Source organism: Mauremys reevesii, linkage group 7 (assembly GCF_016161935.1).
Source record: "Mauremys reevesii isolate NIE-2019 linkage group 7, ASM1616193v1, whole genome shotgun sequence".
Taxonomy (NCBI): domain Eukaryota; kingdom Metazoa; phylum Chordata; order Testudines; family Geoemydidae; genus Mauremys; species Mauremys reevesii.
In genome coordinates this window covers 13,714,176-13,957,968 of record NC_052629.1, presented here as the reverse complement: position 1 = coordinate 13,957,968, position 243,793 = coordinate 13,714,176, and the positions used below count along the sequence as shown (strand labels likewise).

Here is a 243,793-nt window from a genome sequence, read left to right as displayed (position 1 = left end):
AGGCTAGATGGACCTTTGGTCTGAGCCAGCATGGCCGTTCTTATGTTACATTTTCATATTTTGTAATGAAATACTTCAGAGAGATGCCCAGACAGCCCTCTACTAATCTCCCCCTATGCTTTAAGTCCTACATTTGCCTTTGGAGATTGCAAAAATAAGACTGGGCTATATGAACAATCATGGCTTTCACATGGGAACGGTCTGAGGTACCTACTCAAGCACGTCTTGCTTTCCTTTGCAACCTATTTCTCATTCCCCCAGAGCCAGGGGCGGCTCTAGGCACCAGCAAAACAGCTGGGTGCCTGGGGCAAAAAATCTAGGGGGCAAAAGGCTGCTGGAGCCCCAGCTCTGCCCGCTGCGGCGCTGCGTCCGCCGCCGCGCGGGAGTCCAGCCGAGCCGCGCGACGCGCGACCCTCTGCAGTCATGCCCCGCGGGAGGTCCGCTGCCCCTGCTCGGGGGCGCGCGCCGGCCGCGCGCGCCGGCTGCGGCCAAAAAAAGGTGCCCCTGCCCAGAGCCCAGGGCACCCGAGGCTGACTGCAGGTAGGAATTTTCCTCCTGAACAGTGGTGTGGAAAATAAGTTGCACGTTTTAACTTTTGAAGTGGCCAGGGTGGGAGCATGTATTTGAGATGGCAGCAGATGTTTAAGTAGGTCTTCTCCTTGCTCCATGGGTCCCTGTTTGCTTCTTCCCCCAGCCTGTGGAAGGGAAGAGGGCGTGCGCCGCTCTTACAGGCGCTAACCAAAGTCCGGACTCCACGCTAGAGTCACGTCCAAAAGTTTCTTTTTCAGACAGCAGGGGGGAGCTGATTCGTGTGTGTGCATAAAGCGGAGGCACCTTTCCGCAACCCCCCCCCCCCCCCCGTGTAGGGGTGGGGCGGAGGGGAAGGAGTAGGAGTAGGAGGGGTGAGCCTGGGGGTGAGGGAGGAGGTTTCTTCTCATCAAAGCGCAGTCAGGGTTCACCGAGGGACTCCCACCTTGCTGTCAGTAATTCATTAACAAGTCAGGCGAAGGGGATCCGGAGCGGAAATTGTCCCGGCGGCTCCGTGTTCCGAAATCCTCCGGATTTACGGTCTCTCGAGCGATACAAAACTGACCCCTGGGGCCCAGCGCCTGGCTGGCACCTTTCCGTGTGTCCCGGGAGGCGAGGAGCCCAGGTAGTGACGGCCCTGAGCAGCTGTCCCCGTGGGTGCTTTGATCGTCTCGGGGGGAGGGAACAACCCCCCACCCAGCCAAACTTTCTGCGGAGTCCCCTCCAGGCCATGCACGGGTTTGCCTAACGCCTCTGATGGAGCCGCCCGGCAGCTGCACCTGCCCGGGTTGTATCACACCCAGCGCCGTGGGAGTGATCAATAACTCCGTCTGCTACCTGCGCCGCCTGATTCCATAGAGGGGGCCGGTTGTGAGCTCATCCCAAAGCCCAGATTACCAGCGCGCCAGCCGGGTCCCCTCACACCGCTCGCTCCGGCAAGGGAGAGACGAGCACCCGCCGCTTGCGGATTTTGGGGGTGGCGGTAGATTCCGGGGGGAGAGGCTCCCACTCAGGGTAGCCAGGAGCTGTATAGACACCATGACTTGGAGGCGGCTGAGGCTCCCTGTGTAAGTGGAAAGCATTTATTTTGTGTTCAGTCCGGAGCAATCTTTGATGGAAGCCAGGCTGTGGGACTGGGGGGGAAATCGCCTGGTTTTTTTTCCCCTCCCTGTTTCCGAGTCCCTCCCTGGGAAAAAAGTGCTGCCCACCCAAGGAGGCAACCGAATCGCCTACTCTGCCTCTGTCTGTCTCACAGGCACCGCGCGAGTGTCTCGCTCTCCCCTTGCAGTGACTGCTTGTGTTTTCAGGTTGCTCGGACCTGAAATCTAAGCGAATAATCTCAGCGTTCGCCCAGCTGCAGCAGCTGGTGGTGTTACTGGTGAAGAGGAGGAGAGGGGGGTTTCTTTCAATTCGATGGATCTGAAATCAGAGTCTCTGGACCGCCGTTGTTTGGGAATATCTACATGCTGAGCCTCTTTGGGGTGGCGCATCAGCTCATCGGGGTGAACCATCTGAAGAGAACAAGATGTTTCTTGCTACCTTATACTTCGTTTTACCCTTAATGGGTAAGTTACCGGCGTTTACATTGGCGCTTTTTACAGGGCTTGGTAAAGCGTTTATGGGATCCGATGTCTGATGTCTGGTTTAAGGTGAACGGGGAAGTTGCCAGTAGTTTTGACGGATTTGAATGAGCACAAACCACATTTAAAGCTTTGTGAGATTTAGCTGCTGCCTGCAGATCCCGTTGTTAAATTGGGCTCTAGTGAGTTAGAGGAAAACTTTTCAATAGTCGTTTTTCATCTTAATAACACTGTGGGTCGGGGTGGGGAGGGGGGTGTCATCAGTGAGAAGAATGATTGATTGCATCGCTTACCTGAACGTGCCTTCCTGCTTGGTGGCAAATCTTGTAACACTACATGTTTAGTGTGTGTCTTGAGGAAGGGAAGGATTTTACTGGCGTTGGGGAGTGGAGAAGGGTGGCTCATAGCGTTGGCTGTTTCCTTCTCCAAAAAAGCATCCTACGTGTCGATAAATATGGGAACAAAGGGGAAAAACATAACAAACTGCCTTTAAAACATTTCCTCAGTAAAAAAGAGCTAGTATCAGTTGCCGAGGAGACTTCTCCGCTCTCGAGTTACGCATGAATGTAATTGAAATCACAGCAAAAACCCTTATCCGTCCTGGCTTCCCATATTTAACCCCTCAGTGGAACATAGGCAGGGAAGGGTTATTAATTAAAGGAAGGTTGATGTAAGGAACAGTGACTATTTTACCATGCACATTAACCTCTGTCCTTTCTGTGGACTTCCCGTGAAGAGATTTGAAGGCGAGCCACCCCCTTGAAACCTCATTTATCTTCCCAAACATTCAGAACAAGCTCCTGGCTTTGCCCCGGGCTGGCAGCTAGCGAGCGGCTGCCTTTGGAAAGGGGTGACGCGTTCCCTTTGTTAGGAGGTGGGCTGCCCTCCCCAGGTTGGGCTGGCGCGGAGCCCAGGGTCTCAACAAGAGTTTTTTGGTTGGTTTGTTTCTCTCTCTCTCTCTAGATGTACTTTTGTCCGCAGAAGTGAGCGGGCTGCCTGGCGGGGACCGTCTGGACTGCGTGCGAGCCAGTGATCAGTGTCTCAAGGAGCAGAGCTGTAGTACTAAGTACAGGACACTGAGGCAGTGTGTAGCCGGCAAAGAGAGCAACTTCAGCCGGGCGACAGGCCTGGAGGCGAAAGACGAGTGCAAAAGCGCCATGGAGGCGCTCAAGCAGAAATCTCTTTACAACTGCCGCTGCAAGAGGGGCATGAAGAAGGAGAAAAACTGCCTGCGCATTTACTGGAGCATGTACCAAAGCTTACAGGGTACGTTGCGAAACCCAGAAACATCCCACTCCCCAAAGGCAGGGTGGTTTCCCAGCCCCTCTCAGCCGCAGCTAGCCACCGCCGCGCCGACTAAACGGAGGGTCTGACCTCATAATTAACATTGTGCTCTTCAGCTGCAAACTGAGGATCTTTCATCCGACTCAGGAACAGCTGCTGCTGCTGCAGTCTCCCGGTGTTGGGCAATCCACAATTAGGGTTTCCTCCAGAGGACTCCGGTTGACCTTTCTAAACCACAGTCAAAAGATTAGGGCATTTGCAAGTGCAAAAGCGCCAGGAACAATCAATTTGTGACTTCGCCCTAACTGAGGAGTTTAAACACTCGTTAACTAATCTCACTTCACAGGGACACGGTGGGAAACTAACTAATTAGCTCCTGGGTGTAAGATAAAAGTAGTTTATTTTTTAAAAGGCCCGTTCTTCCTGGTCTTGTATTTCATATAACTGTATCCTGTTGGTAAAGAGGATTTGGTACTTTGCATAGCATGCAGAGGAGAGAGTTGCAAATAGCATGCCAGTGTTAAATGATAAGGTTGACTTTATACCCATTAAAGTCCTTGTCCCATTGAGTCTACTTGGAACAGAATCAGGTCCTTAGGTAATATTGCTATGTGTCACCTGCCCGGATTTTGCATTGCTGAAGAACCCCAAATGCCTGCTGAATTCAGTGGCAGTTTAGGGCCCCAGCCTGCATTTTTTTGTGGGCCTAGTTTGTCTCAAACATCCATTCTGAAGGTGCTTCCAGCATTATATTGCTCCCTGGAAGCCATACAGTATGTATGCATTAGCCAATGAAAATGTCAGTTGGAATATTTTAATTGATTAATATATGTCTCTTTGCTCCAACTTTCATAATAAAGTACAGTTGCTACATTATAAATCAATTTCCTTCCCAACTGTTTTTTGATTAAAAAAACACTTCTGCTCTTTCTCTTCCAAGAATGAGTTGATGTGAGTAAGAAACTCCCCCCCCCCCGAAGATAGGCAGTACTTGTGATGTCACAGACTGCCTCTTCTGATTTGTGACTTCATTCCATGCTGGAGGAGGGGAGGGAGTTAATGGCAAGAAATACTTCTTTCTTTCAAATGTTTCCATCCTCTCCCTTGGGGAGAGAAAATAGCATGAACAGTAAATGGGAAGCACCTTGTAACATTAGAGTGGGTTTCTTTTTAACCCAATCTAATTATTTTTAGAATAAAAATGCCATCATGTGAAGTAACAAAACCTCATCCCCAAAATAATGTGTAAAAGAAACCCAAATCTTTTGTTGTCTTTAGGAAATGACTTGCTTGAAGATTCCCCCTATGAACCAGTTAACAGCAGATTATCAGACATATTTAGGCTAGCACCAATTGTATCAGGTAAGCAGACTTAAAATTCTTTACTAAAATGTGATTACAAGCTACTTCTGTCCAGTTTGGTCTATGTGAGTTTTCTTGGTTTAATGGAGTAATCCTCTTCTGTAACTACAGAGCAACGTGATTACTTTCTGGATCTGGGAAAGTCAAAATATGGTTACGGTTCCAAAATATTTGGGGAAAAAAACACTAAAATTGAAGAGGGTAATTCCCTCCACCCCCCTTGTTTTAGCACTTGTTTTCAGAAATTGACTAATTTACCTGTAGGTGGCAATCTGATTCCCTGTGTTTGTAATTTACAGTACAATGCCTTGTTGGAAATGTGGCTATGTAAGTTACCTCCCATTGACATTAAGGGAGATGGTGAGAATGTCTTATTATTTTATACCTTTTGTTTTAAAGAAGACGTTTTAGGATTAAGAATAGTCTCTTTTGGTTGAATTAACTGGTTTAGTTTTTAAAGAGCCTTTCATAGTAGTTTTGCTTTGGAAAAAATCTGCTGTGTAGTTACTTTGAGCATTTTCTTGTACCATGCAGACGATGCTGTTTGTGTTTTCAGACTTAAATATTTTTGGTCCCAAATGAATATAATTTATTGGAACAGTGGATTTGAGACAGTGAGATGTGTTACAGAAAGAAGTCATTATACTAGTTTCTGGTTTCCAAAATGTCCTGTAAGGATGCGGTCTGTATAAAATACCTTCACTTATATAGTGATTTGATGTCAGCTCATTGAATATAGTATAGTATAGTATCTCATCATAATTTATATACAATGTAAACAGTTAATCTTGCAATTAACTGCATTGTTAAGGAAAACAGCTTTGTTAATCACACTTTGAAAGAGAAAAGGTCTAAGGAACCAGAGCAACAAGAAACTTGGAGTGATTCTTCAAAAGAGCCTAAGTCCCATTTTCAAAGGTGACTTGGGAGGAATAAAATTTTCAGCAGTGCTTAAGTAAATTAGGAGCCCAAGTCTCTATGAAAGTGAGTGCATTTTAGGTTCTTAAGGGCCAGAATTTTAAAGATATTTAGGTGCCTAAAGATGCAGATACGTACCTACGCACTTTTGAAAATCCCACTAGGTGTCTAAATTCAGATTTAGGTACCTAAATATATTTAAAATATAGCCCTGAGTTACCTTTGAAAATGTGATTAGGTGTCTAAATCACTTAGATGCTTTTGAAAAAAATTGTTCTTGGTCTAGAAAGCTAGCAGTAGGAGAGACAATAGGGACAGGAGACAACAGATCCAAGCAGGAATCTGTTGTCAAGAAATACAAAGCCTTTTCATTCTGGTGTTCTGGCAGCAAACCACCTAAACTCTGCTCTTGAAGTTTATGGTTGATCTACTTAAGACCAAATTTTGATCTACCTTGACATTCTTCTGATTTGAATGGAAATGTCTTTTGTTACAATTTTTCTTTTCTTGATACACCATTTCTTTGCCAAGGTAGTTTTAAAAAATGTGTTAGATTCCTCAGCTGCTCTGCAACAACAAATTATATACACTGTCCCAACAGCTGTAATGATTCCTACAGCCGCCATTTATGATCGTGGTGCATAGGCTGAGTCTGAATCTTTGTGTACTTAAAATTCCTGTTGTCTCCAGTGGAAGTTTTTGGGTGTGTAAGGATTGCAAAATTAGATCCAGAGAAGTAAATAAAATTTGAGTTGCATTGTCTTTTATATTTCATTACATATAGAGGAAAAATGCCAATATTTAGTAAATGTTTAAGGAAAAATTAGTAGGAAATATTTGTATTGTTAAGATTATGATTTCTATTATATAACTTTTTTCATATGTCTGCATTTAACCAGGGTAACAGAATTTATACAGGATTCTCAGATCTTGATTTTCTTTTTTTCTGATTTATTTAGCAGAGTTGCCTGTAGGCAAGGTTTTCATATCTTGTCTTCTGCCAAACCTGGTCAGTTTTTATGTGAAATATAATTAGGTTCATATTCACCCTCCTCAGATGTATATGGCTATCAATTGAGGGCAGAAGTTTGTGTGCTTTTTACTTAGTGTACAGTCCAGAACAAGCTTTTTAGTCACTTATCAGAAACAATTATTATGACTTTGTACGTTATTTCTATTTTACAAGACATGGACAAGAAACAAAAGTTTGGCTGAAAATGAATGGTCAATAATACACTTTATCCAGCATATGCATGTTTAAGAAATGGAAGTGAGGTTTATTGTTTTTGTTTTTTTTGTTTAAAGCACTTACCCTAATTGTCAGTATTAGTCTTGTATTACATAACCCAGGAATGATTTTAATTTGTCCATTTTGTATTTTGTTTTTGGTAAGCAATTTCCATAGTGTTGTGTTCTCTAAACCACATGGTGTTGTCAAACATTTAATATTTTAAAGTAAAATGAACTTCTTTAAATAGAGTCTGTTTTTGATTTAATTACTGTATGAATAATATTCAGTCTGAAAAATGTCACTAATGTAAAAGACTAAAAAATTCTCTTTAGTAATCCATTTATTTGCTTATGGACCCAAAGGGTCTCTCATTGAGATGAAATCCACGACAACTAAATTTTGCATTTGTACCTCTAATAAACCTGCAAAGAAGGAGAAGTGGGCTGAGGGTTAGTTGCAGTTGAATTAAATTTACCTTTTTTCCCCACAAGTCCCTTCCTTAAAAGGTAGCCTATGACACATCATCCTCCTAACTCCAGGCCTGTGACTCTCCTCCCAGTTTAAGGCTAGGACCATCTGACCTTATAGACCCAGACCTCAGATTTGTCAGCCATTTTTGTCACAATGTGAGCATGCAGCAGAACCTGAGCCTTGGTGTTGGGCTCACATAGGTTTGTTTTAGTAATCGTGTCCAGCTCTAGAACGTCTCTATTTCAATTGTGAAATGCATGTTAAGATTAGGGTGACCACCTGTCACTAATTGGACGGGACAGTCCTGAAATATACATGTCCAGTCTTGGTCGTGGGTTGAATGACCCCGGGACAGCATTTGTCCTGGGTTCCCTGCGTGCCTGCATGAGGTTCAGAGGCAGTGCTAGCCTCTTCCTGGTGTGTGTGTTTGGGGGGCGGGGGGGAGGCACTGACGTGGGCCTTGGCCCCCCTGGCCATGAGGCCTCCACGCTAGGCCAGAAGCCTGGCAGTAGTCAGAGCCACCCAGAGAGCCCGGGAGCCCTGGACTCTCCACCTGCCCTGGGGAGTGCTCCCTGGGGAATGGGGACATGGGTTGGGGCTGCTCTTGGGCATCCCAGCCTGCTGCCCAGGGCAGATGGAGGGTTCAGGGCTATGCACAGTGGCCCGAGCCTGGGTGGCTCTTACCACTACCTGGCTCTGGCTTCCAGGCTGGCCAGGGGGTAGGGTCTGGGGGAAGAGGAGGGGCAAGAGGTGGGGCTACTGCATGTGTCTCGGTTTTGCATTTTGAAAAGGTGGTCACCCTAGCTAAGACACAACTCTGTACATTAGCCTAAGACCTGGGTGCCTTTTTCAGATAATAGCATGTAGTTCATTTAAGGGTTTCATTAAAATCCCTGTTTTTTGGCTAAACCATAACTGCTTTTGAGAGACAACACCTTCTGGGACATTTATCTCCATTACAACTATAGTGAATATACAAATCAATTGATTAGGTTTTTGGAGATTAGCTTTATACCATTAACCTCTATGCCTCAGGTGTGATCTTTCATTAGTATCTCCAATGTTTAACTTATTTTAAAATTCAGCGATTTCATCTTCAACACAGAACAATTTGGCCTTCAACATGTGAAGACGAGTAACCCACCCCTTAAAATGGCATTTGACATTGTTCCGTACAACTGGAAATATAAACTCGAAAGTAAATATTATAATTGTTGTATTCATAAAAGCATAACTACGTATAGTTGAAGAAATATTTACAAAAGAGATGGTTTCTGAAATGCATCATTCACTTCAGTACAAAATAGAGCGCTATTGAAGCAGAACAAAACACCGAGGGCCATTTCTGTGAAGTGGTGTAAACAGAATACATAGTGGCAAATAGAAGAATATTTAATTCTACTCCTTCAGATGACCTAATATATTATACACACAATATTAAACTTGACTCATGAGTTGAATGATTAATCACAAACTCATTACTCTGTTAATCTTTGTATATTCTTTCTCATTTATCCATTTCTTTTGGAAATATGTACTGATTTGCTGCACGAGGCACATTCTACAACAGCGGTTCTTAAACCATTCATGGTCCAGGGAGAATTTGCTGGTGGCTTGTGGAGAATTGGCTGGTCACATGCTTCTGGCTCCTTATTGTTTCCAGCTGTTAAATCGCATTCAAAGACCCCTAAAAATAAACAAATACTTTCCTAATGTTTCTTTTCCATGTAACTGACTGCGGTAGTTACGACATGGATGTTACATAAGTGACAACATGCATGAGGCAGTGGTTCTCAAACTTCATTGCACTGTGACCCCCTTCTGACAACAAAAATTACTACGTGACCCCCGGAGGAGGCACTGAAGCCTGAGCCCACTCAAGTAAGGAGGGCAAAGCCTGAGCTCCACCACCCTGGGTGGGCGAGCCGGTCAAAGCTGAAGCCCCAGGGCTTCACCTTTGGGCGGGGGGCTTGTAACCGGAGTCCAGCCATCCAGGACTGAAAATCTTGGGCTTCAACTTTGGCCCTGGGGCCCCAGCAAGTCTAACGCCATCCCTGGTGTCCCCCTTAAAATGGGGTTGCGACCCACTTTTGGTCCCAACCCACAGTTTGAGAACTGATCCATGGACACCTTCCCTCTAATGCGGCGGTCTTTTATAAGACATGGGACACATTGTGTAGAGGTTTGAGAACTTTCTGTTGTAAAAGATGTCTAGAAGTTTGTACTTTGACAAACATGGTGTTTTTAGAATTTATTATAGTATTTTTTACATAAACTTATAGATCTATAAAAGCGGAGTTTAGGAGACAGCACATTATGCTTCAATAAGAATCCTTAAATTCCATATCAGCAACATACCATGTAAAGTTTACATGTTTGATTTGCATAGTGAATAAGCTGTAAGTACAAATAAAGAAAATTATTTTCAGTAAGAGATGGTCATCTAATGTATTAAGAAGCATAAGGTTATAAAAATGGGAAGTGCTGGAGTTATCACATTAATTATGCACATTAATGAGATAGTTTAATAACCATCTCATGTACACGTGTAACTTGAGAATGTTTAAGTATTTTATAGTGGGAGGTTAGTCTCTGGCTCTCCTTCCCCTTGATGGTAGCATAGGGAATCAAACACAGGAGGGACTGGGGTGTTGAGCAGAGAAGAAAGAGTAGTTTGGGGGCATTCTCTCTCCAATCCCATGAGCTTCAAAAGCCCCTTTCTAGATATAGTGTGTGGTTGGGATTCCCAGGTGAGTATGTCAGTGATGAGAGAGGAGAAAATATACTGCAATATACTTCCCTCAGGACCTGGTGGTAGGAAATCCACACAAGAGTTAATGCTGCTATGAGCATTAACAGCAATAAAGAGACAAGGCAGGCGAGGTAGTTTTTCTTATTGGGCCAACTTCTGATGGTGAGAGATGCAAGCTTTCCAGCTATGCAGAGCTCTTCTTCATGTCTGAGAAAGGTACTACAGGGGTGTTAATGGGCCACTTCCCCTTGAATGGTCCTTTAGAATTTGTGCTAACTGCTGTTTAGCTGTGACACCTTTAGTGCCTTTCCCTGACCTGAAGAAGAGCTCTGTGCAGCTTGAAAGCTTGTCTTTCACCAACAGAAGTTGGTTCAGTAAAAGATATTACCTCACCCACCTTGTCTCTCTAATATCCTGGGACCAACATGACTACGCACTGCATATATTAACAGCAATTACAGACAGACCCATACTCTTCTCCCCATATATTTTTATCCTTCTCAGAAGTACAGTAGGACACGTGGTAGAAAAGGGTCTGAAGCTATGTGGCTTCCTGAGAAGACCTGCTTCCATCAGAGGAAGAGTAGAGTGGTTCTTCATATGAGTTTCCTGGTGCATTAAACACAAAAGGAAACATAGGGTTTCTATATCTCGCCCTTTGTCCCTCTGTAAGACCAGGATTCCCAGCCTACAGATGGGACAATTGAGAGAAAGTGCCATCAGGTGAACTCCATAGAAAGTCCAGCATTGCTTTTCCCAAATTTTCACAATCATGACTAATTTCTTCCTCCCCTCCCCTCAACATTTTAATATGTTTGAGTCCATTCTCTCTGACCCCATATTTCATGGGTGTAATTCTTGTAACAACGCAAGTTAAGTGTATCCATCGAAGGAAGAAGATGCATCTTACTTGTAATCATTATTGTTTTACACTCTTTCTTTACTAGGCAATCTTCTTTCTTTTTATATAAGCCCCACATTGCATCTTTCTTCTTTTTTTGTCAAAAAAGATGTTAGTTTCTGTACCCTAGCCAATGTGACGCTTTCTCCTTTTGGGTTGTGGTGTATGAATTAACAGCTTTTCCTAGTGACTTAATATTGTATGACGTACCCAAATCCTGCAGCCTAGGGCAGTGGTCCCCAATCTTTTCGTCTGGCGGGTGCCAGACCAAGGACCATGGCAGCGGTGGAGCATCCACCGAAATGCCGCCGAATTTCTGCAGCGTTTTGGCGGCGACACCTCTCGATGACGTCACTTGCCGCTGACAAGTGGCGTCATCGAGAGGCGCCACCGCCGAAACGCCGCAGAAATTCAGCGGCATTTCGGTGGATGCTCCACCGCCGGCCAGGACGTGGGCACATTTAGATGCGCCCACGGGCACCGCGTTGGGGACCCCTGGCCTAGGGCCTTTAATCCTGGGTCCATTTCTAAATGTGTGTGTATGTACACACACATCAAATATTATACACTTTCTCTTATTTAACATTACCTGGTCTTTTTGAGAAATCTCTATAAGAATATTTGAGATTCATTGTATTTTAAAAAGAAGTATGTTTATGGTAAATGTTTATTTGTTGGTATGGTAAATATTAATTAAGTTTATTGGTTTCTCTTGACAGCTTAAAATACACCAGTTGTCTTTTACATTGTTACTTTTTTTTATTTTAAAAGATGAGGCCTTTCATATTAGAGTTACTTTCACCCAGTTTCAGATACAGTGAATCAGATCTTATTAGGTTAATAGGAGTCTTGCAATTTATTTTAGAGGGAACAGGCATAGTATATCATAATTTTTTAATTGATTATGTTTCCTATTGTAATTTTTTGGCCTGAGTCCTATTTTTTTTTTATGTGCATAGAGGCCTTTTGGGTTTTGAGCACTATAAAAATAAGAGTGCATTATTAATTATGATTGTACTTGTATGATCACAATACATAATTGTATTTTTATGTGTGAGATGATTTTTGTATTGAGAGTAATAGTCCCTGAGCCAGTGTGGTGTTGGTAACACTGGTATAAATCTGAACTAACTCTTGTCTCCAGTGAAGTTTTGTGGCTGTTTTCCCTGTCCAAGAAAAAATCAGGAATCTATTTTAGTGGCATTTAACAAAGGAAAAATAGTTTTTTGTTTTTTTTTTAAAAAGCTAATATGAAAATATACAGTGACATTTCTGTCTGTACATTTGCTTTGCAGAGACAAGGTTTGATTCCAGTGAGATTGCAAGGTATCGAGGGTGCATAAATACTAGTTGCTGAATCTCTCTTCTCTTTTCTGTAATCAAATTGGACCATATCTAAAAGAAAATCATGTTGGTGATTGTTGACTCTCTGAAGCTCTTTGAGTTTCCTATTTTGTGTTTTCCCCATAGGATGAATCTGACTCTGACAGGAGAATTAAGTCCTCTTCTGAAGTGGCAGACTGGCCAACATAGGGTCTACTCCTATTCCCATTGACCTCCGTAGAAGCAGAAGGGCTGTCTTTCCCAGTTATTACTCCCCCAGTGCTTATGGGGCAGGTAGATTCTTCTCCCTACCGAGAGTCCAGCCTAACAGCTTCATGAACCTAAAACGCCATAGGAGGTAACACAAAGGCCATTAATAAGGGAAGGGAACCTCTGGCAACATAGCAGAGAGTCTGTGAAGGTAGAGCCAGCATCTTTATGTATGCTGTGGAGAAATGTTTTGTAGGGACTGCTTTTGTGGTTCCGCTGAGGAGAACATTTTGGGAGGGCCAGTTGAGAGACAAACATAGCCAGAGGTTCTCTGTACAAGGTGGAAATCCTTGCAAAGTGCCACATCCTCTCTTTTCCGTACCCAGGTATAGTAGCTGCTTGCTGGCTTCATAGAAGCATTGGGCCTTACTTGAAGGAACAGGGAAAATGTCTCCTGTCCCCTTAATGCTTCACATAAATCTTCCAAGAAAAGCTTGTTTACTCAGCCCTTGTGTGGTGGACAAGGCATCACTCTAACATGCCAGTCAGTATTCTCTTTTGCCCAAAAGATTATCAAATACTTTCTAAATTGAAATGTCTGTTTTATAATCATAAAGTGTCTCTTACTGGTATGTTTTAAATTATATTGGAAAATTCGTACTCTAAATTATTCTTGTCAGTCCAATTCCAACTGAGAATTCTTCATACACTTTTTACACCCTTTTTTTGGTTAAGGGCTGGATTGTCTGGCTATGCTGAAAGAATGGCAGGAGATATTAGATATGGGTTTAATCAGGCTGCAACTTTATTATTAGATGTCTGGGACTAACCCAGCAGATAAAATATGTAGTGCAGGTGAAACCCCCACAATTAACTGCGGGGTTGGGGGGTGAGTGCTTTTACCAGTCCCCCCCCCCACACCCTTTTCGTTCATGTCCCTCTAGCAGATTCACTGCCGGGAAACTCCAATTCCAGCCAATTTTATGGGGGGGCTTCCACCAACTCCCCCTCCTCTTCATCCATGTCTTTCCAACAATTGCCTTGCCGGGACCTTACCAACCATCCCCCCTCGTAGGACGGGTTAAGGTGGACTGTAATGATGGGAGGTTGGCTCAGTTACCAAGCACCTCTCCTTAATTCCTTTTCCAAGCAATTAATCCGTTCTTTTGTGCCTTAATTTATGGAGTACCTGCACTGAACATCCACTATACGCTTAAATAAAGAGTTGTGACATATGGCCTATCGCCCATTATGCTATGCATAAACAGAGCCCACCTGAAGCTGCTGAGAGGAAGATGAAAAAAAATCCAATTGCACCTGGCCAATATGGTGGTAAGCACAGGCGCCAACTTTCCTTGGCGCCAGTGGGTGCTTACGCTCCTCCGCCCCGACTCCGCCCCCTCCCTGCCTCTATTGGACCCCTCCCCAAATCCCCACCCCAGCCCCACCTCTTCCCTGAGTGCTCCACGTTCCTCCTTCTCCCCCCTCCCTCCCAGCACTTGCCACATGAAACAGCTATTTCACGGTGAAAGTGTTGTGAGGGAGGGGGGAGAAGCAAGACGCGGTGGCGCGCTCAGGGGAGGAGGCAGAGGCAGAGGTGATCTGGGGTGGGGGAACAGGTCAGGGAGCTGCCGGTGGGTGCAAAGCACCCACCAATTTTTCCCTGTGGGTGCCCTAGCCCCGGAGCACCTATGGAGTTGGCGCCTATGGTGGTAAGGGAAAAATTCCTTCCCAGCCCCCCCTTAATGGGGCAGCTAGCGTAATACCCACAGCAGATATAGCTAAACACCTGGCATATTTCTGACCTAAATAGGGAGGGAGAGGGGGTGCTGCCCAACCTGTTCCAAGTGATGAGAGGAGGGGCCAGGCCCAGGTTGACCTTTTTAAACACCTCATTCCTAAGTGTCAAGTATCAGAGGGGTAGCTGTGTTAGTCTGGATCTGTAAAAAGCAACAAAGAGTCCTGTGGCACCTTATAGACTAACAGATATATTGGAGCATAAGCTTTCGTGGGTGAATACCCACTTTGTCAGACGCGTCACCCACGAAAGCTTATGCTCCAATACATTCCTAGGTGGTGAGTCATCCACCACGCTGACTGCTTTTCCAGCAGTTTTATGTCTCCTCTCCTCCCCCGAAGCCAGAAAGCATTGCCTGATTCTCCTGGGCAGCCAGACAACCCTCCCTCCCCACTCCAAAGACCTTGCTCAAAATGCAGGGCAGGGATTCTCTCACTTTTTATTCATGTTGAATTGCATCTTCCTCTACAAGTAGTCCCACTGATTTCAGGGTGAGACAGAGGAAGGGACTAGAGGAGTGAGTGAGACAGTCATCCCGGGGTCTCTGCTCACAGAAGCAGTTTTAGATTGGTACAGGGCTTCTAGCAGCAAAGACCTCAGCAAGAAGGATGGTGTGGCACACAAGGTGTCTGCAGGCAGTGCTCTGTTGTGGGGACAGGCAAGCAGCCACTGAAGCCCCAAAAGCAGGCAGTGCTGGTGGTTGTGGACAGGACATGGCAAGTGTGGCAAGGTCAGGAAGGGGAGAGGAGGAATGAGAGAACAAACTACATCTGACAGATTTTAGTCACATTGCTTAATTGACTACTGTAAAGCACTCAGATAACAGGGTGATGAGGGTGGTATAAAAATGAGGGTGCACTGATTAGGTATATTCTTGTGGCAGCCTCCACCACAGGGTTACTATGGTGCCCTGGCTGACTTTAAGCTTCGTCCCTTGATGGACCCACAAAGAGAGAATGGGCAATAGGAGCAGAACTCTGGAGTGCGGTAGCTCTGAGTGGCACAGTGAGGTGCAATTTACAACAGGTGTTTCTAGTTCTCTGTCTTTAATGTTAAAATAATTATAAAATTCATTTTAGAGCACTGTTTTTAAATGTGACTAAGGAATTACTTTGACAGTACTAGTAGTATCTGTCAGCTGTTGACAGTAAGTTAAAAATTCTGATGGTAAAGTACTTGTGGTTTAATGAAGACAAATAAGAATTCTTGTATTGTAAGACGGAACTTATTTGTCATAGGATAAGATAATGTATGTTGGGGATTCATCTCAGTTAAGTTTTTCAGGAAAGAATGGTTACAGTATTTTAATTTAAAAAATATGTTTTTGTTTATAAAATAGAGATTTTCCAGTGTAAACTTGGTAATATATTTTTACATTAGTATGTTGCTAACTTTAAAAAAAAAAAAAAACTTATTTGGCATATTCTATCATTTTCTGTGGATGAAACTCATGCAATAACTTAAATCATTGCTGCTGACATAGCTCATTAACAAATTTTGTTGTATTTTCTCAATAGTTCTCTATTTATGACATGTAGTGCATAAAGCAATTTTTATACCTTTCAAGCTATTGTCCTGTACAATGTGTAGTTGAACTACAAATGTAACATGAGATACATCACACAGTTTAATGGCACAGCGATAGCTCATCCTATATAGAAATGTGAAGAAATGATGGGTTGTAAAGAGAGCTGGAGATATCAAACAATTTGAATAGAGCCCATAAATAAAGATGAATTTCTACATTCGCTGGCTATATGATTTTATCACTGTCTGGTGTCCGTAAAGTACATTTTTCCATTAAAGTCTTGTCATGCAGCTGATGAGGTTCAAAAGTGTTCATGCTTCCACCTCTCTTCCTTTTTAAATTCTATATCATAGGGCCCAGTACTAAAACTCAGGATGGCAAAAACAGAACTTCTCATTTCTCCTCTCCTCTCTTCCATCCCAATAGATAATTCCACGATTTTGCCTTTTCCCCAGGTTCAGAACTTTCATGTCTTTGTTGATGCCTCTTTCTCTTTTATTCCTCTCATTCAGGCTACTGCTAAATTTTGTAATTCTATCTCTTCTTCTCTTACAAAATATCCAAAACCTATTCCTTCCTTTCCATCCCTGGTCCAGATCTCATGTCCATGTATCGGTAAACTCCTTTGACTTCATTAATATCCTTCTCTCAGGTCTTCCTGATGCTCATCTTGCTCCCCCTTGATATATTCAAAATGCCTCTGCCAGAATTTTCTTTCTTGTGTATGACTCTGAACCGAGGTGATGCATGGAGGGCCATAGGGGATCATGCGCCCCCCAGATATTTTTGGTTGTGCTGCCCCTAACCCAGACAGGCTGGGTGACCTGCAGGGCTGGTGTTGCTGCTCATCCCACTGAATGTTCTTCCATGCCCCTTTGGGTTGCACTCCACAATTTGAAAACCTCTCTGTGGTGGTCACGTGCCCCCTCCCCTGAACCTTTTAAATTGTGCTTCCTCCTCGCTATCAATGAGGTGTCATCTCTGAACATCCCACCTCTATTTTCTGTGACGCTTTGCTGGTTCCACTCTCTATTCCCCTCCCTTCCCCCTTTTTTTGTTTCTTTTCCCTTTCAAGGCTCTACACAGCTCTGCCCTTTTTTTCTTATTACTGGTCCCCCACAACTCTCCTGTTTGACTCTTTCCCTTCTTATATGCTCCCCCTGCACCTGGCATATCCTTTCTTGTCCAATACAGTGTGTCAGCCAACCCTTCCTTTCGTTCATTCTTCAAAGCTTTCCTCAACTCTACTGTTTTCAGAACCTTCAAGTGATTCTCTGGTTCTCTATGAGCCGTTTCGAATGCAATTAAAAAAACAAAGCAAATGTGATGTGTACAAGCAATCCCATATCTCTTGTACCTGTTGTATGTGGTGTTCTCCCACTTTTTGTATGTTGCTACTATTCTTTTTTTTTTTTTTTTTTTTTAAAATCAAACACACAAATATGCTAGAGATCTCAAAAAACAAGTGAGGACTCAGTAAAGCGAGACAAGTGAGGACACAGATCTTTCATCAACTTGGACACGAAAGGTGTCCCTTGATCAGCCAATATCTCCTTGGGTAGCCCAACCCGCAAAAAGATCTGTACTAGCTCCTTGTCTTGGAAGCCGTGTTGCGTAGGGGGACGGCTTCCAGGTATTGGGTTGCATAGTCTAGTACAACAAGCACATGTTGATGGCCCCTGGCTGTCTTCTGTGGGGGCCCAACCAGATCCATGGCTATGCGTTCAAATGGTACCTCTATTATTGGAAGAGTTATCAAAGGGGCCCGCAAGTGTGGGCGAGGGCTATGTAACTGACACGCCGGACAAGAGGAGCAGTATCACCGGACATCTTTGTGTACTTCTGGCCAAAAGAACCTCCGCAGGATCCATGCCTGGGTTTTCTCTACCTCAGAGGTCCTCCAAATAGGTGACTGTGGGTGAGGCTCAATATGGCTTTTTGATGTTTTTGTGGCACCAGAAGTTGATGTACCTCTTGCCCCAGACCTCCCCATCCACGGGTATCCCATCTACCTCGGTCACCTCTTTCCTGACGTTATTATATCTAGGGTCCTCTGCTTGGTCCTGCCCGATTGTCTCTCTCCCGGGACTAACCTGCCCAAGCTCCCAGGGGGCAGCTTCTGCTTCTTCCAACGGCTCGCTGCCATCACGGCTGGGGCCAGCCTCCAGCTCACCTTCCATGGTGGTAGTTTATCTGATGGCTGCTTGTGTCCATCTGCCTACTAGCGCGGTCTTCTGGCCCTGGGTCAGGATCTGGGTTCCCAAAGCTTTCACAGCCTTCCTCTTTTTTTTTTTTTTTGGTCTTCTGGGTTCTTTGGGGGGTGAGAACAAATCCTGAGAAATCTCAGCGAACATCAGGGGTTGACATTCCCCCGGTGACGAGTCGCTGTCATCAGGGTCCCCACCTCCCTCCAGCCTCTCCGGGGGGAGTAAATGATCAAACCCTGGATAGTCCCTCCCAATGACTACAGGATATGGGAGTTTAGGAACTACACCTACTGTCACCTCAATGGGGTTCCCCTGAACCTCTATCTCCACCAGGATGGTGGGGTAATGGCTCACAGCCCCATGCACACACATCACTGCTTCGCTTTTGGCTTGTTAGCAGCTGGCTACTTTTTACCATCTTACCTGATATAAGGGTGATAGCACTCCCAGAGTCCACAAGCGCTGTAGTCTCTGCTCCATTTATCTTCACAGGCCTAGTGTAGTTATGTGGGGCTAATGTGACACCCGCAAGGTGGATAAGGGAGCACGGAACCTCCCCCCCCCAAGTTACATTGCATAGGCTCCTTGGTGCTGTGACACTGTGCTGCTATGTGTCCCCACTCCCCACATGCATAACATCTATAATTGTTTCTAATCATTCCCCTATCACGGAGGTTAGGGGGTTTAGTCCCAGGGTTCCCCCCACTCAAGCCAATCCCTTCCTTCTGGGGTCCCTGCTGGTTTTCAGCCCCCGCCCCCTTCCACCTAGGACGACTCAGGGGTTTGGCTGCCCAACCTTCCAGGGTTGGGGTCAGGTGCTTGCTTCGAAAGGGCCTTTCCTTGGGTAGTCAGGTCAATTCCCTGGCTGTTATGCGTCTTTCTACCAGTGTGATCATCTCGTCACAGGTGGATGAATCATTCTGGCCTGCCCATTTGCGGAGATCTGGTGGCAGTCCTCATATGTAATGGTCCATGACCAGGGTCTCCAAAATCTCCTCCAGGCTGTAACCACTCCGTGCGAGGTGTATGAGGTTGAATAGCTGGGACCCTTGGGGGTTTGTTCTCCTGGGCCCATACTGCTGATGTCACCCCTGATCGTGCTAGGATCTCTGCCTTCAGCCGGGTATAGTCAGTGGCGTCCGTAGCAGGCACGTCAAAGTAGGCTTTCTGGGAACAAAATGGGGCAAGAATGAAGGCCCACTGCTCCTGGGGCCACGTCTCATGCTGAGCAGTCCTTTCGAATGAGAGGAGATATGCCTCTGTCATCTTCTGATGTCATCTTTGGCAGACAACCAGTGGCCCTCAGGGTTCGCGTCCTATCGGACCCCCGGGCCTGGGTGGTGAGGATCTTCAGCTGGTCCACTACCTCTTGCAAGAGGGCATGATCTTGGGTCGTTTTGTCCATTAATAATTGATTGGTTTCCTGCTGTAGCCGCATAGATTCTGGTTGTGCCATTGCCTGAACCCAGGTGCCCTCCTGCTGGGCTGCAGTGGCTTGTACCAGAGCTTTTACTACCTCCTCCATTGTGGTACAAAGTAAACAACAACAACAACAAAATCCAAAACCCCAGTGCACTTTTTTTAAACTTCTTTCTTCCACCACACTGTGAATGATAATCCCACCCCTGACACCAGTTGTGACCATGTTCTGTCCTTGTCTCCGTGCGTCCCATGTTTCCTGACAGATTTTGCTAGCCTCAGAGGCTCACTGTGACCCTCCACATAACCCTTCTCTCTCTAGAGGCAAGAGTCACATTTTACTGAGCCGTTTTCATCATAAACCAGCAAGGGAGGTGAAGAGAAGCAACCCTCCCTCGCACAGTCTCTGTTGTCTTCCAGTCTCAGTGATTAATTGGGGAGGGAATGGGGGAGCCTGGGCCCACTCGCCCTCTGCTCCCAGGCTCCAACCCAGGAACCCTAATAGTAGCAGCTATGGTAGCTGACTTTTTGGAAATAGTACACGTACGATTCCCCACAGCAGCCCCCACTCAATATCTCCTTCACCATTACCTCAGGGCCTCCCTCCTTGTGCCTGATATGGATTTGTACTGCTTCGTTCCTCCAGCAGCACAGCTTCTGACACACGCTCCTCACTGACTAACTGGAAGGCTTTTAACTAGTTCCAGCCAGCCCTTGATTGGCTTCAGGTGTCCCAATCAACCTAGCTATCTCCACTGCTTTCTAAAAGGATCTGTATTGGCCCCATGTGTCTTGATTAACCTGGAGCAACTGCCATTTGGTTACCATGGTACCAAGGATTTGTTTAGCCTGGGGCTAACATACCTGTTCCTCACTACTTTGCCTTGCCCCGTCACGGAGCATACAGTCTAAACTCAATATGACACCACAATTGAGGGTCATAGACACATGGAGACAAGGGGGAAGAGGACAAAATGAAAAGGTACAAACAATAAAACCATGTGGCTACTCAGGCATATGGCCATCCTGACAACTATTTATTTTTGCTGTTGTCGCACTTCCTCCATCATTCCTCAAACACAAAATAAAGAAGTGAATTTTTGGGACAGATGACAATGTTGCGTGGAAGGCAGTTAAGTGAATGGATTTCAGGAGTGTGTTTGGTGTTCATATAGGCCTTGATTCTGCAAAGACTTATGCACGTGCTTCACTTTATACACGTGAGTACTCCCATTTGAAGAGTTAAACATGTACCTTGGTATTTGCAGGGTTGGGGCATTATAATCTGCCTTTTTTGGAGCATGGTGTTTGTAAAGCACCTAGCACTTTTGGGTGTTAAATAAAAATGCAATGGATTTAAAATGTGTAGCTAACAAAGTAGAGTTTGTAGTTGAAGTGTTATGCTAAGCACTTGAGTGTCACAGGATTCCAATATATTTTAATAGATTACAGAGAGGGGGAAACAATTTAGTTATTTAGATTAGTGAGCATAAAGATTCTGCATTTGGATTTAGAAACTTAAAAAAAAATCAGAAGAGGTAAAATTATTTATAAAACATAAATATTATAAGTAGCAAACTAGTATTTGCTAACCCCATTTCATCTAGTAGGGGGATCTTTTATATGGAGAGATACCTATATCATAGAACTGGAAGGGACCCCGAAAGGTCGTCAAGTCCAGCCCCCTGCCTTCACTAGCAGGACCAAGTACTGATTTTTGCCCCAGATACCTAAGTGGCCCCCTCAGGGATTGAACTCTCAACCCCCGGTTTAGCAGGCCAATGCTCAAATATCTTCTTTTCTAGATACATTGTCTTGGAAGAATATTTTTAGGAGAGAAGGATAAGTTTGAGATTTTTACAATTTTTGATATTAAAGACATTTTGAAAGCAAAGTTATGAAAGATTTTACTTGCTGTTTTACTAGTAATCCCAATGTATTGTTTAAATATATTGAGATCACCAGTTAGAGCTTGCAAACAGATTAGGAATCTATTCTGCAGAGTAATAGCTTGACATTATCATTTAAAAAGCAGATTAAAATGTCTGTTAATATTGTTTAGTGCAGTATAGGAACACAAGTCTTAGATGTTAATAACAATGGAGATTACTTTATTGAGCAAATTAAAAGCAATTAAATCTTAACCACAAAAGCTTTTGTAAAATAAATACCTGATCAGAAACCCAATCCTGTGGGTTTTATTCACATTCCTATTGTGGGACTACTCACAGGCCTAAGTGCTGCAGGATCTGAGCCTGACTACAGCATCAAATTGTCATTATTATTGATGATCATTTATATGGCCTTGTAAATGTATATAATACTGTACATTGGGATCCAAACAGACAAGTTCTTTCCCCCAAAAGGCTTCTTATTTGCCCATACTAGAGAAAATAAAACATGACAGAAAAGCGCAAAGTGTACCTATTATAAAAAAAATCTATTATAAATTGATAAATCTACATATCCAATTCTTTAAAGGTCTGCATAGGTAAGGGCTGCATGTATTATTCCCTCATGAAAATTATGGGAGTTTATACATAAATTCATATAGATGGGAAAAAATGTCACTTCTTTCACTGACAGTCACTTCACTTAATTTTAGTTTTCTAAAGAGTGAAATGGAGACTGGAAAACTTGCAATGTTCTGATGACACTTAAGACCTGATGAAGTAAGCTACTTCGATATTTTGAGAGGTCAAATTGTGTGGGTTTCGAAGCAGGCATTCCCCAAGGCTGATGATGAATGAGATGTCTCTTCCTGGTTTCCAAATTTCCCACCTTCACAGCAGAAAATTAAAGGGGACTCTGCAAAGAAGCCCAGCATGTTAAAATGTACTTAATCATCTCTGTAATTTGGTGTTAAAATTATTGGAGCCTTGGGTCTTTTGTGCAATTTTAAAAAGCAGTCTAGGTTTGACAGCATTGCAGTGCAATTAGTAGGGGAAGATCTATATACAATTATGCCTAGGCAGAAGGAAAAACAATGTTTTCAAAATGTTGAAAATGTGGACTAATTGCAATTCTGATTTGGGGAGTCATTTAGCTTTTGGTCCTGTTTTTTAGTCCGTTTCTACTATAAACAAAATGTAACTTTATTTCCAATCCACCATGACCTTAAGTCTTGGAACACAACAAGAACAATGGCTGTGAGCAGAAGCATAAATGGGAAGAAATGCCTTCTCAGTTTTCTTAACATTAATTCTAGAAGGATAAGTTATCGTTTATTTGGTGTTTTTTGCATTTTTAAGGAAAAATGTGGTCATGAAAAGTCTCTTGACAACCCTGGAAACACTATTAAGTTCTTTCTTTATAGACAGGTATGGCAGAAACAAAATTGAGTAAAACTACAGCATTGCCCTGCCAACATGTCTCATTACAGACCTCAAGGCACAACCCTTAGGAATGGAAGGGTAATTCAGTCTCCATGTCTATATGGCCCTTGGCTGCTTTGTTGGGACTGACAACATGGGTACTGGTCATAATAGTGATTTCTGAAGCATTGACACCAACCCTCTAAGCCAGGGGCGGCTCTAGGATTTCTGCCGCCCCAAGCAGGGTGGCACGCCGCGGGGGGCGCTCTAGCGGTCGCCGGCCCCGCGGCTCCAGTGGACCTCCCGCAGACGTGCCTGTGGAGGGTCTGCTGGCCCCGCGGCTCCGGTGAACCTCCCGCAGGCATGCCTGCGGATGCTCCACGAAAGCCGCGGGACCAGCAGCCCCTCCGCAGGCACGTCTGCGGGAGGTCTACCGGAGCTGCCTGCCACCCTCCCGCTGGGACGCCGCCCCAAGCGCGCGCTTGGCACGCTGGGGTCTGGAGCCGGCCCTGCTCTAAGCAATGATAACCACCAACTGATTCCACGTAGATTACTATACTTATATATGATGGTTATTTTTGGTTACTGCCTACTTTGACTCTATTTGAACCAGTGACTTAGAGGTGAAAGGCTTCATATATTTCATGATTCATTGTTCATTCCTTGAGCAATCCAGTGCTATGAACAATGCATAATTCTGATACATCTTTTTTATTTACAAAACATGTTATATGGTCATTTACGTTACAGTGGTAACTGTGTGTGTGGGGGGGGGAGCTGTATGTCACTAATTATGTTAGTCTATAACAAACCAGGAGATGTTTACAGTTGTGAAATTGTCAATTTTTAGATTTCTTTCCATTGTTCTGTGGCAGATTTACAGTATGTAGGTAACTTTCATTAATGATGATTGGAATTAAGCTTGTAAATTCTCTATGCTATCAATAGGAGAGTATTCCTTTTTCTTTCTTTTATTTTAGATCTTAAACTTGATAGATTATGGTAATACTTCAAAGGAAAATGTCTGCATAAAAATCTTGTATAAATCAATGTGTCCAAAGCCAACAAAACAAACATTAACTATTACTCCACTTTTCCTTGTTTCAGAATTAAATCTGTAGTGTTGCAGCTCTAAGTACTGTAGTTACAATTCAGCTTTTTAAAATGAATTTGGGAGATGTAACCGTGTGTATTTTTAACCCTGGACAGAACAAAACAAAAGCCACATCTAAAAAGTAATCAATAAGTCACTGTACCTAGGACAGTGACTTGAGGCAAAAGAAATTGATACGGTAAATGGCAATCTTTTCTCCAAAGCTATACTCACTGGGATCTTCAGAAAACAATCGCACCTTCCTTTAATGCAAGCAGTATGCAGTATCTGGCCTTTGTATAGTAAACTGAAGTGAATTAAAATGCTGTCATTTAAAGTAAAACTGTTATTTACAAGATACAGAAATGCTTTTTTCCACAAATGTATAAAACAGGACAAAGGGCATTGTCCCTGTTAACTGATATTTGTGCTAACTGAATTGCTCAGGATTGCTTTGTAAGAATCAGTACTGAAGCATGTAGACTGCTTTAAGTGACTAGTTTCAGTCTGTAACCAGAATAAGAAATATCTATAATGGGCTTAAAGTTCACCAAAAGGAGCTACTTTAAACATTTCCTGTTCTGATAGCTGCCATGGGAAGAACTCTTTGTAACCCATAGCTACAGTCTCTGCATAATGGGTTACACTTCTTTTGTGGCAAAGGGTGTCACTGATAGATGAAGGCAACAATTCATAATGTTCCTCAGAGTACATGCTGCATGTTGAGCAAGATTAGAGACTCACAGAGCATGTCTTACAGAAAGAAGGGTTGTTACTTATCCTTCCTGGTGACTTTCTACATTTTTTTAAAGGATTTTTCATATTTAAAATATGTTTTAACTCAAAGTTTTGGTATTTGAAATTTATTTTACAAATCATCCTTTCCCTAAATCTTCACTAATTGCAATGGTCTAATTTTTCATTACAGCTTTGTTGTGTGAGATGCTATTAAAAATAGATCATTTCCATGTTTTAGTTTAAAAAATTACTATTTATATTAAGAATCCTTTATAACAAAATATGAAAGAGAAACTCAGGTGTGTGGGGGGAGGTTGTATTTTTTTAAAATGAGGTGACTTCTTAAATGTCTCTTACTAGTGTACAGTAAACGCATGTATTTAAACTGTTTGTTTTTAGAGAGTAGCAAAAGTATTTAAAATACACATCTCTCAATCTTCCTGCAGCTACTTAAAAAAGGCCTTGTCCAGCTGCCAAATAAGACCATGTAGTATATATTTAACTAGAGGAGGCAAGCTCGCTGAGGATTTTTTTTACCACTGTGGGACTCCTGCTGTTCACATTACTTCTGAGTAGTTTGGAATATGTTTAATTTGTTTGTGGCACCTTAGAGACTAACAAATTTATTTCAGCATGAGCTTTCGTGAGCTAAAGCTCACTTCTTCGATGCAGAATGGAAACACACACACAGGGAGATATATATACACACACAGACATGAAAAAAAGGAGTATGCATGCACCAACAGAGAGTCTAATCAATTTGATGAGAGGAGATTAGCAGGAGGGGGAAAAAAAACTTTGATAATGAAGATGGCCCATAGAAGGGTAGAGAGAGAGAGAACAACACAGAAAATAGATTCATTATTTAAATGACCAACCATTCCCATTCCTTTTGTTTTTTGTTTAACAGTTAATTAATTGTATCTTATTTATTTTCAGCAGTCTCTCTCTCTGTCTGTTTTCTCTTTTTTTTTTTTTTTTTGTGTTTTTTCACCAAAAAGTCTGTCACACTGAAGTTGAAGGTTGTTTTTTTTTTTTTTACTGTTTTTTTTGTTATTTTTCTATGTGTCAGATGATGGTGTGTCTTATTTGATTAGGTCCTGTGATGGTGTCACTTGAATGGATATGTGGACAGAGCTCACTGACTTGAAGATATATATTGTCCCCAAATGTGAAATAGTTGTGGGTGAGGACAAAAACACAAAGTTCAGCCACCAGGTTGGTGATGATATTATCGGGATACTGTTCTGATGGGCTTGTAGTCCATCTCGTGTGGTGGAATGTTAGTGGGCTTCCACCCCCCATCATAGTGGCCAGAATGGTGTTTTCTGGAAGATCACTGATTGCACATAGCCAGACAATCCTGCTGTTAAAGTACCAATGCTGAGATGGATCTTGGGTAGCAAATAGAATACACTGGTCGGGGGTCCAGGCATGTGTCTGTATAGAGATCTGTTCCTGTGCTTCAGGGGAGTTTTTTTAAGTTCTTTTAATTTGTTTGTTTTTAACTATTTGAGTTCCCCTACAAAGGGGCCCATGAAGAGGCTGGCATACCAGGGAGCCATCCTACTACCCATAGCTGTTCTCATAGTTTGGACAAAGTGTTGTTGAATGTAAAATTGTTATAGGTGAGGATGAAATGGATGATTTTGGGGTGGAGATCTGAGTTTTGTTCATAAATATTTGCGGCTGGCAGCGCTGCTGTCGTTTTGAGGAATGTTGGTGTATAGGGAGGTGACATCCATGGTGGCAAGGATAGTATTCTGTAGGAGGTTGTTAACTTAAAACTGCCTTCATCAAACAAGGACGCTCCACCAGAGAAGTAGATTGCATCATGGAACAAGCTACCCAAAGACCCCAAGAGAATCTGCTTCATTACAGGGGGTGGGGGGGGAGAGAACCACCTCTGATGTTGTCACCTACCACCTCACACTAGAATCCATATGGTGTATCATTAAACAATTACAAATCATACTCAATGGGACAACATCCTGAAAGAAAGCTTTCCTAAGCCCCTTCTTCTGGCCTTCAAACAACGCTCCCACCCCAACTTTGTTAAGCTCATCATCAAAAGCAAGCTTCCTATTGACTAGAAATACCAACTCAAAGCAGCTCCAGACCTTGCTATAATAACAGATGTAAAACCTGTAGACATATCTCCATTGCTACAATGATCAATACCCCCTGTACCACACCTTTCAAGATCCATGGGTCCTACATATGCCTATCACAACATGCGGTATACCTCATCCAGTGCACTAAATGCCCCAGTAATAACTCTGTGAGTGAAACCAGGCAATCACTATGCTCTCGAATGAATTCTCAGAAAAATAAGAAAAAAAACCCTTATCACCTGCAGTTGAACACTTCTCACAAAATGATCACTCCATAACTGACCTCTCCATCCTTGTCCTCAAAGGAAACCTGCACAACACCTTCAAAAGATGAGCCTGGGAGCTTAAATTTATAACTTTGCTAGACACTAAAAAGCATGGCCTTAATAAAGATACTTGATTTATGGCTTATTACAGCAATCTGTAACCTACTAACCCCCTTTTTTTTGTTCTGACTGAAGAGGTGTTAATGGGCTACTTTACCATGAATAGTTTCTTTAGCTGTGATACTGAGGGCAAGTCTACACTACAAAATTAAGTCTATTTAAGTTACATTGACATACAGCCACCGCAGTAATTAAATCAATTGTTCATGTCCACACTACCCTTCTTTTCTCCGTAGTGTGCATCCTGACCAGGAGCAGTCCACTGATTTGGCTGACAGCACCCCACAATGCCCCACACTATCAGCTGCCATGGTCTGACAGCTGGAATAGTCAATGCAGTGTCTGAACTGACACTGCCTTGACCTAACTACATTGACCGAAGCGCTACGCCTATCACAGCAGTGGAGTTATTACATTTGGCAAGAGTAACGTTATAGTGTAGACGCTTTCAGAGTTACGTTGATGTAACTCTGTAATGTAGACCAGGCCTGCGTAAGTTTCTCAGACCTGAAGAAAAGCTCTGTGTAGCTCACAAGCTTCTCTTTCACCAACAGAAGTTTGTCCAACAAATGATATTACCTCACCCACCTTTTGTCTCTAATATCCTGGGACTGACACAGCTACAAGAACACTGCAGAAAAGAAGGGAAGGGTCTTAGCTATCCTAGAACTTAGGGAACTGAATTAATATCTGGCCAAGGAAAAGTCCTTAATGGTCACCTTGGGAGTTGTTCTATTTTTCTTAGTAGATAATGACTAGGTACATGTTGTGGACCTTGCAGTTCCAGGGATATTTTCCAAGCACTGGATGTATCTTTGCTTTATCATCATGTACTTCCAGTTTCGTGTTTTTTGTTTCATGGAGTTACGTCTGTTTGGCCACCAAACTGAAAAATCAATTATTTGCCCAGCTGTAATAGCCCAGGCTTTGCTTTATTCTAAACTGCCCATCAAGGGAAAAATTACATCTACCCTTGTCTCAAATGGTTACATATCTAACCTCAGTCTAGTTGCAATAACCATTTTTCTAAGCAAAATATTAGTTCTTAAGGACAACTGAATCAGAGGAAAACAAATGATTTGCAAGTTTAAATCTGTAGTTTTGCCAAGCAGACACAAATAGTTGTGGGGGAGGAGAATTGTGGGTTCAAGTATTTTGTATTTATGTATCAAGTGTTGTTTTTAAAGTGTGTGTATGTTTACAAGGCTTTTTTTAAATGCTTGAGTGAAGTCCAGAAAATCTTATATGAGATCTGGTCTTTAACTGTATTTCAGTTCTTGGATGGTGGAAACACTGCAAGAAAACCAAATGTGGTGCCACTCTGGCCTTATACATTGCTCCTGGAAACAACAACAAATCCTTTCATCTAGGGAATTGGAATTTACAGCACTACATCATGACAAAATCTTTGTTATGGACTAAAATGACATAGATCTGAGTTTGGGTTTTATACTTAGCTACAGAAAAGAATGTATAGAACTTATCTCCCATCCTTAAAGAGAGTCTCTTATGGGCTCTGTAGGCCTGCAACTCCCATTAGGTGAATGGAAAGACTCCAATTTACTTCCATAAGAGTTATCAGGTCACACATGCATATATAATTCCTGTTAATTTCACTGGACCAAATTTTGTAGTCCTTATTCAAGCAATACTACTTGGATCAGAATAGAGCTTTGCCTGAGTAAGGAGTGCAAAAAATATAGTCCATTGGCAGTAGAGTGAGTGTGTGTGTGTGGGTATGGGTAGGGGTAAACAAATATAACCCTTAACTTAATAACTATCACTAATGTACAACTCATTACATTACCCCAAACTGTGCATAAAGATTCAAGTAAAATGTTTAAAATATTTTTTTCTTTGATACTTATTTTTATCATTGTAAAACTTTGTTTTTAATCACTTTTTAAAAATAATTGCTATACAGCTTTGATAACTTTGAAGTATCTTTCAATAAGATTTCTGGACCCTGCTATCCACCAATATTTAAATGGCCATGTGTTATCTGGGAAAACTCATGCAGAGAATCAGCAGCTCTAACCATAGGAATCAATCAGCATAGTACTGCAAACTAGGGACCTCTTGTACCTCTACAAGAGCAGAACAGCATGAATTTTATAACTGCTGAGTGTACTTCTAAGTTAATTACCATTTAGAGTCTAAATAAAATAATTCTCCAGAAAAAATTGGGGATGAAAGAAATTTTAGTGGCATATAAACATATAACTGGAATTATGATCAGCGGTTATATTTGAGTCATAAGTTGGGGGAAGTGTGATATGACACCGAGTAATAAATGTTTACATGACTATGGCACTGTATAGACATTAAGCAAAAATACATGGTTCTTCTCTAAGTGATGGAAGCATCATTGCGTGAGAAATTTTAAAACTATGCTGGAAAGCTTACTAGAAAGTATATTGCAATACTGCACTGATAGATAACTACACTGATTTGATCCCCATTTTGAGTCCAAGTTGATTATTTGAGGAACCAAAGAATACCTCAGAGCATGGATTCAAGTCCTTTTCTGAATGAAGCTTTGAATCAAGGTGGAGTAATTCTCCTTATGAAGCAGAAAGGGAGATATTCAGAGTACTTTACACAGTATCCAGTGAATCATTTTTTCCCACTGATTCTTATTTTTGAAATCTTCAATCCCTCTAGTGACTCTAGTTGCATTTGGGTGAGTATCAAGTTACCAAATTTTCCAAGCACAAGTGGACCTTTTGTGAGAAAACTGGAAATTGCTTTATTTTCCTTCATTGATATTTTTTTTCCTGTTAATTGTGCCAATCAGTTGAAGTTTCTTATGCTATCTCCATGTGAGTCCAGGTTAAATTTTGAAACCTGAATAAAGCAGCACATTGCCAATTGTATTTTAATCAATACACCCATACACAACTCTTTCACAGGGCCTATGCAATCGTTGCTATGAGTTGCACCAGATTTGTAATACTCCTATGTATTTCCATCTTCTCTTTAAGGACCAAAACATTCTTAAGCAATAAACATTGACTCAGTCTCACTGTGTTTAAAAACACAATGCTTCAAAAGTATCACTTGTTGCTTTTTGGGTTTTTTTAGCCCTACTTTGAGAAAAATGTTACTTTTCCAAAACAGTTGATTTGATTGTTGTGTCGAGTACATTATATTCCATCTTGCCAAATGGTCATGAAATGTGACTGCTGTGGACAAATCAAGTATGTTCAGAAGCATAATGTGTAAGAAGGTGATGTGGAAAATATATTGCTTTCAACAATAAAGAATGCCCTTAAAGATTTATAATAGGGCAGTGTTTAATTATTTACTTCCGGCTTTGACAAAAATGTCCATCTCTTTAAATTAGTGAGGCAGGAGTTTGCAATGTATTATGTTATGCAACTTACCCCTAAAAAGGTCATGTTTTGGCAAGGGTTCACAGTTCAGTTGTGTTCCCCTTACTATTCCTCTCTTCTTATTTCCAGTGTCAGAACCTCTCAATTTTTCTGTCTGTCTGAAGTTTTATGATGGTGGTATTTATTATTATAATGTACAAGGGCCTCTCTGAGAGAGAATCATAGAATCATATACGTGTAGGACTGGAAGGGAGCTTGAGGTCTTTCAGTTCAGAACCCTGCTTTCAAGGCAGGACTCAGTATTATCTAGACAACCCCTGACAGGCTTTTGTCTAACTTGCTCTTTAAAATTTCGAGTGATGGACATTCCACAAGCTCCTTAGGCAGTTTATCTCAGTGCTTAATTATCCTGATGGTTAGGAAGTTTTTTCTAATGTTCAACCTAAACCACCCTTGCTGCAGTTTAAGCCCATTGCTTCTTGACCTATCATCAGAGGTTAAAGAGAACAATTTTTCTCTCTCCTTGTAACAGTTTTCAAGTACATAAAAGGTAATGCCCTTCCTCAGTCTTCTCTTCTTCAACCTAACAAGCCCAGTTTCTTCAATCTTCCCTCATAGGTCATGTTTTCTATATCTTTAAACATTTTTTGTTGCTCTTCTCTGGACTTTGTCCAATTAATCCACATCTGAAATATGGCACCCAGAACTGGACACAATACTTCAGTTGAGGCCTAATCAGCATGGAGTAAAGCGGAAGAATTATTTCTCATGTCTTGCTTACAACACTCCCACTAATACATCCAGAATGTTGTGTGGGGTTTTTTGTTTGTTTTTTTGCAACAGTGTTATACTGTTGACTCATATTTAGCTTGTGATCCATTATAACCCTCAGATTCCTTTCTGCAGTACTCCTTCCTAGGCGGTCATTTCGTATGTATGCAACTGATTGTACCCTCCTAAGTATAGGATTTTGCATTTGTCCTTATTGAATTTCATCCTGTTTACTTCAGGCCATTTCTCCAGATCTCCCGATCATTTTGAATTTTAATCCTACCCTCCAAACTCCCATCTTGGTGTCATAAGTGTACTCTCTGTGCCATTATCTAAATCAGCAATGGAGGTATTGAACAGAACCAGATCCAGAACTGATCCATGCGGAAAGGGTATTTTATAAATGTATTGTCTTTAGATATTCTAGTTTTTAGGGTTTCAGAAGCATAGTCTGCTCTAGAATATAAATACTACGAAAGCAAGGAACAGTATATAAATCCACAGCGGTAGGATCCCAGTGGAGGGGAAGGTTTTTTTGAATCTTTCTGCCTACCTGCTGCCAGAGGAGGTGAATTGAGCCACCCGATACATCTTTCCCTGAAGAAGAGCTGTGAAAAAGAAGGGAAGCAAACTCTACAACTCCCACCAAAAGACACTGTTTGGAGACAACCACCTTTTTAGTACCAATAGCAAAAAAACTTCTGAGATAAGTGAGGCAGAAGAAATCCTGCTGCAGCAATGATAGATCTTCAAGGGTAGGCAGGGTGTAGTGCACCTGATTGGGCAGGTAGCATTACAAGAGGAAGGAAAAATATGGGACCTGATTTAAGAAGTGGGGTTACAAACTGTTTGGACAAGACTTGGATCCAAAACTTTACAGTTTGAGGGTTTGCTTTATCTCTAAAATATTATCCTTAGTATTCTCTGTCCCCTTCTTAATTCACATTTTATTTGCTGTTTTGACATCTGCTGCATATTAAGCAGACATCTTCAAAGAGCCATCCAAAGTGATGCCTAGATCTTTCCCCCAAGGGTTTAAAACTAATTCATATCCCATCAAAGTGTTACAAGTATTTTAAACTGTTCCTTCCAATGTGCATGGTATTTGTCTACATGAATATTATTATTATTTGTATTGCAGTAGTGCCTAGAGGCACCAGTCATGTTTGGCATCCATTTGTGCTAGATGATGTACAGACATATAGTAACACATGGTCCCTGCCCTGGAGGCACTGAATTTCATTGAACCTGGTGATGCTCAGTTATTTAGCTTGTTTTGGAATTTTTTGAAGTTCCTCACTGTCTGCCCTTGTATTGACTAATGTCAAGTTTGTCTCCTCATCAGATTTAACTAGTGTATCTCCAAACTGGAATCCATAAATATTATGATGAGATTTCATGAGTTCTGCGTGACTTTCTCGAGGTGCCCAGGACCGAGTCATATTGTTACCCCTTGCCTCCAGTGAGAGAGACTGACTTGCTGATGCTTAACTAGGTGTAATTTCCCTAACACCTCCAGCCTGAGCTACACCAAACATTCTCCTCTCAGCAATGCTAGCCTCAGTTTGCTGCAAAGATCAAAAATAGGTGTACCCTAGTTCCCCAACCCCTTTCAAGCATTCCCCTATGATATCCAGCCCGTCTCTGGCGTCTCACAGAAATACCAGGTTTGCTATATACACTAGCTTGCTTGATTCAAGTGAGGATCAGCTATATAACATCACAGCACTGAGAAATATTTATTGTGAAAACAATCATAACCTTTGATAATAAACTTAAGATTTAAGAGACGGAGCAAAGATAATAATGGAATCAGAAAGGTTACATATAAAACAAAATCATAACAAGTTTAATGTCTAGAAAGCATCCTAACTTAATAGGCTAACATTCTGTCTAAAGTAGTTTGTTCTCACCAAAGCCTTCTCTAACTAGAAGTTCTGTAGGACAGGTTGGGAACCCATTTTCATTAATGTAATCACAGTGTCAATTATTTCCTCAGGTTCAGGATAAAGAAGTGTCCTTTTGCTTTCTCTTATCCTTAAAACTCATGGTTGGGCCCTCGATTTAGGATGACCCCTCTGGGGTTTATTCCCTGGTGTGCTGTCTGCATGTTGACTTGGTATGCAAAGGGGGCTTCCATTGTGTTGGCTTACAATGCTTAATTTACATGTGGACCAGGGCAGATTGGTATGGTTTGTCCAGCAAAATCCAATTTGTCAACCCTAACTTGATTCAGACTTTAGGAACATATATTAATTATACTTATACAACTTTTTACATAATATCTGTATATACCTTTCACAACAATATTAATGATCAGCGTGATTCTGACTTTCATTTAAGATCTTACATGATATCATTTATGGATAAATATCATGGAAATGGGATGCTAGGTGTAGTGAGTTTGTCCGACCTGTTAGGAACAGTGAACCACTTGCCACTGAGGGGATCTTAGGGTCATGGTGTGCCATGGAGGAGCCCATGGGAGTGCAATGCTTAATTGGCCTTGCCTCATGACTGTTGTGTATTCACAGTTAATAATAACTTTTGAGGAACATTACAAATACTCCTAACACAAAAACACAATCAAATGCGACATGTATACAAATTAAAGCAAATGTATATTTGGTACCCAATTCTCTTCACTTGATCACTTCAGTGGCAAACAAAGTGATTGCCATATATTATTTGTAAATCTTTAGTAAAATACTTTGGGATCATTTTGGATGAAATGTGCAATATAAAGGTAAGATCATTATCAGTCTAATCAATTTTATTGATAAAGCTACTTTTTGGAGACTATTTAGGGCTGGGACATGTCAAAAGGAATTTGCTGCAGAATCAGTCCAGTCAGTACTGCAGGATCCTAGGAACCAGGTCTTATTATTTAAACTTTAATTGCCTTTGACACCCAGAGACTCTGACTAGACAGTACTTTTGTGGCAAGCCATCATTAATAGTGCTTACTGACATTCTTTTATATTTTTAAAATTGCACATTAAAAAAAAACTAACCAGGAGCAAGATACTCTGTGCAGTGAGTATCAGTAAACATATGATTTGAATTCAGGCTTACTAGCTGTAAACATTAACTAGCATCTTTGATATACCTCATGGGCTCTCCATAGGGAATATATAGATGTGATTTAAATTAACCAGTTGACTCATAAATACAACTGAAAGAGCATTTCTCTTGAAGTTTGAAAAACAAAAAAAGAATTTGTAAAGTAGGCAGTTTCACCCTAGAGGTGATTTGAGACATTACTGCTATAGTGGGAAAATACTTCCCTACAGACAATAGATTTTGAACATACTTTGGAATGTCCATTTCTTAGTGTGTGTGTGGGGGGGGGGGAGGAGGATGTTTCGCGCCCTAGGCAAAACTTCCACCTTGTGCCCCCCACCCCCAGCCCTGTGGTAGCTCTCCACCACCACCCTCCGCCCTGAGGTGCCCCCCCCACGGCAGCTCCCCCCTCTGCCCTGAGTGCCCCCCCCCCCCGTGGCAGCTCCCCTGGCCCAGGGAGCCGTGCGGCAGCTCCCCGCCCCAGCTCACCTCTGCTCCGCCTCCTCCCCGAGCAGCACGCTGTCGCCGCTCCACTTCTCCTGCCTCCAAGGCTTGCGGCGCCAAACAGCTGTTTGGCGCCGCAAGCCTGGGATGGAGAGAAGCAGAGTGGGGTGGGGCGTGCTCAGCAGAGGAGGCGGAGCAGAGGTGAGCTGGGGCAGGAAGCGGTTCCCCTGCCTGCCGCGTGCGCGCCCCTCCCCCCCACTTGCTGCAGGTGGCCCTCCCCACGACACCCTGCCCCAGGTTCCTTCGCCTAAATGCCGACGACGACCGGGGCGGCCGAAGATCCGGCTGCCGCGGTCGCCACCAAAGGACCCGAAATGCCGCCCCCCAAAAGCTAGTGCCCTGGTTGCACCGGCCCTGTGTGTGGATAGAAGTGCGGGGCGGGGTAAGGAGGAAGCTGCATATTGTGAAGATAAATGTGTTTATTAAATGCATTTTGTTGAGAGCTGTCACACGCCTGGATGTATGATCTAATGAAATGCTCAACATAGTTTGTTACTCAATAAACTTAGTATAGTAGTGTGTATGCTGGGAGATAGTCTAGTCACCAGACTTGCCTGTTGTTTGGACCATTGGTAGTCTGCAGAACACTACCAGGTAGTCTGTGGCATTGCATCAATCTGTTACACTAGTATCACACCTGTCAGACTTCAAGCAGTGACCGACCACCTTTCCTGCTGGTTGGTGTCCTTAGAGCTTGTTTCATGAACTAAACTAAAAAAATAATCACCATATGGCTCGTGCTTCACATCTATCTTTATTGGTGTTTCTTTGATGTAATTTCAACAATTAAATTTGTGGGTGACACAAAAATGCATGGGCAGAGAATGGTATTGTAGCCAGGCCAAGCTTCAATGACTTCAAGCACGGCTGCCCGGGGTGGGGTGGGGGTTTAAGTGGGGCAATTTGCCCTGGGCTCCACAGGGGCCCCCACGAGAACGGCTGAGGCTCCTGCCTTGGCCCCAGCCCGACCCAGCCTCTGCCCCTCTCCCAGAGCCTCAGCACAACCAAGAACATCCCTGAACAGCTGCAGCGTGGCTCCGGCAGGGCCTGAGCCCCTCCCCGCTCAGAGCCGCGTGGTAAGGGAGCGGGGCTGCGAGATCCACACCGAGCGGAGGGAGCTCGGGCCCCGCTGGAGCTCTCAGCCCAGCCCCCTTACCACGCAGCTCTGAACAGGGAGGAGCTCAGGCCTCCCCGGAGCCACGCTGCAGCTGTTCAGGGACGGTCCTGGATGCGGTGTGCTGAGGCTCCGGGTGAGGGGAGAGCCGGGGGTAAGAGGCCGGGGGGGTTGGATAAGGGGCAGGGAGGCCGGGGGACAGGCAGGGGATAGGGAGGGGGCAGAGGTTGGGGGGGCGGTCGGGGACAGGGAATGGGGAGGTTGGATTGTGGGCACTCTGGGGGTCTCAGCGGGGGGGTGGATAGGGGTCGGGGCAGTCAGGGGCCCGGGAGCAGAGGTGGGGTCCTGGGGTGGTGGTTGGGGGGGGAGGTCTGTGGGGGATGGTGATGGGACAAGGAGCAGGAAGGGTTGGGGATTCTTTTGTACTGGTGACCCCTTTCACATAGCAAACCTCTGAGTGTGACCCCCCCCTTATAAATTGAAAACACTTTTTTTTTTATATTTAACACTATTATAAATGGAGGCAAAGCGGGGGTTGAGGTGGAGGCTGACAGCTCACGACCCCCAGCAATAACCTCATGAGCCCCTGAGGGGTCCCGACTCCCAGTTTGAGAACCCCTGGGTTAATTTAATTTTAGCACCCTGTGTCCCTTCACATGCATGTGCTATTTTGAGCATTTCAGTTTTCACAACATAGGCTCATCCCAGATTCTGGACAAGCTCAAATGCTCAGTTCATGGAGTATGTACATAGCTATGCTAAAGACAAACCCATAGTAACCGTCTCCAGTTTGTGAGGGACCCCATGGAGCCAGTCTCTAGGAAACAGATAAATGCATGGAGGTTGTCTATTAATGACTATTAGCCAGGATGGGTAAGGAATGGTGTCCCTAGCCTCTGTTCATCAGAGGGTGGAGATGGATGGCAGGAGAGAGATCACTTGATCATTACGTGTTAGGTTCACTCCCTCTGGGGCACTTGGCATTGGTCACTGTCGGTAGCCAGGATACTGGGCTGGATGGACCTTTGGTTTGACCCAGTATGGCTGTTCTTATGTTCTAAGCTAAATGAACCCAAAGTTATGGAGACAGGTGTGAGTCAAGGAAGCCAGCAGAATATCAGAAACCTGGGAAAATCTCTGCCTGGATGGGCTCAGGTATTTGGACACAAGCTGAGGTGGTTCAAAAGTTTTGAATTTTTTTTAAGCAGAATTTTTTTTATTGTTTCTTTAAGCAATCAAACACAGCAAGCAGCAACTATTTGGCCACACACTTCTGAAACCCCAAACCATATTCAGGTTTTGGCAGACTAATTTCAGCTTTTCATTTAAAAAAAACCACAACAAATTTTGAAGGAAAGCAGACATTGTCCGTGATTTTTTTCTGCTTTTTAAAAACCCCTAGTTTTGATCCAAAAAAAGTTTTGATGGAAAATATTTGTCCAACCCTTTTAATGAGCTTTAGTGCCTTTTAGCACTAGCTGATGCTGAGAACCAGTGATACCTTGTAAAGACGTTTTCTCAAAACTGAGTTTGTGCCGAGATGCGGAAGGTTTATTTTTCCCTGGGCCACCCGTGGGGGGGAGCAAGTGGGGCAATTTTCCCTGGGCCCGCAGGGGCCCCCACGAGAATATAGTATTGTATAGTATTGCAATTTTTTTTATGGAAGGGGCCCCCAAAATTGCTTTGCCCCAGGCCCCCTGAATCCTCTGGGCAGCCCTGACTTCAATAGATTAGAATAGTGAAAGCTGCAAGAAACAAAAGGAGATTAGATTCTAGTAAATGTGAAATTGTACATACCCAAGGCGAAGAAATAAACAGCACAGATATTAAAATGGGAGGACCTGACCAAAGAGACTGTCATCTTAATTCTATCCCAATATATCTTTTTATGTAAGCCAACAATTCAGACTATTGCAACTATAATCAGGATTGTGATGTTGGAAGGGAAAGCTGAGTAATTCTCTCATGGGCACAACATGAAAAAAGTGTGTAAACCGCTGCAGTAATATAGTTAGGTAGTTTACAATTCAATGTTCAATATGACCTTAGAAGGGACTTCAGAGAAAGTAATCTATGTTGCTTTGCTAAACTAAGATAAGTCATCAATGGCTGTTAAGAGGGAGTGAATTTAATATATTTTTATATTCTGGAGATTTTAATAATACAGCCTGAAGTATTTGTACTTGAATTTGTTATGCTTGAATTAAACTTATAATTGCTTTAAAAGCAATTCAATTTAAAAAGTTTTAAATGGATATAAAATGTAGTGTTAACATAGTACTACAAATTTCAAATTGAGGTTTCATGTTCTACAGGGTATGAACAAAAAAGAGCACTATATCTAAATATATGTATTTTTAAAACATGTTAGTGGTTAATTGATTGTAAAGTTTCATCTGAACTATACCAATGAAACAATCATGCCTTTTAAAAAACTTACTGCTTAGAGCTGTATCATTTGTTTTATTTATGTCTATAATCTATTCACAATCAAAGATTGTGTGATTCACATGCGTCTTGGTAGTTTGACTTTTTTCTGTTCTTTCTCAACATTTCTTTGACGCGCGGAGAGGCTAGCATTTGCAGGCCTTGCAGAAGAGCTGTATTTGAAAGAGGAAGTAATAGAGTCCTGGCAGATTGGCTCTGCATTTTTGTACTATAATGAAAACAAGAAATGATTGGGAGTTGATGTTCAGAAAAACACAAATTGGGAGTGATGCTAGCAAAATGTCTAGAAAATGATTCATGACAGTATCAGATTGAGATGATGAAAAAAATCTTCAATTGTACATACTACTAGGAGGCAGAATAAGTACAGAAATAAAGAAAATGGCAAGTAGAGGCTTGTTCCTGATCATAAAAAGTGAAGGGAGACCAAAAGTAGAAGAAATGGCAAAGCTTTACACAGCATGTATCAAACATGAGAGAATTCAGTGAAGCGAAAGTAGAATACTGTCATAATTGGTTTCCATAAGACAGAAAAAAAAAGGAGACTTGAAGACCGAGGGAAGTTGCACTTTTCTGCCCAGAATTTTTAACATTACCAAGATGAACAGGCCTCTCAGAGGAAAAACTACATTTGAAAACATGGGAAGTCACAAATATAGAAAGCTGACTGGTTTTATTTAGTTTAAAAAAATGAATCCTGGGTTCTGTCTTGTTTAATGTCATGCCTAGGGTTATGGTTTGCACTTCTGTAGCACCTTTTATCTTAAATACTTTCATATTCTCTGAATATTAATTAAGCCTTACCCAGATGTGGTAGGGAAGTACCTGACTTTGCCACTCACTTATTATATACACATGAAGAGGTCATACAGCCTTGTTGCCTCAGTTTTCCAAATGGTATCATGTGGATATAAGGGTTAACCCTTTGTAAAAGCTCTTTGAGATCCCCAGATGAAAAGCAAAGCCCACATGCTCAGGGTTTAGCTGATCGCCATAGTTGGGGTGAGGAAGGAGTTTTCCTCCAGGGCAGGTTGGCAGAGGCCCTGGGGGGTTTTCTCCTTCCTCTGCAGCGTGGGGCACGGGTCACTTGCTGGAAGATTCTCTGCACCTTGAAGTCTTTAAACCATGATTTGAGGACTTCAATGGCTCAGACATAGGTTTGATACAGGAGTGGGTGGGTGAGATTCTGAGGCCTGCGTTGTGCAGGAGGTCAGACTAGATGATCATAATGGTCCCTTCTGACCTTAAAGTCTATGATTCTATGATTCTCTTTCTGCAGTAGTGATGGTGCTGCAGGGGGAGATTGAGCATGATGAATTTGTTTTTAAAAATGAAATAATCCCCTCCAATCCTACAGTCAAATATTCCAGTTCATACCTTGTTTAAACATGTATTTTGTTTCATTCCCTCTTCCCCAAATAATAGGGAGGGCAAAGACCAACAAAAAAGCAAAGGAATGGAATGGAAAGGAAGGTGTAAAAAATAAAAGGGAGAAAGGGGGGTTGGGAGGGAAAAGGAGAGTGATCTCTGTTTCTTTCCACTAGGAATTAAAGATTTCTAAAAAGTTAGGTCAAATCTTTTCAGATTTGTCTGAGGTCCCTCTTCTCCAAAATGTTACCTGCTGTTTAGCTGCCAGGTCAGTCAAGTTGTTGTGTCATGTCCCTGGAGGCAATCTGCTCTTCTCTCTGAGCAATATGAGTTGTTTGGCCACAAGCACGGCTGGAGAGAGAACCAAGCTTTTCAAGCCTTCTGGAAAGTAACTTTAAAGGAATTAGCCTTCAAATTGTACAGCCTTCAAATTGTACTGCTTACTTCTAGTCAAAAGGACAATCCCAAAATATGTGAGCCAGTGTGGCTCCATGAGAGCCACCCACATATTTAGCAGCAGTCTGTTTGTAAGGCTCATGCACTGTAACCTATATGAGGACCAGTATGAACAAACTGTAATTTTCTGCTGAATCAAGCTTAATTGTAGCTAAATAGTAGAGTTTTTAATGCTTTGAAAGACACTTTCTTATTGTCTAGGGTTCAAGGATACACAGAAATCTTTATTCCTGGTCAGGCACGGGCAATCTAAATTAGAGGGGGGGGGTCTTTTGGGCCAGGAAGTTGTTAATTGTTCACCCATTCTTAGTCTAAAAGATATTTTTGTACAAGGAGGTATATTAAAATATTTCCATAAAATAATTTCCTCTAGATACTTCAGTGCTAAAAGAACAATAGACACTTAAAATTTCTTTCCATAAAGGTAGATACACAGTGGGGTTGAAGAATTTTGAAGCTTGATTTCTAAATTTTGTTTCGAATCCTAGAATGTATTGGCCTCTTGGTGGAAACTTTCTGTGAGAAAGCAGTGTCTTTGGGCTGGGGTTCTCTGCAAAGATTGGGATGGGTGGACAGAATTCTCTTCTCTTTCCAGACTGCAAGTACTGATTGAACTGCCTGTGGGGGGGCAGGAGGGTGTGTGTGGGGGGGAGTTGCACTTAATTTGCAGGTCATCTGCCCCTGCTTTGCTGACAAACCACCTCTGGGCTACTGCAGATGCTCTGCAAGGCACAGCCAATGGCGTACAGGGGTACAGACCCTGCCTCTCTCATGACTTGTGTGAGTATTGCCTTGGTTTTGCAGAGCAGCTACTTGTTCTGCTGACTTTCAGACTGTAGGGGGAAGTGAGGGCAACACAGAGTGGATTTGAGACTCTGGATCATAACCTCAAACTGCCAGTTCCTTTTCTTCTGTAATTGTGAGGTGAGGTTCAACAGTACTGCACCCTGGATGCTACATGTGTGAAATTCTTTCCTTTCTTTCCTTCATAGCTCTTTTTTCTCTTCTTTAAATTAGGTAACTTTCAATGACTCCCTTTTAATGGGACTAGCTTGTTGTAGGAAGCGCAGAAATGAGTTTCTTTGTACAACGGGACTGCAGCTGCAGAGGACCTTTTTTCTAGGTTATAGTCTATTGTATTTCAACAACTTTCCATTTAATTTGTCAGCCTTAGTTTTGTGCTGATAAAATTAACAGTATCGTATCTGTCTCTTTGGGATCAGGTATTTTTTGAAACAGAAATTGGGCAACGGTCATCTTTGAGGGGATTACTGTGAAAATGGTTGAACTTTCAAATGAAAAAAAACATTATCAGTTGCATGAATTTTTCAGAATATGTAGATTCTGTGTGCCTCCCTGTAAACAAGTTTTATAGACTACACTAATTTTCTTACAAGGATTCCCAGATACTGCAAAATATTCCAGTGTATGATATGCATTAGGCTTGGGCTCATATACTATTATTTTGGAATTCCTTTTTTGTTAATAAAGCCAGACACCAGAAGAGGTGTCTTTATTTATATATTCTTACCTTGACTTGTAGCTTTAATATTCTTGCAATGCATGATATGACTAAACCCCGTGTCAGGTGGGCTATTTGAATGAACATGTTAAGGAAAATAGTTTATTTTTATAAAAAGCAACAAAGAGTCCTGTGGCACCTGATAGACTAATAGATGTATTGGAACATAAGCTTTTGTGAGTGAATACCCACTTCGTCAGATGAATGTAGTGGAAATTTCCAGAGTGAAATTTCCACTACATTCATCAGACGAAGTGGGTATTCACCCATGAAAGCTTATACTCCAATATGTCTGTTAGTCTGTAAGGTGCCACAGGACTCTTAGTCTGGATCTGTAAAAAGCGACAAACACGGCTACCCCTCTGATACTTTATTTTTTATGACATGTTTATAAAGTTATTTTGTTCCCGTAATGATTTCTCTAATCAAAGCAATCATTTTTTAGCATTCTCTTCCCCCTCTCCCGTCTTTTTTAAAGTGAATTTACTTGTGGCACATGGTGCTTAATTTACTGAATTTGAGAATGTGTTTCTATCTATCCACATATCAGTAGAAACATCATTCCTGATCAAGACCGAGCTTGTAAGAATGAGAAGGGGGTGCAGTTTCCATACTAATTCAGTCTTTGGCCTTTCTACTGGGACTATAAATAGGGTGGCAGGATTCTTCTGTTAGGAAGTGTTAGAAAAACACACAGATATAACAAATAATGGTAACTCACTAGGCAGATGTGCTGCAGTAGACTCCACCGTGAATAAAAGTGGGTATAGAAAGCTAGGGGTTTGCCCATACTTATCTGCACTGCTGTAGCACTTCCATGTTGACACTACCTATGCCAAAAGGAGGGGTTCTCCTGTCGGTGTAGGTAATCCACCTCCCCAAGAGGCAGTAGTCCAACCATGTACCAGACCCAATTAAATGTCTGGTATGTGAGAGAGGTGGGCATATACTGTCACTACCCAGTATTACTTTAAAACTTAAAATCCATTCCAGGGCTTGACTTCACAGTGCATTAGTCTGCACCAGAGAGGTGTAAATTCTAGTGCGCACTAGTGTGTTGCACATTAACTGAACCAGGTGGACCTTACTGGCCACACTAAAAGTTTCCTAGTGCATGTTTATGTAGTCCCGTTTCAAACAGTACAATGTTAATATGCTCTAGGGAACTTTTAGTGCATGCTAGCAGAGTCCAGTCAGGCCAGTTACTGTGACTGTGTGGGACACAATTGTACACTACAGTTTACACTCCTCTGGTGTATGTAGACAAGCCCCCAGTGTCTCATACAACTCCATGTCCTGAGGAATAAAGCCAGACCCTAGAAGAGGGGATATATTTTCACTTTGTGAGTGTAACTTGTTTGAAGCTGGGTGAAAGCTCTGCCGGGGGCCAACTAGTGAGTTGTGAAGTGAAGTGGGTATTTGCCCAGTAGGATCTGGAGCAAGAAGTGTGTTCACATAAACCATTGACCTATAGACCCTCATAATCATAACTTTCAGTCATTGCTCACCTGACCCACACTTTAGCTGGTGATCTAGGATGAAATCCTTACCCCAGGGATAGCTCAGTGGTTTGAGCATTGGCTTGCTAAACCCAGGGTTGTGAGTTCAGTCCCTGAAGGCCACTTAGGGATCGGGGGCAAAAATTGGTCCTGCTAGTGAAGGCAGGGGGCAGGACTCGATGTCCTTTCCAGCTCTAGGAGATAGGTATATCTCCATATATTATTATAATGGGAGTTTTGCCATTAACTTCAATGGGATCAGAATTTCACCCCTAGAGATCAACAGTTCTGCATCTCAGAAAAGCGTGAGTGTATCACTAAAGCAGGGGTCAGGAACCTTTCAGAAGCGGTGTGCCAAGTCTTCATTTTTTCAATCTAATTTAAGGTTTTGCATGCCAGTAATATATTTTAATGTTTTTAGATCTCTTTTTATAAGTCTATAAGATATAACTAAACTATTGTTGTATGCAAAGTAAATAAGGTTTTTAAAATGTTTAAGAAACTTCACTTAAAATTACATTAAAATGCAGAGCCTCCCGGACCAGAGGCCAGGACCTCGGCAGTCTGAGTGCCACTGAAAATGAGCTCACGTGCCATAGGTTGCCTACCCCTGCCCTAGAGCATCCAATGGTCTGTGGAAATGTTGGCATTTGCAAAAGACAGAAGTTTGTTAGGTGGCTTTGTCAACAAGTGAGATCTAGTCTAAAGAAAAATCAAACGTTTCCTTTAATGGGACTTGCTTGAACCCCATTAATAAGACAGTTTTATCCCTCTTGGGTTCACTGAGTTCTTTGAAGCCATATTATTCATTGTAGTAAACACAACATCAAACAGTAAATATTTGCAGGAAAGGCTTCTTGTTATATTGAAAGGGCTAGAATGGGAGGAAAAATGTGACTACATTGCTTGTAAACTAGTAGCTGCATCCTCTTAGAGTTTACTAGTGCCACGTGCTGATTTACTGACATCCTTAGTACTGTACTATATAGCTATATTATTATCCAGAAACTGTGTAGACTAATACAATGTGGTTATGGACTGAGATAGTAAACTATTACACATGGATTTCAAATGCAGTCAGATTGAGTAGTCTGTATCTTTTCACTTTTATCTAATGAAACAAAGCAGTAGACAAATGAAGAGGAGCAGACACACTTAACTTATGTGGCTTGTACAGTATGCTAATTATTCATTTAAACACAGGACAGGGGTTCATGGCTGTGCAGAACAGATTAAATCATATTGGCAGAGGAGTCTAATTCTACTTAGAGATATGCAGATGGGACACCTAGTGGAGTGCAGCTCTCCGTGGGCAGATTTTACCCATTGTTGTTTTAATGAACATCACATTTGTTATTTTTATACATAGCTAGCAAAATACTTAGTTCACTTATTGGGATAAGTATTAGAAGGGGGTACTTTGAAAATGATGCAGAAGACTGGAAATTTATCTGACGTTTACCTGAACATTTTTGGCAAGAAAATAGGAATTGGGATGAAGTAAACTTGTCCTCCTGCCTCAAATCCCTGTTTCTAGAGTGAGAGAGTATGTTTTAATACTTCCTTGAAACATATCTATTATATTTGACCTCACAAAAAGGCTGAGAGCCCGTTTTTCCCTACATAATATGAGCTTTCCATTGTGGATCACTGGTTGTTTGATAACAGTATCTTTCCTATAAAAACTCACTAGAACAGCCTTTCTTGAGAGATTACCAATATGTCTTCATTTTATCTGGTGCAAAAATCTTCTGATATTTCTCATATTTCCAGTCCTTGCCCCAGACAAACCCAGAGAGTACAAGGGCATGCAATTTTTTTTAATATTCTACAGTAGGCTTTATCATGTATATTACACATACATTACAACCACCCACTGACATACTAGAAATGTACATACATTGTTCTTAAACATCATGCCCACATTTGGTACTAAATTCTACCTTGTTTGGCAACCTCAAAAGAATCTCTAAGGATTGTCATGCTTATTGGCAACATCTGCAGAGAGACCATGTCTCTACAGGTCTAGGTTTCATCTCACTGATACGACAGTATGTGGAAAGCTTGCAATACCACTAATACTTTCAAATTCATCATTCATTTTAAGGGATTGTAAACGCAAAGCCTTGAGTAATATTCCAAAACCTGATCTTTGCACTAGGTTGCTTTCATTTTTTTTATTGGACAAGCTTTATTGTTAATGACCATTCTTTGGACAACATAATCCTAAATGATTTGCTTGATTGAGATTGATATAGTACTTTGTATAAGCATATGGACTGGAGTTTATAAAGTGCCTACTTATAGTAGAGTACAAAGAAGATGCTATTTTTAGTTTGTTCTTATGCAAGTTCCTCCTCTTTTTTGGCCATAGTTGATAGCTCCTCTAGCATATTTAAACTATATGGTATTTCTGCAGTGTGAGTGGTGATTGTGCTCAAAAACTCAAGTTTTTTTAAATAAATGGTTGAGTTTATATATTTGTAGATTATAATCAATGACAACATTTGGTATGCACCTTGCTGGTGTGAAAGGGGAGGGAAAAACAAAAGGACCCTCTTCCACTTCTGCACTCGTGAATTTAGTTGGGTCGAATTCCCCTGTTGCACAGAATAGTCCACTGGAGGATATGCCTGGCTAAAAGGAAGAAAGCATACCTTGTTGAAATAGAGCCACGTTCAGCCCTCCCGAATGTGTTATATAGCATATCTCCAGACTTACTTTTTGGAATCCTGCTTTACTCTGGCAGAATTCCTGTTACATTGAATGCACTGGTCAACGGCACTGCTTATCTTCATACTAGTGCTTCTACCAAATACAGAGCAAACAATAGTATTTTAGAATACATTTATATTGGATCATTCTGTAACCTGTAAGAAACAAACCAAAATGGAGTTTTGCCTGAATAAAGACTGCTGGATTTGATGCATAGCTCTCATAATGCTATAATGATGATATTGCTGTATATTCAAACAATAAATTACATTAAAGGCTCAATTCTTCTCAGATTGAAGTCAATGGGCATTTTCTATATACATCAATAGGAGAAGAATTGAGTCTTTGATTAAAAATAGATGGGCCGTATTCTCTGCTGTTTTACACTGTCTGTAGTCATTACACCTTTTTAAAGTGAGTATAAAACTCTATCAAATCTGAACAGAATACACAAGTTGCAAGGCCGTGGAGAATCAAGCCCAAATGTTTTAAATTCTGATTTCCAAGGGCATTATGGAAAAGGGGTACAGGAGAAATCTACACCCTCTGTAGCATTGACTTGAAGTAGAGGCATGAAGAACTGGTTGGCCATACTACTGACCTGGATTTCACGGTCTCATCCTGATCCTATGGAACCATGATATCCATTTCTGACATTCTCATGAGATTATTCCATAGTGTTACCTAAATTTGAGTCATGCAGGTGGTGTCCCAAAAATCTGGGAAGCTTCTGCGTTAACTAAATGAATCAGACAATGAATACATTTTTAATTAAAATATCCATCAATAATAATGCATTTTAAAATTGTTCATTCACTTGAAAACTTGTGCATCTTTCTTTTGAACAGAAGGAAATTTCAATGATTTTGTTGGCGTATAGTAGAGAAAGGAGATGTTTATTGTCTGTCAGCTATCTATTAATTTTTCTATTAGCACCCGTAATGCCACTGTTTCCTCCACAGACTTGCTTTGTAAGGCATACATTCCAACATGCTATAAGTTACATTATAAGTTACATTTAGCTGAAGTCAAACAAATGAGCAAAAGAGAAAAGTTGCTGAGATTGTTCCTTTAATGAGAGAGCTTTTGTGGTGATGTATTTCTTTAGAGAACCTTTCTAGTTGATGTAAGGCATCTAGATGGCTTTAGGTGTAATATATTCTATAAATCAGCGGTAGCTACTACCAAGAATATAGATTATATTTTGATGTTAACGTGGTATAAATTCGTATTGTGAAGCAATCTTTGTGTGCAAATCACATGACAGATTTATCATTTGAGATGATAAAGCACTTAAATTTTATCTGATTTTTTTGCAAGCACTATCTGAGTACAAAGACTAGATTTAGGTTTATTACAGCTATTACTAATAGCTTGCCACACTTTGTGAGATTTGCTGTTGTATTGATAGGATTTGCCAGTCAGTAACAATGATATGCTGAATAAGTGTAATCATCTTAAAATCCCTGGCTATCAGAAACTTAATAGTATATTTTAAACACTGAAGCAGCAAGCAGTCAATTGTCACACGTTATTATATGATGACAGTTTTCTGATTGGGAGATATCAGGATTATGAACTCTAGAGAAAGTAAAAACATATTTTAAAATTATTTACTCTGCTGTTATGTAACATGTTTACACAGACACGTACTGTGTAATAATGCCTGAAACTGTCTGGTCAGTGTCTCACTCTTCTGCTTCTGGGTATAAGGTAAAATTACTGGGCTAGATCCACAACTGATATCAATTCGTGTAGCTTAACTGAATTAATTGTATAGATTCAGTCTTTGCTTGCAATATTAAAAATCAAACAAAGAATATCTGTATTTAGCAAATATGATATCAAGGCTACCATAACCAGTAGCTCCTGGTAGAATGCCAGCATATTGTAAAATGAAAATATTTGCAATATTTTATTTTAATTCTCACCTAAAATCCAATTAGTTTAACTAATAAGGGCTTAATTCAGAATCTTTCTTGAAGAAGACAAAGGAAAAGAAATAGAAATATGTTTTATCTCTGTATGACATATGGGCCATCCAAATTCCACCACTGGCAAATACTGCTATTTGTATGTGCAGATAAGATGATTATCTTGGAACTCCTACTCCTTCTCTTGAAGTATCACTCTGATGTACAGTTAGAATTTCAGTCTGTGTACTATTCCATTATTTCGAATTATATAGCATATACTGTTATGCTGCATAAATTGTACATGGCATTGTTTAGTTTCTAGACCACTTTAAGCTATGCTTTTAACATCTGAACTAAATCAACCAATTGTCCAACAGTTGGTTGCAGTTAGTTTGCATACTTCATTCTCATAGGTTAAAATGTTCTAATATTGTCTTTTCTGGTACTTTAGGAAAGTCATAATGTATTTCACAGTTATGACCTCCTAGCCATAAACATATCCCTCTGATGTTATCATAGATGTGAAATAGACTATATGGAGATATACCTATCTCATAAAACTGGAAGGGACCTTGAAGGTCATTTGAGTCCAGTCCCCTGCCTTCACTAGCAGGACCAAGTACTGATTTTGCCCCAGATCCCTAAATGGCCCCCTGAAGGATTGAACTCACAACCCTGGGTTTAGCAGGCCAATGCTCAAACCACTGAGCTATCCCTCCTCCACCAAATATGACTTATTTGCTTGCAAGAGTGTGATTTTTATTTTTTTTAATAGCCAATAAATATTGTTTTAGTTTTCTGGTAAAAAGCCTGAATTTTCATGTTTCTGTAAAACCGGCAAAAATTGAGTGAAAGGGAACCTCTGTGTGTGTGGGGGGTGTATTTGTGTGTATAAGTTGTTATAGTCATATTTATTCATATGTACTGAGAAATATCTCTGGAGAATTGCCGTCTCAATAGATTCCTCAAACTTGAATGCTCAGGGACTTCTATAGTTTCAAAGTTTTAACCTTAAGATGCTCATAGGAGCATCTTGTGTACTCTTGACTTGGTGACTTGAGATGGCCTTCTGCAGTTCAAGGTCAGTGCCTTTCCAACATGTACAGAGGAGGACTTCCTGGGGACCATCAGTGTTTCGCAAATTGTCCGTGCCTATCAGCATCTACCTAATCTATGTATTTATGTGCCCCACACACACACACCATAGTATCTGAGTATCTGTTCTAGTTTGTAGCAGAGTTCTTTGGCATCCAGCACCTCTTTCCATGGTATTTTTTTCTTTTACTGTCTTGATGAGTTTCTTGAAGAAATTTATTTCTGGTCAAAGCCCCACCATCACCAATGAAGTAATAAAGTCCATCTGAAGGTTATGAAAGAACGGTGTCGGGACTGAAGTCTCCCAGAGCACAGGCAACTTATGCAGCATCAATGCTGAAATGGAGCTGATATACCAACACAAGCTCACAGTATGTGTGAACTTTACGGAGTAGCGATGGATGTTTATATTAAGTATTAGAATTATGTGGTGCTGTGAAAAGCACCCTAAATTCCCTTTAACAGTGGTGATCAGGTTCCACCTCGATGAGCCAACCTGTGCCACTGATGCCCTTCTGTACAAGTGGCATGTGAAAAAGGCCACCAAAATACAACTGGAGATGGTAGAAAGTTGACCCATCCTTTTGTTTTGTTTGCAATGCAATAGGTTCTGCTGTTACAGACAGACAGACGTGGGTTGTTTTTTGTTATTTTTGTATGATTGCATCTTGCACTGATACAGTCTAAGATCTCTCATTGATCAGCCTAGCAGAGCTGCAGTTTGAAGGTCATCTGAAAACTCTGTTTTGGGGGTATGAGATTTTTTCAGTTCATTGGCTGCATCAAAGAATTGGGAAATAAAATAGTTTTGAATTGACCCAAAACAAAATTAGAAACTTTTTTATACAACCAAAAAGTTGAAAATACTTCAGTTTGTAGTTAACTAAAAAATTCATTTGAGTTGAAATGAAACATTTCATTTTTATTTTCAACCTTTTTCAACAGTGTAGCAATGTTGCAGAAAAAGTGAACATCCATTTTGGGATGTATTAGCAGGAGTGTTGTAAGCAAGACACGAGAAGTAATACTTCTGCTCTACTCCGTGCTGATTAGGCCTCAGTTGGAGTATTGTGTCCAGTTCTGGGTGCCATATTTCATGAAAGATGTGGACAAATTGGAGAAAGTCCAGAGAAGAGCAACAAAAATGATTAAAGATCTAGAAAACATGACCTATGAGGGAAGATTGAAAAAAATTGGTTTGTTTAGTCTGGAAAAGAGAAGACTGAGAGGGAATATAAGTTTTCAAGTACATAAAAGGTTACAAGGAGGAGGGAATTAAAAATGTTGTTCTTAACCTCTGATGATAGGACAAGAAGCAATGGGCTTAAATTGCAGCAAGGTTTAGGTTGGACATTAGGAAAAACTTCCTAATTGTCAGGGTGGTTAAGTGCTGGAATAAATTGCCTAGGGAAGTTGTGGAATCTCCATCCTTGGAGATTTTTAAGAGCAGGTTAGAAAGGCACCTATCAGGAATGGGCTAGATAATACTTAGTCCTGCCATGAGTGCAGGGGGCTGGACTAGATTACCTCTCGAGGTCCCTTCGAGTCCTATGATTAATATTCTTTTATAAAATGGAAGTACATTTCAAAATGAAAAGTCATTTGGTTGTTTTGGAAATTTGGGTGGGTGGTTTTTTGGGTTTTTTGTTTGTTTGTTTTGTTTAACACCAGAACAATTTGGTGAATTTGACATGAATTTGCTAACTGTTTCGTTTGACTGGAAGAAAAAGTTCATCCAGCTCTACTGGACAGTGATAAAAATAACAGGTCTGATGCTTTGAAGTGCTGAGCACCCACAACTTCAGCTACAAAATCATTATTATTTTTTTTTTAAGAGATGACATCCGCTGACCTTTTTAGTCACTGAGTCTGCTCTGGTGAGAGCCCTGAGTCTGTAGAGATCTGGTGACTAGATTTGTCCTTTACAATGAATAAGAGAATGGAATCAATTATAGAGGTGAGCTCTCAGTGCAGCTAAAAAACCTTCTATTAGACAGTAGTGTCAAAAAGGTATGTGAAGGCCAGATAAACATACTATGATGTGCAAACTCATTTTTTCATTAGTGACCTTTTCTACAGTAGCTCTCAAGCTGAAGATAAATTGAAGATGGCATTGTGCTCTCCCTGATTCAGCGCACTGAATGGAGTTCTCTTATCACTGAGAGAGACACTGTAGTAGCGGGACATGTCATTGTAATCATCTTCCTCCTCTTCCTTTTCCCCAGCTCTGTAAAGAAGCACTTAGAAAGAACTGGCCCACGTGACTGCATAAAGCTATCCTATCCTACCCAGCTTCAAATCTTAAGGGGCCACCATTTTCTTACATTATTGCCAGAATGCAGTATGTCCCAGCACAGAAGAGTATGAGGACATAAGCAGACTACTTGCATTACAGGTCACAGTGTAGGTGGGAAGAGTAGCCACAGCAACTCAGGGCTACTACTTCCCCTTTCACACAGGGTCAGGAGTGGGTAAGCAAGGATGGAGCGGGGGCTGGAGTCTTACTTCCACCCTCCTCCCAACATAGCAACGTTGCAATGCAACTGAAATTGAGCCCCTGTTGTGGGGAAAGTAAATTGTGCCAGCCAGGTAAAGGCTGATGCGGTCGCCTTCTCCACTGGAGGAAGAGGAAACCAGAGACTAAATTGTGCCTCTCTGAGTCCGCTGTGTAGTTGCACTGCCTTTTTTACCTAAAGTTCAGACTAGCTCCACAATCTAGTCCTTAAAGCAGGGCCGCTCGGGGGGGCAAGTGGGGGAATTTGCCCCGGGCCCCACAGGGGCCCCCACGAGAGTTTTTCGGGGCCCTTAGCAGGGTCCTTCACTCGCTTCAGGGACCCTGGAGCTTCTTCCATTCTGGGTCTTTGGCGGTAATTCGGCAGCAGGGGGTCCTTCCACCCTGGGACCTGCTGCTGAAGTGCCAGGTCTTTGGTGGCAGTTCGGCGGCGGGGGACACCCGCCACCGAAGACCCCAGGCCCCCTGAATCCTCTGGGCGGCCCTGCCTTAACGGTTAGGTGAAAGTGCTTGTGCACATTGATCATGCAATGATCCAACATTTCCATACTACTTTTGTAAAATATGAAGGTGCAGATTCAGTGTTAATTTAAAAAATGATAGAAATTGGACTCTCTCTATTAAGGGTGTATGATCCAACATGTCCTGGTTAGTCCAGGTTGTCTTCTCATTCAAATCTCAGTGGAAACATATTCATGGGTCTTACATTAGTCTTTAAGTATGGGCTCTGTAGTTCTCTCCCATTAAATATTGCAGCATTTATTTTTTTTAAAAAAAAAGATGAAATTAAACTTTTCATGAGATGTTGTTAGGAACATGACAGAATCATCTAGAAATCTGTTTGTGCTATTTGTGACAAATTATGAAGCTGCATTGATTGCTATTGGTGTGTGTGTGTTTATCACTTTTGGCTAGGGATAATCCTTCCATGTTTCCACAGTTTTATTTCCCTTACACATACACCCCTTCCCAGCTGCCATCGCCAGCTCAGTAATCACCCTCTAGCCAGTGTATGGAATGTGCTGTTTTTGCGGCTGCTGGTAATGCCTCTCAATCAGCCAACAGACGGGACACATGCAGAGATGTTTGGCATCCACTTCCCAACTCTCTAGCTAGCAAGCTTTGTACCACCTGGTACCCACTGACCCAGAGTTCCCTGCTCGTTCTGGAGCCCAGTGCTTCAACAAAGACACTCTCTGTGGGCCAGATTCATTGCTGATGTAAGTCCACTGAAGTCAGTAGAGCTACAAAAAGAATTTGGCTCTGTGTTTTATACTTCATACTGCTAGTGAAGCAAAACACTGAGTAATATTTGGTATTGCTTTATTGAGATTTTAGTCACAGCTGTAGACAGAGTTCTCAGTTTGCGTGGAAATTTGAGATTTCATGGATTTTTTTGCTTTCAGTCTGGCAGCTCCCAGATTACATGGATTTCTCTGCTCTGCCTCTTACTCTTCTCATTGCAGAGGAATCTAGTTTGGAGTGCATAAAAGCTCTGATTACTCAGGGACTGCAAGATCTGGCTGGTGGAGTAAGGTGGTTTCTGTTCTCACAGGAGCTCCTCACCCCTCATGATGGGTTTTTTTATTGAAAGTTTGCTATTAGTTTACTTAGAAAATGTAAATGTCAATTCCCCTTTTCGTGATGCCAAAGCATCTGTTTTGACCATGCCAGAGATGTTTCTCCATTATTCCATTAGGTAGTAGGCAATCGGTGTGGCTTTCATATTTAACTGTGTTTCTGTAAATACCCCCAGCGGCTTCTGTGATGCAAGAATATAAACAATAATAATCTAGAGGTTCTGCAATTTAAAATTCTTCCATCAGCTTTCCCTCTCAAATTCACCAGTGATGTTTCTCAAATGATTCATTGTGTGGACTACTGGCAGTCCATAGATCATAATTTAGAAACTGATATACTCAATACAGGTGCCATTTTATGCTTATTGAGCAAGTGGTATCACATGTTGAACACTTTTACCCATTGGTAATAAATACCCTCGATTGCCAGGGTGGTTGACTTGGGTGCATATGTCATGACCAAAGTCTGTGTTCATCCAAAATGGTATTTGCATTAAGATAACATAGCAATTGGCATATAATCAAAAAAGGACCAGATAAGCACCTAATATGCAGTAATCAGTGGGTATTGAATTCATATTTCCAAGTAGATATGTATGTAAGTATCTTTCACTGACAGGTTTATAATACAGGTCAAAGTAAAACAGATAATGATGATTGCAAGACTTTTGCATTACTTACAGATGTAACATTCTCTTTGAGGCAAATCCAGTTCTTCCTTCCCCTCGTGTGGAGGTTCTGAAAGCCTGTAAAACAGCCTAACTGACATGGTTCTGTTGAAGAGGAAGGTGGGGGGATAGGGTGCAGAATCCATACCAGGGGAGTTGTCCAAAATATAACCCTGTGACAAAGCACATACCTATGTGATCAATGGGAAGTGATGATGATGTCTTCATATAATGGTGAATGACAGACTAGAATGATAGAAACAATTATTATTTCAATGTCTCAAGAGAATGATTTTAGTTATATTTGTGTCATTCTTGATTCGGGAGGAGATTTCTCAATTTTTCTAAAAATGTACCATTTTGTCTGGAATGTTGTAGCTACATGTCATTTGCTATGGATGGATTTGTCTGATTTCATGTCAAATCAGTGCTTATCCACAGAAATCTAATTTTGTTGGGGTTTTTTACACAGAAGGCTATATGCTGGTGCATGTCAGCTGGCATCTCTGCCCCCACATCTGTATCTATTTCAGTCCTCTCAGAGGACAAAGACATACATTTGATGTTTTTTTCTTTTTTCTTTTTCTGGATCTAGATGATGGTCATAGTGACTGACTGATTGACAGGATATGAGAGGTCAGATTTAGGGCCAAAATTAGTTCTTTTATAGATGGGTCAAGCTCCATTAAATATATAGCTGTACAGGCTGAATTTGGGCCTTGGGAGTCTGGATGGATGACTTCTGAGTAGAGATGAAGGAAATTGGTTTGACTGAAAAAAGAACTGACTTGCAAAAAATATTAATGTGGGTTCAGTTCAAGTGCAAAAAAGTTGAAATAGCTTTTTGTCAAATTACTTAATACAACAAAAAGTCTCTTCTTGTCATAAACCTGGCCCAACTAGAAGTAGAGTGTTCCAGAAATCTCGGAAGACAGTTCTTTATGAAAAACTTCTCAGGCACCCAAAAGTGGAGTATCCTTGGATGACAGCCATCAGCTATGTTCCGTACATTTGATATAGAAATAGACTTCATGTTCATCTCTAAAACCATAGACCTTTATCAGTAGTGTTAAAGGAGAATCTTTCACTGTCAGTTACAGATATGCTTATAGCTTCTAATAAAACAGCCACTACACTCAAGAAAACCTCTAATTCTACTCTAGCAAATCTGACTCTGATTCAGTATCAGGCAGTGACTTTTTCCCTTTCTCAGATTTGTCTCTTCCCTCTCCATGGAACATGTGTCTGAGGGATTGGGAGCTGTAATTTGTTTTAACTTTAGGGCCCAATACAAATCCCATTTAAATTACTAGGATTCCTGCCATTTATTTTAATCTGAATTGGATTGGGCCTTTATCAGTAGTGACTAGGAATAATCAAACTAATGTAAATTAATCCTGTACTGAAACTAAAGAACAGCTTTTACTGGCTCATGTACTGAAATCTCAGCACTGTTTATCCTTTGAATCCTTAAAGAAGAGACACACATGATGGGAGAGTCTGCAGATTTAGGAAAACACAGCATTGGTTTACACTTGGTTCTCTTTGAAAGAGAATATTTGCCGGAATAAGGGTTAGAATCTGTTTGGGTTTGTTTGTTTGTTTGTTTTGTTTTAATGAAGCTTTAATTCCATAATAACTGATGGTATTTGCCTTGGAAGGCTTCCTACACATGCATAAGAAGCAGGTAAATGGATTTTGAATCCCTGCAAAAACATATGCGAAAGCAAAAGCAGGGTATTCCTTAAAGGAGAAAAGTAGCCTTGTGATGCATGCACCATATTGAAAGAATGTATGTGTAAACTCAACCATCTCTGACCCCCAGGTGGAATCCCTTCAATCTAGTTTCACTTGGAGATCTAGAAGTTCTAAAGCTAACTCTTAAATACAAAAGCAAAAAAAATAGGCATTTTTTCCCAACCACTAATGATGTCAAAATGTAGTAATTATTAGCTTTCATGAAAATGAGGGCTACTTATCTAATTCATAAATCATAATAGTTCTCTGGTGCAGTAGCAAAAACAAAATGACTTTAATGTAAACGAAATCATTACACAAACGAAAGTAATTGCAGAATATGTAGCAATTAATTTATTTGTTAACCATATTTTTAAAAAAATCAATGAACTGCTCGACATTTACTCCTCAATTTTTGAAACAGTTCTCAGAAGTAGCTAAATGACTGCCATTATCTTGAATGGGAGCCACATGGCTAAAATCTATAGGGAGTGCTTTGAAAATGTGAGGGTTAGTCCTTTCTTCTGCTTGTTTCCTTCCAATTACTTTAAAATGTTTTCATGTATTTGGAGGACTTCAGAAGACAGACATTGTGTAGTTAAAACACTACAATTCAGCACTTGTATAAGTTACCATTTCCCACAGAGAAAAAGGTTATAGTTAAAAATACATTGTTTATTTGATGTTACAAGATTTAATACTTCTGCTTGTTCACAGTGTAACCATTGAAAACCTTATTGCCTGTTGTCAAAAAGTCATTTTAATTTAATTTTTGAAACTTGAATCTAAAGGTGAGAGCATGCTTCCTTTATAATTATACATACTTATTTGAACAGCATATGGTGAAAATATATAAGGCTTTCCAATGAAAAAGAATAGAACAGGAACACTAGGCTTTTATGGTGATTGCACCTATATGGGGGCTTTATAAGCTTACAATTTGAATCATTTATAGATGCACACTCAACCCAGTTCTAACGTAACTAGCACTGTGTGGGTTTTTTGCTGACTAAATGATAGGCAAAGCAATTTTCAACAAATGTCTCCCAGTAGGCTGTCATCATAGAAGCCTTGTAATATTGCTTTTCAACCTTAGTACTGGCAGCTATCCAGAAATTATTACATTTATACCAAACTGCTTTGCACCAGGCACTTGCCCTTTTACTGTATGGGAACAGAATGAACTTTAAGGTTTATCTTCCTTCTCTCCAATTGTTTTTGTTGCAAGATTTTTTTTTAATCTGTTTTTGCTTGCTGCAACATAAAAATCAGTCAAACACTAAACAGATCCCTTTCTCGTAACTTTTGAGATTATTTTAATTTGATTGTGTAGGGAGAGATTTTGAAAGGAACAAATGGGAGTTAGATGCCCTGCTTTCATTTGTTCCTTTGAAAATCTCCACTAGTTACAATTAGTTTCAGAGTTTGAGTATTACACAAACTGTACTTTGTAATATTTAAGTTGTATGTTTAATTTAAATATATTTGATTTAAAAGCCATGTTCAAACTGTATTGGGGGGATTTCAAGTGATTGTGTGGTGACTTCTATAAAAACTCTTATGTTTACTTAATAAATACATTCAGTTAACATCTGTTACTATCTCTCTGAAGGGTATGAAGCTTTAAAAAAGTTAAGTAGAAGTGACTCAAGGATGTAGGGTGTGGAGACATTACATTTAAGCTATATTTCAGGGTCAAGGCCAATTCAGAAATAAATTTGAGTTCAGACTTGCTGTCACTATAATATCACAAGCTTTTAGTGTCTCATTTAGAGCATGTTTGAAAGGGAAATGGAAAACCAGTTCATTACAAATTTAGATCCAACTTGGAACCCAAACCCCAGGAAATCAAAAGAATTTGGAATTGAGGATCCCATTTTAGCCAATTTCTAAGTACAATTGTACTTTTTTTTTTACTAAGTAGAAAAGCTTTTTAAAATCATATAATGAAACTATTTGACTAGATTCTGTAACCTTCCTTTTTTCATCATTATACATTGTGCTCAGTATTTTGAAGATTGTGTTTATATATGTAGTGTGTAGTAAAGGACATATTTAGAAATACATAGTACTTCATATTCATTTTCTGTCCTCACGTAATGAACGTGAAATTGTAAATTCTTTGAAAACTTGCAGGAGTCAAAAATCTAAGAACTGTTCACAAATATCCACAAATTCTGCCCTATGCAAGGTACTTGAAGACAAGTAATGCTAGATATATCTTTTTTTACAGAAAGTTAGCTCCCTGGTCAGTGTCCCGGTGAATTAATTTTCTTTGTTTGTGCACGTCTTCTCTGAAATTAACAGCAAATGGAAGAATTTGCCTTTCCATGGATCTTGAAGTTTTATTTATGTTGTGGTTTTCTTGGTAGTCCTCAGACATGAACATGATGTTTTAGCTTAAGAATTAGTTCTTTCAAACTATTGCCAAGTTGCTTCACCTCCTCTCAGGCAGCTTGATTTCAAGCCTTCCCTTCTACCACCAATGAGTTTTGGGAGGCAATGTTGTCCAGTGTCTAGGACACTAGACTGGGAATCAAGAAACCTGGATTGTGTTTCAAGCACTGCCACTGACCTGGTATGTGATTTAAATTACCTAGATTAAAAGTGCTACATATGAGCTGCTATTATTTTTAAAGAGCTATTGGAGCAGGAGACCTGGACCTTGGTCCCCCACCTCCCAGGTGAGTACCTGAAGCACCAAGCTATAGAATTATTCTCACTTTCTCACGCAGTCACTCACTCGCATGCATGCGTGTTCTCTCTCTCACACCCCATTGACCCTTGCAGCTTTTATCCAAAATGGAACAGCTTCAGCAGGGAGATTAAGGGAGCCCCACACCACGCTGTCCCATATCTCAGTGCTTAGACACTCTGCTGAGAAGTGGGAGACCCCCTATTCAAATCCTTTCCCCTCCCCCTCAGATGGGTGGGGGGAATTGAACCTTGGTTTCCCACATCCCAGATGTGTGAGCTACTCACTGGGCTAAAAGTTATAAGGTGGGCACCGCCTTCTCCTCAGGTGTTTTTGTTTTGAATAAAACAGGTGGCAAGCAATGGCTTGTGAACCTAACCCCTCTGACTCCAGGAGAGAGGTTCCTGATTGTGGATCGCAAGCAGATATAGGCGTCTCCTTACAGCCTGGAGTTTGGTGCCAAACTCTGTGAGAGGGATGGGGCTTATGACACACTGCTGTCATTGGCATCTCCCATTGGCTAGCTTAGGTGGGTCCCCAGCTAGCATGCTGACTTTTGTGGCTCACATTCTTAGGAGCCCATCTCTTCCTATTTATGGTATAGGGAACCTAGGCACCCAGCTCAAGCTTTGTGGATCCCAGTGTTGTTCCTGTGGGGTTTTTGGGCATCTAAAAGTTAGTCACCATGACACTGAGCATTGCAATGCCGTAGTCCCTTTGTGGATCCAGCCCAAACTCTTCAAAGGTAAGCTTATAACAGAGATTTATGAAGACACACAAGAAGGGAAGTATTTCTTAATGTAAATAGGAGAAAATTATGTTTCTAGAGTTAGACTTTTTGGCTCCTATATATAACAAAATAGTAGTGTTGTTTGAAGAGTTTCAGTAATTTCCACCCCTTTATATGAAACAGACTAATCTTCATGTTCAGTTCCTAAGCGTTATTTCTATCATCTATAGGGCATAGTTAGCCAAGTATGGCTGGGAAACAAGGCAAAGTTACAACAATAAGAATTTCACATAGACTATTAACTTAAAACTTCCAAGAGGCTTTATTAGTTGCAGGGAGAAGGGTCAGGTCTCTTTGTGAATATATCTCATGCTGGCTTTTAGCCTAACAGCTTTAAGGGACATTAGCTTGGAACTGAGCAATATAAGCTGAAAGACGTCTGTTGCTGCTGCTTGGTGGGAGCTCACAGGTGCTTGTAATAAAATTGGTTATAAATCGTTTCATTAGTTTGCAAAAAGCAGATTTCTTAGAATACTGTACCTTCATTTGCCAGAAATACTTACTTTGTTTTAGACTATATATGAATGAAAATACTAATAGAAGTTTGCTTACAATTAATTAAGATGAGGATATATGGCACTTACAGTGGATATACAGCATTTTTCCATTTGCATGCTGAATACAAAAGATAATTGGAGAGGAAACAATATGGCATTTAATGCATCTATTTTTTTTAAAGTATCACATTTTCCAAAAAAATAGATAACAGCCTTCTAGAATTATATAATATCATAGACCCATGAGTAAAACTAATCAGATATGCCACATGCCCTCATTTTCTAAGTGCAATAGCTCATTTGGCTGTTAGCAAAGCCTTGCTTAGTGATGCATCAATAACTAGAAACTGTCACTCTCTATATATGAAATAACACTTTTTTCCCTCTTGCTATTTTGTTCTTTGGGAAAAAAAATCACATATCACATTTCATCTGTAGTGGAGTACAAACATATTTGGACACATCAAGATGGCTATAGACCATTTTTTAAACATCAGAAAGAAACTCCAGAATTTTTAGGGTTGTAATTATGAAAATGTATTTTTACACAGTAGGCAAATATGAGGGGTTGTTCACCCTACGGTAACTTTTTGCATTGCACAGAGTACTTTATACTGTGTAATCTGAAATTAATATACGTACAGTTGCCACGTAGTTGAGAATATACATTTTAGAAGCACGAGAAAGGGATTATTTCATTATAAACAATATATTTATGCATATTACCCTGTTAGAAGAGCCTCAGCAAGCTGTTCACTAGTGAATTTAGCAAACAAGTCTTTCCAAGCTCATAGATTTCACCCATTAGTCTGGCAATGAGGAGCAAGTTGCAGTTGTGCCAGTCAATGGCTAAGCCTCCAGAAAGCACCAAACCACTCCCAGCACAGAAACAAACAGAGCAGAAAATGTTGTTATATCATCCTATTTTAATATCCTTTTCTTGGCAGATCATCATAGCACAACTGAAAGACTACCTTGTTACAAATAACCTTTTATGGGAAGTTTCAGATAAGAATGAGGCAGCAAGTCATGGAGCTCAGCTGCTGGATTGTGTCCCTAGCTGCAAATGAAGTAACTAGGATAAGTTAATTGTTATCAGCATCCACCTTCACAACAGAACCATATTACACATCATTCATCAAGCTGGTTTAATTATTAGAGATTAAGCTGACATAGAGCGTGGCTGGCTTGTGCATCTTTCTATTCAAACAATGAATACATATATTTTTGTGGGTCATTGGAAGGAATAACTTAATGCGATGAAGATTAATTTAAGATACAGTATGGACATTGGCAATATAAGTCTCCCTCCCAGTGCCCTGTTTATGTGTACTTCTGTGACACAGAGGTCTACTGGTGCCAGCTGGCAAAGGGGTCACTGTTCTGACAGCAGCTCATAACAGGCCTGACGATCTCACTAGCACCTCGCTTTCATGGAATTTAGCCATAAATGTTTTCATGTAAGATCTTAAATAAAAGCCAGGATCACACTGACTGTTAATATTGTTGTGAAATGTATCTACAGATATATCTAAAAAAATCTTATTTGTGTGATGAAAATATGTTCCTAAAGTCTGACTCAATCCAGGGTTGACAAACATGTTTCTGACAAAGGATATATATTTACCTGTCTGTCTCAGATCACAAGTAAATTAAGCATTGTAAGCCAACACAATAGAAGCTGCATTTACATATGAAGTCAACAAGGAGACAAGACACAAGAGGTTCAGTCACACAGGATTGTCCTGTCTTTGGGGGCAAACAATCAACTTTGTGTAAACTATAAGGAGAGTGCAAAAACACACTCCTTCATCCTGCCCCGAGACAGTAAATGGACAGTGCGTTTACATTCATGTTGGGGAAGAGTCAACATGGTTTTTGTAAAGGGAAATCATGCCTCACTGATCTACTAGAAATCTTTGAACGGATCAACAAGCGTGTGGGCAAGAGTGATCCAGTGGAAATAGATGTTCAGAAAGTCTTTGACAACATCCCTCACCAAAGGCTCTTAAGCAAAGGTCCTCTCATGGATTGGTAACTAGTTAAAAGATAGGAAACGAAGGGTAGGAATAAATGATCAGTCTTCAGAATGCAAAGAGGTAAATAATGGTGTCCCCTAGTGGTCTGTACTGGGCCCAGTCCTATTCAACATATTCATAAATGATCTGGAAAAAGGGGTAAACAGTGAGGTGGCAACATTTCCAGATGATACAAAACTACTCAAGATAGTTAAGTCCCAGGCAGACTGCAAAGAGCTACAGAAAGATCTCTCAAAATTGGTTGACTGGGCAACAAAATGGCAGATGAAATTCAATGTTGATAAATGCAATGTAATGCACATTGGAAAACATAATCCCAACAATACATATAAAATGATGGGGTCTAAATTAGCTGTTACCACTCAAGAAAGAGATCCTGAAGTCATTGTGGATAGTTCTCTGAAAACATCCACTCAGCGTGCAGTGGCAGTCAACAAAGCTAACAATGTTGGGAATCATTAAGGAAGGGATGGATAATAAGACAGAAAATGTCACATTGCCGCTATATAAATCCATGGTACACCCACATCTTGAATATTGTATGATGATCTGGTCACCCCATCTCAAAAAAGATATATTGGAATCAGAAAAGATTAACCATTAGACATAAGGCTTTTTAATTGTTCTGAGGCTGGAATTCCCAAGTAGATTCTTGCAGTTGCAATGCTTTTGTCTGTCACTTATGTCTTGTGGGATGATTCTGTGGACAACTAGTACTGGGTAATATGTTCACCCTTTCTGATTACATAAATGGTTGCGAAGTGAGACCTAAGATACTGTTATACTTGAGATTAGCATTTTTAGATGGAGCTCATAAGGTCCAAACACAATGGCATTTTCTTCTAAATTCACCATCTCATGCAGAGGCTAATGAGCATGCAGTTTTCTAAAATTGGCGTAATTCAGAGGGGGATTTTAGTCCGTCAATACACACTACAAACTATGTATTTTTGGAGCCATGAAATGATGTGAAGAATCAGAGACAAAAAGCTCTTCAAGAGGAGTTGAAGCTGTAGAACTGAAGATAGGAGTGCAAGTCTAAAACTACGAATTTTAATACCTGTTGTTTTTTGCAGTATTTTCAGAAAATATAGACCCATTGTGAAAAGAAGTTCTAACAACACTGATGGCTCTTAATTTCCAGGCCCTTAGTGCTATTGTTTGCAGATTTTTCCCCAGGGATCTCTAGTCCTACAGCGTCCACTATGTATGAGCAAGAGTGAGTGGAAGTTCTGATTAAAGCGATGCTATCAACTTAAAAACCACATTTCTCTCTGAAAATGTGTTACTATTGTTACAAGTAACACCCGAGAACTATAATTGAAAGAGATTAGAGGAAAAATAATTTCTCTTGGTTTTTCCATTTGTTGACAGCATTTTTACGTAGTCATTTTCACTGTTTCCCCTATCGTCAGCTTCTCCTTTTGTTATGTGGGTCTTTCACACAGTAGTGGGAAGAACATTTCATAAAAATATTGACATGTGATTGTAAAATCACTGGCAGGGTGATTCAGGGCCAAGTGTAGCACCTGAATCTACTTTTCACTTATATTTAGAAGTTGACTCTGCCTCTTAAGTACCATTATATATGTAAAAGGCTCTTAACCACAGTTCTGACAAAATGGAGAGATTTAATCCAACATTAATCTAACAGCCAAAGCAGTGGACGTGTTATTCCTTGACTTTAGCAAAGCTTTTGATACGTTCTCCCACAGTATTCTTGCCGGCAAGTTAAAGAAGTATGGGCTGGATGAATGGACTATAAGGTGAATAGAAAGCTGGCTAGATTGTCGGGCTCAACGGGTAGTGATCAATGGCTCCATGTCTAGTTGGCAGCTGGTATCAAGCAGAGTACCCCAAGGGTTGATCCTGGAGCCGGTTTTGTTCAGTATCTTCATTAATGATCTGGAGGATGGCGTGGACTGCACCCTCAGCAAGTTTGCAGATGACACTAAACTGGGAGGAGTGGTAGATATGCTGGAGGGTAGGGATAGGGATACAGAGGGACCTAGAAAAATTAGAGGATTGGGCCAAAAGTAATCTGGTGAGTTTCAACAAGGAAAAGTGCAGAGTCTGGCACTTAGGACGGAAGAATCCCATGCACTGCTACAAACTAGGGACTGAGCGGCTAGGCAGCAGTTCTGCAGAAAAGGACCTAGAGGTTACAGTGGATGAGAAGCTGAATATGAGTCACCAGTGTGCCCTTGTTGCCAAGAAACTAACAGCATTTTGGGCTGTATAAGTGGGAGCATTGCCAGTAGATCGAGGGACGTGATCATTCCCCTCTATTTGGCATTGGTGAGGCTTCATCTGGAGTAATGTGTCCAGTTTTGGGCCCCACACTACAAGAAGGATGTGGAAAAATTGGAAAGAGTCCAGCGGAGGGCAACAAAAATGATTAGGGGGCTGGAGCACATGACTTATGAGTAGAGGCCGAGGGAACTGGGATTGTTTAGTCTGCAGAAGAGAAAAATGAGAGGGGATTTGATAGCTGCTTTCAACTACCTGAAAGGGAGTTCCAAAGAGGATCTGTCTAGACTGTTCTCAGTGGCACCAGATGACAGAACAAGGAGTAACGGTCTCAAGTTGCAGTGTGGGAGGTTCAGGTTGGATATTAGGAAAAACTTTTTCAGTAGGAGGGTGGTGAAGTACTGGAATGGGTTACCTAGCGAGGTGGTAGAATCTCCTTCCTTAGAGGTTTTTAAGGTCAGGCTTGACAAAGCCTTGGCTGGGATGATTTAGTTGGGGATTAGTCTTGCTTTGAGCAGGGAATTGGACTAGATGACTTCCTGAGGTCCCTTCCAACCCTGAGATTCTACGATTCTTTTAAACCTGTCAGCATCCTTGGTACCCTTTATCACTGACCTGCCCATGGGCTGTGGTTGAAGTAGACAGGATGGTGCCTGAGTGTTTCCATTCTTTCCTCCAAGAGAGATCCAGGAGGATGGTCCTGGCTAATTGCTCATTAATTCTCTCCCTGTCTCACTGTTACGGTGTTTCTCAAGGATATATTCTGTCAGTCAGTCTGTTCAACATGGACACAAAGCTGCTGGTGAGACAGTGAGACTTAGGCTGTATCATCATTTTGCAGATGACATAAAGCTCTACTCTTCCATCAAAAGCAGATGGTGCAGTGTCTTTGCTTTCTTAGTGTCTAGCCAAGATCAGAACTAGAATGACAATTAGATGATTGAGGTTGATAGAGATGATGCTGGTTGTCTGGGGGAATAGCATAGTGTCCTTCCCATTGGCGGGAGGACAAGAAGACAATTTAGGAATGCTTTTGAATACAAGAATGCATTCAGATTGTTAAGGATTGTTCAGTGACATCAGTTGCCAGAAGCACCTTTTTCATCTGTCTGATTAGGTGATTATGATCATTTCTCTCTGATATGGATTGTTTATGCCTCTGATTTTATTATTGCAATGTAGTGTACATGGGGCTATTCTTAAAGGGTATTTAGAAACTACAGCTAGTATAGAATGTGACTGTTCACATTCCTTGGTGGTATTAGCTTCAGGGAGTATATTATACCAATCCTTCAAAGAGTGCACCGGCTCCCTATTCGCTCATGTGCCATTCATGCTGCTGATACTGATTTATAAAGCCCTGCTTGGGAGACAACATGTCTCATCATATACTGCTATAGAAGTTTAGTTACCTGGGGCCTTTTTTGCTGACAGTCCCTAGATTGGAATATCTGGGGACTGGAAAGAAATGCAGCTAGCTACAAACTACCATTGAAAGATTTGGTTTTAATATGTAAAGTACCTGCTATCACTGGAAAGAGGATGGTTCTTCTACATGAAGCGCTAAAGTGAAATAGTAATTCAAATCAGGGATCCAAAATCTTCCCTCACTTCTATGCTCCCTAGCCCCATTCAACCTCTTCACCTACTCCAAATTCCTACTTGCCCCAGGCAAGCAGGCATTTGGGATTTTGAAACCCCAATTCAGAGAGCAGCTGCCGCTGTTGATTGGAAGGGAACTGATGTGGATGACGCCATGGACTCTTTTATATAATCTAATGCAGAATGTTTGGATTCATGAAAGGGTGTGGAAATAAACTGCTTTGGACCCATCTGCCTGGATGGTTCCAGGACTCTTGGTGCCAAGACTTGCACTCCCATGCATGGGGATCTTCAGGGGCAATTTTCTTTCTCCTCCAGCTGGAGTCATAATTGCCCCTGAAAATGTAGGGAAGATAAAAAGGCTGCAGGGCGGAAGAAAGGGGTGGCTGCCAGGGAAGCTCAGAAACCATGGAGCACAGGAGCTTTCATCAGTGGATGCGCAGGAAGCCACCCAGGTAGATAGAACTCCGGAAGAAGAGGATCACAAAAGTAAGTCTTGGAAACAACCTACAGGAGAGGCAAGATAGGAAGCAGTAAGGGATTAGAAGAAACCAGTTGCAACTACTTCCCACAGGGTTCCTTGGACTGGAACCCACAGAAGTGTGTGGACTTGGGTTCCCTTACCAGCCCCAGCAATTGGGTTAATAAAGCCTGAAGAACAAAGGACCCTGAACCCCAAGATGCTGGAGACTGTCAACCCTTTACTAAAGTTACCGGCCTCCTGACCTAACAGTCTCTCTCCTCTCGAGAGAGCGAAGAGACTGTTAACGATCCAGCTGGAGGGCTAGTGTCACAGGAAGGAACTAGCAGACACGGCACTGAACAGTGATTGCCTAAACAAAGAGGAAACTGAGGCAGATTTGCCCTAACACTCAAGTCAATCACATAGGGGTGTCAGCAGCTGAAAGCAGCCCTGGCACAAGGCCATATTGACACCAGGAAAAATGCATTTTTTATGATGATAGCTGTCTCATGTGAGCTGTTCTAAATCCCTGATATAGATAAGGGGGAGTGGTAGTGAGGTAAAATTACCTCTTGCCTTGTCTACACTCATTTTGCTGTGAGATGGTTTTTTCATGTGGGGGGTTTCAGTATTAAAAACTCTTTTCATGGATCTCAGAGCGAGTTGTTTTGCCTATAGCACTGAACACAGTAGTGTCTTATCTGGGATTATTGAAAGTGGAGTTTCAGATGTGCAGTTTTGCTGTTGTTGCCATTGCATATTTGGATATTTGTTGCTATTGTAGATTTGTATATTTTGTGACTAAAATAGGAAAAAAATACCGAGTCTGTGTGACCAGATTTTCTTGCAGCAGGAACATGACCCACTGTCATGCCCCCAATGTCTAGTACTGTTTAGCAAAGGGGCAACAGTATAATAATGTAATCATTTTTCTCTGCTGTGAGCCTTACAGAAACCAGTTTGAAACCTTGTTGAATTTGTCCCTTTTATATTTCTTTGTTTCTAATGTTGACTGATGCAGACTAGTAACCTTATACTACTGCATTATAATTCAACCTACAGAGGTTCATAAGAATTTATCACACGCTGTTAAAGTGGCTGAATAATGAAGGGTTGATGTTTAATAGTCATCACTTCATTGTGCTTTTCTTTTCATTCTATTTGTCTACTTGCATTAGTGTTTGACTGAGCATTGATAAGGATGCAGATGTTTGGGATAAAATATTTGTAAAGTCACAACTTTGGGGGGATATAGCTATGGAACTGTGGAATAACAAAAGAACATCTGTTTGAAGGGCAATATACATTTCTAGTTTTTATTAATTTCCTTGACTTTGTTTTACAAAAACTTTTGTGTGTGTGTGTGTTTGTTTTTGTGTCCAGTGTACCAGAATGTATTTGGAAATGTCTTATTACAGTATAGTAAATTGAGCGGTGTGAGTTTTCTTTTGGAAATGCCATTGCTTTTCCTGAATGTTCACCTCCGCCCACTGCTTTAAAAGCTTTGGGCTAAGACATTATTGCCTGAACCGATCAGATGTTTGATTTAAAAGAACTACTGAATACATACAGTGGATTACGATAATGAATATGCATTCCTTCCTGTTCAGCGAAAGGAGTGCTCTGAATACAGTATTATAGCAACTAATGGTTCGTGTGAGAGACAGATATTATACAGTATTAAAGTTTCATGTCATGGGCCTAATCTTGCAGTCCAGATATATGTTTCGTGTGTCTTCATTTCTTTGGAAATGGCACCTACTCTGTAGCATCCTCCAGATGTGCCAGGTACAAGAGACAATCCTCAGATTGGATGCATACATAGCCAAGAGCCTGTGTTGTTCAGACGGGCAGACTTATCTGCTGGTTAGATCATGGGATTATGCATCAGAAAACCTGGATTCAGGTTCTGGCTGTACCACTGACTTTTTTTTTTTTAAATTACCTCTTTGTCTCAATTTCCCATCTGTACAATGGAGATAGTATTACTTCTGCATCTAACTGATTCATAGGGGTCCTGCAAGTAGGGTGACCAGACAGCAAATGTGAAAAATCGGGACAGGGGATAGGGGGTAATAGGAGCCTATATAAGAAAAAGACCCCAAAATTGGGACTGTCCCTATAAAATGGGGAGACATCTGGTCACCCTAATTGCAAGAATTAAAGTTTATAAAGTGCTTTGAACATGTACATCACTATATAAATGCTTATTATTATTTTATTGTGTGTTATATAGTGCATGGGGCTAAGATGGATTGATATCAGTTTATTAAAATCTGTGATTTAAATAATGGTATAAATCAGCAAGCAGGAAACCTTGATTTAAATAATAGATTTTAATCTTGGTTTGCATTTGTACTTTTTAGTTATTTTCCTAAAGAAAGGTTGATTCTCATAGATTGGTAACCATTAAAACATGTTGACTTGCAACTAAATATAGCCTGTACAGGAAATTTGGTGGTACTTTTTGCTAACCAGAAAGATACAATATATCTATACAGATTTAGGTAAACAATTATATAGCTTAACATACACATTCATATTTTTAATTTTCACATTTTTTAAAGTTAGAAAATGGTGAATGATGCATTTCTTAACTACTAGATGACTAATTTTTATTTGGATTTGTGTTAATCTCCATTCAATTAAATTAACCAAATTCAATTAAATTTCCAATTAAAATAAACAAATAGCTTTTTAAAGTTTTTTATTAGTTAAATAAAATTATCTTAAATGTGCAGGATATCTAAGAAATAAAAAGTAAATTTTAAAAAAACATGTTTTGCATTTAAAACTACTGATTTATTAAAGATAGTATTATATGTACTTAGTGAGTTGAACGGATAGTTTCGGCCATCATATCCTTCAAGATTTTAGAACTAGTAGATTTCATCCTCTCACACTTCATTTTGATTAATAGATTGCAAGAGGAAAACATAACCTGCTTTTTTCAACTCCAAATTGGCTTCTCAACTTTGATTGAACTAGTTATTGAACTGAACTAATGAAATAAACTGAAAGGAATAAAATATTTTTTCCTGCACCTGCAGAAGAGACTGTTGCTGTCAAAAGTTGATTTAGCACTTCTTCACTTCCACCGGTTCAGTGGTTTCATTTTTTAAAAAACTTTGGCAGAAAACATGCACAGCCTGAATACAGATCTTTATTTTATTTAAGTGATTTTAAGAGATTATAGTAAGTTTAGACCTTAACAAACTTTGTGATAATTTCAACTTTAATTTTAAATGTTCATTTTTAAAAAGAAAATTATATTTAATTTAAAATAAGATCAGATTAAAATTACGAAATGTTTTAAAATCATTGATTTTTATCCACCCTGTATGGAACTGTACATGTGACTAGTTCTGGTAGACTCTACTTAATGTACTTTGCAGTTTACACATGCTATCGCAATGACAAGTGTTCAGTAGTAATGTTGCTTATTGAACTACTGGAAGGTGCTCAGATACTTTGGTGATGAGTGAGGTATGAGAAGCTATATAGACTAGATTAGAATCTCTTGCAGATATGCTGGTCCTTACATTATAAGCAAAGAAAAGTTATATTCAGTTGTGTTATCTAAGGATTGATCTGAATCAGATCTGCCTATGAATCCCCATGCTGTTAGCACAGGAATATCTTGTCAATACAAATACAAAATACCAGAAAGAAAAATCTCAAACACCTTAATGCAATCTACACAGTATAGAAGACACTTAAATTCTGATACAGCTTCCTAGAAAAAGGCAGTAAGAAACAGAAAATCAAACAGTCTCTTTCAAGCTCTTTAGTGTAATATGACATTCTAATATTTCTTTTCTCATAAATCTCTCTCTGGAGGATGGGAGCATGCTGGGGGTTTTCTTTGCCATTCTTCCGATATATATTGAAGAACAATTAGGGAAGCTGACATATAGTTTGTCATTGGTCATTTGAAGTCTACGGATAGTGTTTTATATTAAAGGTTGAGAATGTAGCTGCTGATCTTATGGATGCTTCTTGGTAAAATTGGTATTGTAATCTGTTTTGGCAGAGTCCCACATTTTACTTCTGGTATCACAATCATACATTTTATTAAAGCAAATATCACAATGGGAGAAGCAGATTGTCAGAATAATTATTTGCTGTTAAAATTTAGAGGTTCTGGATTATATTAGTGCTGAATTTTTCTGCATATTGAATTCCATTTGACATGTGGGTCACCAACATGATGTATCAGGCAGGCAGAAATGTGCGATTGCATGGAGAGGAGGTCGAGGGTTCAGATCTGGTTGAGACTTGTCATCAGCATAGAAGTGGTGGTGAATGACGTGAGAGCAAGTAAGCTCACAGAGAGTGGAACTGGGGAGAAGAAGCTGATGAAATTATTCACCAAAGGAGTGATGGAGATCAAGAAGAGAACAATGACCCAGTGGAATCCTAGGAAGGACAGTAGTGTCAGGAAGAATGAGTCATCGCCTGTTGTAGATGCAGAAGAGTGATTAAATGGGATGAGTAAAGAGAATTAGATGTTATATTTTTCCAGGAAAAGGGCAATGCTGATTTTTACTAAGAATATTGTCAATTGAATGTAAGGATCAAAACCTTGATTGAAACTGATTTCAGGAGAGAGCTGGAGTTGAGGTAGTAGGAATAGCATGCTGAAGGAGTTTGGAGAGAAAAAAAGTGTGCTATAACTGAAAAGATTGGTTAAGACAAAGGAGTATTTTTTTAAGGTAGCAGACGTTACTCCTGATGCATTCAATTCCAACACTGGTTTCTGATTTGAGGAGAAGATCCTTTAATAATTAGTGGAGCCAAACTGGGACACAGCACCATATCTGTTGTTGCAGTTCTCAGCTTCTTAGACATTGTCTCAGTTCCCTTTGCAGATTTAATAGTTTTGACCCTATGTCTAGAATCCTTCTTCAGCTTCAAACTATGCATACTTTGTCTTCAGATGAATAAAAGAGAGAGATCCTCTGATGCTATCAACAAACAGATAGATAAATAACATTTTAGATTAGCATATCAACACTCAGACATTACATAACAAATATAGTAACTGTCATCCAATGTTACAGTTTAAATAAAACAAACTCAAACTGTTCTACAATGCCATTTACTGACATTGAGGGGGCATGATTTTCAAAAGTGACTTGAGACTTTAGGACTCAATTTCTAGGTGTCCAACTGGAAACACCCTAAATGGGTCTGATTTTTAGAAAGCAGGTGTTCAGCACTTTCTGAAAATCAGCCTTCTTTAGTGTGTCTCAAATGGAAAACCCTTTAAAATTGAAGCACATAAAATGAATAGTTGTTCTTGAAAACCTTGGTCAAGTTTCCAAAGTCATAAATGTAACTATTACAGCATTTATCCATTGTAAGTTGCTTGTGTATATGTTTGCTTGTGCACAGAGTTATCCTGTTCATATACTATTTGCTCATATTGCTTCCCTCTGAATCATAGTGTTTTTCTAATACATCATGAACTGTCACCCATTCTTTGTGGGAATTACTTGATTAGAGTCCTTAGAGAAATATGCACGTCACTTTAAATTGATTAGAGGAAGACATATCTAGAGTGAGCATTTAAATGTTCAGGTTTCTCTTATATCATAAGATACCCTGGAGGACTTTTGAACATGTAAAATAAATCCATAATTCTCTCAAAGACATTAAATATTATTTTTAGCTTTAAACATTGGGAGAGAAATCATTTTAAAGGCTTATTAAAATGTTATATGAATATATTTTAAAATATAATTTATATTATCACTGATGCATAACCTTTCAAATGAATAATTCACAGCCATGACTAGTCACTTTTGATAATCTATAGTGCTATGCTGTGTTGGTGTTCTACTGAGAGATTAACACTTATGGCCCAAGGAATAAAACTGAAAAATCTAATTCATTTGTTTGCCTATTCACAGTGACAGATATTTTCTTAAATTAAAACCTATTAGTCTGAGTTCAGAATCTTAAAATTTAATCGGTTCTAGCTCATTTTAGTCTTATAAAACATTGATATATAATGTATTGCAGCCACAAAAGGAGACTATTGATTTTCAGCAACAGTTTTGCTATCACAGACAGAGAAGAATGTTTCTAACAAATATTAAGGAGAAGAATGATTTGAAAAGGCTATTTGGAAGATGCAGGAAATTAACTAGCTTTTGCCTGTTAGTAATTGGATATTATACTTTTTCTTGAGAGTATGTGACATTTAAGAGGTCCTTGGTTGCAAATTAAGGTTACACAGTTAAAATAAAAATAAGTAACAAATGTTAATGCTGCTACAACGATATTAATTCAGACATATGCACATACTGTCTCTTTTATGGTACATTTAACTACAAATGATACCATGTTAAGATGTAATGTTACCGGAAAAAGTAGGAATGTGTCTGGAATATATGAAGTACAGCATAATTAATCCTGTTGGAAGTTTAACTTTTGCATTTCCTCTCCATTTTCTGTTAAGTGCTCAACCCTAAAACTCTATTAATGTTTGTTGTTGTTTTGGATTTAGTTGTTATGTTGAGGGTGGTGGGTAATGTACTGAGTGTAGAAATATCTGAGTTACTTGTGCAGTATTTACGAGAAATACATAGGTTGTCTCCATCCATACAGTTGGCAAGGGAGGCAACTGGAGAACCAGTTCCCATCAGGACACGGGAGGAAAGGATAGCTTTAGAAACTGTAGCAATAGGGAGAAGGCTCAAGATATGCCAGAGAGAAAAGGAGTGGTCTGGGAACCCATTTCTACATCATCTAGTTACAAATCTCTTGCACTGCGGAGGCTTCTGCCTAGGAAAAAACTTGAACCGAAGAGAAGCTATGTCCTCACGGTGCTGGTGGTGGTGGGGACTGTGTTTTTATAGTGAGATAAAACACGCCTGTTTGTATCTCAGTGTAAAATCCAGTGGAGAGGACTCTCTGTAGTTTTTACTGTGATGTAGTTAGGCGAGATTAAATCCACTTGAGGGGGTATTGTGTTGGCCTCATCTAGGTACATCACTTTAAAAACTGCCTGAGGTTTGTCTCTGCTAGGGATTTAACAGCAAAATAGCTAACATGTTAATTATCCTATTGTAACACACACAGAGAGAGACACACGCACACACACTGCTTTTTGTCAAGGAAGACGTAGGCCGAATGTGTGGAAAGAATGATCTCATATTTAAAAAGACATAGCTGGTGGGAGAAAGGGGCCCAGAAGGCATGACTAGTGGATCAGAGGCTCAGGGCAATTAAAACAGTTATCAGGCCGCCAGGGCTGGCTTTAGGACATGCAGGGCCCGATTTGAAAGAGCTGCCGCCGAAATGCCGCCAAAGACAGCAGCAGTGATTGAGCTGCCGCCGAAAATAGTGGTGGCAATTTGGCAGCAGCTTAATTGGCTGCCGCTGTTTCCAGCGGCACTTCGGCTGAGGTGCCTTCCTCGGCAGCAGTTGTCTTCCAGGGCCTTACCTTGTGGGGCCCGATTCCTGGGAATCGGGGGAATCGGCCTAAAGCCAGCCCTGCAGGCAGCTTCTTGGCTTATCTTTAGAAAGTGTGCATCTCCCCACATTGCATATGCATGTACAGTGAGTCTCTCTGGACATAGGTGCCGACTTCCCCTCTTTCACATGGATGCTTGACCCCTCCTCCCAGCCCTGCCCCTGTCCCCACTCAACCCTTTCCATGATGCCTCGCCCCTTCCCACCCCTTCCCCATCCCCATTCCAACTCCTTCCCCAAATCCCTGCCCCAACCCCACCTCTTCCCTGCCTCCTCCCCTGAGTGCGCCATGTTCCTGCTCCTCCCCCTTTCCTTCCCGGAGCATGCTAACAGTGCAGAAAATGCTGGGAAGTAGGCGGAGGAGCAGGGATGCGGCGCGCTCAGGAGGGGAGGAGCAGGGAAGCTAACGGGGGAGGGGAGCTTGGCTGCCAGTGGATGCAGAGCACTCACTATTTTTTCCCCCTGGGTGCTCCAGTCCTGAAGCACCCACAGAGTTGGCACTTATGTCTCTGGAAGCAGACAGTAATTTTAGATATTTCAAACGGTCAGAACATAGGAATTCCCATTCCAGATGAGGGATCTGGGATCAGACCTATGGTCTAGTCCAGTATCCTCTCTCTGACAATGGTCATTTCCTGAATAGGACCTATAATATTTAGTATGTTCATTTATGGTCTAATGAAAAAAGTACAAAAATGACATTAATCAAGTTTTCCATTAACACCAAAATCCGAATGAAAACAAATATAAAGGCTAAATGACTTGGAGAAATAAAAACAGGAGGTAACTTACAAAAGGTTAGGATTCAATACTAATAATTGTAAAAAGAGGCAGTAAACCACATAGATACACACTGGAAGGCAGCTTTATAGGAAGCAACAAGTCAGAGATCAGGGATCAATAGTAAAGGTGAGTTTGCAGTGCAATACTGCCTGTTTTTTCGAAGCAACAGTACTCTTCTGGGAATTACATTCAGAAATATATTGTATAAAAACTAACAGTTCCAATCTCCTGTATGTGGAATTTCAACTTGCAGAATTTTCTTAGTTTTTATGTGGCGGGGTACCCCTGTGTTTTGCCACCCCAAAGGTGAATTCTTGGGCATGTAGCAGGTGAGGTGCATCCATGCTGATACTGCTGGCCTCCCCTGTGCCAAGCGGCCCACCAGCTCTTGGAGAAGCCATTCTTCTAGAGGCTCCCCTTAGAGCTGCCCCTTCACGGTGCAATGGGGGAAGCAGTGCCCCTTCCAAGTGCTTGTTGGAAGAATTTCCATGGGGCTGAGGAAAAGGGGAACATTCCACAAAGATGTAACTCCCCTTCTAGAGGCACAGACCCACCCCCAGGCACACACTGTGGAGGGAAGGATGGGCCCCTTAAATCCTAGGGTATGTCTACACTACCAGATTAGTTCAATTTAACTTAATTCGAATTTGTGGAATCGACCTTACAAAGTCGAATTTGTGTGTCCACACTAAGGACACTAATTCGACTTTGTGAGTCCACACTAACGGGGCAAGCGTCGACATTGGAAGCGGTGCACTGTGGGAAGCTATCCCACAGTTCCTGCAGTCCCCGCTGCCCATTTGAATTCTGGGATTTCCCCACAATGCATGCTGGGGGGAAAAATGTGTCGAGGGTGGTCTTGGGTAACTGTCATCATTCAACGTGCTTTCGGACGTCTCAAGGGGAGATGGAGGAGCTTACTGACTCGCTCGGATCTCAGCGAAACCAATATCCCCATTGTTATTGCAGCTTGCTGTGTGCTCCACAATCTCTGTGAGAGCAAGGGGGAGACCTTTATGGCGGGATGGGAGGTTGAGGCAAATCGCCTGGCTGCTGATTACGCTCAGCCAGACAGCCGTGCAATTAGAAGAGCCCAGCGGGAAGCGCTGTGCATCCGGGAGGCTTTGAAAGCTAGGTTCCTCAGGGAGCAGGGTAACCTGTGACTGTTCAGTTTCTTTACAGAGAAGCTGAACCTGCCCCTGCTTCATTTACTGTTGACTTTCTTCTGCAGGTATGTACCCGGTTCACCACGTTTCCCCCCTTCCAACACACGTTTAAAAATAAAGTTAATGGAACATTGTTAATTAACAATGTTTTCTTTATTAATAAATTCACGTTAAAGGGTTGAAACAGGGATGCAGACTGTGATGGGTAGGGTGTGCAGTGATGTTAACACCGCTTCTACACTGGAGGAATGATAGGCTCCTGCTCCTAGAGCGGTCTGCAGTGCCGGACTGGTTGTTTCAACGGAGCCTGCCATCCCTCCTTTTCGGGACTCTGTGTGCGGGGGCTACATGACCTTGTGGCGGGGGAGGACGGTTACAGATTCCCCTGCTGCGTGGCTCTGTGGTCCGGGACAAGGACCGCTGCATAAGTTCTGTAACCGCCCTCCCATGCCACAAAGTCACGTACCCCCCACCCACCCAGAACATGGAAAACACCTCCCAGACTGACTAGGGTGCCTACTGACTGCACTGTGTGTGTGACCTGCTGTTGATCCTGCCCCCGTGTCTGTACCCTGGTAAAGGTGACTGTCCTATGCAATTAACAAACCCCTTCCCCCCCCCCTTCACAGACAGTCTTCTGTAGAAAAATTTGACGGAAATAGTAATTAACAGCAAACTACTTTTAATAATCAACTACACAGTTAGGGGATGAAACTGGGATTGGGGCTTCAGTGAGCCAGGAAGGGAAGGACTTCTCAACATTTAGGGAATGAGAGCCTTCTTGTATTTGTGCACTCTGCAGGGGTGCAGTGACAGTTTTCACGGCCCCTGTCGCCCCTCCTTCTTGTTACTTTGGGTGAGGGGGGTTTGGGACTTTGTGGCGGGGGAGGTCGGTTGCAGATACAGTGCAGGGGGGCTCTGTCCTCCTGCCTGCGGTCCTGCAGAACATCCACAAGGTGCCGGAGCATGTCAAATTTTCCCTGGGCATTTCCTGTGTGGCTGGTCAGAACATCCAAGCTCAGACTGCTGTCCAGAGCGTCAACAGAGTGGTGCACTGTGGGATAGCTCCCGGAGCTACTAAGGTCGATTTCCGTCCACACATAGCCTAATTCGACATGGCCATGTCGAATTTAGCGCTACTCCCCTTGTCGGGGAGGAGTACAGAATTCGAACTAAAGAGCCCTCTAGGTCGAACTAATTAGCTTCCTGGTGTGGACGGGTGCACTGTTAAGTCGAATTAACGCTGCTAAATTCGACATAAACTCCTAGTGTAGACCAGGCCTTAGTGTTGCTGTAAACAGTCCTCTAACAACCATCGTGTATCTGGAATATTTTTGAACAACTGAAATCCCAGCACTTAAAACACTGAATAACTAGAGAAAATAAGAGATGATACAAAAATTGGACAATGAAACATAAAAATCTGTGGGTCAAATTTATCATTAGGTAAATAAATTGCAACTCATCAGTGGAGCTATACCTGTTTGTCAGATGTGAATTTGGCCCTAAATGAGCCTGGCTAGGCAGCTCAGGAAAATACAAAATGTGGTGCATGATCACAACATATAAATGACTTCAAAGATATAATGTGAATAATCCCATTTCCTTATTGACAGTGATTTGCCATTAAAAAGACAATATATGCCAATAGTAGAATAGTTTGGCATATATTTGGTAGAATACAACCATTACTTCCTATTTTTGTATGAAGACATGTATTATCTGAGAGGTAACTTTTGGCAGATGTTAACCCTTTTAATGGGGATCTCTATACACAATGGAACAAAAAGTAGTGGCCTAAAAATGAAGTTTGAAAAAGTTGAGGCTATGGGTCACTATATATTCCCTAACAGAGAAACTGAGTATCAGAATAATTTTGACTGAGGGAGGTGGTCAAATCCTCCAAGAGCAAGTTAGCTAAGATATTACTGGGACTGATGAACAGAGTAGTCCTGCAAAAGATGTTTCCAGTCTTTTAATCCTTCCTTTGTCAGATACTCAGAAACACTTCATATTAGAGTAGGCTCCCTGGATCATGCTGAACAGCAAGAAATCTATAAAAGTAGGTTTCCATAGTACATACTGCAAATAACAATACATGACATTGAGTGAAATGCCAAGGGTGTACTTAAGGACTGGATTCTGCTAATATTAATAAATCATTCAAAATGTGGGGTTTTCTTGTCATTTTTTCATGTCCGCTAAAACCTTTTGATTTAATTATAGAAAAGTGTTTAATAAGGGAACAAGTTTGTCTATACATAATTACTCTAGTAAGGAACAAAAAGGAAACCAAATATTTTAATCTGTTTTCTGAATCTGACATGGCATCCCAAGTCATTTTGAAAACAAGAAGCAGAGAAGATAAAAACAGATGTTATATATTTTGTATTAAGAACAAAAGCCAAAACTTTTAAACTGGACCATAACGGTAATTAAAATTACTATTGGATCTTATCGTTATCCTGCCTTTCTTTTCCCCACTCCCCACCTCTCATAGATGTTATTTCTGAGTGAAGTCTCTTATCAAATGCTTTAAGTGGAATCCTCTTCCTTTTATAAAAAAAAATGCTATATTATTTGAGTCTGGTCTAATGTGCTTACACTAGAAATAAATGTATAATTAACCCTTTTTCGTGATAAATTACCATTAATTTTTTTAGGATTAGTGGAAAGTAGCATAACATAGGGCAGATTTAGCATTCACGGTAACCATCACATGGGATCTTTAACACTCTTACAGGATTAGTGCAGGCAGTGATTCATCCTGTTACCATGCACACACAAATAGTGTGCAGCTTCTGACCATCAAAGAGGCTTTCGTAATTATCAGCTTTTACAAGTGAGCATGGAAAGATTAGAATATAAATATTAGTAAGATGGCTTTAGGGTTCTTGAGGGAACAAGATAAAATGCACTCTTCCCTCCAGCGAATAGTTGGATTTTGAATGAAAGTTTGCATATTATTTGAGATACCATATTTAGGAAGATAATTAATTAAAAAACCTGGTGTGTGAGACAGTGGGGTTGGGTCTGTTCTCCTCCCCTCCACCCCCACCCTGCCCTTTTGTGAAGATATTACATGTATTGCTCTAAAATCTTGATTTTCTTCCTAAAATGAATATTCTTCCTTTATGTAAGAAAATGCCTGAGGCTGGGGAAAAGGAGTCAGACTTGAGAGGCAGTGGCTGACAGCCACTGTGCCCCTATGGTACTGGCAATTAGGTCAAATTTAGGTGGGTATTTAAATGTAGATTTGGTTCCTACATTTAGACACTCAGGAACAAGGAAGAAGAATTCTTTTGGTTAAAGACTTCTGAATTAAAACTGAAAATAATAATACATTTTAAAGATTATTTTAATAATCCTACTAACAATGGTAATTTTCCTCCTGGACTTTCTTTTGTGTTTCTGTAATTATTACCTGGCTTTTAAGTTATAAAGAGAAAAGTCTTAATTTCTAATAAGAAATGAATTTATCACATTCATTTGTGTTTTGAGTTTGGGCTTTTTGTTTTTGTTGTTTTTCATACCAGAACACAATGATGTCACAAGACCAAAATACACGAGAGAAGAGTCCAGAATTAGATTAATAGAAATTAGAAGGTAGAGATGGAATGAATCTTTTAGAGACACTGTGCTTTCCCCATCCATTTCTAAGTACAGAATATAAATATTAGATGAATAAGTATTAGAAAGCAAGATTTTTTCAATCAGTTCATCCCACTAACACTTACTGTAGCATTGGTAGTATAATCCATAATCTGTAATTCTGTATTTCAACTCAGCTGTATTCAGTTAGGGCTGTTAGGTCCTGGCCCATGGTCGGGGCAGCATAGAGCTGCATTTCCTGAGTATTAGTTCAATGAGGCATCGCACAAGGGGGGGAAGTGTACCCACTGCTACACCCATTAAAATGCTGAATGTTCTTTTTTCACAGCTGGTCAGCTCTGCTGGTTACTTCAGAGATTGTCTGAGTCCGAGACATGGCTCTTCTCTGACTGAAAATCAGTATTGTCTGGAATATCAGCGTACGTGTCTATGTGGGTTGTGCTATCTGTCTTCCCCCACATACTTTTTGCTTTCTATAAAGTCCAGTCTATGCACAGTATATACAGTGTAGTAGTCAACTGTACTCAAAAATGCATATGTATGTGGGTTTGAGCCATTCACGTGGTTAACCATGTACTTGAACACATCAATTGTGGTATTGTAACAAATCCTGAGTAAGAGGCTGCATGTAATTGCACTTCCCCAAGAGCAGACTCTGAATCACTATCTGGTCTATGGTACCCACATGCTCCAAGAGAGGAGTGATCTCAGCCCTATACCTGGCCCAGTTTACTTCCCCACTCTGTTGTTCTGCTGTACTGTCCACCATATTATGGGGACAGAGCCAAGGTTCCACCCACTTCTGTCCCCTTGTCTCTGTACCCCTACCCAAAACCCTGCTGATTGTCAAGTGCCACCAAAAGTAGAGAATGTACAATCTGTGAGCAATGTGTCAAAGACCACAATAGTGATCTTCACATGCCAGGATGAAGAACATCAATCTTAATGACACACAAGATTAACAAACATACTGCTATAGCAGGGGTAGGCAACCTATGGCACGTGTGCCGAAGGCGGCACGCAAACTGATTTTCAGTGGCACTCACACTGCATGGGTCCTGGCCACCGGATCAGGGGGCTCTGCATTTTAATTTAATTTTAAATCAAGCTTCTTAAACATTTTAAAAACCTTATTTACTTTACATACAACAGTAGTTTAGTTGTATATTATAGACTTATAGAAAGAGACCTTCTAAAAATGTTAAAATTTATTACTGGCACGCAAAACCTTAAATTAGAGTGAATAAATGAAGACTCGGTACACCACTTCTGAAAGGTTGCTGACCCCTATGCTATAGAAAGTCATTTAACAGTTCCAGTTGCTCAATAGCTCTTAAAATCCTGCTAAAATATATGAATAAGCAATGTGACTCTGTACTTAAGTAAAAAGAAAATCAGCAACCTTGAAATTCAGTAAAAGAAACATAAAGGAAATGAGACAAACAGGACTAGACCCTGATCTTAAAGTATCCAGAGTAACTTCACTGATGTCAATGGAATCATTCTAGACTTCCTTCTTTGTGATGGAGATTAGAATGTGACCCACAGAGTTAGAATTTTTTGTTTTTGTTTTGCATTATCCAGAATAAGTGTATTTTTACTCAGGATGGGGGGCGAGGGGGTGGGAGAGAGAGTCTGTAATGTATGCTGGATGTGAAAACTAGCCTGTTTGTGCTTAATATATCAGAGAAATTGTTCAAGAACAATTTATCCATAGATTGTTTGCCATTATAATGTTTTCAAGGTTAGTTTCATCTTGCGTTCTCAGCTGTATAAGTGCCAGTTGCACCAGGGCATCTTTAACTTGTGCACTCAGTTTGGTTTATTTTCAATTTTTGCATTCAGAAAGAGATAAAATTTGCTTATTTGGAACAGATCCATCCCATTTTGCATATTACCCTTCTTCTTTTGGACTTCTACACTTTTTTATTATATTTCAAACAAGCATCTGATCATGGGGCAGTAAGTCTGAATGGGAAATATGAATTGACTGCAAATTAGGACAAGCTGAGTTCCACTATTTTAAATGAAATGGAAACTAAATTATTCAGTGCCTGTGCTCTCCTTCAGTAAACCATAGTACTATGACTCCCTAAATAGAAACTCTCCAAATCCTGCATATGGTAAAATCTAAAAGTATATAAATGTGAGTCCAGCATATATTAAGCTATTCATTCAAGAGAATGCTAATACTTTTTCTTCTATCAGATTACAAATTTTAGCACCAATTCCGCAAACCTTTCTTCGCATACAGAACACATGCATAAACTTTAACACGTGCATATGGTTTTGTAGGATCAAGGCCCTTGTTTTCACCTCTATTAGCGTTGGTGAGATGCCGGACGTATAATGTCGCTAAAGCTGTTTAGTGTCAAAGAGCCATTGGTGTGCTCCCCTATGAAAATGCACTGTACTTCTAAATGCTTCTCTTTGAATAAAATTGTTCATCATTAATAATCTGTTTGATAGATTATTAGTGCCAGAATAGACTGGCATCTGCACTTTGGACATGATGTACCTGATTGTGCTAGCAAACTATAACAACGTGTGTCAACTACTGTAATTATCATATTGTCACTGTTTTCTACAGATGTAAAGATACATAATTCAAGCTGACAAGCCCAAAGATTTTATTGGAATGACCTACGATACCCTAACATCTCATTAATATACAGCCAAATGCACAATATCAATTAACTATAAGATATAACCTCAGGGCTTCTTACCATTAGTAGCAGTTAATAATGCAACAGAAGTTTTTATTATTTGATTTTCCCACAGTGTGAAAACTAAAAACTTCAAATTATTAAACCTTTTTTGTAAAAGTGTTTGTTTTAAAAATAATTAGTTCCTTTTGTGTTTTTGATTTTACATTGGTGTAGAGCGTATGAGTGAATAGCATTTAAAATGAAGCCATTGTTTATTCACAAATCAAATAAGCTACCGACAGCTGCCCTAGTGACTTCCTCATTCAGTTAAATTAATGCCTAGGCCTTGGGGGGAATAGTCTTCTGGGGAGAATGTGGGCATTTATTTTCGATTTCCATTCAATGTTGGGTCTTTTAATGTCAAATCCTATTTAATCTGCTCATGTTTTGTTGAACTGTGTGCAAATTTATTCTATGGACCACTTGACAGAATTCATACTATCAAAGTAACATACTTCGAAAAATAAAGTCTTTGCATCTCTTTGGAGCTAGCAGAGCACAATTCTGTCTTTATTTTAATTTAAGATCTACAGAACACTGAGAATAACTTCTGTTACATAATACTGTATAATTTTTAACCAAGCCTGAGTCTTTTGACCTTTGCACTCAGTCCAAGGCCCATCTATTTAATCAGGATTTTCCTGAGTCCTAAAAGTGCTCCAATAGAACAGTGTTAGATGCAGCACAAGAATCTAAAGGGGTGGGGTCAATAGGGTTCATTTTTTTTCCTTTTTAGGGTGCTAGGAAATGTTCAATTTTTTTGATGCTGTTATATTTGTCATGTTTTGAAAAAATAACTAGAAGCCTACTCACATGTGGCAGAACATGTAACATTGAAGATAGGGAGAAGAACACTACTATTGAAGTCCAGCTAGGAAGAAGCCTAGTCCACCTTTAGCTGTTGGTGCTGTCCCTTGCTCATTTTGGGACATTGTCTTTTGTAATAGCCTAGTAAATGATAACTTTGAAGCTTCATCCCTTGAGGAGGCTACTTAGGGATCTGGGGCAAAAATTGGTCCTGCTAGTGAAGGCAGGGGGCTGGACTCAATGACCTTTCAAGGTCCCTTCCAGTTCTAGGAGATTGGTATATCTCCAATTATTACCTTACCTATTACTCTCTAGCTGCTAGAAGGGAGAAGGATATTTTTCTCTTTTCTCCAAAGTATCTTATGAGCTTCAAGAGGAAGTGTCTCTGCTAATATTAATTCTACCACCCCTCGTAGAACTTTCTGGCTGCAATGGAGGGGTAAAGTCTCCTCTATTACCTAGCATTAGCGTACACTTTACCTCCTGACCATTGCAAGGAGAGAAAGCACAGATCTTTGCTATTCTACCTCTCTCCTAACCCCATGTTCTGGTGAATCCCCATTGAATAACCCAGTCTTTGCCTGTGCTTGCTGCTCATAGTGTTCAAAAATAGCAGCCGCATGACTGACATGATTTTTTAAAAGTATAACTGCTGCCCCACATGGTTCTCAATAGCAGCGATGAAAGAGACTGGAACATTGACAGTTTTATTTTTTTGCAAAACTATGAGCAGCAGATGAGGTACTGAAGTGTTTTTCTACAGGCTCAACAAGGCAATAAATATTCCATTGGTTTACTTTCAGTTCACATTTGAAAAGATAGCTTTTCATACATAAGGATTAGAAACCATGTCCACATTCTTTTCAATCCTGAGTGCCTAAAGTTAGGCCTCTAAATTAATATGCAGGCACCTAAATCAAAGTGGCTTGGTCTTTCAGAGCACTCACTGCTACTGTTGACTTGAGGAGGAGGTAGGATTGCTGAATATTTCCAAAAATTATACCACGTCTGTTTAGGAAACTAACCTTAAACAGCCAAGTTTAAAATTTTACCCTTTATATATATAGTGTGTGTGTGTGTGTGTGTGTTTCCCAATAAAAGCTTAAACTCTTTAGAAATTGAGGGCTCCCTCCCACCTCTACACTCGTCGAGAAAGCAGTCAGCATCCCAGAATGGATTTGTTGAGCCCTTACTGGAGTATTTATTAGGCTTGTTTGTTTTTTAAATATTGTAAATGTGCCCTTAGAATTGGTGACAGGTGCACCATGTAAAGTAATAAATAAATATCGGCAATAAGAAAAGACAGTTAATATTTTAAGATTTTTGTTCATATAAATTGCTAAATTTGAGCATTTTATGAATTATATAACACAGTTCTGATATTCTGCACGTCAACTCAGCATTTTGAATTTTTTAAGATTCTGCTTTGACCTTTAGGTTCTGATTTGCTCACATTGTATAAAGACTTTTTTTTTTACTAAATAATTAGTGATTTTCTATCCCTAATGAAGTCAATGGGAGTTTTGCCATTCTGACTTCAATGGGGCCAGAAATTCACCCTTGTAAGGTATATTTTAGAAAAATGTCATTCTTTCTCTTTCAACACAGATGTTTGAATCTGCAAATCAATGACTGTAGTAAGGGTGGCACAGTAACATTGTACCAGTTTCTGAGCTTATTCTGATCCTTATATGCTGCACACTGATATAAATTCGGAAAAGCACCATTCAGGTCTTTAGAGTGATAGCAGTGGAAATCAAGTATAAGTAAACTCAGAATCAAGCCTTCTCTCTTTATCTGAGTTAACAATAAATCAAGCTTTTTTGTGTTTTTTTTAGATTAAAATGAACACTTTATCTTCTAAATGTTTTTCCATGTTTCTATTCCTTTACTTTGAATTAACTATATACATCTACAAATAATGATTTGATTTCTATTCTGTTACACAAAATACACATTGAAATCCCTGGAATTGCATTTAAGTGAGAGCTTTATTTGTCCCCATATTATCCCAATTACCTGTGCGTTATCTTCTACTTATTAATACTGCATACACACGCCATTCACTGTCTCCCATATCTCTTCTCTGCACCTTATTTTGAGGGACATTACTCTTTTAGTCACAAAGTTGCATATATTCTGCATAAATTTGGTGTGTCTCTCTTCTGACTGTTGAAAATTATTACATCAAATTATAGATTCATGGAGCACAGATTGTAGAAAGAGTTAATTACACCAAAGGAACAAATCCCACTTCATCTTAAGTTTCCTGCATGTATAATTTTGTGCGCACACACACCCAGGGGGTCTTTATCACACATAGTGCCCCACATTTGGGCCTGGCCAGGCTGAGACCTACGCTGCACTCCTTTGCCCACACTCTGGCCCTTTGGTCATGCTTGCTCTGAAGGAGACCACAATCTTCTGTGGCTTTAGATGTTGATCCTTGAGTTCTGTTTCCTTCAACAGTGCCAGCCAGTAATAATGTAAGATGGGAAATAAACAATAGTAGACTTTATTTTTTTTATTTTTTTTTATTTTTTTACAGAGCAGAGAGACAATAAAAAACACAAGCTGGTTACACTTCAGGGTCTTGCTCCATTTCCCATTAAAGTCAATGGGAGTCTTTCGATTGACTTTAATGAGAGTTGGATCAGTCCCGAAATGCATAAGAATGGACACTGCAACAAGTTTTCTCAAATCATCCTCGACTTTCATTACATAGGAATGAAATAGAATGGTCTGATAGCTTTCGTCATGGTAAATGCAAATGACTCAGTCTATCTTAACATGTCACAACTGCAGTATCTCTGGGTATGACATTTATCCAAAAAGAATATGTAACGGGCCCCTTTCCCAGTTTGGACTGGATTGTTACAGTTGTATTGCAGTCCCATATATGGATGATAAAAAACACCATACCTCAGAGGAGCATTGGAGAGCACCTTTGCTGCTGCTGTGTGCACACGGGAGGCAAGTGGTCTACTCTGTGGGCCAGTGAATGAAAGTGCATAGGTCCACCCTCCCTTTCGCACTTTTGGCATTCTGCTTCCTAGTAGCAATGAGCAGTCCCCATGCCCTCTAGAATGTAGGAAGTGCTACTGTGAGAGGTCCCTAAACCACCATGTAAGGAATGGAGGAGGGAAGAGGCTTCTTGCATATCCCTCTGTGACCATGCAGGGGTGCCTTACAATCTGGCCCTTTATCAACTTGCTATAGGATAACTGATATTTAAACCCCGAAAGGAGAGTGGATTACAAAAGAAGTCAACATTTACATTAGCTCTTGTTCCAAACACTCTTCTTCCAAACACACACATGCGTATAATTTCTTGTTGCCTAATGTATTGATTTCCTTTAAAAAATATCTCTTTGGTATCTATCTTCCCACTCATTATCCCTCTTATCCACTTGTTTAAACACAGCACCAGGGTCCTTAAGCTTGATACATAGAAAACAAATCCTTTGAACATTTTTTAATTAACCCCCTCAAAATAGACTGAACTGAATAAGCAAAATTTCTTGCATACATTTCCATTAACTGCTGTTTTGTATCACCAATGATCTAAGCAATGCTTGTCTAGGAGCAGACTCAATTAGCATTTTAATCTGTGTTTCACTCAGATAGTTTGGCCATCTATTTAAGAGCATAGTCTTTTGTCTGCAGATGAATAGAGAATTAAAAATCCAATATAATATGCCACGTAAAATTTAAATTGGACCGGTTACGTAATGTGTGATAAGTATGGCTATTATGTAACTCTGCTGTTGATTGGATGAAAACTCAGACTCAAAGATGGCCACCCAGCTTTGCACAGCAGTACTTGGAAGTGCATTCTCTGCCTCGAAGGCTGGAGACCACACGGTAATAGATGTATTGTGTGGCCTCAGAGGCAAAGGTGGAAGTTCAGAGTGCAATACCACACCTGAGGAAGATGGTAATGGTTGTCTGTGTTCACTGAAGTAGTAGTTAAGGATGAAGGTAGGATTCCTGAATAATGAGTTCCTGTTTGGATCTCCTGTCTGAGGAATACAGAGTGAGAGGAGGACAAACCCTTAAATGGGCAAAATAGAAATACATAGGCTGTCTCCTTGGGGAAACAAGATTCAGTGTAGCTAATACAGCTTCATGTAGCAATAGATGAAGATAAGGAAAGTATTTTTTTTATTTAGTTGTGTTTGTATATCTTCTTAAGAACATAGAAATGGCCATACTGGGTCAGACCAAAGGTCCACTTGGCCCCATATTCTGTCTTGCAACAGTGGCCAATGCCAGATGCCCCAGAGGAAATGAACAGAACAGGTAAATCATCACGTGATCCATTCCTGGTTGGCCATTCCCAGCTTCTGGCAAACAGAGGCTAGGGACACCATCCCTGCCCATCCTGCCTCAAAGCTACTGATGGACCTATCCTCCATGAATTTAGCTAGTTCTTTTTTGAACCCTGTTATAGTCTTGGCCTTCACAACATCCTCTGGCAAGGAGTTCCATAGGTTGACTGTGTGTTGTGTGAAAAAATACTTCCTTTTGTTTGTTTTAAACCTGCTGCCTATTAATTTCATTTGGTGACCCCTAGTTCTTGTGTTACGATAAGGAGTAAATAACACTTCCTTATTTATTTTCTCCAAACCAGTCATGATTTTATAGACCTCAATCTTATCCCCCACATTAGTCATCTCTTTTCCAAGCTGAGAAGTCCCAGTCTTATTAATCTCTCCTCATATGGCAACCATTCCATACCCCTAATCATTTTTGTTGTCCTTTTCTGAACCTTTTCCGATTCCAATATATCTTTTTTTTGAGATGGGGCGACCACATCTGCTAGCAGTATTCAAGATCTGAGCGTACCATGGATTTATATAAAGGCAATATGATATTTTCTGTCTTATTATCTATCCCTTTCTGAATGATTCCCAACTTTCTGTTAGCTTTTTTGACTGCCGCTGCACATTGAGTGGATGTTTTCAGAGAACTATCCACAGTGATTCCAAGATCTCTTTCTTGAGTGGTAACAGCTAATTTAGACCCCATCATTTTATACGTATAGTTGGGATTATGTTTTCCAATGTGCATTACTTTGCATTTATCAACATTAAATTTCATCTGCCATTTTGTTGTCCAGTCACCCAGTTTTGAGACATCTTTTTGTAGCTCTTTGCAGTCTTCCTCGGACTTAACTATCTTGAGTAGTTTTGTATCATCTGGAAATTTTGCCACCTCACTGTTTACCCCTTTTTCCAGATCATTTATAAATATGTTGAATAGGACTGGGCCCGTACAGACCCCTGAGGGACACCACTATTTACATCTCTCCATTCTGAAAACTGACCATTTATTCCTACCCTTTGTTTCCTATCTTTTAACCGGTTACCAGTCCATGAGAGGACCTTCCCTCTTATCCCATGACAGCTTACTTTGCTGAAGAGCCGTGGTGAGGGACCTCGTCAAAGGCTTTCTGAAAATCTAAGTACACTATGTCCACTGGATCCTCCTTGTCCACATGCTTGTTGACCCCCTCAAAGAATTCTAGTAGATTGGTGAGGCATGATTTCCCTTTACAAAAACCATGTTGTCTTCTCCCTAAAGAATTATGTTCATCTATGTGTCTGACAATTTTGTTCTTTACTATAGCTTCAACCAGTTTGCCTGGTACTGAAGTCAGGCCTATAATTGCTAGGGTCACCTCTGGAGCCCTTTTTAAAAATTGGCATCACTTTAGCTATCCTCCAGTCATTTGGTACAGAAGCTGATTTAAATTATAGATTACACATTACAGTTAGTAGTCCTGCAATTTCACATTTGAGTTCCTTCAGAACTCTTGGGTGAATACCATCTGGTCCTGGTGACTTATGACTGTTTAGTTTATCATTTTGTTTCAAAACCTCCTCTAATGACACCTCAATCTGGGATAGTTCCACAGATTTGTCACCTAAAAAGAATGGCTCAGGTTTGGGAATCTCCCTCACATCCTCAACCGTGAAGACTGATGCAAAGAATTCATTTAGTTTCTGCACAATGGCCTTATCATCCTTGAGTGCTCCTTTAGCATTTCGATCATCCAGTGGCCCCAATGGTTGTTTAGTAGGCTTCCTGCTTGTGATGTACTTAAAAAAATTCGTAACTATAGAATCATAGATATGTAGGACTGGAAGGGACCTCAGTAGATCATATAGTCCAGTCCACTACACTGAGGCAGGACTAAGTATTATCTAGACTGTCTTTGACAGGTGTTCGTCTAACCTATTATTAAATACTCCAAAGACGGCAATTCCACAACCACCCCAAGTAATTTGTCCCAGTGCTTAACTACCTTTAGCTAGGAACTTTTTTCCTAATGTCTAACCTAAATCTTCCTTGCTGAAATTTAAGCCCATTACTACTTGTCCTATCCTCAGTGGATAAGGAGAACAATATATCGCCCTTCTCTATAACAACCTTTTATGTACTTGAAGATTGTTACCATGTCCCCTTTCAGTCTTCTCTTCGCCAGACTAAAACCCAGTTTTTTCAATCTTTCTTCGTAGGTCATGTTTTCTAGACCATTAATCATTTTTGTTGCTCTCCTCTGGACTGTCTCCAATTTGTGCACATCTTTTCTCCAGCTGAGGTCTTATCAGTTGCTGAGTAGAGTGGAAGAATTACTTCCTGTGTCTTGTTTACAACACTCCTGCTAATACATTCCAGAATGATGTTCACTTTTTATGCAAAAGTTTTACATTGTTGACTCATCTTTCGTTTGTGATCCACAATAACTCCCAGATTCTTTTTGGTAGTACTTTTTCCTAGGCAGTCATTTCCCATTTTGTATTTGTGCAACTGATTATTCCTTCCTAAATGTAGTACTTTGCATATATCCTTATTGAATTTCATCCCACTTATTTCAGGCCATTTCTTCCTTTAGAATTCAAAATGTTCTTGACAAATCTTGTCCTCCAAGGTGCTTGTAACTCCTCCCAGCTTGGTATCATCTGCAAACTTTATAAGTAAGATCCTACTTAATTTGCAATATTGTGGAAATTTCAGATCCCACAATATTAGGCTTCCAAGGCAATTTTGATTTTAATTTGCTTTGACTGTCAGCCCTGTGTGGTGGGGCTCCGGCTATCAGCCACAATTAACAAAGGTCCATTATTATTTTTCTACAATTTTTCATGTCTTGTTCACAACTCAGCTGCAATTATTTGACAATCATCCCATGAGTTGAGTGGGGCCTTATTTATAACTGTACTGTCTCCGTCATTATCCAAGTCATTTATGAAGATATTGAATAGAATTGGATGCAGGACAGATCCCTGCAAGATCCCATCAATATGGCATCCAGCTTTACTGTGAACCATGGATAACTACTCTCTGAGTATGGTTTTCCAAGCAGTTGTGCACCAGCCTTATAGTAGGTTAATCTAAGATATATTTCCCTAGTTTGCTTATGAGAAGGTCATGTGAGACAGTATCAAAAGCCTTATTAGTGTCAAGATATATCACATCTGCTTCCCCTCTAGCCACAAGACTTGTTACCTTGTCAAAGAAGGATATTAGGTTGGTTTGACATGATTTGTTCTTGACAAATCCATGTTGACAGTTTATATCACCTTATTATCTTCTAGGTGCTTACAAATTGATTCTTTGATTATTTACTCCATTATCTTCCTGGGTACAGAAGTTAAGCTGATGGATCTATAATTCCCTTATAAGGTTGGCCTTATTCCCATTTTTATAGATAGGTACTATATTTTCTCTTTTCCAGTCCTCTGGGATCTCTCCCATCCTTCATGAGTTCTCAGAGATAATCACTATATGTGTATACAAAGTATTTATCTAGTTTTATTATGTATCTACAGTAGACATAATTTTCAACATTCATCTGAGACACTACAGATTTTTTTTCCTATGTCCAGTAAGGGGAAATAACTGTCATTCCTAGGAAATCATTGTGCAGTATCTGTTGATTAATTTTTCTTTTATAATGGTGATCTGTGTAGTTCACCGCTGTGTTCTATATACAATTATGAATCTGATCATTTTTTGTTTCAATTTTTTTAACCTTTTGTCTCCCATTTTGTAATTTGAAAGAACAGTAATTAAGTAAAAATGAAAGTAGTATCCTATATACCGGTAGTTCTACAGGCTAAAAGAAATAACCTAAATTCCTGAGTTTCATATTCAGACAAAATGACTTGTATAGTTGGAGTGGAATACCATTTTAACTATCTCTCTAAAAAGTGAATCCATTACCATTCTTTTATTGCAGTCAGCTATTGAGTTGGCAAGTAAAATATGATAATATCTGCTGCTCTTTTAGGTATTGGCAAAATTCAGTCAATTAATTGTGCATGCAGTTTTTAAAAAACTGAGTACAATATATTTTGATAGGTGTGTCCTATTAAATCTTACAATGAATAAAAATGTGTAGTATACGATGTGACCTAACATAGCCCAAAGCAGTACAGCACGTGCAGTATGCATGCAATTATGCAGGTTGAGAAATAATGTCTATATTTGTACATTGTCTGCAGTTCTTTTTCATCACTTCTGTAATACTCATGTATATAACAGTGATGATCCAAAATGCTTTACTAATACTGTGATAAACTGTAGTGATTTGGTCCAATCTAAGAGGCAGCTAAGTTTTGGGTGTTTTTGATTTAAGGTAACAGATTTCAGTGCATATGAGCACATTTGAACAGAAAGGGCTGTCTTTAGCGCCTCACTGAGTTAAAACTCCCATTGACTTTGAATGACTCCATTGGAACTTGTCTCTGAATAAAGACCCGAGGATTAGGTATTGTATATTTTGCAAGACATTTGAAAGCAAAGGCTGTCTTTTATTGGTGAAGTACTTTTCATTCATCATATAATTTCAACCCATCTTCTCCCATTGCTGCTGTTTTCCAGGAGCACGATCAACCATCAACAACTACAATGGGGCATGATTATCAATATAAGAAGCCTGTAAAAGAAATACTTTGAAGTGTTATGAGTGACCCTTTGGCTGACTATAGGCAATTGTACTAACCATTCTAGAACTGATAACGATTCTTTGCGTTTTGGCTGATGTTAGCTTTGGTTTTGTTCTTGTGAACATCTCCTCTCTCTGAGGCAACTGATTCTTGAGGCCATATACATCCAGTGTGCAGGTTATCTATATTCTGGATTTTCCTTCCAAGATAAAATCCACAGCCACTATGTAAACAATTTTACATTGTGATTTCAGAGCACTTCAGTTCATTTCCCTTTAAAAGAAAAAAAAAGAAAAAAAAAAGGCAAAACTCCTTAATGATATTTAAACATGGGGGGAGGGATAGCTCAGTGGTTTGAGCATTGGCCTGCTAAACCCAGGGTTGTGAGTTCAAATCCTAAGTGTGGCAAAAATTGGTTCTGCTAGTGAAGGTGGGGGGCTGGACTCAATGACCTTTCAAGGTCCCTTCCAGTTCTATGAGATAGATATATCTCACACACAGACACCCTTAACAACAATAAAATACCCATTAGAAGTCCTTTTAGCTTCAGGCATATGTTTGGTATATGGCTAGCAGATTTTTTTTTTTAAATCAAACTAGAGGTTGTTCAGACAAGCCCTCTTAAAGATAGATCTTCATGTGAGAAACGGGTCTTAATCATAAGTTTGAAATTTTTCTTGTCATGTCCTAACTACAAAACAGTTTGAGAAACTTCAAGTTAGCTTTATTTGAACTGTTTTGGCGAGAAGTGGTGCATAGGACCAAATATGAGGGATTGAAAGGCATACTAAGGAAGTTCGGTGCCAAGTGAGGAATATCAGAATGTAAAATGAGAATCTGACAAACTTCCGAAGAACTATTGGTGGCTCCAAATATCCTGAGACCATTTCCCAGTGTGCAGAATCTGTTGCACTTTCCCAGGCACTACAGTTCTGAGCACCAGCACCTTTGCTGAATTCACCAGGCCAGATCTGTTTGGTCAGTGCACTGTCAGGAGACTACGTGCTGGAGCCACTGATTTTTGGCGGTCTACACAAGAGAGCTCCTATTCCTGCAGAACTTCCTCTGGGGCAGTGCAAAGTACAGAAGCTGTGTTCTGGGTTCACCCACCTCTGGCTGCTCACATATACCTCAACACCCACAGAGCCTCATCGGCACGCTGTTCATTTGGAAGGATTTCTGCTGTCTTGGGGGGAGAGGGAGATAGTTCTCCTCGTTCTGAGCCTCTGCCTACACATTAACAAGTATTTCTACTTGTTTGACCACCTCTGTACTATACAATGCAGGGCTGGGTCTAATTTTTCTTTCTCGCCCTGGTTATTTTCCTTTTGTCTTTTCTAATCTATACTACAGGGAACCACATTTTAATAATAAAATACTGCCAGATACAACTTCTGTTTATCATACAAATGCAGCTACAGGCCAGGCTCAGTATTAAAATTTCTGTAAAGTATTTGGGGCATAATTTAGACAAACTTATTTTACCAGTTTAGTAAATTAAAATCCTATAACAGAGGAGTTGATGGCCCATTATTGCTATCGATGCATCTTTTTGCTCTCTAGGTATTTTAGGAGACCATATTAAAATGGTTTAGAATTGAATATGGCATGTTTTTGGATATTATCTATTTATGGCTGGATGTATAGTGGTCCTTACCACTTTGGAGTGTTCTAAATGCATGACATGTTAAAGACCATATATATGCTTTCTAAAATGTATATTGGCTGTTGATCCATCACCAGTGGGTTAGAGTTATATTTACAAAGAAATAAACACAACATGGTCTGTCATATTATATAAGAGTCTGATCCCGTTATCCATACTCAAGCAAAACTATCACCGACTTCCAACAACACATAAAAACTCTCATCAAAGTCTATGGTAATCTTAGTAAGGACTGCAAAATCAGAACTTAATAAATACTGAATAAATCAATTAAAGTAAATAAACATGAAGTCCCATAAGTATATTTATATCAATATTTATTTTAATTTTAACTTATTGACTACAACCAGTATACTTTTAAAATATTGTAAGGAAGGATGGTTTTGTGGTCAAGACCCTGGACTGGGACTTGAAATCTCTGTTCAGTCTTCAGCTCTGCCACAGATTTCCTGTGTAAGCAAGTCAAAACAGATCGCTCTGTGCCTGAGTTCCCTGTCTGTAAAATGGAGGTTGAGTACTTCTCTACCTCTGTGGGGTGTTCTGAGGATCCATGTTAAAATCATTAGCGTTTGTGAGGCACTTATACTGTGGTGAGAAGGGCCATATAAGTACTTTGACAAAGAGTGACTCAAGCACTGAATATGAAAAAATGATGTTTAAATAATGTTAGTCTGCCTCGAGTCAAAGAGAAATCAGATGAAACCCTCACCTTTAATTCCCCATGCTTTTTGAGCTTTTCCAGTAGCATAAGTTAGAGAGGGCTTAATTTTGCACTAATAAAATGCTGTGGATGGCTGGGGGCGGGAATCTTGCTGGGACAGGCCAAAATTTGGTGTTGACAGTGAGCGGTGAAGACTAAATGGCCTCTTTCCCCTTTCTTCCAACTACACTGATGCCTCTCAATGAAATTTGTATGCATTTGGTGAGCCACAATCATGTAATGCATGGCTGGGCTGAGAGGGTGCTGGACTTGAGAGAGCCCTCTCAGAAGCAGCATTCCCTAGCAAAATGTCAGGTAGCATACCACTAGCTGGCAAATAAGTTTAATGCTGTCTGAATCAGTTTGAAGTTCAGTTATGTCTACACTTGTAAGCCGGGGGTCTGGTTCCTGTCTCACATAGACATACTTGCACTAGCTGTCATTGAGCGAGCACACTGAAAAATAGTAGTGTAGCTGGGGTAGCACAGACCGCAACAAGAGGTGGCACAAGCTAGTCGTGCCATGTCCAAACCCGCTTGAAGCCCTACGGGTATGTACTCAGCACGTCTAGCCTGTGCTGCTGCTTCCTATGGCCCATGCTACCCCAGCTACACTGCTGTTTTTAGTGTGCTAGCTTTAGTCAAGCTAGCATGAGTCTATCTGTGCAAGCTGAGAATCACACCCCAGCTCCAAGTGTAGACAGAGCCTTTCATAGATTTCTGGCAGTGCTACGGGTTATGGCTGCTTGGATTTGGTCTTGGAACCACAGCAGTCCTTGCCCTTTGCCATCCTATTGTCCCTGAGGCTGAAACAGAAAGTACTGGCCAAAAAGATCTCTGATAGATGTATTTTACTGCTCGTTTTCCTATTCCTTGCTGTTTACTCTCCACAATGCTGCCTGTCCCAGAAACCTCTCTTCTTCCTTATCTGAACTGTTATGCCTTGAATTTGTTTGTTGTCTGACTTCATTTTGGTGGGGCAAGGAACTTAGTTTACTGTGTGTTTGTAAAGGGCTGTGTAAACATATGGTGTGTTTGTGTGAAATTTATTCATAAAAATCAGTTGTTTGTTGTCCTAGATTCCAAGGTTTTCTTTCTTTTCTAACCAGCCCAGAATTAAGATGTTTGTATAACCTGGAAAAGTATTACCAACCAAACTGTGTTAAACATGGTCAACTTGGAAAGAAGAATGTTTTGAGATTTTAAAACAAAACATAAACATACAAAACAAAATATTCAGTATATGCTTAAGAAAATGAAGAAAATCATTCAACCCTGTAACATAATTTGAATTTACTCCTAATGACCTGTAATTTCCTTCTTCTGAAATGTGCCCCCATTACATTAATCAAATTGACATTGCCATGATATATTATCCTCATTAGAATGGTGATTCTTTTGTTGCAGTTAGTTAAGAATTCAGTATCCACACAGTCTAACCAGTGACAACACTATACAGAAAATTATAATTCTGGTTTTTGTTTCAGGTGAGCCAGGAATGCCTTTGATAGAATCTGGCGTTAATATAATGCTATATTGCATTAATAGTTAAACAGAGCATATTCTTGAATAAGACAATATATAACAGAGAATGTATAATAGGACATATTTTAGATATATTGAATAGATCTAGATCAAACATTAATTTCTTTTATTGTCTAGAGATTGTTTTCAGCTATAATCCTGGAAGCTGATTTGAATAAAGCATTTTCTCTCTCGTTTTTTCTTTTTCCTATGGGCCAGATTCATAAACCAACGCTGGTCTTTTACAACCATTAGATTTTACCAACTCAATAAAGCTTGATAGCTCTGGCCCAGTAAGTAATTCAAGTATGTATCCAGCATGATTATTGTGCCACGTGATAGCAGTACCATTTTACATTTAGGCAGCCAGGTTTTAAATATTTCACAGGGCATTAGAGGAACGATTGTTGAATCCAAAAAATTAACGTGTATATTGCTTTTGGCGCTCTAGATTTCTCCCACTTGTTTTCCTGTTTCTGTGACCAAGAGCATGCTGTAGTAAATATGTTATAGGAAACAAACAAAAGTTAGGGGAAACCCATAGAATCAGACTTTGATTACGTATTTATCCAAGTTTATTTGTTCTGTACATAAAAAAATCCATATGATGCTGAAATGTGGAATACTGTTTCTTTTAATCATCTAGAGACTTGCACATACATTTGGAGCATAGGAATATAAAATTGTTATACTGGATCAGGCCAGCATTTCATCTAGTCCATTCTCCCATCTCTGAGAGTGGCCACTACCAGATGCTTCAGATGGCATTGCAGTCCTTTTTACCCCCATTAAACTGTGACAGAGTAGGTATGTGTCCTGCCTGGTGTCTAGCACAATTAATCTGTCTTTGCCAAGGATGGGAAGCAAGAAAGGAATTGGTAATTAAAGGCTAAATCCTGTCTCCTCCTCAAAGGCTTAGTACCTGAGGGTTCTTTCTGGCAACTAGGGAGGATGGACTCCTCCCTCTGTTTAGATTTATGAATAGCAGAAATTTGTGTGCAGAAAGTGGATACAGACATTCCCAATATTGCTCTATGTGATGGTTAAAAACCTATCAAATTCTTATTCTGTGCTGGAAGAGCCAATGCGAAGAAGGGAGGGAGGGCATTAAATGAGCTAGATTTTGATCTCCTTGACTAAAGTAGTAGAAAGAACAGGAGTACTTGTGGCACCTTAGAGACTAACAAATCTATTTCAGCATAAGCTTTCGTGGGCTACAGCTCACTTCTTTGGATGCATAGAATGGAACACGCAGACAGGAGATATTTATACATACAGAGAACGTGAAAAGGTGGAAGTATGCATACCAATTGTAAGAGTCTAATCAATTGAGATGAGCTATGGTTAGCAGGAGGAAAAAAAAAACCTTTGAAGTGATAATTGAGATGACCCATAGAAGGTGTGAGTATTTTGACTAGATTTTTCCTTTTTCATCTCAGTTATCACTTCAAAGGTTTTTTTTTCTCCTGCTGACGATAGCTCATCTCAATTGATTAGACTCTTACAGTTGGTATGCATACTTCCACCTTTTCATGTTCTTTGTATGTATAAATATCTCCTGTTTGCGTGTTCCATTCTATGCATCCGAAGAAGTGAGCTGTAGCCCACGAAAGCTTATGCTGAAATAGATTTGTTAGTCTCTAAGGTGCCACAAGTACTCCTGTTCTTTTTGCGGATACAGACTAACACGGCTGCTACTCTGCAACCCAAACTAGTAGAGTTACTCTGGATTTATACCAGGTTAATTGCAAGCGAACTTTAGTCTCCTGTATCTTCAGACTGATGAGAGTTTTAATCTGTCTTCCCAAGAAGTTGATACAACTTTTAGACAATGGCAATAAACGTGAACCATTTTCTACTCTATGGCACTATAACACTTAATATGATCCCTCCTAAAGCTATTCTGTTACCTCATTTTTCAGACATGAAGATTGTTCACACATGAATTCATCATGTTTATTAAAGTATTGCACAGGGCCACCAGAAAATCAGACTCCTTTGTGCTCAGCAATGTAGAAACATAGCATAAGAGACAGACCCTTTCCCAATTATTTTATAGTCCAAATAGACAAGACGACAGGGTAGGGGAAAGGGATTGTTCACTCTGCCTGTATGTTCTATGTGAGGGATGTAAATATTGCGTTAGTCCCACATTGTTTTGTTGTTTAAATCCTTACATTAGTAGAGACTTGATTTTTTTCTTGTAATGTCTACAGTAAACATGTTTAATCAAGGAAATATAAATGGCAAGAGAAGACAAGCATGCTTGATGCTGATAGAAAGCCTGTTTGGAGAAATTGTTCAGGAACAGTTCATCCATGTGAAAATATGATCCTTGTAAGACTGCCAAGGTCAGTGAGGCCTGTGGTGATCTGATGAGTAAGTGCTGGTCATGCCTGGAGGCACCTTTAGTTTCTGAACCCAATTCTTCAAAAAATTTAAAACATTTGCACAGAAGAGAATGTTTGTCATTAGCTCATTGAGGCTATTTGCTTCTTGTTTTTTCCCCTGTTTTCTTGGTGCTCTTTTCAACATCTATATACCATTTTGTGTACCTGTCAAATTTTCTAAATATGTACAGATGTCAGAAGTGATGGTGTTGGTTTTCATTATATCAGTCAGGAAACAACGCAACCATTCACATTGTCTTGTGGGAAGTAAACCTAGGCGCACACAGGAATAGGTCCAACACTTTTGTTTTAATGGCAAAGCTTTAGCAGTTGGCTTCGCACTCCATAACAGTTAATACACCACTGATGGATATCCCACCAGGTTACAGCTGTGTGGCTGCCTTAAGGGGACATACCATTCTCATGTCTCACTTAAATTATGTGATAGTTTAAGATACTCATATACCTATGTAAAAACAGACCAGAATACTGAATGAGATGACTCTTGGGCTGTTATAAAGATCAATCTTTTCACTGCTGGTCCTCTGCCATGCTCTCTGAGTTGTCATCACCCATTAACATTATGTAAATCACTGAAACATTAGGAGCAAATAAAAGGTACCTGCTGTTCTGCCAAATGTACCAGCTGCACTCAAATGGTTAATAAAGAATATATTTTGCACTGCAAGTTCTCATAAAATTTCAGTCTTATTTAGTACAAATGTGTCTTTATTCTGTAGTATACCTTGAAGTTTGAATTTGCACACAGTTTAGCATGCCTTTCAGCATTCAAGTTTTCTTTGATCCCCTTGCTTATTAAAAAATGCAAATCTAAATTGTATCTTATTAATGTGTTTCTTTGTGGTAAAGCTGTGGGGGGGTTAAAATCCCAGCTTCCCTAATATATTTGGTGCAAAGTACAATGAAAGCTAGACTTTCTGCGGGCCATATTTTCTAATCAACTGTTATGAAAGATTTTTATTGTTTTTATTTCTTGCTCTCATGGAATTCATGCAGATAAAGAGTAATGACATCTTTGTTATATATAAACTATTTGCAGCCGTGGGTAGAGATCCTTTTTAATTTGCTGTAATTTTTCAAAAATGACAATGAGGAATCTTAGAAGAAAATTCAGAAAACATATTTCTAAATCTGAGAGAGTTTCTGGATGGTGATTCTCCTCCCAGGGGTAATATTTTTTGGTCATAAACAGAGAGGCTGTAATAATAAACAGTAGTCATTCATTTGTCCAGTTATATACAGTAGTTTTTAGATACAGTTTGCTCCCTTTCACAACTGGCCAAAAATCCTCTTTAAAAATACGGATACATTTACAGCTATTAAAATGCTCCTTACATTTCCTTTTACACAACACTAGTCCTGTAACTCTATCTACCTCTGCCCTGGTAAAAGCTTTCTCTGCATGTTTAATGTTTCCTTTTCTAGAATTGCAGCATGTTCCTCAGTTGCATCTTATGAATCCATTTAAATTGTTAAATGTTTTTATAATGCTCTATACAATTTTTAGATAACAAATGTGTACTGTACTTGTGGTGGTATTAAATATGAGGTAAGTTAGATTTTGTTGGGTTAAATACCAAGGTTCTTAATTATCATAATGCATCTCAACTAGGGTACATTCTACAGTTAGTGTCAGCTTTTACAGAGACATTCCGGCAGCTAATGAAAGCTAGAGCTTTTGATAAATATTTTACATGTGAACCACAACCAGAAAAAGTCATCTTTTCGCTCTTTCACAAAGAGGCAAATATAACTTTCTCGTGGAACAAACGGTCTAGGAACTACTTTTTAACCTAAGGTCTCATGATAGTGTTTTCAGTGCTGTTGGCTTCAGTTCTAGGATATGCAAGCTCCTATCTTAACTCAGCTGTAGGTTACCATTTGCTGTGCTGCCAAGAAGCAAGGATGCTGTCACCTATTCTCTTTCCCTCTACCCCTTTCTCCTCTTGCTACCTCAGAACCCCTTGGGATTGCTTCATTTACAAGAAGCATACAGTGGTCTCAGTGGGAGGGTACCTCATGTAGATAATAGAGGGCCTTTACTACAGGGTTGGGATAAATGATGGGATAGGTGTGTTAGGTTGGTGGTTAGTCATACACTATGATAAGGGTGGGCCTTGAGGTCTTCTGTATGTAAGGACAGTTTCATCACAGTGTGGAGCTCTGAACTTCTGGGAATGTGGGAGGACTTCCCAAGGCCCTATGGTTGCCTTAAGTGCCCTTGGTTAATTTGCATGGGAGAATGGCTGGTTGTGTGTTTGGTCAAATATAAAACAGAACCCAGTATATTCAGGGCCTGATTTACCTGAATGCTCCAGCTGCTCTGCACCACTCTAGTGACACAAAGTAGCTGTAAATCTGGTTTAATTGACTAGTTAATCTGGGTTTAGGGTTGTGCCTCACCAAAGCTGCACAAAGCAAGCAAGGCATACAGTGAATCTGGCCCTTCAGGCCATGAATATTTGTTGCTCAATGGCCATGACATCACCAATAGGTTTCACACATTCTTGGAAACAAACAAGACGACCCACTGCTAATTTTAAAGAACCTATTCTGATGAAAAAGATCATCAAAAAATGTTCAGCAAAACTCATCAAATGGCAGCTTGTCGTGTCATCCTTTGGCACATAGCATATGGTTTGATACAACGTGATGTGACACAATGAAACACCTAATGTTAAAGATTTAAATTCATGACATTGTTGAATTTAAAATAAATTAAATTTTAGGTCTTTTTTCTGATGGGTTAAAAATGTTCTGTATAAAATGTTATATTCTAGTGCTGACATAGAGTGATTGACATTGGGCCTGTCTATGTTAAAGGATTTATCGCTGGTGTAATTACACAAATACAATTTACTAGATTAAGTCAGACCCATGTAGGCCTCACTGCATCAGTGCAGCTCATCTACATTAGGGGCTTGCACAGGTTTAACAACATCAATGTACATCTATGTAGTTAAATAGTTACAGTTAAAACCTATGTCTCTATTAATGTAAGGATTTACATTGGTGCAAACTTTCAAAAATATTCTGCAAGTAGGTGGTGATTCTTTGCTGGCACTTTAATCTTTGCTAATGCTTTATTTAGCTACATGTGTACCTACTACCCCTCCAATGGGTATTTTGTCAAGGCAATGTTGTTGTGTAGTTTTAAAAGAATAGAGACACATGCCTGGGTTACTCTTAATCTCAACTGTTCCTTGGTTTCCTTTTTATAAAATGGGCATAATATTTAGGCATCTTTATTAAAGCATTTTAAACCCTCAGATGCAAGACACTATATTACTATAAAGCATCAAATGTATAGTAAAATGGAGATTTTAAGAAATAATTTTATTGTAACTTTTTTGAGTGTAATAGCCTCATTCTGTAAGTAGTAAACATGATCCTTAAAATTTTAACTCTAATGTCCCCATCCTGCAAACACGTATGCACATACTGAACTTAAAGTACCTGAGTAGTCCCATGGACTTCAAATGGACAAATAATGGTATAAAAATGGGTATGTGCATAAGTGTTTGCAGGATCAGGGTCTAATATGAGGTTTATCTTTCCTGTATGCTGCTAACTTTGAACTTTTCAGCTGCAGGCAAATTTTCACTTTCAATTACCTAGTTGTGTGATGGTCCATCATACACAAACACAGATCACTATTATTTTCAAACATCTCAAAAAAAACTCCAAAAAACTCTATCAACAAGAGTCCCAATCCTTCAACTAATCTGCATGATCAGAATTCTGCACCTGCATGGACCCATGTTGATGACTATGGTGCTCTGCGTGTGTGAAGAGTCTGCCCACATAGATCAATTTACAGGACCAGAGCCTAGTTTGTTCATTTTTTTTTAACAATTCAATTAGACTTGTAAAATTAGTATCCATTTCTAATATGTGGGTCTGAACCAAAGCCCCCTCTTCTATTATGGAAAGCATGAAGTACCCCAGAATCTTGTCCTATATGAAAAAAATAATTTACATTTTTATTTTGCTCAGCATTTGAACCAATTAAAGTCCCAAATTATGAAATGTTATCCTCGGGTAAAGTTACAAATGTCAGTGTGTCAAAAATTCAGGCGAGTTGGGTCTTGTGCTTTACATCATCTCCAACAGCTCCACTGGGACATGAAGTCATGTATTGCATTCATTGTATGCAATTGAAAAATAGGACTGTTTTGCTTTAATCTTTACTAGTATAGTTGTTTCATCCTTCTTGTAAAGTAGTGAATGGGTGCACCCCGTTTGACTTAAAGTAACAGATCTGTCTACAGTTAATTTGTGGATAAATATGGGTTTCTGCTATTGATGTTTCTTGATCCACACAAAGTGGTTATATTAATACTGAAACATTATTAATCAATAGTTAGCTCTTTAAAAATACATCAGTAAGACTAGCCAATAACCTTTAAGTATATATCAAAGGCCACAGAGCAATTTGACATATGTGCATGGTCCATTAGAGAGTACCAGACATTTTAATTAATTTTTTTTTTTTTAGCGATAGTGAAACTTACAAAGCAAATTGAAATGCCTTATTTTGGCATCAAGAAATTTACAAATCTAGTTGTCTTACTAACAGAGGCCCCAATTCAGGAAAACATATAAACACTTTAATTCAGGAAAGCAGAATGAATTTAAGCCATAAAAAATGTATCATCTGAATAGTTTAAAGAGAGAGGCCAGATTCTACTTTCAATTATGCAGGCAAACTGTAAAGATAGAATAACTCTACTGAAATACATAGTGGTGCTTTGGTTTCATACCACTCTCATTAAATCCATTGGCTTCAGCAGAGTTACGCTGTATTCACACCACTGTAGCAAAGTTAAATCTGGCCTATAATATATAATTTACTTGTAAATTCTCACAAAATTATTCTGTATTCAAAGAGTAAGTGATGTAATTTTGGGGAGGGTACACTGTTTTTCATATGTAACAAAATAGTTGAATCCATACTTTAAGTGCAAAACTCACCTTGACCTAACTGTGCAGTCACTATTGATTCTTCAACAACTATTGTTGTTTTTCTCTTCCCAAAAACACTATATCATTTTTGTTATTTAAGAAGTGTTTGTTGTGGAGCCCGATTCAATAAGCTATGTTTTTCGTTTCTTACTCTTATATTCAGGGGCTCATGGTCCTTTTACAATGGAGTATTTCTGGTTAGGATACATAGATGCTGTGTGAAACAGAGTATTTTTGTTTTAATTTACAGCCAGATGAGAAATCTTATATTTTGTTCAAAAGGATAAATCGTGTATTTGAGACTGGCATACCAGTCTTCTTGTGAATGTCTGTACTTGAGTGGGCTTTTTCCCCTCTGGCTCCAGTCCCTTGGCCATTATCCAACATAAGCAATCTACTGAAAATAGTGTGAGGTGTAACTCATTGTCATTCAATGCAAGTGAAATCTTTAGGTGAACATTAGTCACTGTTTCAGACATGTTAGCTTGAAGTGGAAGCAGTCAATTATAGACTTAGAGGTTTTATGGCTACATTATTACCATCATACTATTAGGTTTTCAGTAGTAGCATTCTGTTTGATCGATCTCTGCCAAGACATTGATGGATAACTTTGTTCTTCAAATGTCAAATATGTGGGACTTCTATATTTTATATATTTACTGACACACTAACCTACAGTGGAAATCTCTCCTCTCTACAGTATTTTGCTTTAATAGATTATCATGATTCATATTGTTTAAGGTCTCTTTTTTGCTTTTAATGGCATTCTTAATCTCACTTTTTCCTCATGCTGTTGAAATGCAGGTGAAACCATACTATTTTATTGGAGTTTCACTTAATGAATGTGTGGAAAGCATCTTTGGTTTACCAAGACCTTGTAGAACAGAAGTTGGTGTTATTAATGGTGGAAATACACATACTGTGCCATGGTACAGAATGGATTTGGACAGTTGGATTTTTTTTTCAGTATATTGGTAGGGTGCACTTTTTACACCTCTAGTACTAACACTAATTTTAAAATTCAAGGTTTAATTTGGGTCCCAAGCCTTTAAATTTGCAGCTGTTTTTTTACTAAATATATGAAGATTATATGTGTAGTCAAGAATGAAGTTCTCAGTACTGAAGCCTAGCATTTAGAAAGATACAGATAGAACAGACTTTAATTTCTTTTGCAAGGGGAATATATGAATACTATGACATAATATATTTGTAAAACATTATAATAGTGAATATTTATTGTCATTAGACATTCTACTAGTAGGAAAACGTACCTAAGTTGCTAGTAATCTTATATTTAGCAACAGCATATCTCCAGCTGGGATCTCAGCTGGGACACAGTAGATATCATCAGCTCAGCTGAATTCTCATAATCTGAGCATGGTCAATATTTTAACGGCCTTCCAGAGAAAGCCTTGTTGTTTCAAGAAAGTATTTTTGTGATTCACCAGTTTTGCAATAGTCCCTCTAAATCAGCACTGAACCCCAGTGCCCCAGCATGATGGGCACTATATTGGTGGTGGTATCACTCAGATGAGGCGTAATAATTGAAGTCCAAGCAACCTGTGATTATTAGAGCCTCAGTAGCACTTTTCACCTGAATGGGCGTGTAGGGTCACGGTCCTGAAAAAAATTCCAAATTGAATAATAATAATGTGGTAACTAAATTCTTCCTGTAGTTTAGATTGGCAAATTGTTCGCTTCCCCTCCTAAAATCTCTTAGGCAGTGTTGCTGGTGCTGTGAAGCTGCAATTCTCCACTCCAAAAGTGGCTGCATTTCTATGGTGTGTGAAATAGGATATATAAATGTAAATTATTGTTATTTTACTTGTTGAGTTTCACTCATCACCAATTAAGAGGATATTTATTTTAATTTCGTGCCTGTAAACCAAAGTAATTAACTTCAGTTTATTATTATATTAAACTTGCCTAACATGTCCCATTATTTTTTTTCACTGTTTTTATGTGTAAACCACTGACGGTCCTTTACTCTTGTTCCTTGAAGACAAGGACTCTGGTCAGGGGAGTTGAATGTAAGGCCCGATTCAAGATAGCACTTAAACACATGCTTAAGTTGATTTCAATGGGACTTAAGCACGTGCAGAATTGGGGCCAAAGGCCCTGATCCAAAGTCCTCTGAAGTCAATGGGAGTAGAAGTATTGTCTGCAATAGACTTTAGATCAAGCCTTAAATAGACACATACAACTGAGGCATGAGGGATGGGATATAACACCAAGTCAGCTACGGAGCATGAAATTAGCACATCAGATCCCTGATTGTTTCTATCACCTATTTTGTTAACAATTGTCTGAGGGAAGGGTGATGTTTTCTAAATCTAGGAGAAGTATGTTTTAAGAAGGTACTTTGAGAGCTGGCAATGGCATGCCAGATCGGGGTCAGGGAGGGCAGTCTTTGGGCATCGTGTGCTGCAGGGAAGAGGGCTGAGAGCTGGAGAAGGCTACAAAGGGAGCAGGTGGTCATGCATCTTTTGTGGAGCAAAGAGAGGAGTGAAAGGAGGCTAGAGCAGAGAGATAGGCAAGCACGTGGTTTAATTGATTTGAAACTAGCTTAGCAGCTGCAGGTTAATGAAAAACAGAAAAAATATATACAGATGGGTAATGTGCATCATATATCCCTCCCTCCCCTTCAGTTCTATTTTTGTTCTATACTGTTCTATCTTCAGCATGTGCACAATAGAGCAGTGGCCATTATTATTTCAACACTAAGTCATAAGCACAATATCATTCAAGTAACTTACTATGTTCGAAAGTCTCTTCTTTCCCTGTCTTCTACTAAATACACCTGCATCAGTGTACCTTTTTTGCTTGACCACCGGCTTTTAAAATCCCAATACAAAGTAACTAAAGCTTACTCTAGCTCACTGAAGCTGATCAGTGAGAAATCTATGAATAGACAAAAGTAACCAATATCATTGACCTCAGTGGATAACTTGCAATACATTACACTGCATTTATTTATATTCAACTGGATTGTATTGGACAAATTAGCAGTGAAAAGAACAGCTGGTGGTAGATTAATGGAATGCAAATCTGATTGTTCAGTAAATAGGACAGATAACTGCCGCGATTAGCAATAGGAAAAGGGGGATAATGCAGTGTCTCTATAGCTGCTATGGTATTTGCTGCTTTCTATGACTCTATTGCTCTCTCTGCTGCAATGATTGCAATCTTAGCCCCACCTCTACTGCTGCTGTCATGATTACAGCATCTGCTCCTGTCTCTGCTGGTGCTGCTAGAACTGCGATTTTAGTCTCTCTTCTTCCCTTTACTGATATTCCTTTTGCCATGACTACTGCTGCATGTTCCTCTACCTGACAAACTGAAGAAGAATTTTTGGGAAGGTAGGGCTTTCCTGTGGGTAGTGAGGGAAAGGGGATTTCTTCTTCCTCCATGTTTAATATTTTTCATGTTTCTCTTTTTTCATCACTTTGGCTGTTATTGTCAGGTTTGATTCTCACTCACTTCCCCAAGCCTCCCTCCTCTGATTTTTTTTTTCTTCCAAAATGAATAATAGCACAAAGTAAGTATGATAGCGTTCCTTTTAAAGACTTTCCTACTTTGAGTATTTGCCCCAGTTAGAGATCTCAGCAGTGAGCAATGGCATAGGTGAACTGATGCAAACCCCTAATATGGACATGCAAAGCTTCTATAAACCACTGTTGGACTGGTGGCAATTTATCCCAATGTCAAGCTGGGGTAATCTTCCCTGGTGCAACTCGAGGCTTATTGAGTTTTGCCTGTCTGCAGTGGGATAACATGTACAACTACACCAGTGCCTGGCCATCAACAGGTGTAATCCCGAGCCCAATTCAGAACAAGAGAATAAACGAAAATGATCAAACAGAAATGCCAGTTTTGCCATTTATAGTATTTTTCTTTTGAGTTTACTCCATGCCCTAACCAAGCCCTCTTCCTTCATCCTTTACTTTCTTCCCTTATGTATAAATGATGAATCTAAATGCTGCTGATCTCTTGGGGCTTTATTCAGACTAAAGATTCCCATACAGCTGAAGAGCCCAGGGAAGTTCTGTGATTTTGCCTGACTCCAGACCTGCACAGGCTGCTTCCTGTTCCTCTCCCTTGGAAGCAACTGCATAACAGCCCTTCCTGTCTCTGGTGGAGATTGTGGGCCAGATTATGGCCCTTGGCTCCATCCCTTCTATGCCACTTTGGTGGCGTAAGAGGAACTGAGAGCTGACCTAAGAGGTCAGTCAGGAACAATATATGGTCTCTTTTCCAGGTGTTTGAGGCGTTATGACTCAGGGTTTGGCTGGAGATGGCTGTGCTCTGGTCACCCCTGACTGGGTGAGCAGGTGCCCAAGAGGCTCATTTTAGCTGGCAATCCTTTAGAGCAACTTAGAGCAACCCTTAGCCTGAATGTCAATTCAGCACCCCCATCACCACCACAAAGTTAAGACCCTGATTTAGAAGAATGCAAAGGAGATTTCAGACCATCTCTCCACCTCCATCCCAGGTCCTGCACTGAATGCTGTTTGATCAGTTCCAGGGATCTGGCCCTGTGAGTCCACCCACCTCATTACCCTAGGGAAGTGCTGATTATACTCCGTGCCATACTGAAGTGCTAATAGGAGGTTGGGTGGTTAATCTACAATTGATTGGCAGGCAGCTAGGGAGAAACTGAATGTCTAGCTCATATGTCTTATAGACTGTATCTCAGTCAACAGCTTTCTATGAGTCTAGTGCTCTCAGAGCGCTGAGACAGGCCACTCTCTCTTGAATGGTCCCTTTGAACATAACTACTGATGCTAAACAATCTGTTCCAATTTGTAGTTAGCTGTGATGCTCAGAGTACTTTCCCAGACCTGAGGAAGAGCTCTGTGTGGCTCAAAAGCTTGTATCTCTCACTAATAGAAGTTGGTCCAGTAAAAGATATTACCTCACCCACCTTGTGTCTCTAATATCCGGGACCGACGTGGCTCAAACTACACTGCATACATCTGGAACTCTCAGTCAGTAAGGGGCCCTCCTCTGATCACCTCTCATGCTAATTTCCTCCTCACTTCAGCACAGTCATCAGATGGGGTAGGGGGAAGAAGTACCCTCCCAATCATTGTGGTAGGTTCCTAGACCTCTGCTGCTCGCTTCTCTGCTCCCAAGCAGCACTTCTTCCCACATATCAGGTTCAGTTTCTACCCACCATGTTTCATTATCAGGCAACCTTCCTCTGAATCGGTCAGCTAGTGTGTAGTTGAGGTACTTCCATTCTAACACTTAAAGTTGAGATATTAAAAAAATTGGACCCTAAAGTTAGGCTCGTAGGGAGGGATTTTCAAAAGCACCCAACTGAGTTAGGCGCCTAAGTTCCATTGGGAACTTTTGAAAATCCCACCCTTGAACTTTAAAAGAAATTTTGAAGTAACTTGGGAACTTTTTACCCCTTCTGTTTTGTTTTATTTAATTATTTATAAATATTTTTTACTGAGGCAAAGTTGCAATAAAATGCTAACGTCCTACATCATACATTACTTACTATTATTTCTTCAGGATCAGGTTAATCGTGAAAGAACCTAGCTAAAGATTTGGGCTTGCTGGCTCAGGAGCCCTCCTCCCCTGAGAATGCTAAAATGACCAAAATTCTAAATAGCTGTCCTCTTTTTGGCTCTTTTCTTGGGTATATACTTGGGCTTTTCCATTACAAGGACAGGCCCTATTGTATTGCAGTACAATTCCACAGGAGGAGAAGTCACATTTTTTGATAAAGTGCAATACACATTTTTGGTGGTAACCATAAAAAAAATGTTATTCTGTTTAAAATGTAGCTCCTTTACTGGAGCATGAAGTAAGCAGGTCGGGATCTCGAAGAAGCTGGCATTGGGACACAAGATGAATCTCTTTAATAATTTCTTGTCAAAACCATCTAATTCCAGAAATCAGTGGGAACTGCTGGATGCTCAGCATTTTTGAAAATCAAGCCACCCAATTTGGTAACCAAATATGGGCTTAGGAACATGTGGTTGGGGTCCTGTTTTTGAAAGTTTTAACTCGTGTTCTCCATTTGTTTATAAATTGGAGGACTTCTAGACCTTGCCTGTTGCAGCAAGTAGAATTCATCCTTTGGATTTCAGCTTCTCCCTCCATTTTGATATGCACGCTTTGCTTCCACTGTGTGAAAGACAGTTTTGCTGCCGAATATAGTTTTTTTCTTTAGTGTGAAAATTAATATGTTTTTATTTATTTATATTTGCCCAACATTTGTAGGCATTCACTTTCCATGTGAAACTTTTCACACAGCTCTTGATACATGTTAACAGCTTTGTTGTATAATGAAAATGAAAAAGCAAAACTAAAAAAAATGTCAGTTTTGCCAACAAGCCATCTTTGGAATGTCATTGTAGCATTAAAAGTATCTGTTTGGAAATTTCAAAATATTACAACTCAGAGCTGGCCCTGTAGTTATGTATTATAACAAATATGGTTGTCTGAAACTGAACTGAATACAAAAAGTCAAAGAACAGTAGGATAGTATCTGGCATAGTCACATAAGACATAATTAGATTATTAGAATGGTCTGTCTTAAGATGTCTATTGCTAAATTGAAATCCAATTATAGTTTTATGGCATTACTGAAAAATGTTTGGATATTTTGCTTGTCTTTGTGAAAGATCATTTCCTTTTAGTATCTGCTGCACTCATATCAGACTTATTTTTCCAAACAAATTTGACCTTAGTTATCTTGGAATCAGCCTTACAGCTCTGAGTTGTAATATTTTGAAATTTCCAAACAGATAAACAGCCTTACAATAAAACATATTTTGATTTTTTTATATCAACTACTAAGTATGTTTCTTAGCATTTGAAAGATCACATGAGAAAATAATTTACAAAATAATCCTTTAAATTGTAAACATTTGTATATACAATATATTTATGCCATCTTAATAAAATAAGAACATACTCTGTTTCACTGGAGTAAATCTGGTGAAACTCAGTTGAGCTCAGTGGATCAGTACAATGGATTTATGCCACTGTAAGTGAGAGAAGAATTTGATCCCTGATGTTCATATATAGTGAACATTAAGCTAGTGTGTCTAGAAAAAAATATTTGGGGCCAAATTCTGCTCTCAGTTGAAGTCCATGGAGTTATTCCAGATTTATCCTGAGAGCAGGTCTGGCCCCTACTTTTCAGTAATTGGCACCACTACAGATATAAAGCAGTTGTTAGTGTGCAAAGAGAAGGGCGTAGGAATTTCCTGCACTCCTGCCATGAAGATTCAAATGCTAAGTTTAAATAATGCATGAACCTAAGATTTTTATAATTGATCATTGTATGATTTATACAGAGTAATTAGAATTGGGTTGAGAGAGAATTTTCAAAAGCCAGTTTCCTGGTAGCCAAAGCCATTAAATAACAGTAAGCTGCCAAAACAAAAATGAGGTGGGAAGATAGCCACAAAATTCAGAGTGTCTATCCTGTATCTGATTTATAATAATCCTCATTGCATCAACATTTACAATACCTTCTTATTTGTAACCATAAGGACTGCTTGACTAAATCTAAAGATTATTTTTCATGTGATTGTTTAAAACCTAATCAAACATAACTGAAAAACTGCAAAGATTTAATGTATAACAAAACTAAAAGGTGCAGAAGGTTGAAAAGGTTAATTAAAAATATAATGATTGCATTTACTGAGAGAGAACTATTAATTACTTCACATCGGTGGTCATGTGACTTGGAAACCATTGACTATAGATATATATTTTCAGTGGTGTAACATGGTCTGTATTTTTTAAAATGCATACCTGTAACAGGAAAGGATAGGTATGGTTCATATTTGATTTTGGAACTCGTTTTGATTAGGGTTCATTTTTTAAAGTATTAGCAAAGATTTAGCCCCATATATAGAAGAGCCTACTCAAGTGTTACAGCAAAAAAATTCCCACTGAAGTGATTGAGAAAGGATTGCAGGATTTGGCTCTTTGATATTTCTAGTCTTCCAATTTTTCCCCAGAGGAGGTTTGCTTACAGCTTAATGCTTAATGGGGTTGTAGGTATGGGAGAAAAAAGGGCAGTAGAAAATTCATCATTATGTAATATAATCTCTGTCAAACAGTGTATATGATCAACAAAGTGAATTCTCAAGTGTCAACAAGCACATTTAAGTGTAATTTTTACCACGTCACTGGAAAAAGCAAAAAGAAGCTTCAAGGATCAATTACAAGGGTCACAACCTTGTATTATCTGATTTGCTATTATATTCATGCATGCTTTATTGGAATGGAACATAAACTTGAAAACTAGTGAGCTCAAAAAGGATTGCAATACTCGAGCAAAGAGCTGGAAGCTTTTTCCTGTTTTATTTTGCTGGGGCAGCACTTTGGAGTGAGCCCATTATAAGAGGGAAAACAGTAGTTATGTTAACATGGTAATTAATCAAGGCTGCGGAAAAGAGGAAACAAGTTGTGAATTCAATTCTGCAGTAATAAAAAGAAATGCTGAAAGTTACCCTGTAAATTGGCAAAGCTTTGGTGACCTGTCTCGCGCTGTCTTGTGAACTTTGTGTGCAGTAAATCTCTTATCATGCAGATGATGTACGTTGTAATATTTTCACATTTTATTCAATATAGCTGCATGTACAATTTCAGACTTAGTTCTGTCCACTTAGTATCTGACTAAATCAAAAAATATAGTAAATGGAATAGCTGGGCAGCATATGCAGTAACATAAGGTCACTCTGAATAGTCCAGGGGAAATTAATTAGAAGAGCTCTGCTGAAACCTTGGTCAGAGCATTCCACACCACAAAACCAGCCTCTGATTCAATACAGTGCATGAATTGTATATGGAATGACCGGAGATCTCTTCTCCAGAGGGATTTATTTTGTATAAGGTCCTTCTGATGCATAATTCATTCCAGATGCTAGTGTTGTGTTACACGCTAGGAGGAACTTCACATCCTAAATCCCTCTAGGTTAGGGTTGAAATCATTGCTGCAATATGTGAGAAACCATGACTGGATCAGTTAGCAGCTTCTGCAAGTTTCTTTGTTTAGCAGCTTCTGACTCTTGGGAGAATTACTTTGGTATAACTACATCGCTGAGGAGTGTGAAAAATCCACACCCCAAGTGATGTAGTTATACTAATGTAAGTGCCAGTGTAGACAGCTTTATATTGGCAGGAGAGCTTCTCTCGCTTACACAGGTACCGCCTTTCGCAGACATGGCTTAACTGCACTTACAGGAGAGCTCTCTCCCATCAGTGTAGAGTGTCTTCATTAAAGCGCTGCAGCTATACCAATGCAGCGTTTCAAGTGTAGAGTTGCCCTTTATCATTATATCTCTTCCTCTCTGTATAAGACACCTTGGGGGAAAGAGGTAAAACTAGGAATAATGGGCCAAATTCTTCTTTTTGTTAGACTGTTGTAAATCCAGACTAATTTCTAATGAATCTAACGGATTTAACCCAGTTTTACTCTGGTGTGACTAAAGTAAAAATTTGGTGGAAAACCTGTATTCTTCAATAGTGCAAGGAAAATTACATTTCCATAATTCATTCTGTTCATAGTAGGGACTAAAAGGTGATTGTACTCTAATGCAAATCTGAACAAAGGCTTTATGGGCTTGATCCTGAATCATTCAGTATAGTGGGAATGTTTGCATTGACTTAATGAGAGTACAGTCAAGACCTAAATGAGCACAGGTAACTTTTAAGCGTTCTCTATGTTGGGATTCCTCCCTAGGCCTTTTCCACTTGGCATATCCAGAATACCTCATCTGGTTCTGGTAGAACACTTTATCCAGTTCTCTGTAATCCAAGAAATCAGTTCCACTTTGGACTCATCGCTGAAATTCTTTATTGACATACAGTCAAACTACACTTGAGTTCATCGGGTTCAAGTATAGGGGGTGGGTACAGGGTACCAGTCCAAAGTACAAAATCATTAGTCAGTTTATATACGCATTCTAAAACAAACTGCCGCATGCGACTTCGACTCCACATCATGTCCTGCACTCTGTGATTGGCTCATTAGTTTTTGTAGCCAAGCCCCATTCTAGATCATGAGTTGTTCATGTGTTGCTTTACATTCTAGCGACAGATGCAAGCTATCACATATTGCTTACCATCCAGGAGGATGGATAGCTCAGTGGCTTGAGCATTGGCCTGCTAATCCCAGGGTTGTGAGTTCAATCCTTGAGGGGCCATTTAGGGATCTGGGGCAAAATCAGTAGTTGGTCCTGCTAGTGAAGGCAGGGGGCTGGACTCAATGACCTTTCAAGGTCCCTTCCATTTCTAGGAGATAGGATATCCTATATCCCTGTTTTCTACTAGCTACATCTTTTACATATTTACAGGGCTACAAAGCTATTGTAAATTCACGCCTTGTTCATTATTCTGGGCCACAGACATGAAACAGACTTAAACTATATTCAGCCTCATTGTGCAGTGATAAGTCTCCAGACCCTTGTTCCCTCTGCTTCCTTACTCTCCAGATTGCAGGGTAAAACAAAGGGGGCATTATGTAGAGTATGGGCATATCCGGTGTTGCCAACTCTTACAGTTTTAACATGAGGATGGTGACATTTGATGCTTTTCTTAAAGCACAGCTCCTAGAGACAAGTGATTGTGTGAGACTCTCAGCCTTAATTTTTTTAAAGGTAAGTTTCTAGCTCTCAGGTTTGCAGAAAAAGCATGAAAATGTGACCTCCGTGTGTATCTAAAAGCTGAGAAAGACGACAAATAGAATCCCAAAATTATATCTCATGATTTTTAAAGCCAGTCTCATGATTTCTGGAGACGTGACCCATTATTTCTGTACACTTGGGATTGGCAGTACATTATGTCTGAATAGATGGTGGTTTAGTTGCAACCTTTGCATGCCACTGACAAATGTACCCTCACACTCCCTTCTTTGTTTTTATTCCTTCTACAAAATATGAGTAAATTGGTGATTGCTGCAGGATCAGATTTTGCTCCTTTACTTATCCTGCTAGATAATTTCAACCTTTGGCTTTTACATGCAGCACTGTGCCACTCTGCTATGCAGGAACAAGCCCAGAGTAGTCACCAATAACATTTCACAATGTTCCCTTTCACCTAATTAACATTTACCACAAAGATTGCAGTATTCCCTGTGCTAAGTACACTGAATAGCCTCATAATGCTAATTACTTGCAAAGAGCAATTGTAATTTTAATGGCAACCACTGTAAATTGCTGTTTGTGTACTATAAGAAAATTAATATCTAAGTGTCCGTTTTGTTTATTCTAAAATTAATTTTGACACTTGTGTTTTGCAAAGAACATATAACCTATCTATCAAAGGCAGGGAAATTATCTCAAATGTCCTTTGAGTTAGGTGGCAAAAATTTTAATAGGGGCTCCCAGGATCTACGAAGCGTCTCTGCCAGCACATCACTGAATTAATGGGTATTAGTCAACACCTTCCTGGACAACCACAAAGCTTCACTAGGTGCACAGTGAAAACTAGATGCAAGAAGGATGAAAGACTGACAGTATAGGAAAAGGGGAGGATTTTCTGGCCTGAGTCTGTGATATCTGTAATAATGATAAAGAAAGTAAGATGTAAACTATTTGTCTTTTGAACCTAAAATGTATCACGTAGTTAATATCGGATAAGAGTCAGATTACTGCTTGTCTTCATAATTTACATTTCACAAAAGAGAGGCTAGCTGAAATTGTGGCCTTAAATGTTAGTACCATGCAAATAAACTGCAAGAAATTTTACAGTAAGTACTGTGCTATTTGTAGTTGCCAAAGGAGTTGAGGATAATTACATGATACTTTCACAATGTAAAATAAAACATAAGTAGGCTCAGTTAGTAAATTTTAAATTAAATATACATGATTTAAAGGCTCAGGAAAATCTGGCATTCATGAGCATGTTTGGTGTACATGTTCATATTCAATACAAACACTGTTGATTCTGATTGCATCCACTTTTACTCTAATGTAAGTATTAATTTTAAAAAAGTTGACTATGAATAATATTGTGATAAATATACTGTAGCTGGGTTCACAAGTAGCAAAATAGAAAGGACAAAAGGCAAGTGGCAAAATGCAGGCTGTTGCAGCCTTGAAGTAAAAAAGTAAATCTCTGTGCTATATTGAGTTGTGACACACAGAATAGTTACAGGTTGGACACAAAATGTATAATGCCGATGAGTGAGTGTAAATATCGCAGTAGTTCTCTGAACAATTTATACCCAGTGCAACTTTCACTCAGCATAACTTTCACTACCGTTTTATTATCACTGTGTTTGGCTTATGTACTTTAAGAAAATCATTAAAAATATCACTTTTGATTTTTTTTCTTGTCCCCCAAGGTGCTAATCTTTAAAGCACTTTTTAATTCCATAACAGCATTTATCATGTTTTGGACCCTTAATAAAATACCGCTCTATTGTGTTTACAATCATGTATGTTATGTTCACATCTTTATCTTTCTTATTTTTAAATAATTCTTTAGACTGTAGTGAATTATATGTTTGTGTTGGCATATATCAGTTCAGAACTCGTCCACAGATTCATACCAACTGCTTATCCTAGGACATCCTAGTTTAAACAGTTCAGTATAACATTTGCCTTCCAGGCACAAATAAGCATGTAATTACTCTGTAATCACATCATAATTAGTATGTACTATGCATATATTGCATAATTGTATGCTCTACAGATTATGTGGTAATTATACGTGGATTTAGCATATAATTCTATATGCTAAATAGAAAAAAAACTTTGAGTTTAAAGTAAAGGTTATAATTATATGCTGATGTAGTACAACATTTTAACATTATAATAATGTTAAGATTATCCCAAAACCAGATGTTTGAAAGTGATGAAAATCATTGTTATAGTTTGACATGCAACCTGAAGTCTGTGGTGCTGGCTACTGGCTCCTCAATGGCAATACTGGCATATTTTGGCTTAGTATCTGTTCCAAGGACTTTGGAATAATTAAAATTATGTCCTTTTAATTAAAATATTAGATATTCTATGGACCTGTCACAACTTGCTTCATCTGCATATGGAATTAGCTTTTCAAAAAACTGAGCTCTTGCTATTTATATACTTTTCTGGCTTCATCCCCATAGTATCTGAGCACCTTAAAAGCATTAATTTATCTTCACGTATCTGTCAAATTGAGAGCTATGTTATCCCCATTTTACAGATGGGGAAGTGAGACACAAAAAGAATTAGGTGACATGTCCAAGGTCTCACTGTAAGTCTGTCAGAAAGTTGGGAATCCGCTTCAGATCTCCTAAGACCCAGTCCAGTATCAAACAAAAGACCTCCCCTCCTCTCTAAACTAAGTATATGTGGTCTGGTGTAATATGATAGGGCCTGATTCTAATCTCACTTGCACTAGATCAACACTCTTTTGTGTTTCTGGGGGGGATAACTCAGTGGTTTGCACATTGGCCTGCTATACCCAGGGTTGTGAGTTCAATCCTTGAGCGGGGCCATTTAGGGAACTGGGGTAAAAATCTGTCTGGGGATTGGTCCTGCTTTGAGCAGGGAGTTGGACTAGATAACCTCCTGAGGTCCCTTCCAACCCTGATATTCTGTGATCAGATCAGAATCAGGCTAGTGATGCTGAATGCCAATTTCCAGTCCAGTGGTATAAATCCAGAATAACTCCAATGAAATCACTGCAGTTCTGGATTTACCCTACTGTAAGGGAGATCTGAAGTTGGTCTGTATCATGTGTTATGTTTTGACTATACTATCTCTCATCTAGATCTAGTGTTTAAACTTCAGACATTGAATGAATGTAAGACCTGATTGGTTCCTTTGGTTTATAGTGGAATGTTGTATCTGTGTACGTTTTTTTCATTTTATGAGGCGGATGAGACATAAACAATGGTGATCTATTTACTACACAGGAAAGTGGGATGAAGAAAGGCTTGGAATGTGCAATGTAAAATTATTCTACTGTGACTAGAACATATACCTGGACTGAAAATAGATATAGTGTTTGCTACGTTTGTGTTGGATCAGGCTTCAGAGATGTAGGTATGGGAGATGGTAGTGTAATGTGTTGTCTATTTGTATCATACTGCTACTGAGTGACTGGCCATATAAAGGCTGATGAGTCTCAGCCTCACTCATGGCACAGTCAACACTCCTCCCCCAGTGGGGGGAAATGAAGAGGGTCATGTGACCTAGTCATGCATTTGGAGTAGAAAAGGCTCTGAGAGAGGAGAGATTTCAGCAGCAGCCTGGAGAAGGCTGCTGTGGGCTTCAGGAGCAGGAAGGCTCCTCTTCCAAAGTAGAATGAAAGCAAATCCATAAATATAAAAATCCCAGAATTTGACTAGCTCTACCGTGGAGTAGCTTGAAAGACTCCAGGCAGTCGGACATGTGAGGGGCTTGATGAAGAAGGAAAGGATGAATATATGAACTTTTGAGTATTTTATTCTGGAACTATGCATGGTAAGAAAGCAGTCCAAGCTATTGCCTACAAGAAAGCCTTTGTGAATTACTGAGGAGTCCTGACTCTGAGGCAGAGATGCTGCAGGCCACCCCATGCTCTGGAGGCAGCGACCCTATTACAATTTATGGACTTGTCACATTGTTTTGCTGTTCATGCTTGCAACTGAAATGATGCATAATGGGGAGTTGTGACTGTTTCTTGGATCTACAGTGCTGGGTGGGTCCTGACTACTTATGGCAGTTAAAATTATTTGTCTACACTTAACTCCAATTTTCTTCATTGTCGAATGGTTGGGTTTTAGAAAACTTTAATATTCAGATAAATCTTATTAAATTTGCATATTGTATAATTCCTTACAACTTTCACAGTTACCTTAATGAGGTTTTTAGTCTGTGCATTTCCATAGCTTTTTATCCTTGTGCTAGCCTGTGACTTTAACACTGACTGTAACCGCCATAGACTTTGTAAGGTTCAGGGTGCACCTATGGTCCTTTTAAGATTACCTTGCTAGCTCTGTAGAGGTGAGCATGGAGCTTACAAGGTGTGTAGGATGAGCTTACAGAGCTAATAAGCGTTTGACTGCATATGCTAACTTTTCAAGTTCTGTGGACTAGGTACCTTGTAAACTCTGTATTAGTAAGCATGTAGTCTGTAAATTCTGCAGAATGAGTAGATAAACTTTTTAAGGGTTGGGCAGTATGGTTGTTGATGTGGTTATTGAATGGTAGTTATAGAGTTTTTGGAGAAATGACTAAACAGTAACCTGTGTCTTAATGTGTTCTTTCACAGTGGACAGTTTTTTCCATGTTGCAAGTCCATGGAATTTAATGCTACTGACTTTAGTCATCCTTCATTTTCCACCATTATAATTTTAGCATATACTCATGCACTTTCTCTCTCATTAAATTATGAACCAAGGAAACATAAGAGGTGGACACATTTTCTGGCAGCCAAGATTTCTTAGCTGACAAATATATGCTCAAAGTCTCATTAACTGTGAAATAGATACAAACATTGTAACACAATATAAACCCGATGTATTTCTTATTTTTTACAGTGGAGCCAGCACTTTCAAAGGGGAACAATTGTTTGGATGCAGCAAAAGCCTGTAACCTAAATGATACCTGCAAGAGGTTCAGATCTGCTTATATAACCCCCTGCACCAGCAGTACATCTAATGAAATCTGCAACAAGCGGAAGTGTCATAAGGCTCTCCGGCTATTTTTTGACAAAGTTCCCCCAAAGCACAGCTATGGGATGCTCTTCTGCTCCTGTCGAGACATAGCCTGTACAGAAAGGAGACGGCAGACTATTGTTCCTGTGTGTTCATATGAAGACAAGGAGAAACCAAACTGCTTGAATTTACAAGATTCCTGCAAGAAGAATTACATCTGCAGGTAAGATAGCACATGGCAGTGAAGTGATTAATGAGGTAGCAGGGAGAACCTTTGGAGCTGCTGAAATTGCCAAGACTCCGAATCAGAATTTCCACCAGGGAACAGGGCAGTCGGGGGGGAGGGGGGAGGAGACTTGACATCTTCAACTGAACAACAAAAGTCTGCATCTGGTTACAGAATATGTTTTCTCAGAAACCGTAACAACTCACTACATGATGGAATGATCTTTTACCCCCCTAGTAAAGATATAAAAACAGAAATCTCTTTCCTACAAAATTTTCTTGGAAACCTTTCCTTCACGTGTCTTCATGAAATGATGACTTAGAATATTTTTTTCATAACTGACAAGCTGCAAGAGCTGATGGGAAATTTTAATAATATTTGAACACTCTAACATTGCTTATGAATAGTAGTGTAACTGTTAGTGCAGGGATGGGCAAAGTTTTTGGCCTGAGGGCCACATCTGCATGGGGAAATTGCATGCAGGGCCATGAATGTAGGGCTGGGGCAGGGGGTTGGGGTGTGGGAGGGGGTGCGGGGTATGGGAGGAGGTGCAGTGTGCAGGAAGGGCTCAAGGCAAGGGGTTGGGGTACAGGGGGGGTGCAAGGTGCAGCAGGGGTTCAGGGCACGGATTTGGGGTGCTGGCTCCGGCCCGGCGCTGCTTACCTGGAGTGGCAGCGGTGCACAACGGGGCTCAGGCAGGCTCCCTGCCTGCCCTGACCCTGCGCCATGCTGCGCTACTCCTGGAAGTGGCCAGCACTACGTCCTTCGGCCCCTGGGGAAGGGTGGGAGGGCAGAGGACTCCGCACGCTGCCCTCACCTGCAGGTACCTCCCCCGAAGCTCCCATTGGCTGCAGTTTCACATTCCTGGCCAATGGGAGCTGCGGAGGACGGCCCCTGCAGGCGAGGGCAGCGCACAGAGCCTTCTGCACCCCCCCGCCCCAGGGGCTGCAGGGATGTGGTGCCGGACATTTCTGGGAGCGGTGCGGGGGCCACGGGGTTGTCAATCCTGTGGGCCGCATCCAAAGCCCTGAGGGCCAGATCCAGTCCATGGGCCATAGTTTGCCCACCCCTGTGTTAGTGGATAGTAGCCATAGCCAGGACCTTATTCACAGCCGTAGCATGCAGGTTGTTCATAGGGTTTTTTCTGCACAGTGTGGGAATCATCCCTCTCAGGGTGTGGATCTGTTCCTGCTGCAGTTTCAGAGCTGCAGTAGTCTTGGGACTGTTTTGTTCCCCCTCAGTATTCCCACAGATATTTGTGTTTGACTGATGTATCGGTAGTTGTTGATCTACTGGTCCAGCTCCCAGCCCTCTTCCTCCTCTGTGTACCTGGGCAGTGGGTGCCCCCAGGGGACATAGCTTTGCAGGGCAGAAGGGGTCCTCATGCCTTGAGCAAGCTCCTTGCACTGGTTCTGCTGCATACAGGGCCTTCTGTGCCTCTAGGAAACCTCGTACTCCCAGTTATATTCTGTATGTTTATATCAGAAAGCCCTTGTACTAATGCCGTATTTAAAAAGTTATACACTAGATTCTCATTAATTGCCACTGGGTAGATCCCAATGTGTATTACCCAAATATTGTGAATTAGCAATGAAAACAAACATTTTAAGAAGTCAAGGATACTGCAGTAAATTATTTGAGAGCGTTTCATATGTATTTAACTGCCCTGGAGTATATTTTATAGAAATAATTAATATGACTATGAGGCCTCACTATAGTATTCTACTATTAAACCTTTGGGCTGGATCCTAAAGTATGCCTGAGCTCTGCGCTGTGCACCTGAGAAGGTGGGTGGGCATAAATAGCCTTCTTCCCTCTCTGGCCCCTGTACCTCCCCAAGGACAGAGTGGACTGCTCAAAGTTGTGTCAATTGTAGTTGGAGTCATTGTGGATAGTTCTCTGAAAACATCCACTCAATGTGCAGCGGCAGTCAAAAAAGCTAACAGAATGTTGGGAATCATTAAGAAAGAGATAGATAATAAGACAGAAAATATCATATTGCATCTATATAAATCCATGGTATGCCCACATCCTGAATACTGCTTGTAGATGTGGTTGCCGCATCTCAAAAAAGATGTATTGGATTTGGAAAAGGTTCAGAAAAGGGCAACAAAAATTATTAGGGTATGGAATGGCTGCCTTATGAGGAGAAATTAATAAGACTGGAACTTTTCCGCTTGGAAAAGAGATGACTAATGTGGACGATAAGATTGAGGTCTATAAAATCATGACTGGTTTGGAGAAAATAAATAAGGAAGTGTTATTTACTCCTTCTCATAATACAAGAACTAGGGATCACCAAATGAAATTAATAGGCAGCAGGTTTAAAACAAACAAAAGGAAGTATTTTTTCACACAACGCACAGTCAACCTGTGGAACTCCTTGCCAGAGGATGTTGTGAAGACCAAGTCTATAAGAGAGTTCAAAAAAGAACTAGCTAAATTCATGGAGGATAGGTCCATCAATGGCTATTAGCCAGGATGGGCAGGGATGGTGTCCCTAGCCTCTGTTTGCCAGAATCTGGGAATGGGTGACAGGGGATAGATCACGTGATGATTACCTGTTCTGTTCATTCCCTCTGGGGCACCTGGCATTGGCCACTGTTGGAAGACAGGATACTGGGCTAGATGGACCTTTGGTCTGACCAAGTATGGCCTTTCTTATGTTGTAATTCCCCTGACAGGGCCATTCCAGCAGCTCAGTGTACCCAGAATGCAGCACACACTCTTCATCATGGGAGCAGGCAGTGAGTGACACAGAGCTAGCTACATTAGCTTTTCAACCAAGGATTCCTATGCAAGGAAAATCCCCAGCCGCCTGTTGAGGTAGCTTTTGGCCCCTCTACCATGCTACTGGTGCCAAGGTTCTGGCCTCTACTGAAAAATGGGGCAAGGCCACTGATTCTGAGAATTATGATCTGTAGGGACTAATGGACTAAGAAGTAGAGAGGGTTCTCTATTCTAGTTATAATAACGAAAGCTTATGCTCAAATAAATGTATTAGTCTCTAAGGTGCTACAAGTACTCCTGTTCTATTTGCATTCAGAAAGTGCATTTTCACCAGGTTCTCAAAATGTTTTTTCCAACATTATTTACCCTGATTTTAACCCTGGGTAATAGGGTTATATTATACTCATTATACTGATGGATAAAATAAGGAACAGTTAAATGACTTGCCCCAGGTTACATAGTAAATCACCACTGGAACCAGGAATAGAATCCAAGAGTCTTGACTTTCAGTCCTCACCATACAAACACATTGCTTCCTGCTAAGAATATGTACTTAGAATACAGTATACGCAAGGGGAGTTGGAGATTGTGGGGGGAAAAATGTTAAGGTTCACTGGCCTCTAGCATATCCCGTTAATGGGAAACTCAAATCCACAGACTTCTTCTAGAGCTCTTGTCACCATTGAATGGACAGTATCATACTTGAGTAAGTATACAGTGAACCACTTTAAAAGTTCCACCATTTTTCATTGATTCTACAGTTTTCAGTGACATTCAGTACCCATTTAGAGGAGACTAAAACTAGAAATGGTAATGTCTTTCAAAATGGTCTGAGGCTTTATTGGCATCCACTTGTAATTTGCTCCACTGCCTGTATATGTTCTGTTTTACTTCTTAATTTTTAATTTTGTATTTACTATTTTGATAAGCAGAACAATTATTTTTGTTAGGATGAAATGTCCATCTCATAAATTGATTTGGGTTCGATGAGATTAATGTGGTGACTTAGTCTACCCGCCATATTGCCAGGCAGGATTGATTTTCTTATTATTATTATTTATTACTATTCATAAGCCATCCCTGATAAATGTGATTCAAGCCTTAATCTGATTCCTATCCCCAGGGACTTATTCCACAGCCTCTCTTGGCAGCTACTTCTACTGCCCAAACTGTTCTCAGTTATAGGGCCAAATGCTACCCACATTCAGTCCCTGAGCTGAATATCTCAGAAAGGGTCAGGGAAGAGTTCTCTCTCCAACCCCACTGTGCACTGCTACTATACCTTACAAGTTGGGTTTCTGTGCATCCTGTATGTTTAGACCTGTGGATGCACATAGTCCTAAAACAGCTGGCCTCCTGTCCTTTACTTCAATCCTAAGCCCTTTCCTCCTTGTGTATGGCTTCTCTAGAGTTCCATCCTGCCTGCCATACCTCCCAGCGGAACAATGGTATTTCCACAGTATTTTCAGCCAAGGTTCCACTGCATTCAGTGTCTGTGGGGTGGATTTGTCCCATAAAGATTTTTCTAATATTTACACTAAATATGCCCTGCTGCAGCCTAAGTGCTGCCATTACTACTTCTGTGATTGTTGTCAGCACTGGTCAAATGTTGTCTCAGCGGCTAAGTTGTTTAATAGTATTTTATTTCATCCGATTTCATTAATCTTGCCCTGATTTTACGCCTTTTCTATTACATCACTGCACAATCCAGCTTGGTAAAATTGCGATTACCATTGCCCAAAGCTACAGCCAGCGCTAAAATGAAAATTGATTTCTTAGCAGGTTTCCTATTGCATTCCTTTTCATACAAACTTCAGTTCAGAAAGTTTGGGTTCTCTTCTAGCTCAGGGACCCACTGTTTTGTGGGTGTGGGTATGCAGAGGTACAGCACTCGTGTGGAGTGCACTGGCGGCATTGTGGGAGCGTACCAAAGTGCAGCAGCACTTCTATCTCCTTTCTGGAGGTATGACATGTCTCCTCCCTTCCCAGTTGCAGATGACCAACTGGTGAAGATAGTCACGCTTGACCCGCCCTACCAGGGGTTGTGGAGACTGATACTGACATTGCGTCATTCCCTGACCATGTTCTCATGGAGAGCAATACCCAATCTTATGGCTGCGCTGCTCCATATGTAAATGGTGGAGTACTCTTCTATCCCTCCTCCTCTGGCCCCTCTATACAGAGCCAGCCATAACTGTCCCCTAGTCTACTGACATGGTAGTAATAGGCTTTTTCAAATACCTTCACTATTTTTCCTCTCCAGGGAGACCAGAAAGAAAGGCAACAGCTCCCCACTGCTATAATGTTGAGATCCAGAAATAACCTGTCTATTTAGTGGTGCCAGAGCCTAAATTAAAATAATTTAAACCTGTGGACTTTAGGCACTTCTTTCTGACTCCAAGGTTTTTTTGTTTTGTTTTATTTTGAAGATAGAAGGAAAAAATAAATGAAGTAATACTTACAAACACATATTTTAACTACAGAGAAATCATCATTGGCAAAGTGTTGGTTATTTGCATGTATATCACACATAATTAAGCACTTTCAGTGTTATTCAGGACACTGGGGCATCCTTTTCTCAAAGGCCTCCTAAAATGCTCTCATACTGTTTACATGGACACCATTTGTGAATACAAAAGTTTGGGCCTGCAAACACTGATGCACAAAATATCTCATTACTGTACACAAATATCTATTTACATGTTTAGTTTTGGACATCTTTGAAAATGTCACCGTAGTTATGCAGAACACTGATTCTGTCATTAAAGCAGGGTAAGCACAGGAAAACAACTGGGCCAAACTACAGATACTGTCAGCCCATTACTGAGATGATAGGTTAATTAACTTAATTTTCTTCTTTGTTGTTCAGAAATGTACATAATCAGCTAGACAACATACACTTTTGAACAATGGAAAGTGGGACCAGAAATGTCAGTAAATACAAATAAGTTCTGGTTTATGTAAAGAGTCCTAATTTTCAGTAAATGGCCATGATGTCTTAAAAAAATTAATCAGGATGTTGAATAGTTTGTTTTTGTTATCACCTACCTAACTGCTACCTCTCCTTACACTACAGCTCATGTACAAGTTTGAAAACCAGTCTTTCAGGCATGCATTAAAAATGCTAATGCTCAAAATGAGCATTGGCAATTTCTTCTTATTCATGTTGATAAATCTTCTAAAGAGAATCGTCATGCTGTCTGAAGCTCTCTAAAACAGTGTGTGGTCCTGGCATAGTTAAAACATCAAAGGAACCCCATTTTATGAGCACTTGAGCCACAAATTGAAACTATTATGTCTTAGGATATCATTTTGCTTTAGATTAGAATGACCATACTGGGTCAGACCAAGGGTTCATCCAGCCCAGTATCCTGTCATCCGACAGTGGCCAATGCCAGGTGCCACAGAGGGAATGAATAGAACAGGTAACCAGCAAGTGATAATTCCCATGTTGCCCATTCCCTGCTTCTGACAAACAGGCTAGGGACACCATCCCTGCCCATCCTGGCTAATAGCCTTTGATGGTAGGGTTGCCAGGTGTCTGGTTGTTAACTGGAACACCCAGTTGAAAAGGGACCCTGGTGGCTCCAGTCAGCACTGCCGACTGGGCCATTAAAAGTGCAGTCGACAGTGCTGCCGGTCTAAAACAGCCTAATCCCTACCTCTCCTGGCACTGCGCTGCTAACCAGGAGCAGCCCGAGTTAAGCCTGCGCCCCAACCCCCTGCCCCAGCCCTGAGCCCCCCCCAACTCGGAGCCCCCTCCTGTACCCCAAATCCCTCATCCCTTGGCTCACCCCAGAGCCTGCCTCCCCAGCTGGAGCCCTCACCCTCCAGCACCCCAAACCCCAGCCCAGAGATGCCTCCTACACCCCGAAGCCCTCAGAGGGGCCCTCAGCCCCAGCCCAGAGCCCATACCCCCTCCTGCACCCCAACCCCCTGCCTCAACCTGCAGCACCCTCTTGCACTCCGAATCCCTCAGCTCCCCCCCTCCTGCACCCCATCTCCATCCCAAAGACCTCACCCCCTCCTGCACCCCAACCCCCTGCCCCAGCCCAGTGAAAGTGAGTGAGGGTGGGGAAGAGCGAGCCACTGAGAGAGGGGGAATGTAGTGAGCAGGGGCAGGGCCTCGGGGAAGGGGTGGGGCTAGGGTGTTCGGTTTTGTGTGATTACAAAGCTGGCAAGCCTAATTGATGGACCTATCCTCCATGAATTTCTCTAGGTCTAGCTGAAGGACAATATGCCACATTTCTATTGCAGTTACAATCTACAGTATCTCAAGACATTGTTTTCTTTATATAATGAAACTGTCTCTATTACTTGGGCCTTTTGAATAATATAGGTTTTGATTAGGTGCACCTTCCAAATCCTCCCAACTCATTAATAAGGTTCTAAGCAGAGTACAAGTGAATTGGACACATAATTTATTAAAAGAACAGAAAAGTAGCACAATATTAATCCATTCATACTGTCCAATAAAGATCAGAAGAGAATGGGAAATACAGTAGAACAAAATAAGTCAATTCTTGTTAAAATAAGAATGTAATTAAAAAATGTAAGTTTCTTATCCTCTACAGCTACTATACTCAAAATGGTCAAAGAAAGCAGTTTGGTTGATTTTTAAATGGAAGCAGCCAAAAAATACTTGACTAGTTTCAGAATCTAGATGCTCTTTTTTCCCCTTTGGCTAAGGTAAATGAATTATACATCATATTTAAAGATCAGGTTTTGCAGTATTGTAATTAGTAATTAGCACCTCAGTGGTGATTAGGACCATTTGGTGTTATAAAAAATAAAATAGCCAAGTAATTTATGTGCCCATGCAGCATCTAATTTAAACAGTATTTTTTCCCAATATGCATTGCATATTGTGGTACTGTTTTAGTGACTATAAACAAATGTCCCATTGCATATCTATGGATTGGTCCCTTCACATACAGTATAGGAAAAACTTCCTCTCTCTGAACTCATCTGTGTGGAATAGCTTCAGAATATGCAATACAAAATATGCAAAGAAGAGAAATATTTCCTAAATGTACAGTATATCTACACCATGTCCGTGCACAATAAATACTTTACAGCTTTCATATATTTGGTGCACCATATATTAATGGTGCTTGATGCTCAGCCGTCTCTCCCCAGTTGTAGATGAACACACCTGCACGTGTGTACCAATATCTGCAGTTGCAGGTCACAGATTCTGTGGTGTATACATTTTGGTTCCAACAACCTATTCATGCAAATTCAATTTTGCATGTGACAGCTCTGTGATCTGTACACACACATATACAAATTTTAACTGCAGATCACTAAAAATCAGAGGTTATATTTCTTAGAAGTCTGAAAAAGTGAACACAACCTGTAATGATTATTTGTAAGTCTTTTCCAGACCAGGGCCACCCAGAGGATTCAGGAGGCCTGGGGCAAAGCAATTTCGGGGGCCCCTTCCATAAAAAAAAGTTGCAATACTATAGAATACTATATTCTCGTGGGGGCCCCTGTGGGGCCCGGGGCAAATTGCCCCACTTGCTCCCCCCCCCCCCAGGCAGCCCTGTCCCAGACTTAAAAAGAATTATTTACCCAATAAAGGAACTACTACACCTATACCCCAGCTTCTACAAGACATGCAGAACTGCAAGTGCGTTTTGCATGCACTTTTTGAAAATGTGGGCTTTAACATGTAAAGTTACATTTAGGGTCTGTTTCTGTATTACTTGGCATTCAGAACTCCCATTCTAGTAATCTGAGCAATCCCAGTGCGTATGAAAGGCCAGGATCAGACATTTAGCGAACTAGGAAATTTCCTGCAGACATGTCCCCTCATGAATATGGCCTGCATTGTCTTCTAGTGGCTTCTTAAGCACGGTGGAGATGTTGTGGGTAGAAGTTATGGTATTAGGGAATCTTTAGTTCCATCCTGCCCCTTTTATTCTCCTGTAATGGAGTCTAGCAGCTTGAGAGTTCTTACGGTACAGCTTTAATGAGAATCAGGGATGTGTGCTCTGGTGGATTTTGATAGCTTCAGGGAAGGGAGAAAAGGGTGCTCATCCGTTCCTTATATTTTCGGTGCTTTTTCTTTCCTCTTCCCTTTGTAGATTTCCCCATAACTATTAAGCAGCCTCATATCTCACCATAGCTATCTCTCTGCCACCTTATTCTTTCTCTCATATTCACTCTCAAGTCCTCCCACAGCTGCATGCCACTTCCTGTATTTTCACCCTCCCCCAGAACCCTGCCAAGTCCAGTCCACACTTATAGCGCAGGGGAGGAGAGCAGAAGCATGGATGCCAGCATCCCGTCTGGGCTAGTATCTCATGCTGGTGTGGGTGCAGCTGGTTCACTAGGCTGACCAAATGCCCACGGTCTCAGACTCCATATGGATCTAACGCTGTGTGGGAGGGCTGGCTTGCGAGGATGCTCATTGGGAGTTTCCATGGAGGACAAGGTAGCCGCATCTAAGATTCCAGGATTGTCACTGTAAAGTCAGGCCTGGTCTACACTACGCCTTTAAACCGAATTTAGCAGCGTTATACCGATTTAACCCTGCACCCGTCCACACAATGAGGCCTTTTATATCAATATAAAGGGCTCTTTAAATCGGTTTCTGTACTCCTCCCCGACGAGAGGAGTAGCGCTGAAATCGGTATTGCCATGTCGGATTAGGGTTAGTGTGGCCGCAAATCGACGGTATTGGCCTCCGGGAGCTATCCCACAGTGCACCATTGTGACCGCTCTGGAAAGCCATCTGAACTCAGATGCACTGGCCAGGTAGACAGGAAAAGCCCCGCGAACTTTTGAATTTCATTTCCTGTTTGCCCAGCATGGAGCTCTGATCAGCACGGGTGGCGATGCAGTCCCAAATCCAAAAAGAGCTCCAGCATGGACCGTACGGGAGATACTGGATCTGATCGCTGTATGGGGAGACAAATCTGTTCTATCAGAGCTCCATTACAGAAGACGAAATGACAAAGCATTTGAAAAAATCTCCAGGCTATGATAGACAGAGGCCACAGCAGGGACTCAGCACAGTGCTGGGTGAGAAGCGTAACGGAAAGCCAAAGAATCAAATGGATGCTCATGGAGGGAGGGAGGGGGGACTGAGGACTCCAGCTATCCCACAGTCCCCGCTGTCTCCAAAAAGCATTCTTAATTTGCATTCTTGGTTGAGCTCCCAATGCTTGAAGGATCAAAAACATTTTCCCGGGTGTTTCAGGGTGTATGTCATCAATTTCCCCCCGAAAGAAAAAGGAAAAAAATCGTTTCTCGCCTTTTTTCAATGTCACCCTATGTCTACTGCATGTTGCTGGTAGACGGGGTGCTGGAGTGCTAAACAGCAGCATCCTCTTCCCTCCCTCCCCGGTGGCAGACGGTACAGTACAGAAGGACTGGTATCCGTTCTCGTCATCAGCCCGTGAGTGCTTCTGGCTGGCCTCGTGAGGTCGGCCGGGGGCACCTGGGTAAAAATAGGAATGACTCCTGGTCATTCCCAGCAGAGGGTACAGAACGGCTGGTAACCGTCCTCATCATAGCAACTGGGGGCTGAGTTCCATCAGCCCCACACCCCGGTCATGTCTAAAGAAAAGATTCTGTACTGCCTGGACTATCATAGCAGCTGGAGGCTTCCTCTCCCTCATTTTATCTCACTAAAAAGTCAGTGTTTCTTATTCCTGCATTCTTTATTACTTCATCACACAAATGGGGGGACACTGCCACGGTAGCCCAGGAGGGTTGGGGGAGGAGGGAAGCAACGGGTGGGGTTGTTGCAGGGGCACCCCCTAGAATGGCATGCAGCTCATCATTTCTGCGGGATCTCTGGGGCTCTGACATGGAGCGGCTGTGCTCTCTGGTTCTCTAGTACACTTGCCCCATATTCTAGGCAGGACTAACTCTATTTTTAGACAAAACATAGGAAGGGAATGACCCAGGGAGTCATTCCCATTTTTGCCTATGCACCCCCGGCCGACCTCAGCGAGGCCAGCCAGGAGCACCCATGATAGCAGCAGACGGGACAGAACGACTGATAACCGTCATCTCATCACCAATTTACAATGGTAGACGATACAATATGACTGGTAACCATCTCTGCTATCTTGCAAAGGCAAATGAATGCTGCTGTGTAGCAGTGCAGTACCGCGTCTGTCAGCAGCATCCAGTACACATACGGTGACAGTGACAAACAGCAAAACGGGCTCCATGATTGCCATGCTATGGCATCTGCCAGGGCAATCCAGGGAAAAAGGGCGCGAAATGATTGTTTGCCGTTGCTTTCACGGAGGAAGGATTGAGTAACGACATTTACCCAGAATCACCCGCAACACTGTTTTTGCATTGGGATCTCAACTCAGAATTCCAATGGGCAGGGGAGACTGCGGGAACTATGGGATAGCTACGGGATAGCTACTCACAATGCAACGCTCTGGAAATCGACGCTAGCCTCGGTACATGGATGCACACCGCCGAATTAATGTGCTTAGTGTGGCCGCGTGCACTCGACTTTATACAATCTGCTTTACAAAACCGGTTTATGTAAAATCGGAATAATCCCGTAGTGTAGACGTACCCTCAGAGTCGGCGTGAAGCAATGGAAACAGATAACTAACACGGCTAGAGCGGGCTTTTTGTTTCGAATATCAGCAGCTTGAATCATCACTGGATTTTGTGGTCTGTTACCATCCAGTGTTGAAGTTCTCAGCCATTTTTGGCTTTTTTACACACATTGCTTTACAAACTACACCCGGGTGACAGCAGAGGCATTGAGCTACTAGTTATTGTATTACAGACCCGAAGTGGTCTCTGCAATGCATATATATCAATTTTTTCACTCGCAGCTGGCCGGCAGCTGTTTCAGGTAGTTATTCTGCTTTGGGTTTTGCAAACTAGGACCTCATAGTAGATTTTGTAAAACTGTCTAGGACCAGCCCTGAAAAAAGAGACATTCCTGATTATCCTACACAGTTACTCTACTTAATTAAAAAAAAAAAGAACCAGATTGTTTTGGGAGGAGCAGAAGCTAGTATTTTTAGTGAGGGAAATAAGGTTGGTTACCAGAACATTTTTTTGCTAGCCTGGCAAAAAGTGCTAATGCAGGTTCTGCAAAATAAGCAAAAACCCACTAAATTAATGTGAAGTTAAGACTGAGCTATTTAACAGTGCAAAAGTCAGGAAACAGTTGGAGGTAAGGTTACCACCATAATGTCAATTTTACCTACTTGTATGTATTCATTACCGCAAGGTCTTTCATGAGCAGCCTAAAGTAGGCTTAGAATTACTTTGTTTTTAGTAAACATAGTATGTTTTACATTTCTTGCCTTTGAACATCATTCTCGCAAACCTCAAAACTAATCGACCAATTTTCAGTTGTACTCTTATTTTTATATAATTCAACATAGACATAAACAATCCTTTCCTAAAGCATGTCCAGAAATCCCAGTGGAATTTAACAACAAAACATCCAGGAAAACAAAACATTCTCCCTCCCTAAGTGCACAGAACTGTTTTTGAGGTGCTAAAATCTGGCTAACCATTCCTCATTTATGCTTTCTATGCCCTGCTGAAGAGGGTTTTGAAGATTAGAAGCCTGTTGGATGATTGACAGTCTAGTGTGATGGAGCCCTTCTAAGCAGCAAGCAAGAATATAGTAATTAGAGAAATAGTTCAGATCTATCTTGCTGCCAAAACTTTCATATAACTCCTTGCTTTGTAGCCAGGAGATCCTCTCTCAGATTTGTTTCATGCTTTAAGAAGCAACTAGACAGTATCATCTCATTGAGGTCTTTTGTCAAACAGTTCTGAAAATTTCAGAGGAAAATACTGTTCAGTCAAGTAGAACTTTTCAGGGATTCCTGAAACCCTCAGAAACCAAGGGAAATTAGTGTAGTTCTCCTCTCCCTTTTATTATAAAAAATAAAAGTTATATGTCTTAGCATGACCAAAGAACTATTCGATTTCTGCCAACTTCTGTTTTGTAAGATATAGCCTTGGTGATGTCTCTGATTCTGCTCAAGTCCTGCTATTACTTTTAGATTATTTTTCAGTATAAAAGCTAACAGCATTCAGTATTCATTGTTACCTGTCTACAATGTTCCTCACAAAATGGAGAGACTGAACTAAGTGGACAAACATACAGTGATCATCAAATGATTTGGGATACAAAAGATTATACATAGTGTCCCTAGTATGTCACTGTCTGAAAAGGTCACGTTTTTGTTTAAATCGGTGATGCAAGAATACTGCCTTTTTATTACTTCTACGTGGAGTAAAATGGGGATGTAGACTGTAGGTTAGAATCTTAATTAAAGGAAGTGGAGTTGCAACAGTTTGAATTTGACCCATTTTATTTTGTTTCCTTATCACAGTAGGAACATTAAACTGCTTTTTAATGTTACATACTGTGACAGTGTTAAGTAGAATCAGTTGACATTCTTTTACTATTACACTGTATTGGACTTAGTAAAGGTTATGTATATCCCTCTACATAAGACCACAGTGAGAATATTTCTAATTGCAGCTCATATTTTAAAACAGCTCAATGACAACGTAAGCACTGAAACTAGTAGATGATTATCTGTTTCTCATCAGAGCACTTTGACATGCACTTGCATAATTTTAGATATTCTAACTTCACTTTCATTAATTTTAAATACTGCCATCTTCGTGGTCCTGCTTCTGTTGCATAGAATCCAGATTTGAAGTAAGGTACTGATATCTACAGAGAATACAAGGCATAGTTAGACTTGAGCTAGTTATGTGTGAGTCTTTGATTTTCTTCTAGCTCTGAAATAAGTGACATGGAGAAAGTTTCATGGTGTATGTTCACTGTCTAAATTTACTGTACCATTTCACTGTGACCCTACCTAGGATTAACATATGATCTTACATTCATATATTCTTGGCCATAGTTGCCATTATGGATATTTTCAGCTGAGACAAAATGCTAGCAAGTCTTGCACATCAACATTTTGATATTGGTAAAAATGTTATACTTTCAAATCTCTACTTTTAAGTATTTTCTCATAGTAATGGGTAGAAATAATACAAACACTAGCATAGTGTGGATAGATGGCATATGCCTGGAGACCTAGACTTTGTTGATGATATTGAGCAACACCCGTGCAAAGCTACAAAGACAGACTCCTTTGCACAAACAGCAGGACAAGTATGGCTCAAAATCAGTTATCCCATCACTTCCTTGAAATCCGGACATTGAACAGTAACATCATACTAGGAGGCGAAAACATCAAAAAAGTAGAACAATTCCTTTATCTGGGCAGCACCAAACCAGCCAATGGAGACCTCAAGAAAGATGTGACATCAAGGTTAGGAAAGGCATCCACAACATTTACTACGCTCAACAGTGTATGGAAATCAATGATATAGAGAAACAAAACAAAATGGAGAATTTTCAACTCAAACATAATCTCAGCGCTAACATACATCTGTGAGAGCTGGACATCTATTAATATGTTAGAAAAATAAGTGCCTACAAAATAAATGCCTGTGTAAGTGTGACAGGTCCCCGGGGTGCAACACAGACAGTGGGACTGCTGAGCTCACCAAACCCATCATCCTGGGTTGCCTTTCACACTGTTGTGAGACTGATGTCAAGCTACAAGCCTCTGACAGGCACTGCACTCACACAGACATCCACAGCCAGGGACACACCCAACTGAGTTGTATGAATGATCCCCCAGCTACTTGTGAACAATCAATAGGGAGGCTCCAGCCAGTTCCCTCCATCTCCTCAATCTTTCACCCCTGAACTGAACTGTCTTGCACTGGTCAGAAGCCTGACAAGTGTAAGTTCCTTACCTAGTTCACCACTTCATCAAAGGAAAGTGGATTTGCACCAGCCTTTGTTAATCTAAACTGAGATTTCCCGAGTATTTTAGACCAACTCACTGGCAAGCATAAAGCATTAAAATAAGTTTATTAACTACAGAAAGATAGATTTTAAGAAAATATAAGTGGTAGACATAAAGGTCAGAGATAGTTATCTTAAGAAAATAAAAGTAAACACTCATTCTAAATCTTAAACCTTTAGCCTAAGCCAGAGTTGAATCAAACCGCTTTTCTCAGCCTGACAGTACAAGCAGGTTACAGTTCTTCAATGCACCGGGTGGGACTACCTTCCAGCCTGGGACCAGGCTGATGGACTGATGGTTTTTGTCCTCCAGACATTCATCCAGGTGTTGAGTTGCAGGAAAAGAGACCAAATGAGGTCACTTTCTCTCTTTTTATACCTCTTCCAACAGCTAGAAAGATTCTTTCTGCGGCGTGGGGGTCAATCAGTCCCTATTGGTCAAGCAGTCTCCATAGTGTACATGCCTTCTTCGAGAAATCTCTGGGATAGTGGATTCAGTGTTGATTAGCCATTAACGACCAGTTACTCTTTTGTTGTAACTGAAAGGCTGGTTGTGGGTGTTCCTGACCTCATAACATATTTCAGTAACACATACAGCAATAGTACGTGCTATCCAACAGGTTATTGTTGTTCAATAGATCATGAGTTACAAAATGATACCTCACAAGACATACTTTGTACAAAACATATCATATCACAGTGGTGAGTATGGGGGTTTCAGGGTGCTCCTTTGAGGTACAGAGTGTCACAATAAGATTCTGGGCATTAGACAGGGAGACTTCATTGCCAATGAAGCGATCAGAGAAATTGCCAACCAGCAACTTGTCTCTACTAGAAGTAGAAGGAAGCATCGGGCATATATGGGGCATGTACTCTGGATGCCAACACACAGACTTCTGCATGACACTTTCAAGTGGAAACCAACTAGTTTGAGGAAATGAGGGAGCCGAAGAGAAACCTTAAGAACCACCCTTGGCAGGAGGACAGAACAATCTATCTCAAGCCCAAAGCAGATGGAAGCAACAGCTAAATACAGAGAGGATGGAAGAGACTGGTTTCTGCTCTGTATGCCGCCATTGGTGCGAGAAGTGTATTGTAATAATATATGGGTACAAAATACATTGATTATTTCTTTTATCACATTAAATACTCATGTATCTGTTAAAAACAAGTAAAACATTTTGAGCAAGAGCAGTTCTGACTTAGCTAGTTTAGTAGTGTTGTGGAAAATTGACCACACAGTTGATTTTGGATGAGACAGCCTGAGGCTCCTTTATTGATCAATCAAACATGCATGCATGGGGGAGTCAGCCAAGGCAGCCAAACCCCCCCAACGGGTAAAATGTGAGAGCTTATATAAGATAAAACCACAACAATTACATATACTTCCTTGAAGTTTTACATCCATATAAGGAATACAGCAAAGCAAGCCTTCCTGTTTTTCTTAGTTTTGCCCTTTGTGGTTTCTTGCTGTGTCACCAGGCATCTATTAATCAGTCTGTTACAAAGGTAAATTCTACTTTTATAATTTCTACAGTTAGTTCTGCTTTTACAATTTTTTGTCTACCCTTCTCCTTCCCACCTCCCTTTTCTCCTTCCTCCAGGCCACACATACAGTTCACTTGGCCAAAGTTTAGGCCCCAGACCATTTTTCCTCCACAGTAGTTACAGATGTTTAGTTCTGGCTGTTTTGCTCACCCATTGGCTTCTGGGAAAGTGGGACCCACAAAGGTAACAGTAAGCAACCTTTATGCACCTGTGATCCTTGGACTGATAGTTGCTGGATCAGTCCTGAAGAACATCCTGGAGCAGCTTCAGGACTAGTTCAAGGTGTACTAGTTTCCCACAGTCCCCCATGGATAGCCGGAGTGCAGGAGCACTCTGGCCACCCTCTCTTTTCCCCGGTCACACCTGCTATGCCAAAAGAGGACAGAACCATGTATGGCAGTCCAGTGACACCAGGGATTTACAAATAGCAAGGGTCTCCCTAGTTCACTAGTTATGCCAGCTTTAAGGCCTGTGCACCACCAGAGTGGCACAAAACAGCCTTAACAGAGCTGAGGATCTACCCCCAATAGATTTCTTGGTAGACAGAAGTACAGAGACCATAAATAGGTTTTAAGAGGGTTTGCACAGTCTCCAAACCATATACTAGTTTCCTGTGGGTCAGCTGCATTGCATTATAATTTACTCTAGTGTTTACAGATGATATTGCCACAGTCTTCTCTCCCAGGTGCTTTGATATTGCACCCATTCAGTGCTCACTTGTGATGCAGCCTTAGATAAATACGTAAGGTCCAGTGGTACATCCAAAGTACTGCAATTGCATCAATATCCCCGGGTACTTTTTTGAAAGAGACAACGGCTTCCCTAGGTTCCCAGCCTGTAATTCAAAGACACTCCTGGCTGCCCATGTAATAAAGTGAGAACAGCTCCATCCATAATGGACTAGTTCTTTCTTAAGTAACATTCTTTCAAGAGACACTCTGAAAAGTGGACATCCTTAAACATGATGTAGTCATTTATATTACAAATCACAAATTAAATAGCATAAAGAAATGAAATGAAAATATACAAAAGCTGCTTTATGAAAAGTTATCTAGTGGATTTGTTCATGTTTTTGGAAAGCTTTGTTGCAGTGACAGGCTATAAAACTTACAAGCACCCTTTGTCAGGAAACATAGCCTGAATGCAGTGCCAGATGTATTGGGAGACTTGAGAATGCTGCTTATTTTCAGTGCTTTCATTTCAGATGTTGTACCCTTTTGCTTCAGTCAATTTTGAAATGAATATGTTGTTGCCTTAACTATAAAGTTGAAAGAAAAATAATCTTTCCAACCTACAGTTAAAGTTCAACTGATAATTTTGTAGAAGATTCTCAAGCGAGTGTTTCGTTTGCAGTCGGGGAAACAGATACACATTCTACATGTTTAAAGTCAATGCAAGGAAACAGAACTCCACAACACATATTTAATATAGGTTTGATTTCCTGTGGAATGCTTTCCAGATGTTCTCTCAAACAGGCCTCTAGAAAATATGGTCTGGACTAATTTTTTGAAAACAGAAAATTCTGTTTTGTGTCACTGTACCAGAAAATTACAGTTCTAATGCTTTATTACTTTATCCTGTATCCATAATTTGCACCATATTTTTGAAAATTGTTTTATTACACAGAAAGGTCAGTAGTATAAAATATTTATATTACCCTATCACAAATAAATCATATTGATTTAGACTCGCGTCTGAGAGTGGTAGTTTCTCTTAAGACCCAGTGGAGACATGGTTACCTTAAATTAAAACTGCACTAATACATGATCTTATGGTACTCAGGGGTTTAAACTAACACTGACAATCATTGGATTACAGTTCTGGTGAGTTCTTTTGTCTTGTTGTACTAGACATCGAGTATAAGGATATGTTGTGTCCCAAGTGATTAACCCATGCAAGAGAAGAGGAAATAAAGAAAAATTCCTGCAGTGCTGACTTGGCTTATCTTGCTTTGCTTAAAATGCAGTAGGAAAACATACCAGGAGACAGGGATATATTTATTGTTTTAGACCAGGGGCTCTCAAACTTCATTGCACCGTGACCCCCTTCTGACAACAAAAATTACTTCACGACCCTAGGAGGGGGGGACCAAAGCCTGAGCCCACCCAAGCCCCACTGCCCTGGGAAGGGGGAAAGTGGGCAGGGCAAAGCCTGAGCCCCACCGCTTTGGGCAGTGGGGCCAAAGCTGTGAAGCTCCAGGGCTTCAGCCCCAGGTAGGGGGCCTGTAACCTGAGTCCTGCTGCCCAGGGCTGGAGCCCTCGGGCTTGGCTTCAACCCTGGGTAGTGGGGCTCGGGCGTCAGCCCCGGGCCCCAGCAAGTCTAAGCCAGCCCTGGCAAATCCATTCAAAGGGGGTCCCGACCCACAGTTTGAGAACTGGTTCAGAATCATTGTTACTTAGGAAAAGAAGTGTAGTTATGCAAAAACAGAAAAACACACAAACACATGTAGGTACGTATTATCAGTTTTAAAAGTGCATTTTGTATATATGTGTTTTTATGGAAATACTTGTGTTCTAATTGACTTTTTCACTGATACTTATTTTATGTAAGATTAACTAACTTTTTTTTAAGATAAATTAAATCAGGAATGGAATATCTGTGTGATACATTAAATAAATAATAAGAAAATAGTTGAAAATCAGCTCCTGAAGTCCAAGGTTCTGTATGTTACTTGTAATACAGAAGTTGCCTGTCATCAGCTAATATGGAGAAACAGCATTCTATACTCAGCTAGGGGAGGGAAAATGTAAATTCATTTAATCTTCACTATTTCTGGCTTTTCTCCCCTCACCAAAAAAGGAAAACACAAGTAAATGTTTGAAGGGAAGCCTTCCCCCACTCCCTCCTCCCCCCAAAAAAACAACAACCCCAAACACTAATTTTTTCAGTGAAGTTAATAGAGCTGCTGGTTAATTAATGCATATAAAGGTATTCCATAAGTTTTTAAAAACTAATTAAGACCTGTTAAAATTCATAGTAGTGCCCAACTAGCCAGGAGTGTGTGTATTTAAATAAGTAAATATGATATCAGTTAAAAGCATGCAAGTTTAGAGGTACTGAAGGAAAAAAGTCAGCACAGACAAGTCAAAATAGAAACCACAGGTGCAAGTGTAACCCCCTTTTCTGTCTTTCCTTCTTTCTCCCTCCCCCACTTTTTCTTGTGTTCAGTCAGAAACCTCATTTCTATAATTACAGCTGCTGTTTCTTCTTGCTCTGAATTGACCAAACATTCCCAGATAAGGTGGCAGTATAGAGGCTTTAGTGACTGTAAATGAGTAGTTGCTATTTCAGCAGAATAGAGGGAGTGCAGGAAGCTATTAACCATGTTCAGTAGCTGTTTTGAAGCTAGCTTGGAAGTCTTTAAGGGTAATCATTCCTGTAAACGCACGCACACAGCCTTAATTCGAAGCTGAAAGCCCTGACCAGTCAATAGTGAGTTCTATTAGGGGTGCAAAACTGGCAGGCATTTTGAGCACCAGTCAGATGATCCAACTCAGGGAGAAGATAAGGCTGCCAGCAGTAACCCAGAATGAATCTGTGGGTTGGATCTCAATACACTTTCCTGTCATTTTACAGGTGAATTGGCCCTCACAGTTGTATGTTAAGGTATCTGTAAAGTCCTTAGTCCCAAGAAGGAAAATAAGTAATTTTTTGTACCTATATAGCATTGGGTTATAGTTAAGGGGATAGGGAAGTTTGCTACTTGCCTAAAAGACTGCTGCCTTACTCTTGTTATTCTAACAAGAATTAGAATTGCTTAGAATTAAGTAAGATATCTGTGTGAATATCTATATTGTTGAGACGCAAAGTATGGTCTTGTGCCCTGACAAGTAAAGCACCAGTCAGAGCCAACCCAGCCCTGCAGAGAGAAGCTAGAGCTGCCCAAGTAACCCAGACTGAATAGGTGGGTTGGCTCTCAATATGTAATTCAGATTGTAATTTTATAGTCAGTGGGACTGAGACTGGGAAAACACCATAAAGGAGGAATCAGAGACTAGGGGCCAAATGTCTTAATGACTTGTATTACATCATTGAAACAAAGACCCCATGTTAGCTTAACTGCAACAGTAATTGTCAGTTTTTCTTATTTGAAATTGTGTATGTGCTCAATATTGTTGATGCTGGACTGGACTGGAGTGGGGGGCACTGAAGCCTGAGGGGTTTGAGTGCTCAGGGGCCCCGCCACCCCGGGGCATGCGGCTGAAGAAGTCATGGAGGTCTCTTAAAGTCACAGAATCAGTGATCCCATGACAAAATCATGTCCTTAGTTATAAGTTACCAGGGTGGCTCTAGGTATTTTGACACCCCAAGCACTGCAGGCAGGCTGCCTTCGGCAGCTTGCCTGCAGGAGGTCCCCGGTCCCGCGGATTCGGCAGCACACCTGCGGGAGGTCCACCGAAGCCGCGGGACCAGCAAACACTCCGCAGGCATGCCACCGAAGGCAACCTGCCTGCTGCCCTCATGACGACCAGCAGAGTGCCCCCCGTGGCTTGCCGCCCCAAGCATGCGCTTGGCATGCTGGTGCCTGGAGCCGCCTCTGTAAGTTACACACATACAAAACCTGAGAGTCTGTGCACTGGCCAGTACCATATCCATACTCACATACCCAAAGATTTCATAGTTGGGTGGATCTCTCAACAGGTGGTCATCGATAGAGGGTTTCTGCTGGGACCTTCCCAATGAGATCTTCCCGCTCTAGCCCAATCAGGGGACCTCCTTTTATCGTATTGTTCTGACCCCACATCTAACACCTTATGCATATGCATGAGGGTTCCAACCCTCCTTTTCCTTATCTGTACATCCACACCCAATAAATTTTGGGTCTCCCTGATTATCATAGCTTGTTCTCTTAGTTCCCCTTTTCCTTATTAGCATCTTATTAACATTTATGTCAACCTGTTTCCAAGGTAAACTGTGTTCAAAACAGAACTTGCTGTTATGTTATAATCAGGTGTCGTGCGTTCTTGACTTTCTAGATGAGTACATTACAGCATACTTACTGAATCATCACCTATTGGCCCATTCTTTCCCATAATTGTGTGACTTTACTGACACAGGGTTATTCTTAGGTCACCCATTTATGTCTAGCCTCCTTAAGCATAGTGTGGCTAAGCTGAAATCTTAGAGGCCTCAGCCTGTAGGTCTTGCATTACAGCCATTCTTTACTCATATACCTAATACCCACTCATCGCTCCTAAATACTTGTCAATAGTCCTATCCTACTTATCTATTCATCACACATTGATTATATACGACATAACATATGAGTTCACCATGACACTAACACACCTCAATGATCAAATGAACTAAGTGGCTACATGTTGCACAGTGCCACAGACGAGGCCACTTTATTTGCTTCGTACTAGAGAGGAATGGTATATTTCAGCTTGGCTTTTCTAGTTTGATGTGACTGAAATCACTGTATACACATATTCATGTACTTAGCCTGAAATTTTCCAGTATCCAAGGTATGATATCTTGCTGTTTGAATTTTAATGCAGCACGTCCCTTAAAGTGGCTGTGTTGTGTCTAGACACCATTTGGCAGACACTAGAGCAGGTTTGATTAATTAGCATAGTCACCAGGGTGGCTCAACTGGTGTCTGTGCACTCTGTACATTTGTGCAACTGAGACAGAAATGGAAACGTAATCCATAGGCAGTATCTTCGCTGAATCCAAATGGCAGCCTATCGAGTATCCTTGCTAAGCTTGTCACATCTGGAAATTGCTCTTTACCTCATTTACTGACCAAATTTATGGACTTTGGGGACAAATTATCTACTTGCCGTAACAAGTGAATAAATCATGTTTTTAGCAGTGTCCACTCAGATCCACCACAAACTCCTGTATGGTCTCGTGCACGTAAACAGTTTTGAAATTCTGTCCAAAGGAGGGCAGTGGTACACTCCCAGTTTGCAAAAGGAAAGACACTCAGTGGAGAAAGGCATCTGTGGTGTGGTTCACAAAAGCCCCATTTTTAGGTACCTCAGCAATCCACAAAAGTCCCACTTGGCTGCCGCCTAACCCTGTGCGTGCAGGTGCCTACGTATTTTGCAATAAAAGTTCTCTAGGTGCCTGTATTTCTGCCTCTCTGCATGCCTACTGCTGCCTCCTTCTGAGTGCCTATCTCCTGCCAAAGTCTTAGAGCAATTCACAAACCAGGGATGGTAAGTATTCAGTCACTTAAGTTGCACGTGGGGGCTTGATTTGGTAGCCAAACTCAGAGGCTGCCTACTGGATCAGGTCCCTCAGTCCAGTTCATACACAACAGCTGGGCAGGGAGGACAGCATCCCTTATAACTCTTAGCCTGGTAGATAGATTGCTCATCCAGGATGTGGGAGATCTGTGGTTCAAGGTCCCCCTCCTGAGGGAGAGAAGGGATTTGAACAGAGATCATCTGTCTCTTAGGTGAGTGCCCTAACCACTAGGCCATGGAATATTCTGATGTAAGTCTGCCTCAATCTCTCTTATTGAAGTTGTTTCACTTCAGTTAAATAATTAAATATCAGTTGGGCCTGTGAAAAAGCTAGAATGACTCTATAGCCCAGTGGTTAGGGCATTCTCACCCGAGAGGTTTCAGGAGGAGGGGACTTCGTACCAGAGGTCACTCATATCCTGAGTGAGTACCCTATCTACTATGTTAAGGTTATATAGGAGGTCTTTCTCCTCCGCTGTTTTGTTTCAGGCCCCACACACAATTTAGATAGCCAAACACCTCTCTTCCCCCAACTCATGGTTCGGAAGCAGAGATAGACATGTCCCTGCAGCCCAGACTTAGCCCTTCTTTGAGTTCAGCACCTAGGTCTTAGCACACACAGTCTCTGGTTGGTATCTTCCATTGGCTAGCACAGACAATTGTTCTTGTGATTTTTTCCAAAGCACCTAAAAGTAGGGCATTCAGCCTTGCAATATTTAAATCCATTTGCTGATCCCACCCCAGATACTTTTGAAAATCCCAATAGGTGCCTGCCTGCATCTTTAGGCACCCATGACCAGATTTTTCTTCAGTGTTCTTCTGAATTAGGGATGTTTTCCTGAATCAGGGCCTATATCCCATAGCTTCTTAATACAGTGAGTTACAGAAGAAACTGAAAATAGATGATAGCAACTAAATATGTGTGTTAGTAGAGTACACACTAATCTTTTGTACTCACAGGTACCAAAAAAATTACTCTCTTCATGGAGATATGACCTGCTAATTCGCCACCAGAGTCTGGGTTGTAGTGTTTAATCCCATATAATTTTAAAGTCTCTGTATTTCCCTTAAAACAGCATCACAATTGGTACAATTTATGCGCTTTCTTCTTGTGTGAACGTACTCCTGATAATGCCTCATGTTGTCATTTACAGATGTAAGCATTAAAGCATAAGAGAGGAAGGTTTTGTAGTTTTGGAAGGTAGACTAGGACTCAGGAGCTCTGTGTTTAATTCTCTGCTCTGCAACAGACACTGTGTATGGCTTTAAACAAAGCAGCGAATTTCTCAGTTCCGCATCTGTACAATGAGATAATACTTCCTTTCCCCACTCTTTGTTCTGTTTACTTCAAAAGTAAATTCTTTGTGGAGGAAGGGCCGTCTCTTGCTTTGTGTATGTACAGTGCCTAGCACAATTAGACTGTAGTCTGGGCTAGGGTCTCTAGGCACTACTGTAGTAGAAATACATCAGCTGCAACAAAGAATTTTCCTATGCTAAGTGAAAATAATTCACCAGAATTAAAACGAAATGATAAATTTACAGTGCCAGGAAGTGTTCCTTGCTCTCTTTTACTATACAGTACCAAGCACCATGATGGACTTATTCAGCATGATGGACATTTACTAAATGCTGAATAATAATTAAGTCCTTTGGAAACTTAATAGTATCCCATTTTGGTCAATTCCTCCTATTCAGATGTCTGTTTTGGTCAAAGCACAAATAATCAGATCAAGGTCTCCTTTAGGATGTCCCTCCCCCACAAAAAAAGTATAGAAAATCATGTTAGTTAATAGAGAATTAAAAAAGTTTATTAGTCATCCATATAATATACTAAAGGGAAAAACTGAGAAAACATTAATGTCTTCTAAGTAGATGTGTGAAACATATCTTAACATATATCATGTACACTCAAGGTTAGAGCCTTCAACAGTCCATTTTGGTCATGAAGACTCTCCCTTTTTCTTCACAACCTCTCCGTGCATCTCTTTGAGCAACCAGCTAGTGCCATGTCTGTCTTTAGTTCCTACTTCCATGAGACTTCATGGTCTCTTCTCCAAATCTCTCCTCTTTTGGGGATGAAACTCTGCTCCCATTTAAGTCAACGGAAAGGCTTTCATTAACTTCACTGGGGCACAATTTCACCTCAGGTTTATTCTGTCTGGGTTTTTTTCCCCCCTATATCATTCCTCCAAACCCTTTGGACATCCTGGCCCCAGTGAAGTCAATGGAAATATTTCCCCGAGTGTAAAAACTGCTAGACAATAGCTGTGCCTCTAACCACCACTACCCATTGCCATACTTCTTTCTTACTGCCGCTCATGACTATCCCTGCTTTATTACAGAGAGTATTTCTTCTGATTATCAGGTTATCCTGCAACTATGACACCTGTTGAATATTTTAAGTAGTCACATCAACAGAGTTTTAAGAACTTTTCAAATGGTTCATTTCCATAAGTGTATTTCTTACCCACAAATTTCAAGTGCCTTGGACCTTCTTTCATCAGTGATCTATTCACCTGTAGGCCAAAGTTCGCCTCCAAATAATGAAATACACGGAGAAGTTTTGCATAACTCACTGAATACTGCGAAAAACTTACTGCTTTTAAATGTACAGCATTTGTTTTATAAATAGCATACATACCCACAGCTGTGCAAACAATGCCATAGTTCAATTAACCATCCTTAAAAAGAGACAAAGTGGCAACTGCCTCAGATAATTTCAAAACATCAAAGAGCTTTTTAAAAATACTCCAGAAAGAAATGTATAAAGGTGTAATTAATATTGCCTAAAGCAACAGGGCATGCTAATATGAGGTGAGTCCATGTCACAGAATTTGTTTTTATGTACAAGACTGATTAAAAAAAAATCCTTGGGGTCTTTTTTTTTTAACAATATTTCAAAGCTTATTCATTTATCCCTCAGAATATTTGAAAGATCAAGATCATAAAGGAAAAATTGAACTTGTGTTCTTTCTGTATTTTTGGCTGCTCCAAATATTTTTACTAGTGGTATTACTAGTACCACGTTTGGGGGATTTTTTCTTCAAATGACTGGTAGCTATTTTGAATAGATTTGCATAGGATTTATCAATGGATTCATATGCACAATATTTAAGGTACACTTTTCAGAAGATCTGCAGTTTACTTTGAGGAGATTTCATTTGACTACAATAGGACCATTTAATTTTTTTTTCCTCACAAAAATGAGAGATTATTTTCCTTCCTTGGAAGGTGATTTTTTTGGTGGCGCGCTCAATTCCTTTTTTACGCCAAAGGAGAGGGAAAAAGTCATTAATACGGCCATGCACATGGATGATTTGTGATTTGGACACTGGAAATGAATTCATTGTTCTGAATGTTGTTGTGTTATATATTTTACATTACACCTGTGATTGTCTATATACACTATACATATATAAACACACATCCTGCGTAAATATAATCATGTAAACTAAAACACAAACATTCACACTACAAATGCCACTCACTATCAAAATTCTCAGTTACATTACTAGAGAATTAGCAAGACACTTAACCAAATAGTGTCCCTACTCAAAAACTGGTTAGAACTGCCACATTGAAGGAATATGAAATTAACATAATATTCAGAGTAACTGTTGTCAGATGTCTTTTGTATTATCCCATTGCTTATCATCAACATCTCCAAAAGGGTTGTCATCTCTGCCTAAAGGAGTTTTAATACGATGTACTATGCTTTAGGGAGGGCTTTGGTTATCACCGACTAGGTTATTTTTGTATCCCAGTTTATTTAAAGAGCTGTATCACTAGTTTGGGCTGGCTGGCTGATCATGCTGTCAGCTGGGTCACAGTGATCAGAACATTTTGGGCCAGATCCTCAATTAGTGTAAATCAGCATCGATCAGCTGAAATTAATGGAGCTACAATAATTTACCCCAGTTGAGGATCTGACCTTCTGTTTTTATTTCACACATCACAGGACTTTTCTTTCCACCATAGACTCAGGTTTAAATAATCTGTAAATTTAGAGGCTCTAAATCTGTGTCAAAGCTAAGATTATAAGTAAAACGAGTTTGGTGGCCTAAGCTTAATTTCCATTGGAAAGTAATCCACATCGGTATTTGATACAATTAGTTGTCTGTTCAAGAGCATTTAAGAACTAAGGTAGCATGGAAACTCAATTACTTTTTGTCTCTAGAGAGAGACAGAAAGATCCTGCAAGTCAGGGAGAACATTTATTGGCAATCTAGTGCAGTGGTGCTTGAACCACAGCTGTCTGAACTATAATTGGCCTATGAAAACTTAGACGTGCGATGCTACTAGATTGTTAACTTTCATTACCACAAATATTCTCCAGAAATTAACACGGAATTGAAGCTGTATGCATTAGGGATCAGTTGAGCCCTTCTGAGCCTCCTCAAGGTTTTACTACAACAAATATATTCTTTAAACAGGCTGTACAGTAAATGACCAGTGTTGTTACATCCAGGGGGTTAGTTATGGGAGCTTAAAAACATTTGGCAATGAGGGAGCATGTTAAGTGAGTTCTGGAGGCAGGCACCTTGTAGTCCAAGGGAAAATGGGACAATTCTAAACATTGTGGCATCTGCCAAAAATGTACTGAGGATTTTCAAGACACTAATCTGTGCTCCTGCAGCTCAAAAAAAAGCCTTTGTTTGGGGGTTTTGCCTACTTACATAAATAATGACATTTAAATCTGTGGAGCTATTTTAAGGCCCAGATACAACACATGGAACAATTTTTGTTTCCTGCCCACATTGTGAAGATTTTGTGCCACACAGACTCAGTATGCTTTCTTTACCCACAAGAGTTTAGTCTATGTCCTGAAACACAATTTATAAACATCTTCTTATACGTAATAACCTAAGAAACTCCCAGATTCCATTTTCCCAGACATCTCCCAACATGCTCTCTCAGCCCTGGTCTATACTGGGGGGGAGATCGATCTAAGTTACGCAACTTCAGCTATGTGAATAACATAGCTGAAGTCAACGTACTTAAATCGCGGTGAGTTGACTCTGCTTGCGCCTCTCGTGGCGCTGGAGTACACGAGTTGATGGGAGAGCGCTCTGAGGTTGAATTATCGCATCTAGACTAGACGTGATAAATCGATCCCCGCTGGATCGATCACTGCCCACCGATCCGGCGGGTAGTGAAGACATACCCTCAGTCTCTAAGGTATTGACTGGGAAAACACCATAGTGTCTAACTGCTTGCCCAAACTTTCTTCATGATGCTATTGTTCTCTTCTTAACCTGCACATTTAAAAGATCTCTGTGAGGTCAGTTTGCCAACTTGCTGAGCCCTTGCATACACTGTATTCTCTGACAGGAAGTACAGTAAAGAGTTAATGAAAATTCAGAGGTCATGTATCGTTAAGTAGGATGTACCTGAAAATCAGCAGACAGTTACATTACTCCACAGAGATCTTTTAAAAAAAATATGAGGGCAGAGATCCCACAGAGCTTGGGAGGGTGCGGGGGGAGAGGAATGGAGAAAGAAAGGGGGGAAATATCAAGTTGGTGTCAGTGAGACATTTATACAGGGTTAGAAGCATATAGCAACTGAGGAATAGACTGAAAAAAAGTTCAGATACAGTTTTAATTAGCAGGATGCTTTCTTTAACTTAGTCTGGGAACCTTTTGAAGTTTGCACATCACTACTTTCTATCCAATTAGTAAGACCGGTGAAACCATAATAGCAAACAAAATTAGTCAGTCTCTGGAGGATTCTGCCAAATATAGAAAAGTAAAACCTGTCCAAACCAGTTGGTTCTTACTAACTTCTGTGTTTCCTTTAACACTATAAAACTACCTAACGTGATAGAAAATACTGTTCCTTGCATCTGCAAAGTGCTTTGCAAAGTTTAACTAATCCTCAAATGTTTCTGTGAATGACTATAAGCAAAGGACTATTACCCCCATTTCACAGATGAGAAAACTGAGGCAAAGAGGTTAAATAGTTTTCATTTATATAACACCTTGGGTGTGCATGTCCGTTCATAGGTAAATAAAAATATTCCTGCCCTGATTACCCTACAATTTCAAGTAAATCACCAAAACAACAACTATGAGGATAGGCCAAGGTAGGTAAGGGAATGCCAACATGGAGACTGGAAGGTGTAACTTGCTTAGGGCCATGGTGGGATCTTGATCCTGCTCCATTAAAGTCTAAGGGAGTTTTGCCTTGGACCTCAGTGGGAGCAGTATCAGGCCTTTGAAGTGCTGAGATTAAACTCAGGAGTTCCTGGCTCTCAGCCTTTTTCTTGAATCTCTAAAATAAGTTATAATAATAGTCTGCATACAGATAGCACTTTTTCATTCATAGATCTCGGAGCACTTTTCAAAGTTGGGTAGGTACGAATGTTCCCATTTTGGAGATGGAGCAATGGCAAAGTGAGGGTCTCATGGTAGTTCAGTAGCAGGTCTAGGAACTGAACTCGGGTTTCCTTACTCTAAGCCCTCAGCTCTTTTTTTTTTTTCCAATCCAGTTGACTTCTGCTAAGTGCACATTTTACAAGGGCAAAATGTTTTCTCCAGTACTGTTGCTCCAGGGGAGTGTGTATGCTATACTATCTGGTAAGGCCTGCTTCCCCTGGTTTAGCCAGCCTGTTCTACGGGCTAATACAGAACTGGGGCAGGCCCAGGCTGGTAGTGCTTGGGATCATATTACATGATAACCCCTTGGGCAACTCCTTGGGCACAAATGTATAGTTCTGCATAATCAATAAACCACTTGTTCTAGCAGATATTGTGTTCTCTTACTACAGATTTTCTTCCAGATGTCATACTCCTGCTCTCTGATCAGAGTTCAGAATCACAAAACGTGAATTCTTTAATGATGGATTCTCTTGTTTGCCTGTGTTTGGTGGGAAATGCAGAGTACTCATTTTGGTATAAAGTGTATATTTCCATGTGCAATGTCCTTCGCTGACTGCATACCTTAACACTTCTCAGATCTGCACTCCAAAAGCAGACAGGGACGTATTTAAAAAGGGAGTCTTGCCAGTTTAAATGTGTATTATGTATGTATTTAAGAAGATGAAATATTGACAAAAAAAAGAAGAGTGCAAAAGGTAAGGCTGCCTGGAGGCTTGATTTTTAAAGATATGCATTTTTTTTTTCTTACCATGTTGCAGATCTCGCCTTGCAGATTTTTTCACAAACTGCCAGCCTGAGTCACGGTCTATTAGTAGCTGTCTGAAGGAAAACTATGCTGACTGCCTTCTGGCTTACTCGGGGCTTATTGGTAAGAGCTTTGCGGCGAGTGGGTGCTCTCTGAGTGTTGCTTGCAAATGGAACAAAAGAGTGACATCTTGAAGGCCTGCTGAAAACAAAAAATAAAGTTAATGCTCTGGGCCATATAGCGCCATGACATTGTAGGCAGAATTCTCCCAATTAAATCAATGGTCTTTTGTTTTGACTGAGTCCTCTGGAGTAAACTGAGCTGTACAGTAGCAAGCAGAAGAAGGGCAGAGGATGAGGGGAAGAAATGGGCTTGACTGTGAAGAAAATCGGTATGGAAGCAAGTAGAAGTAAAGCTTGAAAACAAAGGGATTGATATTGGACAGGCCCATTGAGTAAAATGTGAATAGAGTAAAAAGAGTAGGTGACACTAAAACTTGCTAGTGTTTGCTGTTATCAGAAAAGCAGGTGGTATTGACATATTTAGGGAACGCTGACCATGAATTGAAAAATGAGGCAGCAATAAACCAAATCAGTTTCATTTCACTTCCATCAGCTGTAGATTTCATGATCTTCCTGTGGCCCTTCAAACTGTTTTCTGAGATGCCTGTCCATGGAGATGAACTTATCTCCTGAAATCTTCTCCTTCTCCAATAATTCATTTTGCTCGCTGCTACCTGCCTGACTCTCAACCCAGGGACACTTATATGCAGGTCAGATTTCATCTCCCACCCATGCAGTTTGATTCCTGATTGGGAGAACTCGTCTCGGGGAAGGGAACTTTCCACAGAAATGTCATGGCTGGACAATAAAGAAAAACGGGAGCATTAAGACTGTGAAACAAACAAATTACAAAAATGGTCACTTGCTGGAAAATGGTTTCTTGCTGGAAAATGCTGGAAAATGAAATTAAAAGCAAGTCCTCAAAATGAATAAGGTAAATTATACACGGTGACTACTAAGAAAAGACATAGTAGTTTTAAAGACCACAGTCCAAGATTTAACAGAAAAAATAATATACACAAAGCAAGACACAGGAGCAGTGACTGATAAAAATTCATTTGACTCGTGAACAAAGAACTGAGGAGCGAAAAATCAGATCCAGTCAATGAAATTAAGGGTGGCAAGGAGTAACTCTTGTACTAATGCATAACTCTGGATAAGAGCTGTTGGCAGATTGTTACTAGGCCTAGTGACTTCTGTAGGGAATTTTATTGGATCCATTTTGCAATTTAAACTTAAGGATGACCCAGTTCATATAGAGAGGTGCTTTTGTGTTTCTATAGGCAATGATATTGCACGACTAGTATAACACTGCATAAACACTTTCTGACACCAGGGACGTGGAATGGGTCCCTAAGGAAGTGAAATCAAAAGGAGATCTAACTTCTGAAGGGGAAAATAAACATTTTTCTTCTCGCCTAACAGCCCCCAGACACATGCATGAAGGTAGGAGCTGACTAGTGTTACAGCAGTTTACACTTCTCAGCTTTAGTTCAGATAAACAGAGCAATGTACTAAAACAAAGCTTCCTTGTTGTGGAACAACAAGATCCTGATTCTGAACTCAGTCAGACCTGCATAGATGTGGAGTAAATTCATTAGCTTCAGTAGAGAAACTCCAAATTTGCAGCAGTCTAGATGAGATCAGAATCGGGGCCAGAGTCGTCCTACTGCCTGTTATAAAATACATGGGAAGCAGACAAATTTTGGTTAACTCTTTGTAGCAAGCTATTCCAGGTTCGTTCATCTAAATACCAGGCATCTCCAGCTGGCGTGGCTAAGAGAAAATACTGTTCATTCAAATTGAATGCTCTTTCATTTAGGTACTTCATAAGAGGTGACATACAATTCTGAAGAGATGGCAGCAAGATTTTTGTAACCTCTGCACTGTTTGTTTCAGGAACATGAAGGTTCTCTGAGGAATGGACAGGGGATCTGCCTCTGCTCTCACATACACTGATGTAAACTAGAGGCAACTCCACTGAAGTCAGTGGAATTAGAAGTAGAAGAAAACTGGTGTAAATGAGAGTAGAGTCATGCCCACTGGCAGTAGGTGAGATGTTATACCAGTTAAGTTGAAAATAGGTTGCATGGAGGGGTGGTTTTGGATTGTATTGGTATGCTATACACAGTTTGAAAGTATATTTTATAGGAAGGGATTTTTGGTTTTGTGTGTGAGCTAATGAAAATCAATAAATACAGGTTTTGGGGGGGGTTGTTTTTTTAAAGTGATAACCTGTAAAGAAAAAAATACATGATTATTTGATGTAGAAAAAGGTTGGAGATCCAAAGATGTGAAACCCAGCACACTGGTCATTCCTAAATTAAGCACACTGGTCCCGTCTCTGCTCCCACACTGATTTCATACAAGTGTAACTCTATTAAATTCAACATAAGGTTTTCCATTAATTTTCTGAAGCATTTTCCCTTATTTGTTTTCCACATCCTGTCCTTTTAATTTCCCTATATCTCCCTGAAATTCCATAGGATTTTGTGTTAGTGAACTGGGATTGCAGGATCAGACACTGTAACACACTGCTAGGGATACCCAGAGCTATGAGCCACTATGTTACCTCTCTCGACATGTTCCTAGCTGTCTTACATATGAATCACTTAAAACCAGCTTTAGTGCTAGAAGTGTGAATCTGTTACCCAATAAACTGTGTGTAAATCCTGGCAACTACACCACTGTAGCATGCTGCTTATAAGCCACTTGTGCTAGCGCTCTGCCTCAGCAAGAGTGAGTTTTGTTGGCAGTTGCACTTCATATCAGTTCCTGCCACACCAATCTGTCTTCCTCACAAGGAAACTCCTCAAGGTTCTCCTTGCCCCAGCCTTGCCTAGCAGGTTACACTCAGTAAACTCCAGCTCCCAAGCTCCTCAGAGATGTTTCTCTGCAGGGTCTGGCCCCTATCACTGTGTATTCACAGAAGATACTAAGATGGCTGCTCTGTTAAAAAGTCAATACATCACAGCTTATTCATTTACTGGGGTAAGTATACTCTACTGTTCAAACACAGCACAGAATTGGTTTATAGTAAAACTAAAACAAGTTTATTAACAAAAGAGAATTGATTAAGTGATACCAAGTAAATGAGCTAAGTGTAGAGATGGTTACAAGCAAATAAAAGTGGAAACGCGTTTAAAAGTCAAAAACTTAATCTATCAAGATACAGTCTTTGTTCAAGATGGCTTCTCTCACCCACAGTCTCCTTTCCAGCTTTTCACTTGCTGGGTTGGCCAGGACCCATCACAGAAATCAAATCGCTTGGTTTCTTTGTTTCCTTAAGGTGAAGGACAAAGCAGGGGTGGGAAAGGGACCTCTGTCTGTTTCTTATAACCCAAAAGGGATTTCTTTGTTGTACAAGTCAGGAAGCCCTCTTGGGAATTCAGTCTCCTGTGATCCCCTGGGGTGCAGGAGCCATGTTAATTTTCTGTCTCTCAAGTTCAGGAACAGTATAAATAACCCCAGCTGGTTTAGCTGGATAGCATTATTTACAGTAATATTTAAAAAGAGGTTAAACCCATATTCCATTGTCCAGGGCAGACAGACCTATGTATCACCTTAACCTAGGCTAGGCTGTCTTGTCTTAAACATATTTTAGTAACATCTTACAGAGGGAATTTATAACTTCATACATAAAGTTAACACATGCATTTTACAATGATATCAATAACCAGCATGTTGTTAGCTTTCATATGATCCCTCACAAGGCATATTTTGTGCAGATATTATTGCAGTAGTGTGTAGAGTGTGAATATAGGGGTGCCTAGAGACACAAGCACATAATTCTGGATCTTGTTATAATTAGCTGATCTTTTGGCCAGGGCCCAATGACTCCTGTCATTCTGCATTCTTGCTGAGCTTGTGTTTCTTCTCTTTCTTCTACCTTGCTGACAGTCCTGTTGTAAAGCATATGTACTTAGTCATTTTAACCGTCTCTGCTAGCGTGGGCCAATGCCTGTAGTCAAATTTCACATGTTCAGGATCACACCTTGGTTGGAGGAACTTACCAGTAGCTAAACTTTTTTTCATTCTTAAAAGAGATTCTGATTCGAGCTGGGAGATGTGTTGAGGTTCAGGTCAGTTTTGCCTCTGCCTAATGCATGACACTGATGCCTGCTCCAGAGAACATGATACAGCAGGGGTAGGCAACCTATGGCACGGGTGCCGAAGGCGGCACGCGAGCTGATTTTCAGCGGCACTCACACTGCCCGGGTCCTGGCCACTGGTCCAGGGGGCTCTGCATTTTAATTTAGTTTTAAATGAAGCTTCTTAAACATTTTAAAAACTTTATTTACTTTACATACAACAATAGTTTAGTTATATATTATAGACTTCTAGAAAGAGACCTTCTAAAAATGGTAAAATGTATTACTGGCACACGAAACCTTAAATTAGAGGGAATAAATGAAGACTTGGCACAACATTTCTGAAAGGTTGCCGACCCCTGTGATACAGCATTTGGAAATAGTGACCACAACAGAGCTATTATGACCTATTTTACTCCCAACTGCCATGATTACCCTGCTCGGTTAATGTCCTTCAGCAGAATTTTCAAGAGGCCATCTTAAAACAAACACAAAATTCCACACACAGGGGATAAAGAAATCCACCCCAGGAAACCAAACATGTAATCTACTTGGGTTCACATCTGCCCCCAGGTTTGAATGACAGACTTATTTTCTACTAGCTGCTCTTTCAGCCGCTCATTTTTTTCCTGTGTATACATTTTATGTGCTGTATGTAGACCTTCCTCATCCTGCCTTTCCTGTAGTCACTGACCCCGCCCACAGTTTGGCACCTTTTACACTTTCGCCCTCTGTTTAGACCCACTTTTATGGCTTCTTCTTGAAAGTCTTACCTTAGTGGCCCTTCCAGCTTCCTTCATATCCTATTGTTTTCTAATTCTTTATCAAGTATTTTTATCATCAATTTTTCTGATACTCTTCTATTTTCTTTCCATTAAAAAAACTCTGGTTTTTCATTTTCTCTCTACATTACTTTCTTCTTTCCAGATCATAAATATCACATAGTTGAAACAGTGGGCTGAAATCATCAAAGGAATAATGGGTAGATATTTTTCATTGCTTTATTTTAATTTAATAACATTCCTATTCTTATTTATCTACTGTTATATTTTCATAAATAGTACAAGTGATATTTGCTGATTTTGCTATATTCCCCACTTGCATTTCATAAACAATTTGAACTGTTCTTACACTTATGCTGATGTTCTGTAGACATTGGGTAATTATCACTATGAGAGTAGATAAAGTGATTGCACTCTACTTCAAAAAGATATCAAAACAAAAGATAGATAGATTTGGTGATTCTTGTCATTTGCAGCTAACTTCAGTTCTGCATAACTTATGGCATTTCTTTAAGACAGCTCATAATGTTTGTTTTTCTTTGTTTTCCATTTCATTCGTGAAACAATTTAAACATTCCCGTCAATGCCTGAAAGGTGCTCGCATAGTGCAGAATTTTCTATTGCTACATGTTGATGTGGTATTTGGCAGCCCCTTTTTTTGTGAGGATTATAAATTCTAGGCTGTATGGACCAAGTTGGTCCCTTCAATCTGCACTGTGGATCTCTAATATGTATCTTCATCCATTCCACATGCCCAGCTACCACTGACAATACATTTGCTCTAGTGTGGACCAGAGAGAAGTTTGCCCTGAATCTCCCTGCTACTGGGTGAGGGATGTAGGTGCCCACATACGTACTTAGCCAATGGCTGCCCTCATTAGTGCAATTCTGGAGTAATTCCTTTGACTTCTTGGGTTAGAATCAATGGAGTTATTTCAGATTTATACCAAGTTAACTAAAAGCCGAAGGGGAATATAAACTTTGAAAAATACTTGAAGAATGAGCCATTTAAAAATAATTAAGGGGATGATTGGTCAACCCTTACTCAAGTTTGTGAACGCTTACTTAGACTAGGAATGACTTCAGTGAGACTACTCATTTAACTAAGTCCTCACCAAAATGAATAAGGGCTGCATAATCTAGATCAATGGAGGGCATTCTCAGTGTTTCCTTTAGGACGGGTAATACATGTGTAGTACTTTGCAATTGTCTTTTTATTGAATTTCCTCTTGTTGATTTCAGACCAACTTTCCAATTTGTCAAGGTCATTTTGAATTCTGATTCTGTCCTCCAAAGTACTAGCTACCCCGGCCAATTTGGTATCATCCTCAGATTTTAAAAACATACTCTCCACTACGTTGGCATTGACACTAAAAGCAAAGTTGAAATTGAAAGCTGCAGGAAATAAATTCTAGCTAATTATGAAGATTAATTTTATTGCTTCTGTGTTCCTCTCCTGCCACACTGTGGGCAGAACCTTTCAGAACAGTGGAGTCCTGGTGTTAGCACCCCATTGAGATGTATGGGGAAGTTCAGAACTTTCATAGCTATTGTTTCAGGCTATCTGCAAACTCATGTGGCCATCTCAGCATCATTTACACTACAGTCAAGTTTTCACATATTTCTTCACAACCTAACAGCTAGAACCCTTTTTAAACAAATAAAATAAAAATGAAAGCTGAGATTCTGCACTCAACACATGTTTCTGAGAGCTGGGGCCTTAGGCACCAGGCCTATAGTGTTTATGCCTTAATCTATCCCTGTTTCTGTCTTCCACTAGACGTTGTTTGTCACTTCTTTGGCGAGTATGTATAAGGGTAGGACATTACAAAGATTACTGATGGTACAGTGTGTTGCTCTTTGTTAATAGGCACAGTTATGACACCAAACTACATAGACTCCAACAGTCTCAGTGTTGCCCCATGGTGTGACTGCAGCAACAGCGGTAACGACATAGAAGAATGCTTGAAATTTCTGAATTTCTTCCAGGACAATACATGCCTTAGTGAGTACAATATTATAAAATGTCTTCAAGCATATATTTGTTCATGTTGCAACGTGCTGTATTGGGTTATTTCACCTAGTTTTTAAGTAGAATGTGAAACTTCAAGGCCACTTCTATGCATTTTGATAGACTGGATATGTAATAGGTATAGAACTTAGAACTAAAAGTAGCTGAGCAAATCTACCTGATGTGCCATTCACGGCCAAGCTTGTAAACATGAGAAACTGTGGGAGATAATTCCAAATAACAGTGGTACGTAATGTGGAAAAATTCTGCTGCCCACAGATTATATTTTGGGTGGCCATCAGGGAAGGTCTCTACCAGAAAATTGCAAGATCTAAGTTGGTTGTGTATAATGTGAGAAATAGGTTATGAAGGGTTTCATATAGATACATATGAATTGGGATTTTATTATCAATAGTTTCTCAGATTCTTGAAATTTGGTCACAAACTTCACTCAAATGATCTTGTTCACAGTGAGATCCTGATACAGCAACTTCATTGAGATTGTTATGTTATGGTTTTAATAGCTCAACTTACTTCCAGTTGAGGGTCTCTGAGAAGTCAGTTTTGGTAGGCGTCCTTTCGCCAGCAGCCTTATAACTCAATGATAAGGAGCGTACACCAGAATTTGAATTTCAGAGAAAGTGTTCATTGCTGATGTAGGGCAATACAACATTTAAGGTAGTCAGAGGAGTCATACATCACACAAACTTGGTCACCGCTTAAAAAAACAAACCCCAGAAAGTTATATTAGCAGTGGGTCTGAGGTAGCACATTCTCTAGTTGGGGATAGGAGAGTTATAGTGAAATTCCATCACTGGGCTATCAAAGACCCTGCACTACTCTAAGACATTGTTTCTAAGAATTTTGCAGTGGTTTGTAGGGTATGTGTAGCTACATGCCTCAGTGAAAGGCTCCAAAAGCTTCCCACTGCCAGAGACTTCCCCCGCCTGTCTTACCCCTGCCAGAGCCTTTCACCACTGCTTGCTTCTTTCAGTGCAGTGAGGAAAGGCTCTGGAGATGGGAAGGCAGCAGGACACTACACTGCTGAAAATAGCAGTGTGGATGGGTGAGGTTCTGCTTGAACATGTGAAGTGCTGTGTAAGATATATACCCTTGTGTTCAGATGTGTAGGGCACTCTACTCTACACTACTCACTTAAGCAGTACTTCATTGTATACGCTGTTATTTATACCTGTTCTAGCTGGGCAGGCAGTGATAGTACTCTCCACACCATCGAAGATGTTAACTGCTCTAAGACCACTTTTATCTTTTGCCTCTACCCAACAGTCTCTCAACATGCAATACTTCCATTAAGCATCAGGAGTTCTGTGTGCAGAACAATGACAGGATTGAGCCCTATTTGTTAAAAGCCTTGGAAGGATTGCTACACAAGAAAGGTTAATGTAGATGATTGGTTAAGCAATCAGTTCCGAGTGGGATTCTAAATGAGACAGGGGATCTGTATAGCATCCCTTCTTTCTCCAAACTGCGTCTCATACATATAACATTTCATATTTTGCTAATTTGTAAATGTGTTCATTAGTCATTACTATCATGTTACAAGTTCCTTTTAGACTTTAAGTGTACACCAATCCCTTTGTCCTTGCCGGAATAAAAAGTTTAATGACAATAAAACAGTGACATTAGAGGTCACTGTGAGAAAAATTATACTTACCCTCGCAGGGAAACCTCTTTTTCATGGAAAAAATTAAAAATAAAGGTGTTCCTGGTTTAGTAGCATTTCACAGAGGGAGAAAAAGTGTCCTCGTGTCTTTTCATAAATGGCCTTTCAACATGGGGGGGGCGGAACATTTGTTTCAGAACAGAGACTAAAAAAATCAGTTTTAATTTTTAAGTATAGGGTTATTTACATGTATTCTGCGGTTGGAAAATGAAGAATTATAGGTCCCGATCCTTCAAACACACATGCAAAATTGTATGAATGTGAGTAGTCCTGCTGAAGTAAAAAGAAATGCACTTTACTTAACACATGTGAGTGTTTCTTTTTACTTCAGCAGGACTACTCACATTCATACAGTTATGCATGTGTGTTTGCAGAATCTGGGCCTTACATGAAAATGGCCAGTATTTAAAAAGCCAGAAGCCCAAATTTCTAAGGCCTAAATGATAGTACGTTTTGAAATCCCAACCAGTGTTCCTTTAATTCTGTTGTAACTCCCAACTGTGGCACCTTTTAAAAGAGGTTGGCCTATTTCAAATCCTAAAGTCCTTTATTAAACTTTTTTTTATTAATATTTTAAATATTCTTATAATACACACAGTGTTGCTTATTCTACACACTATGGCCTTGATCCTGCATATACTTGTGCACTGGATAATCCCACCGAATTCAATGGGATTTACACCCCTGGGTAACTTAAGTGTTTTGGACAATATGCGCATACATACTAGATGGTGGAGTAGAGGGGAAGAACTGGCAAGCAAGGGGAAAAGACAGAAAAGTGAGTTAATACAAATGATTGAAACAGTCAGCCATCTACTAGAACAGTTCAGCGTTTGCCATGACATTTTAGTCTTCTTATGTTCATCTGCTGTGTTATAGTTGTAAAAATCATGCACATTGTTACAAAAATATAGAAACACAGAAGGAGGAAAAAAGAAAAGAGAGAGTTATAAGGGTAATTTTAGCAAAGAGCCCTGTGGCACCTTATAGACTAACAGACGTATTGGAGCATGAGCTTTCGTGGGTGAATACCCACTTCGTCGGAAGCATGACAAGGGTAATTTTATTTTTAAAACTAGAGGATGCCTCCATATTCTCCTGTAGCTTCTCCTAAAGCACACTATTTAATTTAAATAATTATTTGGTCTCCTATGGCATTTACTTTGTGAAAAATACTGCAGCTTACCTTGTTTAAGAAAGAATGCTGGACAGGAAAATCCTTTCATACTGTTCTCGCTTTGCCCCCTATCAGTCCAGCCAATTTTAATGCCTTTTTTATGAATCAATTTCTGTTTGTTGGAATGCTAAGATCAAATCCTAGAATAAATTGCATCTTTCTAAGATGAGGAGTAAATGTAAATTATTTTATAGTGAGATGGATGCCAGTGAAGAGTTTCATTAATAACTTCCCCATTCAAGTCCCATGTGAAATTGTTTGATTTCTTATACAGTGAGTGTGGAATAAGAAATCCCTAAATCCGTGCTGAATCCCCAAAGACTTGATTAAAAACTGTTTTTCTATTCATTTGTATAAAAAAAACCCACAAAACCAATTTACCCTTGCCATAAACACACTCTTTAATCCCATGAAATTGATAAGCTTTTTAACCTTTATATTCTAAACTTTTAGTTTAAGCAGACTTCTCTCACTTTGTTTTGTAGATTTTGTTTGGAAACTGGAAGGCAAAGATCATCTTAGTTAAACAGTCCCTAGTTTATGGGCACATTGGTTTTAAAAGCAAGCTGTGGAAATAAGTCAATATATTGCCTGCTATTTATGTTTGGCTTGTTGCATAATATAATTTATCAGAATTAGGACACAACATTCATATTGTACCTCAAGTCTCACCAGTTACATTTTTTGAAGCTTGTGAATGGCATGCTGATTTGCTCACAGAAGATTTAGGGGTTTGCGCTTCCATAAAGAATGGCTGAAAATATTTCAGGGAGAATTTAGCAATAGATAAACCTGTGGCCCCAAAATTCACATTTCTGGCATGTATTCAAAATACATTGAAACTAGCTTTTCAATATAAAAACGTGAGTTTGATAAATAAGGACAAGATTTTGCATGGGAGAGCATTTTTGGAGTTATTTCTGTTCTATGACATCAGGGTTTTTTTAATGCCAATTCTTCTGTTTGTGGCATTGCAGAATTTTCTCTATATTTGTTTTCTACAGAAAATGCAATTCAGGCCTTCGGCAATGGTACAGATGTGACTGTGTGGCAGCCAATCCTACCAGTACAAACCACCACAGCAACAACTACGACAGCTTCCAGATTTAAAAACATGGGTTCAGAGAGCACCAACAATGAAATACCCACCCACAATGATTTACCAGCATGTGCAAATCTGCAGGTAAGATTGCTTCATAAGTGCTACACCAAGACAGCAATATAAATGTGCAAAATGGAAAGAAGGAAATTGTTATTGATATAGAATCTGTCACCCCTGCCTGCTGCATACGTATACAGATACCCAGATACACTTCAATTAACCTGTGTTCTGCTCTGTTGATTCTAATGTTGAGGTTATTTACCCCATATTTTGTAATATTTTAGACACTCTTATTTTAAATAAGAAACATAAATAAGAATAGGCTGTACTGGGTACAGTAACCCAGGAACCACAGCTTTGAATATGGATTTGGCATTCCTGCTACCCAGCCAATATAGACCAAATAGAGATGATGCACTCAATCATTCAAATTCAAAGGTTACACTGACTGTGAACTAGTGTACCTTGCATCATCTTCTTGGCCCTTCATCACGTTAGTTACATTGACTTAGACTCATTTAGACTAAGTGAATGTGAAGATAAGCGTGTACGTTGGTATAACTGACATGGGAAAGCGGAAAACTATATAAATTATGCATACTTCCCTCTGAATTGGGCCCAATGTCCTGCTTCAGTTAGTCAGTTCATGGTGTGGCATTGATTCTGAATTTTAAAGAGGCTAATCACTTGCCCAAGGCCATAAATGCAGCTATCAGAAGATTATAGAATTTGGGCAAGAAAGAACCACAAAATTTTGGCGGGGGAGAACATGAGGTGAAAGAAAATTTAAACTGAAAACATCTCTAGGCCAGAGGATTTTATAAATCCTGTATTATAAAGATTTCTGGTTGTTTAAAGATACTGACTTTGCTCAAGGAGGAGATCTGCTTGGCCCACTTTTAGTTTTGTCTACACAATGGGACAATAGCCATGTGACACGAATGAACTGCTTTCAGCTTTGTTATTAAAGTTCCTATCTGACATGAGTTTGGTTTTACACTGGACATCCAAACTATGAACCATAGGGTTAGAAGGGACCGCAAGGATCATCAAGTCTACCCCCTCTCTTCCCCCTCGCCCCCGCCAAAATGCAGGATTTGTGTCTAAACCATCCAAGGACTTACAGTCATTGTTTCCCTATGAGATCGCTTTTATATTTTTCTTACTTATAAAATGTTTGTTTGTTGTATTCTTACTGTCATAAAATATCAGTATCCACATTTATTTCCAGGGACAATTTATATATCTCAAGATTTTCCCAGCCTTTATTCTGCTCCCTCACTTTTCTTATACCATTTCCCCATCACCAACTCCTTTTAGTTTCTCCCTTTACTTGGCATGTCAAGTGGGCAAACTTCATATATACCTAATACATTTCACAGGTGTCATTTACTTGGAAGATATATTGGGGTTAATGATGGTGAGAATTGCTTTCTCTTTTTTTAACTGTGATTTTGCATATCTGTATTTTCATTATTAGTCAAGCTCTGTAAGTTATTGCCAATTAACAAGGGACGTATTTACTTAGCCATTAGCCACTTGATTTGAAAAAAAATTCATGTTAAAAAAGAAATACAACTATTAAAAAATGGACTTCTGAATTCTTGTGTTTAAAAACAAAATATTCATGGCAAAAACATTAACTCACTTCATATTATATTTAATAAGTTGCATTGATGAGTATTTCTTCTTTAGAGCAGGGGTCATGTCTATATTCCCTGTTTGTACTGCCCCTAGCAGATCAGGGCCTCTCGGTGCTACACAAAATAAATATTGGATTGGCAGACTATCACAAATCCCATTGATTTCAGTTGGAGTTCTGAATGCTCAACACATTTGAAAATCAAGCCATTTTTCCAGGTAACTGAATTAGCCTCCACTGTCTTCCCTCTTTCCCTGCCCCAGTCCTCTAGCATTTTAAAAGTCACATTATCATCTCAGTCATTCAGCACTGTTTGGGGTAATCTCTTCACTTTACAAGTACCACTGATACGGGTAGGTCAGGAGTGACATAGGCGTAAATGTCTCTGTGGAGAACAGTCAACCTTACAGAACTGATCTGCTAGTGTTCAGAATGTAGCTATATCCATTTTCAGAAGTACCTGAAGTTATCTGAGCCAAACAGCTTTATCTTTTATGAGATGTAACATTCCAGTATCAGCACCCTCCTTGCCTCATAACTTAAACCAAATGTTTAATAATGGAAAGTTTAAACCAATCAAATGAAGGTTATCCGGTTGTTTTTTATTAAACATACATTTGTCAGACAATGTGGTGGTACTTTGAATATGAGACTTAAACTCTAAAATATTATAAAGGAACCAAGGTAGTGGAGACATTTGTAGTACATTTTGACAAGCTGTATTGTTCGTACGATCGCCTCCCAGGAGAAGTGTTCCTTTGTAATATTTTCAGAACCTGCACTAGCACTACTGAGAGCACTCTAAGGGGCTTTGTTATAGTCTTAGTGTTGGAGATCGAAGACTCTTAGAAAAAGAGAATACAGCATAAAAATTATGAAAAGAAGAATTAAAGGCAAAAGTATCAATACAACAAGACAATTACATTTGAAGAGAAAATGAAAATGATCATTCAGATGATAAGTCTTCAGATCATGGTAGGCACAGGGTTGTTGTTTTTTGGGGGGGGGAGGGGGAGTTATACAACCCAAAGGGGGGTGGGGTGAGGAATGAATTGATTAGTATAAAATGTCATAGAAATGACTAAGTACTAACCTCCTGAGGTTGTAAAATATAGAGCATCAGGTAGCCTGCCAAACTGCCATGTCAGAAATAATTGGCAATCATATTAGTAACAAGAATGACACTGGCTGAGCTATTGTTGGTACATTTTTTCTGACTTCTTCAATGTCATATGGAAAAGACATTAATGGTTTCATCAATTTGTATGGTCTCTGGTCTACACACATTTTCGAGGTGCTGGAGATGTTTAAACAAAATGTATACTTGCTGTTTATCTAAAGTCAATATTTACTTCAAATATTTTTTGGAGGTTTAAAATCATTTTTTGCTATAGTGATATCATTTTAAAATTGTTCTTCAGGTAAAATTACCACTTATAGAGACTCTCCAGGTTCTTGTATTATAATATTCTTGTAATTTCTTTTTCAAATTGAAATACTGAAATGTTGACTTCTGATGGAGGCTTTTGCTTTAGGTTTTCTGCTAGTTTGCAAGTGAATTACTTTATTAGCATAATATATTCTATTATGTCCCAAAATTATCTCAGTACTTCATGTTTATCAGGTGAACGCCTGACTTCAACAATACTTATAAGCACTTCAATATACCCTGATTCTAGGGAAGTTCCCCAATGCATGCAAAAAATAAAATAAAAAATAAAGTGAGCAGTGGCTAGATCTATATAAAATGCTCAGCACTTTATAATTGCTGCTCAGCACTCAAGGGATCAGACCATAAAATATTGTGTACAAAACGCACATGAAAAGGAGAGAAAAGAAAAATGTGAGTACTAGTAGCTTGAGCCTTGTGTGGACGAACTGTTTTCAAATAATACTTAAAAAAGCTTTCTTGTGGCTTTTCTCCATGTTTAGTTCTCTTTCATTGCCATCTTTGGCACCTAGTCTAGTTCTTCTGCATAACCTGTTTCCAGCACTTGATGTGATCAGTTAGCAAATGTGTAAAATTGGGCCGGGAGCAGGAGAATAATAGGCACCTACATAAGACAAAGCCCAGAATATCGGAACTGTCCCTATAAAATCAGGACATCTGGTCACCTCTTACTCCATTGGTGCTGTGCGTCTGCTCAAGATTTAATATTAAATCCTGCTCCCCGATGTCTTTGGATGTATAGCGGGCCAAGGTGAGGCCAATAATGAAGTTTGGCAGGACAACCACATAGAAATAAATGGTCATAGAAAGATGATATTTAAATGATATATGAATGATTGTATACATCCGATCCACGATATCAGTAAATACAGAACAAGAAGAATTAATAATGACTTTTGTGGAGAGAGGTGGAATGTTTTAGTAAATATGTTGTACCTGAAGATTGTGTTAATTTAACAGAAATTGCTGTGTTTTCACCAAAATTTTGAACAAACACCAGCTACTTTCCGATCAGTTGCACAGTTTCCCTTAGGGCATTCATTATCAAGGCCTGGATCCTTCAAGCCCTTGTACAGCATGTTGAAGGGAGTGTAAGATTTTTGTGCTCCTGTACAAATATGGACAGTGGATGCAAATATAATTCAATACAAAGCATGTCCCTTCAGACTGAGGGCAAATACCTCTGGGGCTTCTTGTGCACTTGTTCTTGTACTCTCAAAAGCATGTATTAAAAAAGGCAGAAGGAAATGGGAATATTTCAGTAATATCAACTTCAAGCGTTCAAAGATTGTCAGAAACAAACCATCATGATATTTGCTTAAAATAATGAAATTAAAAAAATAATGTGGGGTGCTTTTTTATTTGCCTTCTAGTTTTTGAATCTTTAAAATACACTTGAGTCACATTTTCAAGCTTTTCTCCTCAGCAAATGAGGGCTGCAAGCAACTTTTTTTTTAAATGAAAGCTCAGATTTTCATGTATTCCCATGACTTCAGGAGCCGAGGCTTTAAGAAAGTCACCAAATATTGCAAGACTTGTGATAAAATCACAAGATTTGGCAACACCGGAGTTTGAGGAGACTGAGGCCAATGCACAATTTACATCATGCAAATGAAGCACTTAACTATACTCTTTACTCAGAGGCCAGAGTGTTGCAGGTGCTCAGCACCAATCAGTTTCTGTCCGGTACTTGCAGGCAGAATCCTGTCTATAATTAGTTAATGTTTGCAAGTACATAAATGTTAAATAATATTTCTGTAAAGTAGGTATTAGTAGAGGGTTAAAAGCTATAGTGTAGTGCTCTGAATATCAAGCCGCAACAGGTGTGCGGCTTCATGGATTGGTAATTTGGTGGTGGGTGAACATAAATAGGAAGCACAGTGAGCATGTAGGTGTTTGTTGATGTGGGAACAGTACAAATGCTGAGGCTGTGCTCTGAATAAAGACACACTGAACTTTATTCCTCTGTGCTGAAGTACTTTCTACTTTGTCTGACTGCTACCCTCACCTTCCAGCCCTTCTACATTGTCTCCTGTTTTGTCTGCTTCTTTGCCATTCTGCAAAGAACAAGCAAGGGGTGACGGTGTCTGTTCAAATGCCCTTCCAGCTCCATCCCTCAAGAAAACACTTTTTTGGCTATCTTCTTCCAGACATTATAACCATTCAGAAAGTTCTAGACTGTGGCAAAAGATTAACAGGATGGTAATGGTCCCATTGCTCTGCCTGAATAAATTGTAAGAAAAACATTTAGAATATTGATTATATGTTTCATACTAGAAGATTTAAATTTACCTCCTGTATTTCCAGGATTAGCTGACATAATGGGGTCAGCCTGCTGGCACAAATGATTTATAGAACACGTATTGGCAGTTTTTCTTCTCAAAAGGAGCATCTTTTAATTTGGCTCCGCAGCAATTATGTTTTACCTAAAGAAGCCCTGTGTGCTTTGCATTTTAATATTAGTATCTGACAGCCAAAGATAATCTAAAATTTCATAGTTAATCTTCTAATTTAGACAGTAGTGATCTGAATTCTGTGTTTTCCCAATAAAGAGGCTGATTTCCTACTTCCAACACCATTGACCTCAGTAAAGCTTCTCCTGATTTACCTCAGTGTAAACAGAAGAATCAGAACTCAGAAGTTTTCCCCAATAATTAAAATAGGTCCTATTTAGTTTCACAGTTGCTTACTGTAGTGGTCTGATGTCTTCCTCTAAAGCGCCTGGTGCTTGCCACTCAAAAAGACAAGAAATTAGACTAGATGGACTTTGTCATACTGCATCAGACACAATTTCCATGTTCCTAGGTGTGAAAGCAGGTACACTGATACTTGAGACTAAATAATGCATCATGATTTCCAAAAAAGAAGGTAGTTTAGCATAGACTTGCTCTTAACTTTAGCAGCCACAATTGGTTTCAGAAGTAAACAAAATAGACCATAACTGTGTCGAAGTCAGCATAATCAATCCATGCATGAATTTGGCCTCATGAGGCTGGTGGATAAATATTGATTTCTCAGTATGCAATTTACTTTGCCCTGGTCTATTGATTTCAATGGACCAATTTACACCAGCTGAGGATCTAGCTTGATATCACTCTGCATAGGAATTGATGTAATAGATGTGTGTTTGTGTGTCCATGTCAGGATGATATTTAAAAGGGTGCTGGTTTTGCCAGTAATGGTGCTGTATATTCTTATCTGGGAGTTATATATATAATGAGATAATGACAGTTGGTGGGCTTCACGTGACAAACGCAATTTGTTCTCAGTTTCACCTCTCCAGACTAACCTGCTGTGTTTTAATAGAGAGCCCATCAACATATACCATTACCATTTTTACAGCAGTATTTAGATATATATCTAGAGCCTTTGCTGGTTTAAACTGGCACAGCTCCATTGACTTCAATGGAACTACACTGGTTTACCTCAGCTGAGGATCAGTGCCCTAGACACATAGAGCTATTTTGAAAATCTGGCCCCTATATTTAATTATTAGTTCTAAAATGCATGAAACATTTTAAATTCTATACTGGAAGTCAGGTTCAAGGAACTTCTGTTATAGAAAGAAACTGAGATGGTCGATTTTGCATAGTTCAATCACAATTTAAATTATGTTATTGTGAATAGTACGCTTTTCAGTGTACCTAAATATGGTACATATATATTATTGGAGTGCATAATAGTTCAGAGTTATTTCATCAGCAATAAAAGATTTTACAATTCATTTTTTTTTAAAGTTGTAATAGTCTCAGCATTTTTAGTATATTATAATAATACAGCCTTTTATAGCTGACTGTAAAACTTCAGATTACAGTTTTAGGAATCAGGCAATTTTGTTTTATAGTTTAATAATTGTTCAAATGTGTGGTTCCTAAAAACCAATTTAATGACTTGTAAAAATACCATTTTACCAAAATCTACTGCACACCTTTAAAGAATACTGAAATTTCAACTGCTAGATATGGACAGATTATAGTTTCTATTCTCAGAAAGCAAATTACTCCTACTAAAGACAGATGTAACATTTGCAGCGTTCCCTTAAGCCACAGTTGTTTCACTGTTTTACAACAAAGTCTCCTCTTACAGGAATAATTGCAGAAATAGGAATCACAAGACTAACTGTGGATCAGAACATTCCTGATCGTGCCAAACGTGCCTATGCATAATTAGTGCTATTGCTTTATACAGTGGTTCATCATATTAAGGGTACTCTTAATAATAGGTGACTTCATTTCTGTCTCCAAATTCAAATCCATCATATTTTTCCCCTTTAAAATAGATCACTTACTATAACATGCAAAAAATGGCCTTAAAGATGGTGCACAGTATTATAATTTAATTTTAGGGCATAACTACAAGTAATACAAATTCTAGTGTATCACCCTGTAATAGAAGACATATTGTCATTATACTACAAACTGCAATTCTAATATCTTAGTATAAAGAACATTATTTGCTAAATATTTTAACATTGGTTACAAGATGTTGGACATGATTCCGGACTCATTTACACCAATGTAAATCAGAACTAATTCCAGTGAACTCAGTGGAGTTACTACATCAATGTAAAACTAGTTCAGGCAAAAGGAGTACACCTATCTAGGTTTCTAGTGGGATGGGGACCCTGAATAAAATCCTGGTCCCGTTGAAGTCATTATTATTTGTATTACAGTAGTGCCCAGGAGCCCGAGTCATGGGCGAGGGCCCCATTGTGCTGGGCAGTGTAACCAACAGAACAAAAAGATAGTCCTTGCACCAAAAGAGCTAAGTAAACTCCAGTTGACTTAAATGGGGCTAGGATTTCACCCTATGTATTATTTGTTCAATAAACCACTTTGAGTGCCACGTACATAATAAATAATATTTTACCACAATGAACTGAGTTAATTTAATATACTCCCACAGAAAGCATATCAAATAGAGAGAGAAACACACACACACACACACAGATATACACAGAGTAAGGAAAGTGGATTCCTCAGGAGATTGGTACAGTAATTGGATATAGAGACATTCGCCTCTAAGACTTGCATATGAAAATGACCAGCTTGGTAGTTACCAGAGCTGGTTGAAATTTTACAAAGTATTTTACCACCCAAAAAAACTGCCTTTTTTTAGAAATGATTTTTATCTGAAAAACTGACTTTTTCTAAATTTTCATTACATTTTTTTATTGAAAAGTAAAGTGATTTTTTTAAAGGTATTTTTAAATCAAGAGTTATCAGAACGGTTATTAAAGTTTTTTGTTTGCTGACTGTTTATTAAACGAATAGTTTCATTAAGCATTTTGATAATTATTTTGACTTATTAATCATGAAAAAAATTTAAGTAACTCAAATTAAGTGTTTATTTGGAACCCTGCATTATTATTATTACAAATTATTGTTTATATTGTAGTAGCTTCTCCAAGCCACAGCCCCATTGTGGTAGGTAGTGTACAAATATAGCACAGGGAGACCCTTTCCCAAAGAACTTACAGTCTAGACCTCAAGCCTGCAAAGACCTAAGCCCATGCTTAATTTTGTGCACTGTGAGCTGTCCATTGATGTCTAACTTTAGACACCAAATTTGGCTATTTCTGTTGTTGGCTGAATCAATGTTAAGAATATTATGGAGTTGAAAAGTCCTCCATTCAGGTATATGATGTTGTGTATTTCATAATTTTTTCCTAGAAAAATGGGAGAAATGACCTAATCTTACCTTCTCAACTGAAAATTGGTTTAGGATACAACAAATATCAAACAAGCATCTTCATCACCTGTTCTCCACGTACCTTAAAACAAAACCTAATGAGCTACTAATGGCTTTGATTACAGTCCTCTTACCTAAACTGACAGATTCTGCAACGTGATGGAAGTTTCAACAGTGCTCAGCATCTCTATCATATTACATCCTCGTCCCATGACCACACTTCCCCCTCCAGCACGAAGTTTGTAATCTTACTTCTGGAGCTCTAAATGTCCCCATCATACTGGCAGCCACAATGTGCCAAGTACTAGAATGCCAGCCCTGAACAGTAATGTCCCTTTTTAAAGTGCTCTCTTATGCTATTGAAAAGATCCTCCCTTTTGAATAAAATGGAAGCAGAACAAATCTCAGCAGTAGTCATGGGGAAAATTACACTCTCAAGAAACAATAACCTGGATGAATTCTGTCTCTGTCTACATGATATCATTCCTTACCCATTAATCTCACCTTCCAATGACATGTACATCACCTCTCGATCCCAGATATTCCGCAACTCCCTTTAATCACTAGTCCCTTTTCTAACCGTCCTCTATCTTTCTATCTCTTCCTCTGTTCCTCTCTTCTCCTTTCTTGCAGCTCTCTTACTTTACCTTTGCGTATCCAGTTAAGAAATCCGCCAGATCACACTATTATGAAATTCACTCCAGTGTTGAGGCTGAGTACAAGGCTCTCTGCACACATGCCCCAAATAGGAGCTGTGTGTAAGGGCAGGTCACTTGCTGAGTGGAAGTAGTGCTGTGCCTGTGTAACACAGGAAGGGTCTCCACACCGGCGCTGGCTAGGCTGGCCTGGAGAACTAATCCCCTTAGGTCCAAATCTGCGCTGTTACACTGGTGTAGATTTGGACTCGACTAACTCCATTATTACAGTGATGTAAATTCTCTTCAGGTGTACTTTATAACAGAGTGCTGTTGTTTATATACATGACATTTTTTATCGGTCATTGCACCTATACTTGCCTTATTATAAAATAAACTTTAGAAAACAAAAGCCCTTGGTATTATACAAAGGATAAGATGAAAATTCTTTCATTAAACACAATAACAACATGGGAATAGTTTCCTTCCCACAACCAGCAGTAAATGAAAGAAATAGAGTGGAATTAATAAATGACTAAAATATAATAAAAACTTAAAAACAGTCATTCTAAACTATACATTGAAATTATTGTATCATGAGCTGTAAAGGTAGCATAGGTAGAAGAGCAAAATACATACTTCCTTCATACATGCCTATATCTTCATAGTAGTTGAGCCAGGTTTATAGGAGAGAAAATGAAAAACAGCTTTTTAACCAAATTGGCTAACATACACTCTTAATAAAAAGCATTAATGCTAAAAAAGATGTGAACATAAATATGTTTTTATTCTGCTTTTAACCTGTCTTCTCATTTTACCTGCAGTCTTCAGTGCACATTTACAATCAAATACTGGAAATAAATCAAATCTCTGTTATTCCCTACTGACCTTTTCTCCTATGACTTCTAATCAGCTGCCTCACTTGAATAATAGATCTCTGCACTACCCTTAAACCATTCTACCAAACCACTTTTTCAATCTATTATTCAGTTCTGAAACATAAGAAGCTGTCACCCATTTTAGTCCCTCACCTTCAAAATCAACGGGAGTTTGAAGTGTTGTTTATTTTATTCTTTACTTTGGAGAATAAGATCCTAAATATTTCATACAGGATCCTGGTACTAATCAGTGGATTGGCCTCAACCATTCTACCTCATGTTAAGCCCTCCTGTGTGCTTAGCTTGCTCTGTGAGCCACAAATAAACAGACTGTTGTGCACAATGCAGGATTTTTTTTTCATAGGTTCACACAGCATGTATATCCAGAAGAATTATAGGATTATCCTTCCCCATAGGCTTTTGAAAACAGAATTAGGTAGTCAGGGCACTAATTTACTAAGTGCAGTATTTTACTGTGTATTTCTTCTGTCAGAGAGTTGTTACCTTTTCAGAAGGCTCCTCTTGGTGCTAATGGCCAGAAATTCCAAGTTAGAGGTACAGAGCAACACACACATATATTTGTGTGTCAGAGCTACACACGCATACATTTGTGTGTGCCTAACAATCTTTGATGTATATGTGTGACTCAGGTATGTCCATATGGTGAGTTTGATGCCTAGATGATCATGTGCCATGACAAATACCAGATTTGTGCCAGCAGGTTGGGTAATTGGTCTTATAAACTAAGCATGCACAGATGAATGCAATACAGTTACAAGCATCTAACTCTGAAAACCTAACCCTAAATTTGTGTCTTCAATTTGTGTATCCATGCAAACGTTTACAATAATCATATGCTAAACAAATGTTATTGTTCATTGTACTCTTTACTATTGGCTGCCTCCCACCAAAATGTGATGGCATAAAAAAAAGAGTTGAAGAAGTTGAATGTGTATACATTAATTTCTTTAGGGTCTTTTGGGATTAAACATTCTATATAAATGTAAAATTTTATTTGTGCACTCGAATCATGTATACCCTTAATTGTCCAATTTTGCATATATTAGTGTAGCTCCTGCACATTCAGGAAAACATTTGCCCCAACAATCCTTTAAACACGGTCCTATTCAGGTAGTCCACTCGAGTCTCCACTGCAGCATGTATATGCTGGTAGAACCTTATAATTTCTATGTAGGCCCCCACAAAAGATGTTAAAATGTTGTGTACATTGCACCTTGAAGCCACCAAGGAATTACAAAATCTCTGAGCACGAGATCTTTCCTGTCCTTACAGAGCAGTGAATCTCAAAGAGAAGGAAAACTGGAAAGAAACATCTGAAACACTATGGAATTTTATAATCATATGCTCATAAATCCTTGGCCTCTCTGATGAGGCTCACTGCCAGAGGTGACAATTAGTGCTATTTTTATACATGGAACCTATGCAAAATATTAGGATTTGTCTATTTATAATACTTACATTTTTCTGCATTACATTATTCTGCTTGAATATAAGCTTTCCATCATTTCTGTGGCTGATTTGGGCAATGAAACAAAACAGAATTATTTCCTGTGAATATAATTTTGCATAATCTGATAATTATTTGCATAATCTGATTATCATGGACTCATAATTTTCCAAAATGTGATGCATAATTGCTAAGAATTTAAAATGCCCATTCATTTTGTTTGTATGCGCACGTATGTATGCAGTGAGCATTTTATTTGTGACAAAAAGTTGTATAGGACTTTTTTCCCTACAGCAAATTTGAGTAATTATTCATAGCAGATACAAGTAGATGTTAGAAAGTTACATAGGGTTTTATCCTACTCCCATATAAGTCAATGTAAAAACTCCTATTGACTTATATGGGAGCAGGATAAAACTCATAAAGAATATGGGAAATAGAAAATTAGGTTTGATTGTACAAACGCCTACTCTGATAAATATTTCCCACTCACTCAGATAGCTCCATTGACTTCAGTGAGGCTGTTTGTATGAGAGAGGATTGTTCACGTGTAATACCAGAGACAGACTAAGTCCTTGGGGTGAAATCCTGGCCCACTAAAGTGAATAGAAGTGTTGCCATTGACTTCCGTGGGGCCAGGTTTTCATCCCTGTCTCAGGGCTCAATTCTGCTCCCATTCAAGTAAAATCATCAAAGTCCTATTGTCTCCAGTGTGGGTAGGATGATGCATAAGGGATAGCTTAACTAATGGAGGGCAGTTGATAGGACTTATTGGACTGATTTAACATTTTTTTTGTCCTCACTTAAATCCTTTGGAACATGAGTATATGGTAGAAAATAAAACGTTCACAAGGAGTATTAGCATGATACTAGTTTTACTTTCAAGAATTAAAGTGATCTAGGAATTTAATAACCCAGAATACCAATGGTAAGTGTGAATGCCTCACTGGAAAATGATGGGGAAAGATTCACTAAAGGTAGCATTATTCTAATGAAAATAAGAATAAATTATTACAGGCAGAGCTGGTAGTCTAACACTTCCCATTTATAAGAGCCTGTTTTCAATGGCTTATAATTTTTTTGCCAAAACCTTACCTGTTTGGGCTGAAATTTTCTATGCTGGATTTTTGCTTCTGGCTGATTTCTTGTAATGTCTATTGCCTTCTCATTGTCAGAAAATGCAGGTTATTCCTGTTACAGTCTTACCTGGATAAGCTTTATTTCATTCTTTTAAAAGTTAATGTTCCTTCCTCCTATATAATGAGTGATTTTATTCTGAATGGTATTTTTAATGCTAAAAATTAGTTTAAGTACCTAGCAAGTGCGACTTGTACACTAAGGCCCCAGCTCCATAATTGTCGGTGCCTAATTGCAGGCTTAGGGCCTTTAAAACACTTTTTTCTCCATACAGCTTTAATAAGAAAAGCATTTCTATGTCACCTCATGAGAGTGGATTGATTGAGACCATAAATGCAAAATTCAACAGTTGTTCTAAATCATAGTTGATCAAGATTTAATTATTTTTATAAAGCAATCACTAAATCATGTTGGTGATGTAATAAAACTTCCCATCAGGGATAGTCACATAAGTACAGATGTAGCAAAACAAATATACTTGCATTCAGGTGTGTACGCATTCATAGTTGCCAATTTTACTATATAGATCAGGGGTAGGCAATCTATGGCACACGTGCCAAAGGCGGCAGCACAAGCTGATTTTCAGTGGCACTCACACTGCCCGGGTCCTGGCCACTGGTCCGGGGGGCTCTGCATTTTAATTTAATTTTAAATGAAGCTTCTTAACATTTTAAAAACCTTATTTACTTTACATACAACAATAGTTTAGTTATATATTATAGACTTGAAGAAAGAGACCTTCTAACAATGTTTAAATGTATTACTCGCATGCGAAACCTTAAATTAGAGTGAATATTTGAAGACTCGGCACACCACTTCTGAAAGGTTGCCGACCCCTGATATAGATAATCTTATCTTAGATTATCTGCAGTTTTCCCATTTACTTCCCTATACTTACTACAGGAACTATCGTGAACGCTTCCATTTAATTATCTAAGGTTTTCTTCGAGGGAATTGTCAGGTTTTTAAAGTGGACCACTATATTCTGTGGGTGCGCGCATGCTCACAGCAGGTACACATGCACATATACACAGATTTACTATATGGTTAATAGATGCGAAAATCCTCAACAATTTAGTTTCTTAAAAAAGACTCGGTCAGTAGGTTCTCTAGACAAATGTTTATGACAATTCTTTTCCCCTTAACATTTCTGAGTCAATGTAGTGCTCAAGAAAGAGGCACTAATATCCGTTGCTTAAGCCAGGCATCATTCTGGAGAACAGCGTCTTGCACAAGCACCACAACAGCTGCTCAGGTTTGTCCACAGATAGATGTTCATACAAGCCAGCTTGCTTTCACCTCCTGGTTGCAGAAATGCGAGTTGCCTTTCCTCTGGTCCTGCTGCTGGAGTGTGGAGGCAACTCGTGGCCTAGTTTTCCCACTCTGCCTTCCCCTCCATTGGCAGCATGGGGCTGTGTACATATCATATAGCCAGCCTTGGCAGGCAACTGGCTTGCTTCCCCACCCAGCTCTCAATGCAGCTGAATCCTGACCTGCTATGCCACTCCTAGGCTTTTCTCAAGCAGAGACTCCCAATTGTGAACAATCATGTCAAACTGTGCAGAGATTTTGTGATAAATGTGAATGGGAACTTGCTTGTGAGTAGCACATTTAAGGTGTAACCTCTCACGGGATATGTGGGGTTACTGAAAGCAGGAGTATCACTAGTGCTTAGACATGTGGGATGAAATCCCGGCCCCCAGTAAAGTCAATGGGTTCAGGATTTCAACCGTGGAGTTTCTTTATTTAAAGTTAAAATATGACTGTGTTCAAATAGGACTTTAAAAGCTTTATATTCACTTTTGTTTTCTTTAACTGAATTACAGTGCACAATATCTAGATGCTACTTATAACTAGTATATAAGTCGCTGGGTTGGTGGCAGTAGAGAATCACTGGGATGATGGATTTTAATAATAAAATCCCAAAGTACTAGATTTTGGATTACATGGTGTTTAGTGTTATAGCTGAGGGGCAAAAAATCCAAGGAGCCTAAGTTGTTAGGATATTAGGCTAGGAAAAGTTATTCTGCCTATGCTTTTTAGTATTCTCTTTTCTTCTCTGCCTTTCTTAATGCAAAAATGTTTCCTTGAGGCATATCCATAAAAAGACAATATTAGGAACCTTGCACAATATCCCCTAAAAATAGGAAACAAGAATCTAGGGCTATCTGAAGTCATTTAACTCAAATAAATGAGTGAGTGAAAAGGAAAGCAAACCCAGAACTAGTTACTTTACCACCATGTAAGGTTAGATATTCAGAAGATCCTAGGTCAGTCGTTTTTGGCGGACTAGTCTGTGTATTGCATTCTGTACTGTGCTCACTCAAAAACTAACTGAAGATCTGTGTATCTGGCCATGCACAGTCAGGAAGGATTTGTTTTCCGCAGAGTCCTGAGACGGATATCTATTGTGTGGTCGCACAGCTTAGTTACCTTACTCCTAAAACTTGAGCACACAAATTTCACTCAAACACAAACAGCAGGATGCCCTGTGCGGAGGGGGAAAGGAAACTTTGCAGGTAATCTGCCTTCCCTGGGCTTTATGAATATTGTGTGCCCTGATAAGAGAGGGTTATAGAAATGAGCCAGATTTCAGCTGCCTATGGGCATTGGCATGCACACACATACAAGAAGACTTACTATGTATTGTAAGTTACTCACTATGTATTTTGTTCCTAGCATTGAAGAGTGACACCAGAAATTTTTGGTAATATCTACCATTAAAATGTATTTACTGTACCAAATGGGATGATACTGTTAGGCAAAATGACCACACATAAAATTTGTGCTCCAAGGTAGCGTCTTTGGGGCTGATTCAGCGAAAAAAAAATCTGGCTGCTTCATGGTGAGAATCTACAAAGCATAAATAGCATTACACCAGGCTGTGAGGCACAGGATTCAGAATTATTGTATGCTGAATTAGATCATTATTTTAGTATACTCTGTCTCTGACATGCACTTTGCTTGTTTTCCCGCTAAAAGTAATTTATATTGCAGCATACTGTTGTACCACTGTAGTAATAAGAAAATACTATTGACAAGTGTGATAGATGCAGCTAGCACTTAGTGAGTGCAGAAGAGTTAAACTGATTGCATTTTTACACTCTGCGCATTTTTCTGTTTATTGTTTGTGTCCTGCTGTTAGGAAAACAGGTTGGTTGCATAGTAAATCTCTAATCAACACTAGAAAAGAACAAAGAGAACACAGTCATTTGTTATGAATATTTCAGGAGTGGGGTCAGCCAGAGGGTGTTTGGGGAGATTTCTTCTTCTCCTTGTTAATATGCTTATAGCTAGCCAAGAATTTGAAAGGATGGCAAAGCCACACCCATTAAAATAACCTGAAAACAAGGATGAAATATACGTATCTGTCTTAGTTATAGCTATATTGCTTATCACCATAGTATCTAAGCAATGAGGCCTGTAAAGTATATATTCCCTCATGAAACCTGAAGACCAAACTATCAAAGAAGTACTGGTGTGCAGGATCAGCTGCTCATTCTGTGCCTCTTACTCTTCAGGCTGAGTACTCCATTGCTCCCTTCTTCTCCCAAATTAAAACTCACTTTGGTTTGGAACAGTCCACAAGTGGACCTCTAGCGCACGTTGAATAACCTATATGAACACTACATTGTATGTGAAACAAAATCACTGCACTATAAGCCAGAAAATCGGTGGCCTCCCAAGCTCAGACCCATGGGGTTGGGTGGGCTTGAGAGCCCAAGCTGCAACATCCACACTATTGTTTTCAGTGTGCTAGCTCAAGCTGAGCTAGCGCAAGCTTGCTTCCAGCTGTAATATGGACATAGGCTATGTAGCAGTACCATGTGCCTTCCAGGGAAACAGCTAGTTGCTCTGCTAGCTCTGGTTCTCCTTCCCCTCCAGGAAGAACATCTGTCAGCTCTCTGCTGGGCCTGAGGCACTAGTTCTTTTCCAAAATGGGCTGGGAAGCTTTCTGTACCAGCCAGGACATTGGCTTGGGCATGGTCCCTTATGGGGGGTGGAGAGAGTGGTTTAAAACCCTGAGACTGCCCAAACTAAACTAAGACTCCTGATAGATGTGCAGTGTAATGAAAATTTCATCAGAGTTCATGACTGTTCAGATTCTTAAATATGAATCTTTGCTTTTCTACCATAGTAACTAGGTTAGTTACAAACTTAAGGGGCATGTTTTACAAAATATAAAAGGGTAACTCAGCACAAGACTGATGACAAAAGACAAAACTGAGGCAGCTTCCTAAGACTGGCCAGCATTTCTGAGTCCAACCATACAGGAGTTTCCTGCAAAACCACAGTTATCAGTCAACCCAACTCAAACCTTCTTAATCATTCCTTGCAGGATGGGCTTTAAGACCTGTAGTTAAACAAAGTTACTACTTGTTTTTATGGTAACAAAAGAAAAAGGTGTATAGTAATTTGGAGGTTTTTTAGGTCAGTCAGTCTATTACCTGTGTAACTACTCATTCTACATTCAGCAGTAGATTACAGCTGAGTGTTGTATGAATCATTAGCAGATTTGATTTTAGCCAGTAACACAGATCCCAGACCTCTTTTCTTTAGAATTATTTTAAAACTTCTTTTCCATTGATTTTTTTTAAAAGCCCAATTCTGCTCTCATTTCAGTCAGTAAAAAAATTCTCATGAACGTTCTTATAGCGGGCTCAGGCATTATGGGAAGCCTGAAAATAAGTCTAATTTTGAAATATGCAGGAGAACCTTAGAGTTATAAACCCCTCAGGAATGGAGGCTGTTCGTAACTCTGAAATGCTCATAACTCGTAAAATGTTCTTTCAAAAGTTGACAACTGAACATTGACTTAATACAGCTTTGAAACTTTACTATGCTGAAGAAAAATGCTGCTTTTAAACCATCTTAATTTAAATAAAACAAACAGAGAAACAGTTTCCTACCTTGTCAAATCCATTTTTAAAGGTTCCTTTTATTTTTTTAATAGTTTACATTTAACACAGCACTGTGCTGTATTTGCTTTTTTCTTTTTGTCTCTGCTGCCTGACTGCACACTTTTGATCCAAATGGAGTGTATGGATGACTGATCAGTTCGTAACTCTGGTATTTGTAACTCTGAAGTTCTACTGTAGTCTTATTAGTCATTTGTGTGTTTTATTTTTATCTTTACTCTGACTGAAAAGGCTGCTCTTAATACCTTAGGGACAAACCTGTTCCTGTGTACCAGGCATGGAATTGCACTGTCCTGAGGAGATCTTTGAGGCTGGGGATGGCATTTACAGTAGCCTGTGTAAGGCACAGCTGTGTTCCCCCAAAGCCTCCTGCATCTTGAGGTGCAGAATTTCCCCTGCCAGAACTGCAGCATGCAAGGGATGCAAACCTCCTTCTCTTGTATGAGGTTTTGGGATATTTTGTAGACAGATAATGGGGCTCCACACCGTTTCTCATTTTTGTGTGTGGGTGCATGTGCATCAAGACCATCAGTAGTGCGTGAGTCCTGACTTGGCTCTCCAAGTAAAGCACTCCTTTCCCGTGAAGCACAGCACCATCCGTTTTGCTGTGTTCTCTTCTCTTTGTGTGGGGCAGGAAGGATTTTCCCTTTAGGATGTAATTACTGATATAAGCTTCCCATAGTGCACTCTTCTGCCCACAGGTTCTTTCCCGGCCCCCTCCACCTGCAAAATTACTTGTGATTTAGTGATACACCATTCTATTATAGTAGTGAAGCCTATGCCAGCATTTCCATTATAACCATTTTTTCAGGTTTATAACTCAGCAGTAAAAATCTATTCTTCCAATTTGAAACTTGGCAGATAAAGCCTCGAAGCTATTTTTTTTCCTGCAAACCCGCCCCCCTCACTACAAAAAATAAACAAAAATTACTTTTTTTAAATCCAAAGGATCAAGGAACCATCTGTTCTATTTGAAGCAGGTGAATAAATGTATTAATTGTTGTTAAAATGCTCCTCATTAAATATATAGATCACTCTTCCAAATTTAAACCCAGTGAATGATGATCAAAATTATTGAAAAGTTTTTGTTGTTGATTTTGGATTCTACCTGATAATTGTTGATTTCACCCTAAAAACAGTTTTTTTCTAAAATATACTTTCTGTGCTGTGCTGGTTATGTTTCTTTTCAAGATGAGTGTAGTGGAAGAGGAACATGACCTTGTTCTCTCTTTTCATTTTTGAGAGCTATATTAAGTCTTAAGAAAAGATAAAATTTAATCCTTTGTATAGAGCAGAAGCTAATTCGAAATAGTAGTGTCCTAAATGGTACAGTATTCTGTAACCCAAGCCAGGCATAGCTACTAGGAAATACACATGGGCAGTAGACAGAAGCGTGTTTAAGAACTTGAGTATCTAGCACATAGCAAGGAGGTAGAAAATCTCAACGAAGGCCTTCCATAATTTATCCTGTAAAAACCAATGATCCCATCCTATGTTCTTTGGATCTCCATGTTCCCATTTGACTCAGTGGAAGGATGTGGTGAAAAAGAAATGCAGGATTAGGTTCCACTTTGGTTTCTCCTTGCTTTTCATGTTTCCCCTTGTGGCAAGTCAATGAGGAGTGAAATCAGCATTGCAGTCACCAGAGAAAGTCATTTCTAATCTGGCCAAATAACACTCAAAATGCACTGCCAGGGTTTTATTTTTTCAGCTAGAGGCTAGACTCACAAAAGACTTAGGTGCCTACCTACCACTTTCGGTGCCTGAATCCCAGAATCGGGCACCACTGGGATTCACAAAAAAAAAAACCTCAGCTGCTGCTGCTGAACTCTGTAGGTGCCAAAACTTGCTCAGCACTGAAATTTTTGGGGTAAAAGTTCAGTAGGTGCCTGTGTTTCTACCTCTGCACATATGCACTGCAGTCCCACACCTAAGCCCCAGAACAATGCACAGACTGGGGATCCTCTCCCTAATTCCCCTGTGGGACCCGACCGAGTAACCATGCTCAGAACTCACCTACTGAATTGGGCCCTTCAGACAAGCTAACAGAAAATGAGACTCAGGATGACATCCCTCATAACTTTTAGCCTGGTGGTTAGGATACACACCTGAGATGTTGGAGACCTCTGATTCCAGTCCCCACTCTGCCTGAGGGGGAAAAGGAATTTGAACGGGGATCTGCAACTTCACAGGTGAGTGCCCTAACCACTGGGCCATGGGATATTCTAATGAGGTGCCCCCTCAGGTTCTCCTGTTAAAGCTCTTCCACTGTAGATAAATAATGAGGAAAAAATGAGGTGGGGAAATGAGAGAGAGAGAGAGAGAGAGAGAGAGAGAGAATGACTATATAATTTGGTGGTTGGAGCACTCACCAGTGAGGTGGGGCACCTGGTATCCAATCCCCCTGATCCTCTGACTTCAGTTTGATTTATAGGTACGTTCGTTAAAGGAAGTAAATGTTGTTCTGTTTGCATAATCTGGTAACTTTCCAGAACAGACTTTGTGGCTGTAGCATGACACAGAAATTAATATATTTTTATTTAAAAAAAAAATTATTGGCCATCTTATATCTGGGTAAAATTCTAACTATTAGCAGAAGTAAAACACTTTGAAATATGGTGTATATTTTCCTAACTCTGAAGAATACAATGGTCAAAGTCCATATTTTCTAGTTAAGATGCACTAGTGTTAGTTAATATTTACTGAAAGCGTGATCATATTCCATTTTTCTCTACCAGGAACATACGTGCCTTTTACATAGACCCTTGATTACTGACTTGATTTATATGTAGGCATTTCTGTGGCACTCATCATGATAATAGCTGAGTGCCTTATGCCCTTATCCATACTGGCTTTTTCAAAATTTGTATTTTAAATTCACAGTGGGGATTAAAACTGAAAGGGCTTGTCTACATGGGGATTTAATGCGCTGCAAACCAGGCGGTAAATATGCAGTGCACTAGTTTGCCTTGCGCTAACTGGCTACGTGGACCCAGCTACTGCACATTAAAAGTTCATTTGTGTGTTTTGATGAACTACCATTTGAAATATAATGGCTAGTTACCGTTCTGTAGAGTCACACCCCAGCTTGCCATCCACTAAGGCTCTACGAAGACAAGCATTGAGATTATATTGTTACTTCAAGACCGTTATTTTACTATTTGCTTTTCCTTCCTACTCACTTACTATAGAGGCATGTTCATATGAAACAGAACAATCAAGAAGAGCTTCTTCAAACAGAAATATCCATATTATATGTGTAAATATACATCTATACTGTGTAACGTTTGCATTTGTCTATAGGCACAGAAGCGGAAATCCAACGAATCTGTAGACACAGAACTCTGTCTTAATGAGGTAAGAATGTGGATCCTATTACAGTAGCACTTTATTTTTCATAATACAAATATCAATCTGAAATGTAATAATCCAGGACCCAATCCTGGACTCTTTCCTCAGACAAAATTCCCATCAATATGCTCATGGCTGGGTACCAAGTTATCATAATAAAGGAGGTTTTGCCTGAGTCAGGAGCTCGGGATTGGGCCCAAAGTGTTTGCTACCCTGGGACCATGCGTTGGTGAGATAATTACATTTTAATTCCCACATAGTTGTTGGGATTCCCTCCGAGACCTCTTTCCACTCGGCTTCCCAAGAACTGATTTTGCAGGTCAAATAGTAATTAGTGTTGCACCTAGGAAGTGTAATTAGCTAGTAATCTGCAGGAACATGTAATCATATGGCATTTACCAAGTCCCAGAAATAAAGCAGATTTCATTTTATGGCTGACAGAATACTGATTTAGGATAAATGAAATGACAGTTATATAATACATTAGGAGCTAGACTGACAGCCCCTGGAGACTTGGAACCTTTCCCTATGCTGTTCCACCAGCCTCCTTCAAACCTGACCAATAAGGACCATCCCTAGAGGTGGAAGATTGACTCTCATGGAAACTAAACTAAACTGTAACCTTTCTGCTGGCCCAGGGGTTAAAGAATACTCCTTGTGTACTGTCCCCTGCGTACCTGCACATGACCTGCCAATCTGCCCCTAATATTATCCTGTTGTTTTACTGTGTGTAATGTACAGCTGCATAAGATACTGCTTTACTGTATGTAGCATTAGTACATGAAAACACAGGGTATATAACAATCCAGCAACTGGGAAAAGAAACTAAATGGACATTGCTCCAGTTGCTAGGGCAACCCATAAGCCTACTCTGACGGTGGTTCCAGTCTTACCTATAGGGATCCAGCAATCAGGGGCAGCTCTAGACACCAGCAAAACAAGCTGGTGCCTAGGGCGGCAAAATCTAGGGGGCGGCAAAAGGCTGGGGCCCCAGCTCATCCTGCCGCTGCGCGCCGCGCCGTCAGCGCTCAGCGGGTCCAGCAGCGAGCGCAGCCGCGACCCGGACTCTCTGCAGCAGTGCCCGGAGCCCCGCGGTCGGCGGCGCTCGCCGCGCGCGATTGCTGGGGCGCAAAAGGTAGAGCCGCCCCTGCCAGCAATACTTTGTTTTCAAACAATCCTTGCTGTTGGCTACCCAAGACAGACTTCATAGTAAGTCCTGCATCTGCTTTTTAAAAATGAATTTCCATGTTGAACACAGATCTCTTTAAAATATTGCTTGATTTTAGAAGGTTAGATCTTCCAATTGGGTCATCTCTCAAAGTATGTCATTTTTTATTTATTCTTTTTTTCCCCCACCTGATTACTTTGATGGTGTCCTTTAAAAGTGTTTTGATAGTTACAATCAAATTGTATTTTAATACCACTGTCATTTTGACATCCTGTTTTATCCTTCTCATATACTTAAATTCATAGTGGTGAAATACATGAAATTGGAGGGAGAGAAACTGACTGGATGAATTTTATTAAGTGCATCTAAATATATTAAAGTATAATGAAAATGCTTAACAGTGACCAAGGAAAGTGTTGTCTCTTGCAGAATGCTATTGGGAAGGACAACACAGTCAGAGTCTCCACCAGTCACATATCGTCAGAGAATTCATCTGCTCTTCCTACAAGCTTCAGTCTAAGCACACTGCTCATATTGATGACAATTGCACTCTCAATCTCTTTGTTCTTAAGTTCATCAGAAACCTTGTAGCTGCATTACAAAAGGACACGTTAAAAAAAAAAATCTGTTCCCTGTCCTCTGTTGTTTATCTGAAATTCCAGTTCTAGGAGCTAAGTTGAAGCACTCTGCTAAAACAGTTTCATTCAACTGGAATTTTTCTTTCTTTTTCTTTTTCCTTTTTTTTTTTTAAAGCTTCTTGTGATATTTAGGGGCTTTGTGAGATATTTGATGCAGTGGTACATTCCAAACCCAAAAGGCTTTTGGGCATGCAGTGTTTTAAAGAGACAGTATGTAAATTTGCCTGTAAAGCAATCTGTTTGGATTTTTTATTATTATTTCAATTCTGGCCTTTACCTGAGAAGGAAGATGTCAGTTTTCTTAAGATCCTATTTATCTCATATAATGATTTTGATTTTAAAATTAAATGAACATCAGACTAACGAGGATGCCAGGCTTTTGTCTCATGGTGAATGTTCTCCCAGAGAGTGGACTTCATGAAATGTCTTCATTTGATAGATTGCTACTGATGTTTAACTCTTTCAATGTATTAGCATTCTCCTCTTTAAATGTTTATGTAACGTAAGTGGTTCTGCATTCCCTGCTGAGAAGCCATTATAAGTCACATACAGATGTAATGTACATCTTTTAGTTAAAATCTCATAAAAAACAGAGTGTGATAAACTTTTACTTTTACTAGTACTTCTAAATTTTACTTACATTTAGCCTTAACAAGAGGTGAAAATTCCTTAAATTAACAAGAAGCAATCATTGCGAACACTTCATAATGCTAAATTTATTTAAATTTACAAGGATATACATCATAGAAACAAATTTTGCTAAAGAGTTTAAATTGTACAATTGTTGGTCTTCTATACTTCTATTGTAATAATACAGTCTAGTTATTTTACTGTTGGTTTAATAAAAATGACATGCAATTTATTTCATCTACTAAAACGCATTATCTGCTTATATTTACATAGTATATCAACTCTAAAAGTTAAAGGAGCTTTATGCCTTAGCTCTCCGATCACACCATTATAGACTGAAAGTAGGACATAAAGCAGAAATGTGAAATTTAAATTGTGTATCATTTCTTATACTGCTAAAATCAACATGTAAAGGGATCATTGCTTCAGTTATGGGTACAGTCATGCAACCCTCATCTATGTAAGTAGTTTTTACTCACACTAGTACTCCCACTCCAGCCCATGGGACTGCTGATATGAGTAAGGGTTTGCGAGATGGGGCCCATAAATGGTTTAATGGCAGTATTGCCAATGCACATGATTTAAACACTTTTGTTTTCATTTGGTGACACCAACATCCTATGCTGAATCATGATGATTTTCTGCAATATCTAGAAGGGATTTTTTAAAGCTTTAAATGTCATCAGATAGGCAGCATGTCTCCTAAGGGCTGTCTGTATACCTGACTGTAGTGGCTTGGTGACTGTTACAAGCAGTTATATCTAAATGATCAACTGTAATCTGGTTTTGTTTTTACTGAAAGTAAACAATCACTTTGCTAGGTGTAGAGTTCATCACTCTGAATTTATAGTTTTACACTGAAACCTACATGATGTGTTCAGGTTTGGTTGAAATGTCCAGATCAGATATTTGCAATAAAAATACAAACTAGAGATCATTGACTTCAGTGCTGCTAGCAATGTGAAAAATATACATCTCACTAACCAATTGTTAAACTATTGGCTGATCCATATTTGGGATTTTTCTTTTTACCAAGCTAATAAAAGCAGTGCAAAAAATTCTAAAATTCACTTTTGTAGTCTTGGTTATAGTCACATACCATACGATTCAAAGCATTCTCTGACAAACATCTAGAGTACTGTGTTCCACTAAACATAGCAAATTAGACAACATTACTCCTTAATTCTGCACTGATAAAAAAACTCGAATTATTTTCAAAGGCATCAGAGCTGCTTTGGAGAAGAAATATATAGTCTATCGTTACTACAAAATCCCCTGTGGTTGCTGTTGCTTTTCTTCTAAAAGCTAATCAAATTATTGAAAAATAGTGGCAACAAGAAAAAAAGATAACTAGATCCAAGATTTAAAAAGTAATTCTTTTATGTTAAAAAGAGTTGGAAGTATAATCTATTGAAATGCTAATGCATACAGAATTAAAATAGGAAAGTTTGACATTACCCAATTAAAAATATTTTCAAAACAAATCCATAAACATTAAAATGGTTAACCCTTCTTTGATCAACAAAGTTTTCTTTACAATATCATTTATATTCAGCCCATTAAATGTTAAATAATATCTGGAGCTTTAATAATCTGATAGTACAGTGCATACATTTTTTGAAGATTTTATACATTTTTTTTTACTACAATATCTCTATCTATATTATACTGATTATAGCAGCTCTGAACCAGTGTGATTCAGAATAAAAGCAACTGATCACTTAACACTGTAAACAACAACTCTCATTAGCATCTGATAACAAAAGGAATTGTTATCTGGCTTAGCAAGAGTCATGTGTATAACACAGAAATAGACTACATTTTGTAAAGCTGACCTATCTACCAGAAGCAAGAAATAGCACTCTGGTTTTTTTCCTGGATAAATTGAAAGCACACTGGATTCTTAATTTAAAAATAAATTTGCTTAAACAAACCAGAGGAAAATATTCCGAGTCTGACACTTCAGAGAGGTTCTTACAGACATCACCATGCAAATATTGGTGGATTTTTAGCAGTTGGATGTGGCGCTGACTATGTCAATTTAGCACGGTGACCTTGTCAACACAGTCATTTGCTACAGTACTAAAGGAAGCAAATCGTTTCATTTTTTTCTTTCCCCTTACAGCTACCATGCATGTACTGAGTGCTAGGCAAACACGTGAAGACTGGATTTCATACATTCATTCTGTGCATTTCTATTACCAGTATATCTGCAGCAGTGGAAGCAGCCATCCAAATATAGGATACACCTATTGATGACAGCTAGGCTTTAAATTGGAAATGTAATCAACTCGGTTGTTTTTAAGTAAGCTATATGTTTAAATTAAATCATGAGTTAAAATAAAGATACACAAGCCATCCTTTTTCATTTAACGTAATGAAACAGGCAGTTTCATTAGAATGATTAGAAACACATCTCCACATTTCATGTTAAATATATCTGATAGTCTTTGTTTCTTTTAAAAAAAACCAGCATGTTAAAGAGCTAATGCACAACGTGTTGATATATGGTCAGCATTTTGCACTATTTAACATATGTCTGACTTTCCCAAGATATTAATATACAAAAGAGACAAGGTTATGAGCTGCAGGAGATACTTTCAGTTACTAGTTTAAAAAAAAGAACATAAAATATATGGAGGCAAATTTCACTCTGTCAAGTACAGAGGTCCCGCAGAAGGCCCTATGCACTGCTTTGGTCATATACTAAGGGTATGATCTAAAACATTGCTGCAAGGTCCCCTTAAATCCCATTAAAGTCAGTGATTGTGGAGGGCACTCAGCACCTTGCAAGACTGTCTCCATGAGGCTTCATTGGTGCATGGGCCCTCTTCCCTTGAGCAAAATTCACCTATATTGTGTCATTAGGAATAGGCAGGAGATCTTAATAATTTGTAAAGCATTTGATAGGCTCTATCTGGATAATTATTTCCAGTAATTTTTTATTCAATGACATCCTGATAAGACCTCTCCTTTTTGAAAATGAGTCCATTCATAACCCGAGGACTGTTGCATTCTGAATCAATGAACTAAGAGTATGAAAACCCACCATGCCTGATAGGAAAATACTATTATATTAGTTCATGCTCATTTTGCCTTTTCCCCTCCCTGTTTCTCTTTAGAAGTATTGCTATTTTTCCTCAAACTTGTGGTGTGTCCTACTGCCCATAAAATTGTATGAGACATGGCCAATATTATGGAGTGTAAACACCAGGAAGTAAAGTATGCCTTGAGTACATGCTCGGGGTAACACCAGACCAGGTCTAGAGTTGATTGAATTAAAAGTGACATATCCAGGGAGGAAAGGTAGATATAATCAGTAAGGGAGAAGAATGATGCTTAAAACACTTGCTGAGGAAAGTCAGTCACGTGATAGGCCTGTCTCATGCTGCCCGTTGGAATCCTTTATTGCTGACAGAGCAGAACACTAGAAAGTACGTGGATTGAGCCAGGGAGTGTTGTTCTGGGGAATAGCTCCTTTTAAGATGGGTAGCAAAAGCTGGGCAAGTGAGGGGAGCTAATCTAGCATGTATTATTTCTTTATTATAAACTATCCCAGCCAAACAGTTCCACTTTATTTGGCTGTTCATAAAATGCAACTCTTTTGCTTTACTACATTGGTGGATCTAACACATTGAATAATACACTTTTACTTACAAGAGCCCTGAATTAAAAACTGAAGCAGTATCCCTTGTGATGTGCCCCAGATTCCAATGGCTTTATGCATACCCTCCACTTTGCATCACATGAGCCCAAATAGAAATGTTTTTGCTTCCAATGAAATTGGCAGGAAAATTAATCCAAAGATTTCTCATCTTTAAATGTATGCTCTGTCTTACCAGCTCAGTTCCTTCTGTGACATTTCACTTTATGGACATTTCAGGCTCTCTCGAGTTCAGAAGATCATTCTGCCTTCTTCCCCCATTACATTTTTCTTCTAAAGATTTGCCTCAGCATTTTCTTTGAGTATATCCTTTACTTTGTGAAATGTAAACTTGGTCAGGAGCAAGATGTTCCATGTCTCTATTGAACCTCTTCATGCAAGAACACTCAACTTTTTCTCCCTAGCTTCCTGGGAGACAGTCACCTCTACCAGAAGAATCAGTGGTTTGTCTAATCCTCTTGGCACTGTTCGTTTTGAGTCAAACATCTTAAAATAAAAAGTGGAATTTCTGTCATGCAGGAAATTTTGAGATTTTAAAATTTGGATTCATCCTGAATTAGGAAAATAGTCAAAATTTTGGAATTTTTTTAGGACGTGAAATAGTTAGTTTCAACCTCATAGAAATATTTCATTTCAATAAAGTTGCTCTTATCCACCATTTTTATGAAGTCAAAATGTTTAATTTTTGACTTTATCATTTTGACTTTAATATTGTCATCAAAACATTTTGACTATTATAATTTAAGTTTAAATGTCCAAAACAACAGTTATAATGAAATGTTTTGACCTTATCAAAATGAAAATTTCAACAAAATCAATACATTCCCATGAAATGTTTCAATTTTGTAAAATCAGCCTTTTCTGATGACAAAAGTTGCATCAGAAAAATTTGAATCATCGCTCTAGTTTTGAGGATAAGGGTTGGGGGTTTTTTTAACTACATTCTTCAGCTTAGTATAGTATCTGTCCATCACACAACTTCCCTGTCTTTTCTTGGCTATATTTTGTCTTTAGGGAAAGTTTATTCTTCATAGATTATGTATTAAAAGTGGTGACCTTGGCAACCATCAGGCCAAATCCTGAAATCTTTATGCAGTGTTTTTTAATAGCTTGCCCAGGTAAAATGTCATTGATGAAAACCTTAGAAAGAACTTCCAAGGTCTGGCCAAGAGAGAGTTTGTAACTTAAAGGGAAAAGAGCAGGGGTCAACCAATTTCTCAATGGCATTTATCAACAGAGATTGTGGTGTCTAGCGTAATGTGATACCATTCAGCCAATGTCTTAGCTCCTAATGGTATGTCTGCTATTTCATTAAAGAGCTGTGGCCTGGCCACAGCTGGTCCATGTCCGCTAACTCAGGGTCCTGGGGCTCAGGCTATGTGGCTGAAAATTGCAGTGTAGACATTTGGGCTCAGGCTGGAGCCTTGGCTCTGAAACCCTATGACAGGGTTTCAGCTCCAGCCTGAGCCCAGACTTGTACACTGTTCCTTTTAGGCCCGCAACCCCCACTAGCCCAAGTCAATTGCATTGTGCTCAGTGCTACAGGTTTTTTTATTATTATTATTGCAGTGTAGGGCTGTGTGCCCATTTGACCAGAGCAGCTGCAACTTCTGCTGTTTTCCTTTGCCCAGGTTCCAGTAGCTGAATTTTGTCATTTGGTGTTAATTACTGACTAGATAAAGCAGCCAAACCGGATACCCACTTGAGCACAGCTTTTGTCCAGTTTTTCCTTTTCTTAATAGCTCCAAAATACCTGAATTTTTCTACACTGCCTTCTAATCTCCTAGAATGGAATTTGTAGAACTAGGAAGAAACTGAGTCATGTATTTAACTGTAACTGGATTTCTTCAAGTTACTCCCACCAAGGTGTCTCACTAATCCACCCTTCTCCCTATAGACCTGCATCTTGTGAAGCCCTGAGCATCTCCTGCAACCTGCTGAGCTCCTTCAATTCCTACATAAGTGAATGGGAGTTGAGGGGACTGAGCACTTGACAGAATCAGGCCGTATTTATCTTCAGGCCCTTTTCAAGCTGATGGATTTAGGAATTGATATGGTAGATTAATGTAGATAATTAGAGATGGTATCTTGGCATTACACTACCGTCCATGTTTGCTGGCTTGTGTTCAGTGGTTTTGAATGTGAGCACTAATGATGCACAGGTCTGTATGGCTCTGTGATCAAACATGCTCGACAGCTGGAGAAATCATTCAAAGATCTGCAGTAATAAGTACAATAAATAGCCAATTTTATTCTTGTAGTTTATCTCCTATTGTGTACATTAGTTTTGGTTGAATCCTTTGTTTACTCTTAATTTTCTCTTTTTAGTGGGTGACACCTGAGATTTTTTGGCTAATCTGTTGGAGGGTAAAGAAGGGCTTAATAATGGGATACAGAGCTGTTCACCTCTGCTGCTGGTTTCAATCAGTTCAGTTCCTAGTGGACATCTGGCCATGTTACATAAACAGGCAGTTGTCCGAGGTCTCACTTGAGAAGTTATTACCTGAATGGGCCACAGAGCCTGAATTAACATGTCACCCTTAGATGCAGTAGTAGTAAGGTAACAGGCTAAGGGTGGGATAACTAGCATTGCCACTACCTGTTCTGTGCCTTTACAAAAGACTTTAACCTCCAGGGCTGCCAAGCCAGCCCTGCCAAGCCAGCCCTGAATTAACTTACAAACATGTTCGCCTACTGTTTTCCAAAAATTCAAACTGACAAATAAGCCCATCCAAGCTTGCAGGCTCATTGGCACTCACCCAGTATGCTCATGATACAGAGCAAGCTTATTAACCTGATGTTTAGTTTGCCCGTCACGCTTGCCCTTCATTGTGAACCTTAAAAAATAAATCTACTGAGCCACAGGGAAATGTAGACTTCTTGAAGCACAGGAGCCTGCTGAAACCGTAAAGCAAATTTCAGAACAAAATCGAAGAGTTGGGCTTTTATCCTGGGTGTCTGAGTGAGCTAGAAGGAGTGAAGAGTCTCAAAGCCTTGATGCAAGATCTCAGAAAGACACAAAAGTGATGGCTGATGACCACAATGTTTCATTTAACTGCAAACTGTAAGGGGGCAAGTATAAGATGTTCATATCCTGAAGCCTTAGGCTGGTAGAAAAAGAGACCCAAATCCTGCTTGTTTGACTCTTGTCTGCAGCCCCAGTGAGACAAATCACCCTTTCTCAAAGGGTGAATTACTCCCATGAGTATGGCAAGCAGGAGTTAGTGGCTAGGGAGCCAACAGTTTCCAACGCCATGAAGAGAGGGGAAAGGGATTATTTTTTCACATCTGATTGCTAGGGTGTTATATTCCCTCTACACAATATTAGGTTATACACCTTATCCCTAACTAAACTAATCTGAGAAGACCCCTCCTCACCCCCGTATGCTAGAGATGGAATTCCATCATGCAACGTGCAGTTGAATGAGTGCATCTTTCAGGGGTCTAGAATCTTGTTTTATCTGATCTATAATCTGTTTATCACCATCTTCCCGCCCTGCAAAAAAAGCTTCATGGGTAACAAAGTAATGAAAACTATGGTCCTAAACAGCACATTGCCATTTCTTGTTAGGCTGACAGTTCTCTGTAGTAATCAGGCATATATACAACATGTCTTAGCTTTCCCATGGACACTGCATTGTTTCTGACTAAGAAGGAAGCAGACTGAAGCCAAACAGTGGAAGAAATGGCTTCAGAGCTCTATGACATGGAAGACAACATTTGCCAATTTGCCTTTGTTTCCCCCCCTAACGGTTATCGCCACTGAGTTTGCTTAATGGTGTTTATACAATGTTATGTGTATCATCAACTTGGTATTGACATAATTAGCTGTGATTAATCCGCCTCATGCTGGGAAGCTGAGTGAGTGTTTCTTGTAGCTGAGGGTATGTCTAAAGTTTGTGTTATTTTTGTATAATACAAGTTGACAAGAACTACAGCGGAGGGGAAATAGAATGAAGTTTGGATTTAAAGTATTTTTATTATGTGAGGCTGATAGAGGGATTGAGTGGGGATGGGAGGAGGGATGCAAGCTGAGGTAACTGGCAGCATTTGGAGCTAGAAGGTTTGATTTTCACTGTGAATATAGTCTATAAATTGAGACCAGCCCAGGTTATTTTTTCCATTCCCTTCCCACCCACCTCCAACCCCCCCACAAAACCCATCCATTTATCCTTACTTCCCTTTTTGGAGGAGATTCTTATATAAATATTTACCTTGTTATCTTGTATAAATTCTCTATATGTTGTCTTATGGATTTCTGTACATCCCACTGTAGGTTATTATGTGTCAGGTCCTCTCACAGTCATTCTGCCAGGTACTTTGTTGTGTAAAAAACAAAAACCCAAAATCAACCCCACTGTTCCTGTTGACTTGAGCTAAGGACATTGCTGTTTGGACTGTCTGGACTTTGGAAGTAACTTCGTGATGTTTGGATTTTTCTGTTGGCATAATGCTCACGCATGACTATTGTATATAGGCGAAAGAAAATCCCACCCAATAAACATTGGTCTCTCTTTTTATTAAAAAAAAAAAAAAAGCCTGTTTTTGTGGTTTTGTATGGGTCATTTGTTTTGGCATGGCTGACTCCAGAGAGGGACTGTTTTGACTCTCTAAAATAAAAGCATTATGGTTTTTTTTTTATTCTTCTTATTCTACGTTTGACTATGGTCTAGAAGACAATGTAATAAAAGATTTGCCCTTTAAAAGTCAGTGCATTTCCTGGCTCAGAATTCATTTGTGATATTGATATATGGTGTCCCACCAAAATGCAATGAGCAAGGAACATCAAATGCAAATGGTTGAGAGATAGGAGCAACAGAGGTCCTCTGTCCATGAGGTGTCTCTTTCACAAACACACAGACAGGATTAGGCCAGAAAAAAAGGATATTTGATATTTTGACACAAGACGAGTAGAAGTCCAGAGACGCGGGACTCTGAAAAGGAATCAGAAGAGCATAGATGTCATTCCAAAAAATGGAAAAACAAAATATTTCCAAAATGAGGAGTGTCCTGAATGGGTAGAAGGAAGGAGGAAAACAAGTTGTAGGACACCACATTGGGCACGTTCCAGGGACACAATCAGTGACCCAATTAGAAAACGGCAACATTATCGCCACAATCATCCCTTTTCAAACTGTGCATTAACATACCAAGTTAAAAACATGCTGCAGGACTCGCTATACAGCATCTGCACATGCCGGTGTCCAAGTTAAAACAAAAGGGTCACTTCAGAATGTCAGAGTTTAAGGCCAGAAGGGACCATTAGATCATTGAGGGAGACCTCCTGTATATCACAGGCCTTTGAACCTTACCTGGTCATCCTTGTATTGAGTCCAATAACTTGTGTTTGACTAAATCCTATTTTCCAGAAAGGCATCCTGACTTGATATGAAGACCTCAAGAGATGGAGAATCCACCACTTCTCTTGGTAGTTTTTTCCCCCATAAAAATACTTATACACTGTAATCAAGTTCCCTCTTAGTCTTCTTTTTCATAAAGTGCTCAATCTGTTTAGCTTAAGTCTCTCACTGTAAGACATTTTCTCTATGCCTTGAATAATTTTTGTGGCTCTTTTCCTCACCTCTCCAATTTTTGACATCTTTTAAAAAATGTTGACACCGGAACTGTATGAAATTTCCTACTATTGGTTTCACCACTTGCATATACAGAGGTAAAATCACCTCCCTACATCTGCTCACTTCTCCCTTGTTCATTCATCAAAAGATTGCATTAGCCATTTTTTGCTACAGCATCACACTGGAAGAGCTGGAACTGTCATATCAGTTATGGGAATGCTCAACTGATGCTCGACTGTGCTGCCAAGCATATAATGCTTAGATACTTTACCAAAAAGAGGACAAGGTCTCTGTCTTAAAGAGTTTTTTAAATCTAAATTAATATAATTTGTGGATGCAGAGCCTGGGGAATGGGATGCAACCAAAAATGCATAAACAGCAATGGTTAGCACCTGTCCTATTAATGCCTTTGTTTTGATTTTCCCCTATTATCCCCAGCAACAATCTCTGTTTTGTGTCAGTCCTTGAAAAGTAGAGCCTAGAGATCACGTGGAAGGTGGCTGTTTTAAAGAAGAGGGAATGGGAATATTTCAGTCGGGGTTGGAGATGGGCTTCTGCATAGAAAGATGCAGAGACAATGGAGGGGAAGAGAACACAGAGGACTTAACAAGAATGAAGGGTGAAGAGTGGCACATCTCAGTGCCTGGCATGCTGAGCAACATCCCCTCCAGAGGTATGTGAAAACAAACTTATTTTAGATCACTGAGCAGCTGGATCAGATTCAAAACCACTTATAGCCTCCCTCTCAAATCTTCTTTCTGGTTTTATTGACCCTGATGGAGGGGGTTAAACACCAGTCAACAAATTATCATATCAACATCTTAAAATAAAATAAAATAAAAAATTTGCAGCTGAGGTTAAAAAATATTATTGAATCATAGGACCAGATGCAACACTTAATAGAATCATACCCAATTATGACAGGCTGAACTGGTTAATAAAGCCCAAAAAAACCTCTCTCTATTGGCAGTATTGTAGACTTCAAAAGAGAGTTGTCTCTTGGTCCCTACATTCATAAACAAGAAGGGATATAAATGAAAGTTATAAATGGGCAGGGGAGGAGTTTGCAGTCTGTTAGTGAGGATGTTTTTTGGAAGGCATCTAGATAGTCTAGTCCTTTCTGGGCAAAGACAGAGGCCTGCATACTGCCAGCTCAGGATAAGGATATGAGAATGGAGAGGGAAATAGTGAAAGGATGCTCTAACTTGGATGTAGGGAGTTCTTCTGTTTCTTGAAGAGTTGGTCTCCAATGTGCTATAAAACCAGTAGGGGATTCTTAGAGGCCGGTGATTTTGATGTATAAGTGTCCCTCCTCGCCCTCCACACACACACACACACACACAATGCCTAATCCAAGCTATCTACCAGTCCTGACTCTTGCATAGGTTTTGGCAAGGAAAGTCTTTCCGCATTACAGGCAGCTTCATATTTGGTTCAGTTTCATGCTCAGAGAGAGGAGTGCTATTTCCAAAACCAATTTTTGGTAAAAATAAACCCAGGCTTTTTGGCAATATGCATGCGTAGTTGGACCTGAAAATTAAGTACAACCCTGTCCAGCATGGCCATAAATTTTTAACGATATTAATTACAGAAAATTACGCAGCCTCAATCAGAAATGAACTAAAATAGGGTAGGAGTTGGGGAGGAATCCAATGTTATTGAAGAAAGCTTCTTTTGTGTTAGCATGCTACAGGTTGTGTTTGACGTGGAAGTATAACGCACAAAACCTTTCATAAAAGCACATTTATGCTTCGTACCATTATGAAATAAAGGCTGGTAGTCAATTGCTTTTGAAGCAACTGGGATACAATCTTCTGAACAGCTATTATAAATAAAAACCACCAAAAGCGGCGTTGGCTAAACAGAAGATATTTATTCCCAGGTTTGCAAGTGCAGCACTTTACTCTTGCTTTCAGAAGGGAATTTAGGAAAATGCTAAAAAGAGTGAGAGAAAAGTATGCCACAGGGTGAGAAATAGGAAACTATAGTCTCCAAGCTAATGCAAGCTTTTCGTAGTGTCATTGGTTGTAACTATATTACTAACCTAATTGATTTATGCGAATCACCCCTTTGCTGAATGCTGAAATCGGGTAACAACTCCTAAGACTTAATTTACATCTGAGTCCGAAATTATTTGTGTACATACAAGCTCTCTGATTTTTGGATGGTTTATCTGTTGAAAAATGCACAATGCCTTAGGCTTTTAGTATTAATAAAAATTTAGATGAGTTAAGAATTTAGAGTAGGTTATTAGGCATTGATTTTGCCATAACCCTTTATCATGGAGATAATGAATACTGATTGACTTCTAAAGAAGGCAGGTGTCTCCTCTCAGATCCTCACTGTTACTTCAGTAGTCTCATCTCCCTACCTACATGAAGGCCCCAGTGAGAGCTCTATGGGTGTGAGGAGAACAGAATGTGGGTACTGATGCCCACTGGCCCTCAAAGCACATGCTTTGAAAAGAAAGTTGTCTTCTTAAAGCCACAGGGTCATGTTTGCTCACTTATTCATCATCAGTGGGCCTGCATGGATGTAAGTTATGGAAGAATTTGTCCCTCACCCTTTAACAACCTTAAAATTAGCAGAGGGGGCTATAGCAGGGGGGAAGGGATAGCTCAGTGGTTTGCACTTTGGCCTGCTAAACCCAAGGTTGAGTTCAATCCTTGAGCTAGGCCACTTAGGGATCTGGAGCACAAATCAGTACTTGGTCCTGCCTAGTGAAGGCAGGGAGCTGGACTCAATGACCTTTCAAGGTCCTTTCCAGTTCTAGGAGACAGGTATATCTCCAATTATATATAGAGAGAGAATCCTATCACAGAGACATCAGTTTTAGAATTAATTTGTCTCTTCAATCATGTAAAAAAATAAGTTCTTCAATGAATAGGAAGACTTTTTTCGTAACACACCTAATATGGTATTTTATAATTCTTTGATTTCATGAAACAACATTTTAACATTAGCACATATACTGCCCTATTTTTTAGATCTCAAATTATACAATCAGAAGACCGGCTCAGTGCATTCTTCCTCCTCATTGTCTTCAAATGCCACCAGTTGGTACAACCCCGGTGGGCATTGGAGGCATCCAGATGCTAATCTAGGGAAGATGCTCTTCCAGGTATACATCTGGCACCAGGAACAGTTGTCTTGTCACTTTTGGAGCTGCTTATGTATCTGACATGTGATTAGGCTACAGATAGACTCTCTGTGCTGTATTATTCTCTTGGATGATCTTTTACCTTGACATCAAGATATTCATCGCTACTAAAAAGAAGAGAAAGAGAGAGGAGGAAAAAAAGAAACATATACTATAGTCCTTAAATGCATCTGTTTTCTGGCACATCAAGCAGTGCCGCCCAGAGGATTCCGGGGGCCCGGGGTCTTCGGCGGCGGGGGGCCCTTTCAGGTTCAGGACCCCGAGTGTGCCCCCCGGAGCAGAGGCCCCGGCGCCGCCGGGGGACCGGCGCCGGCGGCCGGCCGGTCGGGCGGCGGGCGTCTTGGGTATTCCCGCCGGGACCTGCGGCGAAGTGCCGACAGCCGGCGGCCCGAAGCCGACCGGGCGCCGGCGCCGCCACCGCCGACCCGGCGGGCGCGCGCTGCGGGCGGCGGCGGCGGGCGGCGGGGGCGGGTCTCCGGGGGGGGGGGGGCTCGCCGGCGGGCGCGGGCGGAAGGCCGCGCGCGCCCCCCCCGGGCCCCGGGCCCCCCTCCAGGCCCGGCTCGAAAGCCTGGCCCCCCTCTGCCCTCCCTCCTCCCCCCCCCTCTGGGCCCCCTGACCCCCCACACCCCCCCCCCCCCCAACCCCCAACCCCCCCCCCCCCCCTGCCCCTCCCCCAACCTCCCCCACCTCTGCCCTGACTGCCCCCCTCCTCCCGCCACCAAGCCTCACCCCCCTCCTCCCCTCTCGCTCTTCAGCCGCAGCTTGTCTCAGCAGCCTCAGGAACAGCTGCAGCCGCCTCAGCCCCGCTCGCTGAGGGGAGGCTCCGGCCCCGCTCAGGGAGGGGAGGGGCCGGGCTGGGAGCTCACGCCCCAGGGAGGGGGCGGCCTCCCCGGCCTCCCCAGCCCCGCCTGGGCCCCCGCGCCAGGCGGCGTGGGGCGGCCGGCTGGGAGGCTGGAGCTGCCAGAGAGGCGGAGCGGAGCCTCTGCTGGGGGCCCTGAGCTGGGGCGGGCCCCTCCCTCTGGGGCCGGGGCCCGGGCCCTCCCCCGGCCTGGCCCTGACATCAAGTATTGTTTTGAGATTAGTTCCCAAAGGGAGATTATAATTACATTTTTTCCAATAGTGACTATCAATGAGACATGCATGTACTCATTTGCAACACATCAGTGAGTTCATTAAACATAGTGCAAACTAGCATAGAAGAGTAGAACTGAAACAATATTCTTCCGCTGTTGAACCCAAAACTTGTATACTTGGATTTTTTTGTGATTATAGAGACCACCTAACTTGAAAATAACCTCACATTCAACACCCAATGATATTAATTTCTCTTGAGTTCATGGCTTAAGGTCAAAAACGTTAATCAGAGCCGCTATCATTAGCTCAGTTTCCTTTTCTATTAAGCAATTATGATCACTTATTAATGAGTCGTGAAGTTTTAATAATTTTTCACAAGTATGAAATTGCTAAACATTGGTTATGATGCACACTGTATGGATGGTTTGTTTCACAATGTAAATTTTGCCTGATGTTGCTTTAAAAAAATCCCCAGAAAATAATTAGTTACAAATGAGCATTTGAAATGGCCTTTTTCATCATATTTATAAACAATACAAAGACACAGCAGGTCATTTTGTCTCATTTCTAGACTTGTTGCATCTCTGGATCTTATGACTTCTGCAGTCCTTCATCTAAAAAAGTACCCATCAAGACTGCTTACTAAACAGGAGATAGAAGAAAACATCACAGCTTTTGTTTTTCCTTATTTTGATTGTTACAGCATTGAACCAACAAGGTTAAAAAGCATGAGCCAGGCTCTTTGAGCTAATGTAGAAGAGAAGCTGCACAGCAATTCACATTGCCAAAAAGTAATGTCTGAATTCTGGGTTGGATTTTCCTTAGCTTGCTATTATTCATGGACACAGCTAAACCATTGCCAGACACTCAGCTCAGATTTGGCTAAGGCTTTTATTGGTTAACTGACTTTTTACATGCAACAACCAGACCTCCTTAAGAAGAGGACCAGAATATAAGAAGAATTTACAGGAGCATAATAATAGGTAGGTAAATCAGGACATCAGAAATATCAGGCGGGTATGTTAAAGAAAGCTAAGTTAGCCCTGCAGTAATAACAGCTTCTTGGTAGACTGCTCCCCTTACACCCACACTGGTTTACTCACATAAGCGAGACGTTTGATGAGGAGACCACATCTGATTAGACCCATTACAGAATTAAGTATTCCATGCTGCACAGAAGCCAAATGGTCTTGAGTACCCAATTGAAGGAAGTGAATACACTGAGTCCAGATGGAGTCACTGTTAACTTGTATGGTACCCACCTACTGCACAGCTTGCAGGTTTTAAAACAAATGGTAAATCTTTTTAGGTACCTTTCTGCATTGATAACAAAGAGACGACATGGAATGGAGGCTCTTTATGTTACTTGTTTTCAAAGACCTGGCCGAGGAGCTCTCTGACCCATTAACGCTGATTTTCCAATATATCTCGGGCCACTGGGGAAGTTTCAGAGGACTGGAAGAAAGCAAATGTTGTGCCAATGGCTTTAACAGGGTAAATGGGTTGACCTGGGTAATTATAGGCCTGTCAATCAGATGCTGATCCTGGGCAAAATAATGGAATGGCTGACACAGAACTGGATTAATAACAAATTAAAGAAGGGTGAGTAATTAATGCCAATCAACACAAGTTTATGGAAAATAGATCTTGCCAAACTACCAATATCTTTATGCATGAAATTACAAATTTGAATAATAAAGGTAATAGGGCAAATCTAATATACCTAGACTACTTTTTCGAGTGCTTGCTCATGTCGATTTCATTCTAGGTGTGTGCACGCCTACGTTCACAGTTGTTGGAGACTTTTGCCTTAGCGGTATCCATAGGGTCGACCATGCTCATGTGATGGTATATCAGGCGTCGCCAGCCGTGTGCCCACTCAGTTCCTTCTTACCACCTATGGTGGTTGGTCGGAGCGCCTCTCTCTTGCCTTGCAAGTGGTCAGCAGTTTCTCTCCCTTTCAACTTTGTGTTCCAGCTGTAAATTGTTTTGTTTATTGTAGATTAGTTAGTAAGTAGCTGTTAAGTACTGTAGTCAGCTGGATCCCGGCAGGGACTTTGCCCAAGGCAGGGCATGCCCTGGTCTCCGGGTTTTAAGCCCTGCTCTGACTGCAACAGGTATATACCTATTAGTGACCCACATGGTAGCTGTCTGAAGTGCCTGCGGGAATCCCACATTAAAGAGAAGTGTTGCATCTGTAAACATATTGCCCCAGCAGATCCTTCTTGTCTCACCACAAATAGTCAGTCCATCCCAAGGTGGTCAGTGGGATCTTCCAAAAGTGGGGCTCTCCCCAGGTGGACTTGTTCATAACTCATCAGAACAGGATATGTCACCTGTTCTGCTCTTTTCACGGGACTGACAGAGGCTTCTTGCTGGACGCCTTCCTACTCCTGTGGTCAGGGGCTCTGATGTATCTTTTCTCACTGGTGCCATTGTTTCACAGAGTCCTCATAAAGATCAAGCAGGACAAGGACAAGGTTTTCCTGAGAGCCCAGCTTGGCCTCACCAACACTGGTTCAGCACACTGACGGACCTGTTGGTGATGACCCCAATGCAGCTTCCCCTGTGGCCTGATCTCCTGTCCCAGAATCACGGAAGGCTCCTGCGCCTGAATCTAGTGGTGCTTCTCCTAACAGCTGGGTTGCTGCATGGTTAACTGCTAAAGGGCAGGAGTGCTTGGCCTACATCCAGCAGGTCCTACTGGGTAGTAGAAAGTCCGCCACTAGAGCAACCTGCCTTTCCAAATGGAAATGATTCATGTTCTGGGCCTTGGCCCAAGGGGTTAGGCCTGAGCAGGCCTTGCTGCAGTCGATCATGGACTCCCTTACGCATCTCAAGCACCAGGACTCATCCCTTTCCTCAGTTACAGTCCACTTGGCTGCCATATCAACCTTTCACCCTCTGCTCCAGGGCAGGTCGGTCTTTGCTCATAACATGATGGTCCAGTTCTTGAAAGGTCTGGAGTGACTTTACCCCCAGGTTCGGGACCCAGTCCCTCCGTGGGACCTGAATTTGGTGCTCACATGGCTCTTGAAAGTCCCATTCAAGCCTTTGCCATCCTGTTCTCTCGTCTTGTGTTCCTGGAAGGTGTCATTCCTGGTGGTGATAACTTCTGCCCGAAGGGTCTCCAAGATTAGGGCACTTACCTCAAAACCACCCTATGTGGTGTTCTTCAGGGACTAGGTCCAGCTGTGTCCCCATCCGGCTTTCCTACCCAAGGTGGTTTCGCAATTTCACATGAGTCAGGACATATTTTTGCCAGTCTTCTTCCCAAAGCCTGATAAGTCTGAGGAGGAACATAGGTTGCACTCCCTGGATGACAGGAGAGCCCTAGCTTTCTATGTCAAGAGGACCAAGACATTTTGCAAGTCAACACAGTTGTTTGGCAGATAGCATGAAAGGTTGTCTAGTGTCCACCCAGAGAACCCTATCTTGGGTCACCGCCTGCATCCAATTTTGCTATGATCAGGTGAAGATGCCTCCACCGGTGATTATAACCATCCACTCAACTAGAGCGCAAGCCTCATCGGAGGCCTTCCTGGCCCATCTGCCAATTCCAGATATCTGCAGGGCTGCCACCTAGTTGTTCATTCACACATTCACATCTCACTATGTGCTTACCCAGCAAGCCCAAGATGATGCTGGCTACGGTAGAGCGGTATTACAAGTCGAACGTCTGTGAACTCTGAGCCCACCTCCGAGATACTGCTTGTGAGTCACCTAGAATCAACATGAGCAGGCACTCGAAGAAGAAAAAATGGTTACCTACTTTTCATAACTGTTGTTCTTCGAGATGTGTTGGTCATATCCATTCCATTACCTGCCCTCCTGCTCCTCTGTCAGAGTTGCTGGCAAGAAGGAACTCAGAGGGTGTAGGTGCCTGATATAGCGAGGCACATGAGCGCAGCACTCCAGAGGGTGCCACAACCGATCCTACAGATGCTTCTAAGGCAAAAATCTCTGACAACTGTACACTTGGGTATTCATGCACCTAGAATGGAATGGACATGAGCAACACATCTCAAAGAACAAGAGTTACAAAAGGTAGGTAACCATTTTTTCTATAAAGCATTTGATTTGGTACAGCCTGTCATTTTGATTAAGAAACTAGAATGATACAAAATCAATGTGGCACAAATTAAATGGATTGAAACTAGCTAACAAATGTCATTGTAAATGGGGAATCACTTTTGAACAGGTGTATTTCTAGTGGGATCCTGCAAAGATCGGTTCTTAGCTGTACGCCAAGGGTAGTCAATGGGCGAAACATGGGCCGAATCCTGACTGCCAGACTCTCTTGAACAGACCCCAAAATCTTTTTATTTACTTATCATCATTATTGATTTTTTTATTATTATTTTCTCTGAAGTCTGGACTTTGACCAAGAAATTTGGACCCTGACAAAAAACAATTGACTACCCCTGCTCTATACTATTTAACATTTTTATCAATGATCTGGAAGAAAACATAAATTCATGACTGATAATGTTTGCAGATGTCACAAAGACTGGGGGAATGGTAAATAATGAAGAGGACACGTTACTCTCATAGAGCAATCTGGATCATTTAGTAACTTGGATGCACACATATAATATGTGTTTCAATACAACCAAGTATAAAGTCATACATCTGAGAACAAAGAAGGTAAGCCATACTTTCAGGATGGGGGACTCTATCCTGGGAAGCAGTCACTCTGAAAAAGATTTGGGAGTTATGGTGGATAATCAGCTGAACATGAGCTCCTAGTGCAACACTAGCCAAAAAGACTATTGTAATGCTTGGCTGGACAAACAGGAACATAAGAACGGCCCTACTGGGTCAGACCAAAGGTCCATCTAGCCCAGTATCCTGTCTTCCGACAGTGGCCAGTGCCAGGTGCCCCAGAGGGAATGAACAGAACAGGTAATCATCAAGTGATCCATATAAAAACTGATTGAATAGATTTCCTCCCCATTGAAATATTTATTTTAAAACAGATGAGTGTCTGGCCATGGATTATTATGACTAATAGTACATTGTATTCATTGTCATCCAGCCTTTGCTTGGTTAATATACCTATTTCAGCAAAATATTTTTTTAAGCTTAATAAAAATTGTTTAGATGGTCCTGACCCAGAAAGTCAGATCTATAGCTTACATTTCTTAAAGTTTGGGAGACTTCCAGTAGGAGGTTCTGGTTTAGTTCTCTCTTTTTAAAAATAATTAAATATAATTTAATTAAAAACCTTATAGTTTTAAGCCATGCACTTATCCTGGAAAGCAGCATTACTCAGCTGCTCAAAGGTACTTTGAAACATGCATCTAACATTTGCAAGCATCCAATATCCCACCCAAAAAGCTTTGTTAAAAGAAGGTTACATTTGCAACAAGTGTAGCCTATGAAATGAAAGAGAGCTTCAAAGCAAACAGCTCTCTGGGCAGCCAGGCAGCACCATCTGCTACCAGAGCAATAGAATGCTCTCATAGCAGGAGGAGCAGCATGCCTTTGATGGCCAGCAGCTGGTCACAAGCTCCACATGGAGGACACACAGGAGCAACTGGTGAGATGAGGAAGGCGGAGGGGGCAGAGCCCTCCCCTTTCTGCACGCAGGAGAAGGTCACGTATGAGTAGCGAGGTTACATTACCTCTGCATTTGGCATAGTTACGACCACTGCTGGAATACCATGTCCAGTTCTGGTGTCCACAATTCAAGAAGGCTGTTGGTCGATTGGAGAATGAGAATGATTAAAGGATTGAAAAAATCTTACAGTGGGAAACACAAGGAGCTCAATCTCTTTAGCTTATCAGAGAGATGGTGAAGTGGTGACTCGATCACAATCTATAAAGCCAGGATCCATGAAGGGACTTAGGCATTACAATGCTGAGTGTCCCAGCACCTAATTTTTAGGCACCTAGAAAATCAGAGGAACACTCCTGCAAGCCACAAAGCTGAGTTAGGCACTTCGGCTCCTTATACAGTGAATGAGGAAAGAGAGGCACCTAGGAACATAAGCCACAAAAGCAAGCACGCTAGGTGGCGAGCCACTTAAGCTAGCCACTGGGAGATGCTAACCAGAGTGGTGTGCACCCAGCCCCACACCTCGCTCAGAGATAGGTGCCTATGTCTGCTTAGCAAGCCATGAATGGGAACCTACCGCCTGGTGTGTAAGCAGCTTTTTAAAGGAATGAGTTAGGCACCCGCCTCACTTCATGTACAAAATGTCAGCAGTGGAGGAGCCCCCTTATAACTTATAGCCTAGTGGTTAGAGCTCTCACCTGAGTGTCCCACCTCTCAGGCAGCTGCCCTAAACACATTCCCACTCACCCTCTCCCTGGCCCAATGGCTGTTTCACTGTGGATAAAGACTTAAACAGTCATTGGGCCAGAGAATGAGCAAGAGCAAACCTATATGAGTCTGTAGCCCAGTGGTTAAGGCATGGCGATGAGTCCTGTCCCCCTGCTCCAATCACTCTAATTATTTATCCAGTTTCAGCAGGCAAGTCTCAGGGAACCCTCACATGAGCCCTGACCATAGCTCATTGGTTAGCACATGCTACTCAGCGGTGGGCTATTACTTCAAATACTTTTTCTTCCTCTGGTAGAGAGGGGGGAATTGAACCTGGGCCTCCAACAGCCCAGGCTAGTGTTCTAACCACTAGCTGAAAGTTCTCAGGGGATCACCACCACTACCTCCTCGCCATCTTGGGATTGGTGCTTGCCCATGACTTAGGCAGCCGAATGCCTGTCTCTTCCTTGTTCATGAATCGGTCTGGGGCTTAGGCATGAGATAAGTGCCTTGACACCTAGAGGGACGCAGCAGTGCACGTACCCAGAGGCAGAAGTTTAGGTAACTTGAGAACCATTATCCTGAAAAATGTAGGTGTCAAGCAAGTTTAGATGCCTGTGAGGTTTTGTGTCTCACAGTGTAGCCAATATTGGTATGTAGGCACCTAAGTCTGGGGTTTAGGTGCTTAAGAACTTTCGTGGATCCCACCTTACGTACTTACATAGGAATTTGATAAGAGAAAGTTCTTCAATCTAGCAGACAAAGGTATAACAAGATTCAGTGGTTGGAAGTTGACGGTGGACAATTTTAGATTAGCACATATTTTTAGCAGTCAGGTAATTAACCATTGGAATAACTTACCAAGGTTTGTGGTGGATTCTCCATCACTGACAATTTTTAAATCAAGAGTGGACGTTTTTCTAAAATATCTGAACTGGAATTAATTCAGGGAAGTCCTATGACCTGTGTTATGCAGGAGCTGGAACTAGATGGCCATAGCAGTCCCTTTTGGCTTTATAATCTAATTATGCATTTTTTAAGTGCCCAATATTGCAATTTTGTGGCTTCTGTTTCAAGTCTAAGCACTGCACTTGTGTGGGTTTTCCTGGATGTTGAAAAGCAAGGACCAACTACCACTCTTCAGACATGTAGCCATTATAGGAACTCTTGGAAGAACAGGGAAAATCTATGATGTTTACTGCAGTTCTGCAGAATGCCTCTTGCTGGCTGGGTTCAGTACAAAATAATGTTAACAGTACAATGGATCAGTCCACCCACCATCAAGAGACAAGAGGCCTGATTCAAAGCTGGGTTATTCCAGTCCTAAGCCGGTGGCACGCCACTGAAAATTGCAATAATTCTATGGTGCTCACTTTCCATTTGAAAAAGCAACTGCCCGGCATGAAGGAATGCCTTGCGTAGCAAAAAAAAGAAAAAGAAAAACGGAAAGAAAAAGAAAGAAAGTATTAACGTCCAAAATCCTTCAGTAATAGTTGTGGTACAATAACATGAAGTTCCAATCCAAAGTACACACTCCCATTGTAACACTGTAAAGCTGTGACCAGATTGTTGGAAGATGAGTGACCATCTGTCCCTTGCTGTATGCAGCGTTGTTGTAGTTGTGTTGGTCCTAGGTTATTAGGTGGGCACAGTCATATCTTTTGCTAGAGCAGCATCTGTTGGTGCAAGAGAGACAAGCTTTAGAGCTTACACAGCAAAAGATATTACCACACCCTCCCTGTCTCTTAGCTGTCCCTTGGTGGGCATTAAGGAGTCACATCCTTTGACAGTTTCCTATTAAAAAAGTACCATTATCATTCCATAGTGGAGAAGTTGCAGTCCTCACCAGCAGTTACTGGGAGCCTGGCCTGCAGTGATTTACACTAATCTAAGCAAGATTATTAAAACATAAATTCATATTGCTTGTCTTCATCTCGCTGGGCTTGACTCTCACTATGTTCATTACATGGTAATGTGAGGTTATATAATCTAAGTTTTATAACTCTCTGAGGACACTTTGGGTCAAAAATGAGCCTGAGATTCCAAGGCACATGAGAAATACCATTTTTATTTGAAGAAACAACAAAGTGCAGTGAGAGTTATGGCCAGGACAAGTCATAATAACCGAGCCTCTACCAAAGGTAATTTTACTTTAATTGCATCTGAAATTGATGACTAATTAACCAGAAGAAAGGCCAGTCATTATTTCATGTGGAGTGGCATGGGCCATCTGAATAGCATCTTGGGCATATGCACTATATAACATTGCTGTGCAAGTTGTCTTGTATTTAAGAATGCCAGTTAATGTATAATACACAGTAATGCCCATAATCAAAAGCACTGCATGAAGATTACACAGTGTGAAGAACAAGTGGGTGATCTGAGCATTAAGTCTCACCTCTTTCCTGGGTCACTGAGTAGTACCAGGAATGTTTAGCTAGTGTGACTGGTGTTTTGCATATATTACAACAGAGGTTCCTCACTACAGGAGCGAGGTGCATGAAAATGATCAGCGCAGAGAGAACTAAAGTGCATGACATGTCTGTGGTGGGACAAACAGCTAGAATATTTCCCCGTGTACCTAAGCAACTCAGAAAGGTCTGGGCACTAACACATGTGGGCCAAATGCTGTTCCCAGCACGCAGAAGGTGACACACTACCCTTGCAGAGGACCATGAGCAGAAAGCCCATGCACCAGTTAAATCTCACTTAAGCTCTCAGGCCTTCACTGGCCACGTGCACAAGGTTAGATTTCAACCAGTATGAGTAGCAAGGCTGTAAACTGGGGCAATCTGTTGGGGCTCATAGGCGCTGGTTCCTTCATGCACAGAGTAGCTGCTCAGTGCCTGCTTTGGCAGGTGAGGCAGGGCATTGGAGAACTCACGACTTCAGCACGAAGCTCCAGAAGAGCAGTAAACAGAGCAGCCATGGAGTGACAGCCTGTCCTTCCCACCAAGCAGCCTGCACCATGGAACACAGGCAGGGCCGGCTCCAGCTTTTTTGCCACCCCAAGTGGCGAAGCAAAAAAAAAAAAAAAGATAAAGCTGCGATCAGCGACAGCTCTACCGCTCTGCTTCATTTTTCGGCAGCAATTTGGTGGAAGGTCCTTCGCTCCGAGAGGGACTGAGGGACCCACCGCCGAATTGCCGCCGAAGACACTGAGATTCCACCCCTTTCCATTGGCCGCCCCAAGCACCCGCTTCCTTCGCTGGTGCCTGGAGCCAGCCCTGAACACAGGCCTAAGCACAGCAAGTGAGGACCCATAAGCCTCTTCCCTATCTCACACAATGGAACACCTCTGGTTCCAATGGAGCGAAAGCTCTCCCAGCCTGGGGAATGGGGCAGGGGTAAGGGGTTTACAGGAGTGCTATACATCAGCACTTAATGGATTGGGGTGGGGGTAGGGGGAATGGGGCAGGGACATTTTTCCAATAGAAAATAGCTATCTATCCCTATGCATATAATTATCAGTAGCTGGTGAGATGGGTAGTTCGACTGCCCAACCAAATATCAAAAGACCAAATCTGGAGCTGCTTTAACAGTTTGCTTTGTGCAAAGTCAGTTTTAATGGTTCCTCTGGGTAAATTAGTTTCCCTAGATTGTTTGTTTGGATCTTTCACTCAGCAACTAGATGAGACAAAAAAATCTACATTTTTTGTTTGTTTGTTTGTTTGTTTGTTTGTTTAAGTAGTAAAATGTAATTGTAAAACCAAATTTTTAAAATTTGTTTAGAAAAAACATGACAAGATGAAGCTAATGGCTTCTCACTAGCCGCTCTGAAAAGCTCTAGTAATTCTCATCCATAGCCATTTTGAAACACTTTCAATCCACTAGAACCACTTGAACATTATGCACAAAAGGTATATTTGCTACAAATCAGCACATTTGCATAGCAAAACAATAGGTACATATGGTCTGATCAAAAGCAGTTATAATAGTCCAAAGGGTTCCAAAACAAAATACTCATTACTGAATAACTTCCAACTGTACCCCCATAAGGTCTGCTCCTAATATATCTTATCAACGGATACTCACAACCTGATATATTAAAAAGGTGGGTGGTGGAATCTCCTTCCTTAGAGGTTTTTAAGGTCAGGCTTGATAAAGCCCTGGCTGGGATGATTTAGTTGGGTTTGGTCCTGCTTTGAGCAGGGGGTTGGACTAGATGACCTCCTGAGGTCCCTTCCAACCCTGAGATTCTATGATTCTGTGATTCTAAGGTGTTGTCCAACAAGAAAGGCAATTCTGAGGTTAAGCATAATGAAGCAGATGACAAATCAATAGAACGTCACCCCATTTTAAGATTGGGAAATGCACACGGTGTAATTCGGGGAAATACGTTAGCACGGAGCTTAGAATGGTAAAGTACCTATAAAATAAAGTGAACTGTAATCGTCCCTGATGTAAGCCAGTGCAGCTCCACTGATTTCAGTGGTGTTAAGCGCTATGCACACCTAGGGCAGTGTATAAATATGTATAACTTGCCTCAAAAAAACCCTAACTTTAATGTTAGATTAGAAAGTTTACATACATACATCCCACATCTGCTTTATGACAGATTAGATGATAAACTTAGAAAATCCGTAGTGAATGATAAACCACAGCCAGCGAACATTTCTACTCAAGTTTTCCCTCCCTCCCTACCCTATTCCAGCTCTGCAGCTGGTTTAGTAATAAACAGTACAGCTCTGCTTCAAAAGATGTTGTAATCAAAAGATTATACTTCAAACACCTGGGGGGAGAAAGACAGCATTTCACTCAGTTTCAAACTGTAAACAATAAAGTCTGCTCAGCTCTGTAGCGATTTAAAGTCCAAGTCATTATACACCAAAATATGCCAGTCTCCTCCCCCGCACTCTGCTGCCTCACCCCACTGCAAATTAACCTTTTATTGCTTTAACAAGTGACACAAGAATATAAAGGGATGTGCAGGTGGAATAAAGCAGCCAGTAAAAGCAGACATCAGAGGGACAACTCTTCAGTGAGGACTTGCGAAAGACCAGGTTACAAACTGCTGTTTTATATATATATATATGCAGTTCAACTCCATGTTAGTCCACCATGTTCTGTACAATAAAAACTCATCTGTGACTCAATAATTGTGACCATATTATGCTAACAATTCATGCAGCCATGAGTCGAGCGATGACATACATTGTAATAATCGGTGCTGCATTCAAACAAGATTATTTGAAAAATAGATTTTGCTCCTCCCATCCTAATTCCTTTTTACAAAATAGAGGGGCCCTGAACACAGGGGCGGCTCCAGGCCCCAGCACGCCAAGTGCGTGCTTGGAGCGGCATGCCGCGGGGGGCGCTCTGCCGGTTGCTGGGAGGGCAGCAGGCGGCTCTGGTGGACTGCCCGCAGGCGTGCCTGCGGAGGGTCCGCTGGTCCCGCGGCTTCGGTGGAGCATCCGCAGGCACCGGCAGAGCGCCCCCCGCGGCGTGCTGCCGTGCTTGGGGCGGCGAAATGGCTAGAGCCGCTCCTGCCTGAACATCTGATGTGCTCTATACGTGAGCCCTCATGCTGAAGATTCATGGTTTGGCGACATGGTGTTCAACAGGTGTGTCATGCCACAGCTGTGCAGAAATTGGGCTGTGTACAGACCGCTGGTGTGCTTTAACATAGTGCGGTTTGCAAGAGTATTACGTGACAGTGCATTAGGGACCATTTAGTACACACCAACAGGGGCTACAAAGATCACTTAATGCCCAGCGTGTTAGCGCACATTCGAACTCACAAGCTCACTGAGCACATGCCGCCACTGTATAGATGAGCCCTAAGTGGCCATACACGGCTCTCGATGGTATCAGCTCGTGCCACAGTCAGGAGCAGCCACCAGTCAAGTTTGTCTTTGCCTGTGTATTACGCTATGGGATTTTTAGGCCCCAGCACCTGCTGCCCTGCCTATCTAGGAGCATAACTTGCCTCAGAAGGTTTCTGTCCCCGCTGTTGCCTAGGCAAAGTGTAAAGGAGGCCTCATGGTATCATTTCCAGTGTAGACCCATCACACAACAAAAATAATGAACCTCCTTTGTAAGGCAAAACCTCGGCAGACGTGAGCCTGTGCGATTTAGCCAAACAAACAGGCTAGTCAATAGACCTGGCTCTTGCTTTACTGCATGCCCCTGAGGGATCCCACTGAAATCAGTGTGAACAGGCTGTACAAGGGGCGAGTCAGAATACAATTTGGTTCCTGAGTCATGTGTAACTCTGCAAGAAAGCAAACGCTTCCTTCAATGTCCAGTCACCTTCCACCCCGACAGTCTCCAGCTGAAACCCCAAGTCAAGCCGTTTTACCCCTGCCGTTTGCTTTCAGTTGGGAGTGTCTCAACAATACTCCACAGGTCTGGACCAAGGAAGATACAATGCTAGTGTGGCTCTGTGACAGAGCCACGCATGCTGCCATAAAGAAGCTGGTCAGTTCCCAGAGACACTGAGGACTGTCTAATAGCCAGGGCTCTAGGAGGCCTCTAGGAGTGCTCATGGCCAGCTGGGAACTCATTCAAGCATTCACCAGCCAACTGCATCTATTTATGGTACTCAAGGCCCTGCTAAATACCTGTGCCTGAGTACTTTACACTCATTAATGTATTTATCCTCCCAACACCCCAGTGAGGTAGGGATGTGCTATTACGCCCATTTTACAGATGGGGAGCTGAGGCATGCAGAGACTAAGTGACTTGCCCATATGCAGGAAGGAATTGGACCCATGTCTTTGAGATCCCATACTTGTACCCTACCCACCCTTCCTGCCACTGCAATTGTACTGCTCATGCTGCCTGATCTGCATGGTTCTTCCTCACTCCCTTAGCCCAAGTGAAGCAGAGGCTGGTCAGCAAAAGCGTCTGAGGTTGGGAAGAAGCTGGTGCAGAGTGCAAACATGCTGTGCACTCAAGGGACAGCCAGCTGGGGAGGACAGGTGGGCAGGGGAGACTGAGAGAGACTCACAAACTCACGCAGAGGTGTGTGGGAGGCCTTCTGTTCCAGTGGTCCTGGAGGGGGGAGGGCTGAAGGAAGTGGTGGAGGCAGCACCTTAAAGAGGGGTGGGTGAGCCACATGAAGAGGTCCAGGGGTCAGCCCAGTTGCTCAGGACCTAGTCTATGTGCGCTGACTCCTGAGTGTGGCCAATCAGCTCACCCTTACAGTCACCAGGGCAATACTAATACTGAGTGGCAGACATGCTAGCACATTGCCGTGCTGCCTATCATGGATTCCCCACCCACTCCAAGGTGTGCCCATGAGCTAGCCAGGCTTTGGGACCCAGGTGAGTGAGACATCGGTGAGTGAGCGGGCGCTGCAGCAAAGTCAAGTGCGGGTTTCGCTCTGTCATTTCATACCATACACTTGGCAGGCAAGAGGTCTTTTAAGAAAGTTGTTAAAGGCTCTTTGAGCCTGTATTCAGCACATACCAATACGATGGAGCCTGGTTCATGCCTTGGTCTTCTGCGTAGTCTCATCACAGTCAGTAAGCGTGTTTGCACAAATGGATTCTCACCAGCACAGGCAAGGGTCAGGGCCAGCCCTAGGGAAAATGACACCCTGGGTGAACTTGTATTTTGGCGCCTTTGGCCCCCATGGGCATCGTGCCCCCCCCATTACCCCAGGCCCCCATAGGTGCCTCCCCATTGCTCCTGGCCCCTCCTGGGGTCCCCACCCCACTTTGCCCCAATCCTTGCACTGTGACCACCTCCTCAACCTCCCCATCCCTGCACTGTGCCCCTTGTTCCCTTAACCCGTGCACTCGCCTTCTGTGCCCCTAACCCCTGCATCCCCCTCCTGCGACCACATGGGGAAACTGGCCTGGATGCACAGAGCAGCTGGCACTGCTACTCACTCTCCCCCCACTTCCAACGCTGCTCCTCGACAATATGGGGGCTGTGAGAGGAGGCGTGACTTCAGGGCTCCCTGTGTTTGGGTCACTTTCCCCACCTGGGCTGTGAGGGGAGGGCAGCAACTCCTGATGCTCGCCTCACAGCAGAGCCCAGGTGGAGAAAGCGACCTGGTCACACGGAGCGCTTGGTGCTGCGCCTCACAGACCAGTGGTGGGGCGCGGGGGGAGAGGTGGTGGGGTTGAGCAGTATCTACACATCACATCTTGTTCCCTACCCCCATATTCCTCCACCGGGAGGAAGCACGGAAAAATCTGGGCACCAGCCAGAAGCAGTTTCTGACTCTACACCAGCAGTGGGCACCTCGGCACAGCTCCTTGATCATGGTAAGCCTGGGCAGGTCCCGGGTGGCCCACTCCTAAGACCTGCCCTGGAGTGTTGCACAATCTTGAACAAGGTTAGCACCACACCAGTACTGTCTTCCCAGGTTGTCTTGGCAGGGAGAAGGACATCAAGTGCACACAAAAACCACCAGAATCTAGGTTCCAAAAGTTCATTTTTACCCAGTTAATTTAGGCAAATCACCCACCATAAGAGCCTGTTCCTTTAGCCAGCCCGTGTTTTTTTAGCGACACAGTGCCCCACAGCACTATTCAAGATACTGTATAAGCACATTATAAATGTGCATTTTCTACTGCTGTTTACAAGGCAGAGGACACAACAGGCAGACGATACGGTAATCACATTAATAAGACTATCTGATAACACTGCTCCTGTTACTGGACAGATTTGTGCTAAAAGTTTACCTCCTAACACCCATTCCTAGCATGCCTAGCCTGAACCCTGTCACAGGAGCTCACAGGCATGCTGAAGTCTGTGTGAATTATGGAAAGTAAGAAGGTATCACCCTTTGGTCTCAGCTTTTACCTCCACAGACCCTCCCCATCTGTCACCCTCATTCTCTGAGTAAGGTGGTCCAAATCCCTGACCCTCCAGCCAAATAGTCATTTGAAACCCCTCATCGCTTGGTATATACATGTCTATAGGAAAGCCCATGACATCATGCCCTTAGGAAGTCCCTTAATGACTGGAGTCTGTAAGAGGCTTAATCCAAACAAAGATCCAATGTTGGTCTTTAGGCTTCTTGGCAATAGATTTGTCTATGGCCTTGTCTACACAGGACAATAGGTCTAGTAATTCAGGGGGAGGGAGAGCTCAGTGGTTTGAGCATTAGCCTGCTAAATCAAGGGTTGGGAGTTCAATCCTTGAGGTGGTGGCCCAGGGATCTGGGGCAAAAAAAATGGTCCTGCTAGTGAAGGCAGGGGGCTGGACTTAATGATCTTCTAAGATTCCCCTTCCAGTTCTAGGAGATTGGTATATCTCCAATTATTACCTTTTTAATTAATGGCCAGCCACTACAGGTAGATAAGTTAATCTGCATTGGTGAAGCTTACCCTGGCTTCAAGCTGTGACCAACTCCCAGTGTAGACAAAGCCATAGACTGCTGCCAAGCAGCCTAAAGATCCACACTGGACCTTTGTGATGCTCAAGCCTCTTTGGGAATGTCTACACAAGGGTTAAAAAAACAGTGGCTGGCCTGCATCAGCTGACTCGGACTTGCAGGGCTTGGGCTGAAAAAATTGCTGAGTAGATGTTTGGGCTTGAGCAGAAGCCTGAGCTCTGGGACCCTGTGAGGGTCCGGCAATTTTTTAGCCTGGCTCCCAAGCCCCGCACACCTGAGTCAGGTGACTTAGGCCAGTCGCAGGTTTTCTAGCCCTGCATAGACATACCCTTTGAGGCTCCTGTAGCTAAGGGAATTTTTGACTTTTCATCTGCGAATCCACTGTGCCGCTATCCTAAATCTCAGAGGGCCATTAGAACTAGTTCGCTTCTGTTCCCTGGGAGTAGTTAATTTAAAATCCACCTTTTGACCTTCCAAACACACAAAGAGTTCCAAGAAGTTTAGCTCTCACAGGCAATGAAACAAGATTAAACGACGCCAGAGGGCATTTACTGTTGAAAGTGATGAGGAACACACAAAGTCAGCTGATCTATTAGTTGAGGTTCCTCATGCCCAGTGAGCGCACTAGTGTTGCTGTGAGCAAATCCTTGGCTCAATATTTGGAAAAGTAATTAGCTGGTTTGCGTGCATCAATTTTGGGTCCTCCAACTTGAGACCTTGTCCTGGTCGGGTTAGGTGCTCAGAGCGTTCTGAAAATCAGGTCTTCTTTATGGTATCTCAAGATGGGCTCAAAATTATTAGTCATGTTTGAAAATCTTGGACTTGTTCTTTTTGCTTCAGCCTTATACGTCTCATGTGGCTCTGTCATTCTAGGATTACACATTTAATAAATGAGCAGTGGCATCACTAGGATACAGTGATACACGGCTCGTTTTTTCAGAATGCATGCTGGCGTCATCCAAAAAAAGCATGTGTGCAAGTGAGTGTAATAATTTTTCAAACAGTCTGTGATGAGACGCTGTTGTTGCAGGTCAAATTAGGTTTTGAAACATAGCTATGGTAATTGAAGGGAAATTCTCATTACCTTGCTAATGCAACTAAACAGAAATGCAGTGCCAAGCCCCATGTAGAATTTATGAGACTTAATTCTGTGTTAAATTTTGCTATTGAGAGAAAAGCAATGTCAAGGGAAGCTTGAAAACACTTTTAAGGGGCCTATCTTTACTATTGTTTTTGTGCTTAAACTTAATAGCATTCTTCTTGTGAAGTTCATTCCCCCCCCACCCCCCACTTCCCATCCTCTCCATGACACATATCCTGAAGTATGGATTTTCCTCATAAAGAAAGTGTTTACTGGCATGGCTCAGTCTGTTAATGGTAGCAGTAGGCCCAATACAGCTGATAGCTAGCCTCATAACACGTAAGTGTATCCTTCTGAGGACCCATCATGCAGGGCTTCATCTTGATTCAGGCGGCCCCAAAACTCAATCAAGCAAGTTGCTGATGAGGGAAAGCGTAAATATCAAGAAGTGCTGTTTGGCTAGCTATCAAGCTCCCTCCACCCAATCGTCTTGCCATCCAGGCACCAATGTCATGCTGAAGGCAAACCTCACATTTTTCAACCTTATGTAGCATAATAAGCTCATAGGCCAATATGCAAAATTAAATATCTCAGCTCATTCAGGTCTAATGTGGTTCAAGAGAGTATAGTAAAATTCCAAACATCAGCTGAGGAGCCAGCATCTGAGCTTCTCCTCCTCCAAAATTTTGCTATTAGGTCTGGTTTCTAAAATATTGCTATAACACAACAACAACAACAACAACAACAATAATAATCTGCTTCCCTAGTGTGGCTGTTCTTTCACCAGGTCCATTTGCATTCCTGCTCACCTCTTGTTGGAATGTGTCAACCCTGCTCAAGTATCTCTGACTGTGTTGTTGCCTAATGACTGTAGCCTGCAGCGCTTAGATAGTATGGAGATAGACACCTGAGATTAGATAGAGCAGATATGTTCCTGAGGCTTTGACTGTGTATCTTACATACGCACAAAAAAACAATGGGGTTGAATCCCAAACAGTAGCGGTGCAAAAGGACATCAGTGGAAATTGAGAATCTGTCTCAAATTGTTATTAAACCCTTTATTGCCAAGACAGACCCACTACCACCTTGAGCATTCAAATGTTATGCTCCTTTCATCTATACATGATCTGTTCATTTTTTAGGACCATAAGGATTTGCCATACTAGACCAGATCAGGGGGCCACTTGGTGCTGTATCCTGGTCAGTACCCATTGCTTTAAAGCAAAGTGCATGAACCCCAATGTAGGCAACTATGGAATAACTTGTCTCCATGGTCAGTTTCCGTCTAACCCTTAATAGTTAGACAAAGTAGGTTTAGGGACAACTTTTAATCTGTAAACTCTTTGGGGCCGGACAACATCATCTTTGATGTTTAGAAAGTGCCTAGCCCATTGTGTGCGCAAACTGAAATAACCAAATAAATAATACAATGATAAATATTAGAGACAGTGCAGTGCTGCCGTAAAGTAATTTCATATTTTGTGGCTGAAGGGCTGTCTTATAAATATGTCCCGCTTTTATTATTATTCATTTATATGTCAGCAACATCTAGTAAGGGCAACTAATCGCAAGGCCCCTTTGTGCTAAGCATTGTGCGTATGTATAGTGAGATACAGGCTTCACCCCAAAGAGTTTACAATTTTACTAGACAAGACAGTCTAGTAAACAATGGGTGAAAGACAGCTCTGCTATCCCCATTTTACAGGTATGGAAACAAAGGTACAGCGAGCTTAAGGGACTTGCCTCACGTCATACAGGGAGTCTGTGGCAAAGCCAGGGAAATAAATCCAGCTCTCCTGGGTCACATCCAACGTTGTAACCACAGCATAATCCATCCATAAACCCTTAAACTCTGTACCAAGTAATTCAGCCTTTGGTAGGAAAGGGATACTTACACAGCTGAAGGAAGAGAGTTGTGGAGACAATTAAATGCCTTCTACCTGCGGTTTCCTTCCCTGCACCTCAGTTACCTGATGCCCCATGAAATGTACCATCAATTCTAGAAGTAACAGCTCTATTCAGGGAGTCGATACATAGAAATTAAATACAAGCAGGAGGGCGAAGGTTGAGATGATAGAGGAGGTGTTTGGTCCTATTAACGTATTCCAATAAAGCCTCCTGACCTCTGCCCTGTGCAGCTGTACTAAAGAAGAGAGAGAATAATCTAATGCTACCGCTAGTAACTATCACAGGGAGCAGATGTTCAGGAGTGAATGTCCCAGAGCCTTAAAGAACAGCTGATAATGGATGAGTGCTGTTAAAAATAAAAGCGAGGAAACCTCAGCTTTTTTCCCCCACTCAGGGAGCTATTCAGACGTTCCTTGATAGGAACAGAGCGACTCAGCTCAGGAGCTGCAAGTGCCATTTATTTAATTTGTGGAGGCGGGAGGGATTAGAAAAGTGCCTAGACGATTTAGGAACGCAACTCAATAAAGTCCTCAGGCACTTTTGAAAATCTACCTCTAGTCGTAACAATGGGAGCAGCAGATGCTGTGTGTCACCTCTCAGAATTGCAGGTCATTTGGGGTGGTAGGATGCCTGTACTTGTTCTTTGGCCTTTGATTCAGCTAACAGTTTTTTACGTCTACTGCCTTTGGGTCGAATTCTGCTGTTTCAGTTATGCCACACCAGTGACCTGAATCTAATTCGAGGGGTAACAGACTAGAATTCAGACCTTTGCCTTCTTAGGAACAGGAGGCAGAAGAAGAAATTTTGACTGATCTTTGACCGTAATTACAAATTCCTACATTCAGGGTTCCCATAAATTCTCTGGTGATATTTCCTCAGATTATACTGAAGTTAGTCAAACTATTTTTAGGGCTTACTAATAAATGACTGTGTGACATTGCACTCCATATGTTTATGGGAATATGTTTATGAGTGTAAATATAATGTTACTGGAATATGCTTTATGCAAAAGGTCTATTGTAAGGTATCATTTCAAAGCTTATAATCTACTGATTATGTTCATCCTATTTGTATGACTATATCATTCTTGTATCTGAAGCTAGAACTGTGAAGTATTACTCTGAGGTCCTATTGTAACTAGGCAAAGTGTGGGCCATTAACGGTGGCTTGGAATCTAGATGGCTCCCATCAACTAGGACAATTGGTGGTAAATGGCTCTGTTTACTTGTAAGCCTTCCTGTCTACCTGTGTGCCGGCCAGTGAGTAATGAAGTTTCACAGGCCATGTGATCATGTCACCTGAACTGGAATCCATCTTTAACCTGGTACTTTTCCATTGAGAAGGAGGGGTGGGGACCCAGAGAGGGACAAAGGATTCCTGCCTTGTGCCAAAGCTATAAAAGGGGGTGAAACAGGACAAATGGGGTCTCAGCAATGAGACAGCCCCTACTTTTCACCTAAGATGCCTGCTGGACCTGACAAGGAGTGTACCGGGGGACAGGATTGGGCCCAGACTAGGAAGTCGTCTACTCTGTGAAAGAAGCTCATTGGAACCTCTCTGAGGGTGAGATTTACCTGTATTCAGTTTCTTAACTGTTTTAGGCTTAGACGTTCATGTTTTGTTTTATTTTGCTTGGTTACTTTGTTCTGTCTGTTATTACTTGAAAACATTTAAATCCTGCTTATTATACTTAATAAAATCACTTTTGTTTATTATTAAACCCAGAGTAAGTGATTAACACCTGGGGGAGCAAACAGCTGCGCATCTCTCTTTATCAATGTATAGAGGGTGGACAATTTATGAGTTTACCCTGTATAAGCTTTATACATAGTAAAACGGATTTATTTGGCATTTGAATCCCATTGGGAGCTGGGTGTCTGGGTGCTGGAGACAGGAGCACTTCTTAAGCTGTTTTCAGTTAAGTCTGCTGCTTTGGGGGGCGTGGTTCAGACTCTGGGACTGTGTTGCAGCAGGCTTGCATGTCTGGCTCAACAAGATAGGGTTCTGGAGGCCCAAACTGGCAGAGAAAACAGGCTCAGAGGTAGTCTCAGCACGTCAGGTGACAGTCCCAAGGGGATCTCTGTGACCGAACCTGTCACAGACTGGTTTTGGGTATTGTTCATTCCTAGCAAGTGAACGTGCAGCAAGAGTAGCCTGGCTCCTCTCTATTTCCCTCTGCAAGGAGCTGCAGAGATTGCACTTTCCAGCACAGGATAGCAACAGCTTATCACCAGCTCTTATGCTCCCATTTGCAAGCTGGCCCTTGACCTCTGTCTGGTAGATAATTTCCTGGGCTGCAGCAGTTTACACTGAAGAAACCTGTTAGTTCAGAGTGAAGTTTCACTACAAGTGGAGTGAAGCATCACTGTAAATGGAGTAAACAGCCAGTGACACACACACACACACACACAGAAGCCATTCAGGACTTCCACTCTGCCACAACCATTTTCACTATAACTAGCAGCAAGTTCCACCAAGGCATATTTTAGCAGCAGGGACTAAGCCTGGGGGGCATCCTAGTGGAAATACAAGACTCCTTGCCATCTCTTTATGCCCTGCTCCTTCTGCAGCCCCACTAACACATGAATTTGTCAAATCAACTTTCAAATACTCAGCAAAGTTTCCATGAGATATCTGTAAGGGAAGACATCAGGTAATACCAAGCAAACGTCTATACAAAGTCACAAGGGTGTGTGTGTGTGTGAGAAAGAGAGAGAGAGAGCGAGAGACAACTCACTGTACTGATAAACTTTAAAATATGATTTACTCTGTGCAGGCAGCAGTCTCAGACATCAAAGCTTCAGATTCAGCGCAGTGTCAAAAAACCATGAAGCTTTAAGACTCGACCAAGCATCAACACCAAGCCGAAGCTTTTACTCTTGAGACTGAACAGATTAGACTTAAAAACTCTCTAAAACTGCTGGTAGAAAAATAAATGACTAAATGCATAACATTTGCCCAAGTGCATCTTTATTTATCCTGCTGCAGATCTCTTTAGTCCCCACCTTGCGTGTTAAACAGAAAACCAGTCTGTCTCACTGCTTCAGAAGGATGCAAGCAGCAATTGACCATCTTTATTTACTGAGAGTTGTTCCCAAGTGACCCCCCCCCCCTCCAGCAGCCTTTGATATATTTCTGAAGCCATCTCTAGCCTGTCAGCAGGAAAGTTAGTCAGCAAGCATAGAGTTGAGCTGAGGAGCTGGGAAAGGCAGGCAGCTACAGTGGGACCCAGAGGAAAAAGAAAAATAGAAAGCTGTATTTACTGGCAGCAACTTGTAAAGATGAAATTGCCAAATTTGAGAGGCACTACGGAAAGAAACCAATGCATGGGCACCTGCCAGACAAGCCTGCATGGGACTCCACCCACAATTGTGGCTTCCTGGAAAAAAAAAATTGAAGAGGCTGTTCTACTTAAAGAGGCATTCTGGGGTGAGGCTGATGGCTAGGGGCATAGCCTGATGTGTGCATACATGGCCTGCTGAGCTGTCTCTGAGGCACCTTCCCCCACCTTCAGTGATCAGATTTATGTTGGTTTTACAAATAGCCTGCCCAGGGTATGAGGCAGCAAGCAGCACAAAAGTTGGCCTCGATTAATGCTGCTTTCACAGCATACATGCCTGCCCATATTGGCAGCTGTTTACATGCTGGGCTAGAACTGGGCTTGTAGGGCCCTTGTAGGGCGGTTTGTGATTCAAGATGGTACATAATTGATTTGGTGTTAAGAGACACTGAAGCTACTGGCTTTGCACCACAACCTTCCCAGAAGATGATGGCCTCCTGCACGTCTCAGGGCCAAATTTTGCTCCAGGTGACCTGGTGCATATTGCGGATAATGGCATCAATTTACTCTGAGGCATATTAGAGTATAATCCCCCACCCTTGATATTTAGCCTGACACAAAAGAAGTTGGGAGGGAAAACAAAAAGGGAGCTAAACGACTGAATGAACATCCCAGATGTTGGCAACCTGCAGAATTCCAACCCTCCTGGCTCTTGTTAACACTGTGGCTACACTTAGCACTTCAAAGCGCTGCCGCGGTAGCGCTGCCGCGGCAGCGCTTTGAAGCGCTAAGTGTAGTCAAAGCGCCAGCACTGGGGGAAAGCTCTCCCAGCGCTGTCCGTACTCCACCTCCCTGTGGGGATTTGACTACACTGGCGCTTTGTAGCGCCGCAATTTGCAGCGCTGCAGAGGGTGTGTTTTCACACCCTGCTGCAGCACTGCAAATTTGTAAGTGTAGCCAAGAGGCACCACATTGTTATTCCTGTAGTAGGGCAGCAAACCAAGTTTAGTGACATAGAACAAGTTGTCAATAGATCTACAGATCTGCAGTAGGACTTTAATTGGCTAAGAAGATATGGGAGGGAGGGAGGCGGGGGTGGTATTGAGATCTTTTTATGAGCAAAGGATGTTTCCACTTTAGCTTGAGACGGAAAACTTTTTCATGATGTCTTTTATAATAAAATCTACCAAACTACCAAGTATTCAGCTTTGCAATGAAAAAGAGCATCTTGCATGATTTGTACTACTCAACGGTGCTTTCATTAGGAGCAAAGTTTTGTTCTTACAAGCAGCACTTGGAAAAACTCACTCTTAAGAGCTTGAAAACATTCCCTCAAGACTTTCTTCCAATGCACCGTGTTACTCCCAGTCCCTAAATTGCTTCTTTATCCACGTGGCCCCACAGCTACCACCCTGAGTGAAATATTAATGTCTTTCCAAACTGCAAACGTATTGGCTCTTCGGACAGCAGAGGGGGAGGGTAATACCTTTTATTACAGAACAATTAATTTGCATGGCAGGCATGAAAATCTTGACAGGACACACAAATGTGTCCCATCACACTCACCTCTGTCATCTGTGAGCAAGGTGGGAGAAATACGAAAATACCAATTCTCGCTCAGCAAAACTTGCCTGAGCTTGAACTCAGTTTGGGATTACAAATACCATGCTGGTGAGGAGCCAAGAGACATCACAAATGAGAGCAATGTGACTTTTTGCTAAGAGAAATAGACCCGGGGTAACCACAGACTAGAGAACAGATATTTTGATTTTCAGTCACCTATTCTGATAGTAATACACTCAGCATCCCTCTCCCTTCATTGCTGCTGAAAGGGGCTAGCTTATTTGAACCTTATAGGATGGATGGAAGGACCCTCCCCACCGCCATTCTCCTTCCTTGGGTACCACCCAGAAGAATGCCAATGGCCTTCCCCTCAATTGAGAGATACTGTAGTGACAACCCTGGAGACTGAAGCTCTCTGCCCATCCAGGATACTGGTGGCAGCCGGGCATTCTCCAGCCTCACGACCACCACTACAGCACTAACATGGAGGTAATCACATGCAGGGCTTAGAGAAGTGATCCCTAAATTTTAGAGGGTTGCTCCCCCCGTTACCTCTGTCTGTGCCCCCCACTTCCCCTCGGAGCCGGGGCTGGGAGCGGGGCAATGGGTGGGAGGGTGGGAGGGGGCATGGACAAAGGTAAGGAGGCCAAGGCTGGGGCCACAGCTGGGGGTGGGGCTGGAAGCAGCGCCACAAAGAGGCTACAATAGGGGCCAGAAGCCAGGCTCGTTGCCAGGTGCGGCCCTGGGCCAGGAACAGCCAGGGGCCGAGGCTGGGGGCAATGGCAGGGCCGGGAGTGGAGCCAGGAACCGGGAAAGCGTCTGGACCGAGGGCGGGACCAAAGCAGAGCTGGGTGGTGGGGAGGGGCTGGGTGGAACACCCCACACTTTGGGGACCTCTGTCCTAGAGGATAGTTTAGTCTCCATAGCCTGGCTGAGATTCCAATGGCGTTGCCAGTTGCGGTGTACCTGTCATGCTGTGGCCACACTTGCCCTAGAAGCCGTCTAAAAAGGAAGCCACATGGTGGGAAATCTGCAAGGGCAGGAATCCTGGGCTTTGGAATTAACTTGGCAGGGAGTTGACTGAGGCAGGAACATGCCAGAAATTTGAGTAAAAGCTCAATAAGACACCTGTCGCAGGGCATTATTTGTGAAACACACAGCAGGGCACAATAATTTTCCCAATGGCATCTTTTTCAGACCCTGCCTACCTCTGATTCTATGGGAAATGAGTCATTAATTCCCCAAGTGTACAGTGGTTTCCCCAATTGCATCACGGTGGACTGTATCTTCCCATAGCCTCAGATAATACACCCTCCCATTTATCTCTGGGTAATGTTCTACCCTTCTTAGAAAGGGCTCTGGACATGCAGCTCTGAAGTTAAAATTGCATGCAACTGATCAGTGTTCATGGTTAAATGTAATCAAATAAGACATTTTGCCTCTGATTAATTTCAGGAGCATTGTCAAAGATGGCACAGACAATATCAAACTCACAGTGCAAGGCAAAGAGGCAGCACAATGTCGACTTTCCAGCTGTCTATTTTGGTGAGTGAGTAATGATTGTCCCACTCTAGGTTGGGAGGAAGAGGGATCACATACAAAAAAGAAGGTGGTATTCTTCATGATTCACCACTAGGGTACAATCTTTCATGTGTATGTTAGATTAACATATTCTCAGATGGCATTTCCCAGAGGGGAGAATCTGTCTCAAGTTGTTTTTCAGGCTCTTGTGAACTGTCTGAACAGATAGTTATGAAATTGCCTTGCTAATGCTTACAGTGGAAACACGTTCTGTTATACGCTACAATGAAAACATGCAAGTTGCCGCATACTTGCGCTCTCAACGTTACAGAGCGGCTTGCTCTGTCAGAAGCAAAACCACCGTACAGTAAAATAACTGGGTAACAATAGAGAGCTTTTTGTGTTATGGGCGATCCAATCAGCTCACTATGAAAGTACAGTCAAGCCCACCTCAGCCAAACTTCTTACAGTGCTCTTGACTCACAGCAAGTCAGACTCTGCTGCCTGTTCTCAAATGTTCAAACTATCCCCCTGACCTTATACACGCAACCACACATACACACACGCGCGCTCTCTAAGGACTGTCAATCTGCACTCAGTGACATTGAGAGGTTCCACCCCCAAAGCAATAGTCTAGCTCCACATCTGACTGCCGGGCTGGAACAGTGAGACACTCTGATAGCAGAGTGTTCAGTGGCATAATTAGGTGTGCAGTTGGACCAAACCAAAAACTCTAAGCCCATTTACACTAAGAGCATATGAAAGGGTTTCTGATCGATACTGTTTTCCAGGCTTAGCTGCTCAGAGGAAATGTTTAGTCTCTTTCCCCTCCACAAGTGTGTTTGGGTTTTAACATCCTCATCAATCAGAGACAATTCTTATTGTGCAAACATGTCAACATGCAAATACCCCCAAAGTTATTCTTTGTGCTGCAATGCAACTTGGCTCTTTTATTAAAGTCATCCATTTCTGTTTCCAGAGGTACGGTTCCTTATTCTTTGAGAGCAGCTCAGAGGCCTGACGTGAATTCCAAAGGACAGGGGCTCATGGCTACAGGTTAGTTACATTTTATGAAAATTGTATGTCAGTAACGGTTGTTGCCTTGACTTATTAGACAGCCTCCAAGTGCAATGATTAAATATGAATATCATGGGAGATTTATTCAGACTTGGTCTTCACTCAATACCCGAGACATCCGCTGTAGTGAGTTTGTAATGCAGAGATTTTTTTGTTCAGCTCCAGCTAGCAGCCCATGCTATCACATATAGAATTTGATGGCTATACTTCCCAACAATGGGGTGGTAAGCAGAAGGGCAGGATTCTGAAGAACAGGCTTAAAAATCCAGGTGTCAGAGTTGTCAGCTATCTAGATACCAAATTTACTAACAAGCCTTACTGGTGCAAGGACTTACATGTGTTGGCAGGAATGTCCAAAATATATAGACAGGGCTATTTGAGGTAGGGCCTGTAAATTAATCTCCACCTTGTCGTAGGGTGACCAGATGTCCCGATTTTATAGGGACAGTCCCGATATTTGGGGCTTTTTCTTATATAGGCTCCTATTACCCCCCAACCCCCTGTCCTGATTTTTCACACTTGCTGTCTGGTCGCCCTGTCTTGTAGCATTCCCCAGAGCTTTACACTGAAAACATCTAGTAGTTTATAGCAGGCTGTCTGCCTCAGATCTCCAGTTGGCAGATACGGTAAATAATAACACCACCTATAGGAAAAAAAAAAACCTTTCAGGTAAACTCCCTTATCCCACATGTCAAGTAGTTTTCAACTCTGCTGTTATTTTTAAATAAACAAATTCTTTTAACAAGTGCCTACATAAATGGCAGCCAGCCTACTGGGCTCTCCTCAACAGAGCCTATGCACGTAGCAACCACGGGCCTATGCACGTAGCAACCATGGGCCTGAGTCACAGTTACAATAAGGGCTGCACTGCACTGTGACAATAAGTCACAGTTACAATACGCACTGGCTTCCTAAAGCCAGAACTAGTCCCCTGAATATTCCCGCTGCCCCAGAGGCTTGCCTAACCTGTGCAGAGCTGTATTAAAGGCTCCTGCATGGGGGAAAGACTGGGGGAATGGTGAGTGTGTACTGCACTACAGCTCTTCACTTTCTCCCACAGCCAATTGGGGATCTCAGGACATAACTTAGATCACCTCTCCCCCCTCACCCCCAGCCCCACACTCCTAAAATACAGGGAGCCAATAGATGGTGTAACGCTATATTTGCAGTAACTGAGAATCAGGCCCTCTGTGTGCAGCACCGCTTCCAGGCCCTTGCTTCATGTTATTGTACCTCACAAAGTGAGCTTGGGGTTTGACCAGGTTTTCTGTGAACAAAAGAAGCAGCAGTGTGGTTGCCTGGGGGTTAACGATGGTTCTCCTCAGCTTAGCAATTAGCACAGTCACTGAGCGGTTTTACAGGAGGCGTTGCTGTGATGCATCTTTCTGCAGCGGCATAGGATCAAAGAGCCAGGAAGGGAGCACAGAGTATGTAGCTGCCACATGTTCCTTTAACTCTGCTTTGGTTGATGTTAATAGTTCTGACTTTGGTCATTAACTCTCTTTCTCTCTGAGATTTTTTTGCCTCTTGCAACATGTCTGAGAGCTTTCTTAGACTAGCAGCAGATGACAGGGAGTCAGGGAAGAGGAGCCTTTGATGGAATCCAGCCAGCATTGTCACACAATGTATTTCACCAGTGAAAGAAGAGATCTCTCATCATTTTGTCTCCTGATCACATTTTTTTTAGCAGTCTTCTCTGTCCTCACATTAGTTTCCCCATCATTACAGTAGGGTGACAATATTTACAAACTTGTCAGTGGCCTTAGGAATCTAAAAGTATCTACAGTTACATAACCTCAGTATTTTCCATTTTAAGATGTTTTCTATGGAAGTACAAAGGAATGGTGCAGGTCCTGCAGGAACAATATCTGTTCATCTTAGATTAAATTGGAAGTAAAGCTGGCTGGAAAAAACAGGAAAATATTTTGAGACCTATATGCTCTATTTTTTTTTGCTAGAAACATATGAAATATTGGAATGGTTTTGTTGCAAAGGCTTTAAGTTTCACTCCTGTAATACAAGGCTTCCCATCAAGAGCTCTCTCTTGAATTGTTCGGGCTTTCGGGATATTCGGTAATAACTATAACACAGATCTGGTACACCATCCCCATAGCTAGGGTTAGGGTTGCCAATTTTCTAATCGCACAAAACCGAACACCCCTGCCCCAAGGCCCTCCCCTTCTCTAAGGCCTCACCTCCCCACTTGCTTCAGCCCCACTCCTTCCATCACTCGCTCTCCCCCACCCTCACTCACTTTCACGAGGCTGGGAGAGGAACTTGGGGTGCGGGAGGGAGGTGCGGATGGGAATGTGAGATTTGGGGGGCAGGAGAGGGCTCTGGACTGGGGCAAGGGTTGGGGTGGAGGGATATGGACTGGGGGCTGTGGGCTCTGGATTGGGCCAGAAATGAGGGGTTCAGAGTGCGGGAGAGGGCGCCGGGCTGGGACAGGTGGTTGGGGTACAACGGGATGAGGACTCTGGCTGGGGGTGTGGGCTCTGGGGTGGGGCCAGGGATGAGGTGTTTGGGGTGCAGGACGGGGCTCAGGATGTGGCAGGGGGCTGGGGTGTGGGGGTTGCCGGCTCGGGGAGGGAGTTTGGGTGTGGGTAAGGGTGCAGGGTCCCGGCAGTGTTTACTGTAGCTCCTCAGAAGTGGCCGTCAGGTCCCTGTGGCCCCTAGGTGCATGTGCAGTCAGGGAGGCTCTGTGCACTGCCCTCACGCCCGCAGGCACCAACCCTGCAGCTCCCATTGGTTGCGGTTCCTGGCCAAAGAGAGCTGCTAGGCTGGCATTCAGCGTGGGGGGCAGCGCACGGAGCCTCCCTGGCCACCCATGTGCCTAGGGACCTGGCAGCTGCTTCCCAGAGCCACGCGGAGCCAGAGGAGGCAGGGAGCCTGCCTTAGCCCCAGGCCCCCGCTGCGCTGCCGACCGGACTTTTAACAGCCCAGTTGGCTGTGCTGACTGGAGCCGCCAGGGTCCCTTTTCGACCAGGCTTTCCAGTTGAAAACCAGACACCTGGCAACCCTCCTCAGGGACTCCCAACACATGGGACTCGCCCCCCCTACTGGGGGACTGCCAGATACCGCTGGATAAGTGCACCTGCATCGCTCTCTCTACTGTGCCTGCTGCTGGCTCTATTTTCTCTCCTCCTTTTCTAGGTGGTGCTGCAGGGCATAGCTCCCTGCATTTTCTACCGCATGAGGCACAGAGAAGCAGTGTAGCATTGACAGGGAAGTAGAGGGGGTGAGGGATGACTGAGAATGTATAGCAGTGCTTGCAGCTCCAGAAAAAAAGAGGGAGGTGATTGCGGGGGTTGCCCTGTTGAGAAAAGCCACAGTATGATACTGGGAGGAAAGGAATGGGCATAGCCGATGGGCAATAGGAAGGAGAGGAGAGAGTGACGCGCACTGTGGGTGTGACCCCAGAACTTTTTAATGATAAAGGAGGTGCAAAGGGTTTATGGGGATTGCTTGGGTCTGACATGTACATTCTAATTCACCAAAGGGTGTCATGTGAGGTCTCAAATCAAAGCCACTGTCACAATGGGCATTGATATCACTGTGAAATGTATGTACAGATACTAGGTAAGAAGTTATGTGTGTGTCTATATATATATATATACTAAAATACATTCTTAGTCTGGGACTGGGTGCTAATCACCATCACCAGCCTGAACTGAATGCAAATGAAGGATTGTAAGAAATTTAGAAAGAAACTAACGGGAAGAGAAGGGCGTGGGGGTTGGAAAGCAGAATTCAATAGCTTCAGGTGCACTTCAAAGGTTTGCTCAATTATATTTGGGGGGCAAAGAAGGCGCCTGGACACCTTTCACTGAGGAAGTAAAAGGACAGCACTTTTGCTGCATGAAAAGGGGGTTGCAACCAGGCTTGGTTGAAAACACTGGAGAGAATGTTGGGTGAGATACACGTCTTTAGACGAGAGAGTAACCGGTGAGTTAAAGTTCAGTCGCTAGAAACCATGTTTTGATTTTGATTTATATGTACCCATTTGTTTCCAATATTCTGACTCACTGAATCGCCATTCTTTGCTAATAAACATACTCTTGTTTTCACTATAAATGTATTAAGTGCTGTGGTGTTAAGGAAAGTGCTGGTCCTGAGTTGACGCTTACTCACAAGCTGGTGTGTACTTTTCCTTTGGGAATAAGAAGCCTGGTAATTCTGTGAGTGTTCACTCGATAAGGGACTGGACACGGCTGGGAACGCTCTGAGGACACCACGGTTGGTGTTTGCCAATCACTACCTGTACAGGGAGAGTGAGTCCTGCATAGGCCTGGAAGACAGTTCTTGTGCTGCCAGACGTGGGTGGTTTCAGGGAGCTGATCCACAGCAGGCACAGACAAGCCTGCATCACAATAAGGGCATGTCGTTGTGAGGTGCCTCACAACCCTGGGTACCACCGGGGAGTGTCACAGTGGATGAACTGAGAAACCAGGACCACTTGCCATAGTGGGTAATTATGAAATAACCTACCCATAGGGGGAACTCCTTCCTAATCCAATCAGTAAGTGATTGGCTTATGTGCTGATGCCTGAAGGTTCATAGCTCTAATTGTTTAATGTAATAGTAGATCTCATGTTACACATATAAATGTCTAACCAATCTGTAAAATTCTACAATGCTCTGGACTTATATCATGTGGCAATGAGTTCCATAGGGTTAATATGCTTTTCAAATATCAGTTTTAAGTATATTGCCTTTCAGTTTTATTGGCTGTCCTCCTGTTTTTCCATGTGGAAGGCTTTCAACGCCTCTAGTAGTTCTCCTCAGCCATTTCCTCACCACATCTATTTCTGCTACTCTTTTTCTGAGTCAGGGAAACCAGAACTGAATGCAGTATTCTGGCTGAGGGTGTGCCATCAATTTACTGACAGCATCAGAATATGTTCAGTATTATTGTCTTTCCCAGGCTTTATTCTTCATCCTAACATTAAAGACCTGATTAAATTAAGGCTGCTTTACACCTCTCAGGCAGACTAATAGAACTTGGAAGTGAGTGTAACTAACATCCACTTTACTGCCTGTTTCTACTGCCAGAGTGGTGTCAAGTGGCTTTACTGTACATGAACATCAGGCCCTAAATCTGCATATTCAGCCACTCAGGTCTTTTACCTCTGTGGTTAGTTAGAAGTCATTAAGATGTATGAATAGACGTTCAAATAATTCCTTTCAATGTATATTTCCTTTAATTTTTTCACAGTGAAAATCATCTTCTGTCATGATGCTCATTTACTTAAGCCTGGTTTACACACAGGTCTTGACATAGTGTACCTATGTCTGCTGAGGGCGAAGGAGGGGTGATTGTTTTTACTGAAATAATTATACCAGAACAATCTTGAGTGTGGATATACCTATACCAATATAAAGGCATTGCATTCCAATATAACTTATTTCCTGTCCCATACAGCAATAAGCTGTGCTGCTATCAGCACCTTTAAATCAACATCACTATGTCCCCACTTCCGTGTCATATCTAGAGCTCTTCAGAAATTTTTTCATTGGAGAATTCATCAAAACTGAAACTTTTCAACGAACAGGATTGGTTACAATGAAATTTTTTTTAACTCGAAAACATTTTGGTAAAAAGCTTTGAAGTTACCACAAGGTTTTATTTTTGACATTTTCAAAATGAAAAGTTCCTTTTTGAAATGATTTTTCATTTAGAAACTAAAAATTATATATATATATATATATATATATATATAAATAAAATACAAATAAATAAAAAAGTCATAATCAAAATGAAATCTTTTGATTGCCCCAGACCAAGTCAAAGTCATTCACAGTATCAAGAATAAGGGCTTGTCATCACATATAATGCGATAGCTTCACCAGTGCAGCTGCGCCACTGTAATGTTTGAATTAAGACACTCCTACACTGATGGGAGCGCTTCTCCCATTGACACAGTTAAGCCACCTCCCCAGAGAGGAGCTCCTGCCAACATTGCACTGTTTACACAGGAGTTAGGTCGGTATATAGGTCGGATTTTCCATACCCCTGAGTGACGTAGTTATACCAGTATAGACCTGGCCTAAGACACAGAGGTCCTCATGTCCAGTCTTGCATGGAGATCATAAGGCCATTTTGCCTCTCTTTGAGGAGCTGTATACTGTTTCTTTAAATGTTTTGTGGGGGTGGGGAGGGGCTAGGGCTGTTCTAGGCAAAACCTGGCAGTTAGCAAGGGGCGAGAAAGTAATTTGAGGGATAATACCATTTTCCTTACTCTAACATAATTCTTTGTTCAGTGTTGGAAGAAAGTGATTCTTTCAAACAGCCTTTACCATTGCTACATAACACTCCCCTCTTCACATAGCATCTGACAATTAGAAGGCTCATACTTTCCTTGAGGACAACTTGTCACAGAGGATATGGATCCTATCACTTTTTCCTTGTTCTAAAGACAGGTGTCTGCTCTGGTTGGCAGATCTAGAAAATGAATGATTTTCTTTCAGACATGATAGATATGCTCCCTAGCCAAATCTGACCATGATCTACCGATATCTTCTTTAGAAGATTGACACAAAGCTTGAAAAATGGTGCACATATCCCTTGACAAGCATATCCTCTCTGCAAAGCAGTGACTTAAAATAGGAAAGAAATTATCTGTGCTGCTTGGCCATTCCATTCCATCATTTTATCTTCTGATTGAAAAAGCTTTTAGCAAAATGATTTTGAGGTGAGGCAGGCTTGAGGCAGCGGTAAAACAAAACACAGAATTTTGCGAAGTGATTTTTAACATTATTTTTGGCTTCTGCATTGTTTGTAATTTCCTAGGAGGACTTTTATTCCTTGACATTTGGCAGACATTGGATGTTTCTCCCATGGTACACTGATGCTGGAATTAACAGCTGTTTGTAACAACTTCTGCTGCCTTTGCTTCAGCTCAAATCAGGGAACGGTGTTTTGTGTTGAATTGCTGATGCAGATGCACCAGGGTAGGACAAAACAATAGACCAAAGTGTACTGTGCTGCTCAGGGAATCTGGCCAGAGCCTCGCAGCATAGTTGGGCTCTACTTCAGCAGGAAACTAATTAGATGCAATGGGAGCAGCTTCCTCTTGCCCACAGTCCTGGAGGACCCTCTACAATCACCCAATTCAAGTCCAGCGATGGAGTGTGTTACTCTGCCCCTGCAAAAGGTAGCAGTGATGTTGACAGGCAATCAAGTCAAAAGGGAGGCAGTGTCTCCTTCAACATTGGTAGGGGCTTCCTGGCACGGGGTAAGGAGGAACCAGGAACAGCAGCGAGCCAGTGGTGAGGGCAGGTGCTAATTTGCATGGACTCACCATTTCATTCTGGACCTCCACAGCTGATCAGTTGCCCAGAGCACCTAACCACATCTGCCTGAGTGGACAGAGTAGTAAGCATCTTCCCTGTGTGGGAATGAGGGCTTCTGTACCCCTTAGCATTTGGACCATTGCACGTGTTCAGGTCAAAGCCACTAAACATTGGAAACGCAGGAGAGTTTCCCTGCCTAATTTTACAATTTTTAATTTTGTTGCTGATGACTTTAAATGATGCCACAGTCTTTACAGGTGAAGCTCCTGAGGGATGAGGGGCTGCAGGTGGACAGGGCTCCATAAAGCATAGCTGCACCACACCATCACAGTGAACCCTGACACAGGCTACAAAGGCCTTTCCATCACAAGAATGACATTCACAACATTGACACCTCCTTCCACGCAACTGCCCCCCAACAACCCTCCTACCCTCCCAAAAATCGGAAAAGGAAATTAATGACATTGGAAAGGTCAAAGCCGAAACCCCTATCCCAAGCAGAATTGTTACCCTCAAAAGGGTGAGGTGCTAGACATGAAATCCACAAGGGCCTCGCTATTGCTTCTTATATGGGAGTTGCACAAATACTAGGGTGACGGGTGGCAAGATGGATCTAGCTAATTATTGAAGACAGTAGACTGAATTAACCAGGGCTAAAAAATGTATCCCATCTCATGAGCATTTATTATTAATGACCCATCTTTTTCTTATTTCCTTTCTCCTAATGCCTTCCCAGCTATACTGCAGACATGCACATTATAAATGGGAACGTGCACAGCTAGTGCGAAAGTTCATTTTAAACTATATTTAAGTTAATTTCTTATCTCTGTTAAAGTAGCCCTACTTTAATTCTAATGGCTTTATATAGACCAGCATGAAGTTCACACTCTGGATAGCGTTTTTAAATACTTTAATTGTTACTCTGCCACTTGGAACAGAAGATAACATGATTCTTTTCAGCTTTAAGATTCTCCAACAGCTTTCAGTTTAGCATATTAATAAGATACACATAATGTGTGTAGGGTTTGACTCTGCTGCCTTGAATTTATATAGGGTAAAAGTGGTAGAAGCATATATTCATTTTACATGAGTGTAAATGGCTACACAAGATGTAAGGGAGTGGAGAATCAGGCCCATAACATTTTGCATTTTGGAAAATTATGCCTCTTATACAGATTTTTGTTTCCACATTTTTTTTACTCCCAGTGAAATGTTGAAAACCGGATCCAATCTTATAAGGTGCCCAATGCTTGGTGTCAAGTACTCTCCGTGTCAGATCCAGTCATTCACCAGATTTCTGTGAGGGGAATCAGTCTTTGGATCCCTGGGTGTCCTACGTGTCCCTGGGTCTCAGCAGGCTCCAGCACTCTTTCCTCCCTTGGTCTCTCTGGCACATTTCCTGGGCACTGACTCTCAGTCTGCTACGTGTTCTCAGAAATGGAGCCCCTCTCAGCCCACCTGCCTTGCGCTTCCCCCATTTCCCCCTCATGACCAGTGCCAACCCCCAAGACACCCCAGTAGCTCAAACGCACCCGCTCCCAGATCTCCACCCCCACACCCTGAGCCTTTAACGCTCTGAGGAGGGTGTGATAATTGTGAAGCATTTTACACACAGACAGAGCGAGGTACTGCCCAGAGTCTAACACACTTGCTCTTTTACACTTAACTTATACAGCATGAGCATACAAAATAAACCCTATAGGCATCTCCCTACCTCCGTTTCCTCACCACTCCAGAACCTTCTTTGTGTTGGTTTAGGGCTGTCTGGAGCCACTCCGGTACCTTCTGTTCCAGAGCATGCTTTGTATGCCAAAACATAGTCTTATCCCCTAGCTCCTGTGACCACCCGTCCTTCCTGGGTGTCACTCTCCCTCAAGTTACCTCTGAGAACCCTTAATTAACCCCCTGGTTTGTCACCTGGCTTCTTTTGTTCTATGTTTGGGTAACATGCCACTTGCTCCACTTCTCCCTTCTCTTCAGGTAAGAGTCAGAAGCACTGTCTTCCTGCTGAGCAAACCCACTTAGTATCTCCATTGTCCATTCAAAGCAGCATTGTTATTGTTAGGTATTGCCCACTGTCCCTGCTCTGGGGAAGACATGCTTTCAGGCTGCTGGCTGCGGTGGATACAGCTGCACAGGGGCATTCAGTAGTTTTCATAATAGCAACTCCATAATATTAACCAGAATTTATGTGTGGTACAGCCCGGTCCCCAAACTCATCATACTGTCATAGGCTTCAATCGGCGCTGAGGGTGCGCAGCGTCTGGCAGGATATGCTTAGCTCCTCTCAGGCCTTAGTCCATTGTGTGGAAGGTGAACTATATACTGTATATGCCAAATCCTCCAGACTGCAAGCTATATCTATGCATAAATTTTGATTGTGATGGCTCACTAACAGGGCTGGGTATATTTACATGGGTAACTGTTTGCATACTCCATTTGTCACCAGCTTGTTTCTCATTCCTTTCCCACACTGTGATGGGGAATACGCACCCTGCTCATTGCAGGGGAGGAAGACATCAGCAAATCTGCGGGAGACTTTGTAGTAGACCCCTTTCAGTAGTGCCAACTCTTTCAGAGAGGTTAGCTAGGCCTGGAGGACTTCAAAATGAAAGTGTTTAGCCTATGAACGGGGTGCTAGGTTCCAAGGAGGAACATACTTTGTCCAGACCTCTGGGGTGAGGAAACAGGACATACGGCTGAACTGCACAAAAGGGACAGAGCCTCTTGGCCTGAGTCTCCTCTCACATATATTTTACACTCATGTACTGCCATTGGCGTCAGTGGAGTCACTCCAGATTTACCCTAGAATGGGAGGAGAATCAGGCCCTTGGAGATGAGGGAGGAAGAGCATAGCCGTTGGGGTAGTGTCCCTTGGAGAGAGGCATTAATTGTGAGTTAAACCCTTGACTGCTTCAGAAATACTTTGTTTCATACCTGGCTGTGTAAATTCTGAAGTGACCAGGGTCAAGTGATCCCACTGGCACTGCCAATACAAGGATACATATTTGAGGCCTCATTTGGTGATCACTGGATCAAAATTTCCTGGCTTTACCACATTTGAAATTATGCACAGAAGAACATAGCTGCCATGTTTGGCAATTTTGCTTTGTGGGGAGGAATTAGAAAGAGTTGAAGCAGCAAAGAGAAAGCCTTATTCACATTTAAAACAGCCTCACCAAAGCACTGCAGTGCTTCCAAAACCTTGGCCTAACAATGCCTCTAGTCTTCCTTGCCTTTTGTTAGTTCATTATCCCCAGTTCAATTTAGACTGTAGGCATATCTGGACATGAATCATGCCTTTGTATGTTTCTAGAGCACTTTTGGTGTGTCAGCATTACAGTAATAATGATCATCACAGTCATTAGAAACCCAGGGAATTCAGACTTAAGGTTACACTTAAAAGAAACATCAAATATTTCAAAATATGGAAATGCACAGTTAGGACACTCAAAATTAATTCTTAACATACACCCCACAGCGAACCTCCTAGCACCCTCTCTTTGTTCCATTCAGATCTATTTTGTAAGGTGTATTTATTTTTTGATCAGGGCCTTTTTCTAAAAGCTCTAAGAAGCCTGCACTACTAGGCTGAGGACATATTGCATGTGGAAAAGCCACTGTAACTGTACCAATTATTGGTGTACCACAGAGCTTTCTTTGCTTAATTGTCTTCATACATTCACGTCTTCCGTACAAAGTGTGATGCTTCATCACCACACTAATCTGTGCTCTTTTCAAGAAGTGAATGCTATAATTTCCTGATCTGGGCCTAGGAGGTTTGTTTATGCAGATATACACAGCTCTGTGTCTAATGACATTTGTGTAATTGGTGGTACATGAAATCATAATGGGAATGATTGCCTTTAGTCTGCCATTTGCTGGATCAGGAATTTGTAGACCATGGTACATTTGTTTCTGTGGCCTTTGTATGACCACAAAGCAGACTGGAATTGGCAGAACCCCAGTGTATTATTTAGAGTAAGTCACTGATAACATGAAATTTGTTATGAAGCGATAAGCCTCTCAGAAGGTTCTGATTTTTCTAGAGATATTTAAAACTGCACTCAGCGTCATGGTATTTGAGTGCCCATGTGAGAATATTACTACCCGGGCAGCATTAAGGTTGTTTCAATGCCTTAACTATGAATTCCCACATTTTCAAATATTTGTATTTCTTGTAGATTGAACCTCACTGCTGAATTTCCCGATAACACTCCTGTAAGCTTTCTTTGCCCACTGATACAAAATCTCGTCCTTAACTCACCCTAAAGGTTTTTTTTCTTAGTTGTGTGGTTGCTTCTCCTCCTCCCCCCCACCCGACTTTCAAAACAGTGTTTATAACATACATTAGCAGGTCCACTGCTTGCATCCGAAGAAATGGGTATTCACCCACGAAAGCTCATGCTGCAAAACGTCTGTTAGTCTATAAGGTGCCACAGGACTCTTTGCTGCTTCTACAGAACCAGACTAACACGGCTACCCCTCTGATACTTGATTAGCAGGTAGGGAATGCTGGGGCTGGGGGCACAGGGAAACTCAGGAGCTTAGATGCGCCACATTACCCTGACTGTTCTGCCTCCATAAATAATCTGGAGTCCACATAAGTTCCATAACTTGATATTTGGTGTCCCTTACAGCTTTCGCTTCCTGAGGGCTTTGAAAAATTCATAGAGTCTGCTGCAGGTTTTAGCAGCCCAAGAGGAAATATGGGCCCAACACGGACTCAGATAAAGTCCTGAGCAGCTGCTGCAGTTTTTGATACAACCTATAGAGAGGCAAGTCTGGGACTGGGCTCAGGACTCATGATATGGAAGTCCGCGCCCCTTAGCATGCCATGCTCCCCCTGGAGGGATGATGCAGTAATTGTCCCTTTTGGGGGATGAGAGGAGGATATATGAAAATTCTGCCCCATGCTGGTGACGTGTGAAGAACTGCTCTCTAGTCTCCTGGGAGCATGTAGTGTTTCTATTGCCTCCTGACTCGCCCATGCAGAGGGTGGTGTTGTTAGCAGCAGCAGAATGTTTGTTATCTCCTGTAGGGAAGGCAATGAATAGTTTCCCACCTTATGCCATCTGCAGGGGAGGAGCTTTGAAGATAACATTGCCCGGGGAAGGACCTCTGCTGCATAAGGTACATCCTCCTCCCTCCCTCAAACCCTGTGGGTTGAGCTCTGAATGTTAACAACCACATGAGTACTAGTCCCTCGTTATTAATGAAATTTTAGGAGGAGCTACAGTATCATATTTGGCCAGGACTGAGCTACTTCACTGGTAGATTATTAGGTCTTTGTACTCCCCTGGCCAGAATGAGCCTGTGATGAAAACGCCAATGGATGAAATCCCCACGTCTTTGAAGTCAGTGGGAAAACGCCCATTGGCTTCATTGGGACCAGGATATAACCCAGTATATTGTACTTGCTGTAGTACTAAGATGGGGGAGACCAGCTATTTTAATGCAATAGTGAAATGTTTGAAATTTAGCTGGAGATACATGGAAAATCTGCCTGGGGAGCAAATTCACCTTTTATTAAAACAAAGCAAACTTGTCAATACTGCCAGGATCAACAGAAGCTTGATTAAAGGCAACAGGGAATTTACAAATCCGGGAAAGAGCCGAGCACTGGAAAAATAAAAAGTGCTAGATCAGTTAAAAGTAGCTAAGGGTCTGAGGCTGGTCATTACAGATGCAAAAGCTGGCCTGCCTCAACGAGAGCGGCTGTCATGTGGGAATGGCAATAAAGAAATCTTCAGGGAGTCAGTGCAACCCCTGTATCTAATCAGACAGAGGACTGGTAACCGTCAAAGTGCATGGAGCACCTTGTCAGAGCAGGGACATTGATGTGGATCCAGGGGCGCTGGAACAATTTGTACAGTGAGAGCCATTGAACCACACTGTAAAGCCTGTATATAATGGAAACTGTTTCTAGCCAGGGGGTGCGGCAGCACCTATGTGAGGATCCGAGTGCCAGCAAAAATACATGTGTCCATTAAAACAGAGCTAAAGCACAGGAGCTTTGGAATGAATTAACACTAACTTAGGCTCTGTCTACAGGGCCCCAGTGTAACTATGGGACATTCTGCAGTAAATGGAGTTCGTGTAATCCCTGCTTTGCACCTTTACAGCATTAGGGCCTTGCACTGGTGTAAGTACATCATTGTAGCTTTAGCTGTAGTACATGAGCACTCCCAGAGACAAGCCTTAGGAAACAATGTTTAATGATGACTCTGGGTGCCTCATTCTCACTGCAGTGACCTGGCACTGGCAACACATGGGGATCTAAAAGTGACAACTTTGAGGCTGATTAAACACCAGGTATGTGCACCAGACTCAGGAACGAGAGCAGGACAAGGACACGCATCCTGACGTCCTTTCTAGACTTGTCACTGGCACTGACAGTCTGGCTGGCCAGGCCTTAGGCAGCAGGAAGGCGTCTCTGAGACTATGGCTCTTTCAGGCAGCTGCTGCACCACACACACAGGCAGCGACCCGGAGCAGTTGGCTTCCCTCCTGCTCCCTGCCCAGGCCCATTTGCCAGGGAGAGCAGCCAAACGTGCCAGTGGGGGAGGCGCAGCAGGAGGACAGAGCCCTCCCCCCCCCTGCAAGTAACGCAGGACAGGAAGAGCTCAACGGCCCCAAGCAAGGTGCTGAGTTCCTGCATCTCTAGGGGGTGCTATGCCCCAGGCCCTGCCCCCACTCCACCTCTGCCCCTCCTTCTGCTCCCACTATCCCCCCCTCCCCCAGCACCTCCTGCACACTGCTGAATGGCGGGCGGTAGGTGCAGGGAGGGAGGGGGAGGCACTGATTGGCATGGCCCGCCGGCAAGCGGGAGGCGCTGGGAGGGAGGGGGAGGCACTGATTGGCAGGGCCCGCCGGCAAGCGGGAGGCGCTGGGAGGGAGGGGGAGGCACTGATTGGCAGGGCCTGTCGGCAAGCGGGAGGTGCTGGGAGGGAGGGGGAGGCACTGATTGGCAGGGTCTGCTGGCAAGTGGGAGGTGCTGGGAGGGAGGGGGAGGCACTGATTGGCAGGGCCCGCCGGCAAGTGGGAGGCGCTGGGAGGGAGAGGGAGGAGCTAATCTATTTTTTTTTTCTGTTGGGGCTCCAGCCCCAGAGCACCTATGGAGTCGGCGCTTATGGGTGGGGTGGTCACATGTTCTCTCCCCTTTAGATTGTGCCTCCCCCCCCCCCCGAATATGGGGCGGCACACATCATCTGTAGTGGAAGGGACAAGCTTTCAGCTTCACAGAGTGCTTCCTCAGGTCTGGGGAAGGTAACCAGAGTGTTCACAAGCAGGGACAGATCATTAACCATAAGGGGTTCACACTTGTCTTAGGAGTTTACTTACAATGAAGTGGGCACTGAACATCTGTGCAGTCATAGGACACAGGAGGGTAGTAGGCAGTCAGGTGTGTAACAAATCGTTGTAATGAGCCATAAAACCAGTGTCTCTGTTAAGTTCACAGTTTTTAGTGTCCAGCAGAATTATGACTTTAAGTTCCCAGGCTCGTCTATTGAAAGTGATGGGCAGGTTTCCTTGGAGGACGAGGACTGAGAGGTCGGATATGCAGTGATTGCTTTGTGAAAAGTGTCCGCCCGCAAGCGATAGGATGTTTTTGTCTTTTACCATTTTCCTGTGTGAGTTAATCACTATGCTCTCCAATGGTCTGGTTTCACCCACACAGTTGTTGGGGCATTTGATGCAACAAATGAGGTACATTACGTGTTGTGATAGGCATGCGTAGGACCCGTGGATCTTGAAAGGTGTGTTATGTGGAGCATAGATCATTGGAGCAGGTTAGGTATGTCTGCAGGTTTTGCATCTGTTATGCTGGCAGGGTCTGGTGCTACTTTGAGTTGTTGTACCCTAGTCTGAGGGGAACTTGCAGCTGATGATAAGCTTGGCAAGATTGGGGAGTTATTTGAAAGCCAGAATTGGGGCTTTGGGAAAGATTTCTTTTAGGATTTCTTCTTTGTCTTCACTAGGATTTTACTTTGAGTTAGTTAATTTGAGTTAAGAACCCACCTTTTTTTTCCAGTGAACACAAGGCCCTGGAAGGTTCTGGAATCTCTGGTGCTAGGGGCACTATTCCCATTGCACTAGAAAAAGAAAGCAATGAACTCACAATTATATTTTGCCGTTATTTTGTATGTGCAAATATAGCCACATGGGTGAGAGGCAACGAACCCTCTTTGCCTGGCAGAGCCTCCCCTCCCCCTGCCACAATAGGCAAGATTTGTGCTACTTTTTCCCTCCTCCCATCCACCCTTCCCTGTGTCTGGCATGAGCAGTGTGTCAACAGATGCCTCAGATTCCAATGACTAAATTAAATGGAGTAATCTGATCAGGATGAAATGCCAAATGAGTCACCTCCTTCCGCATCAGTCCTAGTGCCACCTGCCCCATGCCTCTTTGCTTTCCTGGTCTGCTGCTCAGTGCCTGAGATAACAGGAGATGGACATGATAAGGGAGGCGATAAGGTTAAAACTTTACTGTGGTTTAGCTAGAGAGACCTTGTAGTGCAAGGTGACATTTGTGCGGGATCTGGCCCTTGCTTTTTTCAAGTGGAAACTGCAGAGTGGTGTATTTCCTAACTGTGGAGCAGCTTGCAGGATCGGGGCCTTAGCAGAGAAAATGCAGAAGAAATGCAGACTCATTTCCAGTGGAGTCACCACTCCCCCTCCCCCACCAGTAACTAATTAAGTCAGGTCCCTATTATATGTGTGTAACTTTTTTTTTTTAATAGCATTGATCAATTTCCTCACTAGGATGAGACATTTAAGGAAAGAACAGCCGTTTCTTATCTCACCCATCACAAATATGCCCCCCTACATTTTAAACCATTCCCTTCCCAACACACTTTGCAACAGTTAACTTATCACAAGGGATAGTGTAACTATGGGACAACAGGCGTGTCAAAGGTTTTAGTTGTCCAATTATCAGACAAACATAACCACACACAGCTAAACTAATGCAAATAGTTTCTCTGCTCATTCATCCTGTTCACTTGCTTCAGGCTTTGTTCTGCAGTCATAAGCAAACTCTGTTTTCTCTCCCTCCCTGCTGTGTTCTTCTTGAACCAAAGCAAAGGCTTTGTAATATCCCCTTGTTCTCATGCAGGGCACCTACAGATCTGTCCCATTCCTGGATTTTCCTCAAACTCCAGAAAGCAGGAATATCTAGGTATATATCACCCACCCATGGTTTACTCTTAGCATTTGCAAATGCCACATCCTGAGGCCCCAGTCCTCCAGTCATAGAATCATAGAATATCAGGGTTGGAAGGGACCTCAGGAGGTCATCTAGTCCAACCCCCTGATCAAAGCAGGACCAATTCCCAACTAAATCATCCCAGCCAGGGCTTTGTCAGCAGGCTTAAAAACCTGTAAGGAAGGAGATTCCACCACCTCCCTAGGTAACCCATTCCGGTGCTTCACCACCCTCCTACTGAAAAAGTTTTTCCTAATATCCAACCTAAACCTCCCCCACTGCAATAAGTCATGTGCTCCAACCCCCTAATCATTTTTGTTGCCCTCCGCTGAACTCTTTCCAATTTTTCCATATCCTTCTTGTAGTGTGGGGCCCAAAACTGGACACAGTACTCCAAATGAGGCCTCACCAATGTCGAATAGAGGGGAATGATCACGTCCCTCGATCTGCTGGCAATGCCCCTATATATACAGCCCAAAATGCAGTTAGCCTTCTTGGCAACAAGGGCACACTGTCGACTCATATCCAGCTTCTCGTCCACTGTAACCCCTAGGTCCTTTTCTGCAGAACTGCTTCCTAGCCATTCGGTCCCTAGTCTGTAACAGTGAATGGGATTCTTCCGTCCTAAGTGCAGGACTCTGCACTTGTCCTTGTTGAACCTCATCAGGTTTCTTTTAACCCAGTCCTCTAATTTGTCTAGGTCCCTCTCTATCCTATCCCTACCTTCTAGCATATCTACCACTCCTCCCAGTTTAGTGTCATCTGCAAACTTGCTGAGAGTGCAGTCCACGGCATCCTCCAGATCATTAATGAAGATATTCAACAAAACCGGCCCTAGGACCGACCCTTGGGGCACTCCATTTGAAAGTGGCTGCCAACTAGACATGGAGCCATTGATCACTACCCGTTGAGCCCGATGATCTAGCCAGCTTTCTATCCACCTTACAGTGCAATCATCCAGCCTATACTTCTTTAACTTGCCAGCAAGAATACTGATGTACAGTCAGATCTATGTGGGCACAGAGTCACACACCAATGCAGACTCCCACTGAAATGAATGGGACTGAGCATGGATGTTACCTGTCCACGCAGATGCCGTTGCAGGATCAGGGCAGCTCTCTCTGCCCAATCTCACTCTCTGGCACTTGGGTGGAGTTAAACCACAGATTATGCCCAAGAGTGGAATAGGGGAGCCAGGGAAATGGTGGCAACTCAGGTTTTTCAATCAAACTCCCTTTGTACATACCCCAGCCTTGCTACATATAGTGAGCTGTGGATATGGAGGCAAGGAGGGTTAGGATATAGCTAGTAAAGCCCCAGAAGAGTCAGAGCACATTACAGTACATATTTCATACAGTGCTGTGAGAGCAGCCTGGGTTTTGGAAGCAGGCGGGTATTTCCCCTGCATCCGTGAATCTGCCAGTGAACCCGGAGTGCAGAATTGTAACTGTGAAGTTCCTGTCTGGCCAGGGAATTGTTACAGTATTATTGCAATTTTTAGGTTTTAACTAAAAGCAATAACCTCGGTGTCTCTTTTAAAGCAACAGCCACCTGTTGCAACATAGATTGTGATAGGGTTTCATTAGTAGGATTCATTCCTTAATTGCCATTTAATATCATATTCGCTCAGCTCACACCTTGGAGTAGTCCCCCTTAAAAACATGTCGGTTGCCTTAGATAACCAAAGGCCGGATTTTCAGAGGTCTTGAACACCAACAGTGCCATCTGCCATCAAAGGGAGTTGCAGGTGCTCAGCACCTCTGGCAACCAGGCACTAGCCTCAGTAGCTGATGGAGTCAGTGGAAATATGCCCATCCAGAGACACAGACACCTTTAAGCCATCTTTGTACTCACCTGATCTTGGGCTGCTCTGGGGTACGGCGAGGCTCCTGGCATAACGCAGAGCCCTGGGGCCCTACGTTCCAGCAGCTTCCATGGGCTTCCCTATAGGCCACAACACAGTCTGGAATCTGTGCTGTGCTGCATGTCATGGCCTGGCCCCCCAACACATCCCTCGCACCCTCAGCCCCACACCTACTTCAGGGCTTGCATGAGGGTCTTCCACAGCATCTGTGAAACGAGACTCCTTCCCTGGCTGCATATGGGGCTTTTAGGGCTTCCTTATGCTGCTCTGGTGCTTTCACCTGGCATACAGGGGCTGGAGCTTGAGTGATGAGCTTGCCGGGGAGCTTCCCCAAGTGAGCTAAAGGAGCCACTATGACCTCAGCACAGTAGGTTCTCATCCTCTATGTGGACCAACATCACACACATTTAGCCAGCATGTTACAAAGGTATTTTCTACAGCATTGATAGGCTGCTACGGGGGCACTGTGCAGCAGAGATGCTGGGGATATTATTATTTATTTAGGGTAAAATTGGCATGTTTTTAAGGTTGACCGCTCTCTAGGATTTAGTCCCAACAGCAGTTGCATTTCTTCATCCTTATGTAACCTGGTATTATTAACAACTTATTTTTATTGTCCTCTGTTGTGTTCCCAGGCTCATATTCTTTTTTAAGTCATTTGCCAAGAATATATGTTCTCATCAGGCCAGGCAGGGGGTTAAATATATGTTTTTGTCAGGGCAGGCAGTGGGTTAAAATATGTAATAGTAGGTTTGCTTTTCTTGCTTGCCTTACCAGGATTTGTATGTCCCAATACAAGCAGATAGGTATATTAGCAGGTTAACTTCAAAACAGAGGCAAAAATCTGCCTTCTGTTTTGCTAAATCCACAACCAAATGATGTTTTGAGGGGGATCCTTTCATGGGAGATAAAAGACTAAAATCAATGATAGGACTGCCTGAAGACTGAAGTTTCATTTTATCTTCAGGGGAAAAAAAATCAGGAATCAGCTATTCCAGTTGCTCTCTATTAGGTTTGGTTCAAAAATGTCACATACACACAGCAGTGATGAAAAGGCTATTTATCTGAAGGCAGACTGTAGTATAAAGATTCTCACCAACCCATTTGTTTAAGAAATTAGATAAGCATAAGTAAGTAACCTTGTTTACTGCAATAAAGGACCTTTATGTTATGTGAAACCAAAACTTTGATATGTGGCAAAAAACCCAAACAAAACTAGTTATAAGAAAGTTGCAAGAGGGGATAAAGATAACTTCAAATGACTATATGCTCAGACATAAGGCTAACCCTCTTATTTGCTCAGATATTACTCAGTGATTTAAATTATTTCAGGGGGAAAGTGCATGTGACAGGTCATAAAGAATAATTCCACACACCCCATATCTGAATCACTTGCAAGATATGTGAGGACTATTTAAATTAACCCACTAAAATGCGTGTTGTACCTTTTATTGAGGGTGGATGGTGGAAAATCTGCTTCAAATAAATGGTTGGCAGAGTATATCTAAGAGCTACAGGAAGGATACATTTGAGGTTTCGCTAGATGGGACTGGGTCAGAGATTCCACAGTGTAGGAGAGATTTCTACCATGTTACCAAGGCTGATTTTACTGACTAGTCAATGCTGTGATATCCTTTGCAGAAGCACCAGCTTCTGTAAAGTTTCATTCAAAGACATGAGATGTTTTCAGTTTAGGTAACTATCTAAATCAACAGATATGCAGGCAGCTGGCCGTATTGTATCCCAACCCCTTTTGTATGGGCAACTGAATCCAAAGGGACACTAATGAGTTTCCAATCAGTTTTCCTTTGCAGCTGGCTTCCTGTACAAGTTTGCTGCAGGGATAATCTGATTAGAATTAATTGCTTTCTTCATAGGTCCTACATCACACCCTTTAAACACAGATCTGGCTGCAGGCAGAAACTAACTAGAACCATGAAATCATAGTCAGTTTCTCTTTGCAGCCAGTTCCCCGTGTAAAGAGCTTAGATCCTAATTCAGTAAAGCACTTAATCACATGCTTAACTTTAAGTATGTGTTTAAATCCCATCGAAGTCAATGAAACATAAGGGTAAGCACATGCTTAGGTGCTTATCTGAATAGGGATGGGATTACTCACATGCTTTGAGATAAGCACATGCTTAAATGCTTAGCTGAAGTGGGGCCTTAACAAAGTTGGAAAATGACTAACAGTGAAGGAATGCAAGGAGTGCAGAAGGACACTAGGTAGAAAAAGGTTCCAAGTATCAATTGCTAAGAATAGTATTTGAAATATACTGTCCTCCTAGGCACTGACACACCTATTCAGCTCATCTCTATTCAATAAGAGAACTCCTTTGAACTTCAACCAAAAATGTAAGAGTTTAAAACAAGCTTCTAAATTCTCTGGTATTGAAAAATCTTTGATTAGAATGACAATTTTTATGTTGTGCCAGTGCCCAAAATGCGTAAAGCACTTCCCAGAAAGAGAAGACAACACAGTCTTGCCCCAAAGAGCTTAAACTTTTTTTTTTGTTTTTTAAAAAAGTTGTGTCTTCTCTTTCAGTAGCCTATAGGTTTCTAGAATGATTGGGTTCCCAGCGAGTATTCAGCCAGCAGAATTATTAGTTACGCACCAGTAATCATAAAAGTTATAATTCTCCATATGTAGTCACTATGGTCCTGGGCCTGTTGTCCTAAGCTCCTTACTCCTACTTTATATACACATTTGTTACCAAGCAGTGTTAACAATTATAGTTTATTAGCAGCTTCTAAGGGAAGAGCAGATATATGGGATAAAGAACTCCCTTTTCTATCCACTCCTTTCATCGAGGCTTTGAAATATATGTCCCATGAGTTTCTTCTCTTATAGACTCTGACATTTTTCCTCATAACACATTCATTCTTTACATTTGCCATCATTACCTCTGAAGCAGAGATCTTCCTTGAATCACCTGAGGTGAGCAGCTTCTAAAAAGCCATATCTGCTGGACAAATGCACCTTGCCTTTCAACAGTTTTCTTTCCTTCTCTGTCACTGAGCTGTTAATGTAGCGAGGTGAGGTGTTACCTTGTGAAAAAAGAATAGCCACAACAGGAGTAAAGTATTTCTTTTCTCTCACCCAGCATCCATCAATCTGTGTTCTTCTGCTGTCTGTCCTGAGCCATTGCCTCATGTAAAGCCTCCAGAAGTCCACTAAATCTTATCTGATTCTCCCTTTCCTCTCCTCAACAGCTATTAATTATCCACTCCTTACTCATCCTTCTGACACATCTGTTCTCATCACTTCTTCATCCTTTGACCCTACTTGGAATCATTAACATTCTAATGTAGTGTACTTTGTATTCCGTGGACACAGGAAACTAATTGTTTGCATGGATTACTATAGAGCTTCACTGGAAGAATCAAACATTTTCTTAATGCCTTGCTAATTTTCCTCTTCGTTTCTTCCATAAGACAAACCTTACCATTATAAAGCAGGTTTGCTGATCCCCATGAAAATGTCATATCAAAAATTCTTTGTCCAGTACTTATATTTTTATGTAAGTTGAATGCTTTCTCACCTACACTTGAGGGGTGGAATGGCAGAAATCAGTGGCAA

General features: G+C 41.1%; 1 protein-coding gene and 1 long non-coding RNA gene across 3 annotated transcripts; one reads left to right on the top strand and one right to left on the bottom strand.

Annotated features, from left to right (window-relative positions):
* The first annotated feature begins 938 nt into the window (after window positions 1–938).
* GFRA1 (GDNF family receptor alpha 1) lies at window positions 939–182,614 on the top strand. 2 transcript variants are annotated; one of them, XM_039547316.1, is made up of 11 exons: window positions 939–1,595; window positions 1,836–2,093; window positions 3,072–3,374; window positions 4,671–4,754; window positions 65,652–65,822; window positions 118,067–118,406; window positions 147,880–147,989; window positions 154,672–154,806; window positions 158,678–158,856; window positions 179,899–179,952; window positions 181,544–182,614. In XM_039547316.1, the coding sequence occupies exons 2-11, from the start codon at window positions 2,054–2,056 to the stop codon at window positions 181,703–181,705; spliced, it is 1,578 nt and encodes a 525-aa protein (XP_039403250.1). In that variant the 5' UTR covers window positions 939–1,595; window positions 1,836–2,053; the 3' UTR covers window positions 181,706–182,614. The 2 variants fall into 2 exon arrangements, with proteins under 2 accessions (XP_039403250.1, XP_039403251.1); XM_039547317.1 differs by lacking the exon at window positions 65,652–65,822 and having other exon boundaries at window positions 945–1,595.
* Window positions 182,615–203,309: 20,695 nt separating this feature from the next.
* Window positions 203,310–226,164, bottom strand: LOC120369482. The gene is made up of 3 exons (XR_005583176.1): window positions 225,981–226,164; window positions 209,538–209,650; window positions 203,310–203,800 (listed from the first exon to the last, which is right to left on the bottom strand). It is a non-coding gene; the product is annotated as an uncharacterized LOC120369482 (long non-coding RNA).
* Between the last annotated feature and the right edge of the window lie 17,629 nt (window positions 226,165–243,793).

Excerpts from the sequence above, each read along its gene's own strand:
- GFRA1 (XM_039547316.1), top strand. The coding sequence starts at position 2,054 with ATGTTTCTTGCTACCTTATACTTCGTTTTACCCTTAATGG. Across the intron at positions 65,823-118,066 it reads GGAAGAAGAGGATCACAAAA|TGGAGCCAGCACTTTCAAAG; the intron begins GTAAGTCTTGGA and ends TATTTTTTACAG. Across the intron at positions 179,953-181,543 it reads CAGAACTCTGTCTTAATGAG|AATGCTATTGGGAAGGACAA; the intron begins GTAAGAATGTGG and ends TGTCTCTTGCAG.